At 30.4% G+C, this 215304-nt stretch overlaps 18 protein-coding genes, 2 long non-coding RNA genes and 1 pseudogene across 26 annotated transcripts in view; 4 read left to right on the plus strand and 17 right to left on the minus strand.

Annotated features, from left to right (window-relative positions):
• The first annotated feature begins 59053 nt into the window (after positions 1-59053).
• On the plus strand, positions 59054-81903 carry LOC149878704 (protein flightless-1 homolog). Its single transcript, XM_090071498.1, has 43 exons — positions 59054-59225; positions 59496-59603; positions 59838-59909; positions 60150-60230; positions 65144-65170; positions 65305-65363; positions 66289-66310; positions 66449-66503; positions 66620-66666; positions 66832-66869; positions 67853-67904; positions 68170-68338; positions 68620-68678; positions 68778-68823; positions 69329-69384; positions 69490-69545; positions 69707-69791; positions 71221-71368; positions 71495-71517; positions 71665-71721; positions 71913-71960; positions 74602-74645; positions 74728-74813; positions 74940-74990; positions 75096-75142; positions 75265-75330; positions 75735-76061; positions 76204-76232; positions 76344-76410; positions 76486-76551; positions 76648-76735; positions 76858-76945; positions 77147-77260; positions 77406-77505; positions 77660-77782; positions 78739-78951; positions 79121-79316; positions 79843-79982; positions 80167-80361; positions 80503-80595; positions 80811-80858; positions 80944-81009; positions 81185-81903. The coding sequence occupies exons 1-43, from the start codon at positions 59157-59159 to the stop codon at positions 81311-81313; spliced, it is 3753 nt and encodes a 1250-aa protein (XP_089927624.1). The 5' UTR covers positions 59054-59156; the 3' UTR covers positions 81314-81903.
• On the minus strand, positions 72000-74586 carry LOC149878705 (uncharacterized). Its single transcript, XM_090071499.1, has one exon. It carries the CDS (start codon positions 73962-73964, stop codon positions 72261-72263), a length of 1704 nt encoding a protein of 567 aa, XP_089927625.1. The 5' UTR covers positions 73965-74586; the 3' UTR covers positions 72000-72260.
• Positions 81904-89750: 7847 nt separating the features above from the next.
• Positions 89751-90663, minus strand: LOC149878706 (uncharacterized). Its single transcript, XM_090072274.1, has 2 exons — positions 90222-90663; positions 89751-90103 (listed from the first exon to the last, which is right to left on the minus strand). The coding sequence occupies exons 1-2, from the start codon at positions 90505-90507 to the stop codon at positions 89766-89768; spliced, it is 624 nt and encodes a 207-aa protein (XP_089928400.1). The 5' UTR covers positions 90508-90663; the 3' UTR covers positions 89751-89765.
• An 812-nt stretch (positions 90664-91475) lies between these two features.
• Positions 91476-99319, minus strand: LOC145192769 (uncharacterized). Its single transcript, XM_090071967.1, has 14 exons — positions 99213-99319; positions 98134-98195; positions 97536-97592; positions 96721-96775; positions 96542-96627; positions 96347-96460; positions 96064-96155; positions 95915-95976; positions 93224-93276; positions 92923-93049; positions 92539-92624; positions 92342-92455; positions 92144-92245; positions 91476-92051 (listed from the first exon to the last, which is right to left on the minus strand). The coding sequence occupies exons 1-14, from the start codon at positions 99244-99246 to the stop codon at positions 91998-92000; spliced, it is 1098 nt and encodes a 365-aa protein (XP_089928093.1). The 5' UTR covers positions 99247-99319; the 3' UTR covers positions 91476-91997.
• Positions 99320-99739: 420 nt separating this feature from the next.
• Positions 99740-101247, minus strand: LOC145192775 (baculoviral IAP repeat-containing protein 5.2-like). Its single transcript, XM_080070103.2, has 3 exons — positions 100972-101247; positions 100257-100374; positions 99740-100083 (listed from the first exon to the last, which is right to left on the minus strand). Exons 1-3 carry the CDS (start codon positions 101193-101195, stop codon positions 99991-99993), a joined length of 435 nt encoding a protein of 144 aa, XP_079926229.2. The 5' UTR covers positions 101196-101247; the 3' UTR covers positions 99740-99990.
• A 6410-nt stretch (positions 101248-107657) lies between these two features.
• On the minus strand, positions 107658-108434 carry LOC149878707 (uncharacterized). Its single transcript, XM_090072063.1, has one exon. The coding sequence runs from the start codon at positions 108432-108434 to the stop codon at positions 107658-107660; it is 777 nt and encodes a 258-aa protein (XP_089928189.1).
• Positions 108435-113139: 4705 nt separating this feature from the next.
• LOC149878708 (uncharacterized) lies at positions 113140-113826 on the minus strand. Its single transcript, XM_090072064.1, has one exon. The coding sequence runs from the start codon at positions 113824-113826 to the stop codon at positions 113140-113142; it is 687 nt and encodes a 228-aa protein (XP_089928190.1).
• Positions 113827-114642: 816 nt separating this feature from the next.
• Positions 114643-115488, minus strand: LOC149878709 (uncharacterized). Its single transcript, XM_090072065.1, has one exon. The coding sequence runs from the start codon at positions 115486-115488 to the stop codon at positions 114643-114645; it is 846 nt and encodes a 281-aa protein (XP_089928191.1).
• Positions 115489-121989: 6501 nt separating this feature from the next.
• Positions 121990-125655, plus strand: LOC149878710 (uncharacterized). The gene is made up of 3 exons (XR_016447026.1): positions 121990-122128; positions 122899-123058; positions 123145-125655. It is a non-coding gene; the product is annotated as an uncharacterized LOC149878710 (long non-coding RNA).
• Positions 122808-125032, minus strand: LOC145186743 (uncharacterized; annotated as a pseudogene). The gene is made up of 2 exons (XR_016447024.1): positions 124944-125032; positions 122808-124580 (listed from the first exon to the last, which is right to left on the minus strand). The product of XR_016447024.1 is annotated as an uncharacterized LOC145186743 (transcript).
• On the minus strand, positions 125363-127173 carry LOC149878711 (uncharacterized). Its single transcript, XR_016447025.1, has 3 exons — positions 127029-127173; positions 125681-125797; positions 125363-125520 (listed from the first exon to the last, which is right to left on the minus strand). It is a non-coding gene; the product is annotated as an uncharacterized LOC149878711 (long non-coding RNA).
• A 122-nt stretch (positions 127174-127295) lies between these two features.
• LOC145193312 (N-acetylated-alpha-linked acidic dipeptidase 2-like) lies at positions 127296-137980 on the plus strand. 2 transcript variants are annotated; one of them, XM_090072220.1, is made up of 18 exons: positions 127296-127931; positions 129350-129495; positions 129658-129800; positions 129952-130074; positions 130272-130449; positions 131594-131687; positions 132522-132605; positions 133105-133190; positions 134348-134470; positions 134923-135005; positions 135264-135327; positions 135456-135523; positions 135750-135838; positions 136019-136109; positions 136570-136825; positions 136971-137052; positions 137302-137394; positions 137570-137980. In XM_090072220.1, the coding sequence occupies exons 1-18, from the start codon at positions 127450-127452 to the stop codon at positions 137742-137744; spliced, it is 2460 nt and encodes an 819-aa protein (XP_089928346.1). In that variant the 5' UTR covers positions 127296-127449; the 3' UTR covers positions 137745-137980. The 2 variants fall into 2 exon arrangements, 1 of the variants encoding a protein (XP_089928346.1); XR_016447023.1 differs by lacking the exon at positions 133105-133190 and having other exon boundaries at positions 137570-137790.
• Positions 137981-138821: 841 nt separating this feature from the next.
• Positions 138822-153455, minus strand: LOC145192766 (protein-glutamine gamma-glutamyltransferase 4-like). 2 transcript variants are annotated; one of them, XM_090072221.1, is made up of 25 exons: positions 153322-153455; positions 152918-153008; positions 151901-152188; positions 151745-151777; positions 151323-151370; positions 151078-151155; positions 150384-150800; positions 150191-150231; positions 150042-150070; positions 149857-149901; positions 147625-147793; positions 146078-146183; positions 145860-145962; positions 145265-145723; positions 145050-145168; positions 143531-143629; positions 143064-143238; positions 142444-142573; positions 141117-141223; positions 140847-141014; positions 140536-140700; positions 140199-140405; positions 139669-139975; positions 139464-139515; positions 138822-139315 (listed from the first exon to the last, which is right to left on the minus strand). In XM_090072221.1, the coding sequence occupies exons 8-25, from the start codon at positions 150202-150204 to the stop codon at positions 139229-139231; spliced, it is 2541 nt and encodes an 846-aa protein (XP_089928347.1). In that variant the 5' UTR covers positions 150205-150231; positions 150384-150800; positions 151078-151155; positions 151323-151370; positions 151745-151777; positions 151901-152188; positions 152918-153008; positions 153322-153455; the 3' UTR covers positions 138822-139228. The 2 variants fall into 2 exon arrangements, with proteins under 2 accessions (XP_089928347.1, XP_089928348.1); XM_090072222.1 differs by having other exon boundaries at positions 151911-152188; positions 153322-153385.
• Positions 153456-154337: 882 nt separating this feature from the next.
• Positions 154338-155202, minus strand: LOC145192959 (small ribosomal subunit protein uS3mA-like). Its single transcript, XM_090072228.1, has 2 exons — positions 154967-155202; positions 154338-154662 (listed from the first exon to the last, which is right to left on the minus strand). The coding sequence occupies exons 1-2, from the start codon at positions 155163-155165 to the stop codon at positions 154391-154393; spliced, it is 471 nt and encodes a 156-aa protein (XP_089928354.1). The 5' UTR covers positions 155166-155202; the 3' UTR covers positions 154338-154390.
• Positions 155203-155966: 764 nt separating this feature from the next.
• On the minus strand, positions 155967-160522 carry LOC145192958 (protein mono-ADP-ribosyltransferase PARP3-like). 2 transcript variants are annotated; one of them, XM_090072223.1, is made up of 13 exons: positions 160350-160522; positions 160101-160251; positions 159855-160013; positions 159517-159708; positions 158538-158676; positions 158307-158365; positions 158003-158164; positions 157858-157917; positions 157617-157703; positions 157359-157445; positions 157054-157231; positions 156389-156535; positions 155967-156269 (listed from the first exon to the last, which is right to left on the minus strand). In XM_090072223.1, exons 1-13 carry the CDS (start codon positions 160499-160501, stop codon positions 156100-156102), a joined length of 1743 nt encoding a protein of 580 aa, XP_089928349.1. In that variant the 5' UTR covers positions 160502-160522; the 3' UTR covers positions 155967-156099. The 2 variants fall into 2 exon arrangements, with proteins under 2 accessions (XP_089928349.1, XP_089928350.1); XM_090072224.1 differs by lacking the exon at positions 155967-156269 and having other exon boundaries at positions 156398-156535; positions 157044-157231.
• Positions 160523-160585: 63 nt separating this feature from the next.
• On the minus strand, positions 160586-168268 carry LOC145192772 (phosphoribosyl pyrophosphate synthase-associated protein 2-like). The gene is made up of 12 exons (XM_090072227.1): positions 167670-168268; positions 166062-166114; positions 165191-165257; positions 164627-164703; positions 164054-164149; positions 163053-163168; positions 162661-162716; positions 162157-162317; positions 161905-161964; positions 161695-161765; positions 161425-161571; positions 160586-161332 (listed from the first exon to the last, which is right to left on the minus strand). Exons 1-12 carry the CDS (start codon positions 167738-167740, stop codon positions 161174-161176), a joined length of 1134 nt encoding a protein of 377 aa, XP_089928353.1. The 5' UTR covers positions 167741-168268; the 3' UTR covers positions 160586-161173.
• Positions 168269-170581: 2313 nt separating this feature from the next.
• Positions 170582-179700, minus strand: LOC145193168 (E3 ubiquitin-protein ligase MGRN1-like). Of its 2 annotated transcripts, none has more exons than XM_090072226.1 (15): positions 179547-179700; positions 179197-179315; positions 179022-179110; positions 178637-178765; positions 177278-177392; positions 177120-177183; positions 176976-177019; positions 175552-175599; positions 175007-175075; positions 172948-173056; positions 172708-172755; positions 172531-172598; positions 172046-172145; positions 171675-171836; positions 170582-171550 (listed from the first exon to the last, which is right to left on the minus strand). In XM_090072226.1, exons 1-15 carry the CDS (start codon positions 179644-179646, stop codon positions 171216-171218), a joined length of 1599 nt encoding a protein of 532 aa, XP_089928352.1. In that variant the 5' UTR covers positions 179647-179700; the 3' UTR covers positions 170582-171215. The 2 variants fall into 2 exon arrangements, with proteins under 2 accessions (XP_089928352.1, XP_089928351.1); XM_090072225.1 differs by having other exon boundaries at positions 175007-175071; positions 175548-175599.
• Positions 179701-180276: 576 nt separating this feature from the next.
• On the minus strand, positions 180277-185146 carry LOC145193065 (G protein-activated inward rectifier potassium channel 3-like). The gene is made up of 3 exons (XM_080070451.2): positions 184764-185146; positions 181555-182252; positions 180277-181394 (listed from the first exon to the last, which is right to left on the minus strand). Exons 1-3 carry the CDS (start codon positions 185074-185076, stop codon positions 181116-181118), a joined length of 1290 nt encoding a protein of 429 aa, XP_079926577.2. The 5' UTR covers positions 185077-185146; the 3' UTR covers positions 180277-181115.
• Positions 185147-196272: 11126 nt separating this feature from the next.
• LOC149878712 (uncharacterized) lies at positions 196273-199080 on the plus strand. Of its 2 annotated transcripts, none has more exons than XM_090071210.1 (4): positions 196273-196306; positions 196495-198030; positions 198103-198196; positions 198315-199080. In XM_090071210.1, the coding sequence occupies exons 3-4, from the start codon at positions 198105-198107 to the stop codon at positions 199009-199011; spliced, it is 789 nt and encodes a 262-aa protein (XP_089927336.1). In that variant the 5' UTR covers positions 196273-196306; positions 196495-198030; positions 198103-198104; the 3' UTR covers positions 199012-199080. The 2 variants fall into 2 exon arrangements, 1 of the variants encoding a protein (XP_089927336.1); XR_016446788.1 differs by having other exon boundaries at positions 196279-196306.
• Positions 199081-200375: 1295 nt separating this feature from the next.
• Positions 200376-206775, minus strand: LOC145192755 (uncharacterized). Its single transcript, XM_080070077.2, has 6 exons — positions 206349-206775; positions 203664-203849; positions 202888-203287; positions 202387-202574; positions 201605-202278; positions 200376-201387 (listed from the first exon to the last, which is right to left on the minus strand). The coding sequence occupies exons 1-6, from the start codon at positions 206705-206707 to the stop codon at positions 200849-200851; spliced, it is 2346 nt and encodes a 781-aa protein (XP_079926203.2). The 5' UTR covers positions 206708-206775; the 3' UTR covers positions 200376-200848.
• Positions 206776-213944: 7169 nt separating this feature from the next.
• Positions 213945-215304, minus strand: part of LOC149878713 (fibrocystin-L-like) — a 58932-nt gene continuing 57572 nt past the window's right edge. The window contains exon 47 of the mRNA XM_090071295.1: positions 213945-214095. The gene's annotated coding sequence lies outside the window, so the exon portion shown is untranslated. The remainder of the gene's footprint in view (positions 214096-215304) is intronic.

Raw genomic sequence — 215304 nt, forward strand, 5'->3', positions numbered from 1 at the left:
AATAATTACATAAATTCTATTTATGTTAATAATGTTGTAGATTTCATTTAAAATATGGTTGCAGCTTGCCTCAGCCATTTTCTTAAAAAAATTAAACTTTAATTTTTTCAGAACAAACTTTTCATTAAATGGCGTAATAAATTTAAATTAACAAATTTTAAAGCAATTGTGCCATTTTGTTCGCCAACGTTCATCGCTAATTAAACTGCATTCACTGCCACCGTACCGGTAATCCGGTGAAAATATAAATTTCCGAACTGCAAATACCGACAATCCGGAAACAATAGCTCTTCACCGTTTACCGTCATGTCGGGTGCACAGATTCTTATCAATACAAAGCATCGTAACCAAACATCGTTAAAAAGCGTTTTTGGTAAGCATCGGTAACAAATTTGCTATCAAATATCGTTTTTGAATATCGTTATCAAACTTCAATTTTAAACATCGTTATCAATTATCAAACATTATTATCAAATCTCGTTATCAAGCGTCGTTAACAAACATAGTTAACAAATATCCTTAATAAACATTCTAATAAAATATCGTTATCAAATATCATAAAAATATTGTAATTAAATATCGCTATCAAACGATGTTAACAAATATCGTTAGCAAAATCGTGAACTAAAGATTTCTCTTAACTATTTTTATATTGTTGTTAGGCTTATCATTCTGTTTTATATTTTGTCCTCTTTTTTTTTTTTTGGTAATACCTTATCAAATAAAATAAGAAAAGCCTTCGTAAACCGGTTTTTAAAAATAGATATTTCAATTTGCATCGTAAAAATTTCGTAAAATCGTAAAAAAGCAGCCTAAAAACACGACAAATGTAAGGGGGGGGGGGGATGTTTTTCAGAAGAGTTAATTTCACGACTTATTGTGAGCGAGCTATGTTCTTTTTCTTTGAAAAAAGTAGAGCAACGTCATTTCGGAAGGTTTTTGACACCAAAATGTAGAAGTAAAAGTGTATCGCTGAGTTCAAATGCAGCAAGTAAACGAAGCCTTCGTAAAGTATAAACAATACTTCATCAGAACTAAGTGTCGTAAACAACGTTGTTACGTCTAATGCCGATGCTGGAAACGTTAGAAAGAAAAACGCCCATGAGTCGAAAATAGCCATGTATTTTACTTTTTTGGGGGTGTTTTTGTCAACAACACTTAGTCTAAGTTTCCTTGACGCCTTCGACATGAGGTACAGTTCACGAGACATTAAAATCGTGAATAGTGAAGTGAATAACCATGGCAAAATGCTGTCTATTAAGACGATACGGAGCACCGTAAATATTCTAACAAAATCTCCGGAAATGTTGATGGGGCATTTATCTGAGAGTGTGATTGCTTTAAGGTTTGAATACCCCCAAAAGTACGGCACATGAATAACCATATACACCAAGGTAATTATGAAAAGACAAACACGAGCACGCTTGACTGTACATAACCTTTTTGCGTGCAAGGGAAATCGTGAGCTTAAATATTTGTCAACCGTCATGAGCATTAGAATCCATGCTGATGCGCCTAGAGCAACTCTCTTTGCAAAAAAAAACAATATGCAGAAATGGTCTTGATTGATATTGATTTTTTTAAATTGGTTCAACCAACGAACAAAAAATACTATCAACAATATGTTATCAGATACTGCTAATGTTTTCATGTAAAAACAAGTAGAGACGTATGCATATCTTTTCATGCTTAATACAATTACGGTGATGGTATTTCCGATAAGTCCAAAAGGTAAAATGAGTATTGGCAGAATATGAGTGAACCAAAAAGGCGCCAAATCGTTAGTAGTTGATAAAGACGGGGTAGTTGTAACATTGTAAAAGCTGGCATTTGTAGCATTATGCATTTTTTACTGTTTGTCTGCTTTAAAAACTTCTAGAATGTGTTAGACACCAACTTGTCTCTTAAAATTATTCGCGAATTCTTTTTTATCAGAATCTTAATGTGAATTTGATCAAAAGTCTGAAGCTTTAAGGCTTCCGTTTGCATTTACATGACCATCGTGTTTTTATTTTTTCTATTTTTTTATTTTTTTTTGTTAAATCCGTTTAATTAGTATGCTTCATGCATGAAGAAAAAAATTTAATCCAATAATTATAACCTTGATAAATCGACAGACAATAAAAAGCAACGAGCTTTGAATTCTTTTATCTTCATGCAAATGCACGATCAATTAATCAATTGTGAAATACCTTGGCAACATTAATAAGTAATAAAATTAGGAGTACCCGTAAAATTAAGAATATGCTTTGGTGTACGAATGCTCTATTGTATTCTAAAATGCTATTCGCATTTTTAATGTTCTTAGCAGAGAGAGAGTAAGAAATAATGGTTGAAGAGCCTTTCTATAGAATCTTTAAAGTCTGCTGGAGGTTATCTCAGATTTTGATCGTGGTTATTTCATAATTGAGCTTGTCAATAGGGATGGAAAAAAACATTTCGGTTTTGAATTGACATTCGAAGTGACGAAAGAAAAGCTTTAAAACTATTCATCTAAACTAGAGTATATTGCGGCACGATACTTTCAAATAACATGATCTAAAGTAAAAAAATATTTAGAAATATTTTGACATAATCTCATATTAAAAAAAATCTAATCATAGTAATCATACTAATCATGTTTATTAAGAAAGAAATAAAAGAAAAACAACCGTGAAAACTTGAAAGCATCGGATTCTTGCGAGTCACAAGGTAACTTTCAAGTATCTAACGTCCGCAAATTACATCAATAATTATAAAAAAACTATAAATAATATAATATAAATAGTTATAAAATTACATCAATAATTATAAAAAAACATCTCACAAATCCATTAAGATCAGATTACTAATTTAAAAACAAAACTTGCGGCTTTAAAAAAAAAAAGTAAAGAGAAAAGCATTAAGAATCCTTGCTGAATCCTCTCGGAATCCTTGTTGATGCCCATCATAGAGTAATCTCTTTGCAAAAAAAAAAAAAAAGTAGCAACGCTACACCGAAATGCTCTTGAAAGTTTATGTTTTCTTCTTGAACGTTTTGTTTTTTTTAACACCCATTAAAAACCCGTTGTTAACATTGGATAAACATCGACATAATCTTTTCCTTTTTTTATTTACTATTGCTCATTTTTATTTATCATTGCTCATTTAGCTGCTTACATAAAACTCTGTTACATATAATAATTACAAGCTTATGTTTTGTTATGTTTGTCACTAATGAGTTTTTCTTACGCTTTTTTAATTTGGAAAAATAATGCCATCCCATTGAATAATTAGGCATGACTAAAACAAATTTACTAAATGAATATGTTTGAGATAATTAATAAAGGAAACTAATAAATAAATTAAATTTATGTTTGAGACATTGACTTCTTTAATGACAGAGCTAGACAATAAAAAGCTAAGATTTTAATTAAAGGCTGACTTTTAAATACTCTGTTTACACTTAAATTTTCCACTATTTTAGTCTTCAGCTTCAAGTTCATTAAGATCTTGAAGTCTTCAGCTTCAAGTTCATTAAGATCTTGAAAGCTTCGTTAACTTGTTTTGTCTGCTCAAATGTAGCAATAACTGCTCTTCTACCCTTAGGTAGCAATAACTGCTTCTTCTACCCTTAGGTAGCAATAACTGCTTCTTCTACCCTTGGCCATCTTTCTTCTTGCTTTTGCAGTCATGTCTTCTTGCAATTTAACTGTAATGTCAATATTTTTCATCGGAACCAAATAATCCTGTGCAGTCTGTCTTCATGGACTCTAAAAACTTAATATCGTTATCATTCTTAAAGACCTTCTTAGCATCTTTATGTCGTTATCATTCTTAAAAACCTTCTTAGCATACATAAAAAACAGCGATTTAAAAGTTCAAATGCTCCCAAATCACATCTCACGTAGGTGTCAAATCTCATGGATATTTTTCTCCTCTAAAATTTAACAAGTTTATATCTTGATCAGCCAATAATGTATTTATTCCATTGATTATATCTTGATCAGCCAATAATATACCTATTCCATTGATTGTATATTGAAAAACTGGAAGAAAAAATCAAGTTTGATGGAGTTTTAAAAATTTAAAATCCAGGTGACTTGGAAAAAAAAAAAAAAAAAACATTTTATGTTGATCCATCTACATAAGATCTTAAAATATCCATGTAAACTTGAATACAATTTACTTTTTGAATGTTGACAGGATTCTCAGATTCTTGATAAGCTTGAATATATTTGGTGTTGCTAACAGTCAAAACTGAGGAAATAGATCTTGTGTCTGTAAAATCCACTTGATTCTTGATAAGCTTGAATATATTTGGTGTTGCTAACAGTCAAAACTGAGGAAATAGATCTTGTGTCTGTAAAATCCACTTGATAATTTTTTTTTCAACATGAGAGTAGATATTAATGTACTTTGATTTGCTGATATGGTTATATAGTTTTGATCATTAGAAGTATTACAATGATTATCTCCATTTATTTTTTTTATTGAAGTATTAAGAGATGCCAACTCATAACTACCTTCTGGTATATAAATGGCATACAAATGTATCAAATCCCCAACAAAATTTCCATTTGTTATTTTACTAGTTTGATCTATAACAACAAATAAAAGTTCTTTCCTCAAAGCCATTTTACATAGCTTTCTAAACTCAATGATTGGCATGTCTTGGATGACATGATAGTAATAAATGTGGTTTACACGCTTTGCATACTGAGGTAATAGACAAATAAAGTATGCATTCTCACGTATCGTTTGTCTTGGAAGTTTAAGATAACTCTGTGGAAGGTAAATACAATCTACATCATAAAATCTACATTCATTATCCCATAGTTGCTTACCTTCTTTTGCTTTTACCCCAATAAGTGAAGAAACGGAGACACCTGTTTGCACTATTGCATCATTATTATCGAAAAATCATGATATTTCCTTAGGTAACTTTTCTTCAAAGTCTTTCTTTTCAATGCGATACTCTAGCTGAAAAAGATTTTTCCAAAATCCACGAGTCTACTATATTTAGACCAAGCTGGATTAATGAGTAGATCAAGTTGAAGTGCTGATTCACCAATAATTAGACAATCTGATTGTTTTTATGTTCATTTTATATGTAGATAGATAATGGTTTAGATAAACCATTATCTAATTTTGATTTTATAAAAGCAGCTAGTGATCTAAAGATTAAAAAATTTAGAGGTTTATTCCTAAGAGATGCATTACCTAAAAAGCCAAGAAAATTAGAATGCGGTATTTTTAAGTTGGATTCTTGTGAAAATTGTGGAACACATTAAGTTGCTTGGTAAAAAAAGCAAAAAGAAATGTATTACTTTGATAATTAAGGTTTGCCACCTCCTTTAAAGCTGCAAAAATTCTTAAAGTATTCAACATATTATAACACAGATTAAATACCAGATAATTATGAAGTATTTTGTGGACTTTTGTATTAACAGATTTTAAAAAAAGATGGGAGAAGGAATGGGCATATTAGATATAATCGGAATTTAGCAACAAAATTTGATTTATAGAGTAATATTTGTATAGAGAAAAATAACAAGTAAACAAAAATAAAAGTTAATTTTAATTATGTAGATGGTTACGACTGCAGCATGGAAAAGAAGTTTTATCAATTTAATAGAGATTTTAAAACGTTTATCACTGAAGAAGATAAAACTACAAGTTTAGATGAGATGAATAACTACATAGCAATATCTACAAATAATTTAAAAGAGCTTATGCTTATTGTAAAAGATTTTTTTCAAAGTAAAAATAAACTAAAAAGGATAAAAAGTAATGGCAATAACACTTTAACTTCCATTAGAATGATTGATGCTTGTTCTTTTGATGATGCAATTAGAATGATTAATGCTCATTTTTTTAATGATGCTGTTAGAATGATTGATATTCATTCTTTTGATGATGCAATTAGAATGATTGATGCTTCTTTTATAGATAATTTTTGATGATGATGGTGATAGAAATACTGAGCATAAGATTAATTGTTTTAAAAGTATGATTTGTGATTTACAATATCAACGAATAAATAAATAAAGTTATTGAAGATCATAGAGTTAGACAAGGATAAAATGAAGAACATGATTAGAGAGAAAGATTAAATATAAAGAACTAGATATTTTGTATATTTATATATAAAGTATATTTGCAACAGAATTTTGATTTAAAGAATGAAATTTCTATAGAAAAAGAAAAAATGTCTGAGAAATTAAAAGCTTTGTTATTCAAAGCACTGGATCTATATACATTTGAGTTTAAAAAGATGGGAAAAGATTTCGATAGAGAATATGAAAGCTAAGTTACTGAATTTGATAAAATCACATGTTTAATGAATATATCAATGTTTTTACAGATTCTAATGATGCTCTGAACAAGTCTATAATGATGCTTTTCACATCTTGTATTTAGAAGATTTTCTATATATATTTGTAACAATCTAAATAATGTATATTTTTATATAAAATATTTGTGCGACAGTTGATTTAATGAATGAGATTTTTATATAAAATTTGAAATTGATTTAATGAATGAGATTTTTATTTAAAACATAAGAAATGAAAGCAACAAAAGTAATCAAAGATTATATTTCTGAACATAAAAGAAACAGAGACATTATATAAAGAGACTACATCTATGCAAATATGGTATAAGAACAACAAATCTATGCATATACTTCGGAAATTATAATTTAATGCCATTGATAAATTTGCAAAGATTAAATGATGATTAATGATGATTAAATCATTTACATATTTAGTCAATCTTTGATTTCGAATACAATCCTTATAAATATGATTATCAAACCTCTAAATACTCATAAACTTTATTTAAGAATCTCTCTGGAAATCTAAACTTTATCTTTTAAGTTCGGAGCACCTTTTAAAATATAGAGATTTTGTTGATGATGATATACATTTTGTAGAAAAACCAGATGCTTTTGTTTCAAAGTTCAAACTAATACAAGATAATGAATATATAGACATCATAGATATTCATCATGGATGTTCATCATGGACATCATAGGTATTCTTGATGATAACGAATATAAAAGTTTATCGGAGAGAATACATCTTGATAACTTTCATTATTTTTGTAGAACACAATATTATTACTCTAAATTATTCAGATAACCCTATATTACTCAAGGTCTTACTTCAAAGGGTACATTTAGTTTAAAGTACCTTTACGAAACGTCTTGGGATTTTTTGAGGGTTATGATAAAGTTGTTTATGGCATTAAGCATACACTAACACTTATAAGAAAGTCTGATGATAATGCAGTTGTACCAGATAATGTAGCAGCTGCTGGAAAAGTAACTCTGGACAGAATTTATTGATGGATGCTAGAAGTAACTTCTTCATCGAAAGAAAAGTCTGGAAATTTAAAAACAATTGAGTCCGAGGTGACATTACCTATTGCTTTAGAACGAGACAGTGTGATCAGTGGGATGTACTTCCTTCAACTAACTTTATTTTGAGACCCTCAGTAAAGTTATCACCAGAGATAGCTAGATTTATTTTGGTTTAAACTACTATTGATAAGATGATAATCAGCAGCAAAATTCTGCCATCTTTGATCACGTGAATCTTACAAGTATTTATGTCATATTAAACTTTACTAGATACCCTGCTGCTGATTATGACATTAGTTTTACCCAACAAAGAATTGGTCGTATTTACGGGGATGCTGTTTCATTTAAATTAAAGTTTTTTAATATGTAAGAACTTATTATGAAATCCAAATATAGCTCCATCTGATCATATGACACTCTTCCCAACATTTGTTCTTGATGCAAGCAAGCAAGTCATCACATCAAGTGCTATTTCTCCTAAATTTTCAAATACTCGAGCATTTGTAGTTTTTATTAATGAAAGACTTGTCAACTCGTCAGGTTAGAATTGTTTTGTTCTATCTCCCATTTTAAACGTTGAAAGAAAGTTTTAGATTTTTTCCTATAAGTGAAGATTACTTAAAATTTTACAATTACTTTTTTAAAAAGTAACTTATTTTTAAAATAATTTATGTTTAAAGAAACTATTTAGAAAAAAAAATTTCAAAAAAAAAATTTATTTTAAAAGTAATTATTGCTTAGTAAAATTAAAAATTCATTTTCTCCCAACGTTTAAAATGGGAGATAATAACAGAATAATTCTAACCTGACGAACTGTCAATCTATGGAGAGAAATTTAGATTGGTGTGTTGATCCAAAGGATCTACTGAACTGATCGTAAAAGTTTATTAGCTCTGAAAGAGCCTGGGAACGGATCGCTAATTCTTCCAGCACCAGCAAATCATTGATATATTATTTTCATTTAATAATATATGTAAAAATTATCACAATAGGAAAAAATTGGTAACGCTAGATGAATTAAACAAAATGTTAATAAAAAACATGGTCAACTGTTGGTCACATTTAAATAAAAAAGAATTGGTAGATTATAAAAATTTATATCCTTCACACTCAATGACATTTGACAAAATCTATTGATTAAAAATATACCAAAAAATTTTCTTCTTGGCTTTTATTGTAAAAAAAATCCAAATCTTGCATACTAAATTCTTTAAAAACTGAAGAACTTACTTTTCTTAGCTTGTGTAAAGCTTCTAAATTTATTGGTAAAGGAATAATAGTTTTTTTGGATGGTCCAAAAAAAATGGTCCGTGATATAAGAATTTCTGTATGGACTAATAAATAATTAACATCGAACTGGTCACCTTGGTAACAAAGTGGTCTATTGTTCATAGAGCACTCCACATGCAACAATACTTCCTCAAATTCAAAGAAACTTAGCATGCCCTTAGCGATTGATTTTTGACAATCTTTTCTTTATTATTCAGATTAATCTTTCAAACAAATCTCCGTGTCCACGTGTCCACGTGTCCTCCATGTCCTCGTGTCCACGTGTCCACGTGTCCTCCATGTCCTCGTGTCCACGTGTCCACGTGTCCTCCATGTCCTCGTGTCCACGTGTCCACGTGTCCTCCCCACCACGGCGCTCTTGATAGATTAAATTTCCTTTTTAAGTTTTGAGTAGCAAGATCGTTTGCGAGATTTTCATCCTTCCTAAGTGTAAATAAACACTTTCCTGTAGTTACAAATGTCTTTGAATTATCACTAATCATTATTAGTGGTGGTCTTTTTCTTGCATCAAACTCCTTTAAAATTCTCTAAAATTCTCCTGCCGATAGATCATGACAAAGTCTAAGGTAGACGGCTCTTGTACATACGCATGTAAACAGTGCAGCATAACATTTTACAACCAACTGTTCTGTAAATATATGATATCCCTTTATTTCCTCTGTTACCATATACACGTTCTCTTTCATAGTAATATTTTCGCATGATGCGTACGCCGCTTCGATTATTTCCGGTTGGGTCGGCCAACTTTCTGTGTGTTTCCATCATATCGGTCTATTGAACAACAAGCTTGATAATCTCTCTGGATTCACTCCTCTTGTTCCAAGGTTACTTAGGTTTTCTTTTGCTGGGACATAAAGCCATTTAACTTCTCCATTAAGTAAGATCTGTTGAACTTGGTTCCTAACAAACTGTGACTAATTCCTCATTGTTTTTAACCAATAAAGTACCGCAATACTGTCGACCCAAATATATACTTCAATAAATGTCTTCCAAACATGATTCATCAACTTGCTCAAAGTGTGCGCCGCTAACAGCTCCATTCTTAGAACACTTAGATCCCTTGGTGCAATCCGTGAATCCGTCAAATCTTTTGCTACAAGTAGGTTGCTCGTTTTCGAATATTGATGGCTCTTTTCAACGTAGACGCATGCACATACTGCCTATTTACTTGCATCTGAAAATCCATGGAGCTCCATTTCGATAATTTTTTCAGACACAACGCTCCGCAGAATTGAAATAGTTCTTTTGATGTTTATTGGCTTGATCCAGATTTTTCCATTCTTCTAAAAGCTCACTCAAAATTTGTTCCAAAGAATTTTATTCCCTCTTTCAAGGAATCCCAACCATTTTTTGTTGATTTGGCCTCAGCGCACTATGAAGCAAAAAACTCAAAAAGTGGCCATAAGTGGAATTTTTTTAATACACCATTTTCATTAATTTTTTTTTACAACTTATTAGAAAAAGTATCAAATGATAAGAAAATTATATATTTTGCTTCTCTCATGTCTACTATCCTAGTCAGAGTATTGGAACAATAATTTAATAAAAACGTTTATTACTTTACAAAACTTTAAGTTTTGGCCGCTTTTTCACCATTTCGCTTCACTGCGCAGCGTCTTTTTCAACATTGACAGTGCTGAAAATGTTCATAAGACCTTGACTTTTTATCGCCTTTTGTTAGTTCGTTGCTTGGGTTAAAAGCTGAGTTCAATGGATTTCCTTCAATATATTTTTTCAACTTTTCGATAAGCTCCTCCAGTACCCATTCTTCTCATCCATCATCGTTTTGTGTGAGTATTTCACGAACTGGTCTAAGTTTATCCATTAATAAATACACAAATGATTGAGAGCCGTTTGAAGTTTGTGCATAGTATTCAATTTTAGTACAGTTCTCTCAAGTTTTTTGTAAAAGCCGTGGATTTCTCTGATCTTGTGCGTTTTGTGTATAGCAGTCAATCCTTGCAGATCATTAGTCAATGCTTTGTGAACCCAAATATCTTTTCCCTTTCTTGTATTATACCATACTTCACATATAAAATTATGGTATTTTAAATACACATATTCATAGAGGAATAAAGTTTAATAAAAGATTATGGTTAAAGCAATATATAGAATTAAATGCTAACATGAGAGTAAAGGCTAATAACGAGTTTGAAAAAGATCTTTCTAAGCCAATGAACAATTCTGTTTTTGGAAAAGCTATGGAAAATATACGAACAAGAATTGATATTAGATTAGCTAACGATGAAGTTAAAGCAAAGAAACTTGCTATCAAACCAAACTTCAAACATTACAGAGTCGTTATTAAAAACCTTGTAAATATACATATGAAAAAGACAAATATGGCATTTAACAGTAATCTTAGGTATATGTATTCTTACTTACAGCAAAAGCATAGTGTATGACTTTCATTATGGCTACATGAAGAATAAATATGCAGATAAAACTATTGTATACAGATACTAACAGATTAATCTACAAAGCAGAAACTGACGATTTTCACAAAGATATTGCTTCAGATGTTGAAGTTAGGTTTGATACGAATGATTTTAAGCCAATTTATCCAAGAGGTATTAAAACTGGAGGTAATAAAGGAGTTAATGTTCAAATCTGAAGAAAAGTGTGAATGTATCATCTTTAATTTCCTCTCCTTGGTTTTCCGCTTTCTTTTGACCAGTTTCAGTATTTATCTCTATTTCCACATCAGGATCATGCAGGAATGATCATCATTTTGAGGTCTAATGTGTTTTACATGACGCGGAATCCCGTTCATTCCTACGGTTTGGTTCGATTTATATGAAAGTGAGACATTTTTTTTCGCAGCCATGTAGCAACTTCCACAGTAGTTTCCCCAACTTGAAAAAGAGCACCAATCTCTAAAGAACTTGTATCAACCTTCACTTTTCTCTCATCACCACGCACAGCCCAATCACCTCAGCATATACTTCTTGAAGTACACACTTCACGTTCTCATCACGAAGTTCATCGTCCCAATCCTTTATCAGACTGACAACTTTCCTCCGTAAGAGACAAAAAATCACTCGCAGCCAACCACACATTATGAAATGTCCTACCAACTGTCCACAGATTGAAAACACTACTCTTCTGGTTAACTTGTGCGAAATAGCATCAACTCGATTCCCTCTGGACCACACCAGTTTGTTATCAACTTTGTGTACACACAATCCTAACACACGAACCCCATTATCACCAATCTGTTCACCTTCTTCACTCTCTAAAGCATATTTCAAAAAATGAATCTTGACATAATCAAGATTCAACACACTTTCATCGACAACAATGTCGTCTATATAAGCGGACGTTTCACTCTTCACTAATTCGTCTTGATCAATAATGGCAATCAAAACGGATTTCATGGTCATTGGTGCAACATTAAATTCGAAACCAAGTTGTGTTAAACAATACCCTTTTCGTCATACTCTAAAAACCATTCCCAATCAATCCAATTCTGCAGTTCGTTTTCAATCTGCTTTAACGCATTTTGTAATCCCGTACTGTGCATTTTTGTTACACAACCGTTGGAGCCTTCTCCATTTCTCTATTTTAATTTGAATCTCCATTCAACACCATTAAAAACTGCTTCATGATCATCCTTTTTAATTTCAATTTTGTTGACTTTGTCCTTTTCCTTGTTGCCACAGTAATTAAACTCAAACTTCGCTTTTTCCAAAGGAGAAATGGATACTCCTCCTAGTAATTTAATGAAACTCATTCCGAGCATCGTATCAACTCCAGATGGGTAAAAATCCACTAAAATAACTTCATCATGTGCTTTAATGCCATCCTTCAATAGTCAAGACCGCTAGTCCAATACGCTGATGAACCTTTTCTTCAAACGTTACCACCTTTGTAGAGCTTGAGCATCTACGGTGACTTTTGGGCAGGAATTTTTTATTTAAAATTATCTTCGAACAGCCCGCTTCCACCATAGCTGTTGCTACCATATTGTTAACTTTTAAACGAATAACAGGTAATGCGCTGATTCCACCGCTGTGCAGGAGCGAAGTTGTGCAGATTCCTCTCTCCTTCACTCGTTTCCCTATATCTTCCAAGATTTAGATGCAGTGTGACCTTCCCCACCACATTTAACACATCTAAAGATCTTCGGAGACGGGTTCTTTGCAAGCGAACAGTTCTTTGCAATGTGGTTCAAACTTTCACAGTAGCAACACGCTAAAGACGTTTTTGTAGCATTGCGTCTAGATACAGCTCCAACAGCATCACTGTCAATCTCATTTACACAGTTCAAAGCAATCATACCTCGGGTAACATTATATGAATTGGGTTCATTATGGCTCGAAATCTTGATGATAAGGCTTGTGGCAAATCCACGACAAACGCCAAACGCACCTCTGATAAGTTAGCAAGATAGACTCCTCTGATAATTTAGCAAGATAGAATAATTTTCTTAAATCAGCCAAAAACACGGCAGCTTTTTCTTCGTCACAAAATTTTTGTTTTGTAGATAGTTCATATGAAATAAAGCCATTTACAGAAAACGCTGCTAATAACACATGCTCGACTTCTACTAGATCTATTTTTATCTGTCACGGTTAAAGCATCGTAAGCAGATTCTCTGAGAAGAAACGGAAAAAAGGAGTTCAAGCTTTAGATTCTGAACTTCAGCTTTCACTTTCACTTTCGTTCGTTACATCTAGGCAGCAGCATCCAAAGTGCCATCATACGTTTTAAACATAGGCCCGGTTAGTTTGTTGTTTTGTAGTTGCAGCAAACAAATCAACAAATCACAATCTTCTCTACTAACAAAAACCTGTCTTTACAAATTTTCTCGTTTCATTTAAAAAGTACTTTTCCTAAAATATCCTACAAAAACCGTCATAAACAAACACAAATACATATTTACAATTCTTTGGTTTTCACTGGTAAAAAATAAAAATAAAACTATTAATTCCATAACATCATTAAATTTTCTAGCATTTTCCGCCATGGAATTACAGTGAAACTCTTAAAAAGATTGTTTACTGAATATGTTGGTGAATAGTTTACACTTTCCAAAAATTGTCGTACCATGAGAAGAGAAAGATGTAAGATATGCACTGCAAAAACTTTGCAAAAACTCCTCCTAACAACTCCTCTTTAGTCAAAGTTTTACCAAATGACTCGAAGACAGAAGGTGGATCAATATTAAATTCCATTATTAACAAGCACCGTTCGAAATCATTATTAACAAACACCGTTTGAAATCATTTATACGGTCATAATTTTACTAGTCCTGGTACAAAACTAGATAAAAGACTGAATGAGGATCTTACACCAAAAGAATTCAGTAAGTCTATAAGTTAGTAACACCAAAAGAATTCAGTAAGTCTATAAATAAAGTTAGTAACGCTGCATATCATGATGTATGCTATCTAATAAATAAAGACACATCCACTCGCAATAATGTATGTTATGAACAAATGCTGGAAGAAATGGATAGTATTGATTACCCTTTGTTTTTGGAACAAAGATGAAGTTTTAATGGGATGCTCGAGTGAGCGAGACCTATCAACTTGATCTTCGAAAGAAACAAAAAATATGAAACATGGGCTGATGATCTTCTTAATATGCAAGCATTCTCCAAATTTAACAAAGGTATAAAATATTTGTTAGCAGTCATTTTTTTTTTCTAAACATGGCTGGTTGATTCCTCTAAAAGATATAACTGGTAAGTCTGTAGCAAAAGCATTTAAGACTTCATTCGAGGTAAAAATGCCAAATAAAATTTGGGTTGACAAAGGTAAAGAATTTTACAATAGAGGTAAAGAATTGTACAAAGTGTAGTTGAGATTTACTCTACCGAAAGTGATGAAAAATCGAGTTTAGTAGAAAGATAGAACCGTGCGATGTAAGAAAAAATGTGGAAATTCTTTAGTGCCAATTCAACTCATGTATATATAAACGCTTTGGCTGATCTAGTAAAAGAATATAATAGTATTATTTACTCTTCGATTAAAATGATTACTATTGAAGCTTTATAAGAATGAAAATATAGTATGGAGTAATTTATATCCAGAAAAACCTAAAATAGCAGAACTGAAACCAAGACCAAAGTTTTCAGTTGGTGATAGAGTAAGAAAAAGCGAGAAAAGTTCTATCTTTGAAAAGGGTTGTATAACAAGATTGGCTAAAGAAGTTTTTACAGTAGGGGAGAACCTTAATGAATGGGACGATTATTGAATGGGACAAACTCAGATTCTTATAGAAGCATCGATGTAAGGATATTCAAATTCCTGTAACAAAGACTGATAGAAACAAGAATTCAACTGACCGACTCATCCATCCTATTGCTCTATGACCGTAATGACAATGGATGTTATTGTATTTTCGAATGTAAAAAGTAATTTAAAAAAAATTTTTTTTTCTTCTGATTTTGCAGCAATTTTTGAAGTTATGGAAAATAAAATTCCATGCTTAAATAGATTGCAGTCTCTAGTACTACAGTGAGTAAAACATTCTAGCTTAATTAATTGTGTTTTTGGTGTGACTAATCATTTTTGGATAAAGTGATGCGCATATTGAATGGGACAAAATACTACCTATTGAATGAATTTAACAAAGTATTATTTACAGCTCAGCAGAGGGATGCTGCAGTCCCTTACTTTTATCCTCATGGGTAATGGGTATTATTTACACACTTTTATACTGCAATATTTTACTTAAATAAAAATAACTAAATATAATATTCTAAAATGAGAAAGTTCTACTTGATTGAAATTTAGTTAGAGTTAAAATGTTTAAAGTTAAAAATATTTTTTGTGTAGTCTTTATGTATGTATCTATATATTTAACTAAATTTACAATTAACAAACTAATTTGAAAACTGATTGAATTAAATACGTTTATTTTTAATTCTTTTATGTTTGTCCCATTCAATGAGACATACTTAATGAATGGGACAAATGCCATGCTCCAATAAAACTCACTTTTTACCAATAGCCAAATGCAAATCCAACTTTTTTGTTTTACTATATCATTGAGGAAGAGTCGGTGGTTATCAAACATATTTGAATATATATATTAAACAATTCTATCTACGTTAAAAAAGTATTTTGCAAAAACTGTCCCATTCATTGAGGTTTTCCCCTATCTGTAAAACAAAATACTACTCCAGTCACATATAAGATTAAAGATTATAATAATAAAGACATAGCCGGATCATTTTATGAAGAAGAAATGCGAAAGATAAAAAAAGATGTCTTTAAGATTAAAGTAATATCGAGAAACATAATAATAGAGTTTTTAGTAAAATGGGTTGGTTATCCAAACTCATTCAACTCATGGATAGATAACTGTTGGCGGTTGCTTAATGACCATCACTAAAGTTAGATAAATCTGTTGCAATTATCGAGCCCACGATGCCACACGGTTTAAAATGGTTAAATTGTATCCATTTCTATATGGTTAATTACATAAACAATATAAAAATTTGATAATTCTGTTACAATCACAACAAATGGTTAAATGAAAAATCACTTTACTTACCTCCAACTCCAGATCCAGTATATGGAAATAAACATAAACTTTTTTCCATCACATTGAATTTGACAAATACCGCTATTCTCTTTAAGATTAAGTCTTTCTCCCAGCCCACTTCCTATTAACTTTGGAGCTCTAGCATTGGCAAAACCAAGTAGATTACCAACTACAAATGCTGTTAAGACAGTTCTTGCAACTGTTAGTTTCAAACCTAAAGATCCACCTTCACTTTTGGTACGATAAGCTATATGAGTTTTACTAATTTTATTAGTAACTCCTGTACCACTCGCAAATGTCTTTTCATTTAAGAATCTATAAAGGTACCTCTTCATTTTTTCTCTTCATTAATCCAAGATGGACAGACTATAGTAGACTAATGGTTTTTGGAAAAAGTCTTTTTTAGCCAGAGCATCGAGTTGTAAAGAAAGCATTTTAAGAGAAATTACCTAAAGAGACTATATCAAGATTTTTTGATAATAATGAAGCCATAGTGTAAATAGGCACATCTATTTATTAACTTATTGAGACAGCAGCAAAAGAAAATAGGCAATTATGGGATTTTAACTTAAGTTTTTGAATCAGGATTAGATGTTCTAGATCTAGATATCATAAGAAAATAAAGATTTTTTCATTTTTGAAAATGTATCATAAGAGAAGCTGAATAAATGTGACGTTTATTACACTCATGGAAAATATAGTAATTTTGATTGCATCTAGCTTGATCAGAGTTGATTGCAACTAACTTGATCAGAGTTATTTCAAACTTCCAAAATAAACCATACGTGAGAATGCAAACTTTATTTATATGTTTCCTTAAGACTCAAAAGGTATGAACCATATTTATTTTAATTATGTCAGTGGAGCCAGTCATTGAGTTTAGAAATTTATGCAAAAAGATTGAAACCACATGGATTCGTCGTTTTAGATCAAACTGATAAAGTAACAAATGGAAAGTATAGATGGGGATTCGATTAATTTTATTTTCCACAATCTTGCTTTCAGAGCAAAATATTTGATATATATAAAAATGGAAAGTTTTAAAGTATTAGAAATTTTTGATTAGGTTTAAAAGTACTAATGCTGAAATGGTTAGTAATACAGCATGTAAAGAAAGTATGCAAATATTTTTTGATAGAAATCCAAGTGATTTGAATACTACACAATCTAATAATACAAATCACATTACATTTTCTACTGGTGAGAGTAATAATAGATATTACTTACAATTCAATAGAACTAGTTCTCAAAGAATGTTATCTAAACAAAATATAAGCACAGTTTCTGGTGTAGATGATGTCCTTAATATATTTATAGTTTATTGATTAAAGATTATAGAGCTACTGTGCAAACACTTATGCTGTAAGAAATGGATTGTTCGGTCATAATGATGGAGGATGAGATAAATATGTTTGTTTTAGTCCACAAGGAGATTTGATAATTTCAAGAGCTAATGGTACTGGATCAGTATCTGTTGAAATAGGTCCTGGACTTAATGGTGCACCAATTGTAGGATGTAAAGCTAAAGCTGGAGCGCTAAATGAATAAATGGATATGTCTATCTATAAATTGGAATGTTCCTGCTAAAACTTTGGCGCGCTCAGCATGGTGTAATGAAAAACAATAAGTTTTGATGCACTTTCATTTACTGATTGTACTCAATTAACATTTGGAGATTTAAACCCAACATGTCTTTCACTGTTAGATGGAGATGATGTAATAAAAGCACATTATAAATCATTTTGTGCCATTTATTGGATTGAGATCATGTTATAATTTAACATTATTGAATTACATTTTTTTTACTAACAAAATGAATGTTGAATTAGTTTGGTGGAATTAGTTTGAATTAGTTTAAAAGGTGGTATATCAGTATGATACTTAGCATAAAACTTTGTTAAAAAATGGCAGATTCGAACATAAATAGCAACAAAATATCAAACGTTACAGATCCTACACATAATCTAGATATTGCTACTAAAAGTTATGTTGATAAAAACAAGTTGTTTATTAAAAAGACAGGTGACACAATGAATGATTTATTAGAAAATCTTGTTAATCCTGCGGGATAACAACATAAAGAGGTTATATTTGATTCAATGGATCAATGATTATATTTGCAAAAGTATTTAAAAACTAATTACTCACAGAATCTTATAAATTAGTAAAAATTAGTGGTTATATTTTAATGAAAATAATTTCAAACGTCACTCTAAAGAACTCTGTTAGATACTATATAACTGTAGCATTTTTTGTATAATGATGATTCACTTATGGATTTATCAGTGGGATTTGTAATATATGAAAATATTTATCAAAAAATTATTGATATATAGCTTATGCTAAATAATATAACACATTTTATCTCTTATTACTACGTGCTGCCACAGTTCAAACTTATTCTAACATGTTCACATATAAATCTGCATTTTAAAAGTCTTTATAAACTATTTTAGCTTTAAGTGTTTTGGAAGGAAATTCTACCTGTGAGGAATTTCAACTATTTAAAGGGGAATGAAAGTTGGTAAAATTATTGTAAGTTTTTAAAAAAATTGTATAAAGTTAATTTTTGACTTTAGCCAAATTAGTATTACTAAAACCAAATACAGAAACAGACTACACAGACATAACGAAAATTAATTAATGGTCACAGAAGCGGTTTATGTCATTAAACAAGTAATTTATATAAATTAAGTAATTATAAATGGTTACAAATTAAATACCTAATACTTTGTTGACATTTCCTTTTCAATTTTTAAATGCAGTGACCTTTCTAGACATGCCAGTGATGAATTGACGATAATCATCTTGAGGAATTTCATCCCATGTGTAATATAATAATCTTAAAAGTTCGGCCTTAAAAGAAGATGGCTTCTTGTTCCTTTTTCGGAAGTTTCAATTTAATATGCCCTAAAGGTGTTCAATAGGGTTCATACCTGGGGGGTTGACTTATCTATAGAAGTTTATTGATCCCATTTTGTCTAAACCAACCTTGCTTTACTTGAGCAGGAGCTCCGTCTTCTATAGATAGAGTGTCAAATTTGCTCAATCTATTACATGAGAATATTGGAAAGAGCCCCTTCTGTAATATAGAAACATATTTGGCTGAATTTATGTTTCCTTCACACTTGACAAGCTCCTAATTATATCATTCTAAATTATAACCCATTCCTTTACCGAAAAATCGCCAAGCGTCACAATTGTCTGCAATCTTGATTCATCAGAGAAAATGATAGTGTTCCAAAAAGGTCACAGGTCACTCCACTATCTCAAGAGCCCAATCTTTTCTGAGATCGAAGTTTGCTTGGAGCAGAAGAGGTTTCCTTCTCGGAGCTCTGCCATAGTAGCCAAGTTTGTGAAGATACCTGGTAGCTTTTGATTGATTGATATCAGCTTGTGCTGCTATGTCAGAGATCCTGGAACGTAGATCCATTTCAACATTTTTTTTTAAAAAACCCACGGTTCTTTCAGGGGATCCAGGGCGACCTGGATGAGTTTTTATTTGCCCTCTCTGGTGAATTGTACGATTTTCCTTGCCCTCTCTGGTGAATTGTACGATCACTCTATTAACAGAAGAAAGGGGTATTGAAAAATATTCAGATATTTTACGTTGACTAAAGCCACCTTGATGTTGATCTACGATGCGTCCTTGCTGAAATTCGGATAGGTCTGATGATCAATTGGTTTGTGGTATGTTGCAATATTCTTGTATGCAAGTTTAGTCAATTAATCTTAATCAATTTAACAACATTATTACCTGTAAATAATATTAATCATAAGTTAAAAGCGGAAACAACATTTATCTTAGTGTCTATTGATTTCTATCATTTCTGTGTACACGTGGATCCAGATGCTCCCATCGCACTTCTGTAACTGAAGCCAAACATTAAAGAACTTGTGTGCAAGAAGCAAGCTCATAAGTCGGATTAATTGTTTTAAATTTATATTTAAAAAGTTTTTTTAAACATGGAATATTTTTTGACGTTTACATTTTTTTAAAAAAATTTAGAAGGGAAAATTGAACAAATACGTTTAGGAACCACTGCTCTAAGGTGAAAGGAAAACCCTTTTGTACCTTCATCTTCACTCAAACATTCCCTTCATTTTTTATTTACTAAAGTCACATTAATTTTTGTCTTTATTAATATGTGTATAATCTCTACAAGTAATGCATATCTTAAACTCTTCCAAATTTGTTGTATTGATTAATCTCTTTATTTCTCCTGCATCTTGTATAGTTCTTTCTTTTATTTCTTATAGAATAGAAATTTTTTTAAATGATTTTTTGTACAATCTTTTTAATTTTTACAATGGCTGAAATTTTAGTATAGCTTAATAGTTGCTTAATGGTTATAAAAGAGCTTCTAGGTTTTGGTGCAATTTTTACGAATGAATGTTTTCGATTGAAATTGGTTGAGGTATGTGAGGTTTTCAATTGAAATTGGTTGAGGCATGTGAGGTTTTTGATTAAAAATGGTTAAGGCATGTGAGGACTTTTTCTAAATTTTTAACCACAAATTTGACTATGTGTTGATGGCTTGGCATATGGTTGAAAATGGTTGAGATATATGAGGATTAGTTTTAAGTTTAACTTTAAGTTTTAAGATTAAGTTTCAGATTAACTTTAAACATAGCTTTATAGTCAAAAAGGCAAATGTTTTGAAAAATCCTTACATGGATGAGCCATATAAAATTTTGACTATATAGTTAAAAGTTGACTGAGTCAGGTTCTGCAATTTACACCTTCTATCAATAAACTGAACGTAAGTTTTTTTCCTTTCGTAAAATTTGTAGCATAATTTAAAGAAAACGGCAATTTTTGTTTATTTATGGTGAATTTTGTTAAATTTTAGGTCATCACAGAAAATCCAAACAACAATAACCTGGAAAAAGAAAGATAAGCTCTCTTCAGGACGCTAGAAAAATCCACTATGTTGTATGTATGCTGACACCATCCCATCCATTATGTTGTACTTGATCTTCATTCAGATCAGGATAATGAAAACTTGGCTTATGTCACCGTTATGAGATATTTTCTTAAAAAAACCTAAACTTTACTGTCTTCAAAATTCAAATTTAACTAAATTTAAACTTATTACGCCTAAATTGAAACTTATTATAGGTCACTAATGTTCATCGAGTTAACCGCATATACTGACAATTCGGAAACACCATCTCTTCACCATTCACCGCCATGATGAGGTGCGTTGACCTTTATCGGTATCATGCATCGTTACCAAGCATTATAATCAAACATCTTTGTTAAACATCATTATTTAAACATCATTATCAAATAATGTTCAAAAATATAGCCATTAAATATCTTTACCTAACAACGCTGTCGATTATCTATATCAAAAATTGTTGTTAAACATCATTATAAACCTATGCTAATAAACATCGTTAACAAATATTCTTAACAGAAACTTGAGTCTTAACTTCTACTAAATTAATTTTTACATTGTTCTCAAATTCACTATTTTGTTTAATTGATTTTTTTACTTTTTTTTTTTTTTACCTTTTTTTATCTCATAAGAAATAAGACTCAATAAAACGAGAAAACCTTTGGTAAATCGGTTTTTAAAAATAGATATTTCAATTTGCATCGTAAAAATTTCAGTAAAAAAGAACAACCTAAAAACACAACGGGGGGTATATTTTTCAAGAGTCAATTTCACGTCTTTGGGTCAGTTTCCACTCATCCATTTTAATTGCGGGAAAAGGAAAGGGATGGGAAAATTAATCACTTGAGCATGCGCAGTTTGTAAATTAATTTTGAAAATTAATCACTGCGCATGCTTACGTCATTAATTTTCCCATCCCTTTCCTGTTCCCGCAATTAAGGGCCTGTTTATATGGAAAGCGGGCTGGCTCGGCAAACGAGCCAGCCCGTTTGCCGAGATATCGACGTCATCAATATTTTAACTTAATTTTATTTTGTGTTTATATGAATAAACGAACTGGCCCGAATAGCGATCCGGGCTAGTTCGTTTATTCATATAAACGCAAAATAACGTTAAGTTGAAATAAGGACGACGTCGAGATCTCGGCAAACGGGCTGCTCATGTAGTTTAAGGCCAGTCTCCGTAAATTTCGGGTTTGTTTCGTTTATATGAGGGTGACGTAAAATTGTGCCGTTTAGATCCCGCGGGATTTTTCTAAACGTTTATAATAAAGCGGTAACTAAAAAAGTCCGACAAGAAAGTTTTCTAACTTTTTGAGTATATATCATGAGTTCATAACATGTTATGAATTTGTATATAATATAATGATTTATAACAAACCACATTATTTATTATTCAAATCTTGAATACTTATTATTTGCAATAGATTTTTTAAATTGGATGTAAATTGTGTTAGTGTATTTTACTAAATTAGTGCTCAATGTTAAAAACAGAACAAGAAAATAGAAAGACTTCTTGACGATTCTGAGAAAAGAGAAACTGGCAGCAAGTATATATGTATGTATGTGTATATAACTACTACAATATGCGGATTCTGGCTCATTGATACTTTTCCATACTTAAGGAATTCAAGATGGTATTGTGTTTTTAAAATGTAAAAATGTTATTAGATTTCCATCTCATTGTTAATATCATGCCGGAACCTGCAAAGAAGTATAAAACTGTATCTTTTTCGTAATTTATTCCATAATGTTAAAGAGTTTATCATAGTCCATAAATGTAAAGCGCGGTTTTATTCCGTAGTGTCCAAGGGCTAGGGTGTGAATACCGTCTTGTAAGATGTGTCTTTTATCATCGTTAGCGCTGAGTGCGACTTTGTTGATTTCTTCGGTGTAAATGTTATGCTGATGAGATCGGATAACGTTCATGGTTTGTTATTTTTAAAAAAAAATTTATTCTTTAAAAATTTCACCATAAGGTATTGATAACTTCTTGAAAGTCAAGACCTTCATTCAATTTTTTTAAAACGTAAAGACACAAATGACCACAATAAGACGTATCGCCAAACTGAACTCTCTCGCTGTTGTAAAAGACTGGGCTTTTTAAATAATCAATGACCTCAACAAGAGGAGGCTGAGCATAAGAGTCGAAGCTGTATTTTTTGTCACCGTCTTTATACCAGCACACCCAATGAAACCCACCAGTGCTTGAATCTCCCGTATTCACAATACCACATTCTTTTTTTCTTGGCTTTTTTGGTAACTCATCCCTGACAAACACGCCTCGAAAGTTTTTTAATTTTAACTGTTTAGCAGCCTTTATCAATTGAAAGTTAGTTAAAGCTTCATTAGGTAAAACAATTCCTTCTACGTCAATCCATTGAAAGTCGATCATTTTTTTAATTTCTTAAAAAGTTTATCCGAATTTTTTAACAAGCGATTTTCATAGAATAGCACCTAAAAAGGGTATACTATTAAAGGGTGAGTTAGGTCCGAGTAATAATCCAGCTCCAGCAGATTGATAGCCTTTTCCAGTTTTAATGAAGAGTCCATCACCGTAAACATTTTTAGCCCATGGGGTGATAAACAATCCTTCTCCACCTAAAGTTTTTATCTTCATTCCTTTCCCATTTTTGCTCATGTAAAAAAGACCTCTTCCAGCAATTTTATCAACCATAGCAGAACCGGCAGAAGAGCCTACACCTGCTAACAATCCAGTAGCTAGAGCTGGGACTACTCTTGTAGCAAGAGTGCTGCCTATCATACCTAATAACGGTAAAAGAGCTCCGATAAATCCACCTTCAACTTTCGAGTTGTATGATAATTGTTTTCTGCTCAGTTTGAGTGTGACTCCTTTACCAGCTTCATACGCTTTTCTAATTTTATTCAATTGCGCATTAGTGATAGCGAGAACATGTTTACCGTTCAAGTCTTGATGAGAAAGCTTAATGCTAGTATCGGTTTTGACTTGAATGGCTTTTTTAATTTTATCAGATTGGCTCTGCGAGATATTAATTTTGATATTTTGATAATTGCTCATTTTTTATGTATTAAAAATTATTTATTTCACTTCTCGAATATGATATCGTATTGCAATATCCTCTCCACGAAAATCAACCAAATCTCCATTCTGATCAATGATGCGAGTAACCATTGTTGAAATTTCAAACAGTTTAACAGGAAGATAAATCAAATGCATTGGTCTCTCAATGATTTTATAGCCAGGACTAACATTTGGATAAAAGGAGTAAATGCAATTGAGTTGGGTTCCATTAATATAGGATGATCCGATAACGTTGTTAACGATTCTGATGGTGCTAATGCTTGAAATTCTAACGATTTGATCCGACTCGTATTCGGAATTGGAATTTAATTTTCTTTTAGTAAACCCTAAAACTGATGCGATGCTGTTTTCCACGTTCAAATCCATCAAATAATTCATTCCAAGTGTGATGGTTGATTTTAAAGTGCTTAAATTGGATCCGATTTTTATGTTATCGGGAGAGTAGCTGATTTTATTTGCTGTGACGTAGCTAGCGCTTTGAGACGCATAATTTTTTATTGTGTTTGAGACGGTCTTTTGTAAATAATTGTTGATGTCTTTAATGTCATAGCTTCCTGATGGAATGTTAATGTTCTCCCAATGAGCTCCATTGTCCATGCTGTATTTGAAAGAATTGTTTTTACTGTTTACATTTGGAATGCTGTTGTAAGTCTCAAGACCGAGAAAAGCCATTTCATAACTTTTTCCTTCGTCAAAAACGATTTTATCCAAAAAATCAGTGGTGATAACACTTGATTTTCCATCTACATCGATGATTATACCTGTCATTTTTAAAATAAGAATTATTTTTTAAATTGTTTTAGAAAAATAAAAAATCGTCAAATCCGCTTCTGTACTTTCCCTCGTTCTTTTTAGAAGAGAGATCGATGACAGCAAATCCGTGAGGTTCATTCCAGCAATGATTGCAAAAGGCTTTAAAATCTTCTATTTTCATATCGCAGGAAACGTGATCTTGATAAATGTGATTAACGCTTTTTTGGTCTTGTTTAAATAGGCAAATGAAATTAGCATTTTCTCGAATGGTTTGCCTAGGTAGCATAAAATAGTTTTGAGCGAGGTAAAAGCAGTCAACGTTAGAATGTCTTCCTCGGATGTAGTATTTTTCACATTTGTTTTGATTAGTCAATTGCAAATCGTCAAAGATCATTAAATTGTTTTTGGATGAATCAAGATCTTCAGGTTCAGGTACATCGTCTGCTGTTTCGAAAAATTGACATTCCATATCATCATTGTTGGAATATTTTTTTGAAAGATCGTTAATAACATCTTCATGGATTAAATTCAATTTTTCCATTTCGTCTTGTACATCATCCGTTAACAAATCAACAATATCCTTTTTAGGAAGTTTATTTTCGAACGAGCTTTTGAGTATTTTATATTCTGGCTGAAAAAGGGATTTTCCAAAGACTTGCAAATGGTTGTAATCTAGCCATCCAGGTCTTAAAAGTAAATTGAGTAGCAACGTTGTTTTTCCGTATCCAGACTTTCCAACGATGATTCCTCGAATGCTTCTCGGTAAAAGCTTGCTGTTGTTTCTTTTGGTTTTCCCAATTTTACACGACAATTTCATCACTTCCATATTTTTTATATTAAAAAAGTTTTTATTTATGTTAAAAAATGTACTGTGTTAAGTGTAGAAGAGAGACTGAAACCATTCACTTGAAAAACGAGATCACAAAAAACAACAAGCATATAGTCAAAGGAGCTTGTGTCGTCTGCGGAAGAGGTAAATGCAAGTTTGTTTCTGCGCATGCGCTTAGTGGAGGAGACTTGGTAGAATCGATCAACAATTTTTCAAAAAAAATAAAGCTTCCATGGGCAAAGTTTCCAGGAGAAATGCACATTCCAGGGATGAATTTTGCAGGACCAGGAACCAATTTAGACAAAAGGCTTACTTCCACAGACATGTATCAAGAGTGGAGCAAACCGGTGGATAGAGTGGACAATGCTGCATATCACCACGATTTAGCTTACAAGTATTTTAACGACAAGCAAAACAGAAATTTAGCAGATCGAATGATGCTTGAAGAAATGGATTCTATACAAAATCCTACTCAGAGAGAAATAAGCGAGCGAAAAATCATCGAACCCATCATCAAAGCCAAAGCTAAATTTGGATTGGGTGTAAGTGATTTGAAATGGACAGACCAGCTTGCAGAGGAGCTTCATAAACCGGTGATTCATCATTTTAAAAGAAGAAGGGTGATTGTAAACGACATTGATGAAATATGGGCTGCAGATTTGGTGGACATGCAATCGTTTTCAAAATTCAACAACGGTGTAAAATATTTGCTCATGGTGATTGACGTGTTTTCAAAGTATGGATGGATCGTTCCGTTAAAAAAGCAAAACGGGTCTTGAAGTGGCTGAAGCGATGAAAAAGATTTTCACAGAAAGAAAATGCGTCAAATTGTGGGTGGATAAAGGAAAAGAGTTTTACAACAAGCACGTGAGAGCGTTGGGTGTGCAATTATACTCCACTGAAAACGAGGAAAAAAGTTCTGTTGTTGAACGATGGAATAGAACGATGAAAGAGAGAATGTTTAAATATTTTTCAGCCAACAATACCAATAAATATATTGACGTATTAGATGAGATGGTGAAAAATTACAACAACACAAAGCACTCTTCCATCAAAATGACTCCATTGGAGGCCAGCGATGAAAAGAATAAAGGTAGGGTATGGTGGAATATGTATGGAAAGGATCAAACATTACCAGCAAAACCGAAATTCTTAATGGGTGATCAAGTGAGGATCGTAAAAAAGAAGTCTCATTTTGAAAAAGGGTATACACCGAGATGGACTGAAGAGGTTTTTACAGTGTCAAATGTTCAGCATACGAATCCACCCACGTATAAAATCGCTGACGCTAACGATGAAGAAATTCAAGGCACCTTTTACGAGCAGGAGATGCAAAAGACGCATCAAGACATATTCAGAATTGAAAAAATCATTCGCAAAACCAAGAGCAAGTCGTTAGTCAAATGGTTAGGATATCCAGACTCGTTTAATTCATGAGTAGATAATAATGAATTGTTAAGTTTGCAAAAATAGACACGCTGTTTTTGTATGATAAGAAAAAAAATTTGAATTTTGAGTTAAATAAATTTCTTTTCATATAAAAAATAACAATGAGTATGTCAGAAAATCAGCGTGCGATGATAGAACGGCTAAATGCAATGAATGAAAGGATAGAACCTCCAACGCCGGAAGAAATTACTAGTCTTGAAGAATATGCGTTAGAGTTGATAGAAAGAGATGAATTTACTTATGAAATAGAAGAAATTTATGAACAATTTATGGAAGAATATACTGAAAAATTTACGCAAGAATTTATGGAAAGATATTATTTAAGCGATGATGATTTTAATGTTTTAGACGAAGCTGCTGGATTTAGTTTGCCTAGTTCAGAAGATGTTGATCCTGAAGATTTACCTTACAATGGACCTTACAATGATACTATAGTTTTAGATTACAATTCGATGAGTGTTGAAGAACAAAATGAATATGATGATTATATATATAATGAATTGTTAGAAGATATGCGTAATGAAACGGGTGGAAACAACTTTATCATTTACATCAATGATGAGGAGGAGAAAAGAAATAGATTAAAGATTGAGGCGTTGATTGAAGGTTTTAAAAAGGATGAATATAGAGTGTGTGCTTCTGCTGCTTAAAACGATAATCATTTTATTCCTCACATATAAAGAATAAAATGATCTAAAAAATTTATTTTTAATATGTAAAATGCATGCTCCTCACAAGTTTTTTAGAAATGTTGCCTCAGCAGAAGTTCATAGTTTGGATTTGCAATTAAAAATTTTGGAAGAGAGGGTTAGAGAGTTGGAGGAAAGAAAACCAAACAACATTATTGTGTCTACGAAAACGTTAGATCATCCACCTTATTTCAACGTTAACAAACAATATGAGATTTTTGCTCAACAAGACATTAAATTTCCTCCTGTATCTCACAAGCAGATATCGTTGTCTGTAGGTTTACAATTAGACAAAGGAATTGCTGTCGTCACTTTGATGGATAAAATAAGCAACCAATTGAATTATTTCAAAAACGATGCTATTTTTTCCGAGTCTGTGGATGAGATATTTATAACCATACACAATTATAACAACAAGGAAGTCACCGTTAAAAAAGGAGAAAAACTTTGCAAGATTAACTATATTGATTTAAAATAGTTTTTTTATTAATAAAAAATGGAAATATTGAATGAAAAACTTTATCCAGTTCTTCCATCAGCTCCTGTAGATGAAGGGCATGTTTATAGGCTTCATAAAATAAGCGAGATTCAGAAAGAGATAGAGAGTGAAAAAGCAAAGCGAGTTCATCTAAGCAAAAAGTACCATCGCGTGTTTAGGATCATTTCTAATGTAGATAATACAATCCAAACCTTATGCATTGCTTTGGGTGTGACTGGAATTGGTCTTTTATCAACCATCGCTGCTGCCCCTGTTGCAATTGCGTGTGAAGGTGTGGCTATTGGAATGGGGTTTTTATCCATTGTAGGAGGACAAGTCAACAAAAAACTAGCATTAAAAGCAGAGAAGCATGAAAAGATCAAAGTGTTGGCAGAGTCGAAATTGAATACGATTAGCGAGCACATTTCCAAAGCGTTGATGGATGGAAAAATAAACGATTCAGAGTTTCAATTGATTATTGATGAGCTTCAAAAATTTAAATCCTTGATGGAGGAAATACGAACCAAAACCAAAAAGGGGATAGATGAAGTTACTAAAGAAAACTTGATCCAAAAAGGACGAGAAGACGCGATTCAAACGTTTAACAATTTGTTTAAGAAAGGATCAACGTAGTCGTAAAAACCAATTTATGTATTTTTCCACGTATTTTAAGAAAGGATCAACGTAGTCGTAAAAACCAATTTATGTTTTTTTCCACGTATTTTAAAAAGATGTTTTTCTTTAAAATACAAGACCCGAACAAGAGAGATGAAATTGTGAAAGAAATTAATGATAGACGAAAGAGGATTTATCAGAACAGCGTGAATGACAACATTTCAGATACGAATTTTCAAGCTGATGTGAGCAAGCTATTTAAACCCATCATCGAGAGCAATGAAAAGATGCTTAAAGGAAAATTTGTATCCAAAATGCCTTTTGAAGTGAACAAAGTTGGAGATAAAATGTACATTGGAAAAATGGAGGTTGAAATAGATGGAAATGATATCATTGTCGGTGAAGAAAAGTATAATGGAACAAAAGGTCTTTGGGAACTGATGACTGAATTAACAATACCAAAGAGCTATACCGATGAAGATTTGCAAAATTATGAAAAAATTTTAATGGACAGTGATGCTATAAGATCTGATTCGCAACCGCATAAACCGAAATCATCAAGAAGACCAAAGTATCAGCAACTTATTGCTCCTATTTGGGAAAAAATGATGCGTATTGAAAAGGGTATAAAAGGTCGTGGTGTCATTATACTTCCAAGCGATCTAAATGCTCTTGTTGAGAAGCTTGAATTGAGTATTGGTGCATGGTATGCTGGAAATAAAGAGTCTAGAAATGTAGCTGTTGCTATTTGCGATGAGCTGTTGAGACAAGGAGAGATTAATAAAGAGGAATATAAATCGTTAATGAGGACTATTGATAAAATTATTTAAAAAAATTGTTTTATTTAAAAAAAATGCTCATTGTGAACAAAAGAAGATATGTGAAAAAGAACGTTGTTGGTGGAGGTGGTATTGTAGACATGATTAAAAATTTCATAAAAAGAGCAGCTGCGTCAAGTATGTCAAAAGCAACAGTGAATTTGCTTAAAAATGCTGCAACAAGTAAAATTGGACAAGAAGCGATTACAGCTGCAAAATCTGCTGGGACAGAGTTAGCCCTTTCAGCCATCTCCGCTGCTAAAGACGTTGCTATTGACAAAGGTAAAAAGACCATTGAGAAATTAAAGACTGGTTCATCTATTCAAATTAAGAAAATGTCTAAAAAGAACGCGATTCGAATCCAAGACCTGGTGAAAATGGGACAGGGCATGAAAATAGTATGAAGATAGCATTTTGTTGCGATGACTTGCAATGAGAGACATTTAAATGAATTAAATAATTTTTTTATTATATAAAAAAATGATAAGTACTGAGCGATTAAGAGTTACTGAGAACCCAGAGTATGATATTGGTATTGAAAAAGTTGATTTTTTTGAGTACCTTCCAACCAATCTCGATTTAAATTCTTCAGGCACGATTACTTTTGAGATTGACTGTCAATCGATTCAAACAGTACCATCAGAGGCTTACATTCTTATTGAAGGAGTGTTGAAAAAGAGCGATGGAACCTTTTATGATGCTAAAGACAACATTGCACTGGTGAACAACGCTTTGATGTATTTGTTTAATGATGTGACTTATGACTTGTCGGGAGAGCAAGTGGAACGAGTGATGTATCCAGGTCCAGCCACCACCATACTTGGATTGATGAAATATCCTTATGGATTTCAGTTTGCTGATGGATTAAAACAGATGTGGTATATGGATACGTCAAATCTTGTTGGAAATTCAGGATTCAATGTTAGACGAGACCACTTGTTTGCAGACACTACATCCGTTGGAGCTTTTTCGTTTAAAATTCCGTTGAAACACATTTTTGGATTTTGCGAAACCTATGACAAAGTTGTTTATGGGTTTAGGCATACCATCACCTTTACAAAGAAAGAATGTGATGATGCGATTTATAGAGCGGAGAGCGTTAGTGGAGGAATGATCAACCTTAAAAAATTCAGACTTTATATGCCTCGCGTTGAATTGGATATTTCGAAAAAGACTGATTTCATGAATTTAATAGCTCAAAAAATTCCCATTCAAGTGGCTTATAAATCAAACAAATGTGAAAGACAGCTTATTCCAGCCGGTCAAACAGAATTTACCTGGTCACTTGGAAGAGTCACTGACAAAAGCATTCCAAGATTTATCTTGTTCGGACTTCAGACAAACAGAAATTCCAGTCAAACAGTTAATCCGTCACTATTCGATCATTGTGATGTTAGCAATTTTTACGTGACTGTTAATGGAATAAAGTATCCAAATTACAATTACGACTTGAATTTTGGAGAAAAGAGAGTTGTTATGGCTTATTCAGATGCGTTCTCTTTTGATGATAAATATTACGGTACAAATGAACTTGTTTGTCAATCTGGGTTAAGCTTGCTTGAATATATAAAATTATATCCGTTGTTCTTTGTGGATATCAGCAAGCAAAAAGAAAGAATGACGTCGGAAACAGCTGAATTAGTGGTAAACCTTAAATTTCGAACTTCAACTATTGCAAATACCGTTATTTTTGCAGTGGTTATTTCTGACAAACTGCTTAAATTTGTTTCAGACGGAACCAACATGACTGCTGTTTATTAGTTTTTAATCTGAATAAAAATGGATAGCAAAACGTTAAAAGAATTGCGTGAATTAGGTAAAAGCCATGCGATAAAGGGTTACTCGGAAATGAAAAAGGATGAGCTTGTGAAAGCAATAAGAACAACAAAACCTGTCATTGGTGAACATTCTAAAGAATCATGATTTTTTGAATTGACTTAAAGAAAATCTTGGTATAATAAAATGAGATATACAACATCGTATTTGAAAAATTTGTTGAATGAAAACAGCGTTAGTAAAACAGCAGATGATTTAATAACGTTGATGATGCTTGCGGTTGAAAATAATTTGATCAGTAAAGATGAGATTTTGGAAAGAGCAAAAGAAAAAAAAATAAAGCCTCCTCCAAAAGAAAAAAACCTGTTGATCCAAAATGGGAATGGCTTAGTTTTGTTAAGAAAAAGCCCATCACTGTGAGAATAACCGACATAGAAACGGGTGAGGTGACTGAATACAAGTCTCTTTACAAAGCGATGGCAGGAACTGGACGTGGATGGAGATATTTAGAGCGTCGAGATGGAAAGGTGGATAATGGAATCAAGATTGAATTTTTAAATTCTGAAAAGCTTGAAAAACGTAAAAAGCAGCAAAATTGATTTTTTAACTTTTAGCATGTTAAAAAATTGACTTAAATAAAATTCTTGGCATAAATAAAAAGATGGAGAGGAAGTATGTGATTGAATTTGATACCATGGGTCGTGCGCATCTGTTTGATGAAGAAAAAGAAATTCATGCGACTGGATGCGAATTTACTGCACATGACGAGTGGGGAAGAAAGTATACGATTAGATTTGATGAAATGGGTCAAGCACATGTATACGACTCAATAAGCGAAATTTTTGCCAATTATCTTGTTTCATAAGTTTTTAATTCTCCCGCGAAAAGAATTAAAAAACGGTAAAAACTTTTCGAAGAAGAAAATATGCTGAAAGTGTGCCAAGATTTAAAAAAATTGAATTGACTTAAAGAAAATCACGGCAGAGATAAAATGAGTATCTATTCTTCAAAACCAGATTTAATTGCTAAAGAGCGAAAAATTGAATGCATCGAAAAAAATTTTCTTTCCCTTAATAAAATGGGTGATAAAACTGATGCTAAAAAGCAAAAAGCAAAAACTACCGCCAAAGAGCGAAAAATTGAAAGTGGCTTAAACAAAAATCTTTCCGTAATAAAAATGGAAAGTAAAAGTGTGAAAGATCAAAAAGTATCAATGGCATCATTAAGAAGAGATGCTAAAGAAAGAGCTATAAAAGACTATACCAGAATGACTAGGGAAGAGCTTGTTGAGGCTATTAAAACAACAAGACCTATCATTGGGTATGGACCTGCTACTCGTAGACGAACGACTGAGGCGAGACCGTTGTCTGTTAATGTAAGACCTACCGTGGTTAGGTTTGTTCAACCACCTGTAAAAGTTTCTGTAAAGCCGACAAAAGTTTCAATAAAGCCAACAAAAGTAAGGATTGTTGTTAGTCCTGAAAGACCTGTGTCTGCCCCAAGACCAAGGTCTGACGACTTGATTTCATTCGAACCTTCTGCTCTCTTGCAAAATTGGATGACTGGAGATGAACCCTCTATTCTTAACACACCAGTTATAGATTCAACAAACGTTATTACACCTAGACCGGTTCCAGCACCAAGACCTTTATTTTCAAGTCTGACGGCAGCTGCAAAAAGTGTAGCGTCGTATGTTAAAACTAAGTTTAATGATATTAAAGAATGGATAGAACCCTACGTTCCTGAAGTAGTCAAGAATAAGGTAAGCAAATCAGTAGAACAAATCGATAAAAAGATACAGTCTATCAAATCACTTGTATTAAGAACAGAGTATAAACAACCCGTGCCAATTATAGTACAGCCTGTGCCAAAACCATTTACAGTAAAGTTTAAAATGACTGAACAATCGGCGGAGAGTTCTGTGAGACAATTTTCTTACACACCTTCTTCTCGATACCAAGACATTGCATCCTTTTTTAATTTGGTAAGAGAGTCTAGCATTCAAACCATGGAAGGGGAAAGAAACACCAGAGTAAGAATTATTTTAACGTGTAAAATGAAATCTGTAAGCATGATGACTGGTGAAGAAGTGACTCGGGAAGCAAGCTTTTCATCAAGATCAGAGATTATTCTAGCAGCTACAAATGTAAGAGAGCTCATGGGTGAGATGGAAGAAAAAGTTTTGGAAAGTAGTGTTAAATACAATGCTTTAGGATCTAATTCTACCCTGTCTAAGATTTTAAGGATGGATATTAACTTTACTGATTACGAGCCTCTCAGCGGTTCTTCCTATATTGAACTGTCTAAAGAGCTGAAAGACAAAAAGGCTATCATCAACATGGAAAACAAGGACAATCAATGCTTTAAATGGTCAGTCGCTCGAGCGTTGAATCTGAAAAATAAAAACAACGAAAGAATTGACAATGATCTTATTTTAAAATCAGAAGAGCTGAATTGGGATGGAATGGAGTTTCCTGTCAAGATCGCTCAAATTAAAAAGTTTGAGAAAAATAATCCTGACATTAACATTAACGTCTTTGGGTATGAAAATGAAAAACTTTATCCTTTGAAAATATCTAAATTTACAGATCGAAAGCACTGTGTTGATTTGTTGTTTATTTCAAACGAAGACACTGACCATTACTGTCTTATTAAAAGTTTAAGCAGGTTATTGTCTACACAAACATCAAAAGGTAAAAGAAAACAACATTATTGCAGAAATTGCTTACAAGGCTATGACCAGGAAGAAAAGCTTCAACAGCATCAACCTTATTGCTATGATAACACCTCAGTAAGAATCGAACTTCCTAAAGAAGGAACGACCGTTCATTTTAAAAACTATAACAAGTCTATGAGGGTTCCATACGTTGTATTTGCTGACTTTGAAAGTTTCATCAAACCCATCGAGGATAACACTGAATATAATCATAAAGAGTCGTACACCAGACAATATCAAAAGCACGTTCCAAGCTCCTTCTGCTATTATATCAAATGCTTTGACGATAGCCTTTACAAAGGAGAACCAGTCATGTACACAGCTGAAAGCGAAGAGGATGACATAGCTCAAAAGTTTATAACCATGCTTGAAGCTGACCTTATAAAGATTCTCGACAAGATTGATATAGTAAAAAAGAAAGTGGTAACGGATGAGGATGAAAAGAATTTTGAGACTGCAACTCTATGTCATATTTGTGAATCAGATCTTAACAGTGACAAAGTGTGGGATCACTGCCATTTAACTGGAAAGTATCGAGGAGCTGCTCATAACAAATGCAACTTGAATTATAAACTTCCAAAATTCATACCCATCATTTTCCATAATTTGTCCGGTTATGACAGTCATTTGTTCATCAAGAAATTAGGTGGAAAGCTCAATTGCATACCCAACAATGAAGAAAAATACATCAGCTTCTCTAAACAAATCAAAGTAAGAGAATTTATTAATAAGAAAGGTAAACTAAAGGAAATATGGAAAGAATTAAGGTTTATTGATAGCTTCAGATTCATGGCTGGTAGTTTAGACGGTTTGGCTAAAAATCTAAACAACGACCAATGCAAAAACGTTGCTCAATATTACTCTGGAGAAAAGTTTGATTTATTAAGAAAAAAAGGTATTTACCCTTATGACTGGGTGGACTCGATTGAAAAGTTCTCTGAAACGCAATTGCCTCCTATTGAAGCGTTCTATTCCAAACTGAATAATGAGGGAATAAGCTGTGAAGACTATGCGCATGCGCAAAACGTTTGGAATGTATTTGGATGTAAAACGTTTAAAGATTACCAAGAACTGTACAACAAGTCAGACGTGTTGATACTTGCTGATATCTTTGAAAATTTCAGAGACGTGTGCCGTACCTATTACAAGCTTGATCCTGCTTGGTATTACACCTCACCTGGTTTGGGTTGGGATGCCATGTTAAAGCTAACTGGAATTCGGTTAGAGCTTCTGTCTGATATTGATATGCTTAATATGATAGAAAAAGGGATACGCGGTGGAATTTGCATGATCAGCAAACGACATGGAACTGCTAATAACAAATACATGAGTGATTATGATCCTTCAAAACCTTCTAAATTCATTCAGTATTTAGACGCTAATAATTTATATGGATGGGCTATGTGCAAACCTCTTCCTTTTAGAGGATTCAGATGGATGGCTGAGGATGAACTCTCCAATTGGAAATCCATGCCTTGTATTCTCGAAGTGGACTTGGATTATCCTAAAAGTCTACACGATTTACACAACGACTATCCTTTAGCTCCTGAAAGACTAAAAATTAATAAAGTGGATAAGCTCGTTCCTAATTTAAACAACAAGGAGAAATATGTCATTCATCACGAAAACCTAAAACTCTATGAACGACTTGGATTGATCACTACCAAAATTCATCGAGGTATTACCTTTGAAGAAGAACCTTTCATGAAACAATACATTGACCTCAACACCACATTAAGAGCAAAAGCTAAAAACGAATTTGAAAAAGAATTTTTTAAGCTCATGAATAACTCTGTCTTTGGAAAAACCATGGAGAATATTCGAAAGCATGTTGATATTAAACTGGTCACCACTAAAAAAGAAGTCTTAAAATTGTCAAGAAAACCTAACTATGATAGAAATACCATTTTTGATGAAAACCTTGCAGCGGTTCACATGAAAAGAACAAAACTCTTTTACAACAAGCCTGTTTACTTAGGACTGAGCGTTCTAGACATAAGCAAAATTCTCATGTTTGAGCATCATTACGACTATATCAAACCTAAATACGGAGATCGCGCGAAACTACTCATGACTGATACTGACTCACTCTTTTACGAAATCGAAACGGATGATTTTTATCAAGACATTGTCGATGATCTTGAAACCAAATTTGACACGAGCAACTTTTCTAAAGACCATCCTGCTATTGAAAACGCTGGGTTTAAAGTAGGGTTAAATAATAAGATTATAGGTATGTTCAAAGACGAGGCCGGTGGAAAAATAATTAAAGAGTTTGTTGGGCTTCGTCCTAAGCTCTACTCTTACAAGATCGCTAAAGATGAACACAAAAAATGCAAAGGAGTTAAAAAGAAAGTCGTTCAAAAACACATCACTCATCAAGATTATAAAGACTGCTTATTCAGTGGAAATGAAAAGCTTGCAGCTATGAACGTTATCCGATCTCATCAGCATAACATTTACACCGAAGAAATCAACAAAGTCGCACTCAGCGCTAACGATGATAAAAGACACATCTTACAAGACGGTATTCACACCCTAGCCCTTGGACACTACGGAATAAAACCGCGCTTTACATTTATGGACTATGATAAACTCTTTAACATTATGGAATAAATTACGAAAAAGATACAGTTTTATGCTTCTTTGCAGGTTCCGGCATGATATTAACAATGAGATGGAAATCTAATAACATTTTTACATTTTAAAAACACAATACCATCTTGAATTCCTTAAGTATGGAAAAGTATCAATGAGCCAGAATCCGCATATTGTAGTAGTTATATATATATATATACATATATATATATATATATATATATATATATATATATATATATATATATATATATATATATATATATATATATATATATATGTATATATATATATATAAAATATCTAAACAAACAAAAAATTAACAAATCAATTGACTGGATGATTATTGTTAAAACAAAATAAATAAAAAATTATGATAAATTAAATAATGATAATCAATACAAATCATATCCTATTTAACAAAACTTTATTACTAGAATATAAACTATTACTCCAATAATATCACAAAAGATGTTTTTAAAACCAATCTCAAAGGTTTTTCAAATTCATTTTGATGTATATAAACATTCCACAATTGCCATAATCTTTAAACTTATTTAGCTGCTTTTAATAAATTTATGTAAATTACTTGTTAATTCAACTAATGACCATGCATTTGTTGTCATTGATTTATAATGTATTTCGAATAATATTAATTTTACTACAAAAGAATTTAATAAATCGATTTCTATTTCTTCCAAACAAACTTGTTAAATTCATTGTGTCAACAGTCTACTAAAGACTACTGCTGATTTTATTAATTTATTTTCAATCTAGATCTTTTTCTTTCTCACAATATTTTCATTCTTGTTAAATAAACATTTTCTTTTTCTTTATTTTCTCCAGTTTTATTTATCTTTACTATACAAATTAAACATGCTATCAGTCAAATTTCAATGTGTTGTGTTTAAGCAGAATCCATCCTCCTATAGTAAAATAAATCACATTTCTATATAATTATAAAATATACTTGTAAATATTTTTTTTTTTTTAGTTATATAGTAAGCATTGTAAAATAGTAATTGATTTCTTTGACCAGGAAGTTCCATCAACTACATTAAAAAATTTAAAAAAATCATGAAAAGTACTCAAAAGAGACTATGCTGTCAAAATATATTTGGCAACTAAAAGAAAAAAATATTAACTTTAAATTAAACTGGTCTATTCTAAAAACTGCGCCCACCTATAAAAACATATCTCAAAAATGTTTATTTTGTTAACAAAAAAGTTTGAAATTATTACTTACTTAGATCAAGAAAATTTACTAAATAAAAAAAACTGAACTTATTTCTAAATGCAGACATAAAAATAAGTACCTTTTAAAAAATTATAAAAAAAAATGAGCAAACTTATTAACCAAATTTATTTAATTCTAAATACCAATTAAAAATGATAAATTGTATTAACACTATATATACATATAAATATGTATATTTACATGTATATATGGTGACCACACGCTCTGTTTTGTTTATTACGAATAACTTCCACCGACAGAAACCATTCTGTTTATGCGATCATCAAAAAGCCTTTCAAAACAAAATCGCTAAATATTACCGAGTTCTCGACACTTCATTGTACGTCGTTGAAAGAAATTATTAAATGTCGGATATTCTACCCTACCTTCTGAATCAAAGTATGAAAAAACAATATAATTCAATATCGATGTCTTTTAGCTTGTAGATAACTAGAAAAGTTGTGCTTAACAATTTAAACCCTTATTTTTTGAAACATTCATCTTTAAGTTTAAGGACAATATGCGTCATCCACCATATTTTTGTCAATAATATTTTTTTCAACTTAGCCCAACTTTTGCTAAGTATTATTCAGCTTGGACAACAACAGTTTTTTTAAAAAAGGAGTTGTAGAAGGTAGGACGAACTACCATAAAAATTTGGACTGGCCTTAAATCACCTGAGTGGCTCGTTTGCCGAGCCAGCCCGCTTTCCATATAAACAGGCCCTAAAACGGATGAGTGGAAGTCGAAACTCGAAATTCCTCGCCAAACTTAATCACGTGATTAACGAAAATCACGTGAAAAAAACGTGAAGCACGAAATTTTATCGCCAAACTTATCACGTTATCGCAATAGGATATTTTACATAATTTAGTTTCTCAGGCATTGTGTCTATATCTTCTTCAACTGACATACCTATCACTACAACCTATAATAGTATTTATTCGAGTGCATACAAATACAATATTGGAGCACACGATTTGAAAAGGAATTCTTGACGTTCAAGTAACTTGATGCAAAAGATTTAAACGGATAAGTGTTTTTTTTTTACATATTTGTTGTTTGGATTTATTTAAGATTAAAATTGTTTGCTTACTGAGGTACCCAGACTTATTAAGTGTTAAGTAAAAGTTGTTCGTAAATAAGTTTATTTCTAAACCAAGACAAGTTTGGATCTACATGGTCAAATAGTTTGTTATTATAATTAATTTTCACTACTAATATTAATTCAATAAGGCGTATTCTAGATAAAGTATTTAAGGGGGAGGATAATTTACGTTTCATTAATGATTCTATTGAAACCCTGGCTGGTCTCTGTGACACTTTGGTTGGCAAATTTTATAGGGTTCAACATTTAAACAAAGATACTGTAATTTTAATTGAAGAGGAAATAGAATCTCAGGAGGAAGAAGACAGTAGTGCTGACTGTTATTTTTTACTGTGTACAACTCTTACAAAAAATTTTCAATGGTAAAACTTCCATCTTTAAAATTACTATCATTTAATGGTAGAACTGAAAACTGGCATATCTTTTACGAAAATTTTATGTGTGCAATAGATAGCAATGAAGACCTACATCCAGTTCAAAAATTACATGTTTAAAAATCCTTTAGAGGGACAAGCACTTTCTTTTATAATAGGACTTGCACTTACAAATGATAACTATTATATTGAAATTAGTTTATTAAAAGAAAGGTTTAACAATAAACTATTATATCTTCTCATATGAGAACGTTATTGTCAATTGATCGAACTCATAATATGAAAAGTATATCATCTCTTCATAGAATTTACGGCAACATTGAAATTCAAGGAAAATTTAGGAGTTGAATCTAATCAATGTGGATTTCTTCTTACACCAGAAAATTCCAGAGGAACTCCTTACGCAGAGAGTTCCAGAGGAACTTGGAATTATTGTAAAGGGAATTTACCAATATTGGTAACTTCTAGGATATAAAAATTGTTTTAAATATTTCAAGAACTGAGATTCAAGCTCGCAAAAGAAGCCAAACTTTAGTAAAGTAGAATATCAAAACTCTACTGCTGAAAACAAGTTTGATAATTTTAAAAGCTATTTAAAATGTGTTTTTGATCATAAAGATCACAAGCCAAATTAAACACCCCACCTCACTGTAGTCTCAAGCAAAAGTAGTTATCCTGCATGTATTCTATTTGATAGCTGTTTGCAGCTTAGCACCATCTTTGCAAGGAAAGCTTAATTTTAAAATATTAAACGCTAAGAAAATTATTATTAATACATTTGGAAATCAGACTGAAACTGAGGCATTAGAGAGGGTTCAATTTAGTATTAAAGGGTCTAATGATCATACATACTGTTTTTATTTCTTGTTTTTTTCAGGACATTTGTCCTTCTATGGTCTGGATATTGAATTTGCTCTTAACAATTAGAGTCACTTAAAGGGTCTAATACCAGCTGATATTGTAGTAAATGGTCCTGTAAAAATTAATCTAGTAGGTGCAGATTTTTACTAGAAATTCTTTGGTGATACAATTATTCGTGGTAGTACTCGACCAGTTGCTTTAAAGTTTAATCTTGGAGAGTGTGAGGTAGTTTTTCTGTAAATGTACATGTTTTAAAAGTCTAATCTGAATTTATTGGTGGTGAAGTTGTTTTGAAAACTTCTTTAAGAGAAATGTGAGGTTATAAGATTGTTGTAAGGAAAATAATTTAGCATTAAGTAATTTTAAAGAATCTACTAATATTGATAAAATTTCAGGTCATTAAATGGTTGGTTCCTGGTGATCATTTTATATTAGCTGATAAAAACTATTCTTTGTGTGTCAATTGGAAAAATTCTCTGACAAATTGACTGTTAAAAGATGAGGATTTAATTCTTATAATAATGTTATTAAAGACCAATTATCTCATTATGTTATTGAAAAAGTTTCAGAAAATGATTTAACTACTGTAAGGTACATTTGTCTCACAGACCAGTTAAGCATGACGAAAAATAACTACAAAAGTTAAATTGGTATTTGATGTTAGTGCGAATTCTTATCGAGCATCACTTAATGGGTGTCTATATTCAGGTCCTAGTTTTTACTGCATCACTTTTTGGAATATTGTTACAGTCTTGTTCTAAAAGACTTGCCTTTATTGCAGATATTGTAGAAACATTTCTCAAATAGGTAATCATACCATAAAAACCTAACACAATCATGACATTTATCTATTACAGATAAATGCCATGATTGTGTTAATTTTTTATGGTATGATGAGATTTATAATTTAACTGTTAAAAATTTATCGAATGCAAAATTAGCAACATCGCCTTAGTAGAGTGTTGTTTGGGTAGCATTATCTCCCTTATTACTTAATAGAATGTTGAAACTGCACTTAGAAAGATATTTAAAAAGTGATCCATGTTTTGTTAATAAACTTGTAAATAGTCTTCATGTCAATGATGTGATGTCGTTTTAATGAACTAGATCAATGTATAAACTTATGAATAGTACAAAGCAATATTAAAGGAAGATGAATTTCATCTTCAAAAATTTAAATCACATTTGTCATGATTGTATCTGAACTTCATGACTTTGTAGATGCTTGTAACAAGGCTTGTAGGTGTTGTGTTTACTACACTTCTTTAATGAGACTTGTTCATTTTCTACTTTGATGGCTTTTAGGTCTAGGTTTGCCTCAGATAACTCTTGAACTCAGTTCTAATTTATTACTAGCTGAATTGTTAAATATGATCCAAAATGACCTTATATCTGTTTACAATATTGACAAAGTTACTTGTTGATCAGATTTCACAATATTTCTTCATTGGATCAAATATACAAAGAAATATGAAGTTTTTTGTTCAGGCTAAATAAAGTTTGAAATCTTTACACTATTATATCATGGAAGCTTGTTGAATCAAATTGAAACCCAGCAGAAATTATTTCATGTGGGTGTTTTTTTAACTGATTTAAAAAAATAGACTGGTTCAAAGGACCATATATTTTCTCAATAACTTAAATATTAAATAGCCTGTGTATGAATATTTTCACAATCATTTGCAAAAGTTAGAAGAGTTAATTCATTTTATTGACTAAACATATCAAGTGTGGCGTAATAATTAAACCTTCCTGTGAAAAGATTAAGACTTAAAGAAATGGATGCCATTGTTTGTTGCCAAGGACAAACAGAAAATGCTCCACTACATTAAATTTCCAATATTTTTACTTTGCCGAATGTTATACTTCAAAGCAACTCTCAGTGATCTTAGAAATAATACTGTGTTTCTAAGGCAAGATCCCTTATTAATACTGTAATTTAAAAATATTTAATTTGTAAGAAGTTTGAAGGGAAACCCTATTTTTACTCCTCTTCCCCACCCTTACCAGTTAGTAGATTAAGTATTGATTATGTGTTTAAATACACTGGGGTGGATTATGCTGGTTTATTATATATTAAATCTTTAAATGATTTTAATATTAACAATAAAGTTTGGATATTTTTGTTCACATGCTGTAGTTCTTGTGTCCTCATTTTAGATTTAGTTCCTGATTGTACTGCAGTAAGTGCTGTTTGTGGTCTTCAAATATTTTTTGCGCGGCAAGGAGTGTCTTCTGAAATATTATCCGACACATGCACGCAATTTACTTTAAAAGAAACACAAACGTTTGTTGCATCCAAATCAATAGAATGGCAGTTTAATGTAGCAGCTGCCCCATGGCCTACGTAATTTTGTTATTGTTACTCGTTCCTACTCTCCCCCTGTTATTGTTACTCGTTCCTACTCTCCCTGCTATCTTTGGCTTTAATAAATATATATTAATACAACTTACAATTGTATTTATTCTTGTGCATACAAATACAACAATAAGCGTTCTACTTTTTTTTTGAAAATTTTTTTGAAAAGAGTAGAACAGCATTATTTCGAAAGGTTTTTGATACCATTATATATAAATAAAAATGTATTGCTGAGTTCAAATACAGCAAGTAAACGAAGCTTTCGTAAAGTACAAACAATGTTTTTTCAGAATTAATTGTTGTAAATAATTTTATTACGTCTAATGCTGATGCTGGAAACGTTAGAAGGAAAAACGCCCATGAGTCAAAAATAGCCATGTATACTACTTTCTTTGGGGTGTTTCTATCAACAACACTTTGTCTAAGTTTCCTTGACGCCTTCGACATGAGGTACAGTTCACGAGATACTAAAGTTGTAAATAACATAGTGAGAAACCATGGCAAAACGTTGTCTGTTAAAAGAACACGGAGTATCGTAAATATTTTAACAAAATCTCTGGGAAGATTGATGGGGCATCTATCTGTAAGGGTGATTGCATGAGGGTTTGAATACCTCCAAAAATACGGTACATGAATGACCATATACACCAAGATAATTATGAAAAGGCAAACACGAGCACGTGTGATTGAGCATAACCTTTTTGCGTGCAAGGGAAATCGGGAACTTAAATATTTGTCAAGCGTCATGAGCATTAGAATCCATGCTGATGCGCCTAGAGTAACTCTCTTTGCAAAAAAAAACGTTATGCAGAAATGGTCTTGATTGATGTTGACATTTTCAAATTGGTTCAACCAGCGAATAAAAAATACTATCAACAATATGTTATCAGATACTGCCAATGCTTTCATGTAAAAACAAGTAGAGACGTATGCATATCTTTTCATGCTTAATACAAATGTGGTAATGGTGTTTCCGATAAGTCCAAAAGGTAAAATGAGTATTGGCAGAATATGAGTGAACCAAAAAGGCGCCAAATCGTTAATAGTAGATAAAGATGGGTTGGTAGTGACATTGTAAAAGCTGATATTTGTAGCATTATGCATTTTTAATGTTTGTCTGCTTTAATAACTTCTAGAATGTGTTAGATACTGACTTGTCTCTTATCTTAATGTGAATTTGATCTGAAGTTTTTTTTACATTTACATGTGCGTCGTATTTTTTTTTTTTTTTTTTTTTTTTTTTTTTTTTTTTATTATTATTACTTTTTTTTGTTGATTCGTGTAATTGGTATGTTTCATGCATGAAGAAAAAAATTTAATCCAATAATTATAACCTTGATAAATCGACAGACAATAAAAAGCAACGAGCTTTGAATTCTTTTATCTTCATGCAAATGCACGATCAATTAATGAATTGTGAACTACCTTGACAACAATAAATAATAAAATTAGGAGTACCCGTAAAATTAAGAGTACGCTTTGGTATGCGAATGCTTCTATTATATTCAAAAATGCTATTCGCATTTTTAATGTTCTTAGCATCTCATCTTTTAAAGTCTGCTGGAGGTTATCTCAGATTTTAATCGTGGCTATTTTTTAATTGAGCGATGGAAAAAAACATTTCTGTTTTGAATTAATGACATCGAAGTGACGAAAGAAAAGCTTAAAATCATTCTGAATTATTTATCTAAACTATAGCATACTTCGACATGATAATGCGACTCTCAGATAATGTGGTGTAAAGTAGAAAAATACTTAAATAAAAATATTTTGACATAATTTGTATTTCTAACTAAAAAAAATATATAATAAACTATGTTTGATAACAAGAAAATAAAATAAAAACAACCGTCAAAATATGGAAACGTTTTTTTATGATACGAATTAATAGATTTGTTATCATTAAAGCCATATTGTAACTCAATCAAAACACATGAGATATTCGTTTTCTCTTTACAGCATCTTTGAAATGAGAAATCTGTGTTCGAGGGGTCTTTTTAGTGAATGAAAGTCTATTAATGAATGCTCTGTTGTATTCTAAAATGAAATACGAAGCTTATGACAACAAAGTATTGTTTACAAGAACTTCGAGGAAGTCAAAGAATTAATTCTTGGATGTTTTCGGTATTGTTAGAATGATGTAAAATTTCAGATAGACACGCAGTTAGTTGTTTTGTGTACTGCTGAAGCAGTCCACAGACAAATTTTGGGAAGAAAGATAAAGAATTTTGGTGAAAAACAATTCCATATGAAATTAAATTAAATTTTTGGAGCCAAAAAATGGGGACCGTTAAACTTGAAGATTTATCTTTCATCCGTTTACAAGAAATTTACAACAATTTTTTGACCCTTTTTAGTGCAAAACTGGTTGATCCATCAAACCAACGGACATAAAAAATTTTATACTCACCGAGTTTCACTCTACGATAAATGCATTTATCGCAGAGTGAAACTCAGTTCTAATGATTTCTTCTAATGATTTCCCAACAATGGTTGGGAAATCATTTGAAGAGATATATCAATAAATAGAAAAGCTTATAATGAAACAGTTCGACGAACGACCTGGAGTAAGATTGGATCAATAAAGATGGGGTGGAGCAGGTACCAATACTTCAAATAACCTTTGTCGACAACCATTCGCGAATTTTCAGTTTTTAAGTCGTGTGCTAAATGTCGACGAAGAACTGGTTGTGAGATTCCGAAATACTTTCATCACTATCTACTGCCGAGAAAGAAAGTTAGCATACCAAATATCGAACCCACCATGTTAGAAAAGAATCAAGAGCAGATAAATGAGATCATTTCTTTAAAATCAATAAAACGTTCCTCTTGAAAACTTGTTAGTGAAATGTTTGAAAAATGTTCATTATCAACAAAATTTTGGCCCAACCACAAAAAAATTTCTAAAATCTCTAAAAAAAACTATATTTTTGTTCGCGGTCCGCCGTGAATATCGCCCCCCCCCCCCACCACCACCACCACCACCACGACGGTTTTAAACGTTTAAAACTTGATTAAACTTTTTAACCAAATAAAAACAATAAGATTTCTGGAGTTAAGATTCCAGTAGACTACGCAGTTACTTAATTTTTCTCAAGGAACTTACTTAACGTGTGGGGTGTATATTGAATTAGGGCAAAGTCAAAATAATAAAGATAAAAAAAAATTATATAGTTTATCCGAGGAGCTTTTTAGCTTTGTTGTATGGAAAGAAAATAATAATAAAATAATAATAACAATAAAATTATGTTAATAATAAAATAATAATAAGAATGAGAGAAAAAGAGAGAAAAAGAATGGAAAAGTAGAGAAGTTGTCAGTTTTGATAAGACGTAGCGACGAAAGCCGTTGATAGTACAGCAGCATTTCGATTTCGTTCCGTTAGATTGAAAATAACAATGGATAAAATACGTTAAAGATGTTTTTTTCTGAAATTAAAAAATGGTGGGGAAGTGAGAGATGGCGGAAGGGAGGAAGGGGACTGGAGGAAAGGGGGGAAGAGGAAAGGCGAATGTAGAAAAATTGAAGCAATTTTTTTTTAGTTAAATGGTCATTATGTTAACCAAATGGTTAGTTATTTACTTCAAACGATTTGTATTTTAAATAAAATGATCTGTGATTTAAATGAAATTATCTATAAATTTTTTAAAGTGATTTGAAGTTTAACAGTAATAATTTGATAAAAACTATATATAAGATTGCCATTTCCTTCTGAGCACTGAGTAAAGAAAGTTTAAAAAAAAGGGAATATCTATACCAGTCCTCTAGTATAGAAGAAAATGGTACAATAGAAGAATAGGCATTATTGAAACCAAAAAAACTGAAACGAAAACGTGAGTGGATAAGATATGAAAAATTTTCGAAAAAAAAAAAATTCTAATTGCAGGTAAACAGTTTTTAGACCATCATGCAGTTCACAGTTTCCTTTTAAGGAAACTGTGTTGACTTAAAAGTCAACACTGGTAATCCTGAAGTTAAGCATCTGAGTCTCGTTATTTTTTTTATTCGAGACGAGACGAGACGATGATATCCGGGACACAATTTTTAAAATCCGAAAGAAAATTTATTGTCCCGGTTTATAACATCATTCCGGGACAGTTTATTCGTCAATTTTTTCCGGGACATTTCTTGTCTCGTTATGCTTGTTCCGGTTCATTTCAGAGAAAACGATTCCGAGACGCAGACCCTTACCTGAAGTTAAGCAGCATAAAAGAAATTATTTAGCTTTTTTAGCGCTCTCTCTCGTAGAGACTAAAAAGTTCTCAAATATTTGTAATAACCAAAGTAGATTAATTTTAAAGTAGATAATTACCTTTTATAAAAAATACTATATATATATATATATATATATATATATATATATATATATATATATATATATATATATATATATATACATATACATATACATATACATATACATATACATATATATAGTTTTTTGTGTATTGAATAGTTCATCTACATTAAGTTAAAAGTTCCTCTTTATTATAGTCAACAAATGTAAAGGTTTATTTACATAGCTACAAATTAAAACATTTTAAAAAAGAAAAATAACTATCCCAAACTCTATAAATTTGATAAGTAATTAATCTAAGACAATTTAAAATTATATTTTCGATAATCTTAAAATATAGAGTTGAAATATTTTTACACTAATAAAAACAAAACTAGTAAACAATAACAACATAAATGATAAAATAAATAAATATCAACAATAAAAACAAATAACAAAAATAGTAAATAAAAATGTGTTTAAAAAAAAAGGTAAGCAAATATCTACTTTGAAATTAATCTAATTCGGTTTTTATAACTATTTTGAGAACTTTTTAGTCTCTACGAACAAGAGTGCTTAAAGCTCAATAATAAATTTATTTTACGCCGCTTTACTGCGGGATTACCTTTCTTTTAAAGAGATAGAGGAGAGAGAGAGTTTTCTATCTCTTTTCTTTTCTCTCTCTCTCTTTCTCTCTCTCTTTTTCTCTCTCTCTCTTTCCTTCTCTTCATTTTATTTATTTTTTCTTAATTTTTTTTTCAGAATAACAGCGGAAGACCTAAGAAGTTATTCCAATTACGTTAAAGATGGAATAAAACCATGCTGTAGATGTAAAGCCAAAGATGCATATAGCAATCTGATCCTGAATTATATCTTTTATTTCCTTCAGCAACTGATAGTGTAATCATTTACGGAACTTAAAAATGACATGAGCATGACAATGATAATTTGTTCAAATAAGCCATTGCAACTTTTTTAAAGACTGAAATCAACAAAGTGTGTGACCTGCTTATGAAAATATTAAGAAACGTAAAAACCTTTGTAGATAATGGCCACCAAATCCAAATGAAACAACTACAATATTATATATCTGCCAGCAAAAAGAAAAAATATGGCAGTGCACTCATTTCTCTAAGTTAAGTAGCGCAATGGTGCATTAACAATAATGTTCCCAACAGTGAGGATGAGCCTTTCATAGTAAGTTACAGAACTGTTTACTCTGATGGTTTAGCTGAAGAGCAAGAAAATAATGATGTCAGAGACAGTTCAAAGTTTCAAGTTTTTGAAGGCATCCTTTTCTATGGATTACCATCTTCATGTATATTCGAAAGTATTCTTATGGTTTGACAAAAATCAATCAGGAAAGTATCAACTTGAAGTATTAATCACAGATGGTGCTGATTCAAAATGTATTTTCTAATGTTTTTTGCAAAAATGATATGGTGATGTGTTTAACATGTGTGTCAGGATGCATGGGCGCCGGCAGGCAAGGCCAAGGTGGGGCAGTTGCCCCCCCCCCCCTGGAAAAGCAAAATAACAAATTTTGATATTCACAAAATTTCTTTTAACTGTTTATTTCGATATCTTATCAATTTAACTCATTTATAGTTTACTCACCGTAATGTAAATGACAGCAGTTTAAATGAAATATTACTATCAAGTGCAATGACTTCCACGATGACGGAAGCTTTTTTATAAAGGCATATTTTATATTTTTAAAAAAAGATGTTTGAATGAAAGTTTAAAAAAAAATATGATAGAAATAGATCATAGAAAAATAAAAAAGGAATAAATAGAAAAAAACAATAGATAAAGGAGAAGTATAGAAAACAAAAAGAAGAGAGGAAGAAAAAAAAAGAAAATAAAGGAAATAATATTAAAAAAAAAAGAAATCGAATTACAATAACAAAATTTTTCGCAAACAAATAAACTTCTAACTAACGAAGAAAGAATTGGAATGCAGTGATCAAATTTTTTAAATTATTTTTTAATGCTTCAGTTTCATTAACGTTTTTATGTTGATGTTTTTTTGTTTGTTGACAAAATGTTTCTTGTTTGTATTGTATTTCTATTTATTTTTTTCCTATTTATTGTGTTATATTGATTTTAATAATACTATAACCTTGTGTTTTTTGCTAGCTAAATGTTGATTATTACAATTATATATATTTAATTTGATTAACTTGAATTAACCTGCTGCATTTTAATTTTTGTTTTGTTTTTTGGAATATGTCTAATTTGTATTTGATAAATCAATGTTTTTTAACTAATCCTTATATTATTATATAATTTAGCATTATTTGGTATAATTTAGCATTATTAGCATTATGAGCGTTTGTCTGGGCTTTGCATGCTGAGCGTGCATCGTGAAAAAATACGCTCCAGAAAATCTGAGTTTATGGAACAAATTGTAAATAAGTTTGGCAATAAATGCAGACGACTACAATTTTTATTTAAATTTTTTCTAGTCTAATAAAATGACTTGATTAATTGATGCATTTTTGTAGTTTTTGAAATATCACTTTTATTTTGCCCCCCCCCCCCCCCCCTTGAAAAAAATTCTGCCGGCGCCCATGTCAGGATGTTGATAAAAAGGCTGAGACGATGGTGAACAAAAACCATCAAGATGAAATTATCAACATCCTAGAGTATAGAAATATTGAAAAAAAGTCAGAATAAAGATATCTTTAAGATAGCTCTGGGTTTGTTTTAGGAAAAATAGACAACTCCAGAACCAGAAACTTCTTTGAACTTTGAAGCAGAATGGCTGAATTCTCATCAAACTTGATATGAAGGTTTTACACCAAGTACTAATAATGCTCTTGAACTGTTTAATAAAATGGTGAAAGAACACTTTAAGGGAAAGGCATCGCTTCTCAAGATTGAAGAGTTTTCATTAGAGATGGCTGCAAAATGGTTAAATAAATATACAAACGACATGAAAAAAATCAGCCGAGAACCATCATTTTGCTAAATTTGTGGACAAAAGGTTATCAGTGATTCAAGACCAACAAATCAATCTAATCCGAGGTGAATCAACTGAATATAATTTACCTTAAGTGATGAAGTATAAGCTACTCAAGCAAATTGAAAGTTGATTACTTTTTTGTGAATTACGGCAAAAAGTGCAATTTCTTAAAATATTTTATTGGATGTTCGAGATGTGCCCGGACTCAAATGATGTGTCCGGACTCAAACTGATGCTGTGATGATCTCCGACGTGGGTTCCAATATAATCCTCGCAGTCAAAAAAAGCACCAAGATCTAACATGGAATTATCTATATTGCCCACCGTCTGAACAGAGTAATTGATGCAGCGCTTAAGGCAAACGGTGGTAAATTTGTCAGCGAGGCATTCAAACAAGCCGCAGCGTTGATCAGTAAATGCCAGAAGAGTCTGGCAATAAATTTATAAGTTAAAACCAATACTGATGTCATTAAAGAGGAGAAAAAAGAAAGCTAATGACAAACTGAAAATTCTAAAGATAATTGGTAGCAATTCTGGATTTCCACATCACAGTGATGGTAAGATTATTCATAAATTTTACATTTAAAAATGTAGAAAACAATTAATTTCGGTGAAAATCAATTAAAATGGTTTGTTTCTTACTTTTCAGCGTACAGCTCTTGAAATCTGAAGAAAGTTATTCCAAGCGAGGCTGAACATGAAATGATTGATGCCTTGCCATTTTGATGGAACTGTTTTTTATCACGGCTAAATTTGAGGCAGGCCTTACTACAATTGATAACATTGGCTGTGTAAAGCTGAACAAATTTCAGAAGTCAATACAAAATTTACGAAAGTTTTTGGCTCTGAAATTTTTTGTAAACCTTGTTACATAATTTTCAAAAGCAACAACTTTCGTTTATTTGAATTTGAATTTCTTTTAGAAAAGACCTTGTTGCACAATTTTTTAAACATCAACTTTCGTTTATTTTCGTTTATTTACGGTGAATTTCTTTAAATTTCAGGTTATTACAGATTTCCCATTCACAAAGACCTGGAAAAGGAAAAAAAACCGGTTTTATTTAGGAAAAGAAGAAAAACCTACTATAAGACGAAGAAACGGAAGGAGACAAAAGCATTGCTACTCTTCCAACTTCTGCAGAAAGAATACTATCACCTGTTACATCTCATGATTCAATCCAAAGGCAAATTCAGCTTCAGCTTCAGACAGTCCAGTCGTTGGTCTAAATTAGCTTAAAGTGGAAAATTTAAGTTACCGTTTAACGTGTAAATTAATGGTACTCCATACTTGTTACTAAAAGTTATTAAATTCATAGTAATGTAAGCGCGGAGATTTGTTTAGTACTTGGGGAATGCGTTTTTGTTTGGTTATCTTAAACTGTTTGTGTCTTTATGATTGGGCTGTTGGGTTGCCGTAATTATTGTGTGGGTGTGGGTGTTTTGTGAATGGTTCGTGTAATGGTAGACTCCTTGACTTCTGATACTTTAGACCTACGTAAATCTGGACAACAAAGCCTTAATATGATAATTTCTCAATCGAAATGTGTTTGTGTAACGGTAGATTTCTTGACTTTTAACAATTTAGAACTACGTTAAGATGAACAACATAGTCTTAAGACAAATAATAACGATATAATAATTCAAACATGATACTTATCAATGGTTATTATTGTCTCTATTAGACAATTATAACCATTAATAAGTACCATTATCTAACTCAAATATATTTTGTTAGCATTTACAAATATAGATAACAATTTGCAATCAAACGCCACTCAAAAATTTTTTTTTTATCACCTTAGGAACTCATGGTCATCATGGGTTATTATGGAACATGGTCAAAGGGTCTATTTATGTAAGAGATAATCTCGTTTTAAAAATCTTCTTTTTCTTTTTAAAAATACCCCTTTAGTTCTTTTTCTTCACTTCTTCCTTTAAAATCTCTTTTCTGTTTTTAAAAATTTCCCATAATCCCATTCTTCTAAAATTCTCCCAGTTGAGATATTCTCAATCGTTGTTTTTCTGTGTCCGTGCGTCGCAGATGCTTCCTAAATCAGTTGTTGTTCTAGCATAGACGATGGGTTTGATCTTCCATTTCGTTTAGCGTTTTTATTTCGACTTCTTTCTCAGCAAGCACACAACTTTAAAACAACGTTGAAACAACGTTGAAATAACGTTGATCAACGTCGATCAACGTTATTTCAACGTTGTTTCAACGTTGTGTGCTTGCTGGGTAGTCATGGTTCTCTGAAACAGGCTTTGCCAGTTATCTTTTGTTCAGCATTTGTCTCTGGTCTCGACTTGTTTTTAAAACCATAAAATAGCTGTAGAATTGACCCGAACCTTACTAATTGAACTATTATCATTTTATTGGTGTACAGGATACACAGATAAAATTGGTTTCTTTGGTCGTTATTGCAAAAACAATTTAACATTTTAATGGTGCAACTCATTTATTCCTCATGTAATTGCACATGTGTGTCCACTTGGTGTTTTGACTGTTTCGCGTTTTTCTTCGATCGAATTCGTTAAACGTTTGATTCGAGTAAAAGTTAAAGATTACGCTCACGTTTTCTTTCGATTTCCCTGCTCAAAGTGAGCATTATCAGGATTTCTGCAGTAATATGTTACGTGTAGATTTCATTTAAAATCATAGTAATAAATATTTGCATTAAAATGCCGTCGTTCTAGAGACGTTTTTTTTTACAAAGTTTCTTTACAAAGTTGAACTTTAATTTGTTCAGAACAGAACTTTTATCAAATGGCGCAATAAATTTCAGTTCAACAAATTTTTTAGTTTATTGTGCTATTTTGTTCGCAAAGTTCACCACAAATCAAACTGCATTCTCTACACCGGTAATGTGGTGACAACGTAAATTTCTCAATCGCTGACAATGCGAAAAACAACGTTTCTTTATGTTTCATCTAACATTATTATCAGATATCGTTATCAAGTGTCGCTGACAGACATTATTAATAAATATCGTTATCAAATATCATTACCAAAATCGTTATCAAGCACCGTCATCAAACATCGTTATTAAACATCGTTAACAATCCGTTGTTAACAAACGTCGTTAACAAATATCTTTAGTAAAAACGTGGTTAAAGTTTTTTTAAATAACTTTTTATATTGTTAAATTCAACATTTGTTTTTTGTTATGCCATTTATTTTAATTATCTTTTTTTTGTCATCTTTTGTAAAAATAAAATAAATAGAAAGAGAAAAGCCTAGGTAAACCGGTTTTTAAAAATAGATATTTCATCGTTTGAAAAGTCTTTCAGTAAAAAAACAACTTAAAAACACGACGGAAGAAAAGTTTTTCAGAAGAGTTAATTTCACGACTTATTGTGAGCGAGTTATGTTCTTTTTCTTTGAAAAGAGTAGAATAACGTCACTTCGGAAGGCTTTTGATACCGTTATGTAAAAATAAAAATGTATTGCTGAGTTCAAATGCAGTAAGTAAACGAAGCCTTCGTAAAGTATAAACAACGCTTCATCAGAACTTAGTGTCGTAAACAACGTTGTTACGTCTAATGCCGATGCTGGAAACGTTAGAAAGAAAAACGCCCATGAGTCGAAAATAGCCATGTATTTTACTTTCTTTGGGGTTTTTTTGTCAACAACACTTAGTCTAAGTTTCCTTGACGCCTTCGACATGAGGTACAGTTCACGAGACATTAAAATTGTAAATAGCGAAGTGAATAGCCAAGGCAAAACGCTGTCTATTAAGACAATACGGAGCACCGTAAATATTCTAACAAAATCTCCGGAAATGTTGATGGGGCATTTATCTGTAAGGGTGATTGCTTGAGGGTTTGAATACCTCCAAAAGTACGGCACATGTATAGCCATATACACCAAGATTATTATGAAAAGACAAACACGAGCACGTGTGATTGAGCATAGCCTCTTTGCGTGCAAGGGAAATCGGGAGCTTAAATACTTGTCAAGCGTCATGAGCATTAGAATCCATGCTGATGCGCCTAGTGTAACTCTCTTTGCAAAAAAAAACAATATGCAGAAATGGTCTTGATTGATATTAATATTTTCAAATAGGTTCAACCAGCGAACAAAAAATAATATTAACAATATATTATCAGATACTGCTAATGTTTTCATGTAAAAGCAAGTAGAGGCGTATGCATATCTTTTCATGCTTAATACAAATGCGGTGATGGTGTTTCCGATAAGCCCAAAAGATATAATGAGTATTGGCAAAATATGAGTGAACCAAAAAGGCGCCAAATCGTTAATAGTTGATAAAGACGGGGTAGTTGTAACAATGTAAAAGCTGGTATTTGTAGCATTATGCATTTTTTACTGTTTGTCTGTTTTAATAACTTCTAGAATGTGTTAGACACCAACTTGTCTCTTAAAATTATTCGCGAATTCTTTTTTATCTTTTATATTTCTTTTTTAATGTGAATTTGATCAAAAGTCTTAAGCTTTAAAACTTCCGTTTGTATTTACATGAGCACCGTTTTTTTTGTTTTTTTTTTGTTAATCTGTTTAATTGGTATACCCCGTGTATGAAGAAAGAAATTTAATCCAATAATTATAACCTTGATAAATCGACAGACAATAAAAAGCAACGAGCTTTGAATTCTTTTAACTTCATGCAAATGCACGATCAATTAATGAATTGTGAACTACCTTGACAACAATAAATAATAAAATTAGGAGTACCCGTAAAGTTAAGAGTACGCTTTGGTATGCGAACGCTTCTATTATAGTCAAAAATACTTTTCGCATTTTTAATGTTCTTGGCAGAAAGAGAGTAAGAAATAATAGTTGAAGAGCCTTTCTATAGTATCTTTAAAGTCTGCTGGAGGTTATCTCAGATTTTGATCGTGGTTATTTCATAATTGAGCTTGTCAATAGGGATGGAAAAAAACATATCGGTTTTGAATTGACATTCGAAGTGACGAAAGAAAAGCTTAAAATCATTCTGAACTATTTATCTAAACTATAGTATATTGCGATAAGAAAACACGGTGTAACGTAGAAAAATATTTAGATAAAAATATTTTGAGAATTTGTCAAAAATCTCTAAATAAAAAAAAATTAATCATAAGAAACAATGTTTTATAAGAAGGAAATAAAAGAAAAATAACCGTCGAAACTTGAAAACGAATAAATAATTTTGCTATTGACAAAATTAAATTAAATTGTATTTCATTTATATATTAAATTATATGCATCAAAGAACATAAGATATTCGTTTTCATTTTACAGTATCTTTGAAATGAGAAATCTGCTTTTGAAAAATCGGAATTCCTTTAGATAAAATTTATGGAAAGATTTGCTAAAACATTAACAATATTAAAACGGAGATTTGCTAGTAAATATTGAAAACGCGTTTCCAAAATCACGTTTTCTTTTTTTGTAAAAGGTGATTCACACAAGAATCTACAGTCAGCAAATTACATCAATAATTAAAAAAAAAAAAAAATACACAAGTTTTTCAAATAAGATTAGATTATTTATTTAAAAACAAAATCTGCGGCTTCAAAAAAAAATAGAGAGAAAGTTAACTTTTTCTTTCTAACTATTTGTTCATTTATTGATTTGCAAATAAATCATATAGTAATCAAGTATATAACATCAATACTACTAAAATGCATTTTGTTACTTAAGTTTAAACTCCTGAAATATGTTTAAAATATATATTTAAAATATACAATTTTAAAAAAAAAGGGCTTTTTAAGATTTAAATTATCATGAAAAAGTAAGCATTTTTTAATGAAGACAAAAATATTTCCTTACAATTATTAAGTCACTAACGAGTTCACTAGTTTGATACTTTTTTATAAAGTCAGTTTCATTCCAGTAAAAAAAAAAAAAAAATGCATACCGGAAAATGTGGAAAAAAAAAAAAAAAAAAAATGCATACCGGAAAATGTTAAAAAAAAAAAAAAAAAAAAAAAGCGCACAAGGTTTTTAATTGATTTCCGTTCTATTTTCTTCTCAAAACAAATCTAATTTTATAAATTTTCTTCAAATTCAGTTACATTTAACTTAGGCAAAAGATTGATGTTTATGCAGTGGTCTAAAAAAACCGATCATGACAGCTAGAGCTCGAAAGATTAAGGTGGTGTAAGAAGAGAATGGCTTGGTCTTTAGAAAAAAAAAGTAGAAAAAAAGTAATTTTCAGTGATTAAAACTAATTTGATGTAAAAAGCAAAAAAATTAAACTTTATGGCATTTTAAAATGGTAGTTGTAGCATTTTTCCCTAAAAAAAAATAATAAAAATTGGTCTACTTTTGTTTTCATTTTATGGTATTTAAATAAATTTTATAAAAAAAAATCCTTATTTTTTAAAAATAAAAAATCCTAAATTTATTTATTTTTTGTTTGAAAATTTACATAAATATTGATTTTACTTTTTTATCTTTTTAAATAAAATATTAATGCAGTCAGCAAACAAATTCACAATTCAAAAGTTTAAAAAATGTATGTGATAAAAATTGGATGTACTTTAAACCACACACGAAATTCTTTGTGCCGCAACGTCACACATTAATATCGAAATACGTCACTCATTAATATCGAAGAACGTCACACATTTACATCGAAAATACGTCATACATTAATATTAAAGATACTTTATACTAATACCAAAGAAGTTGCGAAAACGAAAAAAAAAAAAAATTTCTGGTTTAATAATCCATAACACTCAGCAGCGTTTGCAGTACAACATTTAACTTCAGCACTCAGATAGCAGCAACTTTTTAAAAAACTTGATACTGAGTGATGGCGTCCATTTTATTTTAAATGAGTGCACCAATAAAAAAAAAACTGCAGATTTTTGGAAATGTAAAAGAATCAATGACACCCTGCGCGGTACAATGCTTCAAGGTTTACGTCAACTGATCTAAGATGACACTGTGTAACACGATTTTTGTTCTCGACAAATTATTGTTACTTTTCAATCCGTTTTATTGCAAAAAAAAACAACAGGAAAACACCCATTATTCCTTTTAATTTTTTTTTTGAGGCTTAGTTGAGCTTTTCTCAAAAAAAAAAAAAAAAAAACAGCTCATTTTTGTGACTTTTTGCTGATTTTGGATATAAATTTGAAAACATTTTTAAAAAATTTGTACAAGTTTTTATTTTTCTCTGTTTAAAACAAATTTAAAATTTTTATTTTAAAAAATGGACAGTTTTTCTATATTTGCGAGTGTGTAGCGTAAATCTTCTTCTAGAAGTCTTCGAATGTAGTCTCCTATCATGCTTTATTGTATGATCCCTAATATCTGCGTTCAAAGTCCATTATATCTTGGTGGAATCGCTCTCCTTGTTCCTGAGTATGCTCCCTGTTGAAATTATCAAGATAAGCATCAAGGATATGGACCTTCAAGGACATCTTACAACCCATTTGGCCACAACTTTTAACCAAGGTCTCAGCAAGTTCCAAATAATTGTCAGTCTTGTTGTTGCCAAAAACTTTCCCAGGTTTTTTCTCCTTACTTCTCGTAAGCTTCTTTAGAAATTCTGAACACTTTAACTTGTGATCCAATGATAACACCAGCTTTCACCTCTGATAGCTTGGGAAAGAAGTTTTGAAGATACGTTAAGGCTGCAGAGTCTTTTTAAGACCTGTAACAAGCTGCTTTATTATCCCTAATTTGATATGCAGTGGAGGAAACAAAATCTTTTGAGGATCTACCAATAGCTCATTTGGGCATTGTGCCTTCACTCAGAGAACTCGGTCCTTTTAGGCCAGTCTTTTTTCTTGAAATTTTCTGCTCTATTTTTGCTCAACTATTCCAAAAACAGAGATAGCATGGAAACTTGGTAAAACCTCCTTGGAGCCCCATCAAAAATGCCACCATCTTGAAATCTCCAAAAACCTTCCAGCCATACTCGTTATATTTCAAAGCTCTGAGTAAAAGTTTTGTGCAGTAGAAGTAGAAGTTTATAACACTGTTATATTTCTCCTTTAGATGCATTGAGTAAGACAATAGGGAAATGTGAGAAGTGCTGGTGACGTATGCTTTGGCTCATTACTAGTACGGTTTAATCCAACAAATCCCACTCCTTCAGCCTTGAAATCAAAAGTTCAGAATTTGGTTTTTTTAAGCAAAAATCTTTGATAAGGTTATTGATATCTTCCTGATTTGGATAGTGAGCATTTCTACCAACCACCACTTTAGCAAGACATAACCTTCTCTGCCTTCAGTGTCTTTTGAACTGCTTTCTTCTTCTGATGGTTCATTCCTTGTTGGAGATGTAGGTACAAGAGGATCTGCACTGAGTAAGTTTTATAAGATTGATTCCAGAGGGAGGTGCTGAATGTTCTGTGTATAAAAACTGAATTGATTTTCCGAAAAAAGATGTTAGTGGACCTGGAAGCATCAAAATTTCAGATGAGATAAATGATTTAAGAATAAAAATCTCAAAAAATCATTTCTAGAGTAACATAAAGTAATTGACGCACAGGTGGAAGCAAAGAGTTTCGCTTTCTAAGATTAACTTAAGCTTCACTTTTACTCAGGGGCGGGGCCACGATATTATAGGTATGAATCCACTACTAAGGGAAAAACAGGAAAAGCTAAACAGCGCTCTCGCGTTACTTCATAAATCTAATTAGAAAAACGTAAGGCAGAATTTCTCCAATTCCTTTAGCGACGCTGCTAATGTTGAAATTCCACCTAAAAATAACAAGAACAAAGTGCACCGTTTTTGTAAACTTCAACTCCTGCATTTTGGCTTTAAGCATAATATTAATGTCATTTAACCGGATAGTATACAAATACATAATTCAAGTCAGGTAATTTAAAACCCAATCTTGCTGAGTGTCTTGCAGCCGATATTAAATTTGTCTCAAAGTCGGCCAGCGGTATTTACTTCCTTTTTTAACTGTGTTACCAACTAACTGATGAGAATATAGTGAGATAAAATTACCTAAATGGAAACCGAGCTTGTCATGACGATTTCTCGTCTCTTGAATAATAATTAACTTGACTCTTCAAAATTTTTATGAACTCCTCCTATTGCCAAAGGTTATCGAGACAACAACAGTTCAAAGAAATGAGAATTTGAAAATCACAAAATGTTATGAATCTTTATTCTTTTTTTTTCCTTTAGTTTAGCAAAGTAATGAAAATACATAAAAAAAAAATAGATATCTTTATATATTAAATTTAAAAGTATAATTTAAATCAAAATGTCTGCCGATGTCCTTGGTGTCCTTCCTTTTGTACGAGGAATTGATTTATCTAAAAATGACTTTAATGTAAGTTTATTTATTGACTGTGTTACCAACTAACTGATACACACACACACACATACACACACACACACACACACACACACACACACACACACACACACACACACACACACACACACACACACACACACAAATACATTTGTATATATTTATTTTACCAATTTTATAGTTAAGCCAAAATCTTTACAGTTTTACAGCTATAAAGATTCAGTAAATACTGCTGAACTACAAAAAAAAAGTCTTTGTAAGAATCCTTTATTTATTCCTAACTAGAGTTCTTTCCCATCTCGATTAATCTCAATGACCAATCTTCGATGGCTACGCTTAGACAAATCAAATTTATCAAAAGTTCCTGAAGAAATTTGTAAATTAACTAAATTGGTAAGTATGACTTTGTTGTATATTACAAATATTTAGACAAATAAATTTACAAGATTAATTTGTTATATATTTATTACAAATATTTTATATCTACTTAATAATTTAGAAGTAGATATTATTCTATCAGTTTTATAATTTATTTAAATTTTAGATCATCAGCTTTTTCTGAAGTTTGTTTTTTATGTTGTTGGCAAAACTAACTTTTAAATAAAAATTATTCTTATCTTGTTATAGGAGCATCTTTCTTTAGTGAAAAATAATTTAAACAGCTTACAGATAGATGTTGCCAATCTACCTAATCTGAAGGTAAAGTTTCGCATTTCTTCATTCTGATTTACTAAATTTTACTTGAATCTAGTTTGTTGCTAAAGAATCTACTTCGATTCTAAAGCATTCCTATTATTTAAGAAAGTTTTCAATTAATTTCTAATTTTTATTTTTTTTATCTCTTGTACCCAAAGCAATTAAAACAATAAAAATATATTTAAAAAATTAAGTTGTGCTTTTGGTTTCTTCACTTCATTTACAATAAATTAATGTATGTAGGTAATTAATGCTCGTCATAATCATCTGAAAAATGCCAGCATTCCCAATGAAGTTTTTGCTCTTGAAGATTTGCTCACAATGGTAATTGTTTAAATTTCATATTTAAAAATTTTATTTTTATAAGTTGAAAAAAAAAATTTTGTCAAAAGTATTTATATTTTTTGTGATTTATATTTTTTTAAATTTTAGAAAAATGATTTTAAAATGTAAAAAATGCAATTTTAAAATAAATGAAAAATTTATTTTAAAATATTGAAAAATTTTTTTTAATAATTAGAACAAGTATTAATATTAAAATTTACTCTTTAAATAGAATTAGCTTTAATTACTCTGCACCATTCTTTTTCGTTGTTGTGAATGGGCAATTATTTTGTTTAAGAAAATTGTTCCTTGTAAATCACACTGCCAAACTATTTATTGTTTTACTGACTAACTTGTTTATTGTTTACATAAAAGTGCTAAGAACTCTGACATTTAAATCAATAATTGTACAACCATTTTACTGTATTATACATATAAAACTAGCTTTAAATGTGATATACATAAAGTAGCTTTAGGTTCATTCAAATAGGTAATCATAGTATCAAATATAGTATCAAATTCAGTAATACTTTTTGTGGGGCTAGATGTAAAAAAGCAAAAATCTTGTTGAGAAAAGTTTTATTTAGATATTATACCTCTGAATGTCCTATTTCAAATTTACAAAGTTGAAAATAACTATCAAAGAGTGGCCTTAACTAAGTTTTTTTTCTCCCTTTTCTTACTTAAATTTATATTGCATAAGTAGGATTTGAAAAAATTACAACACCAAAGATTATAACAATATTATTACATGTTTTGTAGCTTAAGAAAACCAAAATGATTTTTACAACCTTTTTCTTTGTATCTTTTAAAATTGTATAATGTTAGTGTTGTATTAATTTAATTTGCTTATATTGTTTTATATATCTACAATACAAATGCTTTGTAATTAGCTGTAAAAAAAAAAAAAAAATTAATGTTTTTTTTTTTTTTTTTTTTTTACAGGAAATTCTTGTTAAAAATGGACTTTCATTTACTTGCTTTGTGAAAATATATGCTCTTTGTAAATAATGCATTTAAAATTTCCTTTATAAAAATTGTTTGGTTGTTGTTTACTAACCAAATTTTGTGGCTTTGGAACTAATATTATCATTACCGTCTTTGATTACAAAGTTGTATTCCAATTGCTGTTCAGATTTTTTACAATGATTCAAATTTTTATTTTCTTAAAAAATAACTTTTTGTTGAGAATGAAACAAGTTTAATGATGTAAACAGTGAATACAAAAATAAAATAATAACCCGGATGTAATATAAACATGAGTCTGATTTTGCAGGAAATTTCAAGTTTAAATTTTGTTTTAAAATGAAGCAAAAGCATTTTTTGCTGATATTGTCATATTGTTTTCATATTTTTGATTTTTTTTTGGATTTTGGATTTTATAAATAGTATGACTACTTTCCATTATTCTCAATTGATTTTAATAGTTTTATTGACTGCTTCATTAAATTTTGCTGCAGAGTACTTAAGAAATGTGGATTGCTCAGCATACTTGTATTATGTTCATATTGATAAAGAATATAGTAGATATTATCCATATGTTGTAAATATTCATCGATGTCATGGAGCTGATTATGGTGATTTTAATCCGTTACTTCAAGCATGCATGCCAACTCAGCTTAATTTTATAAATATAACTGTGATAGATAAATTTTCCTTGAAACCCATTTCAATAGAAATTCAAAATGATACAACATGTTCAGTTCAATGCATTTCAATAGCAGAAGGTCTTACCAGTTACTCACCATGTAATGGTAATTCCTGCAGGTGTAATTGCAACAACTCAAAACAGAATCCACATTGTGATAAACCAAAGGTATGGAGCCCTTTAGATTGCGATTGCGTTTGTCCCATGGTGCAACAAGATTGCAGTAAGGAAAGAGTATGGAATAGTGAAAGTTGCCAATGTACTTGCAAACAGGAATTATTCTCAGAATGTTTCATGCTAAACAAAACACTTGATTGGACTTCATGTCGATGCATTAATGCAAATTTAGAATGTGATAAAAAAAGCTTTTCTTACAGCATAGTTGTTGTAATTTTAGGTGCAGAAGCATTGATTGTACTTTTATTAAACTTTTTTTTACATAGACATCTGAAAATGTTCAGCTGCGCAAAGATTAAATGTTTCAAATTCAAAAGCGAAAAAAAATGATGTTTTTGTACCTTAAAAAATAGTGTTTTTTTTTTTTAACAATTTTATTCATATTTAAGCAAATTGTTATTGAATGATTAATTTAAATTTACGGCGTTTAAATAGTTTTATCTATTTAATGTTTTTTCCATAAACTTTAAAAAAAAAACTATTATTATTGTTATTGTGTATTTAGTATTGATGGATTTTAAGGTAATCTAGTCCTGAGCATAGAAATATGAACTAACTTGTATTTAGGCATGAGTCAGAGAGTTTTTATCCTAAATAACTTATCCTTGGTAGTCTATGTGATGTGTATATTATTTAAATTCCAATAAATGATTTGAAAAAATTTACATTTTATAGTTTATGAAGCTTACAACATTCAATTAATTTGTAAATAATTTCGGCCAAATTTAAAAGAAGGGTCATTCCATAGCAGTCATGACATTTTGACTTTAAGGAGAAATAAACAAGGAATAAGTGATTAATGCAATTTTTTTTTCATATGTACCTATAGTTGTCTCATTGTACAAAATGAAACATGTGGTTGTGACAGCCACAAAAATTAAAATGTGCCTTGGTTAAACCTATACGTGCTTTTTTCAAAAACCATAAACAGCTGAAACAATTAATAGATGAAAAAATTGCTGCATTTGGTTGCAATCACTAAGACACTTGACAGTGTTTTAGGAATTTCACCATGTAGCAGTTTTTGAATTAAGAAGATAGCCATTTACTTTTTTTGCGCGTTTGGTTGAGTTGCAAAACTCTTAAACTGTTTATTTATAGTATTATGTATTAGTAGTTTGCCATCCATTAAATTAATTTTTTGATTTTGATTAAACAGGTGGTTGGTTTAATAAGATTGTGAACTTGATATTGTGGTAACATTAAAAAACTTTATACCAGGACTGTATTATAAAAACTCTGTATACACTAGGACTTTACATACTAAAAACTCTATCAAAGTTAAATTTTGAGAATAAGACATTGCATATATTAATAGAGTTTAGGTAGGTGTGGAAGCAGCAGGCTCTAAAGGAATTCTCTGAATATATGAGTATTTGAGCATGGCATAATGTACAAAATTTGACAAACTTTATTTATCACTTAATTGCTCAGATTAGCATTCTTCTAATCTAAGTACAAAGTAATTTTTTTTTAATTTCTTCTCCATTTACTTTGACAACAATTCTTCATAGCCCATTGAGATTTCTTCAGGGTAGCCAAAGCCCAGGACCAAATCATCAGAGAGTAAACAAAAATTTTATTGGAAGTGGTATTTCTGACAAGCCAATTTTTTCTGCAAAATGTAAAACCACTTCATTTGCTTTCTGTCCATGTTTTGATCAATGTTAGTAGATATAATTTATCACTAACAAAGTTCTTTAAAAGCTGAAAAACCATACAACAAATTTAAAAGTTTCAACGATCAAAAGAAAAGTTAAGCTGCACAGTAAAAGAGTATTTTTTTTGTATCACAGATCCAAAAAAAAAAATGGGTATCAAACTTTGAGTTACTCTCATATCTCCCATATCTTCATTAACACAATTCACGAAATCCCAATATTTTTTTTTTATACATTTATGCATGAAGTTAAATATTTCTCTGAAATGTCTTTCTTATATGGAATGACAAAACTGTAAACACAGGTTATGGATATGCAGACTTCCTGCATTCCTTGTTCCTCTGCAGCAGTTGGTTGAAACTGTATATACAGTATGCATATTTTAAGAGTGTATATGGCTTTTCCGATTTACTTGGCACAGTGAAGATAAAGCTGTCGGTTTGAAAGATAAACCTTTGCTTGCATCCCTTCAACAAAAAAAAAAATTATCTCCTTAACTTCCTTATGAAATTTTTGAAGATTTCTTATGAAAGATAAACCTTTGCTTGCATCCCTTCAACAAAAAAAAAATTATCTCCTTAACTTCCTTATGAAATTTTTGAAGATTTCTTATGAAAGATAAACCTTTGCTTGCATCCCTTCAACAAAAAAAAAATTATCTCCTTAACTTCCTTATGAAATTTTTGAAGATTTCTTATGAAAGATAAACCTTTGCTTGCATCCCTTCAACAAAAAAAAAAATTGTCTCCTTAACTTCCTTATGAAATTTTTGAAGATTTTTTATGAAATAAAAAATTCATTTTTATGATTATTAATTTGAAAATACTGATCACACACACAAAAAAAAAAGACTATAAGAAAGATAAACAAAGTCCTGTTATTTCCATTATAAAAATGCTTGGCTCTCTTGTTTATTAATTTGAAAATACTGATCACACACACAAAAAAAAAAGACTATAAGAAAGATAAACAAAGTCCTGTTATTTCCATTATAAAAATGCTTGGCTCTCTAGTTTAGCATTTTCAAAATGCACTTACTAAAAAAGAAAATGCATTTAACAAGTGAAAATATCATAGAAAGTGATATCACAGAAAGTGCATTTAACAAGTAAAATATAATAAAGAATTGTTTGAAACTTAACTACCCCAACTTTTACTCTGTAACTTAAGAATAAGGGTACTTTCATATAAGAATAAGCATACTTTCATATAAGCAAAGAGAAAAAAAAAGAATGTTAACTGCCTCATCAAAGAGTGTTAACTGCCACCAAAGTATCTCAGCAAACTGTCCAAGACTAACATAAAAAATAAATATGTCATTTTATGTCATATTTTTAAGAAAAATTTATTTTTTTTTACTTATTGAACATTACCATGGAGATATTTAAGAACAAATAATAGTTAAGTTTTTTTTTTCTTTTCTATAGGACCTAAGTTACAACCAGATAATTGAGGTGAGAATGACATAATTATCATAATTATCTTTAAAGTTAAAAAATGTTACCAATTTTTTTTTCGTAATTTTTTCTTAAGTTGGTAAAATAAAATTTTAATCATAGCTAAATATGGCTTTTTTTTTTTTTTTTAGATTCCAGAAGAGTTGGAAAATGCCAGCGAGTTGCTTGTTCTAAACTTGAGTAACAACAAGTGGGTTTACATAAAGATTAATGTGTTTTTTTTTCAAAATAGTTTTTCGTTTTTATAGATTTACAAATTTTAATTAATATTGAATTGAAATAAATCTGTCTGCTGAAATTATTTCAGTTTATGAAGCAAATATTTGATAAATGTTTGGTTTAAAAATGTAATTTTGAATTAAAAAATATTTTTGCAGAAATTCTGAAAATACTATAAAAGCCACCCGAAAAAGTTATTCCTAACGTTTTTTGGCCATTTCAGCATGTTATTGGCAGTACATTTAAAAATATTATTCAAGAAATTTTTAAGAAAATAATATCAAGAAGTTTTTAACCTAATTTCGACTTTTGGTTCAGATCATTTTATTGATAGTATGTGTCAAATGCAAAGCTAGCATTATAAATGTGAAAGCAAGTAAAAAAAAAAAAAGTCTTAGTCTGATTTGTATTAGTTTCATAGCATGCAATTATGTTATAATTCTTTGCATATAGTTAAGTTTTTTACCATGTAATTTAGTTATATTTCTTTATTTTGTCAAGCACTAGTTAGTTAAACAAAAAATCTGACAGAAAATAACTACAAAAGTCTAAAGTATCCATTACGAATATAAATACATTTTGGAATTTTCTGCTTCACTATTGAGAAAATACAGTGATCATATTAAAGTGTTCACCAAACAATTCTTCTTTTTTTTTCAAATGCTACACTTGTTTATAGTTGTAACTTCCATAGTTAAGTCTTTGTTCAACCTTTAATATGGTAATGTCAACTTATAAAATCATAACAGAAAACTCAAGAAACAATCTTCATGTTTTTAGAACTATACAAACAGCCTCAATAATTGTCAATATTAAATTAATTTTAAATCAGTGTTGTATTAATTTTGGGAGGTGATTATTTTATTATCTTGTAAATTGATGTACTTATTTTTTAGAGTTACATCCATTCCAAACCAGGTACTTTTGTGTTAACTTTGATTTATACTTATATCATTTAATTACTTTATATGATAAGTATAAATTTTTTTATTGGCATTTAGTTTTGCTAAATAAACACAAAGGTAATTAAGTTTTTGTGAAAATTTTGTTTACTAGCTGTTCATGAATTTGACTGATTTGATTTTCCTTGATATTAGCAGCAATTTGTTAGGTTAGTAGTTGGGTTTTAAAATTTATGAGTAATCTTTTGTCTTGTATTTATTTCATTAGTAAGTATGGTATGTTATAATAATATATGAGAGGTTAAATAGAATATTTTCCTTATAGAGACTGTACCACCACAGTTGCGGAGATTGACAAATCTTCAGACACTGGTAAAACTTATCTTATTGTTTAAATAGTTGTTGTTAAAACTAAACGTAGAATTTTCTCAATAGGTAGAATTTGTTGCAAATTATTTCAGAAAAGTTTTGTTGCAAATTATGCCATGCATTGTGTAATAATATGATTTTTTAAAACTTTTTATTGTTTTTGTTTAGATCTTAAATAACAATCCACTCATGCATGCACAATTAAGGTAAATAATTGAAAGTAATATTATTGGTTTAATTGCAGCAGTCAGAGGATTTTTAGGAGACTGTCTGACAAAAATCTATTTCAGAAATCCATTATCTGCATCATATATAGTAATGCCACCAAGTCAAGAGACAGTAGGAACAGTTTTGATATTTCAGCTTTCACTAACTGTTCTCAAATCATAATGTTTTACTAACAAAGATTTTTGGTGTGACAAATATCTTCGATTTTGCTGATATCATGTTCATCTATTCATTTTGTGGTTTAAAGACACCTGAACAGTCATTAATAGTCATCGACTTGTTTTGTGTCAGTTCAGAAAAAAAAAGTTAAAAAGAACATTGCGCAGAGGCGGAGGCTTTTACACCTCCAAATTGCACACTTAATTCAAATTTAAAGGTTTGAATAGTTTAAGACAGCAAACAATATTTAGTAATGATGAGCAATAAAGTTGATAATGAAAAATGATAAATCTACCTGCTTAGAATGTTTCCTGAAAGTTATGCTGTTTGCATTGTTGGCCTGCCATTACTCTTGATTAAAATTTTAATGAGGCTTAATTATGGTTAGGTAAATAAATGTTAATTGACTGTCTATAGAATAAGGAGGCATTAAAGGTATCTACTTCCAACCCATTAGAAGTCCTGAATAAACTGTAAAAAATATTGTGGGATCAATGCCTTGGCATATTGATGAGTGCTTTATAGATCAAAGATGGTATTATATTCAGCTAATATTTTATACTATGTAAAATATAGTAGAAAATATTAGCTTTATATATTTTTTGTTTTTTTTTTTTTTTTGCTTTAGAGGTGTTTGAAACTGTTTAATTTAAGTTTAGATAAAAAGAAAACTAATTTAAATTTTTTTTTTATTTCATTAGGAATTTTATTATCTATTAAAGTTTTTTTAAATTTTGTTCTGGTAAAGAGATATAAAATAGTAGAAATTCTGTATATGAATGCATCATTTTTCATTTTCTAGACAGCTACCCTCTTTAACACAGCTTCACACTCTTCATCTCAGAAATACTCAAGTAAGTTGATTTGACAGTAAAACAAGGGCAAATAACAGAGACATATTTTTCTTTATAAAAAACTACTTAATCTGTATTTTGGTGTGATAGCACCCTGTTGTTTTTTTTTAATTCTGTTCAAGTTTACTATAATCATACTAAGTTAAGTATCAGTTTAATAACGGTTTTCCAACATTTAAGATAAATTTAAGACAAAAAACTTTTTTTCCTGGTGTGTGTTTTTGTATTTTGCATTTTTGGATATTTCTCTAACTTTTTTCTCCAGCGTACACTTTCCAACATGCCAAATAAATTGGATAATATTGAAACATTAACAGATTTAGACATCTCTCACAATGACTTACCAAGAGTTCCAGAGTCTATCTATCGAATGAACAACTTAAAAAGGCTGGATTTAAGCCACAATCAGATTACAGAGTTATCTTCTTTAGTGGGTATGTTTTGTTTTAGTGTCTGAGTAATTTCTTTGAGGTAAACTGTGGGTGATGTGTTATGCACATATGTGGGTGAGGTGCATATGTGGGTGATGTGTTATGTACATATGCAGGTGAGGTGCATATGTGGCTTATGTGCTTTTTGTATGTAACTGTAAACAAAAGTGAAATCTCTTTAAAAAAAGTCAAAAAAGAAGTTTTTGGGAAAATTTATCTATTTTGCTTTTGTATAAGAATAATAAAGTATATTTTTCTTTTTTTTTTTTTTTTTTTTTTTATAGATTCATGGACAAAACTGGAAACTTTGAACGTTGGAAGAAATCTACTTGCTGGCCTACCAGTAACTTTTAACTAAAAATAATTTGAATGTTTTTGTTTTGATTGGTTAAGAGCTTTACTTAAAAATCCAAAATTTTTTTCTTTTTCTTCTATTTTTTAGATGACCATTTGCAAGTTAACAAGTTTAAAGCGGCTATACACCAATAGTATACTGTTAATTTTGTTGTAGTTTTTAATATAAAACCAAAAAATATTATAAAAATTTGAAATAGGTTTTTTTGTGAGTTCAAAACCTCATCATTTATAATGAGGTTTTAAACTCACTAGAAAACAAGTTATTATGGCACTGTTTTTATAAAGTTTTTATAAAACTTTATAAAAACAGTGCCATATTAACTTGTTTTCTAAATGGTAGTTTTGTTAAAAGGCTGAAGAACAAAGCAATAAAAATGAATTTAACAATTATCAAACAAGCATGAATTTCTTTTAGAGATCTTTTAAAAAAAAAAAAACAGCCATTATTATCTGAAACGCAATTATAAATAACAAATCATCAATAGCTCCTAAAGTGTACATTTTATAAATAACAACATGTTTCTAAGCAAGCAGGTGACACTAAAAAACTAAGCAAAGTGACAATCAACCTTTTAATGTTTAAATATTTATGTGATTAAATGGTGCAGTTAAAAAAGAGTGTTTTCATTTTTTTAGATAATAAATTGACATTTGAGGGGATACCATTAAGCATCGGCAAACTATTAAACTTGGTAAAAAAAATATTCAAATGTTGATATGTTTTGCTGACAACTATTTTTAATTTAATGTTAAATATTATGCTACTTAAGTCACTTTCTCTATAAACATGTTATTAGGAAGTGTTCATGGCAGCATGGAATCAGTTAGAATGTATTCCAGAAGGCCTTTGCAGGTGTGTGGTTATTTTAACCTGCTGCTTTTTCCATATAATTATTTGTAGCATTGTTTTCTTGTGTATTTTTTATTTATATATTATGCGCAATTATGATTGGCAAAAGTTTTAATTTCTTTTGTTCTGCTTTTAGTTTAGAAAAATAATCATTTTTCATTTAGGTGTTTGAAATTAAAAAAGCTGGTTTTGCATTCAAACTGTTTGATTACACTTCCTGAAGGAATACATTTCTTGACAAATTTAGAGGTACTTTATTGGTGACAATTTTTATCGTTCTTCTTATGGGTTATGATAATTGTCTCAACTTGTTATGGATTAGTTTATCATTTTTCATGGACCCTATTATATTACTTGTATATCAGGATGTTAACTTATGCTTATATTGATATCAGTCCCCCAAAGTGTTCCAATGAATAATAAAAAAATTCTGTAAAAATTTCAGTTTATTTAAAGAAAGTTTAGAGGTTGCTGACATGTGAAGTTCTTAACAATATCAATTTTAAGTGATATAATAAAAAAAAAATTTTTTTTCAATTAGAGATGGTCAAAGTATCTAGACATGTATTACAGTGATTTTCTCGTTTGTTATTCAATAACAATGAAATGATAAATTGAATTGAATGTTCTTATGCGTAGAGTTTATTGCAAATACTTTACTGCCCATCAACATTATTGAATAAGTGTTGTCTTATTCGACAATTTTTTTCATTCTCTGTTGACGGATGGAATAGCTGATGTTATACTGCATCAAATCATGGCCCAAACACTGAAGTACAGGCATTACAATTACTGCAGCTCCAGTCACTCACTTTGGTAATATCAAGATGCTTGGCTAATTTTTCATTAAATAAGTTAAATTTGCTTTTCTTGGCTGGCTTCTGTGTTTGAAAGGAAGTTGAAGGTTCTATTCTAAATTCATCGCTGGTTGCCTCTTCCTCATTTTCTGATGATTTGGACCCGAGAATAACATGTTCTTCATGAACCAATTTATTTGTCTTCCGGAACCCTATGTCTTTCCAGGTCTTCCTGCCTCTTCAGCATTTATACCTCTATTCTGCCATTATTGCGACCTCAAGTGAGCCTATTTTTCCTGGACATCCTTGCTTCACTGTAACTGGAAGAACTCTTTGTCCTCTTCATAATCATGAGTTTCATTGCACCAGCATGAGCTGTATTGAATAAATTTGCCAGGCTTTCTTACCATTCATTTTCCTTCTGTTGCAATCCCACTGACCACTTCACTTTATTTTCTTTGTTCTTGCATAGTTTTTCTCATTCCCTGAACAGACTCTCCACCTTTTTATTTTTTAAGGGCAGTGGTTGCATTCAATTTAGACAAGACTTAACCTATAAGCTTTACCTCAGTCTGTGTCCTAGTAATAGGTTTTTCTGTAGAAACTCTGTAATTTGTACAAGCTATGTATTCCTGACTGAGTGTCTGTTCTATAAATAAAATCTAGTAAATTATTCATAACTTGAAAAAAAATGTTCTAAAAGTATTGAAATTTTTAAGGAATTATTTTTTTTATATATTAGAATGTTATGGGAGGATGCCCCACAAAAAAAATCAGAAGCTCATTTTTTTGCATCACTCTATTAGTTATGTTAATAAGTTTGTTATATTTCAGTCTGCTATGCTAACTAAAGATTGAGTAAAACCATTAACATTTTTTAGATATTAGATACCAGGAACAATCCAAAATTAGTTATGCCTCCAAAACCTGTTTCCAACAGTGAAGTAGATGCAGAATTTTATAATATAGACTTCTCCTATCAAGCTCAATTACGTCTTGCTGCAGGTCAATCCCCAGCTAATGCACAAAGTGAGTAGATAAGGCACATTTTTTATAGCCATTCATACAGTTTGTTTCTAATGCTTTTGAATGCATAAATGTTCTTTCGTAATAATAAAATACTTTTTTTTTAAAAAAATCTTTCAATTTTTTTAGATAAAGACCCTATCGCAAGAAAGGTAAAAGCATTTTGTTTTTAAATCTTACTTTTTGAAAAATGTATTTTACTTTTTTTCTATATGTTGTTGTTTTTTTTGCTACGGTGGTCAGTTGTCATCTATCAGATGGTTGAAACTAATTTAAATTTTTTTTTGTAAATATTTCAGATGAGGTTGAGAGGAAGAAGATACCAATCTGCATCAGAAACTGATAAAAAGTTAAAAGTAAGTCATGTCATAATTTCTGCACTTGTTGTTTTTAACTGTTGCTGCCTTTTCTTGTTTTATTACTAATTTCTTACCCTTTGGGAATATATTGTAAATGGAAAGTTATTAATTCACATAATACAGCAGCACAGCATATGTTAGCAGATATTTATGTAGCTTTCTGCTATGTTAAAATAATTTTTATTCAGGGAATGGTTGAGAGTGTAGAGGAAAAAAAGCATAAAAAAATTCGCAAGGTAAAAATGTTTTTCTTTAGATGAACTGAACTCGTCATTTCGAAAAGGACACAAGTCCGTTAATTAAAACTTTTCAGGATCAACAAAAATATGTTTCTTATCAAAAAAGTCTACGGTGCTTATAAAACTAAATATAGGAGTAGATAAATTAAAAACATAGAATTTTTGTGAACTTTATTTATTAAAAAAAATATGTAAATCATACAGATTTTCTTAACTTAAACTTCTGGACTAATGCCTTTTTCAAAATGAATTCTTTTTTTTACATACAAATCCAAAGATTTTCAGAAAAATCTTTAGTTAATCATCTTTTATTTCTTGATATTCATTGTTTGTTAAAGTTGTTGGCCATGCAAAAACTTCTGTATAGAAGTTTTGATACTCTACTATTGAATATGGAATATATTTTTCTATTTTTTTCAAATCTGATATTTTTTTTTCATTGATTGGCACTTTCCCAGCATATGCAGGAGTATTACTTGATGGTAAGGATGGCTTGGTACCCATCCTTTGTAAGAGCTGGAAATCATGACTGACTAAGCAATCTATGGATTCACGTGTTGTCACTAGACCAGGTGTGGTTTTAGAGAAGGTAAAATGTGACACTTTAGAAATACCAAAAGTTACTTTTTTGTCCTTGGGTATTCCTTTGCCATAGGAATCCACAGATAGCACTAGTTTCTTATAATGGTTCGGCCACCATTTTTTAATGTCAATAATATCTTCAGTTTTAGGCCTTCTTATTTTAAAGTTTCCGTTAGCCCCAGCTATAAGATTTTCATACTCAGTTGGTGTGTAAATCCTGTCATTTTTTCGATTATGTCTTTTCGCTGTCCCAAACATTCTATCAGTTGGCAGGAATGAGTGACCTCGTTTGGGTATGTAATATTGGATCTCATTTATATTGCTACCTAGTTCAGCTACCAGTGATAAAAGAACCTGGACCATGGCATGATTCCGATTTTGGCCACCACAACCATCTGAAAATAGGTGCAGTTCTTTGGCATCATTGCCAATATATTTTTTAATATAATCCAGTACAAAAGTACATACTTCATTGGGACCTTTGTTAGCAACTCCTTCACAATAAGAATAAAATACTGATTTTCCTGTTTTAAGATCATATATGCAAAACTCATATAGCCATAATTGACGTAGATAAAAAATCTCCTGGACAGGGATATGTGGAAATGGCAAATTTTGCATAAAATCAAATGCAATCCCATACACATTCGGATCATTCTTGCACTTAGTTTCTACTTCCTGTATTTTTTTGTAAAACTTATTTGCTTGTCTTTTATGGATCTCAATATCTGCTTGATAGACTCTTTTTGCATTTTCATTAATGTGTGGATTTTTTAGTTTAATCTTTAACTCTTCACACAGTCCACAGACATCAATTTGCTTTCTACCAAATGATAAGCTAAAATTTTCCTGGAAGTATTTTAAGTAAAATTTATATTTAACAGGATAATCTGGATATTTTTGTTCATATAATGTGTGCATAATTTTCACATTGAGTTTTTCATCTAAATAATAAGATGATGCATCTTTATTATAGTAGTGCATATGTTTAACAGGAAATGACTCAATATGCTCTTGTATTTTAATTAATGTATCACCAGGCAATGCATTGCTTTGTGATCCCTCAGATTTACCTCTGTGACCTATGGGCTGCTCATTTCTTTTTAAGAAAACACATAAACGTCTAACTTGTTTCATTGAAATTCCATGCATACTGCAAAAAGCTTTCTTGCACACTTTTTTTCTAACACCATTTATCTTACTGTGATAAATAAAGGTAAATTCTTTTTTCTTAGGTTCTTCAGATCTAGGACGTTTTCTCTGTATATCCTTTTTTTCAATTAATGACTGCAAATATGTGTCTAGGGCGTTTTTGCTATCAAATTTGTTAACAAACTGTATAGTACTTTTTATAGCATCTTCAGATATAAGCTCCATACATTTTGAATTGCATCTATAAACAAAGAAAACAATAAACATTATCTTGAGGTAATAATATAAGAACTATACTATTACCTTAAGGTAAACATTAACTGCTAATTATTGGTGGTAAAAAATCATGAGCCAATAAACAAAATAACAAGATAGAAAAACTAACCTGCAAGAAGCTCCTATATCTCTTGGTGGCACATCATTCCCTTCGTGGTTTTTATGAGCTTCTCCAGCAATTTTAGCTTTTTTTATTTTAGTATGTTTATATTTTTCACTGTTTGTTATACCAGACACTCTTTTTCTAGATTTATAAGCATTTTCGGCAAGCTCGCGATTCTCCATTTTTGTAACTGATAAAGTGATGTTACATTTGATAGTTGTGCTTCGTTTCACGTGAAAGCGGCATAAGTCCAGGACTGGTGCCATTTTCAAACAGACTCTAATTTTCATTTGCCTTAAAAGTTGACTTGTGGTATATGGCAATGCTCCTTTTTCAAATGAAATATGTAAAACACTTCAATAAATAAAATGGCTCAAAAAAGTGAAATTCAAAAAAAATGTGACTTGTGCCCTTTTCGAAATGACGGGTTCAACTATAGGAATGAGTTATTTATTTAAATATTGTTTAATTCCATCTTTCTCTACTCTTTGTTGGATTTTGAAAAAAAAAAAAAAACAATTTTAGGATGAAGTTGGAAATGACACCTCACCAGACTCTCATCGGCTTAAGTAAGTAAAAATGATTTTATCAAATTCATTTTAACTTTTAACTATTTTGAAAGCTTCAAACAACACATTTAAATTTCTTAAGGGGGGGAAAGCGTTGGGATCAAAATCTTTCAAAGCCAAACTTAAACTACGCAGATATCTTCCAAGATGATGTTGGGATGGAGTCAGGTACATTCCACTATAACTTTTCCAGTTTTTTTTTTTTTTTTTTTTTCTATTTTAAGATTTTATTTTTGTTTATAATTTTTTTTTTTTTTTTTTTCTATTTTATTTTTTGGTTTCATATGCTTTTAGGTTTGCTAATTTGGGTAATTGAGAACTTCTTACCTACACCATTAGAGGAAGGTTGTTAAATATTTATATTTATTTTTTCTACTTTTCTTTTTAAAGAGTTTTTTTTTTACAGCAAAAAATTTTTATCCATAACTTTTGTTTGGTTTGTGCTTGTAGCTTTTTTTGGAAAATTTTACGATGGTGACTGCTACATTGTCTTAAAGGTTTTTATATTTTATCATGTTATAACAATGTCTGTGTCTTATACTATATTCTAGTTGATTTTGTATGCTTGTCTTGTTTACTTGTATGTCTTTGAAACCATTGAAAACCATTGCTTTTTTAGTCAGAGTACAATGATGCTGGGATGCTAAACCATAAGATTTATTATTGGATTGGTCAACATTGCACAGTTTGTTTTTTTGTTTGTTTGCTTTTACAAACTAAATCTGCTTTATTAACTTTTACATTAAGATGTATGCAATTTTTTTTTCATTTTTCAAAGAGAGAAACCCATCCAGTTATTTGGGACAGACAATCCTTTGTTTCCAAAAAATTATAATTAGAAATTTACTTATGTTATAAACAGTTGAAAAAGTATTGCCTGTTTCAAAGTAAATCAAAGATCTTGTTCAAAAAATTGATACTATTTTTGTCATCATGAAATAGCCTCAGATTATTGTGACACTTGCAACCAAGGTTTTTTTTGAAATGGTCTTACTTTAGCTAAATATACTACAAATGGGGTTTAGAATATGTAGTTTATTTTGTAAGTTATAATTTTAGTTATAATATGCTGAAACTTTTGTTTCTCAGTTGGATAAAAAGGCATGTGCTGCCATCCATGCAGTTAATTTGCGCAATCTACTTGGTGCAGAAGGTAGGACAATGAGAGAAGAACAGTCTGATGAATCTGAGGAGTTTCTAGGTTTGTTTGATTCGTGTGTCTCATACATTGAAGGTGGAAACAACAGTGGTTTTTATAGTGTTGAAGATGCTGTGTACACTACACGGTTGTATCGCTTATATGGAAGTCAAGGTATATCAGTTGAACCTGTGGCATTGAGTTGGGAGTCACTTGATCCTAATTATGTCTTTGTGTGTGATGCTGGATTGAAGATTTACTTATGGGCTGGTTCTAAGGTTGTATCCAGTGTTTTTACATTGTTGACATTTTTATGTACTTAAAAAACATTGTTTGTGAAATATGTTTCTGTTAGTTGTTTTGGTTATTTTGTATACTGCTAAAAAAAGACAATATGATAAAGTCCTTTTTATGTTATAGGCAAAACTTATGTACAGAACAAAAGGAAGGTAATTTTTAAATCTTTGCATTGAGTTTTTTTGCCATTACAGTTTGTTATCATTAAGTTTTCTTCAGATTTTCCAAATCAAACATTTTTTCTTTCTTTTTTTTTTTCTCAGGTTGTTTGCTGACAAGATTAACAAGAATGAGCGAAAAAACAAGGCTGAAATTACTCAAGTGTTTGAGGTGTGTAAATTATTTATGCTGTATTCATCTCTTCAGTTTGATTTTTTTTTTTATAACTTGTTCGTTTCTTAAAAGGATGAGATTGATGAGTTTATGGAGTTCTGGAATCTCATAGGTGGTCCACCAAAAGGGCGGCTTAGAGTATGTAGCTATTCTGTGATAAAGAACTCACATAGATTTTGATTTAACTTTTAAAAGTTAAAAAAAAATTTGCAATACTAAAATTAACTGTTGTAGGAAAAATATGAGTACAAGTACTTTACCCCTAAACTTCCAATATTATATAAAGTTGGTCTCGGTATGGGATACTTAGAACTTCCACAAGGTAAGATTTTTTTTTATGGTTTACTATATTTATATTTATATTTATATTTGGTTTTCTATGTTTAAATTTGATATTGTTTAATGATAAAGTTTTTGCATTTAACTTTTTTGGATTTGTTACAGTGGAAATCCCTAGGAAGAAATTGAAACAAGATATACTGGATACAAAAAGTGTTTATATACTAGATTGTTGGTCAGACGTTTTCATTTGGTATATTTTCATTACAAACATTCATATAGTATATGATGTTGCATATGCTGCAATCAAATGTACTTCAGTATTAGTATGATAATGCTAATTATTTAAAGTCTTTTATAGCCAAGCTATCAAATCTCGTAGCATTTTTTCTAAGTCTTTTTTGACTTTGAGATCATAAGAAATTACAGGTTTTGTGTGTGTGTATTTTTTTAGGATAGGAAGGCGATCAGCTCGATTAGTAAGAGCAGCTGCTGCAAAACTGGCTCAAGAGCTATCAGAATTCCTTCCTAGACCTGAATATTCTTTAGTTACTCGAAACATAGAAGGGTATTTTTCTTTATTATTCTAAACCTATTGTGTAGTTACTAAGAATGTTTGTCTGTCAGAAAATAAAATTTAACCATTAAGTGAAAATTTAAAATGTTAAATATATTGAATGTATAAAACAAAACTTATTTTTTTTTTTTTTAAGAGTAGAAAATTCCATCTTCAAGAGTAAATTTCATGGTTGGGATGATGTTTTAGCTGTTGATTTTACAAAGACAGCAAAATCAGTTTCTGCATCAAGAGCTGTAATTTTCTTTGTTTGAGGAAGTTTTTTTAAAATCAAAATTTAAATTTAAACTTAAAATTGAGTTTATTTTTTGTAATTTTTTTTTTAGTGATTTATAGCTAATAGTTTATCAACTCTGGGATTATATAGATTTATAGCACTATTCTTTTTAGGAAATGACTGCAAAAGAACAGGAACCTAATATAATTCCTAACCTTCCAGCACCAAAAGTTCAAAAAGTTGATCTTGCTGCATTGTTTACTGCTCGACAATTACCTATGTCTGATCAAGAATGTGTAAGCATTGTCTTCATTATCATTATGACATTTAAAAATGTGTAAGCCATGTTTTAAAATGGAATTCTCCATCATTATTATTATTATTATTATTATTATTATTATTATTATTATTATTATTATTATTATTATTATTATTATTATTATTATTATTATTATTATTATTATTATTATTATTATTATTATTATTATTATTATTATTATCATTATTATTATTATTATTATTAATAATTACAATAATCATATTTTTGTAAAAGCATTTAAAAAATGAAAACAAAAAGGATTGAAATTTAAAAGGTGATTTTATTCAAAAAAATTATATTTATGTCAAATATCTCTTTTGTGTCCAATCCTTTAAAAAAAATCTAAATAAATTGTAAAATATAGAGAAAGGGAGAAAAGTTGAAAAATTTTTTTCCTCTGTATAAAAAATAACTTCTTGCAAAAAAAATTGTACAAATTATTCAAGAATAGAGAAATTTTTCTGCCAAACTTTACCTCTGGCATTTTAAACTTTTGTTAAAAGCTAATGTATGATATCTGACTGTTGTGTTAAGGCTTGCATGTTGTTGCTATTTCTCTTGCAACAGTTTGTCAGGATTCTAAAATACGTTATCTCATTTGCTGCATTTGAAGCACAGCATGGATTGATTGATCTTTCAAAATGACCATTAGTAAAAATTAGTTAAATTTTAACTAAACTCAAGTAATTTCACAGTTAGATGCTTAGATGTTATAGCTGCACTAACGTTTGATAACTTTTAACTTTTTTTTTACATTAAAAACCTTTTCATTGAATAGCACCAAAAAAAAAAAAAAACCTTTTTTGAAACATTTTTTGTAAAAATATTACATTGATTTTGTTGATCAAAAGATTTTCTTCTTTTTTTTTTCTGTGATTTTCTTTGGTTGACAAAGTTTTTACCCACATTTGTATCCTGTTCTAATATTTCCAGGATCAGTTAGCTGACGAATGGAATGAAGATTTAGATCAGATGGAATGTTTTGTCTTAGAGGGACGAAAATTTGTTCGACTTCCAGAGGAAGAATTAGGATACTTTTACAGTGCTGACTGCTATGTGTTTTTGTGTCGCTATTGGGTGCCTCCAGAGGATAATGAAGATGATGAAGAAAATGATGACGAACAAGACGAAGATGAAGAAAAAGAGGTAAAGTAGACTTTTTCAACAATTATTATCTTGATTAGACATTAACTCCGGAAGAATTTTACTTTTATTATCCATGTTTTAATAAATATAGTGTTAAGTTGATGATCAGATCATAACAAGGTTAGCTTAATGTTATATTTATAAAGTATTATTTTTATATTATATTTAGGATGATTTTCAATGCGTGGTGTATTTCTGGGAAGGTCGTGATGCAGGAAAGATGGGCTGGTTAACGTTCACTTTCAGTCTTCAAAAGAAGTTTGAAGCGCTGTTTGGGGATAAATTGGAAGTGGTGAGAACTCGGCAGCAGCAGGAGGCGCTAAAGTTCTTGTCTCATTTTAAAGGGAAATTCATCGTTGAAAAAGGTTTTTTGTGAAGCTTTTTAAAAAATATACCATAAGTTTTTTTGTTTGGTTTCAACTTAAAAAATAAAATTTTTAAATGATTTTTGGCTACATAAGCATGGCAAGAACAGAAAAAACGAAAAATTTAGCTAAATTTTTTTATTTAAAATTTTATCTACACAAAAATCTAAATCTTTGTGTTGAATCATAGGATTATCTTTCTCTACAAAAATTGCAAAAATACTCTAAAGTTTAAATGTAGATATGATAAATGAGTAAATCTCTTATTTACCATGCGAACCTATTTTTAAAAAAGGTTTAGAATTGCTAGAATCATTAAAAAAATACATTTAGAAGTCTGTCTCTAATAGCTACTAATCAAATAAACGAAGCAATTTTTTTCGCGAATGTTTAAACTTTAAAAAAGGTTTGTGTTAAGATAAAAGGCAACAAACAATAAGTTTTCTCAAAAATTCACCCACATTAAACATCTCAGTACTTTGTTTAGTTTTTCGTTAAAATTTTTTTTTTTTTTTTATATCACCAGGTCGTCGAAAACAAACTGAACGAAGTACAACTCCTAGATTGTTTGAGATTCGGTCAACTATGGGCAAACTAACAAGACGAGCGATGCAAGTGGAATGCGACGCCCAAATGTTGAACTCAAACTTTTGTTTTGTGCTTAAGGTAAAAAACACTTTGCTTGCCAATAAAAGGTTAAAAAACACTTTGCTTGCCAATAAAAGCTTAAAAAACACTTTGCTTGCCAATAAAAGCTTAAAAAACACTTTGCTTGCCAATAAAAAATATCTTCTATCAGGTCAACCTATGCTTTTTTCTGTTAACTTAAATGACTTTCATTTATAAAAAGGTGCCTTTCGATTCATCCGGTGGAATCGTATATGCTTGGATCGGTAAGAGCTGCTCAGAAGATCAATCCACTCATGCAGAGGAGATTGCAGGAGAGCTTGCCAAGGAAGGATTTTCTATGCAAGTTCTTCTAGAAGGGGAAGAACCCGAAAACTTCTTTTGGGTAGGAATTGGCGGAAAGAAAGATGTTTCTCAGGTGAAAAATTTTTTTTTTTATTCGTTAAAAAACCTTAAAGTAAATTCATCAAAAAATTCATAAAAGTAAAATTTCGTAATAAAAGTAATTTTATCAAACAATCGAAAAATCTCTGATGGTAAATTATTATTTATCATTTAGTCGGCAGAATACGCAACACATGCTCGCTTATTCAGATGTTCAAATGAAAAAGGATTTTTTACTGTGTCAGAAAAGTGTTCGGACTTTTGTCAGGTTTTTTTTTTTTTTTTTTTTTTTTTTTTTGATCAGAGATCTATTGTGGCTTTTTTTCTTGAATGATTTTGATATTCGCATTGTTTAACATATTTATAAAAAACAATTTCAAACCTAAAAATGCGCTTAAAAAAACTGTTTACATTAAAATAATCCTCAGCTAAGCTACCTGCAAATATCTATTACAGAGTAAAAAGCAAATGCTATATTTTCAGGATGATCTTGCAGATGATGATGTCATGTTACTCGATACAGGAAGCGAGGTAATCTATTTGAGAATCATTCTTTGCCAGCGATTAAACCTTGCATTTGTATTGAGTTGAATTTATATGCTATGACTCGTTTTAGCTTTTTGTTTGGATTGGCGAAACTGCCAGCGACATTGAGAAAAAGTTGTCGATGAAAGCCGGCCAGGTAAGTAAATTTTTGCTAGAGTTACTTTCGAATACGGAATTTTGTTTAATTTTGCTGAACGAAACTAGTAATACTTAAAATATTGTCCAGAAATTACAAGGTGTATTTTGGATTTTTAAAAAAAAGCGAGTATTTTATTTTATTACTATTATTTTTTTTGCTCTCGACTTTTTAGGTTTATATGCAACATATCAAAGAGCAAAAGTTAGGTCCGCAACGAAAATTACACTTAACTGGGAAGAGAAAGGAACCTTTTGTTTTCACGCGAGTTTTTCATGGGTGGTGTGAGTGGCCTGCAAAGTGATAGCTTTATCCGATCACACCACTTTCTCAACAATCAGTGGTGTTTAAATTTTAAAAAACCTTTGACTCGTTGACTCAGTTTAAGGCTAGCGTGCGTCGAACTCGCTGACTAACTTAGTGAATATAGGGGGGGAAGGACTAACTTATCTAAAAGATTAAATTTTAGATTTCTCAGCTCAAAAAAAAATCTTTGAGCTTTGTGAAACCCTTTGAACTTACTACAATTACTCTACTAGAATACGCTGACTCGATAGTCTAACAATTATTTGGACAGATTCCTAAAATTATTTAGCATATAAATATATTTTTGAATAATTTGTAATTACATGTATAATTTATATTTTCTACTCGATTAACATTCTTGTCTCTGTTTTTTTGTTGTTGTTGTTTTGTTTTTTTTTTGTTTTTTTTTTTTTTAATACAGTTTGTAAGTAACTCAGTTTTTTATTTACAAGCGGTCAAAAAAAAGCAAAAGAAAAAGGAGACCGCCCAGTGTTTATTGGTAGAAAAAATGTTTTATGATTTCATACGAAACTATTATCCTTCCTTTATGTATTTATGTACAAAATATTGAATTACATCACTCATGGATTTTCTGTTTATTTTTGCAAGTGACAATGTGGAACACGCTTTAAATACTAAATTTGATATTGTTAAAATAAAGGTGTAAAGATTGTCCGAATAAATTACTAGATTCGCTGAGTGGGTATTCCGTTCAAACGGGCATGGATTGTTACAGTTGCGGTTAGTGTTTTGGATGAGATATCTTCGATAAACGAGATAAAATTGATAAAACATTGGTAAATCAGAATATAACCAAAATTATTTTAAAGCAGAACAAGAATCCAACTAATTTTAAGTACAGGGTGACCAGAAAAAACGGAGACAAATGTCTTTAATCATTTTTTATTAAACCAACATAAATTATGTAAAACAACGATGAATAACAACAACATGGACCTTTCGCAATAATATACTCAGCCGGTTTCGAAGTGGCCTCCTCCCGCAGCGTTTAGTAAGCCCAAACGCATCCTGAAATTTTCAGCAATGGGCCGCAGGTCTTCTGACGACAATCGATCTCATTCCCGGCGCAGCGACTGCTTCAGTGAATCCAAACTTATGTGGCGTGTAGCACAGGCCCTGGCCTCCAAAGTTGACCACACCCTGTAATCCATCGGGTTGAGATCCGGCGAGTAGGGCGGTCATTCCGAACACGCGATGAAATCCAGAAAATGGGTCCGACACCAGTATTGAGTCGTTTTCGCCTTGTGAGCAGGGGTAGAATCCTGTTGGAAAGTCCAATTCACATCGCCGAAGTGCTGTTGGGCCCACGGAAGTACCGCAGTCTCGAGAATGTCGCGTCGGTAGACTTCTTGGTTGATTTTGACTCCTTGATCCACGAAAACGAGGGGGTCTTACCGCTAGCGCAGATTCCGCCCCAGACCATGACGGACTACGGATTTTGGCGGTGTTCAACAATGGCCGACGTGCCGGGAGCCTTAGCGGACCAGCTCCTATCGTTTTGGTGGTTGTGTGCCTGCTCGATGGTGAATAGCTTCTCGTCCGTGAACAGGATGCACTCCCATCGCTGAGCAGCGGCCCGACGCTTGAGTTGGCGACATCTCTGGAGCCGCACACGTTTGTTTTCATCGATGAGCAATTGAATTTTTTGGAGCTTGTAAGGCATGAGGCTAAGCTCCCTTTTTTCCATTTGTCGCACCGATTCATGTTTCATTCCGGTTTTACGGGCGATTTTTCGCATGGAGACCCTCGAATTTCGTTTGGCTCGCTTCCTGATATCTGGCGGTTGGCGGACGTGTTGATGGTGCGTCTTCTACCACTTCCTGGACGGCGACCATCGTGGCCAAGCTCCTTGAAACGATTGACGGCTTTGGACACAGTTTGCGAAAGTTGTTTCTTTCTTTTACGAAACAACTCCAAAATTGCATTACGTTTATTTGACATTCTAAAAATATAATATATTTTAGAGATATCAAACTAAGAACATATATATACTAAACATAAAAACATGGAGAATCCGAAAACCAATAAAATTAATTGGATATCGTAAAAAACTTTATTATCAGGACATTAAATTTTGTCTCCGTTTTTTCTGGTCACCCTGTAATTGAATTTAATCGGAGATTGAGGTTTTCTCGGATGATAAACCACGTCGAAGTACCTAGCTTCCTTATTAACAGTTAGTGATTGCGACGGATTTTCTTTTGAATCTTCTGGATATTCTTGGAGGAGGTGGCATTCATCCTGCGGCCAGACTTTCGACAATCAGCAGTCGAGTGACCCTCACGGTATCGCGTAAAGTACTGTAGATTTTGTTAGTCCCATGAGAGGAATACCTTTCATTAACATAATGTGTGCATGGAGGCTGATAATTTTACACACACAAAAAACATCACAGTGAAATCTTTTTAAAATCAATGACATTTGGTCTCCAAGACGTAATAATTTGCAAATTACTTCTTGTGAGTTACGAAGGAAACAGTTTTTAAATTTTAACCTACATATGTGACATGATTTAATCTTCGCAAACGACGCATCCGACTCTTCTTAAAGTATACTTTTTTCGGTTTGCTCAGAAAAGTTTCCTAGTCTGCTGTATTCAGATGCCTTAAGTTATAAAAGTATAAGGTTCATCGTAAACTTTTAACAATATGCGTAAAGTACTATCAATAGAATCCTTTATAAATGTGATTCAAAATCTAAATGATTCTTTGGTAACTATTTTGATAAGTACACTGGTCAATAAAAAAGAACCTTTTCATCTCATAAATTAAAATACATTTGTCTAAATCAGTTTTTTATGATGATTCCAAATACTTTATAAGTTTTCTTTTAGCACGTTTTATTCATAAGGTACTAAAAATTGTATTAATTTCTTAGCTTTTATGTATATTTGAGAGATTTACAAGAAACAGAATCGCAAAAGAGTTCATCTAATTATTGTTGAGCTTATAGACCATGAATATTTTACATCATTTTAATTAGCACGGGGGTTTATTAAACAAAACTAAACGAAAAATTAACATTAAAATCGCTGTGAATACGATTTTCTTTTGTGCAATTTATCTGGTTCATCGTAATATAACATCCAACCGTAGTCAGCCATCATGCTTTCATTCCAAAAACCATGGTAGCGTTTACCTATCAGTTGAATGTCTTGGTGAAATCGTTCACCTTGCTCACACTTACAGCTCCAAGATTTTCTGGGAAATTTCTAATTTTCAGGGAAAAAGTCAAGATGCAAACGTAAAAAATGCAAATGTAAGACATACGACATCCTATTTTCCGAAAAGCGTCGAGAATTTTCTGAGATTCGTCCAAAAGGATTATATTAGACACAATTTCTTCCTGTATTATACTCATCCCTTTGATGCCAGTTACGTTTGATATAATGTTCTGCAGTAGCACGGCTGTCCCACACAAGAAACAACAGAATTTTGTAAACCCCTGCTTCTATGCCCAATTACATTCCAATAACCTTTAAATCACCACAGATGTTTCACTGATGAGTTTTAAAATCGATTTCTTCGAGTAATATTCGCATGTTTTCAAGTGTTTCACTTAAATGAATAGAATATGCAATTGGTATGCAAGCCCTTTTACTGCCATTATGTAATAGCAGAGCTTTCAAACTCCGCTTTGAGTCAATAAACAAATACCATTCGGAAGCTATGTGGGACTGCGAAAAAGCTCCAAAAAGTCCATTGATGCCATTGCAATAACACACTGGCCCATTAACAACAAAAAAACTTAGATAAGTTAAGATTACGTTTTGATAATGGCACACCTTTAAGCCTGTTCCAAGTAGGTGTTTTTGCTTAAGTCTAGATGCTAAAAGCTCAGCTTTTTCTTTTGACGAGGATAGGTCTCTGACCAAATCATTGAACTCATCTTAGGTAAAGGTTTCTGGTTCCATATCAGAATCAGGGGTGTAGTCCAAATCCGTAGAATCCTAATCACTTTTGCCAGTAAAAATATAAAATTCAGTTTTATCTTCAACACGCGAGGTTAGAATTATTTTGTTCTATCTCCAAGTTTAAACGTTGGGAGAAAGTTTTTGATTTTTTTCTTAAAGTAAAAATTATTTAAAATTTTAGCTTTAATTTTTAAATAAATAATAACTTATGCTTAAAATAATTTATGTTTAAACAAATTATTTAGAAATTGTAAAATAGAGTGTATTTTTAAAGCAATCATTATTTACTAAAATTAATAACTTATTTTCTCCCAATTTTTAAAATGGGAGATAAAATAAAATAATTCTAACCTCGCGAACAGACTGAAATCCATCCAATGGAGGGACTGGAATAGGTACTGACGCATCATGAGGAACTGGTCTGATAGCTGAATCCGAATTTGGATACACAACTTTGTGCTTATTTTTGACCGAAAAGCCAGTGGTATTAATGATGCAAAAGTAGCAATCAGTAAGGTGATTCTTAGGTTCCCTCCATATCATGAATACAACAAATGGAAGTGAAATCTTTCGTTTATGTAGCCAATCACGTAAACCAGTAGAACACGAATTATAAATAATCTACGAACCCCATGATTTGTCCTGATCGCTTAGTGGACATCAAAAATACAATTTGTAGATTTTCGTTACGTCATTCGTAATTTTACGTCTTTGTCCAAAAGCTGTAAATGATCCGTACACAGAGCAGAAAGTGTCTGGATGATTTTTACGTCTGAGGCATACTAATAATTAAATTTATAGTCAGCAAAAAAAATTTGAATTGAGAAGCAATATTATTTAAATTGTAACAAAATCACTAAACACTACGATACATTTATCTCATCACAAAAACTAGACGTGCCTTAAAAAGACTAAAAACAGATTTGAAATCAGCGTTAAAAACTCTATCTAGTCCACATAAGATTATGTTTGATGAAAAGTTTTTGACCAGTGTTATCCACTTTTCTTTATTTTTGATTATTTTAAATCCAAAGTTATTTTATTGGTGTGTTAAACAAGAAATTTTCATTAAAAACTTTTAGCATACTAAAAGTTTCAAGAACTTAAAATGAACTTCAAGTAAACGTGAGATGAATTTCAGATCTATTTTTCACTTTTATTGAAACTCACTGAAAAAATTGTAACAGCAACATTGTTACCTCTCCCATTAAAAAAAAAAATAGGAGTTCTGGTAGAATAACTCTTCTAAAAGAGTATCAGGTCTTTATTAAGATAGTGCGCCCTTGGATTTGTAACATATCTGAAATCATGAACTTTGTTTTATTTTTTTTGACTCCAAGGTCACACTCTCCCTTACAATTCAAGCACTTTCTCTCACAATACAAGTTTTAACAGAAAATGGAAATTTATACAGGGTGTTTCATAAATTGTGTACGTGCTTTTGATTTAAAATATTTAAGCAAACAATGAAGAAAGAATTTCTTTGTAACTTTATTTATCAAAATTAAAAGATAATAAATGTGGCTATTCAACTTGTTTACCATCTTGCTCTTGACAGGGTTTCAAAAGAACCATTACGTTTTCGGAGGTTCTTCTACACACGTCTGTCGTCTGACAGACTCTCTGTCGTCTCTCTGTCGTCTGACTCTCTATATTCTCTTGTTCAATCAGTTCACGAAGTTCAGCAATTGTAGAGAGTCTGTACTTGTATACAATATTCTTTGAGAAGCTCCAAACGAAGAAGTCCGGAGAAAAAAGGTCGGGAGAATGAGCAGCCCACTCGATTAGACCTCGTCTGCCTATGTTGAGGGAACTTTCGATTAAGCCAGCTTCTTGTTGTTTCGATCAATGCCCCATCTTGTTGAAAGTACATACCACTTTGTTTAGTTTGAGGCCATAAAAACTCTTCAAGCATAAATAATCGAAAGCCTACTTCTTGAATTGTTCAATAATAGCTGCTTGAGCTCATTCCCATTTTGATAACGCCCTTTTGAACTGATAAGTCGTCGGTTTCTTCTGCTCTAACGTTTTGAACGGCTTCATCTGTAACAATAAAATGAGAGTGGCTGGATCTTTCTTGATCGTGAACACTGCCAGTCTTCTTAAACTTGTCAACTAAATTTCGAATCGTATTTTCATGAGGTGGCGGAACGGTACAATGATTTTTCAATTACCTCCTAGAAAATTTCTCATATTTGGCAAAATAAAAAAAATTTGGGTTTTTTCTTCGATCTAAGGTCGTGAAGCCATGCTTTTTTATATATATCTAAATTAATAATTAAACCTTTATTATGATAGTTAGAAGCAAATTTTAAATCAAAAACACGTGTAAAACTTATGAAACACGCGGGTACCAAACGCTGCATCGCATACTTGAGATCAAAAGAAATATGATGCTTTAAATCTTTTTTCCCCCAAAAATATTTTTGTTTGGATTAACTAAATGTAATATTTTCTTAAGTAAAACCAGAGTCCATAGATGTTATTACAATTTAGTCATAAAGATTTCTATAGTTACAGTCCATAATTATAGTTTAGTCATAACGATTTTACCCACAATCTCTGCATAATCTCTGCATAATTTCTGCATAATCTCTGCATAATTTCTGCATGACCTATGGGATAAAGGAAAAACTGTTTATATTACAAACTAAATATCTGCTGGTCATCTTCATAAATATAATTTGGTCATCTTCAAATTAATTTTTTTCTACGGCTGCATGTCAGAGGTTCTTCTAATACTTACACGACCTAAAATTTGTTTTATGTAGTAAAATGCTAAGCTATAGCTTATGCAATCTAAAAGGAAAAGTTTTTTACGAGTGAAAATTCCAGTTCTACTTAACTTTTCTTTAGTTGTTTTTTAGTCAGGCTTTAGTTAAGTTTATAAAATAACACAATAAGGTTTGATACGTATTATTTATTATAAAACAATTTGTTAACATAAATCTAAACATTTACAACGTTTTTTTTATCTCGTTCAGCATGAGCACACATGTTTTTTTTTTAAAACTAACTTCGTAACGTGTAGTAATGATACTTCGTAACGTGCCGTAATGATACTTAGCAACGTTTGAGAAGATTTCATTTAGCATCATAATCAAAATATCGAATATTGGAATTCTACTAGTTTACGATTCCGTTTAGGATATTTCTGTTAATCTTGCTTATTCTTGTTATTGGGTAATTATCTATCAATTTTGTTTATTCTTGTTATTTCTATTAATTTCTATTACTCTTGTTTATTCTCGTTGCTTCTATTAATTTCAATTAATCTTGCTTATTCTTGTTGTTGGGTATTTGAGGTTGTGTAGCGCGCGAACACGTTTACTTCTTCATCCACTACAACAGCTTTGCACTTAGATATTCTTTTTTTTTTGAAGGGTCCTAACCCTAGCCTTCAGCCTAAAACCTAACCCTTTGAAGAGCCCTAAACCCTAACCCTAACAATGACACGATTTTATATTCTTTTAAAATAATCCCCTCATGATTAGTTAACTTGTTTTGAATTCTACATTACGGTTCGAGCGTGGGTAGTCATACCATTTTCATGACAACAATGCGTTACTTACAAAACTACTAAACTTATAACTGTTGCAACTTTTTTTTCGTCTGACTCATTAGATTTTAAAATAGGGAAGAGTTGCTTTAACTGCAACAGCTCCTTAATTGGGGCACTTAACTTTTTTCCGGAACTAGAGCGTTAACTTTTATGCTTTTAATAGAGGGACCTATTTTCATTTTTTTGTTATGTTTTTAATATCGTATCAAACAAATTACACAAGTGTGAAAAAATTTAAAAAAATCATTGTTTATTTCCATTATTAGTGCAGTCAATAAAGTCAAATCATGTTTAAAAGCGTAGTAGGGTTGTATAAAAAGCTTTCGTATTTAAATCGTCTTCGGTGAAAAAAGGTTTCTAAGGTGTTTTCTACAATATATTTTTTACAATATCTAAATCTATTCCTCAATATCTAAAGTGTTTTACAATATATTTTCTGGAAAACAATCAAGCTTGTCATTTACTATGCATAATATCTGATAATGAAACGACGAAATAATCTGAAAATTTAAATTTGTTATTCTTATGAGGCTATTGAGCTTGGACTGAATGCAAGATTCGAACTTGAAATTCCAAGTTTTACTTCGTATTTAAATTTTGGTTTAAAGACCGACCTTTCCTAAAACCTTAAGATGAGATGTATGATGTTTTACTAAAAAAAAAATCAATTAACAATTTATTGAAATGCTTATAACTTTTAATTCATAATTAATTTTATCCTAAAAGTTAATATTAGAATGTATTTTAAATGCACTGAAGTCAAAGATAGGATTAACGCTTAATTACGTCGCTCGGTAATCGGCAAAAATAGCGAGAAAAAAATTTCCTGGAAATCTCTTTAAAGAAGTATTCTAAGAAACCTTTGAGAATGAAAGTGTTTTCTTACACTTGTTTAAAAAAAAAAAAAAAATTTAAGTTCGCTAGAGAAATCCGCTGGGATATTCCACAAGATTTTTAGTTTGTAAAGAAAAAAAAACTTCGTATTATAAATTTATAATACGAAGTTTTTTTTCGTGAGGTAGATTGTACAATATGCGTTAAATTCTTTTGCTCAGCTAACTTTGTGCAAGGATGTTTAATACCTTTTCTTATAAGTTGAAAACAACTTTTGCAAAGAATAAAGTTTTCATTGGTTGCAGAAAAATTCACATTATTTTGAATGTGATCTACATCTTTATTAGTTTCACATGAAACAATTGGTGGAGGAGTTGCCATTTTAGTACCATTTGTACGCCCATTAACACAAATAAAACATTCACATTTCCCACCTCGAATAACTCTAGTATTAAGACCTAAAAATAACAAGAAATTAGTTTTTTTAAATGCAAACATAATATTGTTTATAAGAAAAATAATAATGAAAAAATTAACTAGTTTTTATTGGCTTATTTTTTATTAGAAAAAACATACCTTCGTACTTGGGTCGAGCGGTGAATAAAAAGCTTTTTGAATCTGCTTTTTCTAAACTCACTAGATTTTTTCTAAAATTTGAACATAACATTTTAGGCAGATCAGGGTTTTCAACAGAGAAGTTTTCCCAAAAAAATCTCTTGATAAGATTTTCATAACGTTTTCCTTGTTGTGGGCATGAATTACTACATTTGGTTTGAATGCATCTTAAATCATTGCCTTTTTTCAAACAGCATATACAAAAGCACTTTAAAAACTCGTTATGATCTTTAGCAAAGTATGGCATTCTTTTCTTTTCTTGAGAAATAATTTTTATATTTTCAAATTAATTACTTACTTTAAATTAATTACTGTGTATTCAAATTGAAATAGACAGTAATTTTATAATTATTCTCGCTGTTATAACTAAAGTCTTTATTATTATTTAAGTCTTTTGTTGACAACAAATAAGCCAATCGGAAATTAATAAATATTATTATCACCAATCGCGTGGTTGCAATTACAGAAAGTAAACAGCAATAATGGCCGATGGAAAAATATTATTTTAATATTAAAACATCGTCATTTGTAAAACTTCTTACTAAGTTTTCTCGAAAAGCTACCATAAAAGGATTTAAATGTTGATAGTTTTTAAATGTACTAATGGGCTAATTTCAAAATAAAAAAAAAAAATTAATGGGATATGTTATAAGGTCTTAGGTCACCTTCAGGGTACCCGTGTAAAGCTACGTGATCGATTGTCGAATACTCAAGCATGAAATAAAACACTTAAAGTGTATAGAGGTCCAAAACTATTGCGATCCCCGCCTAAAAAAGAAAAGTGGCAGTTTAGCTCACCTGACCCCGACGATTTACGCACATATTTATACTTAATTTACGCACATATTTATACTTAATTTACGGACATATTTATACGTAATTTACGGACATATTTTTACTTAATTTACGCACATATTTATACTTAATTTACGCACATATTTATACTTAATTTACGCACATATTTATACTTAATTTACGCACATATTTATACGTAATTTACGCACATATTTATACGTAATTTAAAAACATTTGGTGCAACTGAATTGTTGATTTTACAAGCCGTAAATATTTAAAAGCACAAATAGCAGGTTATTTTTTCTTAAGTCTTAAGTTTAAGAAGATTAAATTTATATAAAGTTTTATCTTTTCGACTTTTTTTCTTTGGTTATAAACTTTGTTTTGATTCAATGAAAAAAACCAAACAACAACAAGACATCGATTTTTTACAAAAATATATTTCACAAAAAACATAAAAAATATCTTTTTTTGAGTCATTTTAACCGTGCAGCTTCAATCAAATTTTTTTGACAATTCCTATTCGATGCATACATAATTTTTCTAAATTAAAAACTGAATAACTTATTAATACAAAATCAAATCTTTCAATATGCAAAAAAATAGGATTTCTAAAAATAATAAATATTCACGAAAATCAGCACAAAGATAAAAAATGACGAACAACGAGGATGTCACACATAGTAATGTGATGTCACACATGAGATGAATTACTACTAGGACTTATTTGTTGAATGAACCCAAAAGACTTTTAACGCAGTTGAAAACCGAAACATTTTCCGTCACCGAGACATTGTCGCCGAACCACACCGTCACCGTATTTTTTAAAAAATAAAATAATAACAACAGTCAAAAGGACACCGATTATTAACAAGAGAAGTTTGGACGTCGTAATAGTAAATGAAAGCAACGTGTAAATTCTACGATGTAAATCAATAATGATTAGCTGGCTAAAGAAGGCGGAAAAACTCCCAGAGTAACGTAATCTTGCACAACCTAAATATAAATGTTTCATCAAAGATGTTAAGTAAGCAAGGAATTTTTTAAAAAAATCATTTGAAATAAAAGAAAGATAAGAATTTACGCACCAACTTCAACTCGTCCGCAGTAACATATGGCTTAGTGTATTTAAAGCCTAAACTTTCAATCTTTGTTCCGTCAACATGCATGTGATTATTGTACAAAAGTTCCTATAAAATCGAGGACAGTTTTAATTCAAGCCATATTCAGTTATTAAAGATGAAAACGAGACAATGCGAACAAAATCTAATAAAAATGTAACTTACTTTATCTAAGTACGGACTTAGTGGAGTATTTACTATTTTATCGTTGGTACACGCAACAGACCATGGTGCCAAGTGCTTCTCATTTGAATCGTCAACCACATTTGTCATATTTAACTAAAAAAAAAAAGAGGAAAAACTTTGAAAGTCAAATAATAAACCTTACACGGTTTGCACAAAAATGGAGTCAAAGTGCTGACCTTAGCTACGTTTGAAATAACTGATCCGAAGAAATCGTACTTTATACCAAAAATCTGGCAAACTAACTCACTGATACTTCCTTGGCCTTTAAAAAAACTAATAATTTCAACGTTTCATCATAATGCACAGAAACGACAAAAAAAGGAGAGCATTAATGGCAGCAGCTTATATTACCTTCTCATATGTTATGAGTAACAGGTGTCAATCTTTAAAGCTAGAAAGTTTAAAATTTCAAAGATTGGGAGTTCTCTTTTTTACACCACTTTGATTTTTAACAATGTAGTATTCTTAGGTCTTTTATTTTGTATTTTGAACAGAAAATCACGTTCATTATAATAAAAGAAAAACTATTGGTATAAAAATAGAAGGAAAACTCCAATTACTAGAATCTTGTTTATCTGCTAAATTATAGATATCACCACGCTTCCCATGAGTGCATAAAAACCAAATTGCTGTGGCAACATCATTTACATGAACAGTGTTCATTCGTAAATCTTTACTCCATAACAGCTACGTAGAAGAAAGCAAAATAAATTCAAAAACATTTTCAAAATGCAAAATTAACAACAAAAGAAAATATATACAGTCAGCTAAAACTGACTAAAAAGTTAAGTTCCTATAAGTTGAAAATTTGTAAATTAAATTTAAAAATAAAAAATTGAGAGAAAACAAATAGCTTTGAACCTTCATTTTTTCTTGAAGTTGTTTGTACACGGCTCCGATTATCAAACGAGGGGCTTTAACAAAACAAAGAAAACATTGAAACAAAACAAAGAAAACATTGAACAGCAGCAAAACAGCATCTCCTTTTATATGAAAAAAGAGAGAGAGGGCAGGGGGGGGGGGCAGCAAATGATCTTGTTCTTACTCTATGACTTTTTTTTCTTTTTTTTCATATTTTTCTTAGTGTTAAAATTTATTTTTAAAAAATAGTATTTATGCTTATAAAATCCATTTCATGTTCTGTGCCTTGAAATATTTTGAAACATAACAAAAATACCATTCATTCTTTATGTAAGGGGGGGGGTTGCCTTTTAACGTTCCACTACACAGAGGTTTGTGGAAGAGTTTAAGTTGCTAGAGTATAAGATTCTAGATGATCAGACGCTAATATCACAGCTGTAGATAAAACAGCAACCTTACTAGAACTTAGTATGCATTCTTACAAGGCTCAGCTGGTCCAAATTCATAAACCTCACAGAAGATAGTTTTTTAATCATTTTATGTAAGCATCAGGGTTTGGTTTTTCAAACAATACAATAACTAATAAAGTAGAAACTTCTATATCAATTATTTGAAATCAATAGAAATTAAAATAAATTATATTTCTAGACATACAAAGATACAAGATAACAGAGAAAAAAAAGGTAATACATTGTATACCTCTATGTTATTTTCTTTCAACATTTCAAGAAAATACATTTAATCAAATCTGTTGAACTTATTTAATCAAATCTGTTGAACTTATTTAATCAAATCTGTTGAACTTATTTAATCAAATCTATTGAACTTATTTTTAAAACAAATTTTAGGTAAAAGTTAGCATACAAAAATAAATTTGTCAATTAAAAAACTGCTTTGAGTTTTAAAAAAATTTGCATCAAAATTCAATGCATTTTGAGAGTGATATTTAAATTTCTTTATTTGTTACTAATCGTTAAAAATCATAAAACCAAATGCTGATGCTTATTTAAGATAAACTGTATAATAGCATTTCAAATGTTCAAGTGAAAAACTAGTTTTTTGTATGAATGTAAAAACTTTTAATAAATTTCTACAATTACGTAAATTATATAAATTATCTAAATTATATAAAATGTAATTATATAAATACATCATTTTATAAAAATGCTAATGCTTAATTTAATGGATGAGGAACAAAATCTTATAAGTGACGACTAATCAAAATACAAACAAAAAAAATTTCACCAACATCCTAAACCTCTAATAAAAGTAACTTTGTGGTGTGTAAGTTAGGCCACATTGTTTTAAAAAAGGGCAACTTAAGATGCCCCAAAGATAATCAGATTTGACAGATTTCTTTCTCTGGTGTTTCTTCAAATATAGGGGAGAACCTTAATGAATGGGACGATTATTGAATGGGACAAACTCAGATTCTTATAGAAGCATCGATGTAAGGATATTCAAATTCCTGTAACAAAGACTGATAGAAACAAGAATTCAACTGACCGACTCATCCATCCTATTGCTCTATGACCGTAATGACAATGGATGTTATTGTATTTTCGAATGTAAAAAGTAATTTTAAAAAAATTTTTTTTTCTTCTGATTTTGCAGCAATTTTTGAAGTTATGGAAAATAAAATTCCATGCTTAAATAGATAGCAGTCTTTAGTACTACAGTGAGGAAAACATTCAAGCTTAATTAATGGTGTTTTTGGTGTGACTAATCATTTTTGGATAAAGTGATGCGCATAATGAATGGGACAAAATACTACCTATTTAATGAATTTAACAAAGTATTATTTACAGCTCAGCAGAGGGATGCTGCAGTCCCTTACTTTTATCCCCATGGGTAATGGGTATTATTTACACACTTTTATACTGCAATATTTTACTTAAATAAAAATAACTAAATATAATATTCTAAAATGAGAAAGTTCTACTTTGATTGAAATTTAATTAGAGTTAAAATGTTTAAAGTTAAAAATATTTTTTGTGTGGTCTTTATGTATGTATCTATATATTTAACTAGATTTACAATTAATAAACTAATTTGAAAAATGATTGAATTAAATACGTTTATTTTTAATTCTTTTATGTTTGTCCCATTCAATGAGACATACTTAATGAATGGGACAAATGCCATGCTCCAATAAAACTCTCTTTTTACCAATAGCCAAATGCAAATCCAATTTTTTTGTTTCACTATATCATTGAGCAAGAGTCGGTGGTTATCAAACATATTTAAATATATATATTAAACAATTTTATCTATGTTTAAAAAGCATTTTGCAAAAACTGTCCCATTCATTAAGGTTTTCCCCTAAGTTTTATATGAAAAAATAACATGTTTGTGTAAGAAAAAGGAATGTTTGTGTTAAAATTCCAATATAAAACACTAACAATTTAAGAGGACTCATACAGATTTTTCTCAAAAGAGTTTAATTTTGTAAGCATTGCAAATTTGTAAGTACAATAAAGACCTTAGAAAAATTTAAGTTTGCTTTACTATTCATATCATTTATATTATTCAATGAAATTAATTTCTTTAATTTTTGTGCATCTTTTGAAAACAATAAAACAATTGGGTCACCTGGGTTCTCACAAAAAAAAGTTACATTCCAGTTTTTCCTCTTATTACTACTTTAATATAAACACAAAACTTACTCAAACCAATAAATATAGAACTCACTTAAACCAAGCTTGTCACCAATACCATAAACAATAGCTGGTCGAATTACTACATAATCTAATCTATAAAAAACAGAATATAAAAAAGTTTGAATACTAAAATAAAAAACGAAAGGTTCTGTTTATTCTAAAATGAAAAATGAAAATTACCCTTCAATATCATTCAGCTTTCTTTCCAGCTTTAGCTTAAAATTAGCTAATGATGTCCATGGCTCTAATTTTCCTTCTTCATTGGTGGCTTTCTGGAAATTTTATAAGAACATTAATATTTTCCAAAAGTAAAAGAAAAAAAAAAAACACTAGCCTAGATTTATCTCACTAGCCTATAAGATTTATCTTTTTTCTTAACAGGTTGATTTTTAAAAAAAGTAAAAATTTAGTAGATCAATTTTTGGACAGTAAATAAAGGAACTTTAAAAACTAGCTTCCATGCCTTATCACTTTCATATACTTGCGCTGTTGATACTTCAATATAGCGTTTTACATTACAAGAAGCCGCTTTTGTCGCAACATTTACTCCAAGGTTGTAAATGTGTTCACTGTAAACCTTAAAATCCAAAAAAAGTTATTAAAAAATTTTTTTACTGTTATAAAAACTTCTACTAAAATAAATTGTCACTATATTCACCTCGTCTCCTTGTCCAAATCTTGTTTCAGAGGCAAGATTAATAACATAGTCAAATGAATGAGTAGCAAATACACGCTCTACGTGTGCTGAAGAAAAACAACACATCAGCTCATTTGTATTTATTTAATTTTAAGATGTTGAATTTTTTATTTGCATTTGCAATTCATGAAAGTTCTTACCAGGATTAACTAGATTTGCTTGAGAAAACTCTACTCTGGGGTCATCAAACACAGCCTATAAAAAAAAATTGTAAAAACTACTTTCTACTTTAATTATATGAATGAAAATTTCTATTTGCACACTTTATCCGCAATTAGTTTGCTTTTAAAATAGTAAATTATATACTTTATATAAAAATTGTTCTAAATAAAAGCAACAATTTTTATATAAAGTATATAATTTACTATTTTAAAAGCAAACTTATGAAAATTTGTTCTGAAAGATGCTTTTTTTTTGAACCTGAAAGAATTTGTGAATTTTATTGTTGAAAATGTGAATTTTTGGTTGAAATTTTTTTTGTATTTAACAATTTAAATCATTTCTTATATTGCAAAGTGTTTTTTTTTTTTTTTTATCTTTGTGATTTTAAGGTCATCATTTTTTTTTTTCTTCATCTTCCATTCAACTCAGCACACAACTCTTACTTCCAAGTAAGAAAAAGAAAAGTTTAAAAGAAATGTTCCTTGACAATTTTTATGAACCACATATTTAAATCAAAAAATAAATGACTCTCTATCATTAGAAACTTGTTTTTATCAAAGAAATTGCAAGTTATTTTATACTTTTATGTAAATATATATAATATATAAAAAATATATAAAAATATAAAATTATGAAAATATAAATATGTAAAATATATATAGATTATATATTTGAAATGACTTAAGCTTAAGCAGTCATTTTTAAAAAAAGCAAATTGGTAAATAGTAAAAAAAAAAAAAAAGTATCAACCTCAATCTTTAATAAAAACAGGGCTTTTTAAATTGTTCTTTACCTTATGCTCTGCATTAAGCCATGATAGCTGTGGTGGTGATTTATCAGCAACTCGTATCTAAATAGGAAATCATAAATAACTTAATTGTCTAAGAGTAATATAGTTTAAAAACCTTATGAGGGAGCGCTCCATGAATAATAAATCAAATTTTTGAAAAACAATATATTAAGTTTGCTTATTTTTGGAAGCTTTCTGCTTTCTTGGTTATTTGTTGCTTCTGTTGTTAAATATGATTTATACTTTTTTCGTAAGTAGAAAAAATGCATTATTTTATAACTTCTTCGAAGTTTGTAAATTTTGTTTAATATTTTAAAACATTTTCAAAAAATTTTAAATATTTATTGATATTTATTACTAAAACATTATAATTGTTGCAAATTTAAAAACTGTAAATAAATAAACAAAATTTAAAAATAGTATTTTGTACTTTTCAAAAAAGTATTTGCAAGTAAGTTTTACAAAGAAAAAGATTTCATCAAAACAAATTTTAAAATTTTATAATTTAAGAATATTTTTAAAGAGTTTTTAAAAATATTGTTAATTTTTAATGTAAAAACTATTTACATTAAAAATACAGAATTACGTTTGGTATAAATACCTTTTCAACCAGATTGTTTTTAATAAGATATGTAACAAGATGACGCCCAATGAATCCACAACCTTTAAACCAAGAAATATCATTTTCAGACCATAATTCATAAATGACTGAAAAGTAATCAGGCTTGATCAAGAACGGCAGTGCACATTCACTGCCTCAGACAGCACAATTTATTGTTAATCTACCAATCATTTTGTATTTAATAACAAATTATTTCTACTTTAAGCTGCAAACTATTTATTATTAAACAGTTTTTTTATTCTTTTAGGTAAAAAAATAATCAAATTTTCAAATATTTAGAAATTTAAATCGTATCAAATTTTCAAATATTTAGAAATTTGAATAGTGTTTTCAGTTTAAAATTCTTAAAGATTTTTATTCAAAGTAAATGAATCTTTTAACCCCAATGAAATACTTAAATGTTTCTTGCAGGAAAATAAAAATCTGTATTTTAATATTATTTAAATAGTCACCTATTAGTTTCAAGGGAAAAGACACTACACAACTGCTAATTTATATCTGACCAAGCCTGCAACTATTCAATAACTTAAAATAAATAAACACACTTGCATTTTTAGAATGTTTTTAAAATAAAAAGCAAACATTTAATAGTGTATAGGTTTAAATTTGATCAAGCAAATGTGATTAAGAGTGAATAAGTAAAAAAGAAAATGAATGAAGGGTGCCTTAGTGAGTGAGTAAAGCATGAATGGAATGGTGAATGAGTAAAAAGCAAATGAATGTGAGTGTGAATAAGTAGAAAGCAAATAAGTGAAGGGTGACTGAGTGAAGATTGAATGAGTTACAGGTGAGCAAGTATGGTATAAATGTTGATGAAAGGTAAAAGAAAAGGTGGATGAGTGTAAGAGTAAAAGGTGGATGAGTGTAAGAGTAAAGGGTGAATGAAAAATAGCTGCAGATTTTATTTTTTAAAGTTAAAAAATAAAATCTGCAGCTTAGAAAATGAAATCTTCAACTATTTTTCATTTAACTAATTTAATCTTCAACTAATTCATTTTAGCATAAACATGATTTTATTCAAATTTTCATAAAAAAATTTTTTTTGACTATTTTCTTACCTCCTAAAATAAGCACATTTGGATTTTTACTCATTTTTGATTTTAGAATTTTGTTCTGTAAATTATTAATTCTAAAAAGAAATGGATTAATTTATAGCATTTTTTTTATTTTAGATTTTTTTTTTTTTTTTTTTTAAATATATTTTTAAAGTCCTTTTATCTTTAATTCTATTATTTATTTTATTTTATTATTTCTATATTAGTAAATGTAATGTAAAAAATATCATAAAACTTCTTCCAAGAAATTGGCACAGCAATAACAACAATATGACTAAGATAAATATCAAAAGTATATAAAAAAATACCAAAGTAAATAATTTTTAATAATAATGTGTTATAAACAACTTATTGAATTTTTGCCTTCAAGCAATTATTATGTGATTTCCTGCATAATAAGCAAGACTATGCAAAAGATTATAGATATTGAAGCTAAACCAATATCATATATAAATATACTTTTACTATTTAATAGATTCATTTGAATGTAGAGAAAAATAAATGACTCATCATTGATAAAAGAATCAAACTTTATTTCCAAGTTTAAAATATTTACAATAAATATAAAACATAAAACAATATTTACCAGAAAATTTAAGATGGCAAAAAATAACTTTTTTTAAACAATCTTTTGAAAAAATTTAAAAGAGAAATAAAAATGTATGGTTTGTATTCCCAGATGAATTGATCCTGTTGCAATAATTTTTTTACATGTGCAACAAAATTTCAGAGAAACAAAATGGCCACATGGAATTAAAACCTTAGAGCAGATATTGATAAATTAGGATTTTGGCTGAATGATTTTCTCAATAACTTCTCTTGCTTTTGTTGCTTCTTGCTTATAGAAATCTATTCGTCCTTCAAAATATGATTTCTATAAAAGGAAAAAAAGCTATTAGTTATGAAAATATCAATTATTTTTCCATAATTCTTATGAAAGAAAAATCCAGATTTTCTTTAAAATAAAGATCTTTGCAAATTTGTTAACTTTGAATCTCATCATCTTTTTTTTTTTCTCCCAAGTAAAAAAAAAAAAAAAAAATTTACCACTCTGCATTTTTGTCTTTCTGCTTCAATTTTCAGAAAATCATCTATTGTCCAATCAGCTTCTTTTTTATTGAGTTTTATGAAAGGGCATTTTGATGAGTGATTCTTATGTTCTTTCCTAATGTAAATAAAAGCTAAATTATATATTTAAAAAAAAAAAACTTTTTTTATTAAGGAAATTTTAACCTAGTAGAAAACTGTGCAAGATTTTAAATAAGAGCCAAGCTATTGTTTGTTTTTTAAACTAATTTTTGAAATTGGTTTTATGCCTTGTTAAAAGTAAATCCTTTCAAACATAAGAGAGCTTAAAAAGATTTTAAACCATTTTAGAACTTTAGAAGTTAAAATATTAAAGTTCTTGTAAGATTCTTAAAGAAACTCTTCTGCTAACAAAACACAAATAAGTAAAAAAAAACTATTTTTGCTTATGACCTTGAACAAAGGATTTTAAACAAATCGCTATCAAGACCTAAATCAGTTACACATTACATCAGACTGATGGTATTATTGAATTAGCAAAACATTTGAAACTCCACTTCTATCAGAACATTGCTTAAATTTCTTTTTTTGTCTATTTGATACTGATTGAAATTTATGAAGTTCTTTTTTTCTAACAAAAATTGCATTTTAAAAATAAAAAAAGGTTTGTACACAATAACCAGTATACAAATATAAGTATTTCAAAGATTAAGAGAGCTACAAAGGTATTTCTTACCATGGGTCATCATCAGGTTCCCATCCATCAAGCTGTTTTAGGCAAACAAAACATTTAACAAGATCAGGCTCATTTTCAGATTTCAATCGAAAAAACCCTGCTTCTGCCATATTCTTTGAATTGCACAAGCAATTATCTTGATCATATGGCCAATCTATGAAAGTTTCTATACGATTCTTTTCCATATGCATAATAAACTCCTCATTTGAATTGACTTTTGTCATTATGAAATAATTTAATCTATTTGATTTAAACTTTAAAATGTAAAAAATGTATGTAGTACTTGCTTTGTTTACTTACTTGATACACCATAAAAATTGTAAATACATTTGCATGAAAATAGTATAAGAGGCATACAGCCTGAAAACAGATGCATTATCAAAAAATTTGAAAGAGATCTTGATAAACTGTCAAACATGTAAATTAAAAGAGAACATTAAAACTTACACAGGATATATTTTTTCTGGTTTTTTGTCACATAGTTAAAGGAGCTTGACTGTGATAAAAAATCAAATACACTTTATTTAACATAATTAAAGATGAATATAAACAATATAAAAATACCAACAATACCTAGAATTTCATAGATTTTTCATGATAACAGGTATTCTCTCTTATAAATTAAGGTCACATAATTGTTACCATTAAGAACCATGTAAAATTTTTTTCGATAACAACTCTGGTCTCTAGAGCAGTTCTAGTCTAGAAAACTTTCTATAGACTAATATTATGCACGCAATGTGAGAAAGGCATAAGTATGTACGGACGTATGGTAAACATATAACCATTGTGAAAATAACTTTATTTAAACATTCTAAATTATTATTTTAAAAAAGTTTAAAATAATGAGTGGCCTTCTTTCATATTTTAATCGCAGATTTTTTTCAAATGTAAATAGAGCTTTCGAGATCTAAGGCCAAAAACGGCACAACATTTAAAATTGGCGGTCAAAACAAAATAAAAGTGAAAACGTCGTTTATATTCGGATAAAATTCGTCTTGATAACTGGGAAAAGTTATTGACATCAACAGAAGTTTGGCATTTCTATTTAGATGCAAGCCCTTGTGTTAATATCCTAGTAAAAAAATCTGTTAATTTACTGGTTTATTGCGTATAAATAAATAAATGAAACTCCATGTACATGTACAATATTGATGAATACAGCAAATTCTATCCTGCTTTTTTTTATATTTTAAGCAACATGTACTCGGTTTAATTTGCTCTCTAAAATACATAAGATAGCCTGGCGCTTAAAAGATAAGATAAATATATTTTAAAAAGTTTCGATAAGATGATAGGAAAAATCAAAACTTATAAGTTGCGCGTCAACATGATAGAAACCAACTAAAAAATTTTAAGACCAAGTTGGTCGACCATAAAATGGAGACAATTTTGGAACCATCTTTAATTGAAGCCATACTTGCAGAAGGTACTGGCCCAACCCAAAAAACTTAAAAAAATTATCAGAAAAATTTCAGAAGAAGTTTGAGAACTTAAGTTTGGTCTAATAATTTAAAATGATGATAAAATTTTATTTGTTAATGTGATAAGCAAAGCACTCTTTTGTAATTTTATGAGCTGAACTAACGAGCCTTTAAATTTAGGACTCGATATATATTTACAACCGGAGTCTTTAAAATGGTAGTTAAGCATTAAGTTCTTAAAATCTTTGAGCTTTGGGGTTTTTTTGTGTGAAAATCCTCCAAAATCTTTTAAAAAGTTACAGATAGACAATGAATTAAAAAAAAAACCACCAGCTTACTCTATTGGTGGTTGGTAGCTGACTGATAAAGTTTATCATTTTTAAAACACTTTTTTTGCTATTTGCAAATTTTTAATATTCACGATCACGCAGAATACAGTATCTTAAGATTACAGCATCTCAAACTTAATTTACAAGGTAAAGGCGATTAAAAGGTGAAGTTAAATTTAAATTTTTTACTTTTATGCAGATGTTGTACAACTATTAAATTTTGCAAGGCGATTTTTTTTTATTTAATTTTATTTATTTCAAAAAGCTGTATACATCAGTTTTTAATACAATACCTTTTGAATTATAATATGTATTTTACTGATTATCTAGGTTTTTTATTAAAGCATTAGTATCATCTTAGTTTGAATTTTATACCTTTCATCTTTTTATGTTTTTACCACGCAACATGCAATGTAAAAACACCGAACACTCAACATAAAGCATAAAAATATCGAACACACAGCAATGTGAAAATACCGAACACATAATATGAAGTATAAAATACCGAACACATAATATGAAGTATAAAACACACAACACGCAACGTAAAAATTGCCGATTTTGTTGGTCCAAAGTTGTACTTAAAAATATGTGGAGATTTTTTTACTTATAACGGAAGCTAAGCTAATTTTTTAATTAAACAACTTGAGCCGGTTTCAATCTCGTGAAGACCAACAGGTGGGTTCACCCCTTATAAGATATGCTTTGTCTCTGCCCCTCCTTGAGTAGTTTGTATTTGACCATACTATAAAGCAGCAAAGTATTACAAAAACATTGACCTCTTTATTTTAATCATGTTACAAAGATCGTAAAAATTAGTTGGATCATTAAATAAATAGTTAAAACTTATGATCTTTCTTAAAAAAGACCCGTTTAAAAAATTGCTAAATCTTTTAAAAAAATATAGGAATTATAAGTATTGTAAGTTGTTTGTTTTTCAAACTTAAAGTCTGCTTCGTGGTAAAAATATATTTTTTAGATTTTTACAAAAGTCAAACTCGTAAAAAGCATTGCGCATATGCAGTTAATAATATAATGTGCAGTTATTTGATGAGTTGAACATCATTGTTGAAGGTTATGCAGATTTAAATAAAGATAACCAAACGGAAATCTTCATAAATTGATAAAGCGATCAAAAAGATTTGGTCAAATAAAAAAACTGAGATTGGTTGGGTGAGTTGATGTTTGAATAGATTTTCACTAATGTAAAAGATCCTAATCAATGCATATGCAATTACAATAGTTCTTTAATAATGTAAATTGCGTGATCATTAAATCTATTGACAGAAGGAAATGTTTGAATCTTCCTAAATATCTATAGTATAGGGCACTCTCTCTTCCCCTAAATGCTACCGTGATTGTCTGACGGATGTCTGTTTGTCTGACGTATGTCTGACTGTCTGAAATTTGTAAATCGTTTTTTTAACAATAAGAAAATCTCCTTTGTTTGCAGTTTATTTTTTAGCTTTTTGTAGTTAAATTCGATTGATCCACTTACCAATAACAGAAAAAAAAAAAAGATAACACAACAATCGTTTTTCATAAACTGGTTGCTTATCGAACTCGTGAAAAACGCTTCTTTGAAACGAAAGCGTAATACCGTTGACATCATGCAACAAGAATGGATCGAATCAAATTTTCCAATCGAATAAAAATAAAATATGAATCTAATATTATACAAATTCGAAAATCTGTCATTGACAATTTATTTTATTTAATTTTCTGTTCAGATTACATAGATAGAGTAGATTTTCGGCTGATTATCTAATTCTGCCATTATTAAGAGCAAACTATTTCGAAAAAAACAAATCTTTCGAACGTTTTTGAAATCTTAACTTAAACAAGATGAAGAGAATACAAAAGAGCTTGTTTTTCAAAAATTGGTAATTCTTGGTAATAAATTGGAATTGGTAACAAAAATCATTCATAAGAAGATCTTGACATGATATTGAAACTTATTTACCGAAATTTTGGTAACTGTTTCATCTCGATATTTTTATGTATATCTGATTTATTTATTTAGAATTTTCAATTTATCAAAATAAATCTAACTGCCAATAGAGAATGGACTCTTTGTTGATGCTTTTTTGGTAGTCTTCGTGTTAAGGTTGATTTCTATAATGGCGGATTTAAAACCAAACAATTTGTGATGTCACTACTGGAACATATATCTAAACTTAATATGAATTAACGAAATTTGTTTTAATCCAATATGAAGACGCCTGTTAATGCATCTTGCTTCGATTGCGCAAAATTGTAAGAAACTATGTACATTAACGACGGCTGTCGTCCGTTGTTCAAATTTAAACCTTAGATTAGACCGTTTAAGAAAAGGATTGAAAGACACTTGAAAACATCTTTTCACTAAAAAAAAAGAAAAAGAAAAGAAAGACAGTGTAAATGAAGCGAACGAAGCGAATGAAGCGAGTGACGAGTAAGAAGGTTTCATTCAAAAGTTTTGTCTGATTCGTGCGATGAAAATCATTTTTGAATAAAATCTTTTTACGGTTTTTCATGCGATTTATTTCTTTTAAAGTTCTTCTTGTTTTTTTATTGTTCTTACATCTTGGTATCATCTTGTTATCATCTTGAGCCCTGAAGCTCTTAAACATATATAATAAAGTTTTCAATTTGTTTTCGGAAGGAATGTTGTATTGATACAATAATTTTCAGCAGCCAATAACAACCAATAAGAAGGCATTCAGACAGCAATCAAAATGCTTTTCCTACAGATTTAAAAGTATGAATAAATTTGTAAGAAAATTTGAAATTTTTTAACTACTAAAAAATGCGGGTTCTGGCTCATTTTCATTTTTGATCTCCGTTCTGAATTTTTTTGTATAATCGCGGTGTTGAAAATGTTTGACGAGGGTGAGGGGTGGCGAAGACGGCGAGGGTGAGGGGTGGCGATGATGACGATGAGAAAACATTTTTTTCATGACGTGATAAACACGCGTAATGAAAAAATTTAATTTTTGCAAAGGTGTTTAAATCTTGCGAATTAGGCGTAATAATAGGCTTGTCCGAGAAGAAGGTTAAAGCTTCCGGATTGACCGACTTGCGCGTCGCCGGGGTTGAGAGTGACGACGAGCCTTCTTCCGGCTGCGACGCTGGGCATGGAATCTGCTTCTCCAAAATTTCTGTAAGAGGAAATGGTGGTGGTGGATCCGATGGTGGAGTTGGATTGTAACAGCAGTCCAGTCGATGTGTTGTTGAACGAGGATACGTTTGATCCGTTCCAAGAAGACAAATAAAAATCTTCCAATCCAGACGAGGAAAAGATGCATTTGCTGTTACCGTCATATCCAGAAAAAGTAGTGTAATTGTTTGTATTACAAGGTGTCCAAGGACTGAGAACGGTTCCGTTTCCAGGAGGTAAATTGCCGTCGTACATTCTGACTCTCGATTCCCACCAGCTTCCAGAAGCGCCGATGATGTGCATCCTGATGTATTTTAGAAAAACTCCATTTCCTTTTCCATTTGTGTCAAGCAAAACATATTCGTTTCCGTAAGTGGTGTTTAAATATCTGAAGGTCTTGCAGTAAAGTTTGAAAAGAGGGATGGAGGCAGGAATGGAAGTAAGAGTGGAAATGAACGGTTGAATCCAGTAAGTGATTGTAGAGGTATTTTTGTTGACCAATTGGATGCTGATGTTTGTCCTGAACGGCATGTCAAGAGTAAAATATCCTCCCAATGAAGTGTTGCTTAAACGTTGCATCCTTGCAAAGAATTGGCGTAAAAAGGTCCGCCGATGGGAGAAAAAAGCAAGTCGCAAGCAAGTCCAGTGTTGTCCACTCCTATTCCTTCTGTGGTTTCTGAATAATTTCCAACGTTAATCTCGCCATCTGTAAATATTCGAATGAAAACATTTCCAGGAAAGGTTCCACTGAGAGCCAACCATAACCTTCTTAGAACACCAGGTCCGTCCGAGTAAGTAAAAACTGTTGTCGTGGCGGCTGATGCTACTGTTTGCGATTTTAATCCTAAGGACGAAAAGCTTGAATTTGGAACAAGCCCTAAAAAGTTGGATTTTTGTAACAAAATGTCTGCGTAACTTTTTGTCGCGGCGTCTTGCGCGTTTGAAGGGTCGAGCACATTGATCAGTTTATGCGAATTCAAATCCAAGTCCGCTGTGCCAACTGAAGTTCCTCCTCCTGTTGAATGCGTGTCAACGTAATTTTTTGTGGCGGCGTCGTGCGAGTTGGTTGGTTCTGCCAGGTTGATGATTTTTTGAGAGTTAAAATCAATGTCTGCAGTGATGGTGCTTGATCCATCCGTTTTGATATAAACGTTGCTTGTTGAGTCTGCTGTAAGATTTTCTAAATAAGCGCTGAACTCGTTTCTGTTGAATTTGTCAATCATTTTTTAAAAGGGTGAAATTTTTTTTTTTAATTCGCAAGTGATCACCAAAGTGTGTTGACAACGTCTTGAAAGCTGTTTCCCTCTTCACATTTTTTCAAGACGTAAAGACACAAGTGACCGCAATAAGACGTGTTTCCAAATTGAACCCTTTCGCTGTTGTAAAAGACAGGGCTTTTTAAATAATCGACGAGCTCGATGAGAGGGGGTTGAGCGTAAGAGTCAAAGCTGAACTTTGCGTCTCCGTCTTTGTACCAGCACACCCAATGAAATCCTCCAGTGCTCGAATCCATCGTGTTGATAATCCCGCATTCTTTTTTTCTCGGTTTTTTTTGGCAATATGTCTCTGACAAAAACCCCACGAAAATTTTTTATTTTTAGTTTTTTTGCTGCTTCCATCAATTGAAAATTGGTCAAAGCCACGTTCGGTAAAATAACTCCTTCCACATTGATCATTTTGTTCATTTTTTTATTTTGTTCATTTTTTTATTTTGTTCATTTTTTGTCACTCACCTTTTTTCCCGCATTTTTTTGTCACTTACCTTTTTGTCTATTCCTCTGGTTATTCCTCTGGTTATTCCTCTGGCTCTTCCTCTGGCTCTTCCTCTGGCTCTTCCTCTGGCTCTTCCTCTGGCTCTTCCTCTGGCTCTTCCTCTGGCTCTTCCTCTGGCTCTTCCTCTGGCTCTGTCTCTGGACCGAAAAGCTTATCATAATCGATCAAGTTGAAACAAGGTTTATCGACCGAATAAGCAATGCAATCGGGTCTTTTTTTGTAATGACCATAAGCCAACGTGTGTATCCCATCATCCAAAATGATTCTTTTATCATCGTCGGAGCTGAGAGAGGTTTTGTTGATTTCCTCCGTGTAAACGTCATGCAAATGGGATCGGATGACATTCATTTTGTTTAACTTTTCTTTTTTGGTTTCGAGACATTTTTTGTAATCGTCGTATGTGATGTATTTTTCGACAACATATGTTTTCACCCCCTTGCATTTTTTTTCTTGTTTTTCTTGGTGTATTTTGTAAGAGTAAAGTTTTGACCTGAGACCGACAAACTCTTCAATCTGTTTTCCTCCGGTTTCGTCTTTGAACATCCCGATGACCTTTTTGTTTAAACCCACTTTGAGCCCGACGCTTTGAATGGCTGGATGGTTTTTGCTAAAATCGCTCGTGTCGAATTTTTTTTCCACATCGTCGGCAATGTCTTTGTAAAAATCGTCCGTTTTTATTTCATAAACCAGAGAGTCCGTGTCTGTCATTAGAAGCTTTGCGTCACCAGGATATTTTTTTTTTATGTAATCGTATTGGAACTCGAACATTAAGGTTTTGCTCAAATCCAAAATGGACATCCCCAAATAAATTGGTTTGTTGTAAAAAATTTTTGTCCTTTTCATGTGAACGGCAATCAAGTTTTCATCGAAAATCGTGTGCCTGTCGTAATTTGGTTTAGCCGATAATTTTATTGCCTTTTCCTTTTCTGTCACCAGTCTCACGTCCACTCTTTTTTCAAGGTTCTCCATTGTTTTTCCAAACACCGAATTGTTCATCAGCTTGAAAAATTCCTTCTCAAATTCGCTGGTGGCTTTTGTTCTCAATTCGGTGTTGAGGTCGATGTACGGTTTCATCCAATCACGTTGCTCAAATTTTATACCTCGGTGTACCTTTGAAATTTTCATTCCCAATCGTTCGTACAATTTCAGGTTTTCGCAGTGAAGGAAATCATTTTTTTTGTCGTTTAAATTTGGAACGAGCTTATCAACTTTTCCAATTTTCATTCTCTCGGGGGCCAACGGATAATCGTTGTGTTCATCGTGAAGGCTTTCAGGATAATCCAAATCAACCTCCAAAATGCAAGGAACCGATCTCCAATCGGACAGTTCGTCTTCTGTCATCCATTCGAAACCGTGAGTGGGAAGAGGTTTGCACATGGCCCATCCGTACAGGTTGTTGGCGTCCAAGTATTAAATGAATTTTGATGGTTGGCTTGGATCGTAAGAGTCATGTATTTGTTGTTTGATTTTCCATGCCGGTTGGAGATCATGCTGATCCCTCCACGAGCTCCTTTTTGGATCATTCGAAGCATGTCGGGGTCGCTCAACAATTCCAATTTTATTTTTGTCAGTTTCAAACAAGCGTCCCATGCCAACCCGGGAGACGTGTAATACCAGGCTGGGTCGAGCTTGTAATGTTTTATGCAAACGTCCCTGAAATTTTCAAAGACATCGGCCAGAATCAAAACGTCAGACACGTTGTTAAATCGTGGTAATCTCTGAACGTTTTGCATTCAAACAAGTTCCAAACCTTCTGCGTATGCGCGTATTCTTCGTCGCTTATTTCCTTGTGGTTGAGTTTTGAGAAAAACACTTCTTTTGGAGGCAATTGCGTTTCGTGAAACCTATCGAATCCATCCACCCAATTGTAAGGGTACACACCTTTTTTTCGAAGCAAATCAAATTTTTCTCCTTCATAATATTTTGCAAGGTTTTTGAACTCTTCTGGTTGTAAATTTTTTGACAAAGCATCCAAACCGATGGAAAGGAATTTAAAACTGTCGATGAACCTCAATTCAATTTTTTTTCTTTTGTTTTTCCGTCTTTCCCAATGTACTCTCCCACCGTGATTTTTTTTGAGAAGCTGATGTATTTTTCCTCGTTGCATGGGATGCAGGTTATTTCTCCTCCCAATTTTTTTATAAACAAATGACTGTCGTAACCCGACAAATTGTGAAAAACGACAGGAACAAATTTTGGGACTTTGTATTTTAAATTGCATTCGTTGTGGGCCGCTCCTCGATATTTTCCAGTAAAATGGCAGTGATCGCGCACCTTTTCTGTATCGAGAATTTTTTCTTCGCAAATGAAATTATTTTCATCGTCCTTTGTGAAAAACATATTTTTTCTCTCGATTTTTCCAAAGACTTTTTTTATTGCTTTTTCCAAGCTGTCGACAAAATATTCACCAATGTCGTCGTCCTCGCTTTCCGACGCGAAAATTGTGGGTCCTCTGTTGTTAATGGTTTCGTCAAAACATTTGATGTAAAAGGCAAAGGAGCTCGGAGCGTGACTTTGAAACTTTTTGGTGTACGACTGGTCTGGATTTTGTTCGCACGAGTCCATCGGTTTGACAAAGCTTTCAAAATCCGCGTAAACGATGAATGGAACCCTCATCGACCTTTCTATGTGCCCAAATTTCATGAACGAATTTTTGGAGGAAGATCCATTCGTGTCGCGCTGTGCTCTCTGCAATAGGTAGAATGTTTTGAAAGGTCCTCCTCGCTTTTCATCCCCTGCAAGCAGTTTCTGCAAAAATATTTTTTTACGTTTCTTTTGGATGCTTGTGATGAAATGAGTCGACTCAGATTTTTTATCAGACAATAATGGTTTTTTTTTTCGTCTGAAACAAGCAGCAAATCTATTTCATGTTTTCTGTTCAAGCATTTCGATATTTACAAAGGGTGTATGGATTTTTTTTCGTAACCAAAAACGTTGACGCTTATTTCTGGATTATTTTTTTCAAATTTTTTGATTTGATCGAGTTTGACAGGAAAATCAATCCCTTCCCAATTTATTTTTTTTGAGTTTTCGATCAAGTCTTTGTCAATCCTTTCTCCGTGTTTTTCTTTCATGTTCAATGCCCTTGTAACGCACCACTTGAAACATTCGTTGTCTTCGTTCTCCATGTTGATGATTGCTTTTTTTCTTGCCAAAAAGTCGTCGAGAGGGATATACGACCGGCCACCGATGGGTCTGTTGTCAATTAAATTGATGTCCATTTTCAAGATGGCGGACACTGTGCAATTCGAGCCCATTTTGTTGTATTTTTCCATGTTTTCCAGGATCTCATCTTTTGCTTTTTCGTAAAATTCTCCCAAATCCGTCGACTCCAAAATAATCCCAGCCTTTGACAAAAAAGGAACAGTTCGATGCACCTCCTCTCCCGTAGTAAGGCTGACGCTCTCCATATCGATAGTCAAAGCAAGGCTCGCTTTTTTGTTTTTATTCTCTTGAAGAATTTTTATCGCTCCATCTTTCGCCAAATCTAAAAAGGCAGAAGCGTCCTTTTGGGTTCCTTTGACTTGATGCGAAAATTGTTTTGCAACATACTTCAGAGCGTGATCGGTCAAATGAAAATGAATGAGGGGTTTGTAAACTGCTTCGTGCACAATTGATTTGAGGACTGTTGATTTAAGAGAGTCTACTTTTTTTTTCACTTCATTCCCCACATTGCTTATTGTTCTCTTTACCGACTCTGGAACATACGGATCAACAAACTCAAGCAAGCTGTTGAAACTGTTGACAACCACATTTGTCACAGACGTCGTAAACCTTGAAAAAACTCCAGGAGTCATCACAGGAGACGAATCTGGAACAGGATTGTCAAAGATATAACGTGACGGCTCTGGAACAGTTGCAACGGCAAAACGCGGAACAGGATCCGGTCTCGAAACTGGGCTTTGAGCAATCGAACGAGGAGCAGGAACAATTGACCTCGCATCTGTCGTCCGTCTACGAGATACAGGATGAGGACCAATGACAGGTCTTGTTGTTTTTATTGCCTCAACGAGCTGTTCCCTGGTCATTTTTGAAAAACCTTTTATCGCTCGGTCTTTTGCCTGACTTTTCAATGTTGCCATTGAAACTTTTTTTTCTTTGACAGTTTTGCTTTCCATTTTTTTATTGCCAAGAAAATTATTTAACTCAAAATCAATTTTTTTGGTTTTTCCGATTTTTCGCATTTTGTTTTCCATTTTTATTATGCCAAGAAAATTTTTTTTCAAAATCAATTTTTTTCCGAGAATTTTTTTCAATTCTTTTTTTCCGAGAATTGAAAATTTTTTTTTCGGACTTGGAGATTTTTTCAATTAAAAAACATTAAGCATCAGGAGCGCACACTCTACGTCTATCTTTACGGAGACCTTTTTACAACGCTTTAATCTTTAATTCCTGTCGTTGCTCTTCTTCTTCTTCTTCTTCCAACCTTTCTATCATTATTCTCATTTCTCCAGTTAATGTTACAATTTCTCCAGTTAATGTTCCAATTTCTGTCTTCACCCGTCTTTCTATCAGTCTTCTCATTTCTTCAGTTAATGTTCCAATTTCTGCCTCCACCCGTCTTTCTATCAGTCTTATCACTTCTTCAATCCTTCTTTCATTCGTTTCACCCATCTTTTTTATTGCCAAGAAAATTATTTAACTCAAAATCAATTTTTTTTCGGACTTGGAGTTTTTTTTCTGTTTTCGAGTTTTTCTGAACCTAAAATGTCAATCCTTATTCCATTTTCCACTTTTCCATCTCGACGCTCCAAATATCTCCAGCCATGCCCCGTCTTTTTCATCACTTTGTAAAGGGATCCGTATTCAACCACCTCCCCTGTTTCAACGTTGGTCGTTTTCACAGACACAGGTTTTTTTCGAATCGAACCAAGCCTCTCGTATTTTGGGTCGATCGGTTTTTTCGCATTTTCCGTTTGCGTTTTTATTTCTTTTTTTGGTCGACCCACCGACTTGCATTCTTTTGCACCTTCCAAAAGCGAATCTTTGCTCACGAGATTGTTCTCAACCGCAATCATCATCAAGGTCAACAAATTGTTTGATGTTTTTGTGACACCATTTTCTCTCAGCAAATTTTTCAGATAATTTTTTGTTAGTCTCATGTTTTATTTTTTAAAAAGAAAAAAATTTTTTAAATCAATTTTTGTCAAGAATCTCATGACGCTTAATAAACAGCGTTCATGTTGGTTCCGTCTGAAACAAATTGGATCAATTTGTCGGAAATGATCACTGCGAAAATAACGGTGCTTTCTGGCACTGCTGTTCGGAATTTTAGGTTGACAACCAATTCGGCCGTTTCGGAAACAACTCTTTCCTTTTGCTTGCTGATGTCGACAAAAAACAACGGAAACAAATTTTTATATTCAAGCAGAGACAAACCTGATTGACAAACAAGCTCGTTTGTGCCATAATATTTTTCGTCAAAAGTGAACGCGTCGGAATGGGCCATAACCACTTTCTTTTCTCCAAAATTCAAGTCGTAATTGTGGTTTAGATATTTAATCTAATTGACGGTCACAAAAAAATTGTTGATATCGCAATGATCGAATACGGCAGGATTTGCGGTTTGACTGGAACCTCTGTTTGTCTGAAGACCGAACACGATATATCTCGGAACGCTTTTGTCAGTAATTCTTCCAAGGGTCCAAGTGAATTCTGTTAGACCAGCGGGAATGGCTTGCCTTTCGACTTTGTTTGCTTTGTAAGCCACTGGAACGGAGATTTTCTTTGCCATTAGATTCAAAAATTCGGATTTTTTCAAAACATCCAGCTCAATTCGAGGCATGAAGAGTCGGAATTTTTTGATGTCGATCATTCCTGCGGTAACAGTTCCGGCTCTGTAAATGGCGTCATCGTATTCTTTTTTTGTAAAGGTGATCGTTTGTCTGAATCCGTAAACAGCTTTGTCATATGTTTCGCAAAAACCAAAAATGTGTTTTAAAGGCACCCTAAAAGAAAATGCACCAATGGATGTGGTGTCTGCAAACAAGTGGTCTCGCCTGACGATGAACCCCGCGTTTCCAGTTGCGTTTGAGGTGTCTTTATACCACATTTGCTTCAAACCATCAGCCAGCTGAAAACCGAAAGGATATTTTAGCAATCCAAGCATGGTTGTTCCCTGTCCTGGATACATGACTCTTTCCACTTGCTGTCCTGATAAGTCGTAAGTGACGTCACTGAACAAATACATGATGGCGTTGTTCACCAAGGCAATGTTGTCTGCTGCCGCGTAAGCAGTTCCGTCCGTTTTTTTCAGAACTCCTTCAACGAGGATGTATGCCTCAGACGGAAGTGTCTGCACAGACTGGCAATCAATCTCAAAAACGATTGATCCTGAAGAATTTAAATCGAGATTCGTTGGAAAGTACTCGAAAAAATCAACTTTTTCAATGCCGGTGTCGTAGACAGGCTTTTCGTTCAATTATTAATCTGTCGGTGTTTATCATTTTTTTAAAATGAGAAAAAAATTCTTATGTCATTTTTGATTCGTCAAAAAAATCACGCAATCAAAAGCCCGCTCCCCATTTTGACCAGATCTTGGATTCTGGAAGCGTTCTTTTTTGTCATTTTCTTTTTTGCTTGAATGGACGAACCAAACATTTTTTTATGCAGCTCTTCCATCGGATTAATAGATTCATATTGCTTTGCTGCTTCGTTCAAAATCGTGCTGGCCAATTGGTTTGGATTCACCGTCCCTGTCTTGGCGTAAACTTTTTCAATCGCTTTTTTCCCTTTGTCGATGGCAACGTCTCTGGCGGTTGATATGGCAGAAGAGGCCAATTCTTTTCCGGCAGATCTGGCGGCGGTGATCGCTTCTCTTCCAATGCTGCTTTCCTCAATAAATGAAGAGATGACTTTGATGCGTTTGAAGCTATCATTCTCCTCAAAAAATTTTTAAACGTGTCAACAATCCTTCCTCCTCCGACAACGTTCTTTTTTAAATATCTTCTGTTGTTCACAATGAGCATTTTTTTAAAATGAGAAAATATTTTTTTTAATTCGTGTTTCACGACTCGATGTATTTTTGAATCGATCGGTATTCCTCTTTGTTTATTTCACCCTGCCTCAAAAGCTCGTCACAAATGGCAATAGCTTCGTTTCTCGATGCAATATTTCCAGCATGACCAGCGGCGATGCTCAAACTTAGTCTTTGAACAAGCGCATTTGGATCGCTCGGGAGAATGATTACTCCGCGACCTTTTGTTCCCCTCGTTTTTGTGTAATTTTTTTCCCAAAATTTTGAAACAATACTCTCCCACTTTTTACTTCTCGAAGCTTTTGGTATGGTTGGCTTCCCTTCTCTCTCCATTGCATGCGTTTTGACCAGTATTTTTTCATAATTTTTCAAGTCCTCGTTTGTTACCTTTGTCATATCAGGTCTGGATCTTGTGATCAGCTCCCAAAAACCTAAAGTATCCTCATACTTTTCTCCATCAATAATGATGTCGTTATTTTCGATAAAAATTTCTTTGTCTCCAATAAACATTTTTCCGTGTTCTTTTGCGTGGATTCCAAACACTCTGTCTGCAACAGCTGCTTTAGCTGCGTATTTTGACAAATAATCCAAAGCAGTATTTCCAACATTCATTTTTTTAAAAGACGTCTCGCTTTCTGGGTAAGTCAAAGCCAGTGGAGTGTTTCCATCCTCTTTGTATGCGATGCTCTTTATCTCGTTTTTCACTTTTTCGTTGCTCTCGATCAACGGTTGAAAAAACTTGGACAAATCAGTCTGATAATTTGCATCTGAAACGTTCCGGTTAAGGCTCTCATTGTATAGCTTCTCCCTGTTGGCCATGTAATTTTTCACAATCTCATCTCTCTTTTTTGGGTCTTGTATTTTAAAGAAGGACATTTTTTAAAATACTGAGAAAAAAAACTTAAACGAAAACGAAAACTCGTTTGCGTTTGCGCTCATTTTCCTTTTTTGTAAAGGTTATTAAATGCTTGAATGGCTTCTTCTCTTCCTTTTCGAATCAGTGACTCTTTAGTCAATTCGTCAATGCTGCTTTTTGCTTTTGTTCGGATTTCTTCGGTCATGGTTTTAAATTTTTGAAGCTCGCTGAGGATAAGTTCGTATTCGGAATCGCTCACAAACCCGTCCATGAGCGATTTTGAAATGTGATCGCTAATTGTGTTCAATTTTGACTCGGAAAGAACCTTTAATTTTTCGTGCTTTTTAGCCTTTATCATCATTTTTTTGTTTTGATGGTTTCCAAAAATGGACAAAGCACCCATTCCAACCGCAATCCCCTCGCACGCAATAGAAACTGGGGTGGCAACGACGGTTGACAAAAGTGCAATACCTGTAATCCCCAAACCAATGCACACCGTTTGCAATCCATCGTCTACGAAACGAATAATTTTTGACACTCGATGATATTTTTTGCTCAAAGCCATTCTTTTCACTTTTTCATCCTCCATTTCTTTTTGGATCGTTCCTATTTTTTGAAGGCGGTAAACGTGGGCTCCATCGGTTGGTGCTGTTGGAAGAACTGGATAAATTTTTCCAGTGTTTTTTATTATCTCCATCTTTTTAACAAAGACAGATTTTTTTAATTCGAATCGATGTGAATTATTTTGCAAAGCTTTTCGCCTTTTTTGACTATGATGTCATTAGTACTGTTGTTGTGCACATCCAAAATGACGTCATCCACAGGCTCTGAAAAAATCGCATCATTTTTGAAAAAGTTTAATTGGTCACTCATTTTGTTCATCAAAGTGACGACAGCAATTCCTTTGTCAAAACTCAATCCAACGGACAACAATATTGGCGTGGAAGAAAGAGCAGAAAATTTAATGTCTTTCTGAGCAAAAATCTCATGATGACCGTTTATGTTATAATAATTTGGATGATCCAAATCTTTTTTTGCCACAACAATATTTTGCAATGTCTTTTTTTTCAGGTTTTTGATTGTCTCCACCAAATTTTCCAGCTCTTTGATCCTGTCCACCAAGTTTTCAAAATTTTTGGTTCGATCCGACTCTTTGAATCTCTCCAACTCTTTTATCCTCTCATCCATGTGTCCCAAATACATTTTCGAGATCTCCAAACTCGAATCGACATGTTTTTCTGCCGAGGAAATGTTTTTATAAAACTTGTGAGGGGCATGCATTTTTTAATATGAAAAGAAAATGTTTTAACTCATTTTATATTCATTTTTTTTCTTCGTGTTTTCACATTTCTTCTCCTGATTTAGACTCATTCATAATAACAAAGTGCAACGGCGTCCAATTTTTTTCATCTCGCGCGTTTATATCGGCTCCGTTTTCAAATAAAATTTTCATGACGTCAAGATGGCCGTTTTGGGATGCTAAGTGCAGCGGTGTTTGTTTTTTTTCATCTCGCGCGTTGACATCGGCTCCGTTTTGCAAGAGCAATTGAACGATTTTGAGATGACCGTTTTGAGAGGCGATGATGCTTTGAACAGAAGGCGCGTTTTTTGCGATGACCACTTCGGAAATCCTAACCTGAATGGACTCGATCTGCGCTCCAACAAAAACACCTTCAATTTTCAAAGAGGCAACGGCGTAACACTTTTGTCGAACATATCCCAAAGGATCTGTTTTTACCAGCTTTTTGTTCTCCTTTTTGAAAAACAAAGAAGAAACCTCAATGTTTTTTTCGCTTTTCTTTGTAAACAATTTTCCGAAAAAAATGGGCGATGCATGTGGCGACGTCGTCGCAGATTTGTTTTTAAAAATGGACAGATCCTCTGTCGTTATTTTCTTCGTTCTTCCTCCTTTTTTCAAAATTGGAATCATTTCCTTGACTTTTTCGCGAAGAAATTTTGATATTTTTTCAGTCACCTCGATAAACTTTTTTTCTTTTTCACTCATTCCATTTTTTTCATTGAAACCGAGAAAGGACATGGAATATCCCTCCAGCTCGTTCGTTCCAAAACTGCAGTTCTCAAACACACCCAGAGAAAACAAAACGGGGGTTCTTAAAATAAAAGATCCTTTTCCAGAGGGGTATTCATAAAAAAGCGGAATCTTTTGGTACTGAATTGGTTTGGTTGCGGAATAAATCTCTCCAACCGATAATTTGCTCTCGTCAAAATTTTCAATCGTCACGAAATTCATCTTTTTTATATGAAAAGAAAATTTTTTTAACTCATTTTTTTCAAACGGATCAATTCATTTTTGTCCACCCATGAGTTGAACGAGTCTGGATATCCTTTCCATTTGACCAGTGATTTGCTTTTTGTTCTGCGAACTATTTTTTCAATCCTGAATATGCTCTGATCCGTCTTTTGCATCTCCTGCTCGTAAAAAGTGCCTTGAATGTCTTCACCTTTTACGCGATTTTATACGTGGTTGGATCCGTTCGCTGAACTTTTGACACGGTAAAAACCTTCTCGGTCCATCTCGGCGTGTACCCTTTTTCAAAATTGGTCTTCTTTTTTGTGATCCTCACTTTGTCACCCATTAAAAATTTCGGCTCTGGTCTTTCTTTTTGCATCTTTCCATTCAGGTTCATCCAGACAATATTTTTATTTTTTTCCTCGCTGGCCTCAATTGGAGTCATTTTTATGGACGAGTGCTTTGTGCTGTTGTAATTTTTCACCATTTCGTCCAAAACGTCAATGTATTTATTGGTGCTGTTGGCTGAAAAATATTTAAATATTTTTTCTTTCATCGTTCTGTTCCATCGCTCGACAACACAGCTTTTTTCCTCGTTTTCAGTGGAATATAATTGAACACCCAGCGCTTTCACGTGCTTGTTGTAAAATTCTTTTCCTTTGTCCACCCACATTTTTTCACATTTTCTTTCACCAAAAATTTTTTTCAACGCTTCAGCCACTTCAAGTCCCGTTTTGCTTTTCAACGGAACGATCCACCCATACTTTGAAAACACATCTATCACCATGAGCAAATATTTTACGCCCTTGTTGAATTTTAAAAACGATTGCATGTCAACCAAATCGACAGCCCATATTTCATCAATGTCGTTCACAAACACTTTTCTTTTTTTAAAATGGCGAATGACCGGTTTGTGAAGCTCTTCTGCAAGCTGATCCGTCCATTTTAAACTTGAAAGATTTTTTTTTTTTTAGATCCTTCAGATCCATGGAAAATCTTCGATTTTTTAGCAGAGACACCCAGTCCGAATTTGGCTTTGGCTTTGATGATGGGCGCAATAAGCTTTCTTTCGTTTATTTCTTTTTGAGTGGGGTTTGGAATGGAGTTCATTTCTTCAAGCATCATTTGATCTGCCAAATTTCTGCTTTGAACGTCGTTTAAATATTTATAAGGCAGATCGTGGTGGTACGCCGCATTGTCCACTCGGTCCACCGGTTTGCTCCACTCTTGGTACATGTCGGTGGATGTAAGCCTTTTGTCCAGGTTTGTGCCAGGCCCTGCAAAATTCATTCTTGGAATGTGCATCTCTCCTGGAAATTTTGCCCACGGAAGCTTTATTTTTTTTGAAAAATTGTTGATCGATTCGACCAAGTCTCCCCCTTTTGCCGTCGAAGAAACAAACATGCATTTGGTCGTTCCACAAGAGTCGCAAGTCCCTTTGATCATATTTCGATTATTTTTTGTCCTCTCGTTTCTCATGTGAATGGTTTCGGTTTCTCTTTTGCATTTGATGCAGTACATTTTATTTTAAAAAAAAATATTTTTTTAATTAAAAAATGGAAGTGACCGATTTGTCATGGAATATTGGAAAAAACAAAAGGGACAATAACGAGCTTTTACCAAGAAGCATTCGTGGGATCATCGTTGGAAAGTCCGGTTGCGGAAAAACAACCTTGCTTCTCAATTTACTGCTCAAACCTGGATGGTTGGATTATAACCACTTGCAGGTCTTTGGCAAATCTCTTTTCCAACCCGAGTACCAAATACTCAAAAAAGCCTTTGAGAAAAGTTTACAAAAAAAAAAAATTCTCGATTTGTTCAAGGTACAAAAAGAAATTGAAAGATTAAACCTAAACCCTGAATGCGTCATCAACGACCTTTCAAAAAATTATTCCAAAACCGAGGACATGGAGTGTCAATTTTTCGAAACGGATGATGATGTTCCAAATCCAAAAGATCTCGATAAAACCAAAAACAATTTGATGATATTTGACGATCTGCAACTCTCCAAACAAAACAAATGCGAAACATATTATGTGCTGGGAAGACACTCCAACGTCGACTGCTTTTACCTTGCTCAAAACTATTTCATGGTCCCAAGAGAAACCATACGAACAAATGCCAACTTTATTTGCCTCTTTCCTCAAGAAGAAAATGACATCGATATCATTTATAGAGACCGCGTTTCGATCGACATGAAGAAAGAAGAATTTAAAAATTTCTGCCAATACTGCTGGTCTCAACCCCACGGATTTGTAGTCATTGATCTGACCTCAAAAAAATACAATGGAAAATATCGAAGCGGCTTTGACGAATTTTACTTTCCAAAAGAAGCCATTTAAAAAATTTTTTCACCCATTAAAAAAATGTCAGGCATAATCATCGATGTGGATGGAACATCCAACATAATAGAAACAGAATTTTTGGACAAAATCGTTTTTGAAAAAGAAAAAAAATATGAGATGGCTTTTCTCGGTCTTGAGACGTACAACAGCTTTCCAAACATCACCAGCAAAAACAATTCTTTCCGGTACAGCATGACCAACGGTGCCATTTGGGAAAACGTCACCATTCCAGAAGGAAGTTACGACATTATCGACATCAACAATTATTTGCAAAAAACCGTCTCAAACACAATCAAAAATTATGCGTCTCAAAGCGCAAGCTACGTCACCGCAAATAAAATCAGCTACTCACCAGAAAACATCAAGATTGGATCCAATTCAAACACTTTAAAATCAACCATCAAACTTGGATTGAACTATTTGATGGATTTGAACGTGGAAAACAGCATCGCCTACCTTTTGGGCTTCACAAAAAGACAATTAGACTCCAATTCCGAATACGAGTCCGACGACATTGTCAGAATTACGAACGTCAACACGATCAGAATCGTCAACAACGTTATCGGGTCGGCATACATCAACGGCTCGCAATTAAATTGCATCTACTCCTTTTACCCCTCTGTGGGTTCTGGCTTTAAAATCATCGAAAGACCCACCCATTTGGTTTACCTCCCTGTCAAAGTACCAGAAATTTCCACGATGATCACACGCGTTGTCGATCAAAACGGTAATCTAATCGACTTTCGCGGCGAGGACATCACGATCCGTTATCACATTCGAGAAGTGAAATAAATATTTTTTCCAGCATTTTAAAAATGAGCAATTACATTCGTGTCAAATTAATTGTGTCCCAGGGACAGATCGATAAAATAAAAAAATCAATCATTGAAGGAAAACCCGCGAGCATCCGTATTTCAAAAGATAATCTTCACGGAAACGACGTTTTACTTTTAACAGAAAGCCAACATCGAAAAATTGTGGACGCACTCAATCGAGGAGTTGGAGTTACCATAAAAATGAGCAAAACTCAATTGGAACACAACGCAAAAGTAGAAGGAGGATTTCTTGGTGCTCTTTTACCTTTATTGGGAAGGGTTACAGCTAAAGCCGTCCCAGTTTTTGGTAAGGCCGCTTTGGGCGGGGTTGCCTCTTCTCTTGGTTCCAATATGATCGACAAAATTTTAGGAAATGGAATAAAATCAGAAGGAGGGTTTCTTCCTTTTCTTTTACCTTTATTGGGAGCTCTTGCACCCACTTTGATCGAAAAAATTGTTGGAAATGGCATTGCTTACCTCAAAAGCAATGGAAAAGGAATGAAAATTGCCACATACAAAGGTGACGGGCTGTTTTTGACACCTTGGGTCACTGGAAGCTCACTCAAAGATGGATTATACTTCAAAAGAGACAGAAAATATGTTCCCATCTTATCTTGATTGCTTCTCAGACCCATTCTCAAGAATCCTTTTTAAAAAATTTTTTTTGAGTTAAAAAATTTTTTCTTGACATAATAAAATGAACGGAAAAACAAGGATCTTGCGAAATGATGACGGAAAAATTAAAAGCATAAAAACACTTGACCCCATTGAATATTTAAGGAGCAAAGGAGTAGGATGGCGCGAAATTGAAATTTACAAATCAATTCTCGAACAAGAACTTGAACAAAAACAAGAACAAAAACAAGAACAAATAAAAAAAGAAATTTTTCGCGCAAGATTTAAACACCTTTGCAAAAATTAAATTTTTTCATTACGCGTGTTTATCACGTCATGAAAAAAATGTTTTCTCATCGTCATCATCGCCACCCCTCACCCTCGCCGTCTTCGCCACCCCTCACCCTCGTCAAACATTTTCAACACCGCGATTATACAAAAAAATTCAGAACGGAGATCAAAAATGAAAATGAGCCAGAACCCGCATTTTATAGTGGTTTTTTATCTAAGGTTTTAAAAGTAACAGTCGTGAGATAATAAAATTTTTGCGAAATTCAACAGTATCACGTTTGAATTTCAAAGCTTAAAGTTAATAGTATGTTGAAAAAATAAATTTGCTGACGAAAAAAGCTCGGTAAATACAACTGTTATTTTTAATACCATTTTATCTATTTTATTTATATCTTTTTATTTTTATTTATTTTGAAAATGAGTATTAGTTTTGTTAAACTTGAAGTGTTATTTACAACCATTTTATGTATTTTGTTTATATCTATATTTATTTATATTTATTAAACTTGAAGTGTTATTTTGTTATAAGCGTCATGATTAGAAAAAACTACGGGTTTAGTTCATTTTATGTTGATAACTCTAAATACATTAAATGGATATAAATATATGTTAATAGAATTAAGTATATACAAATAGATGTAAAAAGATGTATAAATATATACAAGTAGATGTAAATATAAAGTTTAACAATCAAAAATAGGTAGGGGAGAGTTGCCTTAATTGGAACACTTTAGGAAAAAATATTTATTAACCAAAGATGGCTTAACTATGAAAACATTTATGAATTAAATAATATAGATATACAACCCTACTATGCTTTTATTAATGATTCGACTCTATTGATCGCACCCTTATTGGATATAAACTTTGATTTTTCAAGGCACCATTTTGTTCCAATAAAGGCAACTGGTCTCCTTGAATGGAACACATATAATCTTTAATTAGAACAGTTCTAATATATGAATAAATTACAGCTATAAAACTTATGGCTCAAAGGAAAAATTAATTGATTAGCTTTTTAATAAAAGATATTTAAAAGATATAATAACAAATAAATATTACAACAAATATTTAATCCTTTTTTCGCAATTCATAAGTCTTTTTTTCTTGCAGCTTCTGCACTTGGGATGGTAGTGGTGATATGTGGTGTGCTGTGGTGGCGATGGTGATTTTATTTGATGTGCTCAATTTCATTTGGTCCATGGTGATTGAGTCAAGTGCTACTTTGCTTTCCTGTGGTTTTTGCAATAGTTTGGCAGTTATTGGATTTAGTGTGAGCTTTTTTTTTGTAGATTTTTTAATTTGTTTGGAAGCTATTTGATTTAGTGTGTGTTTTTGATTTCTTGGTGTAATTTCTAGAGCACGTCTATATGGGGAGCTTGTAAGATCAGCCGCCTGAGTTGTTCGTGATCTTCTTTTTTTGTTTTTTACTTCAAGTGAAACCACTGGCAAAAGAGAGAAAAAAGAGACAAAGTTGAAACTGAAACATGACATTTTAATTTTTTTTCACTTGATTTATCTGTAGATAGTTTTGTCATCCCATCTATACTTTCAGATGACTGAAGATTGTTTGAAGGACCAACATCAGTAAATGAAGAGGCTGTAAAATCAGAATCAGTGAATACATTTATGTCCAAAGGCCACAACCCACTAGCCTGAAATCCTTTCATAGCAATTCTCAATGATGCTGCCTGACTATATGCGTCACCAAATAATTCTGCAACTTGCCAAGTTGTTACTGGTTGTGATATATGTGACCGCATCCATTTTCGCATAGCTTCATCATAGTATGTACCAAGTGGTCCAAAGAACGCAACGTCTAATGGTTGCAGTCTGTGTGTAGTATGGGGAGGTAGTGATACCATACGCACTCCAGCATTTCGTGCTAGATATATCGCTGCCAAATTTTTTGAATGTGTAACATGACCATCAAGTATCAACAAAACTTTTGATTGTTTTGAAGGTTTAACAACTTTAATGAAATGATTGAGCCAATCTAAAAAACCTTCATTTGACATCCATCCTTTCTCTTGAGTACTAAATACAGTTCCTGGAGGTGCACCATTTGTTATTTCTGGCTTCATTCTTTTGCGTTTATATATTAACATTGGTGGAACATAAAATCCTGCTGCAGATACACAAACTACAGCTGTTACTGAATTTCCTCGTTCACTACTAGCCATAATTCCAACTCATTTTTTGCCCCTTGCACTAATAATTTTTATCTGACCATCTTGTACTGTTGATAAACTAGTTTCATCCATATTATAAAGTCTGTCTGGAGTTAACTTTTCTTCCATGTATAACTTTGAAAGTAAATTAAAGAAAGATTGGACTCGCTCTTTATTAAAACCTTGTGCACGTGCAATTGATGTTGATTCAGGCCCACGAAGCGACAGTTGTGGGTGCCTTTGCATAAATGCATAATACCACTTTTTTCCTGCCATTCGTGTTTGTTTGTTAAAATTATGTGTGATGTTGTTAGCTTCCGCAATATCAAATGCTAGACGACGAAGATCATCAATCCTTAATCCAAAGTACATCGATTCTAATAATAAACAGTGATCAGCTAGTTCTGTTTCAATTTCATTAGGTAAGGTGGTAAGTCGACCATGAAATTTCACATTTGCAACAGCAACTTTGTTTTTTTCATTTATATGCCTTGACAAAGTTGCTTTTGGAATACAAAATTCATAAGCGGCTTCATTTAAGCTGAGTTCTCCTTGTTTTATCGCTTCAACAGCCTTTTTCAAGTTTTCTACTTTCCATTTTCCATATTTTCGTGGTGTTTGCATCTAAAATAAAAGCAAATTACTATGAAGATACATAAGGAGAGTTTTATAATCTTATTACAGGCTTATTTTTTCATATATTTATTTGTTATTCATATATGATTAAGTTAATTACATACTCATTATATAATCATTATTTTTCATCATTTTTGTTTAGTTAATCATTAACTATATAAATCAAAATCTATATAAACTATATAAAGTTTGCAACTTTATATATTAACTTCTATATACAGTAAAAAACTTATGCTGGGTATATACTTTATGTTGTCTTACAAGTTTATCCGTTAAATAGAAATGTATAACTTTTGTAAAACTTTTACATTTTATTTTTTACTAAAAGATAAAAGAAAAATCATTTCATACTTTAAAGCAAGACTAAATACCAATTCCAAAAAAGCAACAAATGTCTAACAATAATACTTTGTCTATAAAAGAAATTCGCTTTAAAAAATATTATACAGTCGGACAAATGAAATTTTCTGATAATTCGGACGTCAAGTAGCGTGTTATGAGATGACATCGTTTCAATTACGGCAACTTTTGAAGTTCCATTCTGGGCAACATAGGACCATGGTGTTGTAGCAAAATATTTACATACAAGTAACAACTTACGATATAAGCTCTTAATATCACATAGACTTGAAACCCTTAAAATTTAAAATTTTAAAAAAATTATCATCAAACTCAATATCGTTAAGCTTCTGTAATCGTTTAAATGCAACGATAAAATTAGATCGCAAAAATTTTTTTCTTTAAAAAAAAGTAATTTTATTCAAATATGTGCAGTTTTTAAGTTTAAATACTAGAAGTTTCAAAAAATAAAGAAAATTATTTTCTTTACAAGAAAAAATATTCATGAAAGTAGAATAAGTTCCAGTTTCTAAATAAAGCTAAGTGTTCCAATTAAGGAGCTGTTCCAATTTCGGCAACTCTCCCCTACCTGTAAATACAAATTTTGACAATAAATTATTATTTAACAATCTATATTTTCTTCGTATATATTTCTGTCATAAGACTAAAGTTTCATATATATTTCTGTCATAAGACTAAAATTTCAAATTAAAAAAATAGAAAATGTTGAAACGTTATGGAAAAAAAACCTCATCACTTTTTCCTGTTGTTCTTCTTAGTCACGTGAGAAACAAAAAGTTTGGGTGTACACGAGCTAAGCATACATAATGATAAATGCAACAATGTCAAACACCTTGTTCAGATAACTATAATAAAGTTAAATCAAGTAATGAACACATCAATCATTAAGAATAAAATTTTAAGGTGAAAGGTTTTTTTTTTTTACAATAACAGTAGCAATAAAGGAATAAAAAGAAGCCACTGTTGTATACCACCTTGATCTTTGTTTTCTGCTACACTAATAAAAGCATTTGCTGCAGAAAATTTTCCATCGATTGTGGCAAATGAGTGAAATACGAAATGAAACACATTTTGAGAAAATTTTGCTTATTAAAGGTAGCAGGCTATAAAATCAAAGTTTACTGTGAAATCTGACGATGGCTCTGAGATTATCAAATAGGCAGTTGTTACCTTCATTTGTTGACAGCTGATACATTTTGCAGTTTGTTGTGTGACTCACAGCAAGCCCATATTTAAATACACAAAAATTATTTCTTCTTTGTCCACAGAGTGAATAGGACGGGAAAATGTCAGAATGTTTTATTTAAACTTTGAAAAGATGAACAAAAGAAATTTAAAACAAAAATTTTTCGGATATTTTCACAATCATTGATGGTATGGAGTTCAGTATGTCTAAAAAATATGTCAATTTTTTTTATATCTTAGAGATGGAACAAGGGGCGCAACTAGCCGAAAGCAAACATTCAAGATGGTGTGTTAGTAACAAAGCTTAATGACATTTAAAGTAGTATTCCTATGTCATCCTCTGGCCTCCAGGAGAATGAGCGAAAAACGAACAACCAATGCTCCTTCTATTAAACACGCTGCATTTCTTTTAAAATTCTTTAACAATAAAATATCCAGATACAATTTTTTTAATTTATAAAAAAATATGATTTAAAGATTGAATTCTATATTGTTATTATTTTATTATTACTATTATATCTTCAGATTTCGGATATGATGTTCAAACACAAGTTTAAATTCTTACAAATCTTGTTGAATATAAAAAAAGATGTATAAATGAAGTTAGTGTTTGAAGGTTTTTGCAAAATGACTGTGTTACCACCAAATAAAATATCTCTGTTGCTCAGATTTATCTAAATCAAAGCGGTCTGTGAAAAGCTTTCGTATTTCCTTACGCATAGGTTTTTCTGTAGTTTAATATTTTCCTATCGTTAAGTTAGTGGGAAGAAGTCTAGTTTTGTAAAGTGATTTTGAATGTAAGACTCTTGTTTCAAAGAGATAGCATCTCTTTTGATTATAATTATGAGACATTTTTTTTCTATCACAAAGAAAAAGTAACAAAGCTGATACCTGCATAAATGCGGTATTGTATTTCTGCAAACAACAAGAGAGCTATTCTGCTGTCCACTCTCGGAAATAAATCCCGAACAATAAATACGATTTATTAGTTCATTATAAGTTTTTCATAAGTTTAATCTAAATTTTAAGGACTTTTCTGAAAGGTTAACCATAATCAAGTTGCAAATGAATTAGTACCAATTGAACCATTTATAAACATTCAGTTCAAATATTTTGTGAAATCACGGTTGGTACGGTTGAATAGCGCGCGAGTAAATTGTCTGATCTGCATGTTTATCAATAGCGGTGATAATTACCAATAATGAATTAAATATAGGACATGTCTGCTACATGTATGAATAATTTTCTTTTAGTAACTGACATAACCTGTTAATGACATGATTAAGTAAAGAGGTGTTTTCAAAGCGATGCAATGGAACATGCTGCAAATATCGATGATAGTTACAAAAATTTAGAACAATCTGGTCGTAAATCAATACTAAAGAATTTTTTTTGCAAAAATTTAAAAAATTCGACTAATTTCAAATATGCATTCTTAGCATGTGTATTGATTAGTGCTGCAGCTATTAGTGGACTTTTTGCTTACAGAAAAAATGATAGTTTTGTTAGATTAAATCGAAGGGAACAAACAAATGAAGATGATCTTCATTATTATGTCGTTACCCCAATAATTCATGGGACTCAGCCACCTATTAAAAATCAAGAATATTTAGAAGATGAGCAATTGAAACAAGAAGGTCTTATTCCATCAAAAACTCAACAAACAGCATCAGACTTAGATGAAGAAAAAGAAAATTCATCAGTAAAAAATATTTTTTCAGAACAGAAACGATTAAAACTTCACAGACTAGTTGCTGATAAAATATATGCCTCAAATATCCTTGCTAACCTAGAGTAAGTTTTTACATTTGTAAATGATTTTAAAACTAAATTATCCCAAATTTCTATTTGCAAACAATTGTATGTAAGCAGCAAACAAGGGTTAAAGTCAGTTTTTAAAGCAATTAAGTTTGTGTGTGTGTGTGTGTGTGTGTGTGTGTGTGTGTGTGTGTGTGTGTGTGTGTGTGTTAAAATGTATGTTCTTTAATTATTTTTTAATGCCTGACATAATTCTTTTTCTGATAAAGGAAGCCAAATGTGAAGAGATTGCTTCCATTATCAGAAATAGGATTGTGGCTTTGCTTCACTTGGAAATACTATTTCCACAAATAATATAGGAACTTAGAACTTCACTGAGCACTTCTGAGAGGTTTAGACTCATTACCTTTACAAGAGAAAAGATGTCATCTGTCTTTCTTAAAGTAGGCTTAGGATGTGTGTTATAGAGTATCTGGACCAATTTTTAAAAGGTTATGTGCTTCCTTGGTTTGATGCCATCTTCTCTGATCAACAAGAAGTTTAATTTTTCAAGAAGGGCCTCCCTGTTACACCACAAACATTGTGCAAATCTGGCTGTTGGAGATCATGAGTTTTTAGTCAAAGTATATTTAGTCACCCATTTTGCTTAAATTGAACCTCCTCAATTTCACAGTGTTATACATTGAGGCCAGGGCCTGTGATTTTCAGCATCCTAAAATTGGCACTCTCAAGGCTGCCAAGAAGTAGGCTTAACAACCGGAGATGCAGTTTAAAAATTCATTTACCAAGGAACTCAATATTTCTGAAATAAAAGCAAGAAGATATTTTAAAACTAAAAAAAATTATATTGCAAGATAACAAATAGCAGGCTGCTACACTTTCATACAAATCTTATGATTAGTAATATCAAACATTTCACAGATGTCAATTTTACTTTCACTTAACATTATCATCAATGCTAATATGTGTTAATGTCAATGACATTTGTGCCAAAATTAGGAAAAGGAAAATAAGTAATCTTGGAAAGTATTTTTGTGATTCTTCTACAACAATAAATGGTTTTTACCATCAATTTGCAAAAAATTGCAAACCCTGCTTCTAAATCTAACATCTGCAAAAAAGCCGCTAATATTGTGACATATAAAATAAATATTATAAAAAATTATGTCTACTTTTTAATTATATAATGATATAAAGCATTTATATCTTATATATGACAATAAGCATTTTACTCCAGTTTTTTACTGGTACATAACGAACTTCACAATATCTTTTATTCTTAACATGTTCTCTCTTTCTCTCCCTCTCTCTCTCTCTCTCTCTCTCTCTCTCTCTCTCTCTCTCTCTCTCTCTCTCTCTCTGGGTGTGGGTGTGTAATCTAAATATGTTAGATATATAGGCAACAAGTTAACTTCTGTTTTGCCCAAACTATTAATTGTTCCTTATTGTATTAGATATTTGACAAAATCTAGTCACTTGGCTGGAACACATGAAAATAATGTTAGAGCTGATTGGATAGCTTCTCATTTTAAAAATCATAGCTTAGATAAAATTATGATTAAAACATACGATGTCTTGCTTTCTTATCCTCTTGGTCCAGGTAAATTATAAAACATTGAAATTGAAAATTTTAAAGAGTTTTTTTTATAAACCTATCAAAACTTTCATTTTAATAATCAAAATATACTTGTGAAACAAATTTTTAAAATTTTATATTTTCTTTTCCTAATTTTACATATAAAAATATATATATATTTCATAGGTAATATTTCATTGCTTGACAAGCACGGCAAAGTGGCAGAGAAGTTTTCTGTTGCTGAAAAGATTTTGGATGAGTTTGAGAACACCACTAAAAGCAAAGTATTTCCTCCATTTTTAGCATACAGTGCATCTGGTGTTGTAGAGGTTAGAAAATGTTCTTTTTACTAAGTAATCAAGCCAAAATAGTTATTAGGTCATTCATTTGTTTATGAAAAAACTAGGTGCTGTTGTGTAGATTTAGGAGAGGAGGTTGATATTTTATTTTGGTAGTTATTACCACTCTTGATTTTTCTAGGGTGAAATTGTTTATGCAAATTTTGGAACTGAACATGATTTTAATAAATTAGAAGAGATGGGAATTGATTTGAGTAATAAAATTGTACTTGTGAGATATGGGACTATATCAAGGAATAAAAAGGTGAATCTTTAAATGAGCTTTTAAGATAGATTTCTGTAGACTTTTTTTGAAGACTTTTCCCACAATAAATAGATTTTTTTAAAAAAAATTGAACTAAAGAAATGCTCATAATTGAGAACCAAATTTGTACTTAGTCTTTTCTTTTAGCTCTATATTCTATAATTCTATTAAGGTTTAAGTGCAAAGTCTTATTTTAGATTAAATATGCAGAAAAAAAAAATGTGTCAGGGATTATACTATTCTCTGACCCTGACACTTATGCACCTACTGGTGTTTTCTATCCTGATTCTTGGTATCTCCCTCCAGATGGTGTCCAGAGAGGTACATTATTACGGATGAGAGGTGATCCATTAACAAGAGGATATCCTTCACTAGGTAAGAACAATTTATGCATGCTTATAAATTAATAGTATACCGTAATGCAGTATAGTGGATAGTGTGTATACATTTTGAGTATTTGCAATTGTTTCAGTTTTAATAATTTTTTTTCTCGTTCCAATTGAAAATTCTTCATCCTCAGATCAAATTTTATTTACAAATTTTATTTTTGCTGTGATTTTGATGCATTAAACCGAGATTCTAGTTTTGCTATAAGAATTTTATTACAAGAATGATTAATGAAATGTTTTACTGGAAAGATTTTCCTCTTTATTATTTCCCATGTTCAGTAGTTTGAGAAATTTAGTGAGAGGAAAATGTAAATTTAAAAAAAAATAAAAATTGAAGTTATCAGGAAATTTTTATTTTATAAATTTTTGCACTGGTTAAATTTAGGTTTTGTGCTGGTTAAATTTAGGTTTGACATAAAAATTGCATTTTTTTTTTTTTTTTTTTTTTTTGTGTGCAAAGTTTTACTTTAAATATTAATAATTGATAGTTAATTAAAAAAAGTAAATTTATAATTAATAAAAATATAAGTAGTTAAATAATAAATTAATAAATAAAAAAAGCTATAGATTTTTTAATTTAATTACAAATATTGTAACACGGAAAAGTAGGAATATGATGTTTGTGCTTCATTAGAAAAATATTTTTTATATAACTTTTAACTTTAATATAACTTTGTTAAACAAAAAACAAAAAAATTTGATGACCTTATCATAATCTGTATGATGACATAACCTGTGTAAGCTGGCGAGTACCCTGTAACCTAATCTTATCATTTTTTTTTTAGTCTTAATGTATTAATTAAATTTTCTTAAAAATGATGAGAAAACTAAGTAGTATTTATTTTTTAATTTTGAATAAAAACAAAGTTTGAATAAGCATAAATAGTATTTATATCCTTTTGTTTATTTAACGTAATTTTTAATTTTTACTCAAAAACTTTTTTGTTTTTCATTGAATGTTCAGCTGAGATTATTTGTTACAGTTATCCTGCTGGAAAAGTTTCCAAGATTTATAAGAGAAACAACGCTTTCTGCATACTTACGATCTACAAGCAAAAGTTGATTTATCTCAAACAAAATTGTTTATTGTCAGAAAAAGTCCTTATTTTTCTATTATATTTTTTTTACAGAGGGGTTATACAAACGTCCCATAGAAGAAGTAACCTATTTCCCTAATGTTCCAGTGCAACCTATAGGATTTGGTGATGCTGAAAAGATTTTCAAGTATAATTTATATTTTTGCAGTTTTTGTGTATTGATGTATTTTGTGTGTTTAAAAGATTTTTTAAAAATTTTCAAGTATGGTTTTTTGTTTTTTTTTATTATTCTGAAATTTTGCGAAATTTTGTTAAGCTATTAGTTGATACAACATATATCAGTTGTCTGTATGTGATGTATTTATTATGCACATTTATTATATGAGGTGTTTGAACCCTTTTAACAAATGAACAAAGATAATTTTAAATTAAATTATTTTGTTTGGTAATAATTATCTTCTTGAGGTTAGTGATATAAAGTATTGCCAATCTATCAAAAGGCACAATTTTTTCAGTGAATTAAATTTAAAAAATAAATATCAAAAGTGCCTGCCTGAAAATAAAATGATTTAAAAAAAAAAAATGTTAACTAAAAAATTTAATTTAACTTAAAAACTTTAGTTTAATTAAATTTAATATTTATTTATTAATTTAAATTTAATTTAAGTAGTTTACTTTTTACTAATAAAGTTATATCTATCTTATAAAAAAAATTGTAATTATTAATAAAATATTATTTATCTCCTGACAACATTCCATTAACAATGTTCACACACAAATGTTGCTTAAGAAACTTTTCATTCTTGTTAATTCATTGATATTTTTTAGAGAGTCTCCAGCAAGTCCACTCCAATAATTGATGGGGACTTTTCAATTTTTTTTTTGTTTGTAACCGGTTTAACAGAAACATACATGAATATTAAAGTGGGCTGTCAAAATTAAATACGAGCAAAACACGTTTGAAATTTTGTTTGATATAATTTGTTCTGGGTTTCAAACAAATCTCTCTTTTTTTTTTAAGGATATTAGATGGTGCGTCACCACCAAGCAAAAGATGGGATGGAGCTTTAAATATAACTTACCATCTTACTTCCAAAGATAAAAGGTAAGATATTATCTCATAGAAAACACTATTTTTATTTTGAGGAACTGTGAGCATACCTTCCACCAGATGAATTTGGTGCAGAGCATTGAAATGCGACAATGTTCAAAAGTTTACTTAGCTTTTAAAAAAAGTATTTTATTAATGGCAGGATTTTTTAAATTTTTTTTTATTTTTCTGCATGTGTATATCTATACTTATATACACAAAACTTACTCATTTAAGTTAAGTTTACTCATTTTTTTTGAATACTGATACATATCTTTTTAAATAAGGATAATTTAAATATGTAATGCATTAAATATGATAATGTATTTAAATATGATAATGCTATTTAAATAGAAATCTTCCTAGAAATAATTTTAACAGTTTTGGCTCGGACTAACTTTTAAAAGATCAGTTTTTTTTTTTTGATTTTTTTTTAACTTTTCTTAAAATATTCTTTAATTTCAAAAAATCTTTTCAAATTTTTTTTTTTTTTTAAAAAAAATTCTTTTTAAAGGAAAGTACGACTTCATGTAAATGTAACACGAGAGGTTCGTAGAATTAAAAATGTCATTGGTGTAATACGTGGAGCAATTGAACCAGGTGGAACTTTTAACTTTAAATCTAACATTAAATGTAAATTTTGAATTTCAGATAACTTAAATTTTTTTTTTTTTTCATCGAAAAGTAAAAGATAAATATATAAAATAGTGTTAATAAATTTGTTAATAAATATTGTTAATAAAATTTTTAATATATAATATATAAAAACATTTTTGTGCCTAAATTTAATTAGAGCTTTTACATTTAAACTATCATTTTGTATATAAAATAATATTTTTATTTTATGTATAAAATAAAAACAAAAATATATTATTATTTTGTGTAAAAAATTATAGTTATTTTGCTTAAAAAATTTTTTTCATACATAAAAATTTGGAGAGGGTGACAAATGTAGTTAACTTGTGTAATTAATGTAGTTAAAGGATTTTTCATTAATACAGTTTGAAAAGCCTCCACATGTCAATTGATTAATTGTAGATTCTTTTTGATTAGCAGAATTAATGATATTAATTTAGTTAAAAACTTAATGTGATGTAAAGTCTTTTTTTATGTTCAAAACAAAATATGCAAGTGGTATCTAGTGTAGAATATTTTTTTGTTTTCTTAGACCTGACAGGGTCAAGAATTTTTAATGTTTTTCTTTCTTAATTACTACCTAAAACATGGGGGGGGGGGGCAATGCTCAGATGAAATAGCATTGTGAGTTTGAAGTTTGTAAAATAATATTTATTTAAATTGTGACAGAAAATTTTATGAAAGAATTTTAATTGAAATTCTTTGTAAAATACAGAGTTTCAAATAAAATTTTAAAAATACATTCTTACTCTTTAAGAAGGTATATTTAAGTAAATTGTCTGCTACAGAGCTATCTTCTTTTAACCTTTAAAGTCTTTTTTTATCAAATAAGAACTCAGATGTTTTTGTTTTTTTTTTAACTTTTTTTTTTTAAGCTGTAATTTTTGATCCTTTTAAAATTATAAAATCAGGTTCTTCAGGTTGTTTAGGTCATGCTCTGTTGAGTTTTCGGTAAGCAAAGTCAAGATAAAATCAATTAATAAATAACTAAAAATGTAATAGTTATTATGGGTAATTTCAACACATAATACTTGTTATGGGAGATTTCTATAAATAAAATTTTGAGGTTAAAAATTTGAGGTTAAATGATAATGATATAAAGGGAAGAGGGTTATCTTTAGACAGAGTCATTATTGTTGGCAACCATCGAGATGCATGGACATACGGTGCTGCAGATCCATCATCTGGGACAGCAGTAATGATGGAAGTTTCAAGGGCATTAGGGTGGTTAAAAAAAAAACACAGTAATATTAACTATTGTTGATAATTGTCTCTATATAATTTTGTGTTTTAAGTATTTATTTTCTATATTGAGTAAACTTTTTTTATCATTATCTTTTATCATTAGTAACTTTAATGATTTTTATAATTTTTTGTGTTCTATTTGTCATATTTCACTAATACCCAGAGTGCACTGTAATTTTATTTTTCCATTTACTTGGTGCTTGAAGCATGTAGATCAAAAAATGATAAAAATCTTTTCCGAAAGAATACAAACTCATTAAAAAAAGATAAAGTTAATTGACAATTTCTGCATTTAAAAGTTAAAAAATTTAAAAGATTTTTTCTAATCTGTATTGAGAAAGTAAAGTATTATGGTTTTTATGCAGAAATTATTACAAAAATGTCATTCGTAAATATTGAAAGCTTTACGCTGTGATCTTCAACTATATCAGCATTTTAAATGTTTTTTCAGGCTGGCAGCCTCGCAGAACAATCTTAATATGCAGTTGGGATGCAGAAGAATACGGCTTGCTAGGCTCAACTGAATGGGCTCAGGTTAGAGTTTGATAAAAAAAGAAGTTCTGGATTCATGTAACTAAAGCATAAAGTTTGGTAACACGCCTGTACTTTTGCTTTCTGCATTCTTAGATTCTTATTGTTTGTAGGAAAAGTTGTTGCCAACAAATCTAAATGTGTTTTTAACTTTTTAAACAAAATGATGTTGTGGTGAGGAATTAAGAGATAGTGTGCCTAAGTATTAGGTGTGTTAGGTGTTAAGAAATGTTGCTATTGTATAAAATTTTAATTTTTCAGGAGTATGCTAAAGTCTTGACACACCAAGCAGTTGCATATATTAATGTTGATACGGCAGTGCAAGGTACTCAAATGTTGTTTTTCAGCCATATGTATTGTTCACATCATTTGTAAATAAAAAAATATTTTTGTTAAATGTTAGGCCAAAATGACTTTCATTTTTTTTTGATGAATTTCATTTTCATTTGTTAGGAAATCATACAATTGAGTTAAAGTCCACCCCGGAGCTCGTGGATGTTTTTTTTGATGCAGCCAAGAAGGTATTTAATCTTTCCTTTTGGTTTGTAAGAGTTCAAGTTTACACCAAGAAACGGTGCACGTGTAAAAACAATGTGTTTTTGTTAAAGCCAAAACATTCTGTGAGCTTTTTCAAAGGCCTCGGTACACGTGTAAACGTGTAACAAACGGTGCACGTGTAAAAACAATGTTTTAGCCAAAACATTCTGTGAGCATTTTCATAGATCTTGTGTAAAATTTTCTTTTTAGTTTAAAGATCCAGATAGTGCTGAAAACCTCTACACCACGTGGGTGAAAAAGCATAAAAAAGACAGAGAGGACAAAAGAAGGGAACCAAGGTGCACAGTAAAAATTTAAACGTGAATTGTATCAAAATTTTCATTTCAATTATTTTGTAATTTTTTTTACAATAAATTTTATAGAATCTGTACAACGCCTCATAATAAATTTTTACAGAATTACAGTAATCATTAAAGTGATTGCCAGATATTCTTTTTCATGATGATTTTTTTTCTCAGGGTGAAAATGTTTCGAGAAGGTAGCGATTACATGCCGTTTTACGGTGATTTAGGGATCCCTTCTATGGACTTTAGGTACATGTTTAACACTGTAAGTACGAAGTACAACGACTCGTCAATTAAAGTCATTTTCTGTTTATGATTTTTATTCTTTGTTAAAATTTCATGCTTTGAATGCTTTAAAGTAATTTTATAGTTACTATTTTAGATACTTAAAGCTTGTTTTAAGTGTATTAAATGTTTACTATTAAGTTAAGTATGATACCTTAACCATCTGTTGTCTCAGTCTTAGTTCTTACAAATATTTAAACTATTTCCAGAAAGTTCCAGCAAAAATCTGAGTCGATTATTATAGGTCTATACGAATATTTTTTATATTGGGTCTTTCTTCTTGTTCCTGCCATTTAAATTTAAATTTTACTTGAAGTATTTTAAATGTTTAGCTGAAGTCTAAATGATAAAATGATAATAATAAAATCTTCATATTTTGATTTCTACTGTTTCTACAACAAAATGATCTTTTTTCAACCGATTTCGTCACATCTTTCTAGAAAGAAGCAGGGGTATTCCACTATCCTGTCTATCACACGATACATGATAACATCGCGTGGATGAAAAAATTCGTCGATCCAGACTTTCGTTACCACACCACCATGGCTAAAGTGTGGACTCAAGTTATACTGTCACTCGCCGACACAACTTTGCTGCCATTTAACTTTATTCGCTACAGCAACAGTTTGAGATATAGAGTTTATCAAATGGCTGATGTTGTAAAGGAAGAGGGCCTTGACGATTTAATAGATTTTAGTACGGTCATGTTTCTTTCGCAAAAAAACAACTTGTAAAAACTGCTTTAGCGTTTTATACCCCTATATGTGAATATATGTGAATATAGCGTTTTATACCCCTATATGTGAATATTGAAGCAGTTTTACTACGTTTTTTTGTTTAGCTTTGTTAAAGAGCGTCGTCGAAGAGTTAAGTAACGTCACGCAGATATTTCACGACAATCTTAAAGACCTTGATAAAACCGAGTAAGTGGAGAACTTTTATTTTATCGATAAATTAATATTAGATTAAATATAATTTTGTTCATCTTTAAAAAAGGTCATAAATCTCTTTATTTTTGTTTAATTTATAACATAATTATGTTAATTTATATATTTTTTCTACCAACATATCTGGAGTCATTCTTAATTCCTACGTTTGTTCTTAGAAAAAACCGATGGAAAAAACATTTTTTTTTAAATTAGCATTTTTCTAAAAAAGTAATTTTAATTCAGTACGCTGGCTGTTCGTTTGGTGAATGACCAAATGATGATGTTTGAAAGAACTTTTGTGACTTCAGAAGATATTCCAGGAGAGAAATCAACTAGGTTCAAAAATTGCTATTTTTCTGTTTTGAACTTTTGTTATTTTTTTAAGAACCTCTTTCAAAATCAACTTTGCGACGGCTGAAAAAATCCACTTTGCGACGGCTGAAAAAATGCTTTTTACTTTTTATTTTATTTTTTAAGCAGATTGCTCATTAAATTTATTTGCTTTTCGCAGGCACATTTATCACACTGCTGGTCTTGTGAAAGCGTTACGTGCTCTTCTAAAAAACAGGCATTCAGCCTACCTTCTGAGAGAATTTAAAATAAAATACTCCATTTACACTTACCATGTAATGATGGCTGTCCACGCTCTCAAAAATCCGTTTACTAGTTTTGACGACTTTAACTAGAATTCAAGTAAAAAACGTAAAAAAAAAAAAAAAAAGAAGAAGAAAATAGGAACGAGAAAATGTGAGTCGTTCTGCCTTAAACAGGTCGTTGTTAAGTTGTGCATTTACTACATAACTAGACCAGGTTAACTTTTATACCAAAATTAGGATTTGTTTTACTTTCAAATTTAGATATATTTAACATGTATTTATGTTTGTTATTCTTAATCGAGTAAATAAATATATTTATGTATAAACTCAGTTCTGTTAAAATGAAAATTTCCTTTGGACTTCATTTCTATTGTTGCCGTAGTCTCTTTTTAGTCCGACTTAAACAAGGTCTAAAATAATTTTTAAATTTTTTAAACAACGATCGTTTTTTTATAAAAAGTTGAAGTAGGAAAACCAAGAACGCCATATTTTATGATCAATATGCATCTGATGGGAAAAAAAAGATTGATGTTGTGTTCAATATATCTGAATTCCACATTAAGATGCGAGTTGTAGATAGACTTTGTACTTTGCTTTTAGGTGTTAGGCCAGAACTGCTTGAAAGCACATTAAATACTTGTGGAAGAACCATGGTGTAAGTTTAGATTGGGAACCATGCTAATAGATTTATGCCCCTGTTAGATGCTGGCAGAAAAAGAATATGACATAGAAAAACGCGTTCAAAAGAAAATTTTAATTTTGAGCGGACAGAATACCTAATATGTCTAAACCATAAAACCGTTGCATAACGCAACAGTAATTATCTCAGTACAATAATTATTATTTATGTATTCACAAATTCTCAACAAGTGAAACTAATAACAACTTATTTTCAATTATAAGATGATCTTAACGATGATTATTTATCTTAATATGATTCTTTATGTAATTTATCTAAACTAATAACTAAATTCCGAAAGGAAGAAAGTTTCAACTCGTTTAAGAAATCTTTCTCCAATGGCCGCGTGCAACGGAAAAACGCGCAATTTCAAAGCCTAGTAACTAATGACGAAACGACGTTAAACATTAAACATTGAACATTTCTGTAGGAATTATATTATTTATGTATTTCACAAATTCTCAACAAGTGAAATTAATAACAGCTTATTTTCTTTTATCATAGGTTTACTATTATTTTCGTATATCCTATTTACTGTAAAAAGTAAATATATTTTGTTTACAAATTTTCACCATCACGTATTCATCATATTTTTTACCATCACGTATTCATTATACTTTTTACCATCACGCATTTATCATAATTTAATATAATTTAGTTTTTTATAGTTAAACTTTTCGAAGACTAACTTCTGGCGTGCATCAAAAATCACGTGAATTACTAATTATAAAAATTTAAAAAAAAAAAAGGAAATTTAACAACAACGAAATTTAAAACAAATAAATATTGACATAAATAGCGCTCCATCCCCTTTTTTTTTAAAAAAAAAAAAAAGAAAAAAAAAAGAAAGAAAAAGTTTTGATTTCATCGATTCCAACTCAGTGTAAGATGGGCATTATACAACGATCGCCGTATACGAAGCGCATAAACCACCTAATTGCTCAGAATTAATTGTGACGTTAAACTTCTTCTTTCCAACCACCTGTATTAAAAAATAAGTTTGAAGCTGAACAAACGCTATTTATAAATATGGAGAAACTACCAGTATTATTTGTACTTTAGTTCTATAGTTATCAACATTTTTTAAATTAATTAAGTTTATTAAAATTAAATAACAGAAGAAATGATACCTCAGGAGTGAGTAGAAATTTGAACTCTGTTTTTTCGTTAGGTTGGCAATCACTAAAGAACAAAAAAAAAATGATGTTTTACATTTAAAATCTAAAGAAAAAAAAAATTTAGTAGGAGGTTCGATAGATTGTATTGTTATCAGTGAATTTGAAGTGAATTGTTTCACAACTGTTTACGGTGCATAAAAGTACAAGATAAACTTACGGCAACTTAACAGAGAAGCCTTTCTTAACAATTGTACCATCTAAAGTTAACTTGCAACGAGTTAGTGTTCTCCCGATAGGATTGTTAAACGGAATTACGATTTCATAACTCTGACCCACATAAAGTTCGTCAGGAAGACCTGTAATCATTAGGTCAGGCTTGATGATGGTAAACGTCACTTCTTCCATAACAACAAATTTTTTTTCTTTAACAGGGACATCCGCTTTTACAAGGAACACAAGAGATGCATCATCCACAACACATTTTAAGTAATCGGTTGCCGGCACTTTGATTTTAATAGACTTTTCTTTAAAACAAAAAAATCTTTTACACTGATTTTTTCCTGCAGATTTAACATTATTATTTTTTTAAATATAAATTCACTTATTGAATATTAGGAAAACATAAAGATCTGATATTCACTAGCTGATATTTGATCATGATTTGATTAACACGTGATTATGAATCTGATTTATATCTGATCATGATTTGATTCATATTTGACAATTACATAATGAAAAAACTCTAACCGTCATTTTTTTTAACTGCAACTTTTGGAATCTTTTGGTTTGACAACGCCCTGATCACTGAGCCATTATAGCGTTTTATTGTCCCTGCTAGTAATATAGGTATTTCAAGGTCTTGGCTCATCCTGTTTTTAATTTGCACAGTTAATATAATATCATCTCCAATCTCAAACTTCTCTTTGTTGCCCTGCACCTTCAGAGACACTTTGGCTAACAGAGTAAAAAAAGGAAGTTTTCTAAGATGCAATTTCATAAAGTGTAACTTAAAAACTGAACTTAATTTTTTTCTTAATTATTCCAAAAAGCTATAACTTTCCCCCTCATTTGAACACAAGCTTACCATTCAAAGAATTGTAGATTTTTTTTGCATGATCGTGGTTGGAATTTTTCATAGCTCTTTTAACAACTGAAATTTCAGATAAACTTCCTTCTGGATGTTTGTATTCATTAATGACTGAGTCATCTCGCTCCTCACTACCAACCGCCTTAGTACTCATTCGCTTACCTTAACATCGTTGAATAAGATTTATAGACAGTATTTACAGTATTTACAGACATATATTTACAGATCACCGGTAAGTAATATTGGCAATTAACACTTCATTTTAAAAACATTAATTTATCAGAATAATATTGACTTTTTACACCTACCAACTGCATCAGTCTGATACAAGATAACATCATATGCTCCAGTTGAATTTTTCATCCATTTCACTGAGTCAGCATTTACTTCAGCAAAAGCAAAGAATACATCATACTTGATGTCTGTAATTCCTTCTTTGATAGCAATCAAAGGTGCAGGCCCCATCTGATAAATACCTTAAACAAATTACACCAATTAAAATCATTTCTTTCATAATTCTATTTGTTGTTTGTTTTTTTACTACCTCTATCTTCTCCCTTAAAAAAAATTGTTAAAACCTCCACTTGTTTCTTGAGGAGTAGCATCGATTGCCTGCCATCCATCAAACTTCGACTCTAACAAATCAAGACGTTTCATCCAAGCATCATTCCACACATGAAAGTTCCTGAATAAAAAAAAATCATCTGGTAAAAGCAGTTTTTGTTAAGTTTTATGCAAAGAAATTAAGTTTTGTGTTAAAGAACAAAGTATTACACAAAGATATTAAGTATTAAATGAATAGATTATACTCAATCATTCATTTATCTAAAATATAATCTATACACAGGGTGACAGGGTGACAGGGTGTGACAGGAATTCACAAACTTTTTCTTTCTACTAACGTTATGAAATTTTAGAGCCAAAAAAAAAATCATTTTTGAATAATACTTGTAAAAGAATAAATTGAGATCAATGACTTGCCTACATTAAGATTCAGTCAGACCTCTATTTTTTTAGGTCAAAAGCCTCTGGGCCAGAAATAGGCCATATTGTCCTTTAAAAATTGTTGGTTCTTTTTGGCCCCATGGCTTGATATACTATCTTGTTGGAACACACAATTCTCATCTGTGAAGACTTTTTTTTAACATGGTACCACATGGTTTTTCAAAAGACTGATATAAACCCTTCATTTTTTTTCCCTTTAGTAAAGATGGGTGGACATTTTTTTACCATTTTAAGCAACAACACTTAGGATCATTATTGATTGAGCATGGTACACAGGTGCCATCTTTTGTATGCCATCTTTTGTATGCCATACTTTGTATGACACACAGGTGAAGCACTGTCACTTTTCTGAACAACACTTAGGCAGTTTTTTAAAAAGGGATTCTTCTCAACATGCTTCTTAAGTCACGGGAATCGGTATCTTTCATGACAGTCTAGATGTTGAGCATTTCTCTTGCAAGTAAACCCATCTGGATCAAATTTTACACTCCAGTTCTTTTTAGGGTTAGGTTTAGGGTAAGTTAAGTTCTAATTTCTTCAATTTTTAAACTTTTTAAACCCAAACTATTTTTGAACATTTTATTGTCAAAACATTGTAAGGCATTATGAAAACACAAAACACATAAAACTTCCAATCTTTTTAAGTCATACAACTGTTGTACCCTGTTGTACCCTGAAGTTCCATCAGCTCTTACATAATATTTACATAAATATTAAAATTTATTTTAATTTTGTTTTCTGAGTTCTGTTATCATCTAATATTATATTTAACTACTACAATTGTTTAAATTTTTTTTTAAAGAAAAACTTTTTAAAAAATTTTGTAGATGATTTTTAAGTATTTCATAAGTTGCATTCTAAATATAAATTTCTAAGTTCTATTTGAGATATTTTTCTCACCATATCGAGTCTCCTGATTCTTTTGCGCCATTTTCATCATAATAAACATCATGACAGCAATCTCCATTAGAATCATGTGCAGAAGAAAAATTTGTCACTGAGCGACAAGGGATCCCAAGGGTACGCAAGACTAAACAAAAAAACATTTGGGTTCCAATGCCAAATAAAGCAAAAAATCACAAAGACTGTAGAAGTTCTGTATGCCTGTTATGCATGAGAAAAAGTAATAGATATCTAAATTACTTTATTGCAAGAATCTGAAAATTTGTTACAAGTAACATAAGTGGTTAAACACAAATGCAGCTCCAGAGGAAGATACCAGAGGAAGTTCTAGAAGGTGTTTATTTTTATATGAGCAATATTTAAAATTAAAAAAAGCTTTACTATTAATATTTTAAATATGTTTCCAGTTCAAAATACCAAAAAAGATGATGGCACTTGGAATTGGAAACTAGAGAACCCAAGACTATGTGTGAAAACAGAGAAGTAAGATATGGTGTATTGAAAGATAATAAAAATTTGTTTTTCATTTTTAAAATTTTTTTTTCTTTTGTGTATACTTGTTTAAATCATGAAATTAAATTTTATTTCATATTTAATGTTGGAATAGAAAAGCTTACTTGTTGTAACTAATCCACTGAATACCCAACACTGACCATATTTAACAGGTTCGCTCTTTTTTAAGTATTTTCTAAAAATAGCTGGTGAACCATTCCAATGTGATGGAGCAGTTCCATCTTCATAATTACCAGACCAGCTCCCAACCAAAATGCCATTTTCATCATTACTGTTCACCTGAATATGAAACAAATCATTCGTAAAACAATCTTCTCTAGGTAAAATTTGAATTTCTGCTTTCCAGAAATATCCTAACTGAAACAATTTTTTCCCAAATTTTCAGAAATAAAAAAAAATTCATTTTTTTGAAAAAAAAATCTCTAAAATTATTAATTATCAATAAATTACTAATAATTGTAAAAATTTATTAAAGAAACATTTGTCAAAAATTACACTTTAAAAGATTGTTAAACAAATCTAAACATTCCTTAAAATGGTTTTTTTTTTACTGATAAAAATATATCTTTACCAATGAAGAAACCCATCTAGATACTCCAACAGCATTTCGATCTTTTCCAGGTATTTTTTCCAAAAGAGAAAACGCAACATTAAAACTGACTTCTTCGAACTAAAAAAAAAAAAAAAAAAAAAAAAAAATCTTTTTAATTAGTGATGGTGCTTGTTTTAAAATATTGAAAAAAAATTTGTAAACTAAAAAATTATCATTGAATAATTTACATACTTTATCTACATATTTTTACTATGAGGTATATTTTTTCTGCATCAACAGAGTGCTTAAATAAAAGTTAAACTTGCATTTTTTTGTGTTTTATTTTCTTACGCAAGTTTTCATATTTAGATACATGAAGCCACTCTTTACAAAAAACAATAAACAGTTGAAAAGTTAAACAGGAATATGTTTGACTTTGTATGAGCAGCATAAGTTAGAGTTTTAATGGATGCTTGAGATGCATATTTAATAATTCAGAATAAAAAAATAAAACAGAAGTTCACTTAAGAAACAAACAAAAGCTGCTTTTAATATCCTGGTATATTCAGAATGAATTTCTATTCAGTATTTAACTAATGTTTCATTGCAACTTAATATTTCATTATTCATATTGTTTTATTATTTATCAATGAATTCAAACCATTTTTTTTGTTTCACTGAAATAAATAATGATAGTTATGATTATCTCTTTTAAAAATAACTTGCATCTTCTTCTTGCATCATGAACAAAAAACAAACTTCTCTTCTTCTTGCATCATGAGCATCATGATGAACATCTCTTCTTTTTGCGTCATGAGCATCATGTCAAAGACAAAAGTATTTTGGTTTGGTTTTATATTCAATTTTGCACAAATGTTATGCATTACATTTTTATAAGAATTTTTTAAAAAAGTTTCACAAGAAACATGTTGTTTGGATTTCGACAAAAAATTTATTAAAAAGATTTTTAAGGTCTGATATTAGTTCTATGTTGATGTTCTTTAATTGTTTCTCAAGAATATTTTGTGAAAAAAAAAAATCTTGTGAAGAAAAAAAAAAAACTTAAAAAAAACATTACTTGTTTAACAAACAGCAGCAACCAGGAAGAGGGGCTAAAAAAAGAGGGGAGGGGGAAGTGGGGATATAATAACCAATAATGTTTGCATCAATTTTATTGACACACTTTGATAATAACAATAGAAAATGACTTATAAAATCTTTGCTCTTGGATCATATAATTAATTTTGTCACATCCCATACTTTAATTGAAAAGGAAAGCTCTGACTGATTTCAATATCAATCTTTTTTTTAACTTAACTATGAGCAAGTGATCTCATAAAATCAAAATCTTCTCAAAGAATTAGATTATAAAATTTTGCGATTGGTCAAAATATTAAAAATCAACAAACGTAAAAACGCATAAAACAAAAACCTTTCAAATAAAAAATTTTTAATTTTATTTTTTTAGATGTTTACAGCAGAAACATTGTTTAAATAAAAAAACTGTTTAACTTTGCGTCTCAATATCAAAAAAAAAACTACTTTAAAAATTTTGGACCTGTCCAAAATACCACTTTTTCTCCACCGGAGAATTCCAGCTTCCTTGGTAAATAATTCCAAACTGTCGCATTATGTATTCAGTTCTCTTTTCTTCAGAGTCCATGAAAACTTCATCCTCTAAAAAAAAATATTATTTAATTAGAGATTAAAAATCTTGGATTTTAAATGAAAAATGTGTTAACAAAGATAAAACATCTATAAAGATTACAAAACCTTCATTCCATGGGTTGAATAAAATGTAAACTTTTTCAGTTGGGTATTTAAAACTATCGCTTTCTCCTTCAATTACCACATTGTATGCTCCCACCAGAGCATTTGGTGGAATGAAAACTGTAACAAGTACACACTTAGGATCATCATAATCCTTAATGATATAAAACCATTTTTTATCTTCGATAGCTTTGTTCAAATCTTTTGGCAATACTTCTTTTACATTTATTTTTGTTCCATTGACCTCACGAGGATTATCACTTGTTGACAAAGAAAAGTAAAAAGCATCTTTGTCTGCTTCATAATTACGAGCCAGTTGGACAAGAACATCAAATGATAGTCCTCTTCGAACTATTAATGGTTTTGAATGGTCTAGGTCCAAATTTTTGTAGAACTTGTGAGTTCGATGTTCTATTAAAGTGTCCTTACTAATCTTTGGGATCACTCCAACTATAGGGATTTCTAGAAATAAAAGCTTTTTTCTCAAAAAATATATCACCCTTGGTATTATCTTTAATAAGTTGCTAAACATAATATGATAGAAGTCCATTCCTTTATACAAATTTTAGTATCGAATTGGAAATCATCATAATTTTACCTTCTGTCTCCAGTTCAACACGTAAAACATCATAAGAACGATTCTTATAAAGCCAATTATTAAACAAAAATTTATGAGTTTTATCATCATCAATTATCTCAACCTTAAAGATAAAAATATTAAACAATATATTAATATTTATAATAAGAAAAAAAAACATTTGGGAATTTGTAAATACTAACATTTATTTTAAATACCCATTAAAGACAGCTACTTACCTTTACCAAATACCAAGAAGGGGAAAAACCTGTGTTATCATGCCCAATATCAATTTTCCATAAGTAACCAACATTTTTTGTTTTTATTTCAAATACATCTGCTTGTCTACCAAAAAAAAAAAGAAAAGTTTGCTGAAAAAACTTTCTAGACTGACCAAGCAACAATAACTACCTCTGATAAATTACTTATTACTTATTTTATATATACCACAATAATTGGGTGCAGCATAAGTAACTATATGATACAGAAAAATATTAATTACTCGTTTGAGAATATATAATTTTTTTCACATTTCCAAGTTTATTACTTGGAAGATACAAAAAATGGAACACTACACAACTGCGCAAACAACTAGATTATTTTTCTGTTCCTTAAAAATAATCATTTAATAACTAATGATACTAAAAATAATCATTTAATAACTATTCCATTTGCTCCAACCATTTGTTCACTGGCAAATATATTTGCTGAATTTGGAACTGTTGGAAATTTAAGATGTGCAGGTAAAAATATTGATGTTGTAAGACAGAGCATTGCAAAAATCCTTGAGACATCAATTAGAAGACAATCTGCTCACTTGCTCAAATTCTTTAACAAATTTTGAGAGAGGATTTGCAACTCTTTCTGTACAAAGTTCTGATAGTTCAGAAACTGAACCCTGGGAATCTCACATTGCATTTGGAATACAGTAGAACAGTTTTGAATCTGATTGAACACAATGAAAATTTTTTGGCAAACTTAATGACAGCCAATTAAGCACATTTTCACTTAAGAAGTTTTGTAAATAGACAAGATTACAGATTTTGGAGTAAATCTTAAGCATATTCATCAAAGACAATTACATCCAATTAATGTTGCTTTTTAGTGTGGCATTACTGGCAAAAAGATTTATGGTCTTTTTTTTTTCTAAAAATGGATGAGGTCAAACTGTAACTGGAAATTTTTATATGGTAATGATCCAAAAAGATTTATTTATGCCACTAAAAATCAATATATGATTTCACCAAGGCGTAACAACCCATGGATAAATGGAGTTAATAAAACTACAAATTCCACACTGGAAAAGTTCCAAATATAAGAGTTTGAGAAGCAACAATGATCGTTTAACTTGGAGGAAAATATTCATGAAGAAATTGATACCACAAGAAACACTTCACAAAGTTATGAAAAAGCCCTCAAAAATTTTTGCATTTAAAATAATGTTTCTCATTTAATTGATAATGTTTTTTGTATTTAGTAAAAAATTGCATAAAACAAACTCTTTTTTTAAATTTAAATTCTGTGTTTTTTTTTCATTCCATTCAATACTCATTTACAAAACAAGCCATTTATTTTCTTTTGCTGCACCTTCTATACAATAATGGTATATATATATATATATATATATATATATATATATATATATATATATATATATATATATATATATATATACACACACACACACACAACATTATTTGCATATACTAATTTTAGGATTTTACAAACTTATTTTCAAATTTAAAAAAAAAAATTATTTTAAGGTTAGTAGATATAAACAACTTACTCCCCAAAATGACCACTTTGAAAGGGAAACTTCCCACTAACAGGCTTTTCTAAAAATATCAATTCAGAAGCACAAATATCACCATAAAGTATTATTGAAACCTTTGCCCCTGTTCCAGAAAATATTTTGTTTCCTGTGTGACATCGGATAATGTATTTTTTCTGCACAACTAAAATACAAGTACTAATAGATTAGATGAATAGTGTAAGCAATAATAACCCACTTACATTATTAAAATCTGTAACATTATTAAGTTAAATTCTGATTTTATCTATTTCAATTTTTTCAAAAATTGAAATAGATAAAACCAGACTTTGGCAAAACATTTCATCTCTTGTTGATCTTTTCACCATTTTAAATTTAAAAGATGAAAAGGTCAAAAAAACTTTTCCAAAAATCTGTACCCTGCAACATTAGCCATTAAAGAAATGTCATTAAATTCTACAACACTAAAGTTAGTTAAGTATGATAAAAGTTTAAAAATTTCTTTTGAAGGAGTCTAAAGATTAAAATATTTATTCAATTTGATGAGAAAAGATGATATTTTGATAGAAAATAAAAATTTTGCCAAAAGCTTTTGCAGTTTGAATGATGTTCAAAATGCAAAAAGTATAAAAAGCCAAAAAAATTCTTCGGAAAAAACATTTTCTATGTTTAACTCACATTTCTTCAAAAGGTTTCAATTGTTTATAACTGTAAAGAATTTACCATTTAAAAGTACAAACAACACATTAATTTTAAACATTGATTTATTGAGCCCAGTTTACATTTAAAAGTATGATGATGTGAAAATTATGATGGTATATTCAAAAGTATGTTAAGCCTGGTTGATAATTGTTTTATAAATTTAAAGTGTATGTAATTCTGAAATACATTTAATAAAAAGTTGTGTTTTCCAATGTTTTTTTTTTTTTTAATTAGAAGCAATTGCTGGTAAAAAAGAAAGAAAAAAAAAAAGAAAAATAAATAAATCACAAAAAATTGATTCCAAATTTAAATTGACATTTTGAAACTTAAAAGATTTTATTTTAATTTACTAAGGATTTTAATTCACTGTTTTCTTATGGAAACCTTATCTTTGAAGCTGATTTTGTTTAGTCATGCAGAGCAGAACTTCAAAGGCTAGAGGGTGTCCTTAGGTGACAGTGGTTCATTAAAAAGGACAGGAAAAAAAGCCAAAGCATAAATATAATTTTATGCACTAACAAACTTGTGATTTTATACTTTCATAGTTTTTAATGAAACTTTGTCACTTATAGACATTCTGAAGAGTTTTTACAACATTTTAAAATATTTGATGCAGTGGGAGGAAAAACAAATCAATCTGACCAATATTGTGGGTAGTTTTCACATTAAGTTTACTCAGGGTAACAGAGAAGAGAGAGGATTTTGATGCTATCCAACTCAAAGCTTAGGCAGATGAAGAACAACGCTTCTTCAAAATTTGTCTAACAATATTACCAAAAAAACATTACTTAGCTTTGAAAGGGGTTTAATTGAGAAAAAGATAGAAGAAATGGGAAAGTTTGATGAGTTTAAACCCCCCTCCAAAAAAAAAAGATTTTTTTTTCATACTAAAGGGGAAGAATGAGAAATTTACAAGAGTAAGACGTCTTGTAGCGGTATACTGTGTACCAAAAGTAAAAGAAACTCATGAAAATATGAACATTTAGTCTCACAAAGCTTAACAGTGTACCCTTTAAATTTGTAGAGAGGGTTTTTTACATATTAAAAAACCTTCATCGAGTAAATCAAAATGCACTTTAATGAACGAGAAGTAATTACGATTTTATGGTAAATAGTTTTTAACGTCCAGATTCATCTATTTGATTTTTAATCTGTGGGAATTGGCATTTTTTATTTTTTAATCCTTTTTAATGCTGAAGTCCACTATGAGGTGTTTTTATATAAATAAAATTACACACTGAGAAAATGCTCTCCGCCGTTTTTATTTCAGATACGGAGAGAGAAGTAGAATTCTGAATTTCACGATTCATTCACATTTGCGCAACGGCTAAAAACGTCTGCAACGCTAATAAAATATTTCACTGCAATACGTTTTAATGCAGTATAAATGTGTTTGGAAATGATCATTTAAAGTTGTCAATGCAGTTTGAGCATTCTAAATGCAGGTCATGGTTAAACATTTTGTAAATCTTTGTAAATGTGGGCTGAATAAATCTATGGCGGTTGTACAAAATATTTACAAAAAAAACTAAAAATTATTGTGACCTTCTTCATCTTCTGAAAGCACTTCAAAGGTTATGGACGAATCTTCTAAACAAGAAAAAATGCAACTTATTTTAAGTTTAAATGTAAATTCAACCAAGCTATGCACACACTCACAAATACACGCACTCAGTTCATTTTTTTACAGGTCAATGCGTGTTTATATTTACTGATAAACGAAAAAGAACCTGATGGCTTGGTTGCAATTGAATTGGCGCTGAAAAAAATAAAAAATAGCAATTACGATCAAAAAAAAAATTCTATACCTTGTTAACATGTTAAAACTTGTAGTCGTAGAAATTAAAGACAAGAATGATTTTAGAAAAAACCCATTTACCTAGACGTCATCATCGCTGTCCAAATAGGAGCTCTTTGAGTCTGTAATTTGTAAGTTTTTTATGAAGATTTTTATGAAACAGTAAAAAAAAAAAAAAAAAAAGCAACATAAAAAAATTTATATAAACAATTTTTTTTTACTTCGTCAATCCTTTTTTTTTGGTTTTAAACAAAAAAAATTTTCTACTACTTACAAGAAGATTGCTCGCTCACAAATCTTGATGATGATCTACTGACCACAACGCTTGATGAAGATTTAACAGAACGTGATTCTTTAAATTCTGATCCGGAATAAAAATCTCTACTTTCGAATTTTTTCAAGCTTGAATGCGCGTCTTCACTAGCGGACAATCTGTACTGAGATTCACTTGCGCTGTTTGAGTGTGTTGCCGTGGAAACGTGATAATTTTCAATATTCTTCGAGGAGCTTAAATAGTATATTCCCGTATGGGATTGTCGTCGCACTGCCAAAACCTTTTGTTGATATTGAGCTTTGTTTACACTAGGTAGAATTTTCCAGCCAACGATTACAGTTTTAATTTTATTTTCTTCCTCTTCTTCGTCAGAGTAGCTTCGTTCTTCGTCAGAATAGTTTTGTTTTTTTTGAGAGACTATATTTAAGAAAAGAATTCCTTAGGCAAAACTTTTAGCAATTCAAACTATAAAATGCGTTAAATAGAAAAATAGAATAATTTTTTATTGAGAGTTTGTTGGAAACATCGAAACACTTTTTTTAAAAGGACATCGACTGATTTTGATTGGCTCATTTTCTAAGTTCTTCTTTTTTTTAAAAAAAACAAAACTTTTTTTGGTGGAAGAGCCGCTTAACTCAACAGAAAAATATCACGAAGCAAATTTTTAAGAAAACGGTTAATTATTTATGCTCACTTTTATATTTAATGACTTTCTTGCTTGGGTTGCTATTAGTGATGTACGGATGAAAGAAAACCTTGACCGGACAATTTCCTGTAAAATAAAATCTTGACTAGTAATAAAAATGAAGCAGAAGAAAAGCAGTTAATATTCAAATCTCAATTCAAAAAGAAACTAAACTTATAAAGGAGTTCATTTTTTAAACTTTAAAGCTACCATCTTTAAAGCTACCATCCTTTACGCACAATAAACTGGTTTACCTGGTCTGACCGTTTTTATGTCCTGATACGAGCCGATACTGATAACCCCTAAATACAATAGTAAATAATCAGATAAAATAACTTGATGCAAAACACTTGAAACTTAAATTTTAGATTTGTTCCGACTGAATAATTTTTATCAAGGGGCTGGTAATAAATTTGTATAGATTAAGCACCTGGCTGTAACTTATCATGTTAACAAATGTGAGTTTCTATTATGAAAGTGAGAAATACCCGGCATGACGGAATTAAAATTCTAAATACATTAAAATAGTTCAATTAATCTTGAGTCCAAAACAAGTCAAGGACGAGTTACATAATTTGATAAATTATATGGCAGTTTAAGGTTTAAATGTTTGAAGGGTATTTCTCAGAAACTTCTGAATTATAAAACTCGAGGCACCAAACATTCGATTACATACCTGACGCTTTGCAGGTCTTTCTCACCACACGAACTAAATAGTATAAAAAAAAAGTGGTAATATATGTTTAAACCGCTGGTCGTGCAAGGTACATGAGCAAGACTTTTGATTTATTTGGTTGTAATCAAAATTTATTTTAATTCAATTTTAACATACCTATCCTTACAGTTTTAGGCGACAAAGGGTGTTTTAGATATCCCTGTTGTGTTATTCGAACTCTACAGCGACCTTGAGTGTAATTGGGGTAACTTGCTTGAGAATGGTGCTGGTGGGAGTGAAAATTTTTTCTTGTTTTATCTCTCAAAACAGTTTTATCAAATTTCGAGATGCTTGTTGATATCCTTATGGTAAATCGATCGGAATGCGAACTAGTTGAATAATGTGTTTTATTCTGTGGTTGATTATTTGCGTACTTCGTTTTCTCTTCTTTTTCTAATTTATGAACTACACAAATAAAAATAAAATAAAAAAAGTATGAATAAAAAAAAAACCTTTTAAAAATTATTCCATTAACACAACAAGCCATTATCATTCCCCAAGTTCCTTGAAACAACTTTTTAAACTCTTTATAAAGTAATTAATATTAAGTAAACTTATGCTTATAAATATCTTTATCATATTTCTAAAATTTAATTTTAGAAAATGTGATGTAGATTTTAACAATTTTTAAAGTTGTTGTTTATAAAGAGTGGATTTTTTTATACTGATTTTAGCCATTCAACATCCATTCTCCTATCAACATGCTTTATACATACCGATCTATTTGAAATGTGTCAGTTACACATACCGATCTATTTGAAATGTGAGTGACGCTGTCAGGAAAAAGAGCGTTGTTTGATGAGGCTGTCAGAAACGAATGGAATTTAATATTTTGTTTTTATCAAGATTTTCTTTAGCAAATTTGGCAAGTTGTCAGGGGTGAATTGAGCTTTTTTAGGACTTCAAACAGATTGGTTTAATTTTAGAAGCGTCAGAAGTTAAATTAAATAGATTAATGTGTAGATAATATTATTATTATTACACAGTTAATATATTGAGTGAGAGGTGGGTGAATTTGAAGGTTTTTCACGTAGAATTTAATAACAAATTACGGATATCTATGAAAAGAGAAACACACAAACACATGGAGAAACTCATACACGCAGACACTCGCACAAAATATTGATACTTTACCTTTTACAATAACGGTTGATGGAGTTTCGAAAGCGTCGTGATTAGCTTTAATGCGCCATTTTGTTGGCGTTACGATAGAATAAACAAGCATCTGGATAAAAAAAAATAAACAGAAGAATAACAAGTTTCAAAAGATTCTTCTTTTTCGTCGATTTTACAATTTTTTTACCGATATTACTATATTTTGTTTCTCAGAAAAACACATTGAAACATTTTTCTACTTAAAGTTTTTCTGGGTCCTCATCGCATCATTAGATTCCATGCCTTCTTTTTTATTAACAGCAATCTTTTTTATTCGCAAAGCTTTGCGATTATTTTTTTTTTTACTATTTAAAAATCGAAGAGTTTTCTTAACTAATTCGTTTGATCAATGTGTTTTTTAAAGTTCTTACTTGACTCCTCACCTGATGTTAAAAATCTTTATTCTCAAATCATCTGTCATCTGAAAGTTCACGGAAGATCTTTTGTGATTTTCTTTATAAAATATTCATTTTTTGGAAAGTCGTTGGATTTCGTCAACGAATTTCAAGTTAATTATTCATACTGCGTCCATTTACAAAAAATTGTGGAACAAGCATTTGGCACTTCAACCGCAGTAAATTGCTGATAAATGATTTATTTTTTTGAAAAACATTGAATAACAGTATTTTCTTTTTTTAAGAGCCGAAAATTTTTCAACTTTTAATGACTTATCGTGCAGAAAAAAGTTACTCCTTCATCTTCAGCAAATATTTTTTATAACTGCGTTATATTACCTGCATCAAATGTTTGTTTTGTCTACGTTTATCAGCAAATCAAGTTTCACGTTAAGACTGAAACGATCGCCCTTGTGCGAGATACCTTACTTAGTTTTCTTATTTTGTCATCGATGTTGAAATGGAGAAAGGGGTTAGGGCAATGACGTATAATAAATAACTAATAATAATATAATATTAATAATAATAATAATAATATATATAATAATATCTTTATATCATTGGGTAATTTCTTTATATCATTGGGTTAGGGAGACACATGTTATTCCTTCCTCCATTTCACTTTTTGTGTTCAATTATTTGAAAACTGCAAATTTACCGATTGTAACGATGAGAAATCCTTCTTATAACGATTGGAAACTTGTGAATTTTTCTTAGAATAGTCCATGATAACCGTTACGTATATCTTATTAATGTATATCAGTAAGTGTAAACCGAACTTTAAGTAGGTTAGCAGATATTACAATCTTTCGTATTCTTGCTCGCAAAAGAATTTTATAAAAGAAAGACGAATTTAAAGAATAGAGAATGATTATTTTTGTAATAAGAATTTATCTGTCAGATTTATTTAGAGAACCCCTGAGAAGAGTTTCGTAAGAGAATCAATTTTTTTGGCACGTTCTTTCTTCAGCAGATTTTCATTCCCATTTTTTAAATTGCTCATCTTAACCATTTTAATATTTATTAGTCAGAAAACTATCATTTTTTAAACAATTACCTAAACGAATTCTGGGCCAGTCCTTAATTCAATTTTTACAATGCACCCCATCATTTTCTCTAAAAGTTTTTCGCAAAATCCTTTCAAAAAATAAAGTTTAGCTGTATTCGAATTACGACCGGTGACAAAAAAGCACACTACAATTTCGTTGAGCCGTCGTTTGATTATAACATCACTCGTTATGCGTTCGTAAAATGTTCCTTCGATAAAGTTGCGAATCATAATATCGTCGGCAAAACGTTCGGCTGCCCAATAACTCCCTTTCAAACCTCCTATGACGTAACAAAAAAGTAAATATTGGTAAAAAGAAAAAGAAATTAATTTAAAAAATTTTTAAGCTAAAATAATATAATAATAATAAAAAGAAAAAGCAAGGAAATTTTTAATTAACTGCTTTTAATTTTTTTTTTTATATAAACTTACTTCTTCGGCCTAAACGTTATCCGTAGAGAACACTCCTAAGATTTTTTTTTGTATAAACTTACTTCTTCGGCCTAAAGGTTATCCGTAGAGAACACTCCTAAGATTTTTTTTTTTGAAACAAACATCCAATTTATCACAAAAAGTAAGAACTACCTGTATGAACGGAGTCCCAACTTTTTACAACACCAATTCTATGCGGTGGAACTACGTATCGCTTCATCTTTGTACCTTTCGTTGATTGGTCAGGTAGTTTTGTTTTAGGTCTTTGCATAATGTTTCGTACAGAACAAGTGCAACCAAAAGATTTTAACGAAAAATCATTTTTAAATTTCCCTATTGAAGCCTTCAACATCTAAAATTACAAAGAACTAAAAATACGCGAAAAGAAGATCACAAAATAAAATACAAAGAAGGTCATAAATTAAGAGTCAAAGAAGATCACAAATTAAAACTCAAAGAAGATCATAAATTAAAACTCAAAGAAGATCATAAATTAAGACCCAAAGAAGATCACAATTTAAAACTCAAAAATGATCATAAATCAAGACACAAAGAAGATTATAAATTAAAAAGCACGAAAATGAAGATAATTTTAAACTCAATTGTAAAATTTTCACTTAAAAAAAAATCAATTTTCCATTAACCAATAAAAAAGTGGACTTTCTTTATGTAAACTTCACATTAATTCCTCCTCAGTTTATCAAAAAATTTCTAAGTATATTTAAAAAAATTATGGAGCCATTATGGAGTCATGCAAATTAATAAAAAAAAAAACCAATCAATAAAAACACAGCATCAAAATTAAAAAGAAAAATTAAGTAAAAAATCAGGTTGACAAAATAACAAGTCGATAAAAAACCAAAATTTATAAAATGCTTAACAAATTTACATCTCTAACTAAATCAATTTTTATCTACAATTTTAATTCAGTTTACATTAAGAACTCAAACTCATTAAATTGTTGTATTATTTAACACCAGGAAATTTTACAAGATTGAAAAAAAAAAAAAAAAAAAAAAGGTAAGAATTCAACTTTGTAAAAACGTATTTAGAAAAAAAACAAAAAAAAAATTTTAGCTCAAATTTATTTTCACAAAAGTCATCCTTAAGTGCAACAACTTTATTGCCTAATATTAGACATCCACAAACAAGCTCAAATCAATCAAAGGTGTCAAATTTAGAATATGGAGAAAGCGAAAATCAATCCTATTTATTGGAAGACATATTGGAAAAATCTTAGTTTCACAAAGCATCACAAAATGGGAAATCTGAATAAATCAATAAACTTAACGAAACTTTAATTTTAAAAGATATCGAATCCTATTTTGACTTTCCTTGTATATAAGGTATTCGCTCTGGTGAAACGAACTGTTTTTTGCATCAGTAGCAATTGGCTTCCCTTGCGGGACTATCACATTGTTGCCATCAATAGTTATTTTCGTTTCCTGACTGGAGTCTAAAGTTGTTCAAAAATTTTTTGTAAACAATGAGATCAAACACAGAACAGCGCACAAATACAACCACACAACTAAAAATTAGATGAAAGCTCCTTTGAAACATCAAAACAGATTTTACCTGGTTCTTGCCTTCCTTTTGCTAAAACAGAATCATACCCATTCGGTGGTGCAGTCAAAGAGCTATTATCTTGAGTAATGATATGTTGTTTTCCAAGGGCAACTTCATTTAAAAACATTATACCCGTACCATCTTGTGAACAACCAACTTAAAAACAAAAATCTGTCATAATCAAAAGAGTAAATGATGATCAAGCAAAGATTTTGCTTTTGATACAGTATATAAAATGCTTTTTATTAACTCTTGAAAAAAAAAACAAAAAACAAAAAAAACAACTGATAAATAGAACAGCTAAAAGTTCGGAAGCCACTATGAGGAAAAAATAAAAAAAAAATAAAAAAATGACACATCGAATCTTTCTGATAATAAAATCTTAATAGCTAGTAATAAGCTATTATAAACTACCATTCATCATCAACTACCTTAAAAATCAATTAACTAAACAATTACTTTAAAAGGCAATTTATAATTGTTGTGGTTTATATTTAGAAGCTCTTGTAAAAAGTCTTCAGAAAAAAACCACTGCACATTGGTTTACTGGAGGATAATTTTAAATATTGGTTTAAAAAATTTACAACATAAAAACTTAAAACTTGCTAAAATTTAATAAAACTTAATAACTCTTGCTTATAAAAACTTAATAAAACTACTAAACCTTCAAATACCATAAGCTGCAGACTTGGCATTCTCAGAAGCGAAATATATTCCACGACCTACTCGACCACCTGAATGAGGCATAATACGGAGACCACTCTTTAAAATGGCAACTACTACAGCTACGTTTGTTCCGTGCCACAATAGTTTCCGGTTTTTTATATCATTATGTTGAGAAAATCTTTGATCCTGTAGCAAGTTACAATAGATAATATTATCAAATTATATTAAAATGAATTAAAAAATAAAAATTCACCAGGAAACAATACCATAAAACAATTTCATCAAAATAATAACTTGATTGATAACCACTGACCTCACCCATTCGATCAACTTCCCAAACATCAAGAAGCTCTAAATTTCCAAAATCAGATTTTGTTTGCTCAACATATGTTTTAATGATCTAAAAGTACCATTTTGTAGATAATATATTTAAAAATTAAAATCAACTTTTTAAAATATATTTTTAACTTCAAATCTCAAGTAAGATGAGTATGAGAAATTTTCTTATCTATTAATTATAGAATTATAAAGATGAATAAGTTAAGTAAAATGAATACAGTAAAAAATTTACCTTAAAAATATCTGATTTGCTATCAATATGTCTCAAGTCGCACTTGAGGAGACCATATTTGATATCTAAGGGATGGTCAACTTCAGTCTATGAAATTTAAAGTGAAATTTCTTTAGTTTAAATGCCGCTGTAAAGCTTTTGTTTTGAAATTTTATTCCTTAAATTTTTAACAAATTATATTTTAAAAAAAATAAGTCTTAGGGAGAAACAAGACAAGAGTGAAGAAGCATTAAACTCAAACCTCCTCTTTCTTTACATCTACTTTCTGTATACTTTGAGCAATTTCAATATCACTGAGAACCTAAATATAAACAAAACTCATCATTAGTAATGAATATATGGAAAAAAAAGATTTGGTAGAGATTTTTGTATCACATTTTTCTTACCGTAAGCATGTCCATTTTCATTTGCAATGTCTCGCTGTCTGAAATTAGTGGAGGTCTTTGTCGTCCAAAATTATGTGGTATTAAAGTAAAAAAACGAGAAGCTAACTCTTGAAGTTTTGATGATCTGTTTGCTTTTATTTCTGCTTGAATTTCCTCAAGAACCTAAGAATAAAATTTTAATTTCAGTTTTAATTAAAAATTGAAAAAACTTTAATAGAACCTTCTGCCATCTTCATGCCTCAAAAATTTTGTAAGGTCATTTAGTTATTAAAATCAAAACCACAAAAAATTAATACTGTCTGACCTCAAAACCTTTTGCTATTTGAGCTTTGCTCAATTTTCCGAGAGGCATCTTTTTCACATCTACAAATTCATTTATTCACTTTATTATGCTGAATTGATTGAGAAAATACCAGGATAAAATGTTTAAGACATTTGTGCATTTTGGGTTATTTATCACCACTAAGGCTGATATGGCTTCTTCATTTGCTTTTAAAATAAAATCCAAGAAAGTTATAAAAAAAAGGATTCAAACCTATATTCAAGTTTGCCATGGCTTCCTTAAACATATCGTTATCAAATATGAGTTTAATTAAACTTTCAGTAGGTTTGTCCAATTTGCAAGGACGTGTCTTTGTTTGTATTTTGAGTGGAGAACCATCAACAGCATCAAGCTGGATAATATGAAATATTACACAATACAAAAAAAAATACACTGCAATAAAATGAACCAATAAAGCATCTAATAAAAACTTAACTGGCAATATCTTCAATGAATTACACAGGTTTAACACAATTTTTACTGAGATTGGGTTGATGATTTTAAAAATGGTAACTGTTTTTACCTATCAGTATTTATTCTATAGCATGTTGCCTATTTTCTATAGCATATCCGCTATTTTAAGATAGTAAGATTATCATATTGATTGGATAAATTTATGTTTGTGGGACTATCTGGAGTGATTATCATGTCTGGAGTATCTCTTTAAATAATCCAACAGTCACTTACAAGTAAAACATCTGATTGGCCTTAATACCCCTTCTTAACCTTGGTATCTCGATAAAAGTACTTGCCTCACTCATCACTCATACCACCAGGGTTACAACAAAAAGTTTTTACAAGACAAAAGTAACAGCTTAATTCTTTTTACAACTCAAGCATCTATATATTGTTAAATTAAAGAATGATAATTATCTGCATCTATATTCTTACGTTAAAGAATGATAATTATCTGCATCTATATTCTTACATTAAAGAATGATAATTATCTGCATCAGATAGAAGTTTCAAAATAATCACATACTGTATTCATTCATCTAATTTTGAAAAATCACATCCAGAGTGAATACACATTTACAGGATAAAATCTTGATATGATAGACAAAAAAATGATGCCATTTCTGAAACCATCCTAAATTACCTTAAACCTCAAATTTAAAACAGCAGAAAAAAAAAAAGTCAAACTTTTGTTGATCTGTTGACTTTTAATGTTCAAATCAACGAATTTGCTTACTTTTTCCTCAATACATTCTGACTCATCTTGTCCGTCCATTTCAAGAAGAGTGTACTTCCCTGCAGCAGGCTGGAAGTTTTCCCGATCTTCCCAATTGTTTTTTGTTTTTTCTTTAAATTTTTTTGCAAATTCTTTTATTGCGTGTTGTAGATCATTAAAAGGTCCTTTCATTGCATTTGCACCTACTTCACCCTAAAAGATGTTCATAAAATTGGCAAAAGAAATTGAACAAATTAAAGACTGTGTATAATCAAAATACGTAAATAGAGTCAATAACCTCAAAAAGTAAACAAACACTGGCCAATCAAAAATCAATCATTTTAAGAAAAAGAACTTACTACTCTGCCCCACCGGTTCCAAACAAAATAGGCTCCCCCATCAGAAATAAGCTGTATTACATAAAACTTGTTGTTGTTATGTCCAATGTTTGTCTGATTTAGCATACAGTCATAATCATCCACTACACTTGAGTTCGAGCGTGGACAAAACGAATCTACCTTAAAATATTAAATCCAGTAGAATTATTTAAAACAAAAGTCCCATTAATAATTTAGCCAATCAAAAAGCATTATTCAAAAGCACACCCTAAACATTTTCTTTTTGTCTGCTTTCTCTTTCTCTGCAATTGCTTTAAGTTTATCTTTAATGCTGATTGGTTGATTAGCTTCAATTTCATCCTCTTCTTTTTTGACCTTTTTGCTCATATCTACTGATTGATTTTCATATTCTTCTAATCTAAGTGTAAGAAAATTGATGAAAAATGAAGAAGAAAATATTTTCTACTTTACTAAGATTAAAATTTGGTTGCCAATAACAACAAATAACTACAATACCTTTTTACAAGCTCTGCTTTTTTACCTTTGTCATCTAAATTCCTTTTTAAACATTCATCTTTTAGTTCTGCTACTTTTAAACTAGAGAAGGTTGTTTGTGAGGTGTCTTCTTTAGAACTTTTTTTTTGTTGCACTTTACGTTTAGGTGGCATATTTTTTAAATACTAGAAACAATATTAGTTTAAACAGTAGTTATTATAATTATATATTTCAAATCAAAGGCAAGAGAAACCAAATATTTAACTGGAATCATGTTTACCAATAAAAAATATGCTTAAAAAAAAATATGGATAAAAATACAAGCTCATTACACAAATAATTTTAAGTTAATTATAATGGACTTTCAGTAGACAATTTGAAAAATTAACAATAATATAGTTCTGTAAAAAAACTCAATTGTTAGCTTTTATTTAGAATCCCTAAACTTGAACTTTCTCATCTCATTTCCATTCAAAATGGGGAAACTTTTGACATTAACTTTTGACTATATCACTATTTTGCCATGAAAGCAAGTTATTTGAAAGTAACAGTGGAAACCTAGGAATGCTAATAAAAAAAAAGTTAATATAATCAACTTAAAAAAATTTGTTCAAAGAAAACTTTTTTAATAAAAGTAAAAATGTAAAAATATTCACTAAAAAACTAAACTTTTATTCTTCCCTTTTTACGAAAAGTTTCTTCCCCTTTAACGAAAAGTTTGTTTTCCTTTTTCAGAAAGTGAACCTCTATATACACATCTATGTAAAGGTGAACATGGAAGGGGTTCATTAGAATATAAGAAACATGTGACAGCCGCTAAAGTGATTTCGATTATATCTCATTTGTTAATCTTCCAGGGGAATATTTCTGAACAAATAAGACATACTTTCACCATTATGGATACGGCGAACAGCTTCAGATAAAACAGAACTTATGTCAACTTGACGTATTTTGGGGCATTTTGTTACTATTTGATCTAAGGGCAAGGTGTTTGTAACAATAACCTGATAAAAAAAAACAATAATAAAAATATTAATAAAAATAGTTTATAAATAAAAAAAAATAGTACAAAAATTTTAAATGTAATTTAATTTACTTCTTCAATTTTGGAGTCCATTATGAGCTTTAGCGAATTTCCAGAAAAAAGACCATGAGTAGCAACAACATAAACGTTAAGTGCACCGCCATTCACAAGTATTAGTGCTGCATCAACAATCAAAGTAGCATCATCAACAATATCTTCCTAATAAACAAATTTTTTTGTCCAATTTCAGAACTCAATACAAAATTAAAATTAAAACTAAATTATGTTGTAGTTATATTGTTGTTAAACTTTTGAACATTCATCGTAATGAAAATCACTTACAACTATAATTGCAATTTTATTACGGACATCACCAACAATGGTAAGAGGCTTCTTTACTTTTGTAGGTAACCCTTTGAAAATCAAATAACCAAAAAAATATAAGCAATATTTAAAAAGAATATATATATATATACATATAGTTATATATAGTATATATAGTCCCCATATAATTTATTAATTAAATCCAAATAAATTATTATTAAATCTTACCATGTTCAAGATTGAGAAGATATGTAGTACTAAACTCAGTTCCAAAGTTCTCATAATCACCTAAGACAACAAAATAGCTTTTAATAAATGAAATTTAAACTTTTTTGCAAGAACTTGCAAGTTTTTGCAAGAACTTGCAAGGAATTCCACTAACAACAAAATTTTCCCTCTTAATTAAAAAACAAAAAAAAAACAAAAAAAAAAAACAAAAAAAAAAACATCTCTGTTTAAATCTAACATAATGCAACTCACCTGAGTGAACAGTGCACTCTGCTCCACTTTCAGAGGTAAATCTTCGCCTACGAAGAGCAGGTGGTGACTGTCTGCCATCACAAAAATCTGAATCTTCAGGAATATGCTCCCCGTGAAGGACAGCAATGTTCAATTGTAGACGCTCAGCAAAAGCATTTGCTCTGAGGAAAGAATTATTTAATAGCAAAAGTGACTATATAAGCAAGAGAACTCTTCAAATTTTATCAAAAACTTGAGTAAAATTTTATTAAAGACTATGCTCAGGACTAAATCTTTTGACATGAAATACAAAAATACATGTTGCTTCATAACAACACATTTTTGAAAATACAAATAAAAACATAAATATATAAATATAACAAGCCACTGTTGATATTATAATAATGCTCAAAAATATTGAAATTACATATGTAAAAAATTTACAAAATTCTAATGCTATGTTGCATACCATCATGATACATAACCTAAGAAATTAAAAAATAAATTATATGGGTACAATTTTACCTTGCAGCGCAACCTGGATGTCTAGCAACAACAACTGCTTCTTGATAGCCATGAATCTGAAGAAATATTAAAGCTAACACATCATCTAATGGAACTTTGTATTATTAGCAAATATTCATTTTGTTATACACCATTTTTATTATATTTATGAAAACAAACTCAAGATGATGGCTCAAATATATTTTATAAACAAGAACTTTTATTTAAAAATCTTTTTTTGACAATTTTTTAAAATAAGCTTACAGTCCTTAAAAAAAGCCAATGAAAAGTTAATCTGTCAACTGTCAATTAAATTATTCATGCAAGAAAACTCAGTTTTCTTGCATGAATAATTGGCAATTAGAGAATAATTTAATTGGCAGAAGAGATTTCAAAATAACATCCAGAAGTACCCTTTCTTGAATGTATTGGATTAAAAATGGAGAGGCACGCAGGTTATCAACTGGACAGTCATAAAAACCTTGCACTTCTTTTGAATGCAGATCCAAGGTTAACATATGATCCATACCTATGAACGTCAAACATCAATAAATTAATTTCATATTGTTTATATGAAACAAACCAAATTGCACCTATATTAAGCTGTTGCGCTCAACATAAAGGTTAACATATGATCACTACCTAGGAACAAACATCAAACATCAATAAACTAATTTCATACAGTTTATATGAAGCAAACCGAACTGCACCTATATTAAGTTTTGTTGCGCTCAACATTAAGATTATGCACAAAGGACATTGACATGTCTAACTCAAGTAGTAAAAAAACCAAAATAAGAAATTTCTTCAGTTTTATATCTAGTGCATTTAGAAATCAAAAGAAAAAATTAAAATTTTCTTAAATCACCAGAAGTTGCAAACAAACAAAAATATTGAAAATAGAAATTACAATTTTTTTTAGCATAAACTTACTATCATAAACATTGCTTTTTATTTTTGTAAATTTAGGCTGAAATTTTATTTAAGGCTGTAATTTAAATTTAAACAAAGATGGTTAACAGTTTATTAATTTATGTTATGTTTGAAAGTAATACCTTATTTAAAATAAACCCTTTTTTACAAACATATAAACACAACATATACCCTTATAAGTTAATTAAAGCTTTTTTGTAAGCTTGCTAAGTACACCAACATTTAAATTGAATTAAATATTTCATTTTATGACATTAAAGATCAAATACTAAGCTGTGTGATCAACAATATCTAAAAAGTAAAAAAAGCTTCTAGAAGATGACTTTGCATTGTTATTCACTAAAATTCATTATATTATTTCATCAGTAACTTGATGCAATGATGTTATTGATAATTGCATCATAAAATCAAAAAGAATCATGATTAAAATTTTAGAAATTTGAATTTCTAAAATTTTAATTTTTTCCTTGGTCATACTTACCAGCTCTGCAAAGTAACTGAGCAAAAAGTTTTGCAGGTATAGCTCCTCTGTTTCGCATCTTACTCTGTTTTGAATACGGAAGGTATGGTACAACAGCTACAAGATAAAAATTATGGTGTAACGGCTATAACATAAGAGATATGTTGAATAGCATAAGAGATATGTTGGTATGTAGAATAAAGATTCTTTCTTCTGATTTCAAAAAAGATATGAATACAGTTGCACCAAACATTTATAATCAATCAACTATATTGTATTTGTGCCGAGAAAATACAAACTCATTAATGAGATACTTATTTTAAAAAAAACATTCCAAAATGTTTTACATTTTAATAAATATGTATGTAAATATTTTAACAAATATGTATGTAAATATATAATAAATGTTTTAGTGGTTTGATGAGTTAAGCAGCTAATAAAACTTCTTTTTGACATGAGTTTAAAATCAGTTTTAAATTCTGCAATTTAGAAAAATGCAGAAAAGACTAACACCAACTTTAAACTAACAGTCTAAGCATAATAATAACAATGTAGGCTAAACATAACGATAATGGTAGGCTAAAATAAAATTACCAATAACTCTGCGACAACATGCTGTTTTTAATGCATAGCACATCATTAGCAATTCCATGATACAATCATTTGGTTCACTAAATGACAAAAAATACTTTTAAAATTGTATTTAAATGCAGGAAATTTACAAATCTTCAAAATCTAAAATGTCAGCACATTAATCCCAACATAAAACTAAAATGTCAGCACATTAATCCCAACATAAAACTAAAATGTCAGCACATTAATCCCAACATAAAACTAGGCATTTTAAAACTTACTGAATGAATACAAAGGAAAACTGCAAGATAGTTAAAATTATCACCAATCAATTCATTTATTTTTCTGAACATCTGTAATTTCTTTTCACAAAATCATTGTCTCTTTTAATATTTTTTGTCTTTCTCATTCATCAAATTTAACTTAATCATACAAATGTTTGTATTATAATAAAATACATTTATCTATATACAAGCATATATACAAACATATAGATAGACATGTTTCTGTTAATTTAATTCAAATTACAAATTATCTATGTTAAAATGTAAATATTAACTAAAGAGATGTAGAATGGAATTTTACCCTTGCATCACTTGCATGACATACACATCTTTATTTCGAACAGACGAGGACACAGTTAACTTGGTTTCTAAAAACAAAGAAATATTTCAGAGGTTGAAAGAATTTCTCATTTATACATTAAGAAATTCTCAATTATACACTTTTATGTGTTAAATCACAAAGTGTCTTGTATAAATGAGACTGCTAGATATTATATATCATTAAATATGAAGGAACGCACCTTTACACTTTATATGGTTTCTAAAGACATCTAAAGTAATCACGGACAACACTTAGAAATTATTTTTGAATTTTTGCTTAAATCTCATACAACCCATGCTTGTATCTAGTTATTTCAATTTTTTCATTAAGGACAACTTGTAACTTTTTGTGGAATGGTTTATGAAAAAGCATTGATAAGTGTTTATCAACAATATTAATTGTTTAACAAATTTATCAAGCTTTTATCAATATGAAATAATATCTTTATCAATATGAAATATGAAATAAAAGTTAAAAAAATTAAAATTAGCTTTAGCTTTTATGAAAAATACAAGTTGAAAAATATATCAATTAATTTAAAAATTAGCATTGAATGAGTTTTTTGTGTTTGTCCCCTCCCTTTTTAAAACAACTTTATTGCATTAAAAAAAATTGTTTTTTTTTGTAATTTTTATAGTAGTCAAAAATAAAATATAAATAATATGCAAATATAAAATAGGAAGTAGATAAAGTTCTATGAGCTGTTTAATATAGTTAATGAACAAGATATTTAAACAAAAATTAGGTGAAAAACAATTTTTTTACTTAATTGACGTACTTTTTCAGATAACAAGCACCAATCAATTTATGAGTTAACATTACATGAAAAATAGTTTTAAAAAAGACAAACCTTTGTTTGAAAAAGCTCCACACTCCATCACTCCAAGTGCTATGTTCAGCCTCCTACCAAAATAGAGTCACGATGATATAAGCTTTCTTATAGTAATATTCACAATGATATAAAATTCTTATAGTATCTATATGTATACATCAGATAATATTATTCTTGTATGCTATTTCTTAATAGCAATTTTACAACCTGACTTATAAATAAAAATACTTACAATGTAAAGACACTTATATCCTATATTTGTATTTAGTCAAATTTCAAAAGATTTTCAGAGAAAATAAGATTAATGAATAAATCTTTTGAAAGTTTAGGTTGTGTGATCTTAGGATTTATATGATAATTTAGATCATGGACTTTAGACCTTGGGACAATGCAGATGATAAACTAACCCTGTTTCCCAGAAAACTTTGTTCTTAAAGCCCTGTTCTCATTGCAATTGGAAAATTGAAGATTTTATACGGAGAACAAATTTTCTGTCAGAACACTATGGATTTATATTTTAATAGTAATCTATATGCTTCATAGAAATATGCATACATTGAAAAGAAACCTATTGTATAACTTGATATGACAACAAAAGATAAATTTGGTGAATGAAGATGGAAAGTTACTCCCATCAACAATATCAAATACGTATACATAACTAATGGCATGTCACCAGGTACATTTGCTGTAAATAAAATGCATATATGTAAATAATGGCATGTCACCAGGTACATTTGCTGTAAATAAAATGCATATATGTTACTAATTGCATGCTACCAGGTACATTTGCTGTAATTAAAATACATATATGTTACTAATTGCATGCTACCAGGTACATTTGCTGTAAATAAAGTACATATATGTAACTAATGGCATGTCACCAGGCACATTTGCTATAAATAAAATACATATATGTAACTAATGGCATGTCACCAGGTACATTTTTTGTAAATAAAATACATATATGTAAATATAGCATGTCACCAAGCACATTTGCTTTAAATAAAATGCATATATGTAACTAATGGCATGTCACCAGGTACATTTGCTGTAAGTAAAATACATAGATGTAACTAATTGCATGCCACCAGGTACATTTGCTTTAAATAAAGTACATATATGTAACTAATGGCATGTCACCAGGCACATTTGCTGTAAATAAAATACATATATGTAACTAATGGCATGTCACCAGGTACATTTTTTGTAAATAAAATACATATATGTAAATATGGCATGTCACCAAGCACATTTGCTTTAAATAAAATGCATATATGTAACTAATGGCATGTCACCAGGTACATTTGTTGTAAATAAAATGCATATATGTAACTAATGGCATGTCACCAGGTACATTTGTTGTAAATAAAGTGCATATATGTAACTAATAACTTGTCACCAGGTACATTTGCAGTAAATAAAATACATATATATAACTAATGGTATGTCACCAGGTACATTTGCAGTAAATAAAATACATATATATAACTAATGGTATGTCACCAGGTACATTTGCAGTAAATAAAATACATATATATAACTAATGGTATGTCACCAGGCACATTTGCTCTTAATAAAGCTTAAAAAAATATTCACAAAACTTCTAATTAAAGAAATACTCACGCTGCAACGTTCTTTGCTAAGGGTAAATCTGAGCCCTTCAGAGAGAAAAATACTATGTTAGACTCTCCCATCCTGCTAGTTGCTCCTTGTGCCTTTCCAAAGTAGGAGGCTCTGGAGAAAATAGGTTGCCCGTATCGTCTTGCCGTTTTTGAACAGTGGTCGCAAATATTTTTACAACAATGAATACTATTTGTTAATATATAGGGTTTTACATAGAAAATTTCGTAATTCAGTTTACCGGCATCGTTCCTTCACTAAAATAATAATATGTTATGTTTTGGCATTAGCTGTGTAATGTAACTTCTGTTAAGATGAACTAAAATGTTTCGCGTTTTTAGTTTCATTATGCATTTATGAGAGATGATATTGAGGCGCCGGATGTTTGGGTGCAATTTTGAGAAAAGTTGTGTCAATTATTGCACTTTAGAAGTGTTAAAAAATTTCGGGTAACTTAGAAATCAGAGGTTAAGGGAAGAAGAGGGGGATATATGACAGAATATTAAGCCTTAAAACCTTTTAAAAAATATTAAAATACGCTTTGAGTCTAGTAATTAATGGCGGTTGTTAAGTCGTTATGATTTAGCTGCTAAATTAATACCATGAATGACTGAGATTTTGTAAGCAAAGCTAATTCTCGTAATAAACAGATAAGGAACAGAAGAAAATCACGGTAAAAAGAAGAGTTCTTAAGAACTTTTCAAGAATTCTTTAAAATTTCTTAAGATTTTTTTAATGTGGCATTATGTTTTGTGGTTTTCTCTTCTTTTTTTTTTTTTTTTACCGAAAATTTTCTCTGCTCCTATCTCGAGCTCCTAACTTAGTTTACTTGATATTTCTAAAAAGAGTTCGGAATTTGTTATCGTTTAACGAATAATTAGCGAGGTAAATGTTAATGAGTACCGAAAGTTCCACGGTTAGGGGAGGTATGTGCTGCACAAAAGATGTGCGATAGACATAATTGAAGTTTAGGATTTCTAGAAAAGTAAAAACTTTCTCCATTATTGCTTTAATCATATTTAACTATAAAAAAAACCGCTAGATAAAAAAATACTATTAGTCAAAAACTACATTAAAGTCAATAGAAAACAGAGTTATTTGCTTAAAAGAAACTCGCTTTCCCCTCTAAAAATATGAAAACACTCTCACAAAATAGATTCCTTAAAGCTAGTAAATCAAGACGTCAGAAAATTTGATTATAATTTTGAAAGGTATGCTCATGCAAGGAAGCATTGTTGTGCTGTAAAGCAATTTCCTGCAGTTGTTTTAGCTAAACCTCGATCTTTGTTACGTCTGCAGAGGCTTTCAAAAATAATATTTTTAGTACGGTTGTTGAAGATGTTGTTTTGATGTAGAAGTTTGTCGATCAAAATTTTCGTTTGTCGATCAAAATTTTGTCGTTTTTTTCGTTTGTCGATCAAAATTTTCGTTTTAGAATTCTGCTGCGAAAGTGTTATGCTAAATTTTTAAAAGCTATGCAAGATTTTTAATTCAGAATCAGCTGTCTCGTTTTGAATTTATATGTACCATAAAAATATGTTGCGATACTTTTAGCTATTGCGATAATAATTTATATTTCACAGCGGGGTAAAATGAGCCGACTAATCACTAATTCTATTAAAAAACGTCAGTTGACAGCGCAATAAGAAAAGAAATAAAGCTTCCTGTAGCCATATTTTATTTAAACTTCGGCGTTTTGGTTTTCGGTTTTTTTTCTTGCAGTGACTAATAAAGTACAAACAAATCGAGCCTAAAATAATCGAGCCTAAAAAATTAATACTTTTATGCATACAAAGTGACAAGATTACTGAAAAAATTTAATCACATAACTTACGTGATCTTGCTTCAACTCTTTAGGATGTTGAACAGAATTACTTATTTGATTCAAAACCGTTTAACTTATGCATGAATAAAAATGTGTGGCACCAAAAACTTTTGCTGTTTAAAACTCATACAGAGTTCTATTTTAATATCCTTCAAAAACACATTTTATTGGTACTCATTTAATTACTGAGATTGAATTTGGTATTTTGTTTTCTAAAATTAATATTAATTTAAAAACCAAACTGTGTCGACTGTTTTTATAGGTCGGTTGTTTTTTTTTTGTTTTTTTTTTGTAGATAGGGGTGGTGGGGGACTGTAGTTCGAATAATATTTTGAATAATATTTAAATATTTTTGTTGACTTGAATATATTTTTTTTTTATCGAATTCTTTATTTTATTATGTTATTTTACAGCTCTTAAAAATATTTACCGAAATCTGCACGGATAAAATTGATGCGACATGTGATTGTTTTTTTTAAAAAAAATATTTAGGCAAACTTTAAATTTTTTTTTTATCAAACTGCAATTTGACAAAATTGTCAAACTGCAATTTGACAAAATTGTCAAACTGCAGAACGAGAAGATAAAAAGGAATTTGCAGTAGAAACACGAACTCATAAAAATCCAAGAAGTTTTAAGTGGTTTATCTCAAACTCAAATTGCGACCCAAAATTTATTATTTCCAAGAGTGGATTTTGTAATGTGGCTAAACGCTACAACGGCGCTAAAGAGTGAAATTGTGTATTAACCAAAATAGGATCATTACAAAGCTCTCAAACGATTTCACTGGAATTAGTCCATGTCACCTTTTTCACAAACTCAAGTTTGACCAAGTAAAAGAAAAAGTACCAAAAAAGAGTGGTGGTGGTGGGGGGGGGGGGGGGGGGGGGGGGCGGGGCGGCAGAGCGCATATTGACGAGTCATATTTTGATGTCCGTAGAAACAACGATTGCAGTTAACTCGATTGATGTTTAATTTTTTTTTTTTTACTTTAGGGTGACATGGTATTAACTTCTTTTAGCACTTTGGCTTTATTGGTGTTCTCTTGTCAGCAGCTTTCAGTGGGAATCGTGAAAAGATTTTACCACCGTTTATCAGTACGGAGGTTTTATCGAAAAATATTTTTTTGAAAAATGTATTTACATTTATTTAGTTTAGATATCAATTTCGTCATACAAAAAATATATATACAACTTGAATATATATTACAAAAAACCCACCCCCCTCACACACAAAAAAAGCACCCTTTTTTTTTTCTGCAACATCGTTTGAACTTTTCTAAACTTTTATGAGAAGAAAAATAATTTTAACTGCATAAACCTTAGTTATAAATTACCTATGCCACAATAATAAAAAATTAGGGTACATCACTTAAAGACAATAGTAAATTTTGTACAAAAGACGAGGATATAATAAAGATATAAAAAATGAATAGTGTTAAATTAGGAAATAAATATTTAAAACTTTCGTTCTAAATTTGTACAACGCGGAGCTGAAACTGATAACGAACAAAGAAATTAAAGGTTTTTTTTTCATATTAACTAATGAAAAATAAAGTCATTAATCACTAATTATGAAGAAGTTGTGAAACTATGACATAATTATGAAGGACTATGACATAATTATGAAGAACTATGACATAATTATGAATTAAGTGTTTGCGGAAATGAAATTGGGATTGAAAATTTCTAAATTCAAAATTCAGAATCAGCTCCATTTAGTAGTCATGCCTCCTCATTTGACTCCGAGTTCTTAAAAAGAATATTTTCAAAGAGCTCCTCATTTTCAGCGTTTCTTGCGCAAAGTGAATCTAAATTTCGTAGTTCTCTTTCATCTACGCAAACAGTATTAGGGGTTGTAATAAGCGCACGTGTACGTGATACTTTACCGCCATTAAATAATGCCGATACCCCGCTATGTTGTAATAAAGAAGAGGAAGGTGTGATTGAAACTGCTGATTCATTACTACCATCGCTTCCTATAGGGGTTCCTGGTAGGGAAACAATTACGTGTTTATCTTCTTGTTCTAATGCCTCGATAGGAAATTCAGGAATAATTTCTGAAACATAAATATAAACATAATAAATATAGACATAAATATAAACTACAAAAAAAACAACATAAGAATAATAATTTTCCTCTTTTGCCTAAAACTAGCGAGTAAAAAAAATCTGAAACCAAACCTTTCTCTGAAGATTCTATAGCAGCTGGATTGCTTATCATGGATGCACTTTTACAAGCTCTTCCACTTGCTCGATTTTTAGTTTCAGTACGTGAACCTCTAGCAGAGCGTGACCGCCCATGCGAACGACGACTTCTTGTAGACGAATTGAGGCGCCGACGAACTAACAAGCAAAACAATCCGCCCAAACTTTAATAGTTTATAATTATTTACGTAATAAAATCGCACTATAAATTTACCGCAAACTAATCGCACATGATCACAATTCATTGCAGAAAATCAAAAATATAGTAAGTCTATCTAAAGTGCCCGAAGTACATCACCTCTGTAATCTATTGTTTGCTATGTCCTTAAAGAGGAGTAAAATCTTACCGAGACTAAATTGTGGATCGCCATCTTCCTCTTCCTCTTTAGGGTTAAAACCATTTAAAGCTTCAATTAACTGCACTTCTTCTAATTCATCATCCCCAGACAATAATTTAAAAAAAAAAAAAATACTATGTGAATATCATGATATACTTTATAAAGAAAATACAAATTCTGTGTAGTACTGAAGTAGCTAAGAAGATAAGACATGTTAGTTGATACGGTTTTATCCAAAGTAAATGCCGCATTTACTTTGTACCTTTGTCTTATGTAATTAGTCTTGCTTTAAAAACGCAATATTTTCTTACAAGAAAAAATAGTTTGAACATACAACGTAGGATTGATGAGAAAAACAAATTATTTTTTAAAAGAGGTATTCATGGAAAAAAGACAAAAGAAAGACTTTAAGATTTGTTCATTTCTTAACACAATTACAATTTTAATCACCTGAGTGAGTCACTAAATAATTTGAATTTTAAAAAATCACTTACTGCAGATGTTGTTCCTGTTGCAGATTTTTTCTTACGCACAGCTTTTATTTGAAGCAAAGCATGAAAGTCTATAAAAAAGATAAATAGAAAAAAAAAAAAGTAAAATACAATTGAAACTTTTAAAGAAGATGAATTTTTAAAGAAGATGAATATCTCATATCTACAACACACACGTACTTGCTCGACATATTGGACAGCGGCTTGAGCTTGTTCTCATGTGTTCTCCTGAATGAAGTTTTTATGTTAAGAAAAAATTGCCTAATTAATTATAAAATCTCATTTAATGTATTGCTCTTCTACTATCATCTTTTATTTCAGTAAAATATTAAAGATGAAATTGAAACAAGGAGACAGGATTATAACTTTAAAATTAAAACTATAAAAAAAACTGAGATGCATTAAATGGATCATACTCACCACATGTTTCACACAAACAGAGATGCCTACATGGAAGCATAATGGTGTCACGCAGATTACTCATACAAATAACACACTCAATATTATCATCAACTTCATCTCCTTCTTCCTGTGAATAAAAGTAAACATATATATATATATATATATATATATATATATATATATATATATATATATATATATATATATATGCAGTGGGTTGCATAAATATAGAGTCAGGGTGCATTTTAGTATTTTGTATGCGCACCACGAACTTTCATACATGCACAAATACATCTAAGCATAGATTCAACTAGTCTGATGCATAATTCTCTTAAAAATTCTTTCCAAAGTATTCCAAGGCCTGGTGTAATTGTGCAACACTGGTTATGCTCTCTTTGAACAATCTCTTGTCTATCCAAGCTCAAATGCTCTTGATGGGATTGAGATCTGGAGAACAAGCTGGCCAAGACATGACCATAATGTCTTTCTGATCAAGCCACTCTTTAACCGAGATCATAATGTGAGCTATTGTGCCATCAGGCTGAAATCTGGCTATTGGTAATAGTTTACTTTTGAGGGTCTCCTTGAAGTTGTACTTGTCTGCTGTTATAAATGTATATAGTCCTGCTCCTTTATGGGATAAGCATTCCCATATTCCAACTGATCCTCCTCTGCCTTGTATCCTTGGTACAAAAATGCTCTTTGAACTTTTCACTAGCCAGCCTCTTGATGATTAATCTTGACTTGCGATTTATCACCTTAAAATTAGATTTGTCGCTGAAAATGACTTTGGTCCAGTCTTCTACAGATCAGTGAAGTTTTTCTCTACCCACTTTAATCTTTTTAGGCAATCTGAGACACGCAAAAGTGGTTTTCGACCAGCAACATAGCAATCTAAGCCTTTCTTATTTAGGCATCTTCGTACAGTCCATCTACTAACACTAACATTACCAGGCATATTTGTGAATCCTTCAGCAAGTTTGCAGTAAGAAGTTTTGTCTAACCTTTTGATAGAGATAACTTTGGTCTCTTGAAGTTAGCTTTAAAGGCCTACCAAGCCTTGGTAAATCTTTGACATCATTATGTAGCTCGTGGTTTTTCAATGTTGCTTGTACACATTTAAGCGAAAGATTGCACATTTGAGTTATTTCTTATTGGCTTTTTCTTTTATCTTTTAGCAGATCTAGAATTTGCCAACGTACATTGTCTGAAACAGCTTTTCTGCCCATTTTTGTCTTGCAAATAACTTAAGATATAAAAACTTAATTTTATTTTTGCAAGAATGTTTATATAGTTCGAAAGAAATCAACCACCAAATTATAGACTGTTCAGATAATATTTCAAGTTAAGTCAAAAAATTTTAACTGACTCTATATTTTTGATACATTAGAAATACAAGTATATTCTAATTGGATTTATATTTATTCAACACTGGTAAATTTAACGAGTTCGAGTTATATACCATTAGAAAGAGAATCAATTAATTAACACAATTCATATGCTTTTAAACGTATTAATTATTTGCTTTCAATTTTGAAAAAAATAAAAATTTCGCATAAAAAAAGTAGTGACTCTATATTTATGCAACCCACTGCATATATATATATATATATATATATATGTATATATGTATATATGTATATATATATATATATATATGTATATATATATATATATATATATATATATATATATATATATATATATATATATATATATATATATATATCACCATTTAATAAATATAAACAAGTTGTTGATAAGAATATTAAAATAAAAATTATATACAAAAATATTATAATATTGAAAGAGAAAGAGAGAGAATAGGAAAAGGGAAGGAGAGAGGGAGGAGAAAGAGGAGGAGAGAGGGAGAAGAAAGGGGAGGAGAAAGGGGAGGAGAGAGGGAGGAGAAAGGGAGGAGAAAGGAGAGGAGAGAGGGAGGAGAAAGGGAGGAGAAAGGAGAGGAGAGAGGGAGGAGAGGGGGAGAGAGAAAGTGAGAGGGAGAGAGTGAAAAAAAAATGAGTGAGAGAAAGTGTTTTGAAACTTAGTAGTGAAAATGACAATAGTGTAGGTTTACCTCATTAAATTCTCCAGATTTATTTTCAATTCCATAAATCTCTTGAGTCATGAAGCAAAAACCATCTACCTAAAGAAAAATTAGTTAGATAAAATTTATTATGTAAATATTTACAAATTAATAACTTGTTGTCAGTGATGATCATACTAATGATTTATCATTTGTTGTCGCATACGCATGACATTTGTTGTCGCATACACAATCTAATTCTAATATTTTGTGTTTTTTTCTTGTCATTAATTACATTTTTAGAGTGTATACTATACTATATGCAGCATAGACATTAAACATCTGTAAGTTTTTATAATGCATTCTTCACATTCATAACTTCTAAAAACTTGCAACTTTTTTTTGGAAAAATTTACTATTTAAAATAAACATCAAAAACAAAAAATATAAAACAAAAAGAATCTGTAAAAAGTTATGAAGTTGAAATAAAAAAAATCTCAACAACTAAGTGCTAAATAGTAAAACAGGTCTTGCTGTTAAAGAACAAGGAAGAAATAAATTGAGTTGAAAAAATTTTGTGGTATCACTGAACCTACCATTATTTTTTGTTTCATAAACTTTATTGCAAACATTCCATCAGATAACTAAAGTAAAAAGCAATTATACATAATATAACAATATATAAATAAACATAATATAACAACTTTTTATAATTTATTACAAAAATGACTTCTGATAAACTAAAATATTCATTTATTTTGTTTGTTTTTTTAAGAAAACTTTCAGAGCATTCTGTGACTACTGAGATAATTTTAAAGCTGAAAATAAAAAATAAAAAAGCTGAAAATCTTTCAAGACCTATTAGAATGATGAAAATTCTAAACAAAAAATTTTTAATTTTAGTTGAAAATTTGTAAATGGTGTTTTACTAATCAAAAATTTATAACAACTACCCATGAAAAAAAGGTCTTTACAAAACATTTCTGAATTTGCAAGAAAGTTATTATAAAAAGAATAAGATTTAAAATATAAAAAGATATTCTTGCTATCTGAATATTAAAAAGACCAGATTAACATAGTATGGTGCCCAATACTATGTTAATCTGGTCTTTTTAATATTCAAGGCCAAATTTAAAGTGCTCCTCCTACCCCTTACTAATTTGCATATTAAAAAGTGCTCCCATAAAAAATAGCTTTTCATAACTTGTCTTATTTTTTTTGTAATTCATAATATATATTTATACCTGTTTGTAGCAAATAATATATACAGAAGTTAAGAGAAAAGACTCATATATGCTCCCCCCCCCCCCCCTCCCTTCTAAATAATGAATTAGTCTGCATACTTTTCAATATAAAGTTGAAAAGTATGCAGACTAATTCATCATTTGGGGGGGGGGGTTTATTTAATAAAGTTATATAATAGATTAACAACTGCAAGAATTTATAATTTTTAAACAAATTTTTATAGAAAATAAATTAATAAATGGTATAATTGCCAACAAGGGAGGTCTGAAGTATGCACAGCATAAATGTCAAACAACTTAGTTTTTCTGCTTATTTTCCTTGCATTTATGAAGAAATTTATAAATTCTGTGCCTTAATTCAGCTGCACCTTCTTGCATTAGATTAAGTGGAAATGGTGAGTTGAAGATGATTTCGAAAGCATGTGCCAATACTTTATGAACAGAAGCTGGGACTTTGAAACAATTATATATCATTAAAATTTTTTAATGCTTCTTTTATTCTCAATCAAAGTTGAAATTTAGCACTTTTTTGATGATTTTTTACTTTCAATGCATAGAAATTTAAGTACCCATTTTTTATAGATTTTTTTTTTTTATTAGCCTGTTTGATAACCTTTCCAATCATGTATATACTGACTTTATTTTATTGAAGTGTAACATGAAAAAAATAATATTTTAAATAATTTCTGGCATGTGATTTTCCACTGTGCAATGACTGGTCTTCTAGGGCAAATAGATGGAGTTTAAATGAGGAATCCATAATAAATACTAAATACCTTTTCAATACCAGATAACGTTGCTTCTGATTGACCAGGAAAATCTGCATGTTAAATGTAAAATTTATTTTAAAACATCAAAAATATTTCAAAAAAATGAATTAAATAATTTGTTTCAAGATTAATTTGAAATTTTCAACGCACCAGCATCATTAACAGATATTTGAACAACCAGTGGAATTTCATTGTTTCCAGGGATATAATTCAGCTGTAATTAAAATTAACAAAAAATATAAACCAATTTCTGTTATTTTGATGATAAAATGCAAATCATAACAGTATAAGTATAGGGGGAGGCTTACTTCTGATGGCTGAAAATCTTCAGGATTAATAAGTAAACGAGTTCGAAATGTTTGATTTGCTCCTTTTCTAAATGTAACAGGCTCAGATGTTAACTCTGGCTTCCTTGATGTATATCTATAAAAAAAAAAAAAAAATTCATGACTTTTATTTATTATATAGAATAAAACTATGATAAAAAAAATGTTTGTTAAACACCAAGGCATATACTGATCATTTTGAAATAGGTATCAAAAAGTACACTTTCTTGCAGCTTTCTCTATTCTTGTTTATTGCAACAAGAATAAAGAAAGGATTTAAGGACATGCTACAAACATAAATTAAACTATTTTAGTAAAATCATCTTTCATGACACTTTGATTTCATAAACTGATGCGAAAAGTTTGAAAAGGGCTTAATGGACGAATTTTGTAGAATAATTCAATTGACTAAACTAGATAAACAGTAAGATTGTTAATAAATCATGGAAGATAAGTATTAAAAAGATGGCATGGTTATCTTATCTTAGAAATCAATAATCAAAAGCTTGTCCTCACTTTCAACAAATTTTTTTCAATTAAAAACTTTACATACAACAATAAATAGCAAAAAAACATGACATAAAAAGTTTACGCTAGGCTATTTAGCTTATGAAATTGAGAAAAAAGCAAGTCTAATTTTAAAGGTGCTATGCTATTAATCAAAATTTCTTTTCAGTGATAAATTTCTTAATTCCCTTTTCTAATTATTCCTGATTTGCTTGATATATACACAAAAAAAAAGTCTCTAATTGTTATCACAAGTTATTATATATAGTTATTATAAAAGAAATCTTTCAAAATTGTTCTATCAAAATTGTCACCATAACATTGATCACTTGATCAAAAAATGATTTTCTACAAGTGAATTCCCTAATGAATTCAAACACATTTCCTACAGGTTCCCAAATGTTTAAATATTTATTTTCTACTAGTGAATTCCCTAGTGAATTCAAACACATTTCCTACAGGTTCCCAAATGTTTAAATATTTATTTTCTACTAGTGAATTCCCTAGTGAATTCAAACACATTTCCTACAAGTTCCCAAATGTTTAAATATTTATTTTCTTTAAGTGAACTTCCTAGTGAATTCAAACACATTTCCTACAGGTTCCTAAATGTTTAAATATTTATTGTTTAAATTTTAATTATAAAACAAATTTTTATTGCATGATGATAAAACTCAAAAAACTTTCTCAAATCACTACAAACACAGTTATTAAAAAAAGATCTTTATTTCTAGTTAATACTATTACGTATTTCAAATTTATATCTTGTAAATATCTAATATTAGTTCATGTAAAATTTAAAAAGAAAAAAAAATTCCGAAAAAATCAATTTACTTTAAACATCCAGTGGTTAAAAATTCTTTTGCCATTAAGTAAACTTCAACGGAGCAATTGATATCAGCATCAAAAACAAATTCAATCCAATATGGATCACAATCTTCTACCTTATCTTGCACTGAGGCTCTAAAAAAAAGCATGTTGATTGAAATGATTTAAAGGGTTATGAAATAGATTCTTATGAAACAATACTATGTTTATAATATATATGTAACAATATATATGTTTCTGAGTTTACTAAGTGGAGCATCACTATCACCAAAAGAAACAATATCAGTTCCATAAAATTACTTATAACTATATTTATTTACAAATATTTTATCACTAACTTTTATCACTTATCAAGACAACATTATTTTGTAAACTTTTAGTAAAAACTTACTTTGATAGTTTTAATGTGTCTTTTCGCAAATGCACTAAACTTCGCACAGTATTGCTTGGTTCATCAGGCTTTCCAATGGAGTATGGAAACTAAAAAAAGTATTAGTTGTTATTGCTGTTATCCTTTTTGATAACTATCATCAAAAAAAGATAAAATTACAATTTCCAAAACCTACTGGCATTGGTTTACTAGGGAGATAATTGAGATCACTGTTTTCTCCAAATAAAAATCGCTCAGGATTCATGTTCTCAAACTTTTCGCCAGCCATCATAAAATGTGTACCAAAGTAAGAGCCTATTACCAATCAAAATTATTATAATAAATATTATAATTAACTATTATAATTAATATTATCAAATATTATTATAATATTAAATATATTTTTACAAGTAATATCAAATAATCAAGATATGCATCCAACAAAATACAAAAACGTGGTATTTGTAAAAAATTAAAAAATAGAAATGACGAACCACTGAAAATTGTAACAATCTCTATATATAACATAACAAATTTAAATTTTACCTGATTTTGGGGGAAACCGATAAGAAGAAATTAAATTGCCATCAATTATCTCCACTCCACTGTCAGCTCTTCTTTGAGATGTCAGAAGAGAGTTTCCCATAATAAACAATGACAACTTATTTTATATACTAAATTTAATATTCATAAGAGCAATTATTAGTATTATGCAATGTGATGCTAAGGTAACTATGTTTAATAGCATAATAACAAAGATTCTTCAGTGCAACATTTCCTCAGGTTTCCACTTAAATTTTAGTACCAAAGTTCTAAAATTAAACTCAAACTTTTTGTGCGAACGTTTCATTAAATTAGATCATAATCAGTAAAAAAAATAATTTTAAATTAGGTCAAAACCAATCAAAAATTTTGACATTGAATTTAAAATCAGGTCATATTGTGAAAACAATTTAAGACAACAAAGGTTTTAAGAATAAATAATGAATAAATAATAAATATAGTTTTCAAAACAGAAAAAAAGTTAGAGCTTTAGTTTAAACACTTAAAGTGAATATGCTGTTTTTAATGATGAAAGCAAAAGCAATTTCTGAAATTGAGCTCAATCCTTTGCTACTGGTTCTGATGCTCAGGTCAATGATACTCAATTCTCAGGACCAGATATTTCTACCAGAGCTTTCTTTACTAATTCATTTCTACCAGAGCTTTCTAAACTAAAGTATAAATGTTATTTTTTTGCATTTAAAAGTTTTTTAGAAAATAATCCAAGTTTGTAATTTTTACTACAATTTTTTGCGTGTATATTTACAATACGTTGCCTATTAGATATTCAGATGTGTAATCATATAAATTTTACATTGTGTTATAGACATAGCATTTTATTAGAATCTAACAATAATTTAGAAAAAAATATTTAAAACTTTGAAACAAAGTAAAAAATGAAAATATATTTTGATATTATAATTACATATATAAACATCCATCCATCCATCTATCCATACATACATACATACATACATACATACATACATACATACATACATACATACATACATACATACATACATACATACATACATACATACATACATACATACATACATACATTACGTTACATTATGTTACATTACATTACATTACATTACATTACATTACATATATTATACATACATACATACATACATACATACATACATACATACATACATACATACATACATACATACATACATACATACATACATACATACATACATACATACATACATACATACATACATACATACATACATACATGCATACACAAGAAAAATAAAAAAACATTAAGAAGTAAGAACGTCAAGAAAAACAACAACATAAACAAAATTCTTTCCAAAAAAAAAAACAGCAGTGAGTTTTAGAAAAAAATTTAACAGTGGCAGAAACTAAATAAAAATATATGTTGTAATATATAACTAATTAAAAAAAAAAAAAAGTAAAAAAATAACTACAAAATAACTATAAATATATATATGATATATATATGATATATGTTTAGAGATTTAAATAATTTTGAATATTTTAATCACGTTAAAATAATTTTCCTGCAGAAATATACTTTTAAACATTAAAAAATCAAATTTGGGGTTCTTTGTTGATAGATGTCAACTTTTTACTTGCACAGTCCAATACAATACTTTCAGATTGTACGTGACAATTACATTCTACAGGATCAACCATACAGGCACCAACTAATAATTGGTCTTGACGTGGGACAAGGTCAATAGGTTGCATATTTATTGATTTGTAATATTCATATGGACTGCATTCAGGTACATGCATCACTGAAGCAATGCTGTTAATTTTATTTAGTTGGTATAGCATTTTTTGGTTATCCCAGTCAGCAGCTGTTGCCTTAAAAAAATGTTTTTATAACACATTAATTTTAAATTTTATACTTTTTCGCAAAAACACCTGCAAAAAAATTGAAAGACAGAAGAAAAAATAGCAACACACAAGATTCATTTTTGAGTCTTGTCTTTTATGCAAGTTTTTAAAAATTATATATGCATACCATGTCAACAAAGTCAGCACCCCATACCACTTCACTTGGCAAATAAGATGTTCTTGTTTGCATGACATAGCCAGTTGCTTCAACTGTTCCTTCTAAAACTACAACCACTTCCCAATTTGATTGATAATATTCATGTTTTGAAATATAATAAAAAGGACTCATTTTGTCAATAACATGAACAGCAGTGCAAGGAAAGAGCAAGAATAAGCGGTCACTTTCATCTCGTATATTATTCCAATCAGTACCAACTCTTAATTGATCTTGATGGTTATGAATTATTTTACCTTCAAGTGTTTTGTAAGATCGGAACAAATACATCCTGACATGACATTCAATTAACTGACGTTTACGCACATCAGCTATGCTAAACATAAAACAGATTTTATTATCTCGTTTTGTTATAACAGCTGAATCTGAGAACTTAACTGTAGATTCACGCTTTCCAGGACGAGCAATTTTTGTGTAAATCAATCCACAGAAACAGGCTCCTAAGAAATAGCTTAGTAAAGACTGAACAATGAGAAGAATGATGGTTTCTTCACATTCACTTGATATCTGCCTGCCACCATACCCAATTGTCATTGACGTTTCAAGAGAAAGTAAAAAAGCTTCTCTGAATGTTGTTATATGGTCAAAACACTTTGGGCCATGAAGTATAAGTATTATCCACCAAATAAAACCAAATATCAGCCAAGAAACTAAAAAACATAAACATCTGAAAAAGCTAATTCTTTATTAGTTAAAAAAAAAGAATAGAGGTCAGAACAATCATTTTAGTTATTAGTTTTAATAATAACATTAAAAGTTGTGGAGTTAGTTCCCCCATCAATAAAACCTAGGTTCAAAATATTGGAAAAAATACTTATTCACTCAGTAATCATTCTTAACTTCTTACTTTTTTGTGAAAAAAAGTCAAGCATCATTAAAACTCTTCACTTCAAGAGAAAATTTAGAAACCAAAAATTTATCTAGAGTGATTTTAAAAAATTCAACAACTGAGATTGTGGATGCATTAAGAAGAAGATTAGATTATAAATTCTATCAGTTAGTGTTGTACTAAGCCATAGTTCCATATTGTTCAAATGGAATGAGTGTCCAAATTAAGTTGTAAAAATAGTCCTAACTCTTAAACTTTCATTTTTTAAAACTAAAACAGTTATCTAAACTAAAAAAGTATATCCTTTCCTCATTAAAAGATAGGCTAAAGAATCCATTTTTGTTATTTGTTTTGGTATGCATAATTTATCCTAGCAATATCCTAGCGTTGGATATTGGATATTTTGTATTAATCTCAGACTGAAAATATGCCAGACATAATGAAAAGAACACAGTGCATTTTGCACTTTTTTAAATTTATGCTTAAGTATAACCATTAGAGACTTTTAGTCTTGTAAAGTCTTATAATCAACTAACTAACCTTATTTTATTAGCACTAAAATTATCCCAGAAAAGATCTTTTAAGCTAAACCTCTGGTAAATTTGTGGGGTATTTTTAGTAAAAATCTAAAATTAATTTGGCGTTTTACTGCTTTTTTTATCTAAAATTTATTGGCGTTTTAAATGCTAATCCAAGACCACATGTTGACACAGGGAAAATGTTTAGTTGATGAACTTGAAAAAATTTTTATTCAATGTTATAGAAATATGTACTTGCCATAACAATAAAAAAAATTAGATTCTCTGAATTGCAATAAGGGGGGAATAGGGAAGACTTACTGTACATACACACATTACCCCCATTACCCTAAGATACTGTAAACCGCTTGATAAAAATTTTTGGTTTTTTCTAGTTAAATACATTTTTTATTAGCCTAAACAATAATTTAAAACAATTAAAACAAAACAAAGTTGAAACTTTCAGGAAACTGGCTTAAAAGTTTAAATGCTAAGTTATTACAAATGGAGTAGTTAACTCAAGTAGGTTTTTATCTGAACTAACTAAATTTCTATGTCCTGTTTTTGCTCTATCAAATTCAGGATAAAAATTAGAACTATATAATAGAACTCTACAGATTTTGAACATTAAGTTGTATTATAAGAAAGTTATTGCCATGTAAATAATGATTCAAAATACAGAAATACTTTCAATATTTCTCCACAAAACTTTTACAGCTTCTGCAATTTATGGATAGATTTGAAATTTCTAAAATCATATATATACTACATAACATTTTTTTTTTAATTTTCATTCATCCTTTATTAACATATCTGCAACTTCAGAACTTTCATCAACTTATGAATAGCTTTGCCAACAACTTCAGAAGGAACTACAGAACTTTATCAGTAACAACTGATTCTAACAAACCTACTGTTGATTGGGAACAGTCATCTAACAAATTTAGAAACAGTAGTTTAATTGGGAACAGACATCAAATGAAAAGTAGGTTTGTCAGAGACAATTTACCAAAAGTAATCAAAAGAATATAAAATAGGAACATAAAATATAAAAATATAAAATAGGATATAAAATAGGAACATAAAGTAATATAAATTAGGAAAGAATATAGAATAGGTAGGTTCACTTCAAATAGTCATTCAGTAAATAGTAGGTTTATTGAAAACAGTTATCCTAAAATTTATCTCCTTTTTCTAAAAAAAGAATCAACCAATCAGGAGAAAATATACTGACTGAAACAGTATCTCTGCAAGATAAATTGCTGTTGAAATTACTTGAACCAGATGCTTTGAGTAGAGATATGCTTTTTTTTCTTTTGGTTTAGTTTTTTTAAAGTCACTCATTTTTTGACAGCATAATATTTTCCCTCACACTATTTATTTGCCTCAAGAAAACTACTTTAAAAAAGATCCAGGATTTATTAGCATTAATTCTTGAACTCTTTTACCATCAAACTTGTTTTTTTATTTCTTTTAAAATTGCAAGTTAAGCCCTAAAAAGCCCTAAAAATAATTAAGTGCTATTACATGCATTATGTAACAAGCACTAACAACTAATACCAATCCCAAAACTGAGACTACATACATACATACATACATACATACATACATACATACATACATACATACATACATACATACATACATACATACATACATACATACATACATACATACATACATACATACATACATGCATACATAAAGGTTGAAAAAAAAAATTGTAAAATATTTTTGAAAAAGGGCAAATTTTGACATAAATGCTTTAGTCAAAGCAGCTCTAGATATATGGATTAGATTATTTATATACTAACCTATATAAAGGATAAAAAACAGCCCAATGAGCCATTTCCACTTTGCATCAACAATTGTTGTAAAAATATCTCTTAAATAAAGATTCCTTAACACATACTTAGATCTAACATTCCTTTGACCGTTCTTTTCAACTAATCTCTGCTTTTTTGAAGTGTTATTGAATGTGAAATATGGTTGAACAGCTACATTAGAAACAAAGTTCTTTAAAAGTTCCTTGTCTTCATCATCTTTATTTTTATTGTTAATACATTCGATGCCACTCTGTCGAGGATTATTGTAAGGAATTTGTTGAAGCCACTTTAATAAATGCATTTGTGCTTCTATTGTTTTTATCTTCTTAAGAAATATATGCAGCTAAATTATTCCAATAAGCAAATTAATGTGTAGTAAAAAAATTACAAACAAATATATTGCATAGATAGCAATTGATGAATAGAAAAGATAAACGATTGCAACAGCCTAAAAAATAATTTTGTGTGTAAATCCATTGAGACATGATAAAACATTTATGGAAATGATTACTACAAATTTAATTAAAAATCCTTCAAAGTAACGGTAACATGTTTTTGTGATAGTCATAATAAAGCCGTATTTGGCGAAAGTCAAAGCTGATTAAATTTAGTTAATATATTATTTATGTCACTCGCAAAGTTTCGGTGGTGTGTTTACCTTTTTTTAAAACTAAAATGCCGGAACCGATATTTTAGTATTAATAAAGGTTTGACATGATACAAGGATCCAATTAAATGTTTTAAAAAAAGAAGTAAAAAAGGAATTTCACAAACGCAATTTAATTCTATGAAAAAAAATTTTCAAAAAACGTAATTACATTTTCAATTAGAAATTAAGTTTTAAATAGCTTTGGAGAAAAAAAAATTTGCCCACTGAGTTAAATGGTTTCTAAAAACGCAAATTCAATCGCTGACAACAAATGAACTTTCAATTTTGTCTTCACTTCGAATTTAAATATTTTTATTTTTAAATCAATATTAAAACGATTATAGAAGATTTTCCAAGCATTTCTTTAGAAGTAAAGGGTCGATTAATGAACGAGATTAAATTTATTGCTGTAACTAATTAACTATCCAATATCACGAACTAAAAAAACTGCATATAAATGCATACATATACATACTTTGCATACATACATACATACATACATACATACATACATACATACATACATACATACATACATACATACATACATACATACATACATACATACATACATACATACATACATACATACATACATACATACATACATACATACATACATACATACATACATACATACATACATACATACATACATACATACATACATACATACATACATACATACATACATACATACATACATACATACATACATACATACATACATACATACATACATACATACATACATACATACATACATACATACATACATACATACATACATACATACATACATACATACATACATACATACATACATACATACATACATACATACATACATACATACATACATACATACATACATACATACATACATACATACATACATACATACATACATACATACATACATACATACATACATACATACATACATACATACATACATACATACATACATACATACATACATACATACATACATACATACATACATACATACATACATACATACATACATACATACATACATACATACATACATACATACATACATACATACATACATACATACATACATACATACATACATACATACATGCGTATATATACCTACAATTATATACGCACATAGACATAAATTCATACACACATAAAATACTTGTAATGATATATTGCAGATATATTGTGAGCGTCGTTTTAAATGGCCGCGCTATGAACAACCAGTTGCATAAAGTAAGTTAGAGAATTAATGATTAAATAAAAAATTTGGAGACTAATTTTAAATAACTCCACTGATGATGGCGCTACTATATCTTCCGAGAGTTTGTTACTATATTTTGCTGCTCTATTGAATAAAAAGTTAAATCTTGGGCGAAATATTTTCACTAATCTTATAATGAATCTTGAATCTTGAAGAATCAATACAAATTTAGAAAAAGTTTGTTCAATAGGATTTGTTTATTTCCGTAACATTTTTAAGCATTAAATTTTAATTTCCATTTCCGGTCTGTAAATCGTTTGAATGCAGATACGGAGAAATTAAATTATTCTAAAGGAGGTTATTCACCCATGCCTAAGTCCTTCGCATCAGTTGATTGGGAGAAAAAAATGCAATGTGGGATTTACATTCAATCTACCTTAACCATTATCTATTCATGGAAACCATTATCTATTCATGGAAACTCATTTACAAGGTTTGTAAATGAGTTTCCATGAATCGATGAAGAGAAACCATGCCCTTCTCAATTTTTATTTATTAAGAGGTTTGAAAAGTTTGCTTTATATCTTCTTTAGCCTTCTGCTGAAATTCTTACTTTGAATGATATCAAGAAAATTAGTGTCAATTATTGGTTCAACGGACCGCAGGAAGAAACACCTTGCACCCTTAAGTACCATTAAAATGACATTTGTAGGTGTGTGAAAATAATTATAGTTAGCTTCACTTTTTTTAACCCGTCAGCCAGCGATAAAGATAATCTCAGTTTTATCACAACTTATAGTGTCACTCAACTGAATTTTTTTTTATAGAAAAGTATTGACTCAATTATAGAAAAGATGGTTTCTGAAATCTGGACAAAGGTTAGGAACAAAAAACAAGCCAATCAGTAAACTTGAGGGGGCCATTGGGCATTCAAGAACTTGAAGCCGTTTATTTGAACTTCTTTTTTCTTTTCGTATTCATAATATTAATAATATTATAACAACATTTCAATAATATTGCAAAAATGATATTGTAATATTGCAAAAATGATGTTGTAATAAATTTATTTATATAAAAAAAGTTTAGCCATCTTTAATCTGAGGGACTTGTACCTGAATTGGATAAATACACAGATTTTGATTATAAAGTACAAAGTTTAAATATAAAGATGCCTTCTTAAAGCAACAAAATTAAGTTCTTTTCACTACAAGAAATTTCTTTAAATTTTTTATTGCCTCCTAAACTAATAGAGACAATGGATCTAGATCAAGACATAAAACTCGAGGATTAAAACAGTTAAAAAATTCTTTCATGGATGATTCATGGATGACTTTACTGATTCATTTTCCAGATATTTGTTGTACCAATAGTTGATACTGTCAAGAGTTTGTTTCGTTCCTCTAACGTAAAAGTTACTGCACATCATAAGCAAGATTTTTTCCTGAATATTCGCATAGGTTAAATAGCGCATTTCCACATCTTCCAAACTTAACTTCTCTATAATTTACCTTAAGTTATAATTTTAAAAGATCATAAAAGATTATAAAAGATTATAAAAGATTATAAAAGATTATAAAAGATTATAAAAGATTACAAAAGATTATAAAAGATTATAAAAGATTATAAAGATTATAAAGATTATAAAAGATTTTAAAAGATTACAAAAGAAAGATTATAAAAAATTATAAAAGATTCAGGAATAGGTGGTTAAGGTAGTTTCAAGCTTGCTTTAAAAAGCCTCAACAAAAGGTTCCTCCAAACAATTGCAATCATGCGCCAAATGATTTGATTCAGTGCTAATGACGTCTATATGGGAAGAGAGAAGGCTCAAACATTTCTGATGGAACGTTATTAACAACACTAATTAATTTAACTTTCCGTTTCTGATGTTTGTCTACATCTAATTACACCGCTGAATCGTGCGAAGAGTGTAGGCGTTATTAATCCTTAATTAATGCTTTGTGTGCTTAATGCTGTCTGAAAATCAATATAATTACAGTTAAAGTAGTAATTTAAGTTTTATGTAAGTCAAATATTCAAAATCATTTACACGTTTTGAGAAAGTTGAAATGATTTAAAAATTTTTATCTAAATTTTTTATTTCTTTGGCTTTTAATTTACTTTGATAAATATAAAATAATTTTGACATTTTTTTTTTGTATATAAAAATTGTATTTTTAGTCTTAAACATTCAAGTTGAAAAAAAATATCGTAACAACAACTGACAAATGTAATAACAAGTTTTAAAAAAAACACGACAAATTAAATCTAATCTAAGCAACAAAATAAAAATTTACTTCTGCTTGAAGCGAAATTCGCTTAAATTTAAGGAAAAATTTGTAAAAGAGAATAATTCAAAATACACACACTTAGAATCTTCGAACTTGGTCAGGTTAAAAGGAAATGGAAAAAAACGTGACCTTTTTTTCTTAAAACTTAGGTTTGTTAATATATAAAGAAGTTGCTTTAGAAAGTGCGGAACATAAAGACGTATCTAAAAAAGAAGAGCCTTACCTCCCTTGTGTGAAATAAAAGAAAAGGAAACGATGGGAGAAACCACGTTCAAGAATGAGATAATGTAAATGAGACTCATAAAATCGCTGAAAATGTAACTTAAATTTACAACTTTAAACATTTAATTTTATTTAAAAAAAATGAAAAACTTTCTTAAAAAAGCTTTGAATTTTCTAAAATCCATCAGTCAAATCCACCGGTCAAATAGGCAAAACTTAGGTGTTGATTTTTTTTTATACCTGATATTTTTTAAAAGACCAAAAATCACCGATAAAAAGTAAACAAAAATTTTGACCGAAAAAAAATTTTTTTTTGGTAAAAATTTCCAGAAAGAAAAACTACAAAAATAAATTTTTTTTAAAGCTAAATTTATGTAAATTTATGACTGTTTGCCACCTTAATGTTTTTTTTTGTTTATAGTTTACGAATAAGATTATGCAACATACCTAATCAATAGAACAAAACCCACGTAGAACATTTAAATAATAACCAATAGAATTAAAGAAAAAATCGCAGCTAGAAAACGTTTGAGCTCACTTCCTTCTTGTAAAACGATCTCATCAAGACAGTAATAATTTATAATAATTTTTTTATTTTACTGCAGACATAACAAGAAGTCAAGGCTAAAATCTTCAGAATGACTTGATGATTAAAGACATGAAACATCTTAGATGCTCTCAGTGCATTTAAGATTATTGATTAAATACGATGAATAATTCTCATCAAAACGAACAGAAAGTGTGAGCTGCAGCTTTTTTTGTGTGTGTGGGATGCAATTTTAAGATACTAATTTAAGGAAAATATTTCGATCTAAATTTTAACCAGAAAATGAATTCGTAAAAAGTTTTTGTTTATTTTCTATCGTTTTATTCTTAATTTTTCTTTCTTTCGCTTTTGTATTAAAAAGCACACAAACACGCACAAAAAAACTGAATCTGTAAAGATCTCAGTGTGCCATGTCTAAAGGAGTAGTGCTATTGTTTTTTAATCCGTGAAAACTGTGCCAAATCTTAAAAGGGGAAACAAAAAATAGTCTTGAGATATTTTGAAAGCATCAGATATTTCGTAATGATTCGTCATAAGTCTTAAAAGAAACTTTAGGATTTGTAATCGCCTTCAATTGTGAAACAGTGTTTCATCATTTTTTCCTAAATATTCTTTCACTTTTTTTTGGATATGGCGGAAAGTTTGTGTTTATGATTTAATTATAATTTAATGTACCTGGAGGTCGCAACTTCTTTTTTTTACAATAATTTCTACAGCTCTTTTCTCTCTATTTTATTTTTCTGTTTCGTCATGCACTTCAATTTTTCGCTTTAGAATTTTAACAATAAATATCTCTTTGCTGTAAATGTTACTTGTGCTGTAAATGTTTGCTTTAATCAAGCCACAAGCCGGTGCAAACTAAAACAAGAAACTTAAAAAATTCATTTCAAACTCAAAAAGAAGAAAAATTGGCGCTCATGAGAAATTCTAAATTTTTGTGTTTTACGTTTTTTGTCGCGTTATTTCTCTAGAACAGTGGTCGGCAAACTGTGACTCGTTTAAAGTTTTAATTCTATTAATTTTAGATTTTTGTTCACGTAAAAAAAAAGTTAGCTTTCATAAGATTTCTAAATCGTTACGCTGCTGATATTTTGCTCTTTTGACATAAACGTTTTTTTGACTACTGCTCTTGAACATAAATCCCCCACTGCCATCTTAAAAGTAAAATAATCAAAGTTCAGCTATCGCCTTTGCTAATTATTTATTAATTTTCTTTTAGTTTTTTTTTTTTTTTTTTTTTTGTAGGCCAAATAGAGTAATCTTCAGCTGAGGAACAGAGGAGCATCTTTAATTGAGGAACAGAGGAGCATCTTCATCCTAGGAATTTAGATCTTATTCTACATATTTTGCTTATAACTTAAATACTCAATTTTTTGAACGTCTGCTTTGAGTTATCTTTTTCTTTTTTTTTTTTTTTCCAACGTCAAACGAAATTAGATACCTTGGTGTTTGTCGGGCAATTTGTGATGCAGAGTTATGATGGATTCAAAACAAATAACTTGCATAATATCAAGCTTTTGTACTAAAATTAAACTAAAATTTAAAAAAAAAAAAAACTCTTTTAAATATTTAAATATGTGAACATTAAAAAATGTTAACACCTTTGTTAGGTTTGAAAAAAGTTTGAAACTTTTAAATCTCTTTCAGTAAATGCTTAACCAACATATAAATCGATTCGATTCCTAGCAGACATAAGATTCTCTGATCAGCAATAATGTAAATGCTCAACCATTGCTAACCCGGTCCACATGAGGTTTTCACAAACTCACTCGTGGTTTACACAATTACGCCCGCAGTAGACACAAGTTTTATGCTGTTTCTGGTTATCATCAAACGGTGAAAAATTTTATTGATAAAAAATTCCCCTCAAAAATCGCTGAGGAATCAAATATTAACACGTTTCCTATTTTTAGCAACTTTCACATTCGACGCCTTTCAGCTTTGGCAGCCTTGAACTTTGAATTGTTTGTCGATGAATGACGCAACCCACGTTTTTGTATATAAACGGATCCTGTGCATATTCTTCAATCTTCCATTAATAGTAAAGCTGGCTTGAAGAAATTTTTCTATTGATGTTTTAACCATCTTCAGAAATCTTGCATCAGTATAAAAAGTTCAAAGTCGTAAAATCAGCATGAAATTTGTTTTCTGTTTCGTTGTTTCGTTATTGATAACAAGAACTCTATGCAAACCCGTTGAAGTTGCGCCATCAATTGCCCCAAACGCTGGAGAACAAACAACAAACAACAACTTACCACCAAATTGTAAATCAACCATTGCGTATACCATCAGGAATGTTTGTTTTCAGGCGGTGTGTTTTCCGGTGAAACTTTCAAAGCAAGTAATTAAATGCATTGGAATATAAAACGATTTGAGTTGCGATCATCGTAAGGTAGCGTCGACAACCATCATAAAGTAACGTCAAAAATCAACGTAAAGTAGCGTCGGCAGTTTTTTTAGAGATTTCAGTTACAGTCTAATGCATTTTTAAGCAGGTTTTGAAACAAAAGATATCTACTGCTGAGAAAAGCGGTTTTATGTTAAGAGTTAATTCAGAGACGAGCTAAGCCCTTAAAGTATAGTTCATGGGATAGAAAAAAGGAAAAACTTCTGTACAAGGTTTTGCAACAAACAATTAATGGCATCTACGTTAGCAAGTAAAGGACGAAATAAAATGACGAGTTAGTAAACTTGACAAATTCTATTAACTAACGCATCATTGTACAACTATGACAACACCATATGAGTGACGTTTTCGTATATGTTTTTTTTTTTTTTTTTTTTGTGGATTTTAAACTTTAAAATTGCAAACTTAAAAGATTATATTTACATTAATTGTTTATGTAGCTTAATCTAAAAGTAATTAGTTAGGGATTGTTTACACTTCATGTTTATATAGCTTAAATAGAATTGCGCTTTTGCATACATTCTTTTTCATCATAAATATACGCGTGCGTATATTAATGTTCTAGTGTATTCCCAAACGATCGTAAACAACAAACCAAAGAAACAAATTGCGTAATATCGTATCGGTAGCAATTAAAAATAAAGTTTAAAAAAATCTGTAATTTTATCAACTGTTGGTCGATGTTTTCGCAAAATATTCCGCCGTTATTTTTGTTAGATATTAGGAAAGATTTGTTCTAAAAGCTTAAAAAAAAAAATAAACAGTTAATTAAAATAATGCAGTTAAATTAACCTGAGTGTCAGAAAAGAGTGTCTTTCTCTGGTGTTTGTTGTTTTTGCACTTTCTCCCTGATACTATTTTCTGAAATTCGTAAAACTAAAGGTTACTATTTTTGGTTACAAGACATATGTTAAAACAAAAGTTGTTTTTAAAAAAGGTCTTTGAGTTTTTTTTCTAAGAATACTAAAGTTAAAAAGCTTAGCTAACCAAAATAACTCCAAGTATCCTGGTATACCGAAAAAAGCTTCAAGTATCCTAGTATACTGAAAATCCTTATTACGGCTTCACGAAAGTGGCAGAAATTTTAAACATCAGCGTTTGGTTTTTAACGAATATCGAATAACAAATAGTAACTTTTAAATCAGTCTTTTACGATAAGTAGAATTTTCTGAAATTCATTAAAAATAGTACACTGTATGTGTCAAAAACAGTAAAGTTTATGGGGTCACATTTACACGTTTAAATTCGCACATAATTTATTATTTAAACTTGTATAAGTTAAACGGTTTTAATCGAATAGGAATTCTGCGCATGCGTTTTAAATGGCTAAAACCAAAAAACGTGTAAGAAGCGCAACGAGTCACAATGATGCTTTTTTAAATCTCAAAACAAAATGCTTAAGATTTTTTAGTTGTGACGTCTTATGGTGTTGTTTTTGCACCCCATTTTCTTTTTTGTGATTTCCCTGGCACGGCTTCCATTGAGGTTTCAAAATAAAGATTATTTAGAGGGAAGCCATTAAAGATTGTTTCAGAGAGAGGTTCTTTAAAATCAAAGACAAACAACAAATTGTCCGTTTTTTTTTTAATCATTTATTGAGAGTCGGAAGAAAACGCTGAAGCCTGGGGAATAGAGAGTGACTCAGAAGTTTTTTCGTTTTCTTATATTATCATGGTATTGGATATCAAAGTTGCGTCACTCTGTAGCCGGTAGTTTTTACACTTTCATCAAACGAAATTGTTGAAATAACTTAAATTAACTAAAAAAGTTGAAAGAAAAAAGCAAAACAATCCAAAAGTTAAAAATTCAAGTTTGAAGAGTTTTAAGCTCTCCCTGAGAAAATATTTGTTTTAACCATAATGCTTTTCGGCATTCTTTCCGCATTAAAACTAAAGTGTTAATCTTTAATGCGTGCATTTTTACCCGTTTTTGAAGTTCTATAGCACAGCATTTGTTGCCACGTGTTAACAAACTTTTTTTTTTTTTACATTTAATGACTTTTTTCAGATTCCATGGTAACTTACTTTAATAATCATCATAAACAAAAATCGTTAAAGTTTTTATCTTCAGCCAAATTAACAAAATTTTATTGAACCAAAAATAAGTTCTTTTAACAATTAATGCAGCGCTAAAATATCGGGTTTATAAGCATGCATTAAAACGGTGTAGTTTTTTTTATATGCTGCAAAGCATTAATTTTTTTTAAAAAAAAAAAAAAAAATAGATACTTATAATTCCCCGCTGAATATTTTGAAATTTCGCGATTCCTTTTCGGCAAATCAAAAGTGTCTCTAGAAGTGTCGTTAGAAGTGTCGTTAGAAGCGTCCGTTAATTGTTTCTGGTTTACTTTTTGAAATTTCACTACGAGTTTTGGAAAATCACAACGAGTTTCAAAGAAAAAAATCGAATCATAAAAAGCCTACGTTTAACAAAACAATAAGTGTGAAGCCTTCTCAAAAAAAAAAAAGATGAGATAGTGCAGACATTGTCTTTAAAGTATTATTATGCAAAGGCGGTTATCCAATATACTAGATATCCACTAATAGCTGATAGTGCTTCTGTAACGGAAAAAAAGAGGCAATTCAGACTCTCTTGTTGAATATCAACTTTGTTTTCCTCATTTAATTGTATTAGATGTCGTTAATAAAAAATATCGTAATAGATGTCGTTAAAAAACAATATATCAATAATCAAAATGCCAATGACAAAGATCTTAACGATCTTAACGTTGAAGGTGAAATGAAGATTATTGAGCGAGCTCCAAATCTTCTTTCTGAGCTTCATAAAGTTTTGCCTAAAGTTAGAAAAATAGTTGGAGCTTTTAAAAAATCACTTAAAAACTGATACTTCAAAACATTACTCTAAAGATGAATTCAGAGGAGAACTTTTTCTATTTTTGGAGTCAAAAATTCGTTAGAATTCAATGTTAGCCAAGAGATTTATTTAGAGGTTTATCAAAATTAAAAATGTTAATAAATCGCTAAAAGATTTCGGATTAGAAAAACTTAAATGATGCTTGGTAACAAAAAGACTTCCAAGATGATCACGCATCACCTGTCCAACAGAAGTTGATAATGATGATAATTGGCAATGATAATAGCAATGTGTCATCTGAATTTATGGCTGAATGCTTTGGAAAGTTGATCAAAAAAAAAAAAAAAAAAGCCATTAAGGTTCATTGGGCTCAAACCTTTGTAAAGAATTTAATTTGTTTGAAACTCAAAAAATCATTTTTTATTTGGAAATTCTTTAAAATGCTCACTCTACAATTCGTCCATCTAGTGTAGAAACTGGAAAAGCATTTAGTTCAACTGGACCATTTTTTAAAAAATTAGATCTAGATGCAATTGTTTTCTTAAGAAGCCATCTTAAATCACAACAATTCGAAAAAAAATGCAGACACGTGATGTTTGCATAAGAAAAGTTAATATATTTTTTTTAAATTTACGTTATATATTTTAAATAGTTAACTATTGCTAATATACAAATAAAAAAAAAAAAAAAAAAGTTGTATTTAATTGAATATTTTAGTAAATTAATTAAAGTATTTTAAATACTTTTAAAAACTTGATACTTCTTTGTCTGTAAGATTGAATAAAATAAAATTAGCAAATTGTAATTCACTTCACTGAAAATACCGCCGTATTTCATTAATATTATTTTATGAGCAATATATTTGGACTTTATTGTAATCTATTATTTTCATAATTATCATAAAAATTAGTCAGTAATTTTTTTTATCTTATATAATTCTTTTATTTAGCCTGATAAAATAACTATCAACGGTTAAATTGCTGATCGCTTGGCTAATTGGGTCTGGTAATTAGACTTTCTCTTGTGAAATATCCAATTACAATCAAAAAACGTTCGCAGCTTTTTACCAATTTTTTACACATAAAAGACGGTCTAGTCTAATTTTCATTTTACGCGTATAAATAAGTTTTAAAGTTTCCTGACACGCTTTTCAAAAATACTGCATTTTTAATTCTTGCCATAGAAAAATGTGGTGGTTCTTACAAGTACATCTTAAATGTTCAAAAAAAAGTAATTAGGCGGGAAAAAGACGCAATACAACGTCTAGAAAAACATTGAGTCGGTAGTTAGCATTCCACCAATCGCGTTAAAGGAAGTAAAAAGTATTTAAATATGAGAACCTTTTCGGCAGTTTAAGAATGAATTTTGCGATCCAAACTGAAATGAAAGTAAGTTTTAATTATATTATATAAATATGATATAAAAGTTTTTTTTGGTTTCATGAAAAAATTTTAAATTGTTACACTTCCCTTTTTATTTGTTTGTTAATTAATTTATTTTTTTGTCCGTAAATACATTTTTACAAACAAAATTTGTCGCTAAATATGTTGATCCAATAGTTCCACCATTTTTTTAGGGTTTAATGTGGACCTACATAGGTGTCTTAATTGTAGCAACTACCAATGGTTTGCCACTGGATAACACGACGGCGAATAATATATTTCCTTTAAGTCCGGTTTCAAACTTTGTCGTACCCAGTTCTCCTTTGTCTTTACCAGCAACAACAAAATCAACACTACTACCACTAGTTTTGAATCCAATTAATTCTATTAGGCAAATGACAACAGCTTTTGTTTCGCCGAACAACTTAATGACGGAATTAAAATCAAGCTACTCGCAAAAGGCTACAAACATAAAAATCTTCTCCTCTATGCGTAACAACACTTTACTGATTCAGCCAAGTAGATCAACTTCAAAAGTAATTGCTACCACAAGCTTACAAAAAAAAGCAATTTTTCAAGCAACAAGTTCTTTGATTTTGGATACTATTATTTCAAAAAGTAAACTTCCCTTAAGTCAACTTTCAAAGTTCATCACCATCGGTTATCCGTCGTCTTTCAGCACTACAAAAAAATCAACAGCAGCTCCGGATCGGAATAATTTTAAACAGGTGACAGCAGTTTTTTCCGCCAGCAACATCTCAAAGACCGAAATAATATCAGTTTATTTTCAAAAGATGACGACCATAGAAGTCAGCTCAATCACCACCATGAACCGCAAAAGCACCTTACAGATCCAGCCTACTTTGTCTATTTTTAATACGCTTGCTACCACAAGTGTTTACAAAGGTGCCTTATTTAGAGCAAACAACAACTCTTTACCTTTAGCTGCTACATCTGCAAATTTTCCATCTGGTCAAATTTTAAATGTCATCCCCGCGAGTTATACTCCATCTTTCAGCGAAACGAAAATATCAGTTTTGAATTCAAATAATAGTTCTGAAAAGCTGGCCACAGAGAGTTCAATTTCTCTCAATAATATAAAGACGAAGATAAGTTCAAACTACTCTCCAAGCACCATCTTACCGTCCAAAACAGATATCTCTATTTCTAAAGTAGCTGTTAACTCAAGTATCTCACCTTTTATCAATAAAAGTAATTTTACGAACTCTTCTCTTCGCACAGAGCGACTTACGAAAAGCATCACTCAAATGACACTGTCGGTATCACCAATTACAAGCAATCTTCAAAGAGTATCAAATTCCATTTCTGCAAGCGCTCCTATCTTGAACTCTCAGATTAGTCTCAGCGTTGTAAACAACATGATGCCATTCCTTCCGATGACGTTCCCTCAAATAATAGCCATTAACAATATAAATTCCGCGGAGACAATGGTAGCGGTCGAACTAAATATTTACAATGGATCATCTTTAACCGAACGTTTTGTGATATGTGAAGCAAATGAAAATTTCTGCCAAAACAAAGGAATTTGTTTTAAATCAGCGACTATGAGGTTTTGCAGGTAATCTTTTTAGATAAACTGTGAAGTGTTAACATTTTTTTTACAAATGAAAAATTAGTCAAATGTCGCTTTTTACTTCAGTATTTTCTGTTGCTTCTTAGGTGCATTGGAGACTATGTTGGACTTTTCTGCGAAACCAAAGGAATAACTGGTAAGGAATCAAACCGGCTGCCGTAAATTTTTTGTTTAAAACTGTGATTGTAGTATAACCTTTTTTTTAAAGGTATGGGAAGCATTGTGTTTTGGCTGGGAGCTATTTGCGGGGGGTTGTGCCTTCTTTTGATCATCAGCACGTGGTTTGTTCATAGAAAACTTAAGTAAGTTGTTTTTTAAAATTCCTTCAATATTTTTATTCTTCACAAGATTTTGAAATCCACCGCCGTAAAGAAATATATTCTTAAGGTGATTTTTACGTTTTGAGTATTTTTCTTTTAGCAAGGAAGAAAAGAAAAAGAAGAAGCTGGAAGAACAGCTTGGATCGGTAAAAAATCAGCACAAAAAATTGATACAGAAAATTGAATCTCAAAATAAAGACCAATCGTTCATCACAAATGATTTCAGCTATTATACTCTTTTTTTATCTGGACAATCTAAACAAAGTGTTCCAGACCTAAGCGTTCACAAGAGTATTATAAGCGATATTATTGATACAGATGAAGAACGAGAAATCTCAACGGTAGCAAGAGACATTGCAGATTGCAAAGCACAAGGAAATGTAGCCATCGATAGCTGCGTTGAGCAAAAGTGTGAAATATATCCGGTTGAAAACAATCGTGTTTTAAACGAAGTTGTTAAAAATAGAAAAACATCATCAGTAGCATCAATCCAACCTCCTCCCCCTCCCCCCCCACCGTTTGGTATGCGAAGGGTTTCAGATTTAAAGATGCATACATTGAACACCGCATTTGATCCAAGATTTAAAGCTAAAAGCAAAAGTCTAGAAAGTTTAAACCATCTTGGACTAAACCCATTGTCTAAAGAACTTTTAGGAAACAGAAGCAATGAAACCATTTACACAGGGACCATCGCAAACAACAGAAAGTTCTCAGATGCTACTCTTTACAGAAAAAAACCGAAAGGAATATGGGCTCAACAACAGGAAAGGGCTAAAGATGGCGTTTATTATTTTTAATTCAAGTTAAATTTGACTATGTTATTACTGTGAGTTTAACGTGGTTTTAATAAATGGTTTTTAGAATTATAGATGAATTTTAGTATTTTCGCGAAGATTACTATCAAGATTCACGGCGACATCATGAAGAAGAGTTACATAAAACTGTAGTGATAAAAACAATCGAACGTTTGAAAACGATTATTCTTAATCTTATTTTATTGTAGCAACAAAACAAAGCTTTTTTTCTACATCAATGAACATTGGAATGATAAGGAAATATGATTGATTTGAAAAATATAACCCAATTTAATGTCGTTTTTCTGATTTTTAGTAGACAATTTTTTTTTTTTTTTTTTTTGTAGATCATTTCGTTAAGCTACGTTCACGAGTAGCTACTTTCGTTAAGCTACGTTCACGAGTAGCTACTTTCTTCCTTTTAGTTAAACAGCAAATTATTTAGAGTTTTAATCTTTTAGTTAAAAAAAAAAAAAAAAAAAAAAAAAAATTTCTCACATTTTTGTTTAGCTGATTAAATTCAGACATTTATTGCGTAACAGCAGCATTAAATACTGACTCATTGAATTTGATTTTTTGCATTGTAAGATGAATGTATTATAAGGATTTTATCTTTTTAATACAAGGACCTTATAGGCATGGCAGTGATGAGTTAACGAAAATCTTCTTAAGAAATTCCATCCCATGCGTGACTTAACAATCCTAAAAGTTCGGCCTTAGAAGATAGGTTCCTGTTTTTTTTCGGAGGTTTCGGTTTAATATGCCCAGCTTGTGAAGATAATTGATGGCTATTTTTTGACTAACCTTAGCCCGTGGTATAAAATCGATAAACAATATAATTTTAAATGAAAGAGCAAGCTTAAAAATAAATTTCTTCTTTAATTAAGAAGCTTATTCATTGAACCATTCGAGAATTTCTACCTATTTAGTAGGCGGATTTACAGCTAAATTCGTTTTAACTTTTAATCTTCAGTTGTTTTTTTTATATGAATATTCATTCGAATATTATTTTTTTATGAATATTCATTCGTTTGAGAATAACGACCTTAATTGTTTTGTGTTGTTATATTTGATGGCACAATGCATTATGTACCTCGAACCACATGCTTACATTTAGGAGTCTATGTATAGGTAGAAATATATTTAAGTTTGAACTTATTAAGAACTTTAATGGAAAAAAAGGGACAGTCATATCATAGTCAAATCTTAAGTCAACCAAATGATTTTCCGACTAAGTATACAAAACAACTTTTATGACAGCTGATGTGTATGCATGCGTGTATATTTCATTTTTACCAGACAAAACTCATTCCTAAAGAGACGATTAGAAAGATAATGGGGCAAGAAAAGCAACCGATACGGACAAATAAACTGAAAATGTATATATCAACTATACTGGAGTTCTAAAAAATATTTACATTATCAACACACTTCAAATTATAAAAAATTAAATTTCTTTCTGTCGAGGTAACTTAATTTTAAGACATCAGATATAAATTGTCCACACAAAAAACTAATCCGGTGTGTAATAAATTTTACGTACGTTAAGTACTTTTAAGTGAAACAGTTGGTCCACACACACACACACGCAACTTATCTTTTGTACGCAGAATCTAAAACTGTCAAATTTGATAGTGATCAACATTATCCAGCATGCTGATTTATTCTCCTTAAGAGAAAAAGAAAAACTTAAAGTTGTCAAATTTATTAAGATTCGATTTGTAGCTTGTAATATGTAACCTGGCAGCAATTTTAAGATAAAGCAAACGTCGCACTAATATATGTTTAGTCATTATGCACCGCTCTGAATCATTTACTTTTTCTACCAGCGAAATTATTGCTATGAACTTGCCGATGTGACGCAGACAGCTGAAACCATACCGGAGTTTATACTTAAGCTTTCGACTTGCACTGGGTCTTCGCAGCCTTGCTCCGTTTTAACTTGGCGTGAAATAACGTCTGAATGACTTTCTAGGTTTGGTTCAGAATTGTTTAATATACTCTGTTCGATATCTTGTTGAGATAATTGTAACGGTTGCAACAGACGAGCGACTTGTTGTTGTTGTAGTTGAAAAACGGCATTCGAACTTTGCAATATAGAATGCTGTTGTAATTGATGCCGCAGTGTTAGCGAAGGTCGACTTTTACTTACCTCAGCATTAGAGGTAATAGGGTCACTCAGCTTTCGTTTTTTAACGTCTACAGTTTGATGAAGAGCTGGTCGAGGATAAGCACGTTTCGCTGCTTGCAGGGCTTCAGTAGGATTTTGAAGAATGCTAGAAGAGGGGGCTAAGACAACAAGAGTTTGGGGATTACTGGTATTTTGATATGGTGCAGAACCAATTTTACCAAGTAAACCATTAACCGAACTTTGCTGAGCTGTTAAAAAAAAAAAGATGTAATTGAAATTAGCATTTTCTCCTTACATTAGAAATAACATTAAATAAAATTATGTATTAAATATAATTTTTTTAAATCAAAATGATATTTTTTATTAAAGGCATTTAAAAACGTTTAGAGTAACAGTTTTTGAAAATATTGTATTTAGAAAGTAAAAGGTATCTGAGAAATATCAACCAAACTCAAAATTTTCTACCAGTGTTTCTGGTTGTCAGTATATCAGTTATAGAAAATGCTTTATCCCCTTTGTTTGAGTCTTTTTGATCCTCGACAGAGCTTGAAGATTGCAGAGCATCCAAGTGTGAACTGGTGACTGAAAAAGTGATAGGGACCATAGAGCCTTGTTGACTCATCATATGATTTAATGCATTTACACTTAAAAGTTGAGCAGAAGATAGAAGTTGAGCAGAAGGAACCACTGATGTTACGATTGTTGTATGGCTATATGATGAGGTTGGGTGAGTTCCAATTTGACTAGGACTTAGTAACGGGGACTTTATTGGTTGATGAAACATCATTGCAGTTGGTGGGTTAAGTGGTGATCGAACCTCAGTTGGCTGCCTGTCATTTGTTTGTAAATATATTCCAGAGGAAGGGCGACTTGCAGTAGTTGCTTGAACTACCTGTCCAGATCCTACTGTACCTATAAACTTATTTGAAGTGAAGAATACAGAACGAGGACTAGGTTGAGCACTAACTGAAGAGATTCTAACAGGTTGCAAAGCAGGAGGCAATGTAGAATTAAGATCATTTTGTTCTTCAAGATTAGACATACTTAAATCTTGTTGATCATCTTCACTGTTATTTCTGGACTGTGGTTTAAACGTTGGAGGCAGCATAACACCTTGAGTAGGTGACACAGGAGCAGACCTATTGTTTAATCATAATTACATTTATATTAGTAACAGAAAACACAACCACTGAAATTATGAAAAGTAAAAATGCTGCCAACTTATAATAATTATTTAGAATACTTACCTTGATGATATATAAGGTGGTCTAAAACAAGGCACACCTCTCTGTCGCCTTTTTCTAAATGCTTGTTCCATTAGCTTAGTCTCGCATGATAAATCAATACGCCAAAAAGAGCCTTTCCCAGGTTCATCTTGAGATCGAGGAACTTTCAAAAAATATCGATTTAAAGACAGGTTGTGTCGGATTGAATTCTACAAAAATTAGTTTGAGAAAGATATATAAATTTATATAACACAGCACAAAAAATATATTAAAAAAGCTATTCTTGAATTACAAAAACAAAAAAAAGATTCCATATTTAAGAATATTAAAGTTATTTTTTTAAACTTTTAACTATCCATATTTAGTAACAAAATCTTTATGTATGAAACATCAAGTTTAAGGATTAATCATTGTAAAATAAATTGCATTTTAAAATTAATTAGGACTATGTTCTGATATGAGTGATAGATAATACTCGGATGGTCATGTAAGGGAAAAAAGTCATTATAATAAAGGAAATACCTGCCAGCCTTTATCATTTATTCTATAGTAAGGGTAGTTTTTCATGATAAACTGATAAATTCCATTTAAAGTCAGTTGTTTATCAGCAGAAGAAGTTATAGCTTGAACTATCAGTTGAGCATAAGAGTAAGGAGGTTTTTCACCAGAGGTTCTTGGTTTACCATCTATGATCATAGGAGGCATTATGGTAGTAGGGGTACTGGCTTCATCACTTGAATCCTGACTGGATTTTTCACAAAACTCATCAATTCCATCACTTTCATCTTTTTCATCATCAGCTGCAGCAGAGGCTGCTGCAAGTAATTCAGAAGTATAGCTCTGATGCTGGCTAGAGCTTAGAGAGTCAGGTGGAGTTGGAAGATTTTGTTGTGCAGGACTCACAGGACAAGAATTAGGTACGCTAAACAAATATTTAAACAGAAGAATAAGCTACTGCTTAGATCTTTTATAACCAAGGAGAAAAATGCACAATTTTTAATAACATAATTTCTGTTATAGGCTCAGTAAGCCTCTAAAAATAGAATTAAAAAATTATCTACATGCTATTCAACCACCGTTCATCTGTAATTAAATATTTCTTTTAAATATAAAAAAACAAAAGAAAACAAAAGAAAACAAAAAAAAAGTGACAATCTAAGAATGATAACCAAAAAACCATAACACTACAATAATAGGTTTACTTTATCAACAACTTAACACTGAGAAAAAAATTATCTACAGTTTAAAATGTAAACATTTCTTTTTAAATTGTTAACAACAGATTCTGATGAACATACCTGATAGTGCCAGAAGGTGATGGAGCAGGCAAAGAGTAAACTGAATCTACATCTGGGATACTTATTCGAAGTGGAATAATAGACTTTTGTCTCGGAGGGCTTGCTACATGGTTGTCTGTAGCCGACTTGTCAAGGAGAGATGTAAACCAGACTTTAATATTTGTAGAAGGAAATCTTAAAACGCATCTAAAAAGATTTTAAAATCAAAAAATTTATATTCAAAATTATCAATGTTCTATTTTTTAAAAACTTTAAAACCTTTTTCTGTACAAGAAATTTTTGGAAAAAAAAAAAAAAAAAAAAAGAAAAAAAATATGACACTTTTTGTTTTTCTGAAATATGACAATAACTCTTTTGATAATGTAAACAACCTTCAGTCAAAAACGCTTAACTTCATTATTTACTCATCTATGGCTTGTTACTTTAACTTTAATTGCTCGTAGAATTAGTTTAGTTTTCTCCCATACTTTTTATAGCCTGGAAACTCAGCTTCATTCAAGAAACTGAAAAATTTATCATATAATTCAAGACTAAAACCAGACTTTCAACAGTTAGATCACAACTGTTAAAAAACTTCACCAGTATAAGCAAGAAAGAAATTAGTAAATAAGGCATCAATGACCTACTAGAAAAAAGAGTGATATGCTATCTTTTGTAACATTAAAACAAGAACGCAAATAAATCATCTTACTTTCCTTACAGCGTAGACAATTAACTGGCCCCAGAGATTGTAGCCGATTTTAATAATAGGCACAACAAAAAACTTTCAGCATATGCAGCTAAATGAAGTTATCCTAAGTTTTTATGATAGGGCTGCAGTCTGTAAGCCACCCTTATGGCAAAAAACAAGAAACTCCAGTGGCCACAGAAAAAAGTAATGGACTGTCAACAAATGTAAAAAGGCTATGTTAACATCAATTAAAATATCAGGCTTTTAGCAGTAAAGACAGATTTACATGCAAAATTCAGCTAATGAAAAGATTATGTTCCACTGTGTAACTCCAAACACAGAGGAAGTTCAGTATTGATTTGGGAAACAACTGTTGTTATTGGGGTCAGTCCACTATACAAGGCCAAGTGTTTCCTCAAATAAAAACATCCCAAAAGCAGTTTATGCAAGAAATAAGCTTATTGACCAAAGGTTTACTACGCAACAAGATATTGTCCTTAAACATAGTTGCTGTGTTGCATCAAAATTAAAATAAAGAAAACGCCATTCTTAGTAATAACATTTCTTACTCTTTCACCCTAACTAAAAAGAATATCAAAAGAACTTCAAAAGTCATTTTATTAAACAATGAGATGACTTACATAAAGTGAACGTGGACTAATCAATTTAAACCTATACATATAGAGATTTATAAAATCTAAATAATTAGGGGAAAATCCTGGAGCTTTTTTTTGTCTAACTTATACTCCTAGGTATTGTTATTGTTAAGCCACTGTTTATCTGTTCAATGTCCAAACTATTGAAGATTTACATAACTTTTAGATTTTAAATCATAAAAAATGCTTGTAAATGTGGGAAACAAGAATTTATATCATATTTGTTAGTGTTTTTTAAATGAATATTATTTACTGACTGTTTCAGGCTTAAAAAGTCTGAATGTGGCTTGTAGTTGTTAAGAAATTAAATTTTTCACATATTTGGTTAAAAAAAAAAAACAACAAGAGAGTAATCTTCCGATTTAAACTTCCAGATCCAAACTACAGTGAGCAGAGTTGGATTGGCAAATTAGAAAAAAGAAACTAACTTCTGAGGAACATTTTTGTACTCTTTTGAAAAAAAAAAAAAGAAAAAGAATAAGTTAGATCCAGCTCAACTATGAAATCTTCTCACTAGAATGATGAGAATTATAAGAATAATTATAATAATCATGTTTTTTTCTTGTCTTTTCTTTATCTTATTTAGGTCATTGCATTTTATTAATGAATTACTATTTGCAATGACCTGTGTTTTTTTGTAACATCCTTAACACAAAATATATTGATATTGATTGATTGATATTGATAAGAGCCATATTGAAACTTAGAAGTTTTTTGACTATTAGCTGTTTTAGTTTTCTAAAGATAATTTATTTCTTTATTTAATCAGTATTTGTCTATTTATTCAAAAAATACTTAGTGCCAAAGAACTTTAGCTCAGCAGTGTACTTGGCACAATGGCTGGTAAAAGTCCTCTATTAACAGTTAATGAGTAAAGTACAATTTAAAATCAATCAGGATTCTTTAAACGTATAACTATTTTAATATATCACAAGATTAATGATGATAAAAATGCCATGAAATCAAACAAAATTTATCATTATGTCAATAATTACTCATCTTTTTTTTATATATGAAATGGTTTTGATATCAACTTGAGTTTAATGAAAAAGAAAAAAGAATGTTATGGATTTTTAAGGAAAGTTTTTTTTACAAGAATAACTAACAGATTAAGTTTCTAGAATTATCTAATATAAAGCTTTTATATAAATCTTCTTAAAATACCTGAATTTTGACCAAAGAATAGATGACACAAATACATGAAATGATGCACCTTTAGCATGTGAGATTTTATCACAATTTTTTACCTAAGTTTAAACAACTGTACAGTAACCACGTAACTGTCCCCTATTCAACAGAAATGTCTTATTACAAGGTTATATAGCAAGATTCAAGACAATTAAAATAAAAAAGATCTACTTGTTTTTTAGAGGAACTCTTTCAGATCCTTTTCGATGAAACTGTCCATCAACAAAAACACCATTTTTTCCACGAGTTGAAAGATAAAAGTAAGGCGAATCATACTTTATTTCTAAATGCTTTCTAGAAATAAAACTGGAATGGCCCATGTTTATGTCCACATCTCCAAGCTTGCTGTTTCTTCCTATTAAAATTCTGTTCTGACGAACCATGTATTCAAACTCTCTACCGGCCAACTTCGCAATAGGTGCATTATTTGACCATCCTGACTTCTTTGATTTCTCATTTTGGGAATCTCCTTGTCGCAATGATAATAATGCTAGAGCTGGGTCTTCGTGATCATCAGGTATACAAGCCATGATTTAAGTACCTTTCCCTCCAAAAGTTACTCTATGAAGAGAACGTGTTTTGGAAGATTCGATTTACATGTTGTTTTTATGATAACAGAGATAAATTATTTTTATGAAAGTTCTCCGTTTGTGTTTGAATCATGAGTTTATACTCTCCGTTAAATTTTATGATTCTCCGCAAGTATTAGCGCTGTTGCGATATATCAGAAAAACAACAACAACACTACTGTTTATCAACAAAACGCGCAATGGCTTTTGGGTGAAAGCATGCACATTTATAAACAGCAGAAACCACTTTGATTTTAGAAACAAGAAACGTTAATGGCTTGAAGTCGCTAAACTTGTTTGAAAGTAAAAATTAACCAAGACAACCAAGTCAAAGGTTTAACACCTAAAAAAAAACGTAACTCAAAGTTTTAAAAAAAGATAAAAATTATCAAATTTTTGAGGCTAAAAGTTTAGACGTGGATATTTTATTAGAGTTTGGACATTTTTTTTTTTTTTTTTTTTTTTTACAAACAAATGGTCAACCATCATCTACTGACATTTTAAGTGATTTTTTCCGTTAAAATTCCTTTGCCAAACATTTAAATTGAAGTTTGAATGAATTAAGGTTTCACAATATTTCGTTACTTCGTTTTCTTTCGACGAACTTTTGTTTCGATAAAGCGCGGGGCAACTTAATTTGATAGGCTTCTAGAGCCCAGAGACTGGCTGCAATGGGGTTGAAGGGTGTGGCAGCTTTTTTATCGCCTTATCTCCTGCAGAATTTTCAATAGTTTTTAAAGTTATCTATTTAAAAAACCCATAATATTCTAAAGTCTTAATTTACAGTAATTTAGTTATAAATCAGGAAAAAAAAATCGCCCCCTCCTTTTTATACATGTTATATGAACTTTATAATAGTCAGTATGTAGCGGAACAATAACGATTTCTTTTTTTAAAAAAAAATATTAAAGTTGGCCATATTTTTTCCCCCTATATTGGTTTTTTATATTTATATATAAAAAAAAAAAAAAATAAGAAAGGTAACAAAGCATCCCGACAGACTTGCAAAGCATTACGACATTTTAATTAAAAAGTATAAAATCATAAAAAACTTCAAAAACAAAATGCCGACGTCAAAAAGAATGCAAGAACCTCAAGAACTCATATAAGCTTAAATTAAATTGGCAAAATTATTTGAATTGACTTGAGTAAATTTGATCAAAGTATAATAAATGTCTTAAAAGGATGTGGTAGTTAGAGGGGGAAATCAATAATTGAAAGAAACTTGGAAAATTCTGTTTGTGTATCTGAGGGTCGGATAAAGTAAAAAACACGTTCAATTTCAAAAGAAATCAACCCTGTTTTCTACTTTTTCTTGAGAAGTAAAGCGAAAGAGGGAAAGGGTCTTCTTTTTGAAAATGAAGGCCTCCCCTAATATATGTATGTATGTATGTATGTATGTATGTATGTATGTATGTATGTATGTATGTATGTATGTATGTATGTATGTATGTATGTATGTATGTATGTATGTATGTATGTATGTATGTATGTATGTATGTATGTATGTATGTATGTATGTATGTATGTATGTATGTATGTATGTATGTATGTATGTATGTATGTATATATATATATATATATATATGTATCCACTACTGTCTGATTTAAATTTCAAATATTTAAAATCCGAGCGGCGAAACAGTTTCTACTACATTTAATGAAAATTTGATAGATGGGACCTCTTCAAATTATTTCGCCAATAAGATATTCGTCGGAAATACAAAGGGATAAAATCCAACAATACCAAAAGTCAAGAATAATTGTAAACAAACCGCTTAAAATATCAATTTTATGTTTTGTTCAAGTGCTCGGTTGTAATTGCTATGAGAAATAAATAAATGCCTTATTCTCACGATTTTACTTCTTCCGTAAATTTAACTCAAAACTCACTCGTATTTTTCCAACTTATCGAAAAACTTTACAAAAACAGCCCATTTATGCCGTTAGTTTAACACCTAGCTAAATTAAATTTGATGAAAAACTCTTAACTTTTGTAAACCTTTCCTAAGCAGTAGTCTTGTTAAACCATTGATCGGCGAAAATCTTATATCCATAGGGGTGGATAGAGGGGTGGATTGAGATCATTGATTTGTGAGACGTTTTGACATGTTTAGTCATTTATATTTTGAGTAACAGAAATTTTGTCGTCGCGAAATGCGTGGCTGTAAAATGGCTCCACTTTCTGTGTCACATCCGTTTGACTCATTCCTTTTAGGATAAGAAAAAAATCTTTACCCTTACTTGCAACCCAAATTAGCAATTATATTGCTAGGAAAATTCTTATCAATATAAAAACCTTAGCAATATAATTGCAAAGCAACTAGTTTGCTAGGAAAACAGTATCATTTACTACCCAGTTTTTTTCTAATTGAATAAAATTTTACATTTGCAAGTCTATCCATTAAAAAAACAGCAATCAACAAGTCTTGTAAAAAAAAAAAAGGCTTAAAAAAGATTTTTTTCATCCCTCTAAATTGTGGGCCCTCATCCAGCGTCAGATTGAAAGCAATATTCACATTAGCCCCATTCCCTACCCTTATCCCCTTTTCTCTCGGTCTGACTAAGCATTGGGATTATAGTTAGATAAGTTTGTCAAGTGAAACTAGAGCTTTGGTTGCAAGTAAGGGTAAAGATTTTATTACTATCCTAAAAAGAATGATTTACAACCGCCAGCTGGATGTGACACAATAGTGAAGCCATTTTCTTGCTACCTCGTAATCGCCAAAACTAAAAGAAAGTCATGAAAAGGTTCTGTAAGAAGGGTGTCAACTGAAAAGCTATTACCCATCCGTCACATGATCCCACCTAATTAATTATCCTTCCTTGGAATCCGGTAGATTCTCCTCAAATAGGATACCCTTTAGATTTATAAAAAAACCAAAAACAAAAAAAAACAAAAACAAAAAAAAAAAAAGAAAATAAAAAAAAGAAAATTGTATTAGGGTTACTTTGCTAAATAAGCAACTCGATACACGTTTAAACTTTTCTTCAGAGTAATACATATTATATACATTATTTTAATTCTTAAATACTATAAATATTTAAATTTTAAACACTATTGAAACATGACGTGTAAAGTTCACATAACCCAAAAAAAATCTTAAGTGCTCCTTTAAGATCGGAAAACATCAAAAAATTATTAAACACTGCAACAGCATAACATTTTGCATACTTTGCGATAATTGCTCTTGCAGCATCAAAAAACAAATGAAAACAAAGGCATAGTGCGACTGAAACCTCAGGTAATTAAATTTTCTTCGAACAAAACTTTTTGTGCAACCAATAATCTCTTTGTCTGCATTTTTCGCTGCAGTAACTTTGCTTGGCACAACTGGTACACTTTAAAATGCTCGGCTCACCACAAATGCAGTAAACCTCAATAATTTCTAAGACACAAGAACATTATTGTTAAGTCGCAACTTCATTACCAAAAACTATTTTAAAACTTAAATAAAAAACATTAAACCAGCAATAAAACACGTTTTAACTATAGTATTTCAAACTAGAATGCTATAGCAAAACCGCGTTTTATTATTAGTGTAAACAGGGTTTTAAAAGTCCAATATAATAAACAACCTCATACCGTGGTGTGAACTAACAAAGTCCTATGCTGTAGGAAAGTCCTAATGTAACAAATGATTTATTTTGTATACTGTGAAATAAATATTTGGAGAAAATAGATATGTTTGCAGAACCTTTCCATAAAAGAATTGACTGGAATGGTGGAGAATTCGACTAATCAGAGTATTTTTTCGACTTAGATGTAAATTGTCAATATAAGCTGGTGCCATATTGAAATCTGCGTCAAAAATTGTAGGGTGAACAGGCTTTTTATTTTGAAAATCTTATTTAAAAAAAAACTTTTTTGATTAATAATGGCACATGAACTTGGTAAGTTTGGAATTTGAATATTAAAACGATCGATCTACACGTAAAGACGAATATTTTTACAAAAAATTTGATGCGACTTTCTTTTTTCATCTTTTTTACCGCATACAAAAGAAAGTCCTAGCCTTACAAAAATAATTTAATTTTTTGTTTTAGCTGCAAAAAGATCTTACAAGTCTAAGGTGGTGCAAATAAATCACTGCAAGTGATTTATTTGCACCACCTTTGGTTTTGTATCCATTTGAACGGCGAATTCCACCGAAAATTGCAGCTGACATTCCTAAAAACTTAGCTATGAGTAAATCAGACAAAGGTTAGCAGATGACCCACACATTTTACCATTACATATCTGGACCTTTCATTGAATTTTTAATTATTTTTTTTTTAGATAGCCACAAACCACATTTGATCATAGATTTGTGAAAATTTTATCGAGAAAATAGTATCTTCATTTGTTCGCCGCCTAATTGCACCCATTTTGCACAACCATTGGACCGAGTTTACTTTCATGTTGCAAAAGACATTTGGACCGACGACATTTGGACCGACGACATTTGGACCGACGACATTTGGACCGACGACATTTGGACCGACGACATTCGGACTGAGTAAGTCACAGAATGGAGAATGCAAAACTTTAGAATTGTTCTACCAAAAAGGACATTTTACACCCCCCTGCTCCGTAAGTACTGTAATTTCTAAAACACAGGAAAATCCAAATTTAATACCATATGGATTTAAATGCTGCGGTTTGTGCTCTTTTTTTTTACGAGAAAAAATGGATCTAACAACACTCCCGTTAAGAGTACAAAAAATGAGATTCAAACGAATCCCAAGTAATCAGCCGAAATTCTGGTTATAGCAGAAGTATTAATTGATAAGGCCAAAAATCTTTTAGAAACTAATACAACACATAAGCAATTAAAATCTTTCAAGGACCTTTGCGAACGATTGACAGTGTTTTCGAGTCAGTATTTGTTGGTCTAGAAGAATTTCAGAGCAAAAAAAAGCACCAAAACAACCAACAAAAAAGTTTAGTCATCGTATCTGACGAATGTTGGTTTAGAGGAGAAAAAGAGAACTAAAAAATTAGAAAGACAGAGAAAAGAAAGCGGATTCAGCTGGAAAATTTGACAGAAAAACAAGAAAAAGCAGCTAAAAAGTCTAAAACTAAGTAAAATTATACCTAGAAAAATGGAAAGGAATTTTTAATTTTACATTATGTATAGAATTAATACATTTCTGTCAAAAAAAAAAAAAATGTCTTTAAGTAATTTAGTCACTTTAACATTCAATAAATATACAATACTAAACATTAGGTTTTTTTTTTTACTTATAAGGGTTTTTTTATATTCTACACGAAATTATAGCACTTTGTTTTTGTCATCGAGTCGAACTTTATTACAACTTAAATTAAGACTTTTTAGCTTTCACGCTTAAAATAGGGTAAAACAGAAAATTTAGTGATTATTCTAAAATATTGTCAAAAAACAATAATTAGAATTCATTATTTATTAGTATAAACTCGCTCTTATAAATTGAAATAACTAGGACTTTCTTACGTCAATAACTAGGACTTTCTTACGTCACACCACGGCACCAACGATAAAACACGTTTTAATTAAAGTAGCTCAAACTGATACCCAATTCCCACTAACAAAACCGAGTTTTAATAACACTAGCTTTTAAAACTGTGTTTTATTTAGCTACCGTTTTTTTAAACTCATTTATTTGAAACAAGGTTTTAAAAAGCAGTGTGAAAGAAAAAATGCGCCACAAGTTTAAAGAACTACGATTAAAACAAGTTTAATTTTTGTGTGAATGGAGTATAAAATACTATAGTTAAACCGCGTTTTATTATTTGTGTAAACGGGTTTTTAAACGTCCAATCAAAGTTGTCAAATCTGTATAATGAATGCTAACTCATCCCGACAAAATAAGTTTGTAAAAACCTGCCACACGTCTATCTTTAGGTTTACCCAACGCAAAACCGTTTGATTGCAATTGAAGTTTAGCAAAATCTATTGCAAGCAACATAGTTTATTTAAAGAAAACTTACCGTCTGCAGCTAACATATTTACTTTGATTTGCTTTTTGAACACGTCACGAACGAGAACGGTGTTTTCGGTTGCCGGGTGAATAGTCTTTTTTTGGGAAGAAACAAATACAAAATTTGTTTCATTTCCGATTGCCTTTTTAACTAAAGGACGAAGAACAGACAACGGTTTGTCCATATCAGCACGAGCCATGCCAGCGTATTGGAAAGAAGAAACAGCGCCAGGTGTCATTTGCAGAATCTCTAACAATCGAACCCCTTCCTCTAAACAGCAAAAAACATGACAAATCTAAACGTTGTCGCCGTCAATTTTAGAACTTAGCTTAAATACAAAAGATTTCTCACCTTAAAACATTAAAAACTTCATTGATATTTTAATCTTTTAATTCATGCAGAAAAAATTGATTGTTTTTAGTTTTGCTATTTACCTTTGTTAATAGTTAATTCTCCTGGCAAAGTGGTTGAAGTGTTATTGAGCAAAATCTCTTTATCATGAATCATTCTCGCTTCCATAACATGAAGTGGTTGGTCAATTGGAAGTGGATCCGTTTTATCAGCGTTTAATGACACTGTAGATAATACCAACGGTGGAAGAAGACCGAATTTTGTGACTGGCTGTTCAAAATGCTGCGTAAAATTTTAACAATATATTAAGATACCTTGTTTATATGTATTTTGCATTACAAGTTTGTGAAAAACAAACTTCTAATACAAAAAAAGGAAAAAGTACAGAACTTAAATTCATAAATACAAGGTAATAAAATCCTTGTTACAATAAAAAGTAAAATGAAAAGAACAAACAATATATATTATATGATAAAATTTCATAAATAACATAAAATAACTTTACAAGATTCTGAAACTAAAGTTATATACTTATTAATTTTTACATCAAACAAGTACCGTTGCCTTTTGTTCATCATCCTTCCTTATGTCACTTCGCAAACATTCTTCACTGGTGAAAATATCCCTCACATTTTTCATTGATCGACTAGCAATCTCATGATTCTCAGAATTATCTGAGTTCTTCTCTAAGGACTCAGAGCGAGCCATAACTTTTTTCGAAGGCATAGTTTGATCATAGCCGTAATTATTAAAACCAACATTATCGTCGACCATCACAAGCTTATTTTCTTCCTTAAAAAACAGAAAAGTAATCAAATTAATGATTAATGATTAAATTAAGCAACTCTTTAATCGATGGCTCAAAATCTTCATTCATTCTTACCATCAATAACTTAAATAAACTTGCCTCATTAGTATCAGCTAAAGATGGATTAAGCCTATTTGTGGAAGAACCTTCATTTTGAACATTTTCATCTGCTGCTTTTTTTAAACAATTAGATTCAGACTGAGAAACAAAAAAATCTTGTTGAAGCCAATCAAAATCCTTGATCGAATGCTAAAACGCAGATTTTCAAGGGTTATCAAAACATTCACAAAATTGTTCCATAAAAGCCATAGTATAATACTATGAATAATAACAATAATATTAAATAATTATAAAACAAATGATAATAAAAAAAGTGACGATAATAATAATAATAAAAATAACAATAAAAACGATGATGTTGATAATAATAATTATAATAAAAATAATAATAACAATAATAATAATATAAATAATAATAATAATAATAATAATAATAATAATAATAATAATAATAATAATAATAATAATAATAATAATAATAATAATAATAATAATAATAATGATAATAATAATAATAATAATAATAATGATAATAATAACAATAATAATAATAATAATAATAATAATAATAATAATAATAACAATAATAATAATATAAATAATAATAATAATAGGGCTGGTACTGATTAATTTTTTTTTGTTCGATTAATCGTCTAAAATTTTAATCGATTAATCGATTAATTTCGATTAACTCTGAAGTCGACAGAATAACCTGCTTTTCACCACTGGTGAGGTGAAGTTGTTATCAGTAAACGTTAACTAACTACAGTATTCACAAACGTTAACAAACAAGACACTTAATGCCTGCTATACTGTATTCAGTTTAATTGACAAGTACAAGTAGGCATCACTTTAGCCAGTCACGTAAACAAACGAGGACGTTAACGTTTTCTGGAAGTAGACAAGATCGCAGTTTGTTGACAATGTACCCTGACGAACTAAACAGTCTTTCATAAGGAACAGAAGTTGCAGGTACACACAGAATTGTCTGCACAAAACTGCTCAGGTTAGGGTAACGATGCCTGTTCAGTTGCCACCACATGAGGGGATTCTCAGTTTCTAGAATTACACCTTCTTCTTGATATCGTGTAAGCTCAGCCAGTGAGCCATGTACTGTTTGTGATTCATCTGATGAGGATTGCGATTCCGAGTCGCTGACCAACAGAGTAAATTTCAGTTTCTTACGCACAGGTTCTGATGCCTCGCCAGTGCTGGTAGTAGTTTCACGTTCAGCTCTCTGTCTTTGGTTACAGTACACCCGAAATGCATTAGAAAGTATTGTCCAAACTGCTTCACGTTTCTCTCTTGAGAGACAGCCGAGTTTCTTGTAACGTGGGTCTAATGCCACAGCCATTTGCAACGTTGGCAATGCATCAATGTTTTCAATGCGACCTGAGA

This window comes from Hydra viridissima, unplaced genomic scaffold (genome assembly GCF_058129835.1).
Source record: "Hydra viridissima isolate aposymbiotic clone 2 unplaced genomic scaffold, HvirCarnegie_v1 scaffold_14, whole genome shotgun sequence".
Lineage (NCBI taxonomy): Eukaryota > Metazoa > Cnidaria > Hydrozoa > Anthoathecata > Hydridae > Hydra > Hydra viridissima.

Coding starts and splice junctions, on each gene's coding strand:
- LOC149878704 (XM_090071498.1), top strand. CDS start 59,157: ATGTCTGCCGATGTCCTTGGTGTCCTTCCTTTTGTACGAGGAATTGAT. Junction 59,226..59,495: donor TATCTAAAAATGACTTTAAT/GTAAGTTTATTT, acceptor ATTCCTAACTAG/AGTTCTTTCCCATCTCGATT. Junction 80,859..80,943: donor TACTCGATACAGGAAGCGAG/GTAATCTATTTG, acceptor GACTCGTTTTAG/CTTTTTGTTTGGATTGGCGA.
- LOC149878705 (XM_090071499.1), bottom strand. CDS start 73,964: ATGTTTATTGTTTTCTTTGTTTATAGATGCAATTCAAAATGTATGGAG.
- LOC149878706 (XM_090072274.1), bottom strand. CDS start 90,507: ATGCCATACTTTGCTAAAGATCATAACGAGTTTTTAAAGTGCTTTTGT. Junction 90,104..90,221: donor CGCTCGACCCAAGTACGAAG/GTATGTTTTTTC, acceptor TGTTATTTTTAG/GTCTTAATACTAGAGTTATT.
- LOC145192769 (XM_090071967.1), bottom strand. CDS start 99,246: ATGAGTAAAAATCCAAATGTGCTTATTTTAGGAG. Junction 96,628..96,720: donor AGCAAATCTAGTTAATCCTG/GTAAGAACTTTC, acceptor GTTTTTCTTCAG/CACACGTAGAGCGTGTATTT. Junction 96,156..96,346: donor AAGTATATGAAAGTGATAAG/GCATGGAAGCTA, acceptor TAAAATTTCCAG/AAAGCCACCAATGAAGAAGG.
- LOC145192775 (XM_080070103.2), bottom strand. CDS start 101,195: ATGACAAAAGTCAATTCAAATGAGGAGTTTATTATGCATATGGAAAAG. Junction 100,375..100,971: donor GAACCTGATGATGACCCATG/GTAAGAAATACC, acceptor TATTTACATTAG/GAAAGAACATAAGAATCACT. Junction 100,084..100,256: donor AAAGACAAAAATGCAGAGTG/GTAAATTTTTTT, acceptor TTCCTTTTATAG/AAATCATATTTTGAAGGACG.
- LOC149878707 (XM_090072063.1), bottom strand. CDS start 108,434: ATGTCCATTTTGGATTTGAGCAAAACCTTAATGTTCGAGTTCCAATAC.
- LOC149878708 (XM_090072064.1), bottom strand. CDS start 113,826: ATGTATTTGTTCAGTGACGTCACTTACGACTTATCAGGACAGCAAGTG.
- LOC149878709 (XM_090072065.1), bottom strand. CDS start 115,488: ATGTCCTTCTTTAAAATACAAGACCCAAAAAAGAGAGATGAGATTGTG.
- LOC145193312 (XM_090072220.1), top strand. CDS start 127,450: ATGGAACATGCTGCAAATATCGATGATAGTTACAAAAATTTAGAACAA. Junction 135,006..135,263: donor GCTCAACTGAATGGGCTCAG/GTTAGAGTTTGA, acceptor TTAATTTTTCAG/GAGTATGCTAAAGTCTTGAC. Junction 137,053..137,301: donor AAAGACCTTGATAAAACCGA/GTAAGTGGAGAA, acceptor ATTTTAATTCAG/TACGCTGGCTGTTCGTTTGG.
- LOC145192766 (XM_090072221.1), bottom strand. Junction 142,574..143,063: donor CAGTGGATTAGTTACAACAA/GTAAGCTTTTCT, acceptor TTTTTTGTTTAG/TCTTGCGTACCCTTGGGATC. Junction 140,406..140,535: donor AATCTACAATTCTTTGAATG/GTAAGCTTGTGT, acceptor TTACTCTGTTAG/CCAAAGTGTCTCTGAAGGTG.
- LOC145192959 (XM_090072228.1), bottom strand. CDS start 155,165: ATGTTGAAGGCTTCAATAGGGAAATTTAAAAATGATTTTTCGTTAAAA. Junction 154,663..154,966: donor TTGGGACTCCGTTCATACAG/GTAGTTCTTACT, acceptor GTTACGTCATAG/GAGGTTTGAAAGGGAGTTAT.
- LOC145192958 (XM_090072223.1), bottom strand. CDS start 160,501: ATGCCACCTAAACGTAAAGTGCAACAAAAAAAAAGTTCTAAAGAAGAC. Junction 159,709..159,854: donor GGAACCGGTGGGGCAGAGTA/GTAAGTTCTTTT, acceptor AACATCTTTTAG/GGTGAAGTAGGTGCAAATGC. Junction 157,918..158,002: donor TGAAAATGGACATGCTTACG/GTAAGAAAAATG, acceptor GTTTATATTTAG/GTTCTCAGTGATATTGAAAT.
- LOC145192772 (XM_090072227.1), bottom strand. CDS start 167,740: ATGGGAGAGTCTAACATAGTATTTTTCTCTCTGAAGGGCTCAGATTTA. Junction 161,965..162,156: donor AGAGTGCACTGTTCACTCAG/GTGAGTTGCATT, acceptor TTGTTGTCTTAG/GTGATTATGAGAACTTTGGA. Junction 161,333..161,424: donor TGGACTCCAAAATTGAAGAA/GTAAATTAAATT, acceptor TTTTTTTATCAG/GTTATTGTTACAAACACCTT.
- LOC145193168 (XM_090072226.1), bottom strand. CDS start 179,646: ATGGGAAACTCTCTTCTGACATCTCAAAGAAGAGCTGACAGTGGAGTG. Junction 179,111..179,196: donor TCCCTAGTAAACCAATGCCA/GTAGGTTTTGGA, acceptor TACTTTTTTTAG/TTTCCATACTCCATTGGAAA. Junction 177,393..178,636: donor TTAACCACTGGATGTTTAAA/GTAAATTGATTT, acceptor TTTTTTTTATAG/ATATACATCAAGGAAGCCAG.
- LOC145193065 (XM_080070451.2), bottom strand. CDS start 185,076: ATGCATTTATTAAAGTGGCTTCAACAAATTCCTTACAATAATCCTCGA. Junction 182,253..184,763: donor GTTTTTTATCCTTTATATAG/GTTAGTATATAA, acceptor TATGTTTTTTAG/TTTCTTGGCTGATATTTGGT. Junction 181,395..181,554: donor GTGCTGACTTTGTTGACATG/GTATGCATATAT, acceptor CATTTTTTTAAG/GCAACAGCTGCTGACTGGGA.
- LOC149878712 (XM_090071210.1), top strand. CDS start 198,105: ATGGGAAGCATTGTGTTTTGGCTGGGAGCTATTTGCGGGGGGTTGTGC. Junction 198,197..198,314: donor TTTGTTCATAGAAAACTTAA/GTAAGTTGTTTT, acceptor TTTTTCTTTTAG/CAAGGAAGAAAAGAAAAAGA.
- LOC145192755 (XM_080070077.2), bottom strand. CDS start 206,707: ATGGCTTGTATACCTGATGATCACGAAGACCCAGCTCTAGCATTATTA. Junction 203,288..203,663: donor TCACCTTCTGGCACTATCAG/GTATGTTCATCA, acceptor ATATTTGTTTAG/CGTACCTAATTCTTGTCCTG. Junction 202,575..202,887: donor TAAATGATAAAGGCTGGCAG/GTATTTCCTTTA, acceptor TAATTTTTGTAG/AATTCAATCCGACACAACCT.